Consider the following 288358-nt stretch of genomic DNA (forward strand, 5'->3'; position numbering starts at 1 on the left):
ATAGAATAGCTCGTTAATATCCCGGTTTTGGTATTTGGTGGAGAATGTTCTAATAAAATATCAGAATAGTCCTGTCCAAATTGTTTTTAATGGGCGCATCAGCAACTTAGGCCATATTGCCCCGTATATAATGGTTGCAAATTGTATCCGATAATGTCTGCTCTGTGGTCGAGTTTCTGGGAGGAAACAAACCGTACTACTCTCGTCTAAGACTAATTCATTTGCTTTGTGAGAAAGATCCATAGAAATTCATTTCGTTACTAACGGAATTCGAACCCGGGTCTTTTCCACGTGGTGTGGGGAGGATGTAGATTATACTAATTGTGCTACCCACGAGGGTCCCGTCCAAATGTCAAAATTATATCAAAATGACTTTCCCGAAGAAGATACACTTTGAAGTATTGGTCTATTCGGGATGACGTGTGTTTCCATTCCATGTTATGCGCCTGCCGTCAACCAGAATGGCTCTTCCACTTGAGCTTTTCACCCATTCGTACACCTTCCTGCATTTACTTCCCGATTGACACTCCCATAGGATATTTTATGACTTTTAAAAAGGCACTAATACAAATCTCTTCACTTGACTTACCCAAATAGTGTAATTAGATACAAAAATGAAATATTCCTATTTTTAACTTCTTTTTCGCAGTGTAGTGTAGTGTGTAGCACAGTTGGCAGAATCTCCGTCCTTCCCACAGCGGGTGGAAAAAACCTGAGTTCGAATCTCGTCGATGATATGTGGAATTATGGGCATTTTTAACAACGTGGTTCTGTTAGTCGGTCTCAGGTGAGGGTACCATGGTTTTTCTTCCTCGGAAACTCCAGCTTTTCATCCAGATAATTGCAAATCGAACAAAAAACACACGTAAATTAGAGACATAAAATATACAGCCATTATTGCATGTTTCTCATTTGTCTAAAATCCTACAACAAAGAAACATGGTGTAGTGTAACTGTGTCTATTTCTGATTGAATCCATCCTTTGAATGGAGCATGAAAACATCTAGGAAATATTTCATGCTGTTCCTTTTTCTGTACACTGATTCTACTCCATTCAACGTGTGAATTTGGACTAAATTTCATCTTTTGAGAAAAGAAAACCACAAAGTTGTTTAAAATGAAAGTATGAATATGTATTTAAGCTTTCAGTTTTCCTCGAAACTAACGACTGAATTTCTCTGCTAGGGTATTTTTTCGTTCCTTTTAAAAAAGGTTGTGTAATATTTCAAAACACTGCAAGGATGAATAGTCGAATTTTCTGTCTCTCTCTCGTATTCTTTTTGAAAGAAAATGGCTGTGACCAAAACAGAAAACAACGTTTTAAATTATTTAATCAATATCAATTTATTTTTTTTTCAGATGGTTTAATAAATAAGATTACGATTGGCGAGGTGGGGAAAATTTAATTATAGAGTCCAAGAGCCCTAACGGTATTCTTATTTGCTAAATGGAGTATTTTATTCACCAACAAAACAGTGGCTGTTCATTGATTTGCATTGCTCTGAGAAAAATGAATGAACTGGAAATGATGCGTGGAATTCGTTTTTATTCATAAGAAAATGATGAGAACTTAGTGTTCGTGTGATCAATAGGTGGAAACAAAAATTTAATGTTTAATTTATGTTGAACAAGGGATTTTATTTTGCGGTTCATTCAAATTGGTTTCGGGAATGAGAATATTGAAGAAAAAATAGATTGAAATAAACATTTCAAGTAGTATTACAACCAAAATTCGGTGTGTCTCATGTCCAACGATGAACAGTATATTTTTAATTTTAAGATTACCCACATCTGGAAGGAGTGATATTTTAATATAAATACTCTTTTTTAAAAACGTTAGTCTGGCGGTTCATTTATTTTGCCCCAACAACCTACTAAAATATTCTACAGTTTATTAAATTAAGATGTTAGATGTATTTTCAAAAATACATTCAAACCTAGTGGCGGCCCCCACTAACTGAAGCTTCGGAATTTAAGAGACCTCTTAAAGAGATTTATTAGAAAGCAGTTGCGTTTCATTAAAATGCAAAGGAACCAGTGATGGATGTTTGCATCATGTACGTTAATTGAAAGAAAGGGCATCGAGAAAGTTTTTGCAATATTATAGCAATTTTGTGCTTAATTTATGCTTAAGAGTTGGTATCTTATTTCGAAACTTTTATGAACTTATTCAGATTATTAAGATGCATTGCCCTAAAATTTGTGGAAAAACGTTCATCACGACACACTACTTCCTTTTCAATCTAAATGCATGGAAATGAGCTCACTTATACAGTATCTTGCCAAAACTTTATGACCACACAGTAATCTGCCATTCTTACCTTCCTGGTGAGACACTTGTTGCAGCAACAACAGTTAAATGTCGTTGGAGAGTGGTACGTTGAAGTACTTCAATGACATGGAAAAGGAACATGATATGACGGATTTCGAAAACGGCACGATTGTTGTAGTTGTTGCTGTAGTAAGGTTTTATGGGCATGTGTAAATTGCATGTGTTTTGAGCTCAATTTTCTGTTTCGACGAAGAACCTAGTTTCCGGGAGGAAAAAAATACTACCCTGGCCTTCAGATTGATTAACTCAGCCACGTTATGAAAAACGCCCATAAAAATTCCTCCCGTCATCGACGGGACTCGAACACAAGTCTTTTCCACTCTGTGTGGAGAGGACGGTGGTCTTATCAAATGTGCCAACCACAAAGGCCATTTGATACCTTTTTGAAGGGTGTCAATATTATGGAAATGGCGAATCCATCCTTTGGAATGTTCTATAAGTGCTGCAGTTTACTTGTTCCAAGAGTGGATGGATAATGGGCAGAAAAGCAATTGCCGGGCTAATGGCGGGCGCCCACGGCTCATTGATGGAAGTGCTAAATGTAGGCTGTCCCCTGCCTCGTGCGAGCCGAAAAACGAAAATGGTGGAACGGCTGACCATGGATTTTAAACAGCAGACGACCAGTAGTATTTCCAAGACCATGATCCAGGAAACCCTCCTTCGTATGGACCACCTAGTCAAGGTGTACCCATGCTTATGGCCACCCATCACCAATGACGCCGAAGTTTGCATTTGAACTGGACCATTGACGACTGGGAAACGATTTCATTTTGTAACGGATCACGTTTCCTGTTGCGTTGTGTGGAACATAGATGGGAGGGTAGATTGGATCCCTCACACTTACAGACCGCACTGCGAATGTTGAAACTACCTATCCATTGTGACTGATAAGGTACACTCTTCATGGTTGAATGTCTCCGGACGGCACGGGTGTGTTCCAGCAAGATCCGCTGGGGGACGATTGTGTCCGGCTGTTTGTATGATGTTCTCCTTAAAGATGCAAGTGCTTTATCATTTGCAGACATCAGATAAGTATTAAATGAATTTCTACATGTTCATTCTGCTTCTTTATACAAGCGCATCCAGCCATTATCTAGTAGTTCAACTTATACACGTGCCCAACATACAATTGACCTTCACTCGGTATTAGAGTTTCACATAGCCGCTCTGCTCTCTCCCCGCCACTACTTATACCCCTGCTACCTGTGGATTTCACTGCGGGACAACTAAGGCGACTGGCTGGTCACAGTGCCAATTGTTTGCAAAACCACAACTTGGTGACAGTAACACTACAGTATCCGAATTCAATATGACAAATACTACCTTCTGTCAAAATTCTAGCATCTGCACCATGTGTGGGACCAGCTCTGACCCCATTATCCAATGTATTGAATGTAAGCAATTAATATTCAATGGCTGTACCCAATCTGACCTGAAAAAATTAAAAGTAGTCGGAAATCATTCTGTTGTGATAAATGTCGACTCAGAAATTCTCAAAAAAGCCCTATAACTGTTGCAACGCAAAACAGCACGGAACCTCAGGCACTTTCCTCCTCTTCCAGCAAAGTTGAAATGCCCTACTCTAGTTCACTTGAGTCAAACATCATGTCAATAACTAGAAATACTGACTCTAAACCTTACGTGGAAGGAGCTCGTAATCTTTCCTTGTTGTCTCCGGAGTCGCATCAACTCAAACACATATACCCGTGCTCTCAGAAGATCTTGGCGCTAACTCCTTACCTACTGAAACTCAGAATCCAGCCTTTTCTATGCTACAATAAAATAAATTCCAGGAACTACTATTTAACATTATGAAGAAAATCTTCCAAAAAACTCAGCTAATCAGTGTACCTCATACTGCAAAATCTGATATTCCTCTGGATTCTAATACATTCAATGAATGAAATTACGAACTATCCACTGAGATTCGTAGTATAAAAACAATATTAACTAATCAACAGGCTGAAATTTCTGACATCAACACCCAAATTAAAAATCTTACGTCAATTATGTCAGCCACTTAAGGGAAGCTAGGAAGAACTCTGAACCTACTCTTGAAACTAATGTTCTCAAATTGAATAAGAATTCTTCATTTACCTGATGATCCCCTTAGTATTGAGACCAGATCTTCGTCTTCCAACGGCCTCAATACTCCTATTGCTGCAAATATTAATTTGCCAAAGCCTGTTAACATTCATGATTCAAGTCATTCAACAGAGCTATTTATTGCCAAACAGACTGTCAGATGATCCTTCTGATGTAAATCGAACCACTTCTACCACTTTCTCTCCTCTGCAGAATACTTCTGTCTATACCTCTATTTTTCATGCTCAGTCACCAAGTGGAATCCTCTTCAACATCAGTTAAGGCAACATATGCAAAAATAACTGCTGCCACATCTAACGAAGTCTGCAAACCTGTCTATAGGGCTGCAGCCGCAGTGAGTAAACCTGTTTCTGATTGCCAGTCTCAAATGTCACACCAAAGATCAAAACAGAACAAACCTTCAGAAAATGATAAAGCTTCTATCTCAAGCTACTTTCTCCAAGCCAAAATTCATCAAACACAGAATGTAACTAATGCAGATAAATATCAGTTACTCAAACAAAAGTACAATATTACAATTATTTCCACAAAAGACCGAATTTTTGTTTCTAGGCTTCGACACGCCACTAAATCTGGAGATCCTATCAACTTAATTAAAGAAGAATATGGTTTCGGTGTGGATGTCCGTTCTCTGAAGACACGGTGCCCCACCTACTCATCTTTTAGAATAACATGCCTTCCATCACAAATGGAAAAAGTGCTGAATCCCTCTTATCAGGGGCTCTAGTAAAACGCTTCACGGACAGACCGACAAGGGAGTCCAAAATCTCTTCTCTCCAAATGCATAGCAATCAATGGCTCTGCTATCTACACATACTATGCTCTCCTCTCGTCATAGAATCCCCAGATCTCAGCCGTTCAGTGTTTACCTTCAGAATTGCAGGACTATAATTAGCAACCTAAACCACTTTAGAGCAATCCAAGGCTCACATATTTATGACATTTATCTGCTCACTGAAACCTGGCTCTCTATAGATATCGATGACCAGGAGATTATAGATGGGCAATATATAATCCATAGAAAAGACAGAGGATCTCGTGGAGGCGGAGTAGCCATTATACATTCTAATCATATACTCTGTGAAATTGTATCAAATTTTACAAATGTTGAATCATTATATTGCCTTCTCCATCTTGGCAAGTTGAAAGTTTTATTAGTATTACTTTATTTTCCTCCTCCTTTAACTAATACTGACCTTCAGACCTTAAAGCTCACTGGAATCTATCTTCTCGCTAATTCAATCTGCCGACATAGTAATGGGTTTGGGTGACATTAACTGTCAACTGGCCAATTTAGGATCTTGTTCTCCATCACTGCAGACAATGGGCTCTCTTTAACATGCTTCACAGCTATGGCCTTGAACAAGTTTGCAATTTTCCAGAGAGAATGTCTGCCTTGACCTAATATTCTCCTCTACTCATATGGAGGTTCCCAAAAACAACCCTATATTCCACTCGGATCATTCGCCAATTACTTTTGACATCACAGTGACTTCTCATACCTTCAAATGCAGCTCCCGTTCTCCACGATCCAATTCCAGAATGGCTGACTGGCCTCTGATAAACTTATTATTATTACCATATGTTTATTAATCTTGGGTTCACCTCCTGAACAGTCGGTGGGCTAGGAAGGTGTACAAATATGTATTTTTTTAAATACAGCGTATACGATTTTATACAAATTTTTGATATTTAAAATAATGATATTGTTTAGAAAATTATATTTACTTAATAGCAGTAACGATTAACTTTAAAATAAAATTGATATTAAATTAATATTTTAATTGCAAATACAGTTTGTCCTACATATCGTTTTTTCTGTCATTACAATTTTCTTTGCTTTTACAATAAATTTTTGCAGTAATTTTTTTTACATTTCTGTTATAAATAAAGCTCAAATTTTATAGTAATTATGGTGATTTGATCCAGATTTCTTCCGTAATTTGGTTTCTGTACGTTCTATTTTCTCGAAACTTATTTGGATCTAGGGAGAAAGTGTTGAATCATGTTACACGGGAACATTCATTTTAGGGAGTTCAGGACAGTGAGCTTCATCCTAAGTGGACATTGCCCGCTCTGATGGTTTCTAATGCTTGCTTTGGGAGGTGAGATAATATCCTCTATCGATGGGGCATCAATCTGACGGGTTAGCAGCTTAGAGAATGTGCACAGGTTTTTTTTTAAGAACAGTGAGCTTCCAGGGGGTCATGCCTAGATTGACTAGAAGAATAGATTTGGAGATGGTGAATGGGTTCCCTCCCAAACGGTTCAGCCACTGCAGAATCCAGTATTCCATCGCTAGGAATCTGTCTCGCAGAGAGGCACAGGTGCTGAGGACCAGATTTCAGATGCATATAAAGGTATAGGAGTGAGACGCCTATCAATGTATCGACAAATCAGATTGACGTTGTGGCAGCCTATAAGGCCCTGGCGGATAGCCCAGAATGCAGCATAGCTCTTCTTCATTTGTCTTGAGGAAATGATCTTTAAAATTTAAATTTTCATCCCACGTTAGCCCTAGATCAGTATGCGATGATACTTTTGGAATCGTCTCGCCATTAACTACAGCTGGAATGTCATTCCTGAACGTCCTCTTCGTAATTATCATGTGGGCTGACTTCGCATTGTTTAGTTGGAGTCCAGTTAGCTGTAAATAATCTAATTGTTGAATTTGATTGGAGGTTTGATTATTCATTTCTTGAATATGTTTGGGGCCTTTTGAAATAATAAAAAAAATTAAATCATCGGGAAGGAGCAGAAATTTGGATGTGCAGCAAGGAATGATTCAAGTAGCATTGCAAAGAGGGTGGTCGACATCACCCCACCCTGAGGCATTCCCCTCGTTGCATAGATAGTTTTTTGGTGATATCCATTTTCTATAATTAACTCTCCCCGGTGTAGTAAAGACTCCAGAATGCTGACTGTTTGGTTCGATGCCTTGAATTATTCTTGTAGGATGTATAAGATGGTAGGAATTGACACAGTATCATAAGCAGATTTAATATCAAAAAAGATTGTGCAGTTGAGTTCTGAATGACATACTCTCTTCAGAGCCTTTTTTGCTCTGAAGAGAGTATCGAGGAGATTTGAGGTAGTAGACCTGTGGTGTAGGAGGTAAAGTGGTGGTTGGAGAAAAACAGTTGGATAATTACCGGTTGTATTAATTTTTCAAATTTTTTAATAAAGTACATCCTATGGGAATTGGACGGAAGTCTTTAGTAGTCCTGGGGTTTCCATTTTTAGGAACTGGTTTGACATAATAAGATTTCCAGAGTTCAGGTATGGCGCCTGTCTTTAGAATCTTCCCGAAGATGTTAAGGAGGAGATCCACAATATCATGTCAAGCTTTTGTTGACCTAGCTCTCAGCAACATGGACAAGCAGCTCTTTGATGCTAGGGATGACATCGATGTTCTCACCAATAACCTGATCAACTGTGTCCACTCAGTTATATCTGACCGCACGCTCTACCTACCCGCACTGGTATAACAGAGAATTAATACATAAAATTAAACCAAAATAGTTCTATAGAAACAAGCAATCAAGTGACAGTCGATACTATGAAATATTCAGCCAACTCCGCAAAGAAGTGAAAACGCTCATATTAAACTCTTACAATATGTATACAGAGTCAGTTCAGGATAGTCTACTTACTGACAGAGACATTAAACCATTCTGGAATTTCATGAAGCACAAGAATATAACTAGTAGAAAGTTCCAACTCCATAATGCAGATGGAATTCTCTTATCGGACGAATTCAGTATCGCTCAAGAGCTTCCCAAACATTTTTCCAGAATCCAAACAAATGATACATTAAGACCCTGCCTCATTTCCTGACTTCACATTTGTTAAATATGATATTCTCATCAACCTCTTTATCATAGATGATTCGAATTCGGCATTAAAAAGCATGAGAAATGACTACTAGAGGTCCAGATGACATTCCAGGCTTATTTTAGAAAATTACTTTCACTACCTTAAAACCCCTCATACGTCGGGTCTTCAACTTGTCTCTCAGGCTGGAAAGTATCCTAAGCACTTTAAGCAGGTCAATATAGTTACAATTTTCATAAAAAGGTGATAAAAATGATGTGACTGATTACAGACCCATATCCTTGCAAAACAGCCTGTCTATACCTTTCGACACAGCAGTACACAAACATCTCTTCGAATTCTTCAGGCCTTTCATTGATCAGAATCAACATGGTTTCTGCAGTGGCAAGTCAGTAGTCACAAATTATTTCTTTTCTGGCAATACACCTCTGAGGTTCTTGATAGCCACCTTCAAGTTGATGCAGTCTACACAGATGTATCTAAGGCATTGGATAAAGTCCCGCACGAACAATTTATGGAAAAATTTAAGCTCTACGGTATTCGTGACCCTTTGCTCTCATAGCTACGCAGCTATATTACGCATCGTTCCTTGAGCGTTATCATCAATCAAGCGAACTCGGACCGTTTTATGCCATTAAGTGGAGTACCTCAAGGCTTCCCCTTAGGTCCTCTACTTTTCATTGTTTTCGTAAATGATCTTCCTTCTTTCATCCGCACCTCCAATCTTCAAGTAGCTCTCTATGAAGATGATCTTAAAATCTACTCAGCAATGAAGGAGACTACCGATTCTCAACAGCTTCAGTGCGCTCTCAATAAATTCTCTATGTAGAGATGGCAGAGAGAATAAATTCTCTCTGCTATCTCTGAATGGCTTGTCTGCTAACCCCTCGAAGTGCAAAGTAATCTTTCTCATCCTGCAGATCTCCACAAATAATAAATACGGAGTACACTATTAACTCTGTGATCATCGAAAGGTGCGACCAAGTTAACGACTTTGGGGATTCTTTTCTCTAGCAGCGCTAAATTCGATGTTCATGTCCTCAAAATCACCAGCGAAGCATTCAAAACACGGGGATTCATCAAACGGAACACAACACCTACAAGTTCAAAAACTACAGATATGCGGTTATCCTTCATAAAGGATAACCGCAAAACTTAACTTAATGCATAATTCTTTTATACATATGATTTTAATGTTTAAATCTATATCAATGTTTATCTTTCTGCTGGATTTCATATTATTGTTATCAACTCTGTTCATTGTTCTGCTCTCAGATACAGGTAATGGTTACCTGTTGCGTATCTATTATAAAGCAACCTCCATACCCTCCAGTATATGCTCCTGTCCCCAGTCAATCTCAGAAAACATCTAAGGATGTCAATCGAACTGCAAATCCACTCCTGGAAGATGTCATTTCCTCTAGGCGGCGGACAGATCTCATCGGAAGATAGCGGAATCTATCTGCCTCTAATCACACAGGTAGACGTCGACATCCTCCTCCTGTTGTGGGAACAGCCACCAACTCTACAATCAGAGCAATTCCCAGAACCAAAAGCTCGACCAAGGGTATTTTTGTCTCGAGATTCCAACCCCAACTCTGCGCTAGAGTAGTAGAGCAGCACATCAAGACGCAGCTGCAGATAGAAACAAAGGCAATAAAAATGATTTCTAAACACGAGTCGTACAGTTCTTTCTAAATTCAATGCCAGCAAACAGACTTTGATGAATTACTGAAGGACCACTGTTGGCTGTGGGAACTATCATTTGGCTTTTCTATGGACGACCCCCTGTTCCTAGCCCTAGGATACCAGCTAGTGACTTAGCTATCGAAACAATTGAGCATGAATGACAATCCGTGCGTTTTTCAGATATCCAGGAATCTCTACCGGAAATAACGTCTACAAATGATTCATCTTTCTCTTCGGCCTACCAGAATTTGAATGACACTAACTATTGTGAAAACGTCTTTCTACCCTCTCACTTGCCAACAATTAAGCCAAACAACTTATGCCTTACTGCAGCATCAAAAGTTGCAATTACTGTATTCTATATGAACGCACGCAGTCTTGTGAAACATAATGATGAAATCCTCGCTCAACTGACATCATGGAATCTGCACCCAGACCTGATGGTTTTTACTGAGACCTCGTTCTCTCCTGAGGTTTCAATCCAAGTTCCAGACTACTGTCTTTTCAAAGTTGCAGAGGTGATTCAAAAGGTGGTGGAGTTGCTATTTATGTTCATAGTCATCTGCGATGCTCTGCCTGATCAAGCTTGTGAACTCACTTTTATTCGCATTGCCTCTTTGGTGATCGGGTGTCTATACCGACCTCCCTCAGCTTCAATTAACAGCTTCCTTGTAACTCTTGACAACACTATCTAATTTCACAAGCAAATCCCTAAGCCTTCTGCTGATTGGTGACTTTAATATTAACATTCTTCAAAGCTCTTCCTCTCAAGTGCAAGACCTCATATATGTCATTACTTCAAATGGTTTCTCTGTTCTTACTGATGGAGATATCCCGACTAGAATGGGAGAGTCCCACAACTCTCACGTAGCGATACTTGATACATCTATTTCCGATCATCGTCTCATCTTAATGATAATAAAAAATGAAATAAATGAAGCAGAGATCATGCATAATTTCAAATCTATCACTCCAGACTCATTCAATCAGCTTTGTCACGACCTGCAGCAGTCAACGTGGGATGGAGTGCTTGCTACAAGTGATCCTGAAATTGTAACGAACTGCTTTTTTAAGCATATCCTAAATAGCTATGAAAAATACGTGTCATACATCAGGAGCCCAGGGAATAAAAAGGGCCACCAGGACAAGAGGGAAAATATGCCCGTTCATCTCAAACAAGATTTGTAATATGTTAAAGAAAAGAGACAACCTTGCAAGAATTGCTAGAGTAACAGGAATCGAGGCAGATAAAATTAAATACACAAAGTACAGAAACAAAATCACTGACTGCATTCAGTCAGAGAAAAGAAAATACTTTAGTTCTCAACTTACAGGTATCATAACAAACAAGAAAAAATGGACAACTTTGAAAGAACTATTACCGGGAAGGAAACTGAAATCACAGAGCTACGTTGGAGATGTAGTTGAAAACGAGGTACTCATTTCAGATGACGAGCTGAAAGCTACTGCCTTCTGTAACCAATTTATTTCAAGTGTAAATAACCTCTTTCAAGACGAACTTGACTCCAGAGACAATGAAATGAGAGAATGTGCCAAATACTCAATCAGAAACTTTTTTTTTCTCGCTCCTCTCTCCGATCAAGAGATTTTAGAGGCAGAGAATCAGTTGAAAGAAAAGGGAGCCCCTGGCTTTGATGAAATATCTCCGTCTCTGCTGAAAAAAGGTCCTTAGCTCAATTCTTATGCCACTGAAGTATATATTCAATCTCTCCTTTCAATCTGGTGAATTCCCTTCTCAATTCAAAAAATCAATAATCATCCCTGTCCCAAAGGGAAACCGTTGCAACTCCAACAACTTTCGCCCAATAGCTCTACTCTCCGTTTTTGCAAAATTATTCGAAAAAATTCTTCATAGCAGACTCATGGGTTTTCTTGAAGAAAATCAGCTAATCCATCAACAACAGTATGCTTATCGCTCTAAAAGATCCACTGATCTTTCAATTGTTGACTTCTGCTCAAGGATCATTGATAGTCTTGAAAAGGGTCACTCATAGCAGACTATAGCACTGTTCCTTGATTTATCTAAAGCTTTTGATTGCATAAACCATAATATTCCACTTAACAAACTCAATAACCTTGGCTTGAGAGGGAAAATTAACCTTCTCCTTGAAGACTACCTTACCGATCGGCCGTTTGTCGTAAGAACAAATCAATCATATTCCGACATCTCTTATTTCTCCAGGGGAATACCTCAAGGCTCATTTCTTGGACCTATCTTATTTGTTCTTTACCGCGATGAATTTCTCTGTCTTCTTCCATCTTCTCACCTAGTAGCGTATGCCGATAATATTTCCATCCTAATCACAGATAACGACCCTAATGAGCTTCAACTCAAAATATCTGCCTTTCTTTCTGTGACCTTAATTGGCTTCAAAAGAATCAGCTTATACTGAATCCAGAAAAATCAAAATATATGGTGTTTATACGAAAAACAAACCACTAAATATTGATTTAGACGTAACATACAAAGAAAAACAACTTGAAAGGGTGAATCAAACCAAGTTTCTCGGAATCTGGCTAGATGATAAGTAAGTTGGGCAAAACAAATGATAACCCTACGAAAGGAAACTTCATCACTAGTGGGAATACTCGACAGGGCCTCTGCCTGGGTGTCTCCTTCTCTTCTCAGATAAGTATTCCTTTCTTTAATTCAGCCTCACCTCACCTATGGAATCATCTCATGGAGTAGCACCTGCTAAGAAAACTTTCGAGAATCAACTCCATTCTCAATCGATGCGTTCGTTCAATTTTAGGCCTTCCCTGGAACCATCGGTTAGTTCAAGATACAAGCAAATCAGACTCCTAAGCATAGCATCTACCAACTATTGCAGAAAGCCGAGGCGATCCTTGTTTACAGTGCTATGAACACAGCAGACTTTCCCCCTCTCTTCAGATCCTTTTTCATAACCACAGAGGAGACGAAGAAGAAATATCGTACAATCTAAGAAATGAAGCCAACCTGAAGATTTCGCTTTTCTGAAAAGCCATAGGTCAGAAAAGTATAAAATAGAGGTGCTAAAACCTGGAAGAAACTTCCTGCAAAAATAAATGTCACTTCACTAAATCAATTCAAGAAACTACTAATTGAACACATCACCAGGGATGTCTGATTCAAATTAACTTCCACCCAACTCCTGGATTTTAAAAACATCAACATGGAAATAATGTTCAAATGTTAAAGGAGGCAGTTGGCAAATAGTTTGTAAATTTCTGTGCATGTATCTCATTTTTCTTTTCTAATAAGTAGTGATGCTTTTCGAAGTCTTCTGTAAAGAAATGTACAAAACACTCATTTATTTGTCTTTCCTGTTGAACATTACCTGTACAATTTCAGAACTGTACATTTTTTTTCATTGTATATTTGTATATTCATCACTTTTTAAGGGAACACCCCCCCCCCCCTAAAAAGCCATTGGCTTATGTGTTCTCCCTCCCTTTTTGCTGTTATCTCCCAAAACAGTGCAACATAAAATAGGGATAAATAAATTATTATTATCTTTTTATTAATAAAAATAAAAATAATACTCCCTGCCAAGTTGCAATATTGTTCGAGAGTGGTTCGTCCAACAAGAGTTAACTTCCAGGTATTACCTTGTCTGCCGAATTCGCCAGTTATGAATTCCATAGAACATCTTTGGAATTACGGAGATCGACAAAGCCAGAGTTGTGATCCTCCACTAAGGACTGTCCCTGATCTACGTTTTGTAGTCCTGGCGACATAATGCAATATACATCCTGCAATGTTCAGAGACCTTATAGAGTCCATGCTTTGCGGTGACACTGGCAGAAAGACGGAAAAAAGATACAATAATTGATATAATAAGCTTTCACATAGGCTCGAATGACAGTGAACTCAATCGCCTGTGCTGGGCTCTCGCTCTAACCACTCAGTTTTTTCATAGAGAAAACAAGCGATATCTGCCAGTTCACGAGAGGTCCGATTCCCGTGCAGATAGAACTTTCTTTTAGGCAAGGGTAAGATTAATGTATCTATACAGATTGCTTTTGAAGGTCTACGTCGACAGTTAAAACAAGAAACTCCACAGTCTCAATAGGCGACTTGATGATACGAGATGCTTTTACCGTCAACTATCAGTCTATCACTATTTTCAGAGAAATTATTCTGCTTAATTTAAACGTGCATAGACAAATATTACCTCCACACAACAAAACCTCAGTTATGTGTCCAATCTTCCTTCACCCTCTCTAGGGCATTCTGATCCACTAGGATTGACATATCCGAGTGGTCAGGAGCGCGAGTGCAATAGTACACGCTCTTTGAGTGGATCGGGGTTCGAACCCGTGACTGCTAAATACGATTAACATTTGTTTTGATTGATTGTCAACTCCACTGACCTGGTGGTCGTGCCGGCGTATAAACAAGATCATTTATAATCTTAGCCTAGATGTCGACCTGTCACGGTGGTTATTCTCCAATGGGCAACCAGCGGCTACAAAATTTCCACTTTGCCTCACAATAAATTAATTGAAATTTATTTCAACGATTTAAAATTTTAAAATCAAGTAGAATACAGCAAGGAAAATCGAAAAATTCACATGATGGAAGCAACAACATGGCCTGAAAACATAAATAAAAGAATTTGAAAAAAAACAGAAATTGGTGTAACAAAACTATGAATTGAATTGGATGAAATAATTTGTCCGCCTTGAAGTGGGCCGTCGTGGTTAGCACAGTTGGTGGGATCGCCATCCTCGACACACCGGGTGGAAAAGACCTGAGTTCGAGTCCCATGGATGACGTGAGGAATTTTTTATGGGTATTTTTCACAACGCGGCTGAGTTTCTCAGGCGAAAGAAAGCATAGTATTTTCTCCCGGAAACTTGTTTTTCATCCATCAAACAGAAAATCAACCTCAGAACACGCAAATGACAGAAAATATACATGGAGCAACATGGCCTTAGTCGCCGATACTCCTAAAAACCCAACAACAACAACGTTCAAGTGGGGCAAAGGCTGCAACTCAACAGGAATTGAAGTCCGTAATCATTAAGTTTCTTGAGAGAGAGAGAGAGAGAGAGAGAGAGAGAGAGAGAGAGAGAGAGAGAGAGAGAGAGAGAGATGATTCAGCTTTTATTTGTAACCAAATCTGACGTAGTAAAATGATTGTGAAAATATTTAAAAGACTGAAAATAAACGTTGCTCTAGAGAACATAATTTTATAAAGGTTTGCTTTTGTAATACTTGTCGATTGAATCGTACTGATTGACCCTTTTCTGAAGGACGAACCAAATAGGGAGGGAAAATTACATTAAAGTAAGCCAAGGAGTTAAATGGTAGAACTTTAGTTTTTGGGCTCTCAAACACAGCAATATTCCTTTTCATACACGTACTGACTACAAGATATACATTAAGCAGATTTTTAGTCAGTTTATCATGGTTGCACCATTCAGAGGAAGTCTTATGTGGGAAACTCGAGTTATTTAATTTAGAAATTCCTCTGTACCCAAAATTCATTAATGAAGACCCATAACCTGAAAGGCGCTACCGGAGTTTTATCCCATAACACCTTATACTAACTTAAAATATTAATTCTCTCTTGCATAAACATTTTTAATATTAAACTACTTCATCTGTAAAGAACTCAAAAGTAAACTCAAATCTATTTTCGAGAATATTTTGAAGCAAATATCAATTTTGAAATTTGGGCATACACTTAGCTAAACATGATCAGGAATCTTCCAACATTTGTACAACAGTTTACTGTCCTGGTATCATAGAAGCAGGCCGGTGCTATTTACCTTAAACTCAGCGATCAATGAATTATGACCAACTTAGGTGATGATAATAATAATCTAGACAAATGCAAGACTCACGGATTGCACCAGGGAAAATTAGTCAACCGAAACTACCAGCTGCAGACTGATAACGAGATCGAAACCATGGCAGAGGGCGAGGCCTACAAGTACTTGGGGATGATGCAGGCTCAGCAATTACAGCACAAGGAGATTGCTGAGCCTGCCTGATAGAAAAATACTATCAGACTCAGAAGCCTGCCGAAAGCAAAGCTGAATGGAGGGAACACGTTTAAAGCCATAAACGCCTATGCAGTCCCAGTGCTAACATACTCCTTCAGGTTATAGATTGAAGCTGGAGGATATCGTGAGAAAGACAAGGACAAGGATAACTAAGAGCTGCCAACACCACCCGAAGTCAGCAGTGGAGAGACTGATAATTGCTCTGATAGCAGGATGAAGGGGGCCTGATAGACCTTATCGAGCAACAGAAAACAGCGATTGATAACCTGAAAGATTACTTCCAGAAACACACAGCAGCACTCCACCAGGCTATAACGAAGATAGACAAGTTCTCAACCTAAGCGAGGGGTCCCCTCCGAACCAGGAGGCACAAACGTAGATAGAAAGATGGGCAGGGAAGCCACTCCATGGCAGACACTACAATGACCTCCATCAAGATCACATAGATAAAACTGCTTCCAATGCATGGTTCACGAGTGGGACGCTCTTTCCCAAGACTGAAGGATTCATGCTCGCCATCCGAGATCAGATAATCAACACCAGGAACTATAGAAAATACATTGCCAAGAAGCCCGGAGTGTCCGATGACACATGTCGACGATGCCACCTGACCTCAGAAACGATCCAACACATCACCGCGGGATGCAAGGTGATCACCCAGACTGAGTACAATCATAGACACGACCAGGTAGCCAGGATAATACATCAGAAGCTAGCAAGGATATACCAGTTGATCGAAGAAAGTGCACCGTATTACAAATACGAACCTCGGGCAGTACTGGGACTGGGCCATAATAACGGATAATACAATTCGGCACAACAGACAGGACATGACCCTTGTGGACAAGAACGAAAAGGCTACCTATCTGATTTGCATAGCGGTACCCAACACAGGCAACCTGCAAAAAACCCATGGGGAAAAATCAGGAATTATACGAACTTAAGACAGGAGATCAAAGAGATGTGGCATATGCAACAAATTACGACCATCCCGGTCATCGTGTCAACCAACGGTATGGTGCCAAAAACCGCACATAACAGTCTAGCAGCAACAGGTCTCCCAATTGTAGGTGTTCCTTGGAGGAACACCTACAAGGAACTCCAGAAAGTCAATCGAACAACAGTAACACCAGACATAACAACCAAGCTGTGTACTTGGTAGCAATACCCGTCACAATGTGGAACCCCTCAAGCAGGGAGAAATAATATATAATAATAATTTATTTATCCCTATTTAGTTTACACGTTTTGGGAGATAACAACAAAAAGGGAGGGAGAACACATAAGCCATTGGCTTTTTAGGGGTGTTCCGTTATATAACAATAAAAAAAATATACAGTTCCGAAAGCGTACAGGTAATGTTCAACGGATAAGACCAATAAATTTGAATTTTTTTACATTTATTTACAGAAGACTTCGTAAACCATCACTACTTATAATAGTATTGTGAAAATTTTTACAATTCAATGATGAGATATATGCACAGAAATTTTTAAACTATTTGCTATCTGCTTCCTTTAACATTTGTATATTATTTCCAGGCTGGTAATAATTTCCTCTATTTTTAAAATCCAGCAGTTGAGTGGAAGGTAATTTGAATCAGACATCCCTGGTGATGTGTTCAATTAGTAGTTTCTTGAATCGGTTTAGTGAAGTGGCATTTCTGATTTTTACAGGAAGATTGTTCCAGCTTTTAGCGCCACTGTATTTTATATGTTTCTGACTTATGGCTTTTCTGAAAAGCGGAACCTTCAGGTTGGCTTCCTTTCTTACATTGCGATATTTCTTCTTCTATTTTGAAATGGGATTTGAAAAGAGGAGGAAAGTCTGGTGGCTTCAAAGCGTTGTAAACAAGTACCGCCTCAGCTTTCTGCAACAGCTGGTAGATGCTTAGGAGTCTCACTTCCTTGTATCTCGAACTAACCGATGCCTTCCAGGGAAGGCCTAAAATTGAACGAAGGCATCGATTGAGAATGGAGTTGATTCTCGAAAGTTTTCTTAGCAGGTGGTACTCCATGAGATGATTCCATAGGTGAGGTGCGGCTGAATTAAAGAAAGGAATGCTAGTCTGAGAAGGGAAGCGACACCCAGGTAGAGGCCCGCCCTGGCGAGTATTCCTGCTATTGTTCCTGAAGTTTTCTTTCGTAGGGTTATCATTTGTTTTGCCCAACTTAGCTTATCATCTAGCCTGATTCCGAGAAACTTGGTTTCATTCACCCTTTCAAGTAGTTTTTCTATGTACATTATTTCGAAATTTATATTTAGTGGCTTATTTTTTGTTCTAAACATCATATATTTTGATTTTTCTGGATTCATTATAAGCTGATTCTTTTAAAGCCAACTGCACTAGAGCGAGGCATAGATTTTGAGTTTAAGCTGATTAGGGTCTTTATCTGTGATCAGGATGGTGTTATCATCGGCATATGCTACTAGGTGGAAAGATGGAAGAAGAAAGAGAAATTAACTGATATAAAGAACAAATAGAATAGGTCCAAGTAGTGAGCCTTGAGGTACTCCTTGGGAAAAATAACAAAACTTGGAGTATAACTGATTTGTTCTTACATCAAACGACCGATCAGTAAGGCAGTCTTCAAGGAGAAGGTTAATTTTTCCTCTCAAGCCAATTTTGTTGAATAGAATATTGTGATTTATGCAATTAAAAGCTTTAGATAAGTCTAGAAATAGTGCTATTACATAGTGACCTTTTCAAGACCATCAATGATCCTTGAAAGTGGAAAAAATCCACTGATCCTTGCCAGATCAGTGGATTTTTTGAGCGATAGGCATACTGTTGTTGATGAATGAGCTCATTTATTTCAAGGAAACCCATGAGTCTGCTATGAAGATTTTTTTTTTTTTTTCGAATAATTAAAAAAAAAATACTGAGAGGACAGTATTGGGCGAAAGTTGTTAATAGAGTTGCAATTGTTTCCCATTGGAACAGGAACAACGATTTTTTTTTTTTAATTGAGAAAAGAATTTACTAGACTGAAAGGAGAGATTAAATATATACTTCAATTCTATAAGAATTGAGCTGAGGACCTTTTTCAGCAGAGAAGGAGAAAGTTTATCAAAACAAGGGGATCTCTTTTCTTTCAATTGATGTGCTGCTGCTAAAATCTCTTGATCCGAGAGGGGAGCGAGGAAAAAGTTTCTGAATTATGACCTCTGAAAAAAAAAAAAGAGTTCATAATTCATTAATCCGTACGATCGGTGGCCCAAATATTGTGTTTTGCCACCGTTCGTACGGTTAACAACCGCTATTCGCCTAAGGGCGTTTACTCCACTTGATATCTGAAGACGCCTGTAGGGATCTGATGGTGCTACACAATTTTATCAAACAGTTCCTACGAGATACCTTCACCGAAGATCCGATTATCAGTGGGCGTTTTCCACCTTCTGCGGCCTGGAAGATCGCACTGACCTAACCCAATCAGACATTTGGTTCTAGAGATATCTGAACCACCGTGTTACAAAGATTTTTCATTAAACTCTTTCTGACGGTTGCGTCGTTTACATCTTTCAGTTTCAAACGTTAAAGGTAAAAGTCAAAGATTAAAGGTTATCGAAGGATTTTTCATAATGGATTGATCTTTCATAATTTAATGGTTTTCCGTAATCTAATGAACCAATCGAATGAAATGCGTAAAATCGAATGATTTGCTATAATAAATAATCAGTTTTGACCTCTCGATTGTAACCATCACTAAGAACGACATGTGTAACCTTGATCGAGTGTCCAATACTCTAATAAAGAGTACCGCTGCTCCTTGCCACCCTTGTATACAGTGAGACAACAGCATACGGATTGACAACTAAACCTTTTGTTTGATTTGACATATGCGCTTCAAGAATAAGCAAACTGGCAAGTGTCCCTATCGAAATCTTTACTTACGATACCAGACTCCCACTCTTATTCTGAGATAAACCGCATAGACGTGCGTTGCATTTATCATTTAAATACAACTTTTTATGACTAAAAGGGGAGTATCCCTATCTTTCAGAAGCCTTACTGTTTCTTTTTGGGGGTTGTTTTGCTTTAATTCTCTATAATTTTGTGTATGGAGAGACACTGCTATGATAGAGATTTCATCTTCAACACCTCGAAGTTATCATTATCTTTGACTTTCTTTGTCATTGAGGGAGTTTATACCCCTTTATGCGTTAGTCTCACTCAGTTTGAGCAAAAAAGGCTGAAAAATGTTGATTCTACAGTTATCAATCCCCTTTTTCGGGAAATTTGTCAAGGTGTTATTTGAACTAGTTCAGTAACTAAGAAATTCATTCCAGAGGTCTCTTTCGTGATGGATAGAAGGCGCAATTTGTGGTTCCCTATCAGTATGAACACCTTATGTTATTACTGAACGAAGACTACAAAATTTGGAGTACATCATGAACCTTCTTGTTTTTGTGGGGAAACTGGGACGTGGAGTCGTTTTCTGTGAATGTGCTAATTATGAAGAGAAAAGTGTGAACTTGAAACTCAAATTGGAATAATTTCTCGTAGTCAAGAACCCGCGTTGATAGAAAACTCTCAGAATTTAAATGCTCTCCATGCTTATGCAAATGAAGTGTTTAACAAACGGATGCTTTTTAATTATGACTGTAGCAAAGGATAGGACTAGTCCCTTGTAGGACAATACTTCGGATGTATATTGAATAGTGTTGAAATTAGTGATACGGAAAACAGTGAGTTCTGGTGGTTTAGGCGTAATGTGAAACAACTTGCAGATTACTCACTGGTTTTAAATAAAATACTTCTTTTAACACATCATTTAATACAGCTTCAGTTTACAATAGACTAACCTCTGTAGGTTAGTTGAATAAAGAACATTGTGTATTTCGGAAATGGTAGTGCGGAGCTCAAAACTATATGTAAATATGTAAATTGTTGGCATAATGTGCATAAGCTCGCCCACTGAAGAAGAATCTTTTGATTTTAGTTAAACACAAATGAGTTAAATCCATTAGATCCTAAACTTAAACAGATTAGGACCTAATTGGTTCTTTACTGAGAACTAATTTTTCGTCGTGATTTGGCTGTGTTTTGCAGTTATTTATGGAAATTACTGTTGTCGGTTGCCTGCATTGTAACTAATGACTGTCTGGAGTCCATTTGCAAACAAAGCTGACCGGATGTTGAACAATTGTGGTATATTGAGAGGGTAGGAGTTGGTTATAGTGAAGAGATGAAAGGGCAACATTATTGGAGTATTTATTTTATTTATTTTCCTGGGGAAGACGCCTAGTTTTGTTTTTGTTTGCCCTACACCACTGCTTTCCCCCCTCTCTCTCCTCCTCCTCGAAAGTGGGCCTCCAGAGGAATCTGTCTCACCTTTTGACAGCATCAAGTTGAGACAGTGCGTGCTCTACTGGGATTGGCCACCTTCCGTGTCGTGGACGAGTATCCGGAATCATATCTTCAGGTGACTGATGCTTCTGGGTAGTCAAGTGGCCACAATTAAATGCGCACTATCTTTCCCTTTTACAGTAGTACTGTTCTTCTCAGAGTCACAAGGTGGAATTGAACTGATTTTCTAGGAAATCGTCCTTTTCATATCTGTGCGTTTGAAGCCTCCTTATCTATGCATTCTTGACAGGGGCCATTATAGCGTCTGTCTGCATTGCCAATGTTTTCCGTTTTTTGCTTCTTCTGTCTGAGTGGGTGGGGTCTCGCTGTTGTGGTTGATCTGGGTGGCCTTTTTTATCTTCCTTATGGCCTGGTAAATTGGCGCTGTATTTTTCTGGAAATCTTCAAGTTTTCAATCGCTTTATTAGGTTCTTCAATGAGGTCTGTCAAACTCCGTCATCCTCCTTTTCAAGATAAGGTCAGTCTATTGAAGACCACCTATGTCCGGCTATTAGTCGTCATTGCCCTGGTCCTTCTCACGATCGCCTCCAGCTCTCTGTTAGTTCACTCTATGATCCCGAAGGATTACGTTAGTACTGCGATTACTTAGGTATGGTTGGCTTTGGGGTCCTCTGTTTAGCTTTACTTTTAGCATGCTTCTGAGTCTCTGACAGTATTTCGCGATGATGCGGGCCTTGATCTCTTTGTTTTCTAGATGTTCAGTTGGCATCATCTTCAGGTAATTGTGGGTCTCTCTCTTTTTCATGGCTTCGATTTGTTTAGCGGTCTACATCTCGTAGTTTCACCGAACTGGTTTTCTCGATGCAATCAGCGAGTCTTGCATTTGTCTAGTTGGAATTCCATCTTGATGTTAGTGTTGAACTACTCTGAGATCCGGTGTAGGTGTTGGAGTTGCTTCTCAGTTGTCGCATAGAGCTTGATATCGTTCATCAGGAGGGAGATGTACAGGTTCTTCCTCTCTTCTTTAGGGGTATATCCGTACTAGCTATTTATTACTTATCATTATTGATTATTAGATAAAACCACAGTCGACTCAGGGCATCTTCCTGGGAGATCCATCTCCTGATGGGGATCCCTTTGCCGATGATGTTCGCCACCTTGCTAATGGTCCTCCATTTCCCCATGGTTGCTTTAATGAAATTTGTGACAGTCGGGTTGACTTTGTAGATATTCAACATCTCTGTCAGCCAACTATGGAGCACGGAGTCAAAGGACTTGCAGTAGTCGATGTACTGTAGACCGATTGCCGAGCTTCCTATGGACTTGCTACATAACTATCACATCGATGTTAAATTGCTCCATGCATCCTTTTCTCATCTGCTTGCATCCTTTCTGTTAATCACCCATGATCTTCTGGCTCTCTAAGTAGTCCGATATCTGCTTGGCTCTGCATGTGATCAGGGTCTTGTACATCATTGGGAGACAGGAGATCGGTCTGTACTTTTCCAAGGTTTTGGTACCTTTTTGTATTTACCATTCAAGTAGGCGATTCCTTGAGTCGGATACTCAGGGAGTTTTGAGGTGCCTTATCATTCGATTAAACTACTCCTCTAGTTGCTTATGTGCTGCTGAATTTCTTGTACCAGTTGTTATGGATGTTGTCCATTCCTGGGGTACCACAGTTTTGGGGCTTACTAATCGCCTGTTGTATTTCTTCCCCATGAATCTCCCATTCTATCATCTCTTGTATGCATTTGTTTTCTTCTGTTCTAGGTCTATCCAGGCAACCTGGGTTATGTCTGACTTCACTGTTCCATAGGTTGTCCCAGAACGCGTCGATCGTCTTCTCGTAAGGTGGTCAATTACCTTCCTCCTTTTGTCCGCTGCTCCCGTAGAAGGCTCGTTTTGGTTTTCTCTAAAGTCTGGCGGGCTAGCCAGGTGGGTAAAGTGCTTGCCTGGCAACCCAAAGGTCGCGGGTTCGAATCTCGACTCGGGCTTGGATCAAAGTACTGCAAAAACCTTGGGAGGTGCACTATGGCCACAGAAGCCGATGCGCCAACAACTACCAAAAAAAAAAAAAAAAAACTAAGGTCTGGTATGTTTATTGTTTTCTGAGCGTGTCTTCTCTCTCTCTCTCTCTCTCTTTTTCTCTCTCTCTCTCTGTCTGTCTGTCTGTAAGGAGGTTCTACTTAATGATGCCTGGGTTTTCTTTTATTCTCTGACATAATGAATTTCATTATTTTAAGATAATAGTTTTCATTATCCGTGAAATGCGTACAACCTAGAAAAGGCTATGTACCAGGAGGATGTGTTATTTGCAATCTGAGGCGCGAGTTCTACATTACATATGTAGAGTATATGCAGGCTGGACCAGAGAAATTTACGCAGTTTATTTATATGCTAAGATTAAAATTATACTGGTGTGCAAAACTTAAGGACCAACACTGTTTCTAAAGGTTACAAACATAAAATCTTTACTTAAGGTATCTTTACTGATGAGAGTAGATTCAGCCTCAGCAGCGATTCTGGCGAGAGGTTGGCACACGGTGTCACCCCGCAAACATCACTGAAAGGGGTCGATATGGCGGTCGAGGTGTTCTCGTCTGGGGAGGCGTTTTCTTCGATGTACGTACACAACTCCAGATACTGGAAGGCGGTACTGTAACCGGTGCACGCTACTGTACTGAGGTAATTCTTCCCCATATGCGTCTGTTTCGAGGTGCCATTGCCCCGAGTTCGTGTTTAGGGATGATAACGCCACACCCCATCGCACTAGAGCTATTTATATGCTTTTGGAAAGTGAGGACATTGTTTGTGGATTGGTCTGGCCTTTCTTCCGATCTAAATCCTATCGAACACATGGGACGCTCTGGGGAGACAACTAACGGCACGTCCACACCCACCAGAAAATGTTCACCAGCTGAAGATGGCGCTGACAGAGGAATGGACGATGTTACGGCAAGAACTTATCAACAACATTGTTTTAAGTATGGACAGCCGGTACAAAGCCTGCATCGACATTAAGGGTGGCCATATCTCTACTGAGGACTACCTCTTCCCTTTGTTCCATCTTTGGCAGTGATGCATCTGTATCATGGCAGCCCGTGCTATGTTGCCATTTTTAAATAAAGTCCCTCTGTACCGTTTTGTTCCCTTGTTGTATTGGTGTTGTTTCCTTCATTTCTGTAGCTCACGAGGTTCCTTTGGTATGATTTTCCCATATCCAGGCTACTCCTATGAGAAGAGAAGCTACACGTGAAAACCTGACTGGTCCCTAAGTTTTGCACACCAGTATATGAAGCTTATGGTATATGATTTATTAGACGCATAGCAGATAATAATCAAATTTTAAATGTTGTTTAATAATATTATTAATATTGTATTCAAACTGCCTAATCCCTTCTTGACGACGATGAATTTAGGAGAATTGAACATTCAGTATTTTCAATTGAACAACTGATTGACCATCGTGTCATTATATTTTCAGTTACTTGATTCGCTCAAATTACTGAAAATTATAATCCTCCATTATCTTACCTGGATGGGATGACTTTAGATTTATCTTTGAGATAACTCTCTTATCACTGACTTCCCAACTTGAACCAGGCACCTCCGTAGCCAGGTGGGAAGGAGCCGCAGTGCGTAGCACACGCTTTTTGATTAGACCGGGGTTCGAGCCCGTCACCACCAAATACAGAGGATTCGGAAAGGTCAGGGAATGACCACCGCATATCCCGGAGCAATATGGCCTTAGTTGCTAATGCTCCTAAAAACCAAATAACAAACAAACAAATCAACTTGAACCCATAAGCTCCACTATTATCTTACAGCTCCTGAATTAATTTATATGTTAATGTGCATTCTGCCGTACCTTGATAAAGCAGTCAAAAAGAAATTCAGTCCTCCCATCTCATTCCTTGGTGGAATCGAAAACTCACTTAGTTTCGTTAGCAGGTACATCACCCCAGACGTAATTACCAACGGCATCGCAGAAGCTGGCCGCCTCTTGATGTCGATAGGCCTAAAGAAAATATTTTACGACCATCACTGCCCGTAAAATTAAATGAAGGCAGAACTTACTTACTTCTATTAGCAGTTGGGGTCTTTGGGAACAAATTCCATTTTCATGTTGTATATCGTTCCATACCTACAAATGGTTCTGAGACGCTTACCTGGAAGAACACTTTTAACGCCATTTTGAACACATCTTCCTTCTGATCATCACTAGGATGACTTGACTTGCCTGTCCATTAACAAATAAGACTGCTCAGTTACTCATATACTACCGCTACTGAATATCTGACATTTACGCCATTGGAAGTGAACACTGCAATCCGAAAAATTAATAACGCGACTTGTCCAGATCTTCATCTTTATTAAGAAATATTGAAAGCTTCATCCATTGGTTCTTCCGAATTTTCTCAACAAATGTCTCAGTGAAAGTAAGTAGTTTTTCTTTGACACAACTCTTCTTAAATTAATTCCTGAACCTTCTAGCATACTGAGTGGTAATAAAGCCTTTCATCTCATTGGTCTGTTTTTTAGTTTGGCTAAAACATTTGAAAGATTGATTGCAATGTCACCTCTCTTTTTATTAATACTTCTTTTGTATGAGCTGTTCAGTATAGTTTGACCTGGAAGAGTTACTGAGGAAGCACTCGTTGAATTCTTTTCTTAATTTCATTCTGTAATAAAGGAAGTTGACTTAAACGGAGAATGTAATTAAGCGTGAATATAAGATAATAAAAGTCGACTTATATCGGAATATACTACATAATTTACATTCTTAAAAGTGGGAAAGGCCTTTTAACCACCCTGCATAAAATTTATAGCTGTTTAATAATGAAATAGGCTGTTAAATCTGAAATGAGCTGTTAAAGGCCATGACATATCGTCGTAATGTATGATTCTCCCTCCAACAATTTTATCAGTCTTTAAATGCTCGTCTATAACTTTATTTCATTAATTATTCTTTTATCAACGTATACATCCTCATCAAGCACCCCAGCGTGGTTACAGTCTGAATTAACCAAGTGTTCTGCTATTAGAGAGAGGAAGAATAGCATCGCTGTCCACGTGCTACCCTAGAGGGTTAGATCGTTGCTAATATCGCGCGTACGTGAAAATTAATATTGTGTAATACACTGAACAAATTACTATTTTAATGTGAAAATATGGGACTGCTGCTGCCGTGTTTTATCATATTAGACAAGCGTTATTTATTTACCTAAAAATAAAAGGACCTTGGAGAGAAAGTGCCTCGAAAGACGAGAGTATGCATTAAAAATGTATAACTCAACTCCATTCGCAATTTTGAAAATAAAATAAATCAACATTTCGCAAAATTTCCTTGAAAAACAACCATTTTAGTAGAATGGAATGGAACACTATCCAGTGGCACTTATTTTCGAACGCATTTGGTATTTCTCCAGAGTAATTTAAATTTTAGATTGCACTGTAAACATACATTGATGTTTTGTTTCTTTCCTGATTTCCTACTTGGCTGAAATATTCCCAGAGAGTGACGAGAAATCGATTTTGAAATCCAATAATACATTAGGACTTTACTATGGGTTTAGATCTTTCACTGTGAATCCAACAAGACAGATGAATCGAGTTAACAGAGTTCTGTTTTATATCTAAGGGGATTCATTCGTTTAGCAATATTGTAAACAGACTCTTTTTTGCCTCTTCGGGCTGTCTGTCAAAATAATTCCTTACCTTTCATAGCAAATCTGAGTAAATTATTCAAATTCTTACAGCGATTTGGTATTCGAAAGAAGTATTGGAGAAACAGTTCATTTTTTTCTTATGTAGAGTAAATGCTCACAGATGAATCGCTGGAGATATGTGAGAATCAAGTCACCAGTGTAAATTCGGACGACTAGTTTATTTATCACATCAAAAATATTTACAGATATATATTATTCTATATTATATGTATATATTCAGATTGGCTACATACTGTTGTTTTTTATTTAAATAAATAGCCGGAAAAATATATTTATCTGCAAAACAAACCGTACAGTAATATTGGTATTAATTTGTTGAACTGAAAATTAGTTCAGATGATTGATTGCTCCTCGGCACATTTCAGAGAGAAACTTATGAAGCATTCGGTAATAAAATTTTTCACATAAAGGCGCGTACACGAACACTACATATAAAAATGAAAGCCTACGTCAGGGACTAAAGTATTAATTAATTCCATTCTTTGTATGAGAATTACTTAAATTATATTTTTCATCATATTTGACTTCACAAAAATAATAGTTCTTCTTTCTGTATGATTTTCGATTTTGACAATGCGTACATAAAACAGATGGGGAAATTTGTTGAACACTGTGAGAGGAATGGTACATCCCCTGCAGTCTGCAGGTACCACGAACGTACAGTCAAACTGTTTTATCTTTTCTCAATTCTCAGCCCACACATGTACTTGAGGATCTCTGGACCCGTCATCCATATCTGAAAGAAAAGGAAAATTGTTTAAAAATTGGTTTAAGAAGTCTCTTTAAATAAACAGTTTGAAATTATACTTGTCTTACAGAGAGACATCATTACGATCTAGTTGGTTACAAACTGCTCAAATAAAAATTAAGAAACCCTTCTTATATTCAAATATTCTGCGTTTGTGCGAACGAATCCAGTACGAGAGGGGATCAAAAAGTTCGTACTCTTGCCGAGAAATAATAGCCCTAGAAAGGTGAAGCTTCACAGGAACTGTAATCCTTTTCTATGTACTCTCTTTTTGCCTGAAACCACAATTCCACTTCATTGATGACTAATTGAGACGAATCAAAGCCACTGCTTTGACATGCCTTTAGTCTCAGGATCATACTGGTACACCCAACATTCGTCATTTGTCACCAGCCGATCAAAAAAATTCTCAAAATCCGCATTACACAAATCCAACAATTGGCTGGAACATTGAATTGGACATTGCTTCTGCAAAGGCGTCAGTAATATTGCAACCCATCGTGCTGAGACCTTAGACATGTGCAGATGATCATGTAAGATGTTGTTGGCAGACACATAACTAATTCCCACTGCATTTGGGATGAAATGGATTGTCACACGTCTGTCACTCAGTACTAGCTGCTCAATCTTTGCAACCGTCTCACTGTCTGTGGATGTTGATGGCCTTCCTTTCCTTGGCTCGTCAAAGTCACTTGTACGACCGCACTGGAACTCCCGTTTCCACTTTTTTTACATTGTCATAGGATGGACAATTCTGCCCATACACAGCTTTCATTTCTTCGTCAATTTCCTGAGCTTTCTTGCCCTACAAATGCAGGAACTTGATCACTGCTCGATACTCCACCTTGTCAACCCTAGCGTCCTTCTTCAGATTCCAGGCTCCACCTCTGGTGTACCATCATCTACGGGAATGAAATTTCAGATGTTGGTTATTAAATAGGTAGAAAACTTATATCAAAAACGGCATCTTTCTACTGACGTTTTATCTAGGTTAGGGTACGAACTTTTTGATACTCCCTCGTATTAGAAACAGTAGAATTATTTCAAATGAAAGAAACTATTTTGAGAGACGCACAGTTGATGTGTCAATTGCACAAGTATCTTCCAGTAACATGCGCGAAGTACACTGGCTGTTATTTTAATGTATATTTACCTTTGTTTCACAAATATATGCAAATTATATACATTGGATTCTGATTGACACATATTTGCATAAAATTCAATGCATATGAATTACATATTGTAAGAAATTACATTTCTATTAAGTTCGAGACCCTAACCATATCAAAATTGTGCTTGGGGTTACGTCGCCTATCGCGTTTACATTATCATATGCTGAGAAGAAGGTTTAAGAATAACATGAATGTTAGTAGGTGGAGAGCTCAACTGAAGTTAATCTCCATGTAATTAACATATTACCTAAAGGAGAAATATGAAATAACAGCGCTACGAATTTCTTGTTTGCTGATAAGATGATTATAGAAAATGATTTCGCTGAATAAATAAACAATTTTAAACTTGTTTACGCAAAAGAAATGAGAGAGGCAACAAGATAAAAAAAAAATCAATGTTAGTAGAAGATACTGTGAAAAATTAAAGGCACGAAGTTGCATAAAAAGGTGCTAAAGAAAAAAAACCAAAATTAAGCGTGTGCAAGACAGCAATTATACTGTCGGGAAGAGGACAGGACCATGTGTTCATACTGTCACTACCATGTATCAACCGGACAGAGGTATTTGGCTAAAAGTATGTTTTCCATATTTGAGAAAGAAAAGCTGGGGCGAACACCAACTTTCAGTGTGGTTTTTCTAGTGCTTAGAAAGGATTTATGCCTAATTTCGATTCCCAATCTCTCACCTTCCTGTTTTCTCTTGAAAATCTTTTAACATCAGCTGCACATTAAATCCCAGAGTTCTGCAAGGAGGCGTACTCTCTGCCGTAGTATTCATTGCAATCCTTGATCTTGCCAACCTTTCTTTGTTCGATTGGTCTTGAATTTAACCCCACACAGTCCAAGATCTTTCTCCAGAAATATAATATCACTTACTCCTAAATGGCCAACCCGTCCAGAAGGTCAAACAACACAAGGACCTAGGAGTAACGTGATAAGACAAGCTGTCCTTCACAGAGCATTTCACCACCACTAAGAAAAAAAAAATTGCCACCGTATGGCACTCAAGAGGCAAGAACTGACTGGAATATATGACCCAGATTGTGCATGAATATATATATATATATATATATATATATATATTTTAGGTGTGTTGCCCCTGTCGCCTAACCTTTATCTCCCTTTTTTCCCCTTAATTTTTTTAGTCTTTAATAATTGCTATTTTATTTCTTTATTTTTCCTGTGCTAGTTCCTTCTGGCGCACGATTTGCTGCTCTCTAGTTTATTAGAGACGGGACTTTCACCTGTTCGTACCCAGACTTAGGCTTCCTGGGTACGGGAACTGCTGGCATCCACTGGTATTCCACTATCTCCAGTGGATGCGGATTCTTTGTGGTCTTCATAACCGTACGTGAATATAGGATACTGCTGCACCCATACGACTCGAGATTCTCTTTGGTACGTGTATAGTTGAGTCCACCTCCTCGTGGAGTGAACGGGTACTGGCAAGCAGCCTTCCTGGCAGCTAAGTGGCCAGAAACTATTAAACAACACAACGCATGCACTAAACACTCATTCCTGCCCATTATACAGAGTTCTGTATGCCGATAGGGCTAGCCAGGTGGGTAAAGTGCCTGCCTGGCAACCCAAAGGTCGCGGGTTGGAATCCCGCCTCGGGCTTGGATCAAAGTAAAATGCAGAAACTTTGGGAGGTGTATTATGGCCACAGAAGCCGATGCGCCAAAAACTAACAAAAAAAAGAAACAGAATTCTGTATATCATCACAAAGAACCATGGAGGAGTTGAACTAAAGTTAAGGGTCTGCCTTACATAAGACATGTGCATATGTTTCAGTGATTTAGTCATCTGCTTCGGAAACATACGCGAACAGTTTGTCATAAGAACAAGTATACATATCTTGGCCAAGTTGCTGTCTCTAGATATGATGTGGCAGTACTATCTGGCATCATCTTATTTCCACGAAGTCAGAGACATCCCAGCGGTCTGCAGTAGGGCCACTCCGCTCCAACCTGAACTATTTGCAAAAGTCTAAATAGGATGTTTCCATCAAATACAACTGAGATCCTTAACAGATTTCAAATTGACTGTGACCAATTATATTCTTGTTACAACTGCTGTCTTACAATAAGCGAATTTTGTTAAAATCGAGACCTAAATATGATGGAACTCCTTTTGGGGTGAAGTTCGTGCTGATCTACAGATGAACAGAAGGAGGATTAAACACAGATTTCTACTGCCTGCTGAGACCGTTAGCAAGTGATCCACGGACTTGGTTTGGGAATATTTTTGTCATATGGACCACAGTGGTCATGTCATACCAACATGACTATAAATTGAGGACATTATAAACATAGATTATAGGATCCAATAATATCAAATGAACTGATCGATATGTGAAGAGGACTTAGCATTATTAAAGATTGCAGTCTATTTTAAAATAAGGCCACCATTTTACAGTGTTAATTATGTCGTCTTTCTCCTGGTTACTCTAATCTTAGCCTATTAACGGCAAGTTTTTCTTTTCTCGTTGGTTTTATGATTAACTGAAAGTGTGCTTCTTGGAAAAACAGCTGTTTAATTAAGCTGTCCATCCCATATTAATTAACGAAAACCCGAGCAGATGTTCATAAATTGAAATTTGTTTACCTAAGGTTAATTATATTTCATAAAATATTACGATTACTTTAATATAACATTTAATATCTGCATTTATACTTCGGTGTTATTATACATGAATTAATTAAAGATGACATCTTCTCCTATGATTTACTGTTAAATAAACTTATTTAGGAGAAACGAGCTCAATAATTTGGATAATTAGTTCTATTGCTTTTATGTTGTTATTAAAATTTTAATTCCCCCAAAGAAACATTATAACAAAGAGCACATGGTTTTTTTTTCTTCCAGAAACTTGCCCGCTAATTAATACCGGCATTAAATGGTGGTATTAATTCACATCCAATTACTAAAAAAATAGACATACTGAGTTCAATTAAACCATTATATTCTGTACTTCATACAGAATAAACTGCTAACTTTTCAGTGGAACATGTGGCACACTTCCAACCTTACAACATTGAGCCTGTTAGCGCTTATCATAAATGGGTTTCCGAGTTCTCTTACTGGACTAAAAGGGATGAGCAACGCTGTTCATCCACCGTGTGGAGAGATTGTATAATATTGTTATTTAATCTAAACTGGAAATACGAGAGACTATATCAGCAAAATTTAATGTAGTTATGCCAAGCGAACTTCTGTTTTTATTAAAAAATTTCAAAGTAGAACTAATAGAGGCTGTTTCAGCTTTTGAGACAGTAGATCGAAACAAAAGGATTACCTTAAACATGTTCTTAAATCCTTCCCGCACGTACGTTAAATTCCTATAGGATGTAATTTTGAAAATAAGTTCTGAATTTGTCGTATTTATAAGCAGAAGTCGTCTTGTTTCAAGGTGGTTGATCGAAATAAAATGAACCCATCCATGGGTAACTTTGTTGGATACCTATAGCTAGTTCATTTTCAATATTATCAGAAAATAACGCTTTCAAAAATATAGATAAGAGCGATTCAGAGAAGAAATAAATACCAATATAATTCATTCTCCAATTCGAAGTGTAGCAAGCAGGAAACCTTGTTGTGAATGGATTCATAACATATTCATAATAGATGTTAAAATAAAGAAGCTTTTTATGCAATCATTTCCATTTTTAATTTTCAGCTAGGCATAAAATGGTGAATGTGCCCCAATCGTACAACGTAATCTCTATAACTCCTTAGTAACTTGTGCCATATATCCTAACAGATTCTTAGACAATGGTTGTAAATGTTATTCGGTTGCTGCTGACAACAGTGTCGAAATAAGGCCATTCAGAGTGGCTGTTTTATGTGAGAATCACCCAATCGCCCTCTTGTGTTTAGTGATAGAACTTTTCAGCTCTTGAGAGAATCGAAGACGATAAGCCTGAATTGCATCGAACATGGTTAATTACTTAACAGTACTATTTCCATGAGTATGAATTATGGTTGGTACTAAATCAGAGCTTAACAGCAGTATTCGTTATGATTCCGACCGCAGAGGCAACATTTCTTTCTGCAATATTCTTTAGAATGTGATCACTTCGCCTTGAATCAAAAAATATCACAAAAACGAATCGGATTCCAATTTATTCTCTTATTTCAAACTTGGTTAAAGCAATCCTTGGCTGTCACTTCAAGCCAGGATGTAGAAAACTCAAGCTTTGCCAAGGGAATAGTAAGTATTCTCGGTTAGACAATCATTTAACACAAGTCAATGGAAACATCCTCGACAACACACTCTGCCTACCCAGAGATTAGAAGGGACCTCTTGAACCTTTGAAAAGGCTCAAAAATACCAGTGGAAGATAAGAGGAATGTTTATTTATATTTTCGTGAGCTAATGCAGCCTTTAAATATACGGTAATATACCAGCACAGGCTTCGTATTTCCTAATTTTGTAGGAAATGTATTTCATATTTTTAATTAAATATTTAATAATTAGAATTAAGTACTATAACCCGGATATTAAAATTTGTTATAAATTTTGAATGACTAGAAACAATAGATACAGCAATAATGTGTGAAGGTACCATATTCTATGTTCATTAATTTTGAACCCTCAGCAGGCTATCAGCATGAATTCTGATGGATAAATATCGATTAACAACCATCTTTGATGTCAAACAAGCTTCTTAATTGTGGAGAAGCTGAAAAATGCCGTTGAAAAATTAAAGGCGCACAGATATTTTTAGAATCTTTTCAAAATTTGCTCGATTTCGTAGGGAAAGTTAAAAATGTGTGCAAACATCCCCACCTTCACGCTCTAAAGATAACGAAACAGTGACTAATTGTTCTGCTGTCTTCATTATCTGTTGAATTCAGAGATGAGGCGATTAAACGCATTCTCTTGTACTCTGTCTCGCTACACTGATAAGCGATTTAAGTGACCTTAAATCACGCCGGATGCCAATCATGAACTTTAAGGGTCTGTGTGTTTAATTCAGAAACATCAAATTGCCTGACACACGCATTAAAGATGCGCATAGCGAGATAATTTACTAAAGAAGCGAATTAAAATAAGAATGGAGTGTGACGAAGATGCGACAAGAACTCTGAGCCAGCAATTCTGAAATCAAACATTCCTTCAACAATAGCTGCTTCTGAGAGAGAGAAAAATGAACGAAGCGTATTAAATTCTTCCTTGAGTTACGATACATTGAGTTTAATGAAGAGATCGTTATTGCTTTCTCTGTTGTAGAGAGAGAGGACAACACTCGAAGAGAATAACAAAAAAGGAGGGATTATGAATACAGTTTGACAATGCGAACAAGTGATTGTGAGGGAAGAAACTTATAACTAAAAAATGCATATTTCGTTAGAACTTTTATACCGACTTCCTTTCTGTTCTTCGTCGATGGCTAAAATGATGGAGCCCAAAGAGTATTTTGTTTACATGGTTCCAAAAGGAACCAGTCTAGGACCCGAGTTACTAATGTGCAGCGCGCGCCCTGGAGAGGGCGCATGTTGTTTTATTTCAATTTTATTCCATTCATTCCATCACTTATATTTCAGTCTTTGAGATCAAAAATATTGATTTATATATTAATAGTATAAAATCCAAAACGATGTGTGTACAATACACTAATTTAACTGAATAGAAAAAGTGTAATAAAAATCTATGAGGAAAAACCCATAGAGCAATTATCCAAATAGAATTTCTTAACGTAATAGCATGAAAATGAAGGAAAGAAATTTTGAACAATCTATATGAAACCATCCTCACGGTCGATATTTTAACTACGGAAAGTTTTTGGAATCTCGATGTTATCTCATGAATCTTGCGATAACCATAAATCCTAAATTTAATAGCTGATAAAATTTTGACGTTTGGTATCTAAAGGATTTCAAGTTCTAACAAGTATTTCTGTTATTTTTAAATGTTCTGCTAAAAATAAAGTAATTCTCTATTTAAAAAAAAAAAAAAAAAAAACTGTAACTTATCCCATTGCACAGAAAATCGGATTCAGTCCAGTCTATTCCAAAAGGAAGCGGATGCTTTATCTTTTTATACTCTCGTTTGAACCTTTTAATAAAGAATTAGATAAGTCCATTACCATCTTTGCATTATCTTGATTTATTTTGTCTGATCAATGTTCACTAAAACATTTTTGTTTTGTTTCTTTTCCTTGTAGCGTCAATGGTCCTCTTTCATTGCCCCCTAATCTATTCCATAATTCTATTTAAGAAGATAGCTTGTTGAACTCTATTAAAGGCAATTACAGTTATTGAAATATCCGTCATTAGCTACTTAAATCTCCGTGAATGTATATTGGTTCTGCCTCTTCAGCATTAGAAATGGCGTATGATGCAAGAAAGCAAGCTTGTACAGCATCAGCAAAAAAAATATATCCATTCCTTCTAAAAGTTGGTCTAGTTCTTTGAATGTATTTAAGTTATCAGCTTCAACAACAACAGATGGAAGTGTGTTCCAGCAATTTGCCTCTGACTAAAGGCAAATTTCTACACATCTGTTATGTAACCGTCATCAGCATTGAGCTTGCTCAAACCATTCAACGCCTTGAACACCTCAATCAGATCGCCTCGAAGATGCCTAGTCTCTAGATGCTGCAATTTGCAGAACTCAAGCCTTTCTTGGTAACAGCAACCCTTTGTTCTATTCACCAATCTCGTTGCTCTTCTCTGTACTCGTTTCAGCAGCTGTGCATCCTTGCTAAAGTGGGGGCTTCCATGCCTCTATGCAGTACTCAAGGTGTAGCCTCGCCATTTCCTTACACAAAGGGATAATCACAAAATTTGCTAGCAGGGATTATCCCTGCTAGAAAAATTCCAGTATATCATTGACAAGACTCCATGAGCTGTCCTGGCAGCCTCTCTGCATTGTTCAGAGAATTTCATATCCGACTTGCTCAATTACTCCCAGGTCTTTTTCATTCTCCACTACCCTGAGTGTAATGCCACACAGTTGGTACGTTACTTTGGGGTTACTGCTACCCATATTCAGTACTTCGCTTATGTTAAACTTCAGTTGCCACTTCTCAGCCCATCTGCCTAACTTTTCTAGATCCTATTGCAGTAACATAACCATTACTATCATTTGACAACTTTGCCAATATTTATATCATCTTCAAACTTGGACATTAAGCCTGTTATACCTTCATCAATATCATTGATAAATATAGAAGAAAAAACAAGGGGCCCGAAACCGAACCCCGGAGAACTCTTCTAATAACATTAGTCCACGAAGAGCAGTGTCCATTGATTACCACTCTCCGTCTTCTCCCACTCAACCATCCCTTCATCCATAGAAGAAACTTGTCCTTAATGCCACACTGCTCCAATTTGTACAGTAGTTTATGTACAACAGTAACAAAAGCTTTCCTGAAATCCAATTATATACAAAAATTATTTTTTGCATCCAGTTACTTTGTGACCAAATCCTAGTGTCCAATTAAATTGGTCAAAGAATATGTCCCCTTAACAAACCCATGCCGTGTCTGAGCTATAACTGCAGTCTTGTATAGATGATCCTGCATTACTTTTTTGACGAGTGGCTTAATCAAAAACTTCCTTTCGAATCGTCATTTTCAAGTGCGTTTAGGAGCCACTCTCTCGGTAGAGTTCTGTCAGGAAGAGGGAGTGCCACAAGGGTCCGTTCTAAGTATCACGCTTTTTGCAATCAAAATAAACTCTATCACGGAACAACTTCCGCCCACGATAAGCAATGCCCTCTATGTTGACGACTTTGCTATATTTTGTCATTCATGCAATATGAGGGTCATTGAAAGGCAACTGCAGAAAACCATTGATCACCTTACATCTTGGTCATTGGCTAATGGGTTCAGATTTTCATCACAGAAGACCGTTTGTGTACACTTCTGTCGCAAACGTAATCTTCATCCTGAACCAGATTTAAGGCTTCGACAAAATAACATCCCAGTCGTAGCAGAAGTCAAATTCCTTGGACTTATCTTCGACAAAAAGTTGACATTTCTTCAACATATTCGTCAGCTCAAGACAAGGTGTGTTAAAGGGCTTAACATCCTTCGTGCCCTTTCGTCAATTTCATGGGGCGCAGATCGTTCTACCCTTCTTCGTCTCTACCGAGCCCTTGTCCGTTCTAAACTCGATTATGGGTCCCAGGTATATGGATCTGCTAGAGACAGTGTACTTCAGTGGTTAGATCCAGTTCACCATCAGGCCATCCGGACAGCCACTGGAGCATTTCGCACATCTCCTGTCCAAAGCCTTTACGTTGAAGCAAATGAACCATCCCTATCTTTTCGACGTAAGCAGTTGTCTTTACATTACGCCTTTAAATTGAAAGCCCTGCCTGATCATCCCACGTGGGCATCAGTTTTTGAGCCACGTTGGGAAAATCTCTATAACGCCCGTCGGACTGCTAACAGACCTTTTTGGTATTCGGATTCAAGGGCTATTAAATGAACTAAACATGACGGTAGGCAACGTTGCCCAGTCACCATGGCAACCCCTTCCACCCTGGCATGCACATTTGCCAATGTGTGACTTCTCCCTCAAGATCATGGAGAAGGCTAATACACCGGCGGCCGTCTATCAACAACTCTTCGCATCACATAGAGAGCAGTACTCTGACTTTCTGCCAGTGTATACAGATGGCTCAAAGTCAGAATCTTATGTGAGATCTGCTGTTGTATTTCCTCAGAAGACATTATCATTCAAGATCCCGCAAGAAGCTAGCATTTATACTGCAGAGTTGTATGCAATTGAAATAGCCCTTGAGTTCATTATAAATAGCGATTACCAAAGGTATATGATTTACTGTGATTCATTGAGCGTGTTACAGGCTCTTGTATCGATGAGGTACAACTCTCATCCGGTCCTGTCCCGGATACGGCAGATGCTTTCTTCTGCCTTTGAAACAGAATTTGACATTCGCTTTTGCTGGATCCCAAGCCACATTGGGATCCGGGGAAATGAATTAGCTGATACCGCTGCCAAATCAGCCATTTCCCTGGATAGTTATTGCCTGTCAGTCCCCTATACAGACTACAGGAAAATAATACGGTCTAAATATATTCCCAATGGCAAGACTCTTGGCACGGACAGACCGCAAATAAACTACACCACATTAAGCCTATAATCATGCAATGGAAGTCCAGTCTACGCAGGGTCCGAAAAGAGGAAGTTGTTCTTGCTCGGCTCCGCATAGGTCATAGCCATCTAACACACTCCTTTTTGCTGAGGGCGGATGGCCCACCTATGTGTGAGACGTGCAACATCATTTTAACTATTTCTCACGTTTTTATTGAATGTCCTGTCTTTAGACAATCTTTTCTTACAACTTTTAATAATCTGGCTGAACCATTTACACTCAGTCAGATTTTAGGTGACAGAGACAACATGTCTGACGTTTTTAATTTTTTACACTCGATCAATTTATACACAAAGATTTAAGTTTATATTTTATACCTTTTATATAACCTTTAACCACAGTATCAGTTTCACCTTTTTGACACGGTAGCCTGTTCTAAGGCTGACCAATATTTTTGTATTAATTTTATTTTTGTTTTGGCGCATTATGGCCACAGCTGCCAATGCGCCATTAAAAACCAAACCAATTTTGACGAGTGGCACCTTTAATTACCCTGGAACAGACGTTAAACTAAGAGTCTGTCATTACTAGCGTCTCTTTGTGAATTAGGGATACATTCGCACTACTCCAGTCCGTGAGGACCGTCCCTAAATCCAAGAATGCTCTCATAATTATGGCCAATGGTTTGCTTACTTCCTTTGCTGTCTCTCGTAAAATAATTGGTCAGATCCCATCCACCCCAGGGCTTTTCTTATGTTTAATTTCAATAATTTGTCCTCCACTTTGCTCTTTATTACAAAATTATTTAGCTCCCAGGTAGAGTTTGATAAACTTCTTTCATCCACTTCCCTAGAGAGTTCCTCATGTTTAAATGTAAATGAAAAATAATCATTGTTTGTCATCTACTTAAGCAGGATCATCAAGAGTAGAAACATCCATGTCAAGTGTGCAAATCTGATTCATCCCCTTCCTTTTAGAGTTTACATAAGTAAAGAAGTCTTTGCTGTTCCTCTTTGCATCCTTTGCCAAAGATATATTTTGTAATCTGCCTTCGCTTGCCAGACCGCCTTTGTGACTTGATTACAGACTAGTTTATATCTACCATAGGCTTATGTGTCGCCTGATAATTTAATATCCATCCCATGCATTTTTCTTCTCTGCCACGAGTCTCATTAGTTCATTTGACATCCACTGAGGCCTAAACCTTGAACAGTATTTCTTAGTCGGTACGAAAAGCTAATAGCTTCCAAGATTAATTCCTTGAATATTTCCCACTTAGAATTTGCTGTTGGTAACATCATCAGTTGTTTCTATTGTATTTAAAAACTGTCTCAGGCCACTGTAGTTACAAATGAAAAGAACCCTTCCCTTTACTCCTGATAGTAGTTACATTTTTAAGTAAATTCCACATCAATACTCTGATCACTGCCAACCTAGTGGTTCCTTTATCTGCAGATTCTTAATCCACTTGTCACTCATTTAGAGAGGTCTGGTTTCTTATCCTTCCGAGCAGGGAGGAATTCTTAAATTCCTCTTCAATCGGACTACCTTAAGTGCTAGTACACAATATAAACAATAATGACAACAATAGCTCCTCAAATGAATCTACAAATCATTCCATCTTATTGCTGACTAAAAGATCTACCTTTAGTAACACTAAGATTTTTCTACACGAATGAGCCTTCGAAATTACAGCCAGATGAAATATTTCCATGTTTAGCTCTTTTAGACCAGTCATTTTATGATAGAGGTGCTTTTGCACTGAATTTATGAAATGGTCAATATTAAGTCACTTTGTGTTAACCAGTTTGAGACATATGACAACCATCTACTCTCTTATATTCGATATTAAAAGCTAAATTCCCTGAGATTATCTTTCCTATCTTTTAATTCATTCCCACGATTTATTTTCGTTGGAACTTATTTCTTCCTCTCATATTTACCAGTCTCTTATCAAAAGAAATACAGTAATCAAAAACGGAAATGCAAGTCTGTCTTTCTCTCCCCCAACAATTTTAGCGGTATTAAAGTAATATAGGTTTCGATAAATTCCAGTTATCTCTCAATAACTTTATCTGTATGTCCAATATTCAGCAAATTGCTCACATCTATTTTGTTCAGGAAGAGAAGAAAAGAATAACCACTTATTTCAAATTGAAAGATATGAATTTGACATAACTTCGTGACACGCAGCGGCCACTTCTGCGTTTTTTCACTAATCATATTCCAGAAAATTTGTGGTATTAGATCTTGCTGTTTGTCATTTTTTTTTCTTTTATTTTATTCAACTTTCAATCTACTTTATATTATTAAAACTATCTTGAAATGTTACTTCCTACCCTATTCCGTTTTATTTTTTCTAATATTTTTGACGCTGGAAATATGTGGTCAAATAATCGGATAATACGTAGGTTATTTGAAACGGTCCAGGAAATGAACAGCTGATAGACTTCCTCAGAGTTGCGTTGTATTATACAGGGTGTTTCAAAAATACACGGCATAACTTCGGGAATGAGTTCCTCATATGTAGACAATAAAAATATTTTATATCAACATAGTTCCGGAAATGCTTAGTTCCCGAGTTATTAACTGCAATGTCTTATCTCCCGCAGGTGATTTCCTTCATCACAGAATCTGGTGGTTTTCCATTCTGACAATGCACTCAAATCAGGAGCAAGCGGATATGCAATTTATGTACAGTTTGGCGGACGGTAATGCTCTGGAGGCTCGTCGTTTGTACCACGAAAGGTTCCCAGAACGAAGATGTCCAGACAGGAAAACGTTTGAAGGTATCCATCGCCACCTTTGTGAATATGAGACCTTTACACCTCGTGTTGCCGACAGAAGAAGACTAAGATCCGAAGTAGAGGAGGAGATTTTGGATGTTATGTATGCCACTCCTGGAATCAGCACACGCAGAATAGCAATGTTCAACGTTCGACTATTTGGAGAGTGTTGCGAGAACACCAACTGTATCCTTACCATCTGCAACGGGTACGACGATGCCAACGGGAATTTGGCATCGTCTTCGTGAGTCCATGAGACGTCGATGTGAGGCCTGTATCTGGCAGAAGGTGGACATTTTGAGCAATTACTATAAGGTGATGTGAACAGTTAAGTGTAACAGACAGAACTTCAAAACTCGGAAACCAAGCATTTTCGGAACTATGTTGATAAAATATTTTTATTGTCTACATATGAGGAACTCATTCCTGAAGTTATGCCGTGTATTTTTGAGACACCCTGTATATTTCCCATTTTCGGTTTTCAAGAATGTCCACTTAAATTATTTTATACCAGATTAAATTATTTGAACTTTACTGAAGTTTCCACTTAGTAGTTAAAGAGTAAATATCTTTCTCTCTCGTTTCTTGCTTATAGATTCTTAATGTCTCAGTTGAGTAGGAAAGTAACCAAGAATAGTTGAAATGAAGGATCAAGCTTATTTTTCTGATTTATATTTTGGGATGAAGCCTATTTTTCTCAAAATATGCTGCATTCCAAAATTGAAATCAATAGATAAGAAGGAATAAAACAAAAGATAAATACAGATCTGTAATGGCATCTTTCGTCTACAGATGCATTTTTGAAGAAAAATATTTCCAACCCCTGCCATCTCTTTGAGAAAGCGAGGGTTGGATTTTGAGACAGCGGGGCTCAGCTAATTTCAAATTGGAATTGAAATGGATTGGGCTCAGTTAATTGCAAACTGAAATTAACTGAGCCCAATTATCAAAAGAATACGCAGTTTCAATTTCACTATCATTAAAACAGTAAAGTACCTAATGCTGTATCCCACTCATAACATTAGTCCATGAAAATCAGTGGCCATTTATAGCTGCTCTTTGCTTCTTGCTACTTAAACGATTCCGTTATCCAATATAGTAAAGTTTGACTTTCTCTTTATTTTCCAATTACACCATACATGAAGTAAAACTACATTTTAATTACAGAGAAGTAACATACGCTGCCCCCACCAATATCCAGACAACAGCATAACTACAAATAACCCTTATTTACTGGAAAACTGACGACATGCGCTGAAACCTTTAGCCTTTTTGACCGCCTCCACTTTCCGTGGAACACATTCCGCCAATGTTTTGTAAGTGCCCGCTGATATTTTCCGTCATTCGGCCTTCAAAGCTGCGATTTCTCATTATATGCACCCGAGGATCGAATTCATCCGAGTGGTTCTCTGCAGGGTTGAGATCAGAACTCTGATGTAGCCAGTCCACAACTATTCGCCGCCCATGTTCTTAAAGCAATCCGCCACGACATTGAGCATTGTCTTACTGATACAGGTATGAATCTTCCCCGACGTGTTGTCCAGGACGTCTAGATAGATCTAATCATTCATGGTTTTGTCCATGACAACCGATGATGCTAGATCAAACCATGGAAAAATAGCGCCACATCATTACTTTGCCTCCTCTAAACTTCATTGTCGGAACGATACCATGCGGCAGGTTTATTTATTTCACACATCAGTGGAAAACACAACAGTGTTTTTGAATTGCATTGTTTTACAACTAAGAGAAATAATTTTAATGAAATGGATGCTGATGATTTGAAGGTGGGAAGGATGGTTAACGATTCAGGCCAGGCCATCTTGCTTCGAAAAGATTTCGATCTGTTGCATATATGGTCTGCAAACTGGCAATTAAAGTTTAATTCTTCTGAAAGTAAGGTTATGCATGTGGGGGACAGAAATCTTGGACTCACGTATAAGCCGGTGGAAGAAGAGCGAAATATGGTTGCAGAAAAACAAAATACTTTTTTACGACCCAATCCAGCATGAAATGTTCTATGCATCATTAACAGGTGTCCAGGAAGGCACATGACCTGTCTACCATTCATAGGAAATTTTCTAGTAGGGGAAAGGAAGTCGTTATCCCTCTAAGAAGAAAAACAATGGTCAGATCGCATATGGTATTGTTTTATTTCTGAATATTGTATACAGACCTGCAGATCGGACCTGAAAACAGACACGACATTCTAGAAAGGATTCAATAAAGGGCAACCAGATTAGTTTGAGCGCAAATCGATCCAAACATGGAAATGGCTTAGAAAGTGTGAATTTCGAAGTATAACAGGTCATTTTTATCAGATGAATGAAAAGATAAATAATAGATGTGGTATTTCCCACACATAAGAATCAGTTAATATAGATATTTTTGTTAACTTGGTACATAATTCCCTTTTTTATCTACATCTTAGAATAACAATTATTTTGTAAACACGAACTATCGTTTTTTAATGAGGAATAGTTAAAATTGACGAAGAGGTTTTAAACCACTTAACTGCACTGGTCTTATGTATCACGTAATATCCTTTCCAACGGTTTAATACACTTCAAACTAAACAGGAGGATAATTTGGATGATACACTTCGCCTTCCAACTGATAATAACCTTGCGTGGAAAGAGTGACACGTTGACTAGAATTAAGGAAGCTAATTTAATCACCTTAACACCATTTCGAGCGATCAAAGGCACGGAGATAATTAATGGTCCTAAAACTTTGCGCTAAGGTTGAAGTTTTTGCCTTCTTCAATTTTCTCCTTCATAAATATTACCTTCTGTTCATACCAATCTTCTATGCATATATAAATTCCTTTCTATTGCAAAGAGATTTTCCAGTTTAATTTCCCATCCCTCTTTCAAAAGTTAAAATCATCACACTTTTAAGAATCTGAAATTCAAAAATTATCTTACTCGAATGTGTCCATTAATGGTGATTATGCCCATGAGAAATGACTTAGAAGATAGTCTGCAGAGCTTAGCAACTAAGATATCTTAGGGAGGGGAGAAATGAGTGCGTGTCTAAGGCCCTAAGGGGATTTAGTAAAATAAACGAGAGGAAAGGAATATTCTCACCGGTAGGCGAGACAAGAATCAGATGATTCTTCTCTCGCCCACAAGTTGCAGCTATAAAGTCTTAGAGGACAACAACATACTTGATTTTATGGAATTTAAATTCTGCAGTGTGTTATTAAAATTTGGAATGAGTTGCCTGTAAGGGTGTCCGAGGTGAAGAGTTTGGAACATTTCAAGGAATAGTTGGATGACATTTTCTGACGATGGAAGTAATATGGAAATTCTTTTTTCTCCCTCTTCGGTAGATGCGAAAATGATTCGTTTTCTTGCATCATAATGTAATTTTAAGACTGAGATTAATGCACTCAGTGAAATAAAACTTTTTTAGTTTTATTTTATAGTCCACTCTGAATTACAATTACTTTTCACCTTGTATAGTATTTTAGATGGTGAGGTGCTAATCCTGCATGGAGCAGTAAATTCTCGAATACTAAAAGATAGATTAACTCCTTTTTTTGTTTTTGTCATGTCTGCTAGAATGTGCACGTTGCTAAAAGTAGCTTCTTTAAGAGAAAGACAGTTTGTATCAATCGGCTTGCAAAGAATAATTCAATGGCCACTGTGCCACGTGACTTTAGTGCACGCTGTGAAAAAGACCCAGCTGGTCTAAGTTAATTTACAATTAGTGTATGAAGTTTAAGAGCAAAGACCATCTGCAGAGGGAAGCTTCAGAGTTGCTGAGTTACATTTTCGACACTCAAGTGTTTGAAAATCCCTAAACTTCCTAGTCTGATCAATTCCAATGAGCTTAAATTGGAATTGACCTTACTCATTCGTTTTACTCAACCACTTAAGTAGAACTTCCACCTTCGATCTCTAGTTATCAAACTGTTCAGTCCTCATCTTGTAAGCCATTCTTCATGTGTGCATCAGTTTACACTGATTTCTAATCTTGTTGCCCTTCTTTGATGTTCTTTTTATTATGTGCACTCACCAGAGCTGAAAGCAATATTCTAAATGCAGTCTAATTATCACCTTGTACAGACCAATAATGGCATCCTTCTTCCTACTAGCAAAGGTCCTATCAATCATTGACAGGACACCATATGACTTTACTGGACCGAGTTCATTTGTATCGGAAGAGTGCTGCATAGTTCTCCTGTCACCCCTGTTCCAGGAAAATTATGTGGTTCACTGACAGTGGATATTTCTGGATATAAAAACATCTTTTTCTCTTTAGACTCCATGGTTTTAATAAAGAGATACTCGCCTCAACGTTGTGTTGATCAGCTTGCCATGTTGACTCTTTTTTTCGGAATCAAGGAAAAGAGTGTACATGGGTAGTTATATTGAAACTGGCCGACCTTTTTTTCCTGAAACTTTGGGATCAACAGTAGAGAAGAGAAACCAATGTATGCTCATAAAAGCCATCTTACAGCTGGCGCTTTTTACTTAGTCTTAAATGAAATAAGTGATACTTTCCAACAATCTTCTTTTCTTGCGATAACTTTTATGCGAAAGATAACAGAGTGGCTCGAATTATTTCTTTCTTTAGTGATAAAAAGACGTTAATAAAAAGAAAAAAATCCTTACTCAGTATGTAACATATTCATATTTTTTTTGATTTACGAAAAAAGCGTTTATCCAAAAACAACTTAATCCGAAACTTCAACAGGTAGGTACAGTGTAATAATGAAAATAAAATTTCTTTCAGGCATTTCTTTTCATCTGAATTAGATAAATAAAGGTTGTTTGAAGGCCGAATTTAAAGATATGAATAGAAAGAGCTGAACTAATTTGATTACAGTTTGTGATATAATTAAGTTTTAAGTTTTTCTTCTCTCCGATGAGGATTAAAAAAAAATGAGTTCCTTCCTAAGCTGCAATTTCTATTTTTAAATTTAACATTCAGAATTTCTTGGAATGAAATTAGTAATATGGGTTTCTTGCATCTCTAGAAAAAAATAAAGCAACAGTTTTTGCTTTCTTTGTGGATGAAATATTCGAATATGCTTTAAGAATGAAGAAACCGTGCTGTACGTGAGCCTTTCTAGGAATATCTCAAAGCGAATATTGTCAAATGTTTTATTTATTTGTGTCAAGAAAGAATCGAGCACGCTGACTTTTTTCATTTATACTTTTATGTTATTTTATATTATTATTTATTATTTCGTAATAAATAAACAAGCTTGCTAAGCTCCCGCGCGAGCTTAGCAAGTTTGTTTCTCTTTGACATCACTTCCATTAGGCCCACTCTCCTAAAAGCAGGTTTCGAAGCTTTCATTGCATGAAGCAAAGATGAGGACTTTGCTTTGTATATTGGAATAATCACCTTTTTGTCTTCACTAGAAATTCCTGTATATCAATCATAGAACTCATGGTACGCCATAGCAGCATGTGTACACCGTTCAGAGAACATGTTATCAGACTGTGCAGTTACTCTCAAGTCGATATCGAACGAAACCGACTTATGATTACAATAGAATACATTTAATTTACGAAAATAAGTTCAAATTTGGCAAGGTATACATAAGAGAGAGAGAGACAGGAGGATTTTCAAGTCGCATAGATGAACACAGAAACAAGTGGATAAAGAGAAAACTAATAATCTGAATTGATAGAGCTCGTTCGTGGTGCGTTCAGGTATATACTGATAAGAACTTTTGCCTTAATAGAGCGGAGGAGAGAAGGAGAAGAATCATTGAAAAATAAAGGGAAAGTTTTTTACAACAATAAATTTCGCATAGCAGTTAATCAGGTTATTCAGAATGATACCCCCCCCTTAACAAAGTCTTTCTCCGATTACCTCAGCTCTATTCCTGTCCCAATGATCCTGGACAGGAAATGATTTAAGTATTCTTAGCGAAGGGCTCCATAATATTTACTGGCACAAATTCAAACTAACCGGTCCCTGTTTACTCATTTCATCTTTTGAGCTTCTTGTGTAATTAGGAGAGACATGTGCATCTCTCCAGTTTATAGGTACAATTCTTGAATCCAAGGATGCTCTCATTATAATAGCGAAACTCAGATGACCTATTCTGCTGCTGCTGCTTCTTTCAATATAAAACTTGTTATATTATATCAGGTTAGAATTCCACAACTTCTAAAAGGAAGATTTTAAACGTAGAGTGATTATTGAATAGTGGTTTAGCCACTCATAACCTGTTTAAAGACTTGAGGTTAGATTGCAGCAAACGGCTGGAGGAGTTCTCCATAAAACGTGTGAAAATGTACCTTCTCTCTCTTATCTAAGCACTCTTGAATAAGATTTTCCTCCCACTAGGATGATCAAGGCTTGCAGACACGATTTTATCTTTTGAACAAATCAATCACTCGATGTACGTATCAAAATTCACTTGATTAAATTGGAAAAAGTCAGATGGCGATTGAAAATGTTTCTGTTTTTTACCTTAATAATGAAGTGATCTGAATAATTCGACCATAAAAGAATAGCCCCTCAGTAAATGGGTATTCTTCTATTTGGTTAAGTGCTAATTATTTCTAACTTATTCCGGAACAAGAATGGAGAATCATTCGTATAAGTTTATGGGTTCTTCTGTGATTTTATTTTCTTTGCCACCTGAAATAATAAATAAATGAATTAATTTCGGAATTGTTTGAGAAAGACAGACATTTCTGATATTTCTTAGACGTCAGTGACTTTCTGGTTTTCTGTATTCTCCAATCACAAGTTTTCTTTGGACAACTATCCACATTACGATGATCGTCACGTGAATAGTTTCCAGGAAATATTATTTTTGTAGTCTATTTCCCAAAGTCAGAAATAAATAAATCAAAAACGAAATGAAGAATGTTTTGTGGAACTAAAAATTCTCCTCAAAGTTTATTCCTTCTCTGAATAATAAGCAAAACACAAGACGAGTACTGCACTTGTAATCAACTACTAAAATTCAATTAAACTAGGAAAATACTCCGGTACCAGGGAGTTGATCTTGTAACATTAATCAAAGAAAACCTCCCTCTGCATAATCATAAAAAAAACGTTACCAAAACACATAATCAAAAAGTAGCTTTAACATGAAAACAACATTCATTCTCTTTCAAGAAAAATTGCAGAAAATTTTTCCTATTGTTTCACAAATAAATTTATGAACATTAATTGAAAAACTTTCGAATATTGGTTATTTTCTTTTCGATTTGAAATAACAAATGAAGAATACACTCAAAAGTAGAATGTAGTGGTTTTAAAGGGGTAGCATATTCTGGCATTCAGTTCTTACATTTGGAAGTCTACATTCATCAACATCCCCCAGAAGGAATTATTCCTTTCGATGGATGATGAAACGATCTTAATCATATCTTACTTTGTTTTAATACTTTAAAAATGACACGGTTGCTGCTCAGGACCTGAGCAGCAATCGATTGGCGAAGAGAACAACTAATTATACGAGATACGGCAATAAAGTTCCCGAACTCATGCAATGAAAAGAACACAAAGAGAAAGAGCCCAAAAAGTGTTGTATTTTTTTAATTCAAAGCAATCACCACCTGATCGAATACAGCCATTAAATCCTTCTAAAAGGTTTTGAAAAGAGTCGGCGAAGGCCTCCAAAGAGATGATGTTCAGTTTAGCGATTACGTTTTTCTTTATGTTCTTAACATCCTGAAATCGTCTTTCTTTGAGGTCAGTTTTCACTTTTGGAAAGAGGAAGTAGTCCGCTGATGCTCGATCGGGAGAGTAGGGCGAATAGTTGATCTATACAATGTGCCACGTTTTCTCAGAAATGTGTTCAGAAGTGCGGAATTGACGGGAATTGGCCTGCAACAAGAACCAGCTACCTTTCTCTCGAAATTGCAGCTTCACCCGGAAATGCACTTCAATAGTCTTTGAAGCACCTGTACGTAGGACGCAGCATTGACTCTCACCCCCTTCAGATATAAATTCTTTGTCAAATTCCACCCTGTTTGTCGAATAACATGATCAGCATCATCTTGATCCTAACTTCTGCAAAAAAAAACAACAACTTTTTGAGCCTTGCTGATGATTAATTGGAATTCCAGTCATGATCTGACACTTTGTCCGTGGTCTTACTAAACCACCCAACACCCATCACAATTTCAATACAGTCGAGGAAATTAGGATTATCTTGACAAGTCTGGATGGAGTCCCTCACATGATGATACTCTTCGTTGCTTCTGCTCATCTGTGCGGTGCAAATTTTACACAGATCTGCATTTTCCCTAAATATTCATTCAGAGTTTGACGAATCGCCTTTTTATTCATATCCAATTCACTAGCCATCATTCTGTGTGTAAAACTAAAATCTCTTTCCACAATTTCCCGAAGTTTTGCAACTCTTGTATTTCGGGAGTTGACAGAAAGCCTCTAGAAATGGTATCACTTCTGTTTATGTTCAAACACATCGAACTTCGATGAGTTTGAATATAAGGTGTGGCAATAAAGTTCCCAATCTGGGAACTTTATTGCCACACCTCGTATATTCTTGTAGCAAGCTATATAGAATCATGTTGGCATCCTTGTCAGCAGCTATCTCCTACAATTTCATCTACTGCAATATTCATCACTTGAGGGCCCATAACAAATACTGTTATTGTTCTCTGAAATTGTTTTTCAACATGAAAACAACATTTTCAGTTAAGATAAATCCAGCCAGATAAGGGCCATATATGGATTGCAGTCTTATAACATGAATTTTAACGAAAAATTCATTTAGTGCAAAGTCCGATTAGTATTGTGTTATTCAGAAAGAACCGCAATCAATTTTATTGTGTTTGTATTTCTGAACATTGCTGTACAGTCACGTAATCTGATGCCTAAGCAAACACGAAATGACTGCCACTTGATCGAAAATGCTCTCAACTGTCAGATCCGCTATGGCTGAGTGAATTTAATTAACATCATTTTCATTAAGATAAGTAACACATGAGTGCCACTCTAAGTATAAGTGTCCAGAGTCTATCGGCAATAAAAGCCTCATTTGCACACGCGATTGTGGAATATGTTTATGTTGCTTCGCTTCAAAATTAAAACCTGGAGTCGAAAAGATGTATATTTAATGCAAAAATATTAGAACATGCAAATAGGCTCGGTGAACAAACATGTATAAACACAACAGACGATAAAGAAACACATCTAGAACTCGAAATACGCCAAGGGTGTTTGAATTTTGCCAAAATAGAATATTCAGCCTATATTATCTTGAAATTTTCCAGGAAATGTGTGATCAGAAATATATATAAAAATTGGTATACATATTAAAATAAATTACGACTCATTAGGTGAAAGCCTGGAATATTTTTTTGTTTTGCTCTCCATACTATCCATTCTAAATTTTGATAATACATCCATCCAGTGCAGAACGTTACAAAAACCACTGGAATTACTTTTGATATCCTTTGATCACAGATTCAGAATATTTGAGGAGAAGCCAGCAGTAGCTAATTACGAGAAATTTTCTGGGATACTTTAGCGAATGTGCCGAAAATAATCGGAAACTCTTTGTAAACACCTTTAATGAATGAATATCATTTACGATGTCACATTATGACATAAGCCTGGACACAATCAGTATAAGTCTATGCGCATATTCTTAAATCCTTAATATAAAGCCTTGGGATGGCTAGCGAAACTGCAAGCCCTCGGTAAGAGTTCAACAAAGAGACTCTTTGAATAGCTCTGACAGAACGACAAAGAGGTTGGGGAAAGTGGAGTCTTACTCTTCCTTTCACGCGCTACATCAGAGGCAAAGTGTCTGCATAACAGTTACTTAGTCTAGGAAACTCTTTTGCTTTCATCAAACGGCTCAAATCCTGTCACTTGAGGCTTCATTTCTAGACGCGAGTGAAACTTCAGACGAAAGGGTGCACGAATTGTTTCTTCCCCTCTAGGACAGAGGTATTACTTAATTATTAATTAATGATTATGACCACCGCATCTGAGTGCGAATAGAAACCACTGTGTTTGAGCAAGTTGAGAAATATCATTAATAAGGATGCCACAACTGTTTTTCAAGAATAGCAAAAGACCGAAAACCACAGACACCTTAGATTATGATAATTTTAATGACAATATCTATGAATTTATCGTTATATTATAGAGCGTGATAAATTCATACACGTCATAATTTTTGTCATTTCCTTGAGGTCTTCCAATGATTTTTATTTTGGATTCTGACTGTTTTATTTCTCTTTGAAATTTTCACTTCTGTTGCATGGTAAGTACTGGCCTCAATATTATAATGCGAAACCGTTTATGCTCTTCATGGAAAAATCACATTAATTTCTTCTGAATGCTTTTATCATTCATCTCCATTTCTGATTTCAATTTTTAACTCATTTCTATACATTGTAGACATTCATATTAATGCGTTAAGAGATGGATATTACGCGGTTCATTATGAATTATGGACATGGAAATGCTCTTAGTAACTCTAACACAGCCCATATACTGTATTTGCGTGTTCCTTGAGGGCAGCTCAGGATATGTAATCACCGAGACCTTGATTTCCAAGCTGTTGCATTGTTCCAATAGATTCAAGTTCACAACCACTTGCGGCTACTGATAAACGATTAATCTGTGTATCTACCAAAGCTAGCAGTTTTTTGAACCACCTAACAGTGCCTCATTAGCAAATATTCTTATTCCCCCATCTATTCAAATGTATTCCATTCGTGTGAAATCAGTTTTACCCGTTAACAAGCAGCACAGACCATGCTGTGATAAATTCTACTCACGAACGCCTTGCACAGTCTGTCACGGGCCAAGTTGATTGACCCGCGGGTTTTCTTAAGCCTCTTAAGTAAATTTGTGGATCTCCCAGTCTTAATATCGTTAGTACTAATATGTATAGCATCACATTTAAAAGATGGTAACTACTATCAATATCATTCACTTCTACCACAGGCAGATGTACCTGGTACGCTTCTAACTATTCTTTTTCCACAATATACTTCCCGTTTCTCTGACAAAAGAATCACCAAAAACTAGCTGCTTCTTCTAGGACCAGTGCTTTCTACCATTGAAGATTTCACCGTATTTCATGAGCGAGAGTAGGCTCTCGCGTTGAGCTGTGTCGATGAGTGCTTAATGGTGCCCTCATTTTAATTCCTTCTAAAGTATCGCCCTGTTCTTCAAGCTCTCATACACTCCCATCAGAACGCCCAGTTTCCGTTTAATCTCCTCATATTCTCCGAAGCACACAAAGATATCCTCTTTGGCTTCTTCATGTTCAATAAGCAGAAACACTTTATGAAGCCGTGATTCGTAGGAGAACCCTCAAGTTGACCATAAGCGAAAACATTTGAGCTATTTTGAGTTTTTTTTGTTATTGTTCTCTAGTCTGATTCATAATTTGGCTTAAATGCAAATCAAAAATACCAGACCAACCTAAGAGATACTTAAATAAAATAATAGCGCTGCACAATTGTCAGTAATCGTTATAAATTTACGCTTTATAAACTTAATAAAATGCTTCTGTTATATATTAATAATATTCCTACGAAATTACATACAAAATATTAAATTGCATTTATATCGTTCTTATGGCCTCCGTAGTCGAGTGGTCAGAAGCAAGAGGGCAGTAGCACACGCTCTTTGGGTAGACCGGGGTTCAAGCCCCTGACTGCTGAATCTGCCAACCCGCACTTGACCAGCGTGGCAGATTATGGTCCATTTCCCTCAGCATGAATTGTTGAGGAGGCTTCCATCCTGCAGTGGGTTGATAATGGCTGCAATTTACCCTTTTTTATGTGGATACACTGGCAACAGGATCATTTCTACTTCGACGCTTATTTTTGGGAAATTTTCATGGACAAATAAGAAACAGTTTCACTTTCAGATAAGCGCAAATAGTAACTGCAGTGCTAATTTTAAAAATTAAAAAAGATAAAAATTCCCATAATTTAAGTCATAAAAATATCTACTTTTCAGTTTTGAAAACCGAATCATGTTTCAAAAATTATATTGAAACATTATTCAGCAACTTCTTACAAATTGCTTCCTCCCATGAAAAACAACCATTCGAAAAACAGCCACCGAAGAGTAATCCTAATTTAAATCATCGCGTCAACTCTACTTTTGAAATTCCCTGGAATATGTTTGCTGTCATAACTTACATTTTTATTATTATATTAGGGCTACCCGTAATTTCTTACATCTACCCATGTATTTATTTATCTGTAAATTGCGCGTGTTCTCTGGTCGATTTGCCTATTTGCTGGACGAAAAAACCCCAATTTCTGGGAGAAAAAACCTTGTTATCTACGCCTGAGACCGACTAACTCAGCCACCGAGTGAAAAAAGCCCATTAAAGTTCCTCGCGTCATCGACGGGATTCGAACCCGGGCCTTTTCCACCCGGTGTGGGGAGGGCGGTGACGATACCACTGTGCTACACGCGCAGACTGTCATAAGATACAGTGCCCTCGCGGATAGCAGATTTGGTAGAATCACTGCCCTCGCCAAACCGGTTGGAAAAACTGAGTTTAAATCCCGTTGATTATGCGGGGAATTTTAATGGGCCTTTTCACAACGTCACTGACTTAGCCAGTCTCAGGGGAAGGTAGCATGGGATTTTCGTCCAGCAAACAGAAAATCGACCGCAGAACACGCAATTTACAAGACAGTACACGCGGAGCAATATGGCTTTAGTCGCTGATGCTCCAAAAACCCAACAACAAAGTACACTCACATAAATTGCTACCGTTGGGACGGATTAATGTCAACCTGTACCCCATGATGTTGACAAACATTCACCGCTGTTGCTAGTCACGATCGCCTTTTTTTCTACTATGCTATCCATCTACCTGTTTAGATGATGCTGCCATCTCATCAGAGATCCACATAAATATTTAAACACCACCAAAAGATTTAAATCATTCAAATTAACGATTCTGTAAGCGCACTCTAAACACCATAAATGGTTTTAAAGCCATTTTCTGTTAGTTTGATTTTCAGCGTTGTAATTTTTGTCTTCCAAGCAAATTGGAATAAATTACTGATTTAATAGCATTTACGTGCTTCTGTATTACCAATTTACTCTAGTTAATGCGATGTAATTCTTTATTATACGGCTATAAACGAATTATTCAAAAGGACATGGGAAGTTATTTTATAAAAATAGTAGAAATTGATGTTTCCATATCATATATTCAATTATTTAAATAATGCACAAAACAGACACTGTCAACGTTTTGAAATCATAAAATTTCTAGAACTCCATTATACTTGTCTGTAAAGAATAAAAAAAAAAAACTAGTCATCTCTGACAGATAAGTGCGTAAGTTACTATCCTTCAAAACTTTTATTATATAAATAAATAATCTGTTCATTGTAGCAGCCATATTGGCTTATTATAAAAAGTTCACCGTTAACTGTCTTTAACGTACGAACCTTGCAACCATTGTCCATGTTTTTCTTAATCTACAAATAAACTGTACTACTTCTTGAGCACGGTTGCATCTTCATGTTTTAATTCCTCTAGTAAAAATATCAACCATTTTCATCCATCACATAGATTTTTTAGAGTCATTATTTTTGTTTCTGAAATAAAATAATGTTGCATTTTTATTACAAGATTATCGATTTCTTTGGTATGATCGCCAACCTTCAGGGGTCCTAAAAGAAGTGCTAAGAATGCACCGCGCAAAATGGCGTTTTTATATGACTGGGCAGTAGTCCTCAAGGTAGCGTGATTCTTTATGCTGTTTTAGCTGGTACGGAACAGAACAATTCAAATAAAGCCATATTTGCTTCTGTGTTCATTTTTTATAATGCATTATGGTAATAAGGGGATTGTGTAAATAATTTATGATAGTTTTGTTGTAACAGCGTAGAGGAAAAACATTACGGAATTTATATTTGTGGAAAACACTTATTGTGCTTAGCTGGAGATAAAACTTGGCCACCAAGATTCCCATTGTCGGGAGTGAACTTAACTAAAGTACAACACTGCGTTACAAATAAAAAATAAAACATACCATATCTGAATCCACCATAAAATCCAACACGAATGATCTGACTGCATTCATTTCTCCACCAGATTCTTAACACTACATAGAGCCACAGCGACTGTTTCAACCATGAAAATGTAAGCAACTGTTCAAACTAAACCAGGACCTATTTACACTACTGCATCTGTACCATGGGCTGATACAGATTATAGTTCTATTAGCTCTCTACTGAAAAAAGCTCCTTACGATGGCTTGATCCTATACATCAGAGTGGCCTTCGTCTTGCACTCGGTGCCTACCGTACATCGCCAATGCAGAGTATACGCGGAATCCAATGAACCTCCCTTACCTTTACGCAGAGAAACTCGTTTGCTAGGCTATGCATTCAAACTCAAAAGTCAAGTAAACTACCCAAATTGGAAACTACATTTCTCCCCAAAATGGGAAAATCTTTACAAAGCCTGCGCATCAATCAACCGATCAACAGGCAGATGTCTTCGGTCTACACTTACTGGTTGGCAATTGAATTGATTGAATTACAACTTACTGTCCTCCTCTACAGTTCCTCTCTACATGCAGAGAGGACCGACAGAAGATATTACAATTGCACTCATCACCGACGGTCAAATATGTACAGTGCACTCCGGTGTACAGAGATGGATCTAAAATTGACAGTCATGTCGGTGAGGCCGAAGTTTTCCCAATAACACCATAACTAAAAAAACTTCCAGTTGAATGTAGTAACTTTGCTGCTGAACTCTATGCAATTATCACAGCTTTAAACTTCACGTGGTCAAAAACCATACCACACAGATTCAATTAGTGCAGTTCAAGCTATACTGCGAAATACAAAGAATTGCAATCCATTTCTCATACAGATATGGGATATTCCAACCAAATTAAATGAAAATGGGCAGATCATCATCATCTTCTGCTGGATCCCTGATCATAACAATATCGTGAGAAACGAGCGTGCAGATTTGGTTGCCAAAACTGCAATCAACCCTATTGATCCTTCCTTCTTTCAGTACATCCTTAGACTATAAGTTTATTATTAAGCAGCAATGTGCAAAAAATGGTAACAAATCTGGGAAAACCAAATTAACAATTTATTCTGTATAAAGAAAGATCTGAACTCATGGAAATACAGCACATCAGAAATAATAGGCAAAACGTTATACTCGCTAGACTGCACTTATTGAGTATAACTCACAGTTATACTCATAACTGCATCTATTTAAGGCCATAGATTCTCCACAAAGTCCAAACTGTAATATAGAGCTCACAGTTTAGAATGTATCCTAGGATCAAGCTGACATGCTATAATAGTTTTATTTTTGATTAATTTAATTTATTTTTTTCTGTTATTTTTTCCGGAACCTCATTTTCTTGGTACAGATGAAACTTGTAGAGGAAGGTTCCATCTAATACACTTTAGGTTTTCAACGAATACTAGCTTTATAGACTTTTTAAACACAGTTAAACTATGTCCTGCTTAGCTAGTTTAAGGGTCAAAGCAACCAAAGCTATGCAACTTAAGTATTTTGTGTCTTGTTGTAATTTTGTGCATTCTTCGGTTGGTCTGAGTGTTTGCTGGACAAAAACCCCCTTAGTTCCCTCGATATAAACAACACATAAACATTTCTCTGGTCATTGACGGGACTCGAATCAGACCAATTGCTCAGCTGTTCAAAACAAGAGTAGTTTCAATTATTCCATTTCTTGCGTAAGATGGGAAAGATTTAACCCAATCAGTGTGTCTGTCAATGACCGTTATTTATCAACTGATTTATTTTCAATACAGTTACCAAAGTCATCCTCGAAGCAGAATCTCTTCTAGTCCAGTTTACTTACACAGGCCATGCTAATATAATTGTTTTGTACACTTTTTATAAAGTATGGACAAAAAAAACTGTACGTGTTAAGGTCTATTCTTAAAAAAAAGAGTTTTTTTTAATATTTTCAGCTTGCTGACGTCCGTTATTAGAAATTACATCTTAATTTATTAATCACACCTCAAAAACTTCTGAAAGAAACATGTTTCAATACACCTGTAGCGTTGGAAGTGATAGTGTTTCTTAAATATAATAGAGATAGATTGGAAAAAAGAGAACTGCTCAATCAAGAATAGCCATGATGTAGTTACGTTAATATTAATTAGACAGACTTCTGACTACATCTAACTGAACTGAGCGCTAATGTGCTGGAACAAGAAGGCTGTGTGATGGGGTTATTATTGTTTCCATTAGGGATTTCTTTTGCAGAAAGTTTGACCTTTTTTAAGTATAGTTAAATGTACACACACATTGATGGAACTATGCCAGTTTATGCGGAGTGATGCACATGTATTCATCTTGCAATTTATGCTATTGCTCTTCGGCTACATAAAAAAAAAAAAATAGTAAACGACGTCATTTTGAGAATGCTGATAGTATGAATAATGCTCGTCTTTCCTTCCAGTATAAGTGTAAAACATTTCTTTATGTTGAGATAAAAGTTATTCCTATTGGGATGGGGAAAACTTTTATTCCCATCCCAATAGGGGAAAATGGGGATCCAATTTTTAGATAAACACATTTTTATCACACATTGGAAGGGGGATAGAAAACTGTCACATACAGCGAATTGCCATTAACCAAATTGTCAGGTACACTGAACTGTGTTACAATGATTTGTCTTGTAAAGAATTCACGTGGACAGGTCTAACTATGCTCAGAGAGATTACTTGCAAGTGATTACGAAGAGATTACGAAGCCCTACCATTAATATTCGAAAAACTGCATGTCTAAGAATAATCTTTATTTACAGGAAAACTAATAAAGTGTCCTGAAATCTGCCTTTAACCTTTATCACAGCCTCCTGTCTTCTTGTAGCACTGTTCACTATTCTTTATATTTTCCTCCATTCGACCTATAAAGCGGCAACCAGTTCAGCTTTGTGCTTTGATCAGTTTCTCCTCGCACACACTCGACAAAAAATCATCTCAGGGGTCCACTATAAGATTGAGGTCAGGGCTTCAGAGATGCCACTCCAAATTTGCGATGCTCATGTTCTCAAAGCAGTCCAACGTGCTGCTACAGCGTAAGTAACGCATTTTTGTCCAAGAAGTCTCGATAGGCTTTCATGGTTTTGTCCAAAACAACAAATGGTCTCAGGCAAACCATGAAAAGTTGCCCCAGAACATCACGCTGCCTCAGCCAAACTTCATTGTCGGTATGATAAAGTGTAGCTGTTAGCTTTTCCCGGGCAACTACTGCATCCAATCCAAGTATTCTTCACTCCTAAGCGCTCGTGCACTGTCCTACGCGCACTACTTATGCTGACATGTCCCAAATGAGGGCCTGTTTGTGTGCAGTGCTGTCCGGTACCATTCTGTCAGCTTTGAAGATTTTCCGGGTCGCTTTGAAACAGCGCCAGTCAGCTTTCGTTTGCAGATCACATTGCCAATCGTCGACATAAGGATCGTCAGTGCCGTCGAAATGTCACTTATAAACCGATTGCTTAAGTGGCACACAATTATAATTCCACGCCGGAAGTCTGTTAACTTCGTTGGTTGCGGTACCTTGCTGGGAATTTGGTAAATAAATTGTTGGGATATCAGAGACGTGGTGTCACACAGATATAAGGAATGCAGAACTGGAATTTTGGGAGTACAATGTGTACAGGAACGATAGAGAGGATATGAAGGGAGGAGGGGTTATGCTATTAGTTAAGAAACACAAAATCCAAGGATGTTAAGCCAGTCGACATCGCTGTACAGTGCAGTGTCGAGTCAATTTGGTGTGACATAAGCATTGGGAGAACAAAATTGAGAGAAGGAGTGTGCTATAGGCCTAATGACTCTGATGAGTATAATAAGAAACTGTACAGGGAAATAAAGTGGGCCAGAAAATCAGAGAGTCTTATAATGGAGGATTTTAATTTCCCAGATATTGACTGGAATTTGTGGGTTGGTCACTCACACACTAGCAAGGCTTTTGTGGATTTATTGGATGATTGTTTTCTACACCAGCATGTTCGGGAGGCAACTAGAGGGAGGAATACTCTTTATCTGAATAGTTATTCTTCATGCATTAAGAATCTGCAGATACAAGAACCACTAGGTGGCAGTGATCACAGTGTGCTGAAGTGGGATTTACTCAAAGAGGTAACTACCATCAGGGGTAAAGGGAAGGGTTTTTGCTTTCGTAAAGGCGATTACGATGGTCTGAGACCGCATTTAAGTTCTATATAGTGGGACCAACTGATGATGTTACCAACAGCAAATTCAAAATGGGAAGCATTCAAAGAACTTATCTTGGAAGCTACTAGGCTTTACATACTAACTAAGAAATATTGTTCAAGGTTTAGGCATAAATGGATGTCAGATGAACTAATCAGACATGTGACAGAGAAGAAAAATGCATGGGATACATACAAATTAACACGTGACACAGAAGCCTATGATAAATATAAGCTGGTCTGTAACCAAGTCACAAAGGAAATTAGGCAGGCAAAAGCAGATTATGAGAAATCTTTGTCAAAGGATGCAAAGAAAAACAGCAAAGAGTTCTTTACTTATGTAAACTCTAGAAGGAAAGGGATTAATCAGATTGGTCCACTGGATATCGATGGTTCAACTGTTGATGATCCTGCTCAGGTGGATAACAAACTAAGTGAGTATTTTGCATCTACATTCACACATGAGGAGTTATTCAGGGAGGGGAACGCCAGAGGTGAGTTAAACGCTGGCAGCCAGGAAAATGAATGGAGGCACTGGTTACAGAAGCACTGCAGGATCATCTAGACAAGACTTCAGTTATAGCTCGGACACAGCACGGTTTTGTTAAGGGAAAGCCTTGCCTGACCAAATTTATTGGATATTATGATGTGGTCACAAAGGAACTGGATGCAGGGAATAACTTCGATATCATATATTTGGATCTTAAAAAGGCTTTTGATACTGTTGCACATGGAAGACTGCTGCACAAATTGGAGCAGTTTGGCATTGGAGGCACATTGCCGCTATGGATAAAGGAATGGTTGAGTGGAAGAAGACAGAATGGTAATCAATGGACACTGCTCATTGTGGACTAAAGTGGAGTCCCTCAGGGTTCAGTGTTGGGTCCATTGTTGTTTTCTGTATTTATAAATGATATGGATGATGGATTGTCAAGCTTAATGTCCAAGTTTGCAGACGATACGAAGGTTTGCAGCGTTGTTAAGGACACTATTGACAGTACGTTGCTGCAACAGGATTTAGAAAAGTTGAGCAGATGGGCTGAGAAGTGGAAAATGAAGTTTAACATTGACAAATGTAAAGTACTACATATGGGAAGCAGTAACCTCAGAGTAACGTATCAACTCTGAAATACTACTGACAGTGGTAGAGAACGAAAAGGACCTGGGGGTAATTGTGCAGGCAGATATGAAGTTTTCTGAGCAGTGTAGACGGTCTGCAAGAGTAGCTCATGGTATTTTGTCAATGATATACAGTAATTTTTCCAGCAGGGATAAAGAGGTGATTATCCCCTTGTATAAGGCAATGAGCAGGCCACACCTTGAGTACTGTAGACAGGTCTGGAGGCCTAATTTTAAGAAGGATGTAGAGCTGTTGGAACGAGTACAGAGAAGGGCAACCAGATTAGTGAATGGAACAAACGGTTGCTTTTACAAAGGAAGACTTAAGATTTGCAAATTATAGTGTCTGGAGACTAGGCACCTGCGAGGTGATCTGATTGAGGTGTATAAAGCCTTGAATTGGTTTGAGCATGCTTATTGCTGATGGGATTCTTCCTCTTGCTGAGAATAATCACCTGAGATAGCATAAATTCAAATTGAGGAAAGACAGATGTAGGATAGAAGTGCGGAAGTTTGCCTTTAGCCAGCGGGTAGTTGGTTTGTGGAACAGACTTCCATCCTTTGTTGTGTAAGTTGATAGCCTAAATAAATTTAAGGCTGAGATGGAGAGGTATTTGGAACGAACGGAGGGGTGAAATGGGAGGTTTTTTTTTATTATTGGCTGATGCTGCATAAGCTTGCTTTCTTGCATCATATGACTCTACTAATGATAATTCCGACTTTTGAGACAGTTCCTCATGAGAATTATTGTATAGCAAAAGTCGGGATATCAAATAATAGCCATGAGTGATCTAGACAGTTGTTTAAAAACCATGAGATATAAGGTAGTCATAGATGAATAATCTTCAGAGCTTGCTGGGTAGCAAGTAGCCTCTCAGGGATCAATTTCAAGATGGGACCTGTGTTGTTCCATATCTTCCCAAATTATGACTATGTAATGCAGGTACAGTGGTCAGATTTTGCTACGACCTCAACGTTGGACAATGGTGAACGTTCACAACCAGGCTACGCAACCCCAAAAAGGATTTGGACTGTCTGCGATATGTTCTGATAAATTGCATATCTAATATTATAAGTGGCTTTTAGGGCTTGGCTACTAGATGCTTTAGGGGAAAGCCCTGGGGATTAGCAAAATGCATGAGACAGAAATGTTTTTACTGAGCGAAATAAGGATCAGACTGCACGAATATGACATATTAGGGAGAACATAGAATACCCAGTATGAAGTTTACTTTTGGGTTAGGCCGATATGGAAAGTTGGAATAAATTGAATCTAGGGTGGCAAAAGTAGAGAATCTGGTAAAATTGACGGACGAATTGGATAGGCACTTTTTGACGATGGGAATACTATACGCGTTTATTCATTTTTTTTGGCAGGTGGAGAACAAGTTGCATTTTTGTACCTTTGGCGAAGTTCTACATAAATGTAAAAAAAAAATGCTAAAATAGCATTGAAATTTTGTTAAGCGAATATTCCTCTTTTTCACTCTGAAATTGGGACTTAAAACTATTTGATTAATTAAATTGGATTCGTGCTTCAACATTGGCTTATGGAAATACTTTCTTTCTGCTTTCGTAACAAGACAGCGGAAACCTTTACCATTATTGAAACCTTCATTACTGAGCGAATTTATACAAACATTTAATAAGATTTAGCCCGATATAGTAATTCTTGAGAAGTAAAATTTTTCTCATGTGTACAATGTTAAGAATAAGTTGACATGAATGAGTCTTCGATATTTATTTCGGTAATCCTCGAATTTCCTTTCACGGCAGATGAGTCTCCAAGGGAAAATTACCGAAGATTCCAACAAACGTCAATATGTCGCTTTCTGGAAGTGACAACGTCAAGAATAAACCTACGGAGTAAATTAAAACTGCTTATTGTTTCCTTAAACCAACTTGCGTACGGTTTGCTGTTCGAAAGGAAGCCTCAGAAGGTTCTGACAGCGAGTGCCTGCATAGAGTCTATCGATTAAAAAAAGAAATTAGACCTTTTAGAATAAGGAGACATAATTTAATTCAAAAATTCTCGACCGGCTCAAAGGATGGATCATTCCTTCGTCCACATTATTAAAAATAGCAACACTTTACTAGCGTGTATAAGACGTTAGGAAAACAAGGAAGTGGGTGTCTTTCCCCTGTCGCTGGCATTTTAAAATGTGCCCGAGTGGAAGGCCGCATCATGACAGAATGACTGTTTTTAGCGGACAGAGGACAAACAAAATTCATGTTAACTACCGGTGGTACAAGTGTTTATTCTTAATAAATGTTAGGTTATTTTGATAACCATTTTGTATTGACGCTAATGCCACTCTCCTGAAAGCTGCTGGAACAGAATTTTATTCAATAAGTGTTGAACCTTCCAAATGGGACTGATTGCTTTTGTTGTTTGATAGAAAATCATCGAAGGAGTTATCATCGATAACAAAGTTTTCGAATAAAACAAATATTGGATTAATTATCGGCCAAGATATCACAGCCCGAAACCTTCTAAAGGAAACAATTACTTCTGTTCTTTCTTTTTAAATTCGTATGTACTTTATTATATTTTAAACGGGCGTTTAAGTATCTCTGAACATGAATTCACACTGCCAAGAGCGCATTAGAATCGACATAAGCATGCATAAATATACGTTAAGGTTCATATATGAGGTGGGGGATGCTCAAAAAATATTTGTATTCAACCAGAAGCAGTTGTAATAGAAGGATGAAACAAACACCATGTATTACACTTTTTCAAAAGTAGTCACTAGAGAAAAATGACACACTTTTGCCACCTCTCAATACACTTCCGCAGACGAGTTTTTTAGAAGTTATTTGCCTGTTCTTCAAATCGCCACTTCAGCAGCAGTAGAGCGTTTTCCACGAAGGCAAGAAAAAAGAAGAAATTCGAGGGTGCAAGGACGTGGGAATAAAAGCAGGATGCGGCAATATTTCAAGCCCCCATTCGTGGGCACACCTCACTGCAGCGTGTGAGGAATGCTCGAGGGTATTATCATGGAGCTGGGGTACACCTTTTGACAGCTTTTCCCCTTTTTTTCTTCTTTAAGAGAGGGTTGGAATAATACTTCCATGTCGCAGTACAGACCTTTTTGAAGGTGATCTGATCCAAAAAAACTGACGGCATCACCTTGCCAGTACTTGGTTGCACCTTTTCCTTTTTTTGGCTGGGGCGATTCTGCATGGTTGAATTTGTTTTGGCATTGTTTAGTTTCGGGATCACTGTAATGGATCTAAGTTTCATCCCTGGTGAGTAGCCGTGAAAAAACAAAATTCCTCTTGCCATTCCTGGTACGCGGACATTTCATGTGCACATTGTGCACTTCCCATCTTCTGGTAAGGAGTCAGAAGTATGGGAACCCATCTAACAGACACTTTACTCATATGCAACTTTGATGGATAATGTTCTTCGCAGATCGTACACTCATTTGGAGCTCTGCATCTAGTTCTTTGACGCTAATAGAGTGGTCTTCCAGGATTAATGCCTTAATTTTTGCAGCACTCTTTTATTACAGCAGTTTCGTTTCTGGGAGTCCTGGGATTTCTTCATCATTTATTGAAGTTGTTCCACATTTGAATTATTTACACCAATTGGCAACAACACTAACCTGGGCAGCCATCTCCATTAAGAGAAACCATTTCTTCGTGGATTGTTTTTGGTGTTTTACCTTGCAGAAAGAAGAAACGAATCATTGATCTGTATTTCATTTTATCCATTGTGACACTTCGCTTCATTCAGCGCTGCAAAGAAACAAAATGTATTCTCAGATTGAAAACAAAAATTGTGTTGTTGCTGGAGAGATTTTACCGTATCAAATAGATAAATTATTTCTATCACAATTACTTCTTCTTCAAATCTTATTTGAATTCCCACACCCGCTCGTAATACACTGAACTACTACATGAACCTTTCGCATTTTAAAATGTGTCCGAGTGAAAGGTCGCATCAAGACAGAATGACTGTTTTTAGCCGACAAATATAAAATACATGTGAACCATTCAACTGGTAAACTTTTTTTTTTTTTCACTGTTTTCAACTTAAATCCTTATTAATCCTCCAAGTAGGATTCTCATGTTATGAAACCTGATGTACTCGTATGTGTGAGCACTGGATATGACGACAGATTTTTTATTTGCTCTTCATTAAAATTCATATTCACACTTTTTTTATTACATGGTGGTAGGTCCCTTTATAGTCTGGTGAAAAGCAAGTTGTGCGCTTAATTTTAGTTTCTTTTTGGTCTGCAACTTATTTTTTTGGCTGCAACGATGGGGCTGCCCAATAACACTACTTCGTAATTCAAGAAAAAGAGGTAGAAGTAGGCTTCTTATATGACATTATAAAAGTAAGGCTTCATTTATTAATAATATAAAAGCAAATGCAAAAGGACTGAGTTCCCAAAAAATACGTAAGATCCGTTTGAAGAGCAGTTTTTATTACGCGAACCCGCCACTTTGAAGGGTTTTGGCTAAAGATTTGTTACCTCATCTGAATGATTTTTACAGAGGTACTATGAGATGCCGAACACGGATTTCATAAGCTGACAAATAAGAAAAATAAGACGCGGACGGAAGTGATAAAAAATAAAACCGCACGAATCCATTTCTGTCATCATTCAGGAGGAAACATCAGAAAGCTGATTGGTCATAAAATATAGAATAGGGAATATTGGATATCTTTAAAAGACACATAAAACCACTGAATAAAGTTTCAGTTTACAAAACTGGGATTGTTGCAGCTACCTCTTCATGAGAAGATAGAAGTATCCTAAAATTTATCTTTTTTTTTTTACTGGTTCTTTTGAAGACTAGTTAAATGTAATTTCTTCTCCGTCTGGCTGTGGCGATTCTCAATACCTTCAGTAGTTATATATATATATCCAATCTTTAAGGTATAATGATAAAAACACTTATCATTAAGTATTAGCGAGTGAATCTAATTTTAGAAAACCAATCCGCTTTCAAATTTTAGGTAACCTAACCGTCGTTTACAAACAAATTGATATATTTAACATTTTAACAGTATTTGTTTGTAAAAGAAGATTAGGTTACATAAAACTTGTTAAAAGAATGTTGCTTTTTAAAACAAGAATACACGAATAAGAGGGGAGTGAAAACTTAAGAAAGTTACATATGGAGTCATTTCCTATAACAAAATGATTGACTCTTAATAATTAAATTAAAAGTTATTTCCTTAAATTAATAGCTACAAAAGTATTTTGAGAGTTCGTTCAATCAGTATTGCCTCGTTTTATAAAACCAATATACACTTAATTTTATTGGTTTTCTAAATAATAAAATGAAATATCAGAACTAGTATAAACATAGCTCAAAGCGGACTGGCCGAATATAACATTAAACTTTATGACCGTTTTAATGCGCCTTAGCATATATGCATAATCCCCCTATTATCTTCAAAATATCCGTCCGTCAGTCCGAATAAAATAACTGGGCTTCGAGTGGATGGATTTCCATGAAATTTTATATTTTCGCCTCTTAGAAAGTTTTCTCGAGCTATTCGATTTCTATTAGTCCGATTTTAATTTAATTTAAATAGAATCGATAGAAATCCGGCAATTATTTTTTTTAAAGTTTAATTCAAATAAAGTTACATTCACCCCTAGACAGCATGTGCTCAAATGCTAGGAGGGCAAACAAAACCATAACATAGCAATACAAAATCTATATAAAATAGATAAAGATACAAGGCGAAGAGAGATTATGTTCGACATAGATGCTCAATATACATTCAGCGTCTATCCAAGCAGAGTACAGGGATGCCAGCAGGATGCTGTAGGCTGACTGGAACAGGAGAAGGAGCACAGTGATCCTCAATTACAGAAGCCACGTAGGAAGATGTTGAAATGAAGGTCTAAAAGTGCGAGATAGCATAGGTATCTGCAAAAACCTTTGTTCTGTTGGCCTTGTCAACACAAATTGCCTCAGGGTTGATGTTTAAGTCGTTGAGAAGTCCAATCGTGTTTGCTGGGAACATGTGTCTGAGCGAGTTGATTTGGTTGAGGGCAAGTCGGATCACAGATGTTTGCTGATTACTTATTCTTCTGTTATTCTTGGGTAGGGTTATGAGGCTATTGATGCTAGGAGCGTCTAGTTTACTGGAAATGAGCTTAGAGAGTGGAATTATGTTGCGAGTGGTGATGATTTGCTTCCAAGGGATCATTGCATGCAGTGAATGTAGTATACCCCTAGAGATAGTAAGGGGATGTCCTGAAGACCTATTGAGGGATATAAGAAGCCAATACTCTATCTCCAAGAACTGGGCGCCTCCCTAGCCAGGTGGGCAGGAGCAGCAGTGCTTAGTACACACTTCTTCATTAGACCGGGGTTCGAGTCCGTGACCACCAAATACGGAGGATGTGGAAAGGTCAGGGAATGACCACCGCATATCCATGGAGCAATATGGCCTTAGTTGCTAATGCTCCTAAAAACCAAATAACAACCCAAGAACTGCCGTAGGTAGGTTGGAGGGGCACAGGATCAGATTTCTGATCCGTAGAGAGCCACCGGTACTATACAAGATCGGATATAGTTAGTTGTGAGCTTGCTATTGCGGTAAGACACCAGTTCCTGCCGAGCTGACCAAAGGGCTGAGAAGAATTTGTTTCTAGCTTCCTTGAAGTGCTCCTGAAAAGACAAGTTGTAATCTCAGACCAAGCCCTGTGAGAGTTGAAAATTATTATTTCTTTGCTTGGTTAATCTTTAATACAAGGCTCTTAACCATTGATTTTTGCGACAATAAGTGATGGACAGGTCTAGCTCCGCCCACTGCTTCACCGTGATTGGAAGATCTAATCCTATGAGAAATTTTCCGTTATTTTGTGTTAGAATCCGTTTTAAAGGGTGTTATTTACTTCTCAATTGAATTGGAATGTGTTTAATTCCCTGTAATTTGTCGCTTTTTCAAGTGGGGATGCGTAGTATATGTATTTAATTTGCCGCTCCTTTGCTTTAGAATGCAGCTGAAACACTACCAGCTGAAGCACTGGTATTGTTTGTTGCCATGGTTTGATAAATGAATGCGCAGAAACGAAATGTTCTCGTTTCACACATAAACGTCATTGCGTCATGCTTTTTTTTTCCCTCATAAATCATGAATTATTACTATTTGCTATGTGCCTGAAATGCAATGCACTGCGTACATTAAATAAGTTCTTAAATGATACCAATGATAATTTTAGACTAAACGGAAGACTGGAACTATAGTGATATACACTGAGTTGACTGTGCATTAGCAACGCCAACGGGGAATACCTTGAGGAGCCACCTTTGGCCACCTGTGCGCTTCTTGGCATGTATCTTTCACAAGATCCTGCATCGTGTCTTGTGGTAGTACCAAGCATGCGTTGCACGATGTCTATTAATGCCCGCACGCTATCAGCTGGATGGGAGTAGCATCGAATATCCTTTTCCAGTAGGTGTCAAACATGCTAATTTGGGTTGATATCGATTTTGTTGGGAGGAGGAAGAATTCGTAGCGTTGCCGTATTCCTGAAATCAGTCGGGTCTAGTGGCATGTTGCGTTGTCTTGTTGATAGATACCGGAGTTATCTGGATAAACTGCCATTATCAAGGGGTGTACTTAATCTGCGACGACAGAATGGTAGGCGTTTTCACCGAACAGGCAGTTGATGAATGGTGATCAGAGTAACCACGGCATGCCATGAAAAAGCCCCAAACCATGACACTACCGCCTCCAGCCTACCGAACACCAGCAGTGAATCCAGGTGCCATGGCTTGATGCTGCTTTCACGAAAACGGTTAGGCCCATCAGCAGGATACAGTTCGAAAAGGGATTCACCAGTGACGACAACTATAATTCTTGGGACTTCTACCTGTTTTGTGTGTGGGCGCCTCCGTAGCCAGGTGGGAAGGAGCAGCAGTGCGTAACACATGTTTCTTGATTAGACCGGGGTTCGAACCCGTCACCACCAAATACGGAGGATGCGGAAAGGTCAGGAAATGACCACCGCATATCCCGGAGCAATATGGCCTTAGTTGCTAATGCTCCTAAAAACCAAATAACAACAACCTGTTTTGTGATGCAGTCATTTCCTTGCTGGAAGGTAAGAAACCTCTTGGTTAGTAGATTTCTGAGGAGCTTAGAGACATTACCTGTGAAACCGTAGTAGTTCTCCAGGAGGCGCATAAGAAGCTTAACTTGCACTGAGTAAAAGGCTGCTTTCAGATCTAGAAAAACAACATGAAAAACATAACCTTGCTCCCAGGCTTGAAGGGTTTTCACATTCAGAGCCTGTTATTCGAATTCAGAGCCATGTTATTGCGGATCTTTGTGAGAGTGCATAATGTGTATGCTGAGGTCTCTGGGAAAAGATCTGATTGGCAGCCATTTTGAACATGCACTTCTCTAGGCATTTGAGAAAAGGGGAGGAGATTGAAATAGGCCTATAGTTAGCAGTTGAGGTCGGATTTTGAACCTTTGGAACAGGGATGACTATGTAATTCAGCCAAGCGGTTGGGACGACTCCCTGTTGTAAAATTCTGTTATAGAACTGCTCAGCTCATCGCTGATGAAGTAGCAGGTGATCTTAAGGCAAAAGGTGGGAGTAGAATAATTTCCCATCGTTTTCTTGTCGGACAGGGCGTTGATGGCCTTGATTAGCTCCTCTTCGCCAAGCGGCAGTTAGTGAGATTAGTTAGTTAGTGAGATTGTAGTGGGCATTGTTTCCAGGAGAAGTCTGTCGCTCCACTGTCTGTTTTGAAGAACCGGGTTACCTGCTCGCACCATTTGGTCAGGTCTAGAGATTCTGTTGGCCGAATGTGATTGGCCGACCACGGTTGCTGGCCACAAACGGCCCTCTTCTCCATGAACGAGTTGATAGCCTGCTTCTTGGATTTCTGGAAGTTTCTTCTGGCTGTTGGGTATGCTGAGTATGATCTTTCTGAGGATAAACTCTTGAATTGAGCATGTAATCGACATCAATCTAAAGATTGAGATCGAATCAATCGAAAGATGGCGGATTTTGTGTATTGTTTTTTTTCGTTTCAATATATCGATCAACCAAAGAAATGAAAGCCGAAAATATTCTCATTCAAGATATCCCCTTCAATTCTAATTTCTACAATTCCATCATGAAGAATTTCTGTCTGGTAATTTGGCTTGATTCAAACCTGTTTCATTAGCACGAGGATTTCCAATTAATTAAAGCTACCCTGATTCTTTGGAAAGCAAAAGCTCAACTCTGCTACAACCACTACCTTCCGACTGCCTCAGGAAACACATAATAATTGTATTTTATTAAGTGAAGGGGTCGATACGTGGTTAGTCATCTTGATAGACAGTAATGAAAATAAATAGACAGTGTGTACACCACACAAAGTTAATTTAAGATTTATTGAAATAGCTTAGTGAGGTGGAAAAATTTCAATAAATATCTTAAATTAATTGTAGTATAATAGTGAACTTTTTATTTATTTTAATTATTATCTATTAACGTGTATCTTCTCACACGTTTTCTATTGTGGTTAAATATGGGCCTCAGAAAGACCACCAACGGTAAAGGATTTTCATCGCAGCGTATTGACTTCTTAGGCTGGCTTCTTGGGAAGTGAATAATGCCTAGAGAACTGGTACTACACAGTCTTTCAAAAACAAAGACTGATCTTCTCTGAAGAAGAAATAAATATTCACTATCACGATCTTCGAACTGGGTTTTGTGATATTAGCTTCGACGAATACTTCGGGACTTTCTTCGTGAAAATTCCACTGTACTACTGAGTCCCATCTCGCCTCAGATTATTCGTTTAAACGTACATTTATACATTGGTTTACACTGGCTCATTCCCACTCTTCATCTCAGTTTCTTCTTTGGCCCCATACGTTGATGATTGCTATATTTCTGCCTAAACACTTGCTGTGCATGCGATAATTAAAGGTGGAAGAATAATTAATCTCAAATATATGCGCATTCGTGTTAACATTTATATGGATGCATAGAAATTTATTTAGAATTTTACACAATCTCTTTTAGGTTGCTTTGATGTCCTGGTGAAATCTGAATTATTCGTACTTAATGAATAATTATTCCTACTTAATTATAAGGATATATTCCAATTTGTTGTGATAGTCTTTTCATCATATTTTCCGCAGATTCAGATTAAGATGAACACATACATATTTGATTATTCAAATTGAATTCGCCGTGGTTTTACTGAAGTGGTATTTTGGCGGGTAGATATGCAAGCAAGGATATAGTTTATTATTGCAATTATCCTCTCGAAAATATTTTCATCCAACGAAAATTTTTAAGAAATTTCTTAGGATACAAACATTCTTTCTTCATATATATGTTTTTATGATATTATTTTAGCATTATCTGAGAAGCAAATAGTTCATTGACACGATCAGGCTTGGCAAAGTTTTCTTTATTTTATGTCTGAGATTTTTTCAATAAAAATTCGCCGTCCTACCCCACCCCCGGGGGGGAGGGCTAGGTTCAAGTCCCGTCAGTGACGCGAGGAACTTTTATGGCCTTCTTTTTTTACGCTGCGGCTCAGTTAATCGATCTCTAGCGTGGACAGTAAGATTCCTCCCCCAAGAAAAATGGATTATTCGTCCAGCTGAAACTCTGCTGCGTTAATCTGAATGAGGCAAAATTGTGGTTGGATAGACGCTAATATAAATTTACGAAGATACTTCAAGAAACGTCATTTCGTATAATGTCTTTAAAATATGAAGATTGATTACTAATGTTTTGACAACGACTGCTGAGGATGGTTTAATTTTTTTTTTTTTTTGATTTTACAGTTGGCTGAACACGTAGGTTTTTTCACCTTCGTCAAATTAGAAGTTACATCGTAACAAATTAGTGTCAACTTTCCTTTACTCTCGAGAGATTTGTAACCTGATCAACTTGCATTTCCAGTTTCGGATTTTTTTTCCCTTTCTCCCCACGAAATTTATTTAAGAAGTTGGTAGTTTTATTTCATGAAGCTACTGCAGCGTCAACATAGAAGGAATACTCCAGATATGTACTTAATACATATAAAAATACTTCTCTAGAATAAACATTGCTTAGAGAGAGAAATGCTATTCAAAAAAATCTATCCTAACGCTTAAAAATACTGCGTGATATTTGCAGAAACTTTAATCTTACTAATTAGTGCAACAGTTGATAAAGACAGAATTCCTGCCCCTATCTCATTTAATCAGTAGGAATGTTTACTAACACCATGAGACTATTCAGTTATCTTTCAGTGAAGGTCGTTTTCTTGATTACATTGGACTAAATAACCCAGATTACGTGTTTAAGGTAACATAACTGGATAGAACACCATCGATAAGTGGAGTAGAACACTATCGTTTAAACCGTTTTGCAATCTACTGTCATGTTATTGGTGTCCATAGATAATATGATCGGGAATATAATGCATAAAGTAAACCTTTTTGTGACATTTACTGTGCATAAGTTTGGGCAGCTGATTTAAGTATTTCTTATTATGGACCGCATATTATCTATAAGATGAAAAACAATTTAGTTAACATTTCTCAAGACTGCTCGTGAATAACCGAGAACCTGTAAACACAAAATGCTGCTGGCATTCAGTATTTATCTAAATGCAACTATTCTGAATCCGGAAATTTAACTTTCAACAAGTAGGCCCCTTGAACTCGATCAGAACACGTCTGCGCAAAGATAGGGATCACAAAAATGAGTAGAGTTGGGCAACACTCTTTCGCCAGTAGCGATCGACTTTAGAAGGCAATTTATCACACTGACCTGAGGAAGACCCAAAAGAGAATGGCTCCAATGCCTAAAGGAAAACACAGGCTTTCAGAGTTATCAACAAATGATGCAAGATTCGAGAGATCGACAACAACGGAGGACGATATCTAAATAGGGACTCAATCCGTGCCACACGGAAGAGTAGAATGATGATGGCGGCCTGAGCTTATTTGGAATGAGGGTCTCATCTTCCAGCGCTATTTTTTAATCATGAAGATGGAATTCCGCATTCATATGAATAGTTTGTCAGCACAATGCTATATAACAAAAAAGCGTTTGTTTATATATAATGTCAATATTTTAGCAGCAATTGTAGATTTTGTTTTTGTAATATATACGGTTATAAAAGTACGAAGCAGATGATCAGAAATATGTAGAGTTTTAGATGAATTTGACCATATTATATATTGCGCCGTATATATTTGTAAAGTGCTTGTCCTTTAACAGAGTTTCCGGGTTAAGAAATAAAAGAAACATTCAATCATCGCCTGAGTGAGAAAACGGTTTATAAAATATTCCTCGTTTCATTGACGGATTAGGAACTGTGGCCTTTATCCACCCGGGAACATGTCTGCTGTGGTATTTTCAGCTAAACTTTAGAGGGATGATTTTTGGTAGTTGCAAGAGTATGCCGTTTGCTATACCATAACAACTGATTCTTTTGTATGGGAATATTAGCAAAGTTTAAACAGTCTGCGAATAGAAAAGCTGTAGTGTCTCCCAGCATTCCACTCTCTGTTGGAATTGTTGCACACGACGAAGATCTATCAATTCCCAATCCGCCTTCCAGAGTACAGTCGTCAGAATTGGATGATGAATCTGGTGGACAGATTAATTGGGATTAAAACTTAGAAGTGATTAAAACAAGAAGTAAAGTGCTACATTTCTCTCAGTAAGAATTGGATGACTAACTGCCTCACCAAATCCACTGTTCAGCTCCTGGTATCTCATTTAAAAGAGAAGAATTTGCAGAATCTCTGCTGCAAGACATGCAGGAAAAAAAGCATGTCACTTGTGCATCCCTCCGCTGGGATGCCGTTACAGCAACCCTCTGCTGCTGCTTTTATTCTACTAATCTTTATGAAGAAAGTGTTACTGATCACAATCCAGAAGAGTGGTGTCTTTTAGAATGCATGTTTGAAAGGTATGTTCCTTCGCAATACGAATATACATCCATCAGTTCCTCTGTGTGCTCTGTTCATATTAAAGAAGACTATGTAAATGTCAGAGATCAAGTATGACCGATATAAATACGATGTCTGTGAGGACTTCAAGATGTTGCCTTTCTTCTAGATTTGTAAGGTGATTTCACTAAGCTGCCTTACTTTTTCTGCTTCTGGGACAGTACAGCAGTGGACGAGCTCTTTAGGAGAAGAGAATGTTTGCCAGAATTGGGTTCGGTTTTGACCACAGCACAATTTATGAACATAATACACAGGGGCAGGTAATAGTTTCAATATAACAGTTTTTTTGTCTATAGAGACTGAATTTTTTTCATTAAGTTAAAGCATATAACCATCATCCACTTTTAACATATTTGCTGATGCTTCAAACATGGTGTAAGCCTGCAGCCACCCAAAGAAAATGTTTAAACTTTAATCTCTCTTTCTCTCTCGTGCGAAGTTCCATCCACTTTATATTATTTTAGTAACGCGTATGAAATGTTATCGATTTTTTCGAGACCATCAACACTCTTTCTTTAGCATAAATAGTTTGTCTTAAACGGCAGATTACCTTGATATCTCTGTACACTTTTATTGTTTGCTCTTTTTGCTATTCAACTTAGATTGGTTTGCTGATTTTTGCGCGTTTTTCATGAAGCCATATTTCGAAACATTTTTACAGTCACCTTTTATAACGCCCGACATTTTTTTTCTTGGTTAAACTTTATATTTGTAAAATGAAAGAGCGGGACACAAGAATTCGCTGGAAAATCAATGCTGAAGATGAATAATTAAAAATTTTCAGGAAGACCCAACAACTCATTGGTAGGTGGGTGTTTCAAAACAGGTACATGAAATGAATACCGTAAAGCCTCAGATGGCTTTACGGTATGGAAACAAAAGCGCATTCTACTACGTGCAATATTTATTCTATTTGATTAAATTTTTTACCTTCGCTAGGACCATTCAGAAATAACCAGAGCGCTCAAAGCGTGAAGTGAAAAGAACAGCAAATGAGGTAGCCATTATTGCAGTAACATATCCACTGAAATAAACCGTTTTTGTCCATTTGACCGCATTCATTAAACTCAATCGCGTAGAGCAATTAAAATTATGTTCTGGATTATGTATAGGAGGGATCATGAGATTATTTAGCAAGGCAACGAAAGCCATTAGAACAATACGTTTGTTGCCAGCAGATCATTAAGAGAATGTTTTATAATTTATATCTTTCGTTTCTAATCTAAAATTCACTGGTTAACTTGAAACAGTGTAGAACGATGGAGAAACGCAATATCTGTGAGTAAATATTAAGTTAATTCGAAAAATATTATACTTAAGTACATTTAATTTGCGAGAACATTTTTGAATAATTTTAGCAGAACAGAAATTTCGTTAAGGCCAATAGGAACAAACATTTAAAATATAACAATTATGAAGTTTATATAGCAAGAGCCATATTAATGTCTAGGTATGCGAACTTAAGAGATTCTTTATGGGTAAGCGATGTTGGCCAATGCCTAGTTTTGTTTCCCAATAAAAAGAAGTGAAATAAGGGAAAAACGAAAGCAATGCAAATTCTAAAATGCCATTTAAATAACTACGCATTCTTAATTGCCCTTAGTGGAATTGTCACCGTGGTAGATCGCGTGGAATTAAAGGTATCTCGTCGAAGGAACCGACTCGGCGACACAGCTTTGCTTAAGAATTCTACGATAATTTCGAAATTCTTCTGGGTTAAATGAAGAATTGTATTTAAACATTCCACAGTGACATTTGAAGAAATTTAATTTCATTACGTGACATTTGTCGATTCATCGTTACTTCGACTAATACTTCATGTCATGCAAAGAAAATTAGCCCTTTAACTAGGGACCTGTTACCTATCTGCGAAACTGGAATTAAACAAAGAATTTTAAAGTTTTTTTTTTTTTTTTTTTTGGTACAAACTAGTAACCTTTTTTACACGATTGAGATTCGATCTGGCAAAATGAGTACCGGTGACCACGCAAGCCAGTCCAGCATCATAATTAGCGCATTTACTCCTGTGATCGAAATACAAATGTATATCATGAACTGACTGCTAAGATAATATTTATTGGATTTAAATAGAAGAGGTAATACAATACTATAATCCTTGCACAGATTTTGTGAGCAAGGATTAAAATCTGAGGTAATGTGTGTGCGTGGAATTTTTTACCCCATTGATTATATGAATACAAATCATTTGAAAATTCAGGAAATAAATTTTATGTTTTTGTTTTATTTATTTATTTTTTAATTGTATTGAATAATACATTTATGTATATAATATGTCGCATAATATTGAAGACAATACCAAGATTATATATATATATCGTTGGCCCCAGTTGAAGCAATCTATATTACTTCAACTGGGGCCAACCTACCAGACTGAAGGCAAAAATCGACAAGGAGTTCTCTGTTTCTGTAATGATCAACATCTGCTAAGTATTAGAAATTAAGTAATTTGAATCTAAACCAATTAAAGGTAGTTAATTTTTTTTAGAATCAAAAGAAAGATAATATAACATATTATATTATCTTTATATTATTTTAACTACTTATTTGTACTACTAAATTTTCGCCTCCACGGAGTTCAGGTTCTATTATTCCTACTCTATTAGTGTTTATTCATCTTACTATCCGCATGATTCGCTTTGGGTTAACTTAATTAATTAATTAATTCATTATTTATTTATTTATTTATTTTTACCATATCCATCACATAGGCGTCACAACATGCATATTACCTCACTAGAGGGATTGTTATTTCTTCCATGGCACTACTGTTGTTACTATATTATGTCCTGGATACGGTAGATATGCCTTATACTCTACATTTATTCTTATTTTAATTATTAAATTACGTTCTCTGTCGGGTCAATATGTTTCAATATGTGCTTGCATTATTAACTTTCTTTTGATTCTAAAAATTAACTACATTTAATTGGTTTAGATTCACACTACTTAATTTCTAAACTTATGTATCTTAGCAGATGTTGTTCATTACAGAAAAAGAGAACTCCTTGTCATTTTATGCCTTTGTCTGGGTGGTTGACCCTAGTTGAAGTCACCTAGATTGTTGGTAGACAACGATAAGTTGTGTGTGTGTGTATATATATATATACACAGGGTGATTCATTACCAGTGCGACAAACTTGCAGGAGGTGTAGGGGGCACAAAGACGAATCGAAATCACATAGCATTGCAGGGTCGAAATGCCTTCGTCATGCGGTAGAGAACGTTGAACGGGAGGTCGCGTCAACAGTGATCCCGCTGGAAGTCAGCATTTCCGAACCGGTTCCCGAAGCAGTAGGATGGACGAGTATTCAAACGTTGAACTGGCCGACATGCACCTCGCGTATGGAGCTGCGGACTGTAACGGGCTCGCCGCTCTGCGCTTGTACCAGGAACGTTTCACGCACAGGCGTGCTCCTCACCATACGATTTTCGCACGTGTGCACAGAAGGTTACGTGAGAGTGGTTGTTTCACGAGAGGTACCATTAATCGAGAGCGAACGACGAGGACGCCAGACAATGAGGAGAATGTCCTACATCTTGCAGAAGGCAATCCGAGTACGAGTACTCGAGCGATTGGGTATTTCCCAATCCACTGTATGGAGGATACTGTCAACAAACCAAATGAGTTCATACCATCTGCAACGCGTCCAATCATTGGAGCCTGCAGTTTATTCACTCCGGAGGACTTTTGCTACTTGGTTTCTTCAACAGAAACGGTTCGCAAATGCAGACTCCCAGCGGGATCGCTGTTCACGCAACCTCCCGTTCAATGTCGTCTACCGCATGACGAAGGCATTTCGGACCCTGCCATGCTATGTGATTCCGATTCGTCTTTGTGTCCCCTACACTTCCTGCAAGTTTGTCGCACTGGTAGTGAATCACCCTATATATATATATATATATATATATATATATATTCTTTTTTTTTTTTTTTTTTTTTTTTGTATATATACAGGGTGTCTCAAAAATATTGGTACAAACGTTTAGGGGAGGTAGGTAACATCTAAAGGAATGTGAATCGCATAGGAACCCATAACCGGAAACGTCACGGGAAAGTAGTAGCAGGGGCACAAAAAGCAGAAATGACACAAGACAGTAATTAGTGACAAACATTTATTTGACATAATATTAACGATGGAGTACGAGATGGATGCATTTCATGATGTTACAACAGATGCTCGAAGGTTCCACCATGAGACGCGATGCATGCGTGACACCGACACAGAATGGATTGGCTGATACGGTCAAACACCCCTGGAGTTTCTTTGACAGTAGCAGCAGCGCAGACGAGTCTCGCCAGGAGATCAATTTCCGTCTCCACAGGCGATTCAAACACGATAGATTTGAGGGCCCCCCACAGAAAGAAATCAAGGCTCGATAAATCAGGTGAGCGTGGGGGCCAGGCAACGGGTCCACCACGGCCAATCCATCGACGCCCTAAACGCCTGTTCAAATGGTCACGAACACACCTTCCATAATGGGCAGGCGCCCCGTCATGTTGAAACCAAATGTTGCGTCTCATATTTGAAGGAACATCGTTAAGTAACCCTGGTAGAACTTGTTCAAGAAAGATCCGATATTTAGCGGAGTTCATGCGGGATGGTAACAGATATGGGCCGACTAAGCAGTCACCGACCATATCCGCCCACACATTTATTGCGAAGCGATGTTGTGCCGCATGGGCCGGTTAACAACTGAGATGAGATACCTTGGAGTGATCTTGGATAGGAACCTATCTTTCACACAACACCTGAAATATCTACATATCAAGATTCGAAAATATACTGCGCTAGTGGCAAGAATCGCACTTCGGGACTGGGGATTGAAGCGACGCGCGCTCACCCTCTTCTATAAGGCTATGTTCACCCCCATAATCACTTGTGTATCTGGATTCCAAAGGCCACCACAGCAGTTAACAAGAGGAAGCTTGACTCGATTCAGCGTGTCATTCTGCTCACCATCACCCGGGCCTGCTGCACAGTCAACACACATTCCTTGCAAGTGTTGGCCGGGGTGCTACCTCTAGATCTAGAAATCATCAAATGTGGTTTGCTTTATATGCTTTCCAAAGGTGAAGCCATCTCCTGTCTGGATTTTACCACCGACCCCTCAAATAACATCAAGGCCGAGAAGAAGCGCCTCACTGCATACTTCCAGCAGGTCTGGCAGTCTAGGTGGACACAGTCTACAAAAGGAGAAGTCACCAGAAAATTCATTCCTACAATAGCAAGAGTATACCCAAAATCTTCCACATGGTTCTCCCCTGGCCTATACGTCACTTTTGTTAACTGGCCATGGATCTATCAGAGGAAAGCTCACTGCACTCGGGATCACCGAAAACCCACAATGCCTCTGTGGTTCCCTCGAAAGTTGGGACCACCTGATGTACGAGTGCGAAATATATGAAGTTTTGAGATGCCTCCTCCTGACTAGGATACATTACCTTCCTAAAAACCAAGAACAGCACATCCTCGAAGGAGAATAAGATTATTATGTCGCCTTTACGCGCTACGCACAAGATTTATTCGCACGATGGAAGACCCTACCATGGATATAGTCACTATTCCGATCATCGTCAAAACCAAGAGAAGCCAACCACCTATATTTTGGGAATCAATGCAGAGGCCTACCAGCAAATGAGACTACACCACCACCACCAAATCTAAGAAGATCCAGTATAGGACAACCACAGGTACATTCCTATTTATATCCCTACTGACTTAGACACAGATCACCGGATGACATCACCACTGAAATTGACATCACGACGAGACCTGAATGAGAAGAGCAAGAAGATTCTGCCATGGCGATCACGCTTGTGCTCTCTTGCACGGCAAATTTTCTCCCACTTCCATCCCTTACTTTCGCCTGATGGATGTATTCCATTATACCTGGGGGATGCCTTCTTCATCCCCCATATTTCTACCTGTCCCCCCTTTCTTGACTCTAAAGCCCACCCGCTCTAACTCGTTCTTCTTTTTTTTTTTTCTTTCTTTTACATTGGTCTCTGTCAGGAAGCTTAAGCGACCCTGCAGAGACTAGCCAGAGAATAATGGGCAGCCTGGCTACCTCCTAGCGTTTTGTGCGGGCAACGTGGGGTTCCATCAGGGGCCCTGTGGCAAAATGCCAGGAGAACAGAACCCAACGCAAAACTACGTATTCAACACAGAACACTTTTCTAGCATTTACAGCAGTTCTGTATTTCTTCACAGTGTACATATGGCGCAGATGTGGGAAACCACAGGGGGCGCCTGACCCTAATACTATGCACTATGTGCCGCATGGGGCGCACATCTTGTGGGTTGTCGTGAGCCCACACATGAGCATTGTGCTGATTGAATAAGGCTTCCCGAGTGAAATAAGCCTCATCCGTGAACAAAACAGGATGGAAAGTGTTCAAGTCTTGAACATTTTCATGGAGAAACCACTGCACAAAAGCCACACGCGCAGGACGATCTTTGGGGGATCAGTAACTGAACCATTTGTAGATGAAAGGGGTATAAGGAATCGTCGTTGTTGTTGGGGTTTTTTTGGCGCAAGAGCTACTTTGGCCATATTGCGCCTGTTCTTGTCGAGAGACACAGTAAGGATTAATAAAAGGGTTTATAGAAGCATAAATATATTAATCTGTTTTAGATAGTGGAAAAACTCAGGTAAATTGGAGTTGTCTCCAATCATATGTCTAATTTGAAGAGGTTCATTTAAATTTGATAGGGATCGGAATGATGTGTTTCTGGCATACTGATAGTGAGTGCACTCGATAAGAATATGTTTTACGGTTAGCGTTGAATTACAGTGGTGGATTACTTCCTCGCAATAAATAGTGATGTGTAAGATGGGTATGACCTATACGTGCTCTGGCAAGCACAACCTCTTCATGTGTGTTTGAACGGAAACTAGATTTCCATAGCTGTGGATTCTGTTTTATATTTCGTAACTTGTTATTTTCCTGATCATGCCAAATTTCTCGCCATTTTTCATTGCAGGAATCGTCGTGCCAGACACGATGTACACTGCAACGAGACACTCCTAAGGCAGAGGCAACGACACGTGTGCTGGTAGTAGGATTATTCTGGACGGCATTCAACGCACTTTCTTCCATGGCGGGAGTTCGCGTCGAACTTGGTCTGCCACACTACTCCCATAATCGCACAAATTTTGATGCACACGCGCAAACAAACGGTGGTCCGGTACATGTCTGTCTGGGAAGCGTTCTCCATAAATTCGTTGAGCGGCTCGTCCATTGCCTTCTGCTAATCCATACACTAGGTGCATGTCTGCCAGCTCACAGTTCGTATATCGATGCATGGACACAGTCTTCCACCCGGCTATAAAACCGGAGACAACAGAGCAGATCGAACTCTGCTTAGAAAATGAAAGCTATCAAACAGCAACGACAGAACCTCACTTCACCGTGGAGGAGCTCAAGAGTGCTGCCACCCTCATTAGGGGAAATAAATGCCCTGGACCAGACCTCTTGGAGCCCGAAATCATCAAAAAGACAGTAGAGTGTTCCCCGAACCTGTTGCTCAACCTCTTCAACCTCTGTCTTCACTGTGGCACCTTCCCGACTTCGTGGAAGAAAGAAAACGTCAAACTAATCCTGAAAAATCCGACCAAACCACCACACCTCCCAGAATCGTACAGACCGATCGCACTTCTCACAGTCGCAAGTAAACTACTTGAACGCCTTCTCTATAGACGAATAGAGCAATATTATGACAGGGCTGGCCTGGTCTCACCCAACCAGTTTGGCTTCAGGCGGGGTCGCTCAGCCGTGGATGCCTTAATACACCTACAAGAACAAGTAACAAGATGCACCAAGAAGTATTTCCTCGTGATTGCCGTGGACTTTGCTGGGGCCTTCGATGCACTTTGGTGGCCAAGCATCTTGGCAAGGCTTCGGGTTGCTGGGATCCCAGGCAACCTCTACAGGGTCATCAAGAGCTACCTCACAAACAGATCCATCAGGATTGTTGCTCCCTATGGGACCCTCTCCAAGGATACATTTCGCGGCTGTCCACAGGTTCGGTCCTTGGACCACTACTGCGGAACATAGTAATGGACTCCTTCCTAGCTATAGACCTTGACGAGGTAAAATCGCAGGCCTTTGCTGATGACCTCTTACCGAATGTGACAGTGGACTCAAGGACACAACTGAAGACACTGGCAAACCGGGCTCTGTTCACCCTTCAGGAATGGGCAAAGAAAAATCAACTTAGAATATCCCCTGCAAAGACAAACTCCATTCTGCTCAAGGGGTGCCTCAACCTCAGGCGGCCTCCACAAATCAAGATCGACCAGAAAACAATTAAATTCTCAAAGCAGCTAAAATACCTAGGCATGATTCTAGATCCGAATCTATCATTTCAGGACCACCTGAAATATTTGCGTACAGAAGTCAGACGATACACTGCATTGGTTGCCAGAGTCACTCGCAGAGACTGGGGCCTAGACAGACGGGTGCTACGTCTTTTCTATAAAACCATCTTCACCCCAATAGTCACGTATGCATCTGGCGCAAGGTATCAAAAAGCCACAACTGTTGTCAATAAACGAATCATTGACTCGATTCACCGATCAATCCTTCTGACCATTACTCGAGCTTGCAGCACAGTGAGCACGCATGCCCTGCAAGTCCTTGCTGGTGTCCTTCCACTGGACTTAGAGATCATTCGACGGGGCCTCACGCACCACCTGAACAAGGGTATCCCACAGACATGTTTGGGATTCACCACCGACATCATCAATAGCAAGACTATGGAAAAGAAAAAGCTGCATGCTCACCTGCTGCAGGTGTGGCAGGATAGATGGGCCACCTCGCAAAAAGGCTAAATCACCAGAAAGTTTCTGCCCAACATTGGCCGGGTTTTTCCGAACTTCCCACCCTGGTTTTCCCAGGGCCTACAAGTCACATACCTACTGACAGGACATGGAGCTCTGAATGCAAAGCTATCCCTACGCGGATTACAAGAAGATCCCACCTGCACGGGACTGGAGAGCTGGCAGCACCTCATGCATGATTGCCAGCTGTATGACGACCTCCGCAGTGCATACATCACCAAAATACAGTATCTACCATACGGCCAGAAGCACCACATCTTGGACACCAGGGAAGAATATCAGGCTTTCTCCAGCTATGCACTGGCCCTGTTCACAAGACGGAGAGCTCTTATCGCAGCGAACCGCAATCAACCACTGACACAATAAGGAAATGAACAAACCTCGAAGGAAATCATCCTGCGGAAGACGCCTGAACCCAATGGCCTCCGATCATTAAGGCACTAAACCCTGAAGTGGACCTAAAGTTGAATAAATGAGAAATGACTGTATAAACAACATTGACGCAAACACCACATGGATGGGAAGTATCACAAGAAAGACCCCACAAAAGCCGACAATCAAACCCGGACCTTTTGACGAAAAAAGACTGCAGAACGGACGGGAACCACCCCATGAACGATCATGCTTCGGTCCGATCGCTCCTGGAAACAGACTAGAACCACGAGCAGCCCCGCTGCCAAATACTATATGGCAAGCTGAATGGGGTACCCTTACCCTATTCATCTTAAATTCCCTATCCCCGGCAGGAGGGAGAGGAGACATGCTCTGTTTCCTCCCTCCCCTGCCAACCCATCTCTTCACCTGGTGAGGCATGCGCCTGCCTCACTGACCACCTGAGGTCGCCTTCTCTATCGTCTCCATGCTTCTGCCTTTCCCCCCAGTCTCAGTCTTCAGTCTCTTCCCCCACTCTAACTGTATACCTTATCCATGGCAGGGGGAGATAACTCTTCTTCGTCTCCCCCACCCGCCATCCAAACTCCCCTCTGGTGTGGCATGGGCATGCCATACTGTCTAGCAGGGGTCATCTCCTCTATCGACCCCTTACTTCTACTTCTATCCCCCCAGTTTTCAGCCTCCCCTTCCTCCCACTTTTACCTTTTATCTAACGTATAGCCCACACGTCTAAATTTAATAACAACAAAATTCTGCCCGACCTATTAGGCCTTTTAACACATCTTTCTAGCGTTCAACCCCAACCAGCGATTTCCTAACGGCAATCTCCTTAAGAATTAACGTCAAACGCGTGTGTGTGTGTATATATATATATATATTTTTTTTTTTTTTTTTTTTTTTTAGGTCTTAGCCTCTGAAATCCCAGGAAACTAGGTGGCAGGACCTGCCGGGGCAAAGTATGGGCAACGTCGGGCCCCACCAGGGGCCTGGCGGCCAATAAGCCGGACAAACAATGGGTGCAGACATGGCCCACACACTTTCAAGTCTCTGGCTTGACAGTGTACTATCCTCGATACAGCGGAGATGGGAGAAATCCCAGGCGCCGTCTGACACGAACATACCTTATATCGACGCATCCTCTTCGTGCGGCGACTACTGCTTGAATGAGTAAACCAGAAATTTTCCCTCTCGCGAACTGATGAACAGCGCCATGTACCGACCCACGGTGACGTTTCCGGTTATGGTTCCTATGCGATTTACATTCCTTTAGATATTACCTGCCTCCCCTAAACGTTTGTTTTGTTTTGTTATTTGATTTTTAGGAGCATTAGCAACTAAGGCCATATTGCTCCGGGATATGCGTTGGTCGGTCCCTGACCTTTCCGCATCCTCCGTATTTGGTGGTGACGGGCTCGAACCCTGGTCTAATCAAGAAGCGTGTGCTACCACTGCTGCTCCTTCCCACCTGGCTACGGAGGCGCCTAAAAAAACGTTTGAACCAATATTTTTGAGACACCCTGTGTGTGTGTGTGTATATATATATATAATTATATTAGTGATAAAAAAGGAAAGAAAGAAAGTTAAAAAGATAATAACTAATACTTATGGGTTAATGCAGTTGCAAGCAATCATGCAATACACCCATAATGTCTATAGAATATTATTAGAAAAAGTAAATCAATCCAATAATAATACCATCAGGGACCTAAGAAAACGCAAAAAAAAAAAAAAAATTAATTAATTAAAAAAAAAAATTATTATTATCGCTTTTTACCGACAATCTAGATGACTTCAACTGGGGCCAACCACCCAGAATGAAGGCAAAAAACGACAAGAAGTTCTCTGTTTCTGTGATGATCAATATATGCTAAGTAATTTAAATAGAATATAAATAAATCGAATGATGATAAAAGTTAAGAAAAATTTTGTATATATATATTTCTATATACAAACCTTACTTTGCTAACCTTACTTTATCCCTTGCGTTTCTTTAAATCCATCTTGGTATTGGAATTGTCTTCAATATTATACAACATATTTTATACACATTATGATTGTAATGCATAATTGCTACATGTAGCAAGTACGTTGGGTCACAAGTATTATACAGTTTGTTACAATTTATTAACTTTCTTTCTTTCCATATTAATATAATAATAATTATATATATTATTATTATATATATAATTACTTTCTTAGTGTATTGCACTATTTATTTTATGTAACTTATTAAATTTTAAAAAAATACATTCAAATTTTAAAACAGGCGATGTGTTTTGCATCGCTCAAATTAACGTTTGCAAAAACTCATTAGACATAAAATAGAAACGTTCTCATAGACTCTTCTGTTTTCAATTTAAAACACCGTTTATTAAATGAATGAAATTTGAAACTGCGCATGCGCGTATAATTCTCATTATTATGTATATAAACATTAAAAAAATTAAAACATTATTATGCATATTTGCTACTATTAGTTACTTCAATTTTCAGGCTAATCGAAATTTATTTCAAATTTAGCATGCTTCAAAGAGCACCAAATTTAAAACTGTATGTTTCTTCCTACAAAGTGGCGGACATTTTGAGGAAATACAGGGTTCCTCATTATCATATTTATTCTGTGAAAAAAAAGAAATAACACTTTCAGAAACAACTTGAGTAGGACGGTAGATGCTTATTGATTTAACTGGTAGATGAAAACGAAAACTGGAAACTTTAAACGAACACTGCATCTAAGATTGTTCGTTTTGTCGTGATGGTCTCATGGTTAGCCCAATTATCTAAAACGTAGTTTTCTGCAGTTTTCTTAAAACTATTGTCACCGCAGTTGAAAAATGGTACGATGTCTTTTTTTCAGTTTTTAAATTTTCTTGTAGAAGACAGAAACATCCCCAGAAGCACTGTCTTTAACTGAGGTATTTGATTCAATTCCCTAAGGGAAAAAAAGCTTGGAACTTGAGGGTAAGTCCAGGGCAATTGAATTACCAAGTGCAAAACTCATAGAAGCAATTGAAGTAGTTGCAGAAGTAGCCTCATGAGATTTTGTATCCTTAGAATAACCTGACTTAGCTCTAGAAGGAGGGTGTTCCTTAAGCAGAACAGCATCACATGCTGGACGCTCTTAAAAAGCCTTAGATCATTGTTTGGGCATTGCTTATAAAAGAACTACTAAGAGGAGGAATATCCCCCTCAGTCTGCTTTCCGTCAATGAGAAGCGTAAGGAAAAAAGTAATTAAATGTACTGTTGAAATATTATACAGAATACCAGTAATATTCGAAGTCCAGGGCATGAAATAAAAACAATCGCGCAGGGCTCGTAGAAAACTACGTAGATTACAAAGTATACAGACAGGCCACTGCACTTAATCCAGCAGTTTGCAGACTGTGACACATTCTGCATCTTTCAGATTGTTTCTGCGCCATGTAATCATGAGTGTAGCGAAGGCACATGAATTAACGTGAATTATCCTGAATAAATTCGAGTACATTGTACTTTGAGACTGATTAACCTGAGGAAGGGAGGATAACAGCACTCACTGACCTTGACAGAGGCAGCAATCCCAAAGTTATATACAATAGAAGATGCAGAATTGTATATAACTGGAAGTTATATCGTTTATTATGCATATTTGCTACTATTAGTTACTTCTATTGTATATATACACATCGGTCTTTTTGCAACACGCATGAGAACGCTGGATTTCACTCTAAGTTACAATCAAATTTTTGTGCACTAAAATCGGCAACTATATTCAAACCAGTGCACGCTCATATAACTAACGCCCATAAAGTCAATATCACGAAACCCGGTATTCTCTCAAAATGGCTACTGCAGTCTGTAAAAATATTTTTTAAAACTTAAAAGTACACATGCATAAAAGATGACATACTGGCGTTATTCAAGTAGCATTCAAAAATAAATCCTGAAACATTTTCCCTACTTTTAAAAGAATATGTACACGTAACAGATTCCCTGTCACTATTTTTTCTACAAATGGGGATTCCATCACCGCCAGATTAATAATCCTTCTAACAAAGTGGAAAAACAAGTGTTATGCAGATATGAAGTTGCTGACACACATCCTACAAACGGATGATCATGGTATAATTGCCAAAAAAATAAATCTTAGCCTAACAAACTCGGGAAATACCTTTCACAATTCAATCTTAAAATTAATCCAACTGAATCTGAGAAATTGCTGCTTAAACTCAAGCCTGTTCTCGCAGTGATTCCGCCCATCCTTCAATAGTAAGATTATTCCAGTAAATGCGAAACACACAGACCTTTTAGGCAATTTTTGATCCAAAGCTCTGAACTGACCACCATCTCTAGTATCTACTCATGGTGGTTGGCCTCTTACGATGGTAACGTATCAACATCTGCTTTACTTGAAGGTCTATGCGGTTACCTAAAGATACATCAGTACAATTCTTCTATCCAGGGATCAGGTACTCCTTCGAAGTGTGAAAATCAGCTGCTCCAGTCATGTAAAACGCCTGCACTCCACAAAAGACTGCGTACTCAAGGGAACCGCACGAAATTATCCACTCTTATCGTTGAAAAGGGAATTACAATACTGTAAAAATGATTGAGCACATATCAGTCCTACCACCTGAAATATTTGTGAAGAGAGCGTTTTGCTGAATATGAAAAATGCATATGAATTATACGTGCAATCAGTAATCCAACTGCTAAAATAGTGGAAGGTTGGAGCTGCAGCATTCGCTCTCAGGAGTGAACCATATATCGCAATTGTGGCATGTTGTTTGCACACAGGAGAACAATTCTTGACATGGCCCCAGTGTATGATAAACTTATTTCGCATTAATATTCGATGTTTAAAATTCTCTAGCGAAAAAAAAAAACCTGTTTCCAATATGTTTCAGTATTTAATTTTTAAGTGGACCAGAAAAAGTTTCTACAAATTCAGCAATGTTTGTTTTTATGTAGTTCGAAGTTTAAAGTTCGACTACTGTTTTTCTAATAGTTTATTCTTTCTGTTTTTTAAGTAATTAATGGAGACTGATTTCAAAAAATGAATGTACCGTAGACTAATCCAATGCCCGTGGGTCTAACTTTTATAATAAAAAATGGCTTATGGAAAACATTTAGGTAGTGTCGAGGTAAAAGAAAGTGTTTAGCACAAGAAACCCATTACACCTTACTTTATAACTAATTACTCAGTTTTAAGCATCTGAGTTTAATCACACGGTAAACTACATCCAAGTTTTTATGAAACACTGTAATTAACTAGGCTGGGGAATTATTACAGAGGCTAAAGAAAAAGTATAGCGCGCAAACCCACAGAATGGTTAAGTTTGATACACGCGAATGTTGTTAATAATGTATGGCCGTTTATCTTCATAAAGTTTGAGTGGACCACGAGTTCACCTCAACATTTGTAGAACTTCTACTTTCTGAATTTTTTGCAAAATATTATTCAATGTTCAAATGAAAAGCGAAGTTTCCTTATAAAGCTGTACACTAGAGAATTAAAAGGCTTACAGGTATCCAAATATACTCATAGAACGTGAAGATGCAATAATGGACGTCCATAAATTTGCTCACCTCGCATTCCTACAATTTTCTACGGTACTTTATCGGTGAAATGCCCTATTAGTTTAGTCCTTATGGCTTTTGAGAGGAATCCTCCATCTTTCAAATGGACATTTTTTCATTGTGCCAGTATTGTAGATTGTGGTGAGGTAGCACTGAAATATAAATGAAGCTGCAAAGGAGGCTGCTATTTAGAATCAATATGCCGCATGAAAACTAGCTCACCAAATTTGAACGTGGATCAAGTTCCGCGAACCAGTCTCGAACAATCCGGGCGGTGTGGTACGGCGCATTATCCTGCTGAAAGATAGCACCGCCAGAGAGGAAGACCGTTGCCGTGAAAGGGTGTACCTGGTCAGCAATGATGTTTATGTACTAACTATTATATTTAGGCCACCCGAATAATGAAATTCATCTGCCGTGCTGTGTTTTATGTCTGTTAATTGCGTGTGTTATTTGGGCGATTTGTCTGTTTGCTGGACGAAAAACCCCAGTTTCTGGGGGATATCTTGCTATCTACGCCTGATGCCGACTAACTGAGCCACGGAGTGAAAAAAGCTCATTCAAGTTCCTCGCGTCATCGACGGGATTCGAACCCGGGTCTTTTCCTCCCGGTGTGGGGAGGACGGTGACGATACCACTGTGCTACCGCGCAGACAATGATGTTTAGGTAGATGGTTGACGGCACATGGATGACTGGCCCAAGCAGAACATCGCCCAAAGCATGACATCGCCGTCGCCGGCTTGTTTTCGTCCTACAGTGCATCCAGGCGCCATCACTTCTCTAGGTAAACGACGCACACGTACCCGGCCACCCACATGGTGCACATAAAACGTGATTCATCGGACACGACGACCTTCTTCCAATCGCTCAAGGGCCAGTTTCGATGCTCGCATGCCCATTATGGAGTCCAGGTAAACCGTGGTTATCATGGGCAGTCGGGGCGACCTGCGGCTACGCAGCCCCATTTTCAGCAGGGTTCGATGTATTGTGACACATTACTCCCGTCACCAGCATTCAAATTACCGGCAAGTTGCGCCACAGTCGCCTTCTGTTGCCACGTACCATCCGAGAGAACCTTCGCCCACCTCGAGCATCGATGAGCCGTGGTCGTCTAACATCTCGCCGGCGGTTCGTGGTTTTCCCCCTCCTCGGACTACTTTCGGTAGGTACTAACCACGGCTGACCGTGAACATCTTACTAGCCGTGCCTTTTCGGATATGCTCTAAACCAGTCGTTTGGCTATTAAAATTTGGCCTTTGTCAAACTCGCTTAAGTTCACCACTACCGTTCCTTTTAAGAACAAGAGTAACACTGATTAACGGAGCTCAGTATCAGGTGTTTTTTATACTTTGTCCCGAACCGTGCACGCGCCGTAGTTCACATGCAGTTGCTTCGATTTGCATAACGACTCGCTGGTCATAATGTTTTGGCTCATCGGTGTAACCGATGAAAGAAGAATGCAGCTGTTTCAGTGCTGTTTACTGATATAGAGCGCAAATGTGTACTTAAAAAGGTGGAAATGAACAGAAGGATTATCCATGATCATAACAGGTAGCGTAGCGTGCACTCTATTGATGCACCATGGCCTTCCTTGCCATCCCTTGTTAAAATTCAAAATGAGTCAACCCAAATAACACTGGCGTGTCCAAGTTTATTTTGGGAATCGATGTGCCAATGAATGCGTACTACGGATTATTCGAATAATGGAATTTGTCATTTATTAAGAATAGTGTAAAGAGGCACATACGCAGCAAATTATAATGTTTTAATTTTCAGTTAATTCATTTTGCTTTCGACTGTATTTTCCATAATTTCTTTTTAATCCCTACCACTATAGGCCTCTGTAGCCAACTGGAGCGGGAGTGCAGTAGCACATGCTCTTTGAGAAGAGCCGGGATTCAAGCCCCTGATTGCTGAATACGATCGATCTGAGAACCCGCACTGGACCAGCGTTGAAGATTATGGTCCATTTCGCTCAACATGAATCGTTAAGGAGGCTTCCATCCTGCAGTGGATTGATAATGGCTGCAGTTTACCTTTACCACTATTTTACTGGGATATTTTCTGTATTCCTTTCACCAAGTTTCGCAACTAATCTATCATATTATTTAGCGAAATATAGTTCAGTAAATTACAAAGTTTATATAAACTTATTCGATTAATTTAAATAGATTTGTCTGCCCCATTTTTGCTATTATTAAGCTTGGTAAACTTAGAAAACTTCAGGCTTAATAGACGGGGCGTAGTTGCAACAGACTTTGAGACAATTCAATTGTAAAAAGCCTTAAATAAGTCGCAGTCAGCTCCTCGCGGGAGCTAAAAGTCAAACGTCAAAGTTAGCAGAATCGAGAAGTACAGTTCATGGTGACACATCTAAATTTGTAACTTAACATCTTAAATCAAAACTTGGAAAAACGCGAAAACTCTATTAGATAGTACCAATCCGAATCATTTCTTATAGTTAAGCAATGATTCAGAGTGATACTTTTTGAATGTGGTGGAAGGGAATAGGAATGGATAGTTCTGTGGTTGCCGTAAGAAAGAGTTTAACTGTTGACGTGTAGTTAGGCGAATCAAAAAGATACGATTAGTAGGATTCTGTTGGAGAGAAGAGAGGAATTGTTGTAGAGGTGCAGTTGAAATTGTGATAGAAAGTTATCAGGTAAAAGAGGTAATAGAAGTGACATGGCTGAGAGAAGGGCTAGCTAAAGAAGTTAAGTAGTTGGTAAAAAATTGTGTTTTAAAGAGAAATGAAATTAAAAATCTGTCTTAAGACCTCAATGAGAGATTGAAGTCAGTACGTATGCATTTCATCTTTGAATTGGATTGTGATTATAAAATCCAGCCTGTTGGCGTGATACTAACCAATAGAAAAAAATAACACAAAATCCGAAGCGATTGAATACAGACACGAGTCCTTATTATTACAAGAACCCTCTCAAAGAAAGAAACTAATATTTTTCTTAAAACATTGGCAAAACTACTATACCTCTAGGTCTGCTCCCGCATGGGGGAAGGCGGTGACGAGTCACGGGATCTTTACGATTGTTTTCGTATTATTGCGGGGAGGATGTTCAAGAATCTCGTTGGGGGGCGGCCAAAATTTTTATTTTCGTTTCATAGAAACCTTTTCCGACTGCCATATACATTTCTTTTCTTGTTAAGATTTCACTATATGGATTTTGAAGAAATGAGACAAAAATAGGAAATACAAACAATATGAAACATTTGTAAAAACACCAACCCTCAGCCTTTATAATTATATTAAAAAATATACATAAACTAGAAGAAATCCCCCCCCCCCTCCTTCCAGAATCCTCTAATGGGCATAAAGATTTTAGAGTTCCAAATATCCGGCAGCACTGTTCCCGTTTTTATCGATTTAGTCTAGATGTTGGCTACAAAATAATTCGTCTCCCTCAGTCTCCAATAAGAGAGACCACTTCGTCCAGTTCCTTATACACTGAAGATGTACTTTATATGCAAAAGTTTTACAAAAGTGTATTCCTTGTCTAATATGCACTGAAGTATATTGAAATAGGACCGCCTACCTAATATAAAGCCAACCACGAGGGGTTTGCAAGCAGCTTCAACACATTGATTGGTTCTTGAACGCACATATACATATGGATCTAATTCTGTATATAATCCCACATTCGACCGTTGACGATTACGTCTCACGACCGTTTGAACTCATTCCACAATTTTATGAGGGAACGGTGTATTATCCTGTTGGAACATATCATTGTAAGGGGACAGCAACAACATCGCCACTGTAGCCACTAGCATTTCGACAACAGTCATGTGGAAGTCCAACACCTCTATTTTTCATTCCCACTTACGCTTTTTCGGATGTAATACGAAAGGAAACACGATTCCACTGACCATCACTCTTTCTTCTATTTTTCCGCTGTCCAGCGACGGTGTGCTATTTACGACACTTGGTCCATAGGTAATGTCAATTCGGCCGTCTGCTTTGAAATCTCATCTGATAGCGATACGTCGAATAGTTATTTTGCAAAGTGTTTTTAACTGCCTCACGTTTACCATCTGGTCAGGCTTTCCCCATCGTAACCGTCCGATTGTTCCGTACGAGCCATTATACCTGTCTCTCTCACAATTCATCCATCATTAGATCTGCCACTTTTCTACACTCGCACAACGGTACGTCAAAAAACCTCAACTGAAGAGATGGACCGGCCTCCCTGTCTTGAACCAACGACCATGCCTCGTAAAACCCCCTCATAACTCGGCTCCTTCCATGCTTGTCACATGTAACAAAATTTGCTTGCTGTACACATATCCACGCATCTATAATTGACTGACTACATTCTCTTGGGCATGAACCTGTCATGGTTCATGTCCAAGATCAATGCTTGCTCCCATTAAGATCCTATTGCAAAGTCCTCTTAGTGCGTATTGTGGTTCTGTTTTCGCTATATTTTTAACGTTTGTGTATTTCATCCTGATTTTTACAAATTCTTTGGAAAAAATCAGGACGAATATAAATTTACAATATTAAATAACGGCGTTTATCTCTTACTAACAGAAAGTGGACTGGTCGGATTCATCGATCTGAACTCTGAATTTTTAATGACTGGATGCAATAACAATAAAATGTGTATAAAGGAATTGTATGTAACAAGTTGTGCTACTCTAATCAAGAGTACCTCCGGCTGAGATTTAAAGTATTTCCTTGCGATGATTTAATTTGGGATTTTTATTATTTTATTTTAAAGTCGACGGTGTTCAAAGATATTTGAGAATTACACATTCGTGCGTGCACGATATGATTACACATTTATACTTCTACGGCACGTATGCAAAGCAGACATTTTACTTCACCGGAGGTACGTTGGATAACGTGATCGACCTGTGTGTGACATTTGTGATCCAAGTGGGTCGCATAATGGAGGTTGGTTAAAATTCTCTAAAATATGTTCCACTTTAACGCTGTGTAGCACTTTTGGTAAAGGTGACCTGCATTCTTGTTATTTACTTTCCGTATTATTAAGTTGTTTTAGGTTATATACAAGATACAAAGTCTGCCGAAAAAATAAGTAGTTCAAAAGTGAATATTGCAAGAAAAATAAGAATATTAAACTGATAGTGATAATTGAATAAAAGAGCAATAAGCAATTTGTTACTCAAAATAAGTAACGTTAGAAATTAGAGAATTCTTACCTTGACTTTTAATTAAGAATTAGGTTTGGATCCAACTCTAGGAGCCAAGAATTCGATCCAAAATCGGAATTAATAGCACTTAATAATAACACGATCGCTTACACATACAAGAATATTGTATGTGTACATAGTCGTACACATCGTGATCTTTTTGGATCCAACCTTTAAACACTAAAATTAATGGAATGAGTTAAATATTTAAGAAAAGTACTGCAGTTAAATTCCTTACCCATGTCCGATAAGTCTTCCCAAGATCTTTCACTTGGAACCCATGGATAGTCTCGTCGTTTTCCCCAGACAGCGTTCAGATCATTCCATCCCCGTTTTCCCCAGACGGCGTTGAGATCGTTCCAGCCCCGTTTTCCCCAAGCTCCACTGAGGTCGTTCCACCCTCTCTTTTCCAAGTCGGTCAAGCCATTCATTTCCCTCTTACCCCAGACTCCGGCAAGGTTATTCCATCCACGTTTGCCCCACATACCAGACAAATCGTTCCAGTCTCTTTTTATCCCGGCTACAGATGGACCGTTCATTGATCTCTTCCCCCACATGCCCGACAGCTGGTTCCAACGCTTCCCTTCATCATTAGTCGGTGATCGTTTTCCCCAGAGACCTGAGAGAGCGTTCCAACCACGCTTTCCTGTGTAATCGGTATTCATCCTTTCCAATGCAGCTTGGAGTGAAGAACTAGATTCGGGACTTGGAGGACTGCGTACACGAGGAGCGGAGCAAGCTATGGTAGCTAAACACAGAACTGCTAAGATTTGATGCCACATGGTAGAAATCTGAAATAAAAAAAATAAAAAAAAAACTATGAAACCGTTATACTTTGAAATATGGACATTTTCAAGAAAATAACACAATCTAAGAAATCGATAAAAAATGGAACGGCTGCGAATATATAACAAACGATTTTATTTCCATTTAGCCATTAGTAACTTCAAAACGAATTAAGCCTCGTAATATCAAATAAGCATTTCTGAAATTAAACGAAACATAACGAGGTTAAGTTAGTGACAAACTGATTTTGCCCTCAAAATTAATTCATTCTCGTAATTTACCAACTGAATTAAATTACCACAACAATTCAACACTTTCGTAATACCAGTTGAGGTACTCAAGGATTGGTGTAAGTGATTTCTGCTTCTCGGTTATCGAGGAAGTAAGATAAGTATCGATAAGCTTCTTGTTATAAGATGTACACGATGTTTGTATAGTTCTCGATTGAAGTGTTACAGACGGAAATGGTACTAATCCTTGTCCATTTACTTAAGCAACTGTTTCTGTGAACATCACTACAAACATGATCATCGTGTTACTCTTATCAGACTTTCTCCTGCCATGATGGCAGTGATTATCTCAATATAAAGCATCCATGCAATGAGAAATAAAAGTTATCGTATCATGGTAAATCACACCAATCCTACAACAGATTTTTTTATTAATCTAATTCCCCTTAGGAAGGGATTGTTCGATAATGTTAGCCTTATTTTGTAATCTTAAGATGAAGGATGGAAGATTATTATAGCAAGCTCTTCAGCTATCGAAGTGTGCATGTTTGTAAGATCCACACTTGCAGTTATATTTTCACTTCCTATCTCTAATGAAATACTTTTAGTGAATTAATGTTAAGTCTAGTATTACCTAGATAAAGCATCCTAATGATGCCTTATCGTCCATCCCAACTATTCATCTTTTATTTCTTCTTATTTAGAATATTTTAAGGGACAGCACAGTTTCCTATCTGCTGAGTGTAAATTATTTTAAGTTTAAAATCCCTCCTAATTAAAGGCTGTATTACTTTTAAGATAACTTTATATTTCGATTTTTCCTACAATTCCAAAAGTTCAAATGTGCATTGTCACCATAGTTAATTAGTTTACAAAAATTAAATATTGTCAAAAATTTAGTTTTCTAATATTACTAATTTCCTTGAAAAACCAAATTAATAATTAGTGCATCTACTGGAAGATAAGAAAAGCAGTTGTGTAAATTATGGAAACATAACTACGTAAACTTTTAGTTAGTAGATTTTTGTTTTTAATGTTTTATGCTTTTTTGAATTTATGTATTTCTGGAGCGTGGAATTTCGAACGACAGACAAGCGCCACAATTGTCAACTTTCCAACTTTAAACTACACAGTATTTCGTTATTTATAGATCTAGTCTGTGTTTATATGGTATGGTTAGTCAAGTAGTTCAAATAAATCACGGAAGAGGGCATTTATGACGTTGGCAAACGATAAAGCCGTACCACGCTGTTTCCTTCTTTTCCCCTTATGCCCACATTAAGAATAAAAAACAAATAAGCAAACACTCCGCTTTATCTAGGACTTTCTAGGTCATTACACTTTGTCATGGATTATTCTTTCCTGCTTTGCATAATATGATTTATAGGATGGCTTCACAACGGTGACATTATTAAACAATTGTTACATTTATTTATATATTATTTTTAGTAATTTTAGCTTTCCATTTTATGAAAATCTGATGCGGTCATAAAGCCAATTTTTTCTTATTTCCGCAGAATAGTGCCAACAAGAAATAAATCCTCCTTCGGAAGGATTTTGAGACAATCGAATCACTTTAGAGCGACAAATTCTACTCATAAAATATAAATCTAAAAAAATTAAGTAAACTCTGTTTTTCCAGACAGACAGACTGAACTCAGATGCCATTTACAGACTGAATCAATTAAAAATTGGGGACACCATTTTATTTTTAATTCCTCCCAAATTTATTCACGAAGTTCGTTTATCAAAATTTCAGTGACAGACAAATGCTTGATAAAAACTGTACTGGTGAACTCTAGTCAAAATTATCGATGGAACAAGTCGCCAAAGGGTTAAAACACTGATTCGCTCAAAGGGACATAGTTCAATCAAAACTTTCCGGATTCCAACGGAACAAAAACTGATCTTTACAGGAAAAATCAAGCCACAGCACGATATGAATATTGTTGACATGCGCAGTAGTAAGACAACTGTAAGCAACGATTCTCGTTTTATCCAACGTTGCAGTTCTCCAACCAATCCTATTCATGGTACACTGCAACATTTCTGCTGCTTAATATCCACATACTGTATCTTGCCTAAATGAATTCCGTTTTGAAACGGAAACCTTTCTGAGGTGCTCAAAAGTTCTTAGAATATTCACAATTAATGAACTTATGCTATACATAAGGAAGATAAAAGGGAACTACTGCATTTAATTACCTAAAGAAATTATTATGCAAATTACACTGACATCATTACTTCTAATTCGTTTTCTGAGAATGATGATAATTCTATTTATGTGGAAATAATTTGTTCTAGTTTAGGATCTGCATATTGCATGTTAACGATGGAAATGAAGTAATTCAGTAGGTTTCTTATACGATATTAAAGTTTGAAAAAAGTACTCGGTTAATGGTACTCTCCACGGCAGGGAGTTTTCTCTACATAATTCTTTTTCTACTATTGATATCTGTGGATATTCATATGTGATGAGATAATCGATAAGCCACCCCCTCGTACCAGTTTTGGAATTGCTCTTAAGAGTAAGGTTAATAACAAATCCGATCATTGCATTCATTGTTTATACAAATTCGATTCCCATCGCGTCTGTGAGGAATTTGATGGGCTTTTTAATAGATTGGCTGAGTTTAATCGGATGGAGTGAGATCCTGGTGACTTGATTCTATAGAGAATCTGACATCAGTCTGATACCAGTAAAGCGCAAGGCTCTGATAAGAACCTTGCGCTGTACTGAGAAGTGATTGGACCTATATCTCCTGACAGAAAGTGTACAGAAAGTGTATTTGTAAGTTATTAGCGGCTTCCAGGGTTTCCCCTATATCCGCCGTTTGTTAGGCTTTTTGCCAAGTTGCCGGCTTAGAAAAGAACTTAAAAAAAAAAAAAAAAAAGAGCATCAAAATTTCACGTATATATTTAACACACAAAAAAAAAAATAATAAATAAAAAATAAAATAAAATAAAAAAAAAAAAAAAAAAATTCTTTAAATTTTTTAAGTTCTTTGAATTTTGAGAAGGGAAAAAAAAAAAAATGCATCTGATAGATGAAATATGTAATTAGGTGTGCATTAGTGTTGTGTTTGCGTTGTGTGTTAGCCGGCACCTGGCATTTAGCAGTAGGGGGCTGTGGCAGGTTTGTGTCACAGCCCCTCACTCCCATCCCTAGCCACATGGAGGCAGCCAGGATCTACTTTATCTTAAGAGGACACGGACTGATCCGGTCCTGTGGTTAAGTTTTTGGACGTCTGATGTCCCATCAAGTTAATCCTGTGTGGCCGGGTAATGCATCAGGGAAGGTCCCCGCAGAATTACCAGGGCACACCTGACAGGAAAAAGGACGAGCACACTGCCATGACTGAAGTCATGGTACGGAGGTCAGGAACTGGTACTATTTTTCATTGTTGATTTTGTGGGCCGGATGGTCACAGTGTGAGAATTTTTCGCATCGGGGTTCACTGTCTATGACGACACAGGGGTTCCTTGTGCCCCGGTGTGGGATGATTTGCTCCTAATCCCTCCTTGGAGGGATAGATTTTCTGCTGACGTGGGCTCCTTACACCCAAGTGGGTTTCTCTCGACTCAGGTATTCCCCTTGATACGAGGGGAATACCTGAGTAAAAAGTCTCCTTTCACCTTTGTGCGGGATCTCCCCTTCTTACTTATATTTCAAGTAACAGAAAATGTATATTCGTTGATTGTACAGCATCGGCCACGGATAGATGCTCTTCTTCTTACCTTTGTGAGCCTAACCTTGGCTTTAAAAGAGTTGCTTCCTTTGCAGATTATTTATACTGAGAGAGCTACTAATTACTACTCTGTTACGTGGTGATTATTATAATGGATGAAGTACATTAATTGGTAGTTAACTCTTACTTATACTAAATATCGTGCTTTTACAGGCTAATTGAGCACAATAGAATACACCTGTTTCGTTAATTCAAAGAACGAATTCAGTGAACTAAAAGAGATATCTTAACATCTTTATAATCGAGATTATAATGAAGTGGGGAAAATATTTTACAATTTTATCAATTAAAAATAGAGCAGTTTATTTTGTTTTTAAATAAATTAAAGATAAACTTATTTAAAAATTAATTTCCAAATGAAAATACGATTATATTAATCGTGACTAAAAATCTTCACTATATGAAATCAATTCATTAACTTCTTATTTAAGTATGTTCTTATTTAAGGGAGATGTTTTCCCCGTGCTCTACGAGTAAACGTCTATCACAATTGCATGGCTCTGAAACTGTAACCTGCAAGACATCACAAGTCCATATTGAACCCTATCCCTTACTGATGGGAGTTCACTATGATAATGTTTCTTTCATTTAATTCTTTTTGTCAATCCCTGACTTCCAGCTATATTTGGAATATATTACGGTATATTTTATGACATTCTGCATCCTCCAATTTTCATTTAAGTTCTATTATTACTTTATATTATTGACTGTATGTTTCGTTATTTTTTAAATAACGGTTCATGTAATTACGGTGGATATTCAGTTCTTTCGTCAAATCATTTTCCAGGAATTCAATCAGAACAGTGTGCAATCATTTAGCAAATTTGGGAAAACTCTAGTATATTTGGAGAATGAATTTGCTGTTCATTTCAACAAAAAAAGGTAATTACGTTGGAATGCTGATTATTCTTCGTCACAGTTTTATCTCCCATGTAATAAAAGCTTAAGTAAAACAAATTTAAACCTGACGTACTGGATTTTGGATTATTAAGAAGAAATTGTGCAACATAAATTGCAATAACCGAATTGGAAATAGGGTGGTGCTTCATTCAAAATACGTAAAAGTCCGATAGAAATTGTAATCTAATCTATTTATTTTGGAAAGGATTCTAGCTGGTAAGTGATGAATGCGATGAAATCTTTCCTGCTTTCCCCCTTCTCCATCTTCCTTAAGTTTTTTCCCTTTTTGTGTGAGTTCTAGATACGACTAAATGCACTGCTCTTCCCTTTCGTACTTAGATTCCTTTCTAGAAGGCGATATAAGAAGCTGTCTCAAATACCATCCTGAAGTAAGAAGTCAGAGAAAATATATAAAAGGGGTCTCTAGAAAGAACAAATCATATTATTGGCAGATAACTAGCGTAGCATCTTGTACTGAATCCTATATTCAGCCAAAACACCCTTTACACTTTCCCTTCCTACTTCGTTCAAAGCACTACAACGAAGTCCTTCAGTAACACATCTTTCGGGATACAGCACTAAAAGCTTTCTTAACTTTCATACACACGACTATTACGAAAGAATGGAAGATGGAATGGGGAAAAAGTAAACTTAAACTAACATATGCGAGTGACGTATTTGATAAGATTTCAGAGAAAAATATAATAATGCCAGAGTACTAGAATGTATATTTTTGGATGTATCATTGTTATGCAAAAAAACAAGAAATGCGTGCTTAGAATTTCTTATCTTCTCGGCACAAACCTGTAAATTTGCAGTAAAAAGCCATACGTGTGCAATATTTCGGGCCAGAGGTAGGTTTCTGTCTATTTCGAAGGCGGAAGTTTGACATGAGTTGTCGGAATAGCATATGAAGTTTGAAGATAATATTCAGAATTGTTGTGGGAGTTCTTTTCAGTTTGATAACTAAATAGGAGAAATTACGTGAAGTATAGACCAAAAATAAACAGTTCATAAATTATGTTAGGGATAAAAGGCTGGTATGCCTCTTTGGATTTAAACAAGAACTGTAATTTTTAAAAAGCAACCAATATTTTAATTGTATGTACAAAAGAAAATTTCTTTGAATAAACCCTGCTGATGACAGGAGAAACTCGCTGGGACATTAACTGGAACTGAATTAGTAGGTCTTAGATGGAGCATTATGGGCCTGCTACTTCGAATTCACAGTGATTAGAGTCGGTTTCTGCCCTCTCTTTTGAAAACGGGCCAAATTCCATTCCTGTTGACCAAAGCTGAGGAGTATTTTTTAATAAGGGCTGACGAAGTTTAATGTTCTACTTCATATTAGGATTTCTCTCATTTCTCAAAAGAGAAAACCGACTGTAGGGTACACATGCAAGTCACAGATAATATGCTGATGTCTCATGGATCTTGGTTGCCTCTGCGCAAATATTAAAAAAAATCCAAAGGCCATTGTGGATTATAATCATCATGCTTCAAAGTCTGAAAGAATACGGTGTTAGAAACCTATTTTGAACCCTGGATTCGAATCACTGTACCCCCGCCGAGGTTAAATGGATGTTTTCTCCATGGAACTCTGGTTTCATTTCATAAAAATGTTTTTAATCCCAATCCGAGAGGAGGGAACAAGATTAATAATCTAGATCTGTTAACAGATAACAGAAATGTATTAGTATTTGGGAAAACCACAGATATAGGGCCTACATAACTTAAAATTGAAATATTCAGTAAGCAATAAAATGTGATGCATGTTTAATAAATTCCATCACGATATCATGACACAGCTACACAATAATGGTCCTTAAAGCACACGATTTGTAACATTTTTAAATTACAGGGTATAGAAACTGTCTTATGAATTCTTAATAACGAACGTATCTTGATGTACTAAAAAGAAATACCAAAATGCTTTCAAATATGACAGCTTTGGAACTTTAGTCATGCGGAAGTTACATCCTCTGAGTAATGCACATTACACTTTAGAGTGTGGTGATAATATTATATAGGTATATGCGAGGTATACTTTTCTCTGAAAAAACAAAAAGAAAAAATCGAAGTCGCGTTTAAGAAAATGAATTGACATTTTGGTGGCGGTTGGATGCTTATACACCACTTGAATGATACCGCGACATTTCAGGTTGAAAGAAGGTGATAGCGATGGGTTGAAAATTTTCCAGAAATTTCTCAGGAGAGAAAAATCGACGCCCAGCATATACGCGTGTCAATTTTATTTCAACCCCCAAAGGCAATATCCGATGGATGTTTGTTTATCATTCCTTTTTATCTAAAAGCAAACATTTCAAGAAATTCTCCAAGTTAGAAATATTTCACATAAGGCCATGCTATCAAACTGCCCTTGGTGACTTTATAAGTGCGGTTTTGATGTTGTCGTACAATTTTTGAGGACATGTTGCTGGTCCCTCTGCTGTACCATGAGAAAAGGTCAAGTAGAAGTGCCTCCGTGCGGGCTTAAAATAAGCCCGCACTTAAAATGAATTTAAAATAAGGTGATGTTAAAATAAGTTTAAACTCATTTGAGAAAACATTTCAGAATTTCAACAGATTGTATTAGAAGCAAAAAATTGGTAACGTATAAATATGGCGTTGCCCTGATTGAGGCATTCATTCAACTCAAAGTTAAAATCGATATTTTCAACACATTAGTGAGCTCTCTGCCGTCCAGTTTTTTTTTTTTTTTTTTTTTTTTTGTTTTTTTTTTATATTGTCTTGATCGAGTCATTGATTCAACTCAAAGTTCAAATCGATGTTTTCAACACATCAGCCAGCTGTCTGGCAGTCGTCCATTTTACTGCGCGCGCGCACACCAGCGTCTGATCTGTCGTAAAGGATTTTTTCACTCAAGACCTTCCATAAACTTCAGCTGTCGATAGGTTTCTATAAAAAACGGAAAAGATGGCAGTACATGTTCTTCAGTTAGATTCAATATAAAATCACTTCTATTGATAATTTTCCATGTAATTTCTTTAGGAACAATCCAAGCATCTTTTACTGCAAGATCTAATATATTACAAAATATGTGAACCGGTCATCTACGTGAACCTTCTTTTTTTGAATATTTTTTGCCATGCGGTCTAAAACACCAACCCTGTATTTTGTTTTGTTTCATTGTAATATAATACTGCGTCAAGCTTCTTTGTACTATTACTAACGGCAACACTTGTATGAAGTATGTTCAAGATTATAACATTTTTATTCGCTTTGGCCTAATAATTCATCAGAGGGCAATCGTCAAGTTTTAAAACTGAAATGGAATATAATTCTGCCTTATTTTTTATGGACGTTGGATCTTTTTTAGTTTTAGTAGAGACATATGATGCAAGAAAGCAAGTTTATGCAGCATCAGCAAAAAAAAAAAAAAAAAAAAAACGTCCCATTTCACTCCTGCATTCGTTCCAAATCCTGTCCAGCTCAGCCTTCAATTTATTTAGGCTATCAACTTCCACAACAAAAGATGGAAGTCTGTTCCACCAATCAACTACCCGATGGCTAAAGGCGAATTTCCTCACATTTATTCTACAACTGTCTTTTCTCAATTTGAATCTGTGTTCCCTCATGTTTTTAATCTGAGCAAGAGGAAGAATCCCATCAGCATTCAGCTTCCTCAAGCCATTCAAGGCCTTATACACCTCAATCAGATAACCTCACAGGTGCCTACTGTCCAGGCGCTGCAATTTGCAGAATTTAAGCCTTTCTTGGTAAGAGCACCCCTTTTGTTCCCGTCACCAATCTTGTTACCCTTTGTACTCGTTCTAGCAACTCTACATCCTTCCTAAAATGAGGCCGCCAGACCTGTACGTGTGGCCTAACCATTGCCTTGTATAACGGGATAATCACCTCCCTGTCCCTGCTAGCAAAATTCCTATATATCATTGACAAGACTCCATGACCTGCCCTGGCAGCCCGTCTGCACTTCTCAGCGAACTTCATATTCGACTGCACAATTACCTCCACGTCTTTTTCACTTTCCACTTCCCTGAGTGTAGTACCACACAGTTGGTACGTTACTCTTCGGTTATTGCTACCTATATGCAGTACTTTACATTTGTCAATGTTAAACTTCAGTTGCCACTTCTCAGCCTATTTGCCCAACTTGTCTAGATCCAGTTGGAGTAACATACTGTCTTTACTGTCGTTAACAACTCTGCCAACCTTTGTATCATCTGCAAACTTGGGCATTAAACCTGATATACCTTCATCAATATCATTGATAAATATACTAAACAACAATGGGCCCAACACGTATCCCTGGGGAACTCCACTAATAACATTTGTCCACGAAGAGCAGTGTCCATTGATTACCACTCATCCATCCCTTGTAGCAACTTACCCTTAACGCCATATCTCTTTACGGGCGCTATTCGCAGTTCCCACTATAGTAGTATTTTTTGGACTAATTTATTATGAAAATTCAAAACTGGTAAAGAAGTTACCATTAGTTACATTTCTACCTCGATTCAAAATCGGTTCCATTAGTTCTAGAACGACACATTCAGAAAGTGGTTGACTGGGCACATATCGTCTTTAGTTAAACAAGGGAAGCCATTCAGTAGATAGTTCGAAGTTGTGTCAGAACTTTATACTAAATTTGTCTGATTTTTTTTGGCCATACATTGGGTGAATCGGAATCTACCTTTAATTGGAAATAGCTTCTCATCTATTGCAAAAGAAAAGCAAATTTATCATTTCCTTGACGCTCCTTCCTTGAAGTTTGTCGAATCTTATAAACCACTTAATTTCATGAAAGATGTTACATGGCATTGTATCATGAAAATGTGAGTCCCCATACAATTGACCACAAACTATCCAGTTCTAAATTTCTAGCACGGTATACTCCGCGAACTAAAAGTACAGAGATAAAAGCAAGTTCTTGATTGGATATAGACCATTTATTATCCTTCAATTGTCTTCGTGCTTCGATTTCGGTGCAGTTCTGTATGTGTTTTATCATTGAATTGTCTATAAATAAACGAATCGCACTTACCACAGAATCCGTACACACATGAAAAATTCGTCTTACATAAAAGTTGGCACCGGTTTATACCGAATTATGTTCCTTTGTAGTGCACGTCTAGCTGAAGGACCACCAGATTTTACAACTTCTGATATGTGCACAGATTTTTAAGTATGTTTGCTGCTCGCTGATAGACAGTTTTTACCATCTACAGTATCACTTGATATACAAGGATCAGAAGTATTATTTCCACTACTATTAGATTCTTTGCCGCTTTGATTAAGAATCCACTCGTCACTTACTTCTTCTCTAAATTCATCTCCACTCTCCTCTTCAGACTCCTTTTCAGATAGCTTTTATAATTCTTCTAGACATTTTTGAATCTGGTCTTGGGTAAGACCACGAGATTGAGACATTTTAGTAACACAGTCGAACTAGCTGTAAAATTTGTTGTAATTCTTTGTAGCGTTAAAAAGTAAGCTTTTCTCTTCGTGGCTAATGGTGGTTCCTCACCTGTCACATTATCTGCCAGATAAGGCCAGAGGAATTCACAAGAACTCCTGTGAGTTTATGTGCAGTTATTGCGAGTTTGAACCGCGTTCAGCACAAAGGCGTTTAGCAGTGTACTCTAGCATTTGGTCACCCGGCTACAGCGGCCGATATCCAAAGGGGAGTAGAATTATCCCCTTCAGCTATTCCTGGTCTTCCAACCCTCACACCACATACAGATATAATACAGAACGGAAAATGGTCTTTGATGCTAAAAATGCTATATAAATAATAAAAATAACGACAAATTTATTCGTAAGAAAGCATTCAAAGTATAAAATACACAATATTTAAAATTTTTAGCAATAAACCAAGTAAAAAAATAAAATTAAAGATGCGCTTTACCATTATCTAAATAGAATGAAAACAGAATAAGCAATAAATTACCACCCCCCCCAGTAAAATGGATAATAAACCTGCAAGTTGTTGAAGACGTAAGCTCGATTTTCTGTGTAATTCTCATCATCAGAGTTTGATATATTTTTGAGAAAAGTAATTTTTTTATACGTTTATGAATGCATTAGTTATTCATGAGTTCTCTTAATCGAATGAGTTTCTGTTACAATTTATATTCAGTCGTGTATAAAATACTTTTAAAAACCCGGCTGTTACTGAAAGATCGAACAAACAGCATTTCTTTACTAAGAAGGAAACAAATTCAATTTCCTTGTGTTTGAAACAATAGACACCACAAACGCTGCAGAAATATAAGGATTAGCGAACACACAAATTCTTAAAATAGAAACAAGATGAACTCTTATTTTGCTTCGGTTCTTCCATGGAAGATTGCAAAATAGTGCATCCGAGCAGATAATATTAGATGAATATAAAATGATATTCCGTATTCTGAGATCAAAGTAGGTTATGAACTGATGAGATTATGCGAGGAATAAACCCTTGTATGATTTAAATTGGCATAGAAACGAAGCGAAGTAAAATCCGAGAGAAAATATATATTTATTAAATGTTATCAGTTAAGTAACCTGGAAATTTCAGTTGTATTACCGAAGATCCAATGAAACTATTTCGGCATTGATTTATTATAAGTACACTCAATTTCTTCCCTAGTCTGAACTATCTGATTTGGGAGCCTTGTGCAATTATATCTTCAAGAGCACAGCTACCTACTGCACTCAAAGAAATAAAGGAAATTGTTTGGTATCTAATCACTCTATCTAGAAATGCAGTAATAATGGAATCTGAAAGAATACCTATTATATAACAAGTTCAGCGAAAGTCTACAGAGACGTTTGTGATCATTAGTGTGGCGAGTCAAGAAATCTTAATCCTGCCAAACAAAACTAGTTCCAATGGCCATTGATAAATGGAAGATTCTGCACTTTATAATGTGAAATCCAATGCAAGGAGCTGCATTGGATTTCAAAAGCATAAGCAAAAAACTATACCTGATCCTCACAACCAATTTTATGAACACGTTTGAAAAATAAGTGTAAGGCGTCGTCAAAGAAATACGGTTTCTTGGAAATCTTCTTGGAACCTGTAAATCACCGAGTGATCCTATTCTTATATATTTCCTTATCGATAATGCTTCTGTATAATAAATACATATCGAAAATCGCATCAGAGAACATAATAAATTTTATATAATTCCTCGGTGTTATCTGAAACATAATTTTAGCTAATTGCAACTTCTTTAATTGCATTCAAGTGAGAAATCACTTCAATATTACGTTTTTCATATTATACAACCGTGCTTTTATACAACCCTAGATTACTTTATTTGTATGTGAATGTTCATACCTATGTACGTACGTTAGATTCAAATAGTTTGTCGTATGACTAGCGCCATCTGTCTGTTAAAGTATTTATTACATAAATGACATAAATTCATTACATGAATACGAAAAACACAAGCGCGCGATAAGATGGATTCTATTGTTTATTAGTTCACTAGTTTTCAAAAAGTAAAGTTTTTTTTTTTTTTCATAAAAAAACGAAAAGAGAACTTACATATAATCAAACTCTAATAGCTAGAAAAATTTAATTAATTTGAGAGTTGTATAGCTTAAAAATACATCCCTAATTAAATTTATTTGTATGCGATTTCAAATATGCTGCAACATAATATGAATATCCAATTGCTAATCTATTTAAAGTGAAAAGTAAAACTTCAAGGTTGCTATTTGCTTGTGACGTTTATAATCGATCTGACTACAATCTTTAGGAAATGCTTGGGGAATGAAACAGAGTACATGATTTCTTGATTTTCGACTGAGCTAAACCTTCTCACTTGCTTCCATCGATTCACCAATCTATGCCTGGTCTGAGTTAAAATAAATGAACCTCGCAAATGGCTTTTTTCCTCCTTATCGTTAAACAGCGGAAGCAACGAAGCTTTCGGATTAGACGGATAATAGACGGAACGTGTCAAAATACAGCTGGAATTAAGGGATCAAACAAATCTGTTACGCGATGATACGAACTAAGGTATCAGCGCTGGTATATTGATCCATTATGTGCTCGCCTTTTGTGGAAATAAATTAATAAACAATATTAATTTCATAATTACGCGCGTGCGCAGTCAAAAGCATATTAAGCGACACTTGGATTGATGCGGTATAGAGACCTGGAAATCGAGAAGGTTTCTGTGTAATTTAAGCCAATATGACTTCCTTTTTTTTTTTTTTTCTAAAGTCCCACTATTTTTTGATATTAGTACACACTAACTCTATTATAAGTTCTTTGGTTATAAAAATATTGACCATAGCAAATACAATTTGATATTTTATCCTTTATGTATCAAACAAAACGGAAAGATAAACATCTGGAATTAAATTTTAGTAAACGGATTTCATTAAGTATTCAATGTTTTGATAGACTATGGCATTAATGACTTCACCAAACAGGTTGAGTGGAGCCAAGACCACATTGAGTGCTGGACGTTTGTTATCCTTATCCATAATTGCACTTCACACGAGTATAGCAGGCATCTTAAATGAAATATTAAGATCGTAGTGTTTCAACGCTAAATTTTGATGAAGGGTTGACTTAAACCTTCTCTTCGTTCAATTATTAAAAAGGGTAGTAATTAGATTATAAGATTCTAAATCAGTGGCATTGTTATTCATAAGATTTTACTTCTTTGCTCATGTGTCCATTACAGTTTTTCGATATTGCAAATATAGATATATAAATTAGATACATCAAAAGTATTCTTCTGATACACACAAAGATTTTCGAACGACGCAAACAATTTTTTTTTTTTTTTCTTTTTAACTCCGGGTTCATTTAGAAAATTTTTAACGTAAGATTTGGCAGAGAGGGATTTAGAGTTTAAACTTGACAGCTGAAGGAAAATCGATTTTGTTCTTGACAGGACAGAAAGAAAAACTTAAGAATAAATCAAGCATGTTTTAACTACCGAGTTTCTTTTTCCGCTTTTTTAAGGAAAAGTTTTTTTTTTTTTTCGTTCATTTTCTTCAAGATAATCGTCAGTTTCTTCTGTGTCCCAGAAGACTACAGGAAATGATCTCAGCAGATACTGCAGTGTAAATAAATGCATTTAAAAATCACGTAAGTTAACTCTAAAATGGATTCGATTCCAGAGATTAGTATACTGGTGCTCAAAAGTTAAGAAAAGAACGAAAAAAAAAAAGATAAATAAATATAATACCTTTTTTTAATATATTTACAGAATTTTGGTGGAACATTACCTTTAGTAAATGTTTCATAACATAAACAGTGGTCAATTTTCGATCTGAAATTACAGTATGCAAATTAGTTCAATAAGCATTTGATGTTACAATGCATCGGGAGGGAAAACACTGCTACTCGCGTCCTGTCCATCCCCATTAATAATTCCCCCTCCCGGAAATTTATTCAAATTATCCACTTCCACAACACCAGATGGAACTTTTTTCCAACAATCAATAACTGTTTGGCTGAAAGCAAAGTTTCGTATATTTATCCTGCAGCCTTCGTTTTTTCAACTAAATTTGTCTCATTTTGTGTGCGTGTAGTGTCCAAAAAAGAGTAAGGATGTCAAAAGCATTTACTTTACTCAATCTGTTAATGCCTTGAACATTTCAGTCAGGCTTGTTAGCAGGTGTTTAGATTTCAGACACTGCAATTTGGGGAACTACAACCTCTCTTGATGAGAATACTCTTTCTTGGTGCCCTTCTCTGCACCATTTCGAACAAATCCATATCCATCCTAATATGAGATTCCAAACCTGTATGCAGTATTTAAGATTAGCTTAACCACTGCTTTATACAACGGGATAATCATCTTGCCACTTCTTAAATTATTGGATTCCTTTAAAAAAAAAAACAGATAAAATTCTGTGCTACTTCAAGAAAATTCATTATTTCAAAGTTTCTTCATTTTGTTTATTTTATATCGATTACCAACCCAAATTATTCTTGAATGTCTCTTGTACTCGTGTTTTGTAGAGCACGTGTAGAACAAAGAACCTTAGCCAAACCATTTTCCATCATTATAATTTTAAATAGCTTTTTTCTCTGTTTGAATTAGATTTTCTACAATATGTGTGCTAAATATGGTAATAACCATATTTAGCAGATGGCTTCAGATTTAGAGAACTTCATTTGAAGAGTGGATATAGCAAAAAATCGATATTTTCCCACTCCTCTACTCCAGCTGTTCTTATTTTTTGTTCAGTGATTAGGTTCATACGAGTAATTCTTAGTCATCACAGGGTAATTAACCTTCCTTTTGAAGAATCAAAATACTTTCAGAAAATATCATAGAAAGTTCTTCCATGTTAATCGCGGGATGCTACAATCACATTTAAAACATTTACAACACTATAAAGAACCCATCTTATCCTCTCTCTCTCTTTGGAATATAACGATTTCTTGAAACATTGATTTAACGTTTGTTAGAGATCCTAGCAACCTTCATGGATTTCTTTGTGCATTATTTTTGTGTGACTGTCACAGACTTTGAGGGGCGTGTCACAAGTGAGCTTATGTAAAGTACTTTTTAAGCAAAACACAGATGTCTCAAGGATTAATAGCTTCCATGTGTCTTTCTTGTGATACAAACTTAGTATAAATCGGGGTCGCAATATGTCATTCTACTAAATACAGCCTTCTTATTCTTCAATCTAAATTTATTGTGGTTTATAAGAACTACAGCATATTCTACTCGAATAGAATATGTAGACCCAACTCGTATACGTAAACTCAACATGGTTTTATGAAACAGCCGAACATTTTATGAAAACATGAAGCTTTATAATAATTGTTATTAAATAACAAATAAGTATCAGCACACGAATAACTCGCGGTATTTGAAGGATAACCGAAGACTCCATCCAATTAACTTCATTAGTTCTATAGTCGCTTTAGTGGCTCAGGTCAGAGAATCAGCACGAGGACTATCATCTAGCGTGATTAGTGTAAGGCAATTGTTGAAGAAAGGGAAGCCTGTTACCACATTGATGCAATACATCGTGTTTTATGAACACGGCCTTTACGAGTCTTCATTAACAACCAGAGAAAGATGATACATCCCAATTAACGCGCGGGAAAAATATATTGACGATAAAGTTGCTATCTGGAATACATAAAATAAGAAAATATCTTGTATAGCATAACTATCATTAGGAAAGATTTGCGAGGGAACAACATTCTCTAATAACATTTCTCGTTTGATGTCCATTCTAGGAGGTCATAGTTATTTCAGTTGGGAGATCAGAAAATAGGGTAGTATTCTGTTTCTCTTATAGATAAGATCCTATTATTGTACTTAACCGAAGTCGGTATAGTTGACCAGTTATGGTCAATTATACCTGACTCGTCAGGGTGATCGCATATGAGTACGCAATCTAACTTTGCTAGAGATATACTTGCAACTAATTCATAGCTGTATTTTGATTCCCATAAACTCTCTCTTCCTCTCTATCTCTGTGGAGCATGGTAAATATTCTCTTTTATTGGGCTCTTTTATTCTTCGCGCAAAATACTGTTGAAGAATATATCATCAGATACAATAAGTTGGTGTTCGTATCATGACTGGAAGATAACAGATAGAATCATTAGCAAATTTCCTTATACAGTGTTATAATAGACTTCAATAAAGATCAATGTAAGCAAATGGGTTATCAACCTGAAAATACGATTTATAAAGATGATCGAACTGGTACTCTGAAAATAACCCGCTTTGTAATAAGCATTTAATTATATATTCCTTAACTTCCTAAAATTAAAATGAGTATTGTTGGAACAAAATTTTAGAGACTGTTGTTACTTACTCCATGGTATGGCGCCTCCGTGGGCAGGAGCGGCAGTGCGTAGCGCACACACTTCTTGATTAGGCCGGGGTTCGAGCCCGTGACCACCAAATACGGAGGATGCGGAAAGGTCAGGAATGACCACCGCATATCCCCGGAGCAATATGGCCTTAGTTGCTAATGTTCCTAAGAACCAAATAACAACAACTCCATCACACTGATCACTTTTAAAACTGATCTTATCTTGCCTTATCTTTGAACCAGCTTCATTTATTTATCTATCCTCTCCTCATGCTCTTTTCACTCCATCTTTCCGTTTAGTCATGTCTTCTCCCAGGCGTTCGGCTAATGGGATCTCCTCTAAGTACTTTATTTTCTTATCTTCCTCCCTCTGCTGTTGTTGCATATCCAGCCCACAGTCGTCTTCTAATTATCTCTCTGATGTCTTCTTGTCCATATTTTTCTTCTAGCTCTTTGTTCTGTAGTTTCTTTCATTGACCTGTCTTTTCGTCCTTCATTCTAGTCCTCTTCAACCTTCGTTTAGTTGATCTTGTTTAAGGAAGTGTCCAAGATTCACAGCCACAGGTGACGACTCCGTGTGCCAAGTGTGTTGTAAAGCATCTTCTCCCCAATCAGCAGATTAGAGAGAATATTCAAGTTTTCACTACACAGATATTTAATTTCTGCTCTTCAAAGTAAAGAAGTAACTAATTAAAAAAGAAAAAGGCACCTTTCTTCTTCTTGTATACAGAACTAACCTTCATGGCCCACTAACCGCTTATCACTTGGTCACTGGTGACACCCTCCTACCTCCACGTGGTGGGGCTGAAATCTGCCAAGCACCAAAAGGAAGAAATATGGATCACAATGTATTTCCACCTTTTAGAGCTGATATGCTCTCGTCAGAGACAGAAACTGACTATGACGCGTCTTAACCAAAAAGGTTTAAAACAAATTCCTCAGCAACATTTTTTCCCGCATTTCTTTTTTGCACTCACTTGCAGATCAGCCTCTAAGTAAATTATCTCTTTTGCATATTCAAAAATACCTGGAAATTATTGCAGGATCTCCTGAGACGGTTAAGAGAATGCATTCAGGAGACATACTAGTGGAAAAAATAAACCCCAGGCATTTGGAGAAACTCCTACAAGATACAAATTTTGCTGGATTCCCAGTGAAAGTACCTCCCCAATATTAAAAGCAGGTTTTCTGCTTTTCCGCGTTCATGACTACATTTCCAATCACTTGAAAGATTATAGGTGGCAAAAGTATGGTTACTCTCAAAGGACATGAAGAGGAAACCTGGTGTGTTTCCGACTGTGGGGCCTCCGATCATATTCAAATTGTTTGTTTGGCAACAGAAATGACCTAATGCAAGTGTAAAGACAACCATCCTGATATTGTAAGACATGTGACAAATGGACAACTGAAAAACAAATTGTAAAATATAAGGTTGAAAGCAAATTAAATTATAAATAAGCAAAAAAAAAAAAAAAAAAATTGCCAACAACAGTTTGTCCAAAGGTGTCTATGCTAATATTGCACAAAAACATCAAACAGTGGCCACTGAAACTGAGCTACAGTTCCTTTAAATATATTAATCTCCAACTGGACTTAGCTGTCCTCGCTGAACAATAGTCCAACGTCCTTAAATATCCGGGCCTCGCAAAAACTAATACTCCTCTTACAGTACTAGCGACATCTCCTGCTCCAGTGATTGTTAATACATCATATAGTCCAAGTTAAAATAAATAAATAAATTTTCTGTTTATACTCCGGGGCGACCAAACAGTCAGAGGAGTTAACAAGATAGACAGAATACAAGAAACAGCACCGTATTCAGCAGTAACGGGCTTGAACCCCAGTCACTCAAGGCACGTGTACTTATGCACCCGCGCGCCTGACCACTAGGCTACGGCGGCCCTAATTCGGCTTAAGTTCGAATTCAACAAAGAATATTAAGGACACACCCATGGATACAGACGACTCAGCCAACCAGGAAGATCTTATTGTAGAATTATATGTGAAAAAAGACGTGGACACCGGTTGGCCAATCTCCCTCCCCCCCTCAAAAAAAAAAAAAAAAACCGAACGCTATGAGCCAGCCACATTTAAAAAAAAAAAAAAAAAAAAACAGTCACATAAAACTTTTACTAAATTGAAATAATGCTTTTTATTTTAAAGCGTAATTGTGCAGAGGCTTTCTTGTCAACACTGAAGATGTTCCACATTGCCACGAAAGTTCGGAGGTAGCTCTTTCTGTCTGCAGGAACCTGTTTAATTTTTCAAACTTCCACTTCCATAAAGAACTACTCTATCGACGAGATCGCAATGCATCGGATACTGTCCATGGTGGTGTGGCCATCTAGATCAACGCATTGATCTCGCCCAAACAAATCGCTCTTCAAACCCAATTGAAGCTGCTGTTGTATGTTTGATTACTCAGTTTGAGCTAACATTAGTTTCAATCTATGTTCCACCAAATCATACCTTTTCTTACAAAGACCTTCTCATAGAGTTGCCTTTCCTTTTGCCTCGTGGGCAGCATGTTTGTAGGATCGCAGTCCTCCCAACACCGGATGGAAAAGACCTGATTTCGAATCCCTTCAATGATGGGAGAAATTTTTATGGATCTTTTTCGACTTGGTTGAGTTAGTCGATGTGAGGCGAGGGCAGCATGGTTTTTCGTCCCCCAAACAGAAAATGGACCTCAGCACACACGCATTTTACAGACAATGTACACGGAGCAATTATGGCTCCTAAAATTCCACTACGAAAACAATAACAACAACAACTTTCCCCTTACTGTCTGCTAGGGGATTTCAATGGTACCACTCGCTATGGGGATCTCCTAAATTAGATAGACGTGGCCAACTGATTGAAACTTTTCTGGATAAGCAAAATGTTACGATTTTTAATACTAGTGGGCACACTTACATGCACTTGCCAATTGGTAGAGACTCTTCTGCAACTCATCTCTCGATTTGCTCCCCGATACTGTTTCCAGTATTGGAATGGTCCGTTATGGATTCGGCAATAAATACTTTACAATTGTTTGTAATCTGCTCACTACACAACCACAATTAGCCCAATCGTGCAGGCAATGGAAATTTTCTCAAGCCAACTGAGTTAAACTTCTGTTAGCTATCATCCTAGACGAGAACATTATAAGAATACAACCCATAGATGAAGTTATTGATTATATTACATCGCACCACTTATCTGTAGCCAAATGCTCAATTTAATTATTGAATCTCCAGGCTCAACGCCATTTTAATTATTGATGGAATGAAGAATGCAAGAATGAAAGCGAAGAAGGAAAAAAAAGCGTGAAATTTATTTAGTCGACCCCAACAACACTTAATCTTATTAATTACAAGAAGATAACGGCAAAAGCGAGTCTCATTCGAAAACAAGCCAAGAAGGAATCCTGGACTCAGTCTACATCTACTGTTAATAGAAATACTGACTCCAGATTAATATGGAGAAAATTAGGCAGCTTTCTGGCAAGCTGCTTAATTAGATGAGATTAGATGTTACTCGTTCAGGCTAGCAGTGAGTGTGTATGCATGCCGGACTATGCCGCATCGCTCGCAGTATATAAACCCGTATGGCTTCGTGCTCCAGAGCGGTGGTAATTTTCATCTGGTTGTACAATTCAAAGTGATAAACCAGAAGTTATGGAAGGTAGTAAAAATATCACGCGGTTTCAAAACGGCATGATTGTGGGAACTCTTGCGTCGGGTGCTTTCGTATATTGGAAACGGCATGTCATGTTGGTTGCTGACAGCTCACGTGGTTAAGGTTTACAAAGAATGATTCGAACTCGGAAAACAATCTCAATCCGACAGAATAGTAAATGATTACGCAAGGTGGATATTTGTGGTGAGCGAAAGGCATCACGTTGAGCCGCAGTTAACATCGCAGTGCAATATGGGGAATGCAAGAACAATGTCCCAAATGAAGATACTTCACACTCAAGCATGTGAAGTTCCACAGTAGACTAGCAAAGAGAGACACTTCACCACTGATCATCATCATCGACGGCGAATGCTGTAAATTGTATCTAGGGTTAAACGGCACCAGGGGTTTCCCCCATCTCCGCGTAGTTTACTTTGTGTGGTGATAAAGTTCACTGTAAAGGCCAGAGATTTAAAAGTGTATGGATCTTGAAATGTGTGGTGTCATGTACCGTTGTTCTTCTGGCCATTTAGCCGCCAGGTCCCTGCTCAGGCCCGACGTTGCCCCACGTTCGCCCCGTTGAGGCAGACCAGCTACCTAGTAATTTGCATTTACTCTGACAGGTCCTGCCACCTATTTTCCTGAGATTTCAATGGCAAGAACCTAAAATAAAAAATAATAATAATAATAAATAATAATATAAAATAAATAAATAGAAAAAAAAATAAACAAAAATAAAATAAAATCATTTTTGCACGTTGTATGTTGATCACATACATGTTTCCCGGTTTGAAGGGGTTGCGTTTGAGAATTTAATGGCCGAGGAGAGGGCGAAATAATTTAAAGAAGCTAGAATTTTGGTGTGGGTCTTGCGCTGGCATAGAGATAGAGGCGAGGAGACTGAAGGCTAGGGGGAGGAACAGCTAGGAAAGACTGGGGTCAATAGAGTAGACGACCCCAGCATGTGCCAGTGGGGCATGCCCATGCCCCACCAGGGAGAAAGATAGGGGATGGTAGGGGGAGGCAACAAGAAGGCTGTCGCCTCCCCTTCTGACAGGGGGGAGGGAGGAAGGTGTGCCCGGCAAAGGAGCCGGCACAGGTCGCCGTATGGCTTGGCGGCTGCATGTCTGCTTGAGTCAGGTCCTTGGTTGGGTCCTAGTTGTCCAATCTGGGTGTAGGTTCCTGTCTGTGGTTGTCACTTGGCAGCAGGACAGGTGCCTTAGTCAGGTCCTTAGTTGTGGGTATTTACTCCAGTCTGTGGTTACTTATGTCTCTGTCTGGAGTCATGGTCATTAGTTGTTGGATCCTGGGTCCATTTGTTGAACCCAGGATCCAACGAGTTTGTCGAGTCCGGGTGTAGGATCCTGTCCGTAGTTGTCACTTAGCACCAGGACAGGTCCACTAGTCAGGTCTGTGGTTGCGGGTGTTTGGTCCAGTATGTGATTACTTCAGCTTATGCTGTTTCTTTCTGGGATGCAATCCCTTTGTGGATTGTCTTGATGGTGACTGTCCGTGCACCTTATATGGGTTTTTGCAAAGTCATATATTGTGGGCCTGAGAATCACTATTGTGGCTGTGGGGACGGAAGAGTATGCCTTCTGTCAAAAAGATCTTGTGCAAAGTATGCCAGTGCTTTGTAGCTGTGCTCCTCCTCCAGTAAGCGTTCCTCTTGATTCTCTGGTACATAATGTAATTCTGTAATTAGTCGGCATCGGAGGTCTTCATAAAGCTTGCAGTGGTATATTAAATGCTCCCACGTTTCCACTAAGCCACAATGATAGAGGGCAGCGTTGCTCAGTCCAAAGGTCATCAGTTTGAATCTGATGGCGCCGTGGCCAGTTAGGAGGTACGTGGCCAGCAATCCTGGGGAGAGTCAGCTTGGGCCGAGACAGTTGGGAGGAATTTTCGCGTTATTTGCCCTTTTGTTGAGTTTAGCCACCGTGTTTGCCAGGTTTGCTGGAGATGTACAGTTAGTCTCCTCTATTTTCGGTTCGCTGGCTACATTTAATGTGACATTTAGGCAGGTGTGCCTCTGGAAAGGCTGTAGAGGAGTCCACTGCGTATCACTTCCAGGTCCAAGGGGAAGGCACCCGTGAGCACCTGAAGCGCTTGTGTACTCACTGTGTTGTAAGCTCGTGAGATAGTCAGCAAGATGTACCTCTGTATGGTTTCTAGTTTTCTTTTATTAGTTGCAGTTGTTGCTTTCTTGTACCAGACCCCCGAGGCATAGAGGATGACTGGCAGGAACACAGTTTTGTGAAAAAGAGCAAGGGTTTTTTCTTTATGCCCCAGTCCTTGCGGGTGATTCTTGCAAAATAGTGACGAGTAATTTCTGATTTTATTTCTGAGATAGTTAAGGTGGGGGGTGAAGGATAAGTTTCTATCATGCTGTGGTGTCAACAACAACGATGGTTGGACACTGGAGGACCGGAAACGAGTGTGCTGATTGGGTGAGTACAAATACCTGGTGTAATACGCCAACGGACGCCTTAGTGTGTGGCACAAGCAACACGAGTCCATGAATCCATCGCGTATAGTGTCCACTATCCAGGAAAGTGGGATGGTTGCTTTGTATGGGACATGTTCGCCGGGAAGAAATAAGACTCCTCGTGTGTATGCACCAACTTTTACTGGTGTGGTTTACCAGCATCTCTTAGGAGACCATGCGCATCCTGCCGTGTTGCATTTTTCCCTGGACAGAAATGGGATCTTCCAAAAGAATAATGCGCCGTATCATTGGGGGCCCACACTGTGCACGAGTGGTTCGCGGAACACATTGAAGATATCAACCGTCTTGATTAGCCTCCAAATTCGCCTGACTTCAATCCAATTGTACACCTTTGGGATGTTTTGGAACGGGAAGTGAGGCGTGTGGGCACGCAACCTTCATTCGTTCTGGACTGATGTCATTGCTACTTAGTTATCTATTAGTTTTTAATTTATTTATATTGGTTTGTGTTTCGTCTATGGTTGAGTCAAATATATCTATTGCTGCAGATTTAAGATTTTTGTGTTATTTTGGTTTGTGTATGAATATTGTATGTTCAAAAGTTTTTTTTAAAATGTTCCACCTATCTTTCAAGTATTTTATCTTTTGTTCTGAATAATTTGAATTCTTTAGGAAGCATTAAATTGTTTCTAGTTTGGCATCGTTTTGTACATTCGCTTATTCCTTTATAAATATTTCTTAAAATGTTTTTTTTATAGTCTGATTCCATCTCTTCCAAGTGTTCATGTTGAAATTTCCTTTTATTTTTTCCTATTAAAAACAGTTTCTCTACAGCATTCTTTATATATTTTGATTTCACTCGTTTCCAGTCCTGATGACGTTCAACTCATTTTTTATTTTTCTTTTAAGTTCTGTTCTCTTGCTTTTCCTTTAATAATATTGCCTACAGCGTCTTTAGAGATCGCTTTTATAAATCGTACTGGTGGGAAACTCCGAGTTCGCATTTCTTTCAACTAAATTGCTCTAAGATGCTATAAAGAAGTATTAATATCTGAAAAGAGGATTGCCATATATTCTGTATCAAGGCTGTTTAGTTTCTACCAGTTTTTCTGGGATAAAATGACCTTGAAAGTAACTAAAATATTATATATATAAAGGCAAAACGGACGGACCAAAATCACTCACGTGGAAAAGCAGAAATTCAGGAGAAAGCACCGGAACGTTTCTTAAGTAATGGATCATTGGTCTCCTTGAATTCTCCCTAAGGCCATTACAAAACAGTTCTCGCATGACTCCAGTAAATGATTCTTCGTCTGTAGCTGTACGATAATCGAAACTGATTCTTGATCTTGCGAAACTATTATGGAGTAGGGGCAGAGAGTAAGGTGCCTGGTATAATTTCCGGTCAGATTCCAGCGCTAGGAGATGATGATTGTGACCAACGATAAGATTTAGAAAACCTGCTGTCAGTTAAGGGAGGATTTAATGTGTTGCTATGAAACATTTTCGTTCTTGAATTACAAATCGTCTCTTCGTGCGTATTCTAGAGTCGTTACTTCATAAAACGTTTCTTTTTCCATCTGTGAGAGGAGCTTTAGATTCATCAACAAAACGTGACCTGTATCTATCTTTCCTTGTTTATTACGCATTCCCAATGTTCAGCTTTAATATTTAGCTTTAGGGAAAATGGCATTTGTGGTTTAACTGAAATCTCAAGCTTCCAACGTAACGGAAATGTATTGATCAACTTCCTCATGTTTTTAACGCATTTATTTTTATTATCTTTGGATTTATAATCAAGGAAGCCATATATTATTCAAATAACGAGAAACCTCCAAGGAACTGTATATTTAAGTGTGTTGCTGTTAAATAATAGAAAACGCATTTGTCTCCTGGTAAAAACTGAAATTTCTAAACTGATTTTTATTTGTGCTGGTTGTAGGTTTTGATGGCGATAAAAGGAAACCAAAAGGGTCTGTGTATAAGCATTTTATGAGAAACAACTGCTATTCTAGACGAAAGGAAATATTTTCAAAATACAATAGTTAAGAGTGCGAGAGAGAGAGAGAGAGAGAGAGAGAGAGAAACATCCATTATTCATAGCCATTAAAAGAATGATAAGAATGTTTTCAAATGAGTTTCAACTTTTGTCGCACAAAAGGTTTAACTGTAAAGGAATCCACAGACACTTCGCAATACTGCTCCAGACAACTGCTTTTGAGATACCTGATCAGTCGATTCAAAACTATCATTTTCTGCGAAATTCTAAACATTTTTATGATGCTCTGAATTCAATAATAAAATCGTTGACACGCAATAAATAATGTATATTAAAGTAGCACTTAAATCAATCATAAAGAAAGGAACTTTCAAGTTAGATATGTAAAGATTTACTTTGCTAAGACTTCTAACTGAATAATTTAAACCATTATCTTTATATATATCACTGTCAACTTTTAATTTTTTCTTGAGAAAGGGCCTCCGATTTAAATTTTACCTATTTAAAATGTCTTCGGCCTGAATTTACAGAAAATGAACAAGTGGTCTTAAATAATGTTATGAGTTGTTTTGGTGATGGAAAGTTATAGAATGAAATATTAGTTGGTTGTTGTTCTACAGTTTTAAGCTCATCAGAAACTTAGGCTATGTTGCGCCGTATATAATAACTTCTGTAAATTGCGTGTTTCTGTGGTCGGTTTGTTGGATGAAAAACCCGATTTCCGAGAGAAAAAAAAAACATAATACCTTCGCCTGAAACCGAAAACTGAGCCACGTTGTCAAAAAGACCCATAAAAATTCCTCAAGTCGTCGATAGGATTCGAATTCAGGTCTTTTCCACCCAGTGTGGGGAAGACGATGATTATAAGAACTATGGTACCCACGAGGCGCATGACATATTAGTAGAAGCAAATGATTATTTTAAAGGTAGTATAGAGAAACGGCAGCCACATTTAAATAAACTGTTATTTGGTTGGTTGGTTGGTTGGTTGTTCAGGGATTTTAGGAGTTAACCATGGCATATTGAAATAACTTGGTCCTAATCTACCGATTCATATAGTACTAGATGACCTTTGTCGTATAGTATATGCATACGACATGTAATTGGAAAAATGTGAAACTACCTTCCCTTGAGGACAGCTGAACATATCTCCGGAAGAACAGACCGTTGACAATTCTTTTAGATGCCACCGAGATTTCAACCCACATCTCTTTTTTTAAAAAAAGCAACAAGTTATCATTACAGTGCAGATTCACAGAAGACCTGAAGTATAGTAGCAAATACATATCAAATATCGAGAGAGAGAGTCATTACATGTTATATTCGCAAAAAGAAATGATAAATAGTTTTTCGCAAGCTAGTTGTCCTTTTCTTTATTTAATTGCATGAAAGCTCACAATAAACTAATTAATTTCGCTATTTAAAAGGATCTAGTTTTCAAGATCACAAGACGTTTGCAATTATAAAATTGCACGTTTTTAAGATGTTTTCGACATTGTGAATTCAATTTATCTCTGTGATAATATTGGGCAATACTTTAACTTTTTGTCTTTCTTAATAAACGAAGATATTCATTACGGAAAGTACTCATAGTGACTGCAAAGAAAGTGTTGATGTATATACGGCACTTATTGTAAATGATAATATAGATAAAAAACTTGATTTAAAATCACCAATAAATAGTTAATATCATATATGAGCTGCCATTAGCACAATCGATCTAAAAATACAACTGGTCTGTTGTAATTGTGCATGGCTAATAATCATAATTATGTTTTTATCTGTAATTGCACATTTTAATTTTACCCGAAAGGTGAATAAGAATTCTATAGGTTTTCCGGTAAACTTTCATAGACGTTCAGAAAAACACTTCTAGTTGTTGTGTATTCGTAGACTCGCAATTTCTATCAATTGTGTAATGAAAACAGTATAAATATGCTGATAAATAGCTAATTAACATGGGTCTTGAGGAAAAAAACATATAGATGCGATTTTGCAGTTGATATATTGAGACTTTTATGAAGCTCTAAAGTGCTAGTTTTGTTTTGCTAATTACCATATATTCCCAGTATGCAGCAGCGAAATTTAAAAATTTAATCTTGAAGGTCCAATGAAGAGCCAATATTTTAATGAGCCATGTTCCAGCCATCATCGCTATATTCGCTTTCGCTTGTCTGCATAGATGTAGTATGCAGACAGGTTTTTCTGGCAACTTCACATGATCCTAGTCTGGGTGGGTGGATTGGTGCTTCAGGGAAGCAGAATACATTATTATGGTCTAGACACCAAAAGTCGTTTCGCTTGAGTTTTGGAGCGATTTAAATACCTGACGATATCATTCATATCAGCTTAATTAATTACGTGAGATTCTGTTAACCGTGTTGACCGCAACTTTTCTTTTTAATATTTTGATACTTCATACACAAATTTGCCAGAGAAGTCATCCAAATTCCACTTTTCTGGTCACTGCTTTTGCACAGGTCTCCTTATATTGTAATGGTCTGGATGATATTCAGTTGCTTTCTTAGAGGATCCAAATATATTAATCAGCCAAAATTAGCTGTGAGCTAATACTTTCACTCTTTGCAACTATTAAAACTAAATCAGTGTATTATTTTAACTTTCAGATATGTATTTATTATGCATGTACAGTATATGCGTGTGTTCGTGGACTGATTTGCTTGTTGCACCGCCTGAAAAATCCGGAATAATTCAAGAGGGGAGGGGAACAGCCTCGATTTAATGGGTCTTTTGAAATTCATCTAGTCGTCGACAGGAATCGAACCTAGTCCCCTCCAGACGAGTGGTACACGGCGATATAATATCGACAAACTGTAACAGAGAATTCTGTATAACTCTGCAAATAGTATAATTTAGTGACTTGTGAACACCGTTTGCCCAAGCTCTGAGATTCACCCTTGCTGCTATCACAATGGCTACATTTGCTATTCTTCACATCGTATGGAAAAGGTTTGATTTAGTCAGAGGTCAAGCATGATTCTCATTTGTATAGTATTAGTAACGGCCGCATGGTGCAAGAAAGCCTATGGCTTATGCTGCACCAGCCAAAAAATAAAAAATAAATAAAAAAATAAAAATAAAATAAATAAATAAACTAAATAATAATAATTATAATAATAATTAATAAATTAAAATTAAATAAAAAGGAAATTAAACCTATCATCCTATTCGTTTCCCTCACTCGAAGATACTATCCAGATGACCTTTGAATTTCCCCAAACTGTCGGCCTCTACCACCCATGAAGGCAACTTATTCCAGTAATTTATAACTCGCTGGCTAAAATAAAACTTCCTGCAGTCCAAAGCCGACCGGGCTAGCCGAGTGGGTAAAGTACCTGCCCGGCAACCCAAAGGTCGCGGGTTCGATTCTCGCCTCGGGCTTGGATCAAAGTACTGCAAAAACCTTGGGAGGTGCAATATGGCCACAGAAGCCGATGCGCCAACAACTACCAAATCAAAAAAAAAAAAAAAAATCTGCAGTCCAATCTAAACATTTCCCCCCGTAACTTGAATTTATGTCCCCTAGTTCTAGCATCATTTATAATCTTAAATTTCGTCCTCATTCATTTTACTGATGCCTCTCAGAGCCTTAAACACCTCAATCAAATCTCTTCTAAGTGTCTAGTTTCCAAACTCTGCAACCCACATATTTGAAGTCTTTCTTCATAAGGACGCCCTTTTGCCGATCTCACCAGGCGAGTTACCCTTCTTTGCACCCTTTCAAGAAGCTCGATGTCTTTCTTTAGGTGCGGTCTCCATACTTGAACACAGTATTCCAAGTGTGGTCTAACATAAGCCTTATATAAAGGGATTAAATGAGGCATATAGGAAGATATGCCATCGTGGATAGCACACGAGCTGATGTCAATCGCCGTCCTCACCACACTGGGTGGAAAAGACCTGAACTCGAGTCCCGTCGATGATATGAGAAGTTTTTATGGGTCTTATTCACAACGTGGCTGAGTTAGTCAGTCTCAGTCAAGGGTATCATGGTTTTTTTTCTCCCAGTAACTCGGGTTTTTCGTCCAGAAAACAGAAAATCGACTACAGAACACACCCAATTTACAGATGATATACTCGGAGCAATATGGCCTTAGTCACTGATGGAGGCCAAGCTATAAAAATGTATTCATAGGTACTTCCACAATTATTTGAATAAACATTCTTAATTTAATAAATTAAATTAAGCTACACAATTATATTGTGACATTCTCAAGAGTTACCGAAAATATTCGGATATGAAAATCGTTATTTAATTCTGTATTCCTTCTCATTACAATTATCATAAATGCTAAAAGCTATTCAAGCATTTCTGTTTCTTTATTTATTTTAGCAAGTTCGTATTTCTTATTTTCATATTCGAAAAATAATACGTCGGTTCCTTAGTTTGGTTTTAATGTTTTTGTGAGAGAGAGAGCAATATATTTTCGTGTTAATGTTGTGTTAATCAATTCAAAAGGAATTTGTGCCTGAAAGGAAGAGAGAGAGTCGATGCCGCCTTCTGCGTGCAGGTGCTTTAAAGACGCAAAAAAAAAAAAAAAAAAAACCCTTGCTATCTATGCTTGAAACTGACTAACTCAGTGACGGATTGAAAAAAAGCCCACTAAAGTTCCTCGCGTCATCGACGGGATTCGAACCCGGGCCTTTTCAACCCAGTGTGCGGAGGACGGTGACGATTTCATTGCTCAAGGCTCCAGCGGTTACAGAATTTCAAAAGACACTTCCCTAATGTGACTCTGGACACTCAACATCGACATCGACGATAGACAAGGCATATCGAGATGGCATCTTGTCCCATCTTGCTGTTTGTAAAGGACATTTATGTAAGTGCCGATCTTAGTTAGCCGATGTAATTTCATGTTCAGCTCAACTTGTAGTCCTTTTTCGCTGTAATTACTACTTCATTCATTTTTACATTTTGACTATTATCTTTGCTTTGATCTATTAATTATTATTTAGTTATTATTTTATTTATTTATTTTATTTTTTTTTAAATCAAAATCACTTGTATAAACAACTAATTGTAAGATTCCTCTGGCTTTCTGTGTAAGGAATCACTAGTGTATAAAATTTATGTTAATAAAGAATCTTATTATTATTATATTGTGCTACCGCGCAGACTGCTTCAATGACTATTGCAGCGCATTTCTCGGGTGGAGCCGTAAGAACATTGCATTGTACAGATCAAACAGCCACCCTACTGTCCCGATTTAATCTATACTCATACGTGTAGATTAAATGACAACTAAGTATACTTTTATGCCAAGGAATTTAATTCCTTTCAGTAAATTCATTTTAAAATGAATTTTCTGAAAGGTTACCACATCAATCTACGCTTAATATGGCAACCTTTCAGAGGTACTTGTAGTGCTACTCTTGAAGCGAGTATTTTACTCCGCTCAAGAGGCTTGGCAAGCCCGTCCATTTCAATAGAACCTTGAAATATTGCCGATATTCTAAGTGACGTAGAACCACTCATCAAGCAGAGCGACTTGCCCATGAGGTGCTGCAAGTTTCGACCAAATTATCTTTAATTATTCATTACTACACAATACAAAACAACATATGGAACTTATCTGATGCTCTTACTGTCCGAACAGTATGAGAGTACTAATCGTGACAGAAACATCAAACGTGCACGACTACCAGCGAATCTCAGTGACCATTACATCAGTGGCTCTTTATCTGACAAGGTCATCGGTGGGGACGCTGTAATTTACTATTGTAGCATTTTAAATCTGACTTGGCGCATTATGGCCTTAGCTGCCAATGCGCCATTAAAAATCAAATCAAATCAAAGCTGTAATTTACGCTTAATTAGAGCAGAAATTAAATCTAATTAAGAGTTAATTAATGGCAACCGATTTTAAAGTTCCTGGCCTTCTCCACAGTGGGAAAATCCAGGAATTTAATGAGTCCACATAATGGAAGTAGACTCTAAAGTAAATGTTATTAAATACGTAAATTTTCAACTTCGTTTTTCCTACTTTTCAACGATTTAGAAAAGAGATTTCGAGAAGTTAGTGCATGAGCAAAATTATAATTAGGTGGGCGAGCGGTAAAATTCAAATTAAAACAAATGGTTAATTCTAAGAGAGGTTCCTGAAGAGGAACTAATTTCAGAAGCATATTTTCTTTTAAGCATAAAAATGTCTACATAAAAATGTAGACATTTTTCAAAAGGTCAGACATTTTTATTATTTTTTATTTTATCTAAATATTTGTTGTAGGTTTTTATTTATTAACAATGGTAGCCCGTAGTACCAAAACCTTGGTAGCCCGTCCCTTTTGAAACAGGTTTTTGGACAGCAGCGTGGTTCAATTAGTTGAGATTGATTTTATTGTAGAGAAATATTCGAAATTCTTCGATATTTGACAACTGAGATCTTAGAACGTAACAAAAACTATAAAAAGCCAACACTTATATTTATTTTTTTTCAAAAAGCATTCCGAATATTACTTCTCGGAGAAGTGCAGTTTACTTACTAAGTTACTAATTAGTCCTTCGTATTCTTGCACTGCTAATATTTTATGCTTTCTTGCTCTCTGCAAAGCTTTTTGATTAATAGTGAGAGTCCTTGACACATTACAGCCGCTGTCTTGAATGCAACACTCTTAATTCTCTGTATTTCTTTATTTCTCACCGTACTTTCTTAACTTGAGTTCAATAAAAACTTCAGTTAAGAAAGTGGAAAGTAAAAACAAAGTAAAAATTAATAACTCTAAGATGTCATCGTTCTTAAGAGTCTGCGTCCAGTATAAAGTTTACAATAACAGCGCTTACTCCAGGCGAGGAAAATTATGAATACATAAATTATAAGTAGATGGGTATCTCGTTGTTGTACTAGACTCAAAAAAATTAACCAATTTTTTCATAATGGCCATTGATTTCTCATAGAGAGCATTTGACAATCTGTACATTAAGCTATTGCAAATGAATAGTACATAGCACTTTTCCCACCAAGAAGTGAACGAAGACCTTTAACATATTATTTAACGTAAATTGTCTTTATCAACATGTCCAAATGTGAAGATTCACAAGTACTTTTGATGTACGATTGTTGCAGAGAACTGGTAAATCAAACAAAATCAGAAAAGGTTGTCTCTCCATAATATCCAATGATGACATTGAAGTAAATTTATTGAAATTCGCTGAAAATGGAGAAAACTTGGTGATCATATCTATACCATAAGGAATATTTCATTAAGACGTTTTTAAGAAGCAAGAATTGGTCATTTTGTAATCATTAAGCTCAGTTAACTTGTGAAGAAGGAATTTTCGCCAATAATTAAGACTAATGAACCGAACAGGATGTAAATTTATAGTCCTGGAACATTGCTTGCTACCATTACACCAACGGAAGCCTGATTATCCGTAGTTAATTTCGAAATATCGTGCATTCCCCCACCCCTCCTTATAATGCATTACCTATCAGCTCTGAACGATTCGTTATTTTCATAATTACATTCCTCCTTTTGAACTGGTAAACAATTTCACTAAAATTCTACGAACAGATGAAACTCACGAACCTTAATTAAAACATTCCTTCGAAGTTTTATTTAATTCTTTTTGAAGTTTTTCAAAAGCAGGTATACATTCCGAACTCGATACTGTACCTAATAATTATGAAGATCTCTTTTCAAAGTCCTGACTTTCTTGATTAATATCAAATAGAAAAAAACGTTTAGGGAAGATGATAGAGATGCGCTTTAATTTTCGGAGATGTCTTATTACCACTGTTTTTGAAGAAAGACATCTTTTGTTGTTTAATTATGTAATCAAAATTGCAAGGAGCACAGTTCATTAAGACGTCTCCCTAGGACAAGTACCGATGCAAATGAAAACAGTGGCACGAACAGAGTCTCGGATACTGACATTCAACAGCTGAATAGTGAAAGCTAAAATAAGCGCTTCATTTGCTTCGCACATTAATTATTTGTATGAAATCTCTCCATTTATTCTCTTTACAGTTTTGGATAAAAACTCAGAAGCTTTAAGATATTCTTAATGAATATAGCTTTCAGTAATCATTTCTTTTCATTTATCGTAAGGATAGCGTTAAAAGCAGTCGCATCATGTAATGCAAACCCTGGACTTTACGCCCTGGTTTTCAATTTGCGATAATCACTAACTCATAACTTTGGCAGAATTTTTATTTTTCGAAAAAAATATTCTTTTTGAACTTTAATTTTTCGGCTCATTAAATATACATAACGTCAGCATTAACTATGGCTTAAGATGAAACAAAAAAGGAATTGTATGCTCCATCCAAGTTGCCCATCTTACAATCTCCAAGTATGTAGTGGGGGAGGGACAAAGTTTCTGTAGAATCCGAATTGCATATTTTCCCATTTTTTCCATTTCAGATGGAAATCCAGCGACTGGTAGTTTTAATAACATGGGCAGAAACTCAGAATGAACCAGACTGAAAACGATATATATTTATTCCCAGGGTTTTAAAATTGTAGTCTTATCCTGACACTTTTTAACATATTTCCGAATAATCTTAGCATTGAAAGAGCAAAGGGATAATGTTTGATATAGCAAGTTTTCTTAAGGGAAGACGACGTATTCTACAGATCGAATTCATCTGTCCTTAGGAGTGATAAATATTTCAGAACATCGATCTTCCACCTTGGTGTTTATTGTCTGGTCTACACCTACTAAGAAAGGAATACTGTTCGCTCAACTTGGAAAGTTCTTTAACTCTGTCCTTCTCAAAACTTCAAGAAATCTAATGTCCTTTAGAATTATCAGAGCGACCTTACGAAAATATCCTGTTGTCGAGGGGTTCATTGTTATTCATCACTGCTTTCTTCGTTATTCTTAAACCTTGATCGATACGGCATTCATTCACCCTAAAGGGAGGTAACTATAAAAGCTGGCGAAATGGTAATATGTTAGTCTTCAAGGAATTGCTGAAACTTGGATATCTCTTTCTCAGTTTGTGTGTGGGCAGGCGATCTTATTTTTCAGTAGAATATTTACTCATCTCCACTATACTCTGAGGGTTCTTCTAACTTTGAAATGCTTCCTCTCTCAATGTTCATAAATGAAACCGTGTTTATTAGTGAATACAGATTATTATTGGAAGGAAAAAGCTTAAAAACTAGCTAAGAACATTGTTTTACTTTTTATTTATTTGGCTAGCATTTAGAATAAATAAATAAACGTACATAATAACTTACGTTTTAGACGGATCGATATATATATAAATCACAAGTAAAAAAATATATATGCGAATTTCCTTGTATAATTGTATATATAATTAAGATTTTATCAAGCACATTTAATGGTTGCGCTAGTGGTATAACCCAAAGTAAAACCTTTAAAACAATGTGTGAAAATTACAATCAATGGAAAGAGTGGATCCAATCCATAATATTCAGAACTCTAGGAGTCGGTGCGTGAAATCATCTTGGTTTTGGCGGAATGCATCCGAGTTAAATTTAGTTAAGTTAGACAGCACCAAAAGCGTCATCCATATAGCTCAGCTCTTGAAGCACACAGCAATTCAGAAAATCTTTCGGAATGAAGAAGCAGTCCCACAAAATCCAACAGCAACAACCCACTGTTTAAATGTCACGAACCTTCTGAATGGATTAATCTCTATCCTTACAGTTTTCTTAAATACGTGAAGAAAAGTTAAAGCCAATTAAATTAGTGTGTTGAGAGAAGGACATTATATGATTTTTTTCATAATGAATTTATTGTGAAATATGGAATTCACATGACGAATATTCACCTGGTTTACTTAATATTAAGTAAACCAGATGAATTTAAGGTTACATTTTACAATGAGTATGCCAAAACTCTCATACAATATAACTATTTTAAAATTGGTGACGCTTTCGGATTCCTTGTTGGATTCTATCACCAGGCCCAAAAAAGAAACAATGAAAACTGGAAAAACCTGTACAGAAGGGAAAGCTAAATAGTTTTTCCTTAGAAAGGTGGTTCTCGATATTCTAGCACCCCTGTATAAAATGTCTGCTACTTTTTTGGCCATTAATTAAATGTACAGTAGCAATTATGTTTCGGAGAGTCAAATAACAATTCACTCCTAAGAGAGGAGTTATGGTTTAAAAAAAAAACATTTTTAACCTGAATATCTTTATCATAATTTATATTAATTTTATGTTTATTGGGCCACCAAGAGACATTCTTGTAAGTGACAAGAAACACAATATAATGATGCAGTGCAATCTCGCACGATCATTTGTGGCCTCCAACATATTAGATAACCTATGTTGCAAAGTTTTCAATAATTTTTGGAAACTTTCCTTGGAAATATTTTGCCTTTACTCCTTCAGTGAATTTATTAACGCAACTTCTGAAGTCTACTTCTAAGAATGAATTTTCGTGAGCTTCTCCAACTCATCCCATATTTACTCAATGAGGGTAAGATCGGCATTCGGGCGATAGATATGGTGGTCTTTTTAAACTAGATCGTCATGCGGATGTTCGTAGCATTTCTGAGTTCAAATGTAGAACTGGGTCGCAGAAAGTTGTATAGTTCTTCACCGTGAAATTCCATAATCGCAAGAACCATGGAATTATCGAGAATCTTACGCTAGAAATATCCATTATTATTAATTTTAAGCGAATTAAAAGGAAAAGCAAGCGCTGATATTCCATTTTTTTCACTATCTAAATTGCGCGCACACGTGAAAGAGAGATTACAAATAATTATATTTCTTTATAGAAAATGATTATAACCGCTGTGATTAGCTTCTTCAAATTTAAGAATACTTAAGCGCTAACAAAATTTGCAAGAAATGCTTCCTCCTGTAAGCAACAAAACAAGATAAACGTCCAGTAATAAAGGATATGCATGAAATTAAATTGAATCCAATGAACCAGTACGCAATACCTTTAGAAAAAGAGAACACTTAGAAATTAAACTAAATAACCAACTAAATGAAACCTCCAAGGTTTAATGAAGAAGAGGGGTTTGCGATATACCATTTATGAAGTGAAATTATGGACGATGGTGATTATTTCGTGGCATTCTTCTCTGAGCATTTCTGACCGTAATTTAATAACACGCTGAAGGTTGAAATGGAGCAGAAATTAAACTCATTAGAAGTTTATTTTATTTCTTTTTTGAGGACAGAATTGTTGAACCAGCCACTAAATTGGAACATTAATAATAAGAAGCACGGGTACGTCATTTTATTAGTTTAAATATTTTCCTGAGTGCGGAAGAAAGCATTTTAAAATACCGCTATTTAAGGCCAATTAGGGGCTCATTTCAAAATGTATTGTTCTTATCCTTATTAAGAGATCAGTAGAATTCGAAAATGCACTCCAGACGGTAGCTTTTGCCTTTAACTGTTCATTATAATTTCTAAATTATTTTATGGGAATTCATTTATGATAAGTCGAAGTACGAGGGTCGTTGAAAAGGTTTTGATTACGAAATATCATAGCTTGGTTTCCATTTAAAAAATTCTGTGGGTAATTTTCTCACAGCAGACCACGCTTGTGCACCAGTAAGAATATTTATGAGTCCCAAAGACTCTCCTCAGCTATGGAAACGAGTGCCAGTTATCGTGACCCACATAGCGAGAATAGGTTGACAAGAATTGATGTGTGCATCTTTATAATACATTGATAATATGTATGCCAGGACGTGTATTAGCATTATGCTAGGAGGAACAGGTCTCTGTAAGGATTCTTTCGATATAGTTAATTGGGTCAAACCTGAGTGATTTTTGAACGAGACTGCAACTCAGCTGTGAATAATGGTATGAAAGGCTATGGTTTAGGTAACTTTTGTTGAATGGTGTAAAACCGATTGTTTTTGTGGTAGTATCTCTAAGAAGTAGAAATATTTTAATTTCCTTACAGGCCGTTGTTCAATTATTTTATTATAGTTTATTAATTTGTTTTTAACAGGATAATCCTCTACCCTTAATCCGTTTAGAATTCCTCACTGACCCCAAGAGAACCATTACAGGCAAAACAGAGAGACGAAGGTAATGTCAGGGATTAACGTAGAGATCAAAGTCCCTTTCCTGATTAAACACTATCTTGCCGAGTAGGAGAGAAATATTTCTACAAACACATATCAAAATTTGTGCTTGTTTCCATAGGCTACGTACTGTATTTTCCTACTGGATCTACGGTATACTGAGTGTCTACTTTTTAGATGCACTTACTCTTTTCATGAAATGGTGTGATTCTCAGTAACAGCATCGCGTGATTGTACCATGCAATATTGGAGCAAAGCAAGTGGAAAAATGTGTAGCGGGATCTTGTGTGCAATTCTGTGCTCGAATGGGAAAAATTAAATTAAGTGAATTTGAACATGGCGTGATAATTGGCTCCAGATGCGCCGTTATAAATATATCGGGAACTTCAACCTATGGCTGAAGTAATGCTGTCTCTCGAGAACCATATAACATCCAGCCGCGGCAATCTTGTGGTTAGAAACGGCTCTCTGATGCCAAATGTACCAACGTGGGCCGAACAAGAAATGTGCAGGGCAGCAACCAACGAGGCATTTCAGAATGCACAAGCCATGCCTTGTCACAGATTGCAATTTCGCAGCCAATGACCAAACCGGGTTCCGCTGCTGTAAGCAGAAAAAAAAAAAAAACAAGAGACGGTTACAATGATATGAGCTCAAGAACACCAACAGTGGACACAGTTGATCATTGGGGAAAACATTGTCTGGTCTGACTAATTTACTGCTGTTTAAAGCGATATTAAGACCAAAATATAGCAAAATCCTCAAGATTTAATGGGGTCCATTCTGCCAATGTAAACAATACAGGCTTCTGGTAGTTGTGGTGGTGTAGGGAATGCTTTTGCACCATATTGCGCGCTTTGATAACAACATAGCAACATTTGGATGCTATAGGTTATCTAGAAATTGTTTTCGACCAGGCGCATTTTTGAGTACCTATGGGGTGAAGTCGAACGAGTTCTTCAGAGTAGGGATCCGCAACAGTTCAGCTTGCAACAAATGTAGAAAGCAATCGAGTTAATATGGTCTAGCATCCTTATAATAAACTTTCAACGCCTCGTTGAATCCATGCCATGGAGACGGTTCTGAGAGCTAAAGGTGAACTATTCGTCCTTAAACTCAACACAACAACAGAATTATGACAATAACATATTTAGAGCTTAATGTCTAAGTATACTGATGGCACAGAGGTGGGCAGCGTAGTAAATGGCATGATCAGGGTATGATACTTGGTAAGACTTAAATAAATTATTTGGATAACTCAGATATGGCATCTGAGGTTTAATGCTAGGAAATGGAAGGTTTTTACGTCTGCGTAGTACGCTGAAAGGACAGAATTCATGGGATACCTAGTTCCTGGACAACGCGACGCTGTTACCCCTCTCGCTAGTGGACGATCCCACCGCTTGGAAGATATATAGGCATACTGCATTCACGTAGACGGTAATTCGATGTCGGTATGGATAAACGTTGTGGGTCAACCGACTTTGAAAGAGGGATGATTGTGGGTGCCCGATACATGGGTCATTCTATCGCGGAGGTAGTAAAGTTAGAAATTGCGCTATCCTCGTTCGACAGTATAAAGAGTGTATCGGGAATAGCCATTTCCAGAATAACATTGTCGACAGCGCTGTGGGCGAGAAAGGCGGTGGATAATGCGAGACAGACGTCGTCTGTCTCGTATTATTTCAGCCAACCCAAGTGCGAAAGTGGCACAAATCACCACCGACTTCAACGATGGAGGTGCCAGAAGCGTCTCCACTAAGACCATCAGGCGATCATTAGCAGCAGCAATAAGTTATGGGAGCCGCCGACCCACCATAATCCCATTGCTAACACCACGACACAGGACTATATGCCTCAAATGAACAAAAGCCGGCACTGGACCTTGGATGATTGGAGACGGGTCTCCTGGTCCAATGAGTCCCGTTTCCAGTTATTTCGAGCGTGGGAGAGGGTGCGTATCTGGGGGAACCGCACGAAGCTCTGCACCCATCATGTCAACAAGAACTGTTCAGGCAGGTGGACGGTCGCTACTGGTCTGGGGCTTGTTCAACTGGCACACGTTGGGATTACTGGTACGTCTAGACGCATCTCTGAACAGTCCAGTTTACGTGTTCCTCCTTGCAGACCATCTGCTATTTTTCATGGTCATTGTGCACCCACAGGCAATGGACGCCTCCTCACAGAACCGTGGTGACTAGAACATTTTCGAAGAGAATTCAGCAGATTTTACTACCATGGAATGGCCTCTCCCTTCACCTTACATGAACCTTGTGGAGCATCTTTGGGATGCTGTGGAAAGGTCCGTTTGAGCTTTGGATCCTCCACCCAGGAATTCGACGGAATTATGGACAGCCGTGCTGCAAGCATGGATGGAAATACCTGTGGAACGCTTTCGTAAACTAGTGGCAATTCCTCGTCGTGTGACTGCCCTTATTGGGCAGAAGGGGGGCTACCCGTTACTAGGTAGGTGTTCCATGATTTCTGTCCACTCAATCTAGTAAGCCTAGAGTATCGTGCCACTTGGGTACACCAAACTCAAGCAATTGTTATGCTGCATCCTGAGTATTGCATGCGGCGGCCACATTTTATGAAAGATGGCCTAGAAGAACAACGGGATTAGTTAAGAATACAAAGTGAGGGTTGTATTCTAATAGAAAGAGAACATACAATTTCATAAGCTACAATGTTTGAGAATTAGTTGCCTCCGGAGTGATCTGCTTTAAGTGTTTATGGTCTTTGAAGGCGTGAGTAAATTAAAAGCTGAAGTAACTTCTTTTTTCCTTAGTCAAGGGACAAATTTAAATTGCGTAGAGATAAGAGCAGACTTGATGTCCGAAAATTTTCATTTAGAAAAGAGTGATTGAATTGATCAACTTCCACCTACTCCTGTGAAGGTTGGAAGTTGTAAACATTCACGTAAATTTATGAAGGAATTGATTAAATACTTGAAATAATTGGATAAATTGGAAAGGACGGAAGATGTAATTGGTTACTTATTTTATTTTTTTAATTTAATTAATTTTATTTTATATTTTTGGCAAGTGTTACATAAGCTTCTTCCTTATATTATTTTGATTATGAGTACTACTAACTCAAGAAATAAGGGTGAAGAAGATGGAATTGTTAACCTAGCGGTAAAAATACCAAGGGCATAGCAATCTATAAAAATATCGTTAGCCTAATATTACTCGAGATGCAGCTCCATTTAAGGTCCTCCACCTCATCATCTCCAGGATTAATGACATTTCTAGCCCTCCAAGGCCTCCAGATCTCTTTGCATGTGACCTTTCTATGGCTGCACACTTTGAACTGCTGAAGGAAAAAAATCATGAATGATTGCCAGAATTTCTTTGGAGATGCTACACAGCGTCATGAAAAACATGTTTGGAAGAATAAAAAAAAAAAAAAAAAAAAAAAATGCCCGCACAAAGGTGGTGGTCAAGTTGAGTATATCATCTTCAAAAAATAAAGGCATGCTATGTATTTTAAGATTGCTTATTTGTGATTTGGCAAATGCAAATTCATTTATTGAGTTTTTAAATTCGCCAGTATTTCAGAGTCAATCTGTATTTCTATTTCAAGTGGTGACTTTATGAAATGACACCAATGGCAATTAAAAGAACTAATTTCTCCATTCTAATTCATGATTAAGAACATCCATAGAAAAAACACTGACTAAGTGAACAATCTGGGAAAAAATGCACAAATGGTTTCCAGGTCACAAAGCTTTTCTAGAACCCTTAAATTTCCCAAATTAAAATTGATAAATTATATTAAAATAATAATAAAATGCGTTCTCTTTAGAGCAGTTAACTCAGCAGCAGATAAAATGCCATGAAAAAAAAAGTTTCTGGAAACCATCGATAATATTTGAAAACAGAATTTCTGACTGTGGAATGCATTTCATATTCATGGAGTAATCAAAACCGTGGTGAGGAATTTGGCAAAGGCCGTTAAAAGTAATGTTCAGAAAAAGAATCGTACGGCTAGTTTAATTAATTTTGATTTTTTTTGTCGCTTCAAAGCAACTTTTAGATTTTTTTTCTCGTTCAACAGCTTTAAATCAAGAGGACTTTATGGAAAGGTCAAACGACAGATAGTTATTAACAGGATAAATGGTATTTTTTGTGCACTGGCTTAAGTTAGTTTCTTCCAGAAAGGAGGAACAAATTTATTCCGGCTAACAAAACAGTAAAATTATCTCGAATCATGAAGAGGCGCACTTTCCTAATAAGAGTGTACATTATTGATTTTCTAATTTACTACATTTGTACTTGTCGTTGCTAAGCAAAGTTTAGAACAAAATTACAGAAAGATTCATTTCGGTCTGTCACTACCACCCACATGAAAACATTATCGGAAACCGGTATATTCCATCACTACCAACTAATGCTTCACTGAATGTTTGCATTAACTACTATTATTATTGCTCTCTGGTAGATTGTTATGATGCTTAACTGCTCCATACGTTTTCCAGAAGAAAAATGTCGCGGCTGATCGCTGAAGAAACTAGCAGATGGTTGAGAGGTGTACATAATTAGCAATCCTGGGAAAGTGTGAAATATGTTTTGATCGATTAGAAAACGTACTTTCCAAAAGTTTTGAAAATACAAACATATTAATAATAACGTTAATGAAATTTATTCCACAGGTGCTGTAATCTGCTTAGATCATGGTTTTTTTGTTTTTAAAGATTAAGTATCTTATTATGGGAAATTTCTGGCTCAATTATTGATATAATCTATATTGTAGAATTAGCGTTTGGATTCACCGCAAGTCGGGACTGAAATCAAGGTTTCAATAAACTAATGGAACTTGAACTGACAGTTACCAATTATAACTGATATTGATATATGGTTTCTAGTAAGTTTGAGGATAATAATTCACCGAACTATAAATTGAAATTTATGTAGGTATATGTTAGAGTTTTAGGAGCATCAGCAACTAAGGCCATATTGCTCCGTGTATATTGTCTGTAAATTGCTTGTGTTCTGTGGTCGATTTTGTTTGTTGGATGAAAAACTCCAGTTTCTGGGAGGAAAAACCATGGTACCTTCGCCTGAGACCGATTAATTCATCCACGTTGTGGGGAAAAAAAAGCCCATAATATTCCTCACGTCATCGACGTTACTCCAACTTACGTCTTTACCATCCGCTGTGGGAAGGACAGCCATCCTACCAACCGTGCCATCCAAGAGGGGAGATTTCTGCATATTAAATTTAAATGTCAATCCGATGAATGACTCATTAGTAGAAATATACACAAGGAGGTTTAACACAGGGACAAGTATGTATTATTGATCGTTGGACTTAATTAAATTAATTTTTTTTTCTCTTAAAATGCAACATCTTTTATCATTAAATTAATATTTCCTCAGAGAAGATAATATTCTTCAAACATACCTATAATTACCAGCGGAAGGTTTTATCTTAGGAAATATAAGTCGCATCTTGGGTATCGTAATTTCCCTCAAAGGTTATCATAAATTCCGATAATGAAAATTAATAACTTGTTCTAATAATTAGTATTAAAAGGCCAAATTATGCAGGAAAGCGATTCTTTTGTATTGTAAATAATAAAATTAAATAAAACAGAATATTCATAATTTCCAATTATGATATCATTTTAACCAGACTCACTGGCCTCACCCACTTTGAGAGGCAATTTATTCAACGTTTGACAACTCGATTCCTGTAAGTGAACTATTGAAAAGTTAGGGAAAGAGTTCAAAATTGTTTCCGATTACCTGATATCGAATACGCAAAAATATTCCTGAAATGACATCACCTAATCCTTTAAAGCGAGAAACCAGACAGAAAAGATATATTCTGCCGTTTTGGAAGGGGCTAAATGATCATTTCCAGAAAAATCATACCAGAGGATCATCAGTGGAGCATGATGTGCACCCCCTTACACGTTTTGGTAGGGATGCTGCTGGTTCTGGTAGGAATTCGGCCTCACGAAACTGAGGTACTCTGTTATGCTCTGGTCGTCCTGTCGAAGTCTGTAAAGATTAAGATCGCCACCTCCTGTTGTTTTTTCATTCGGGCAGCCACGATTAATAGCAGTTAGAATAAAAGCCACCCCCCCCCCCCAAATAATACTCTTCGAATGTGTTGGCTCAATACCTGAGACTTATTGGTCTCTGATGCACATTACAGTGCGCACAAAACTAGTCACTTGTCCGGGCAAGAGAAAAACGAAACGGCAAGCCACAAATGTCATATGGTTAGTATATCACTTGCCAAGCTTTTACTTCGGAATTCAATGCGGTCAGCATAAAAGACCTCCCAAAAAACATTACGATATACTCTACCAAGCTGATCAAGGAACGAATTATCCTTGAGTCGCTTACACTCACTAATTGGAATGCTAACCTACAGAACTTCTTATAACTCCTTAAAACAATTGCTGATAAGGCGCTTACCATGAATCTTTGAATCTATCAACGTACTAAATCCAAATCTTACACTAAAATCAAAACACTTTTGCTGATAAGCAACTTAAAACACGTCTGAAAACAGTCTTTAAGTGGGGTAGAACGATCTTTTCTCACGATAGATCTGATCATTACAAATTGTAGCTTCGAAAGGAATCCTCTTTAACTCCTCTGGAGAATTTCTTGCTTGATCGATAATCGTACCTTTCAAAGGTCTGATATGAAACCAATTTCTATAAATGTCGCTTTCTCCTCCAGTAATAGTATGCCCAAAATTCCCAACCATTGCTCCATCAAAGCAAGAATTCATTCAATCTAATAACGACCCACCGAACAAAGTCACTTAAGCCAGAAAGATTTCTATAATTGATTTTCAGATGACTTTCGTTAATCTATTTTCCAAGGCTTCTGCTTTCCGTAGACCCCCATTCTCTACTCTCGCCATACTAGAACATTTCAACACCCAACTTTCTCAGAAACAGTCGACAAGAATCATTTAATCGGCCCCATTTTCAATGAGTACCACATACTAAAAGTCCTTAAAATCAACGTCAAGATACCTGCGTTAAACCTCAAATGTTAAATCGACGATTAACAACCTGCTGGAAACCTTTTGTAGGATTCCACAAAGGGTGACCAAATCGACAATATTAAAACAGCATTTAAATATTGTGGCGTTAATATGATCTAATTCTCAGGAATTTAGAGGAGTGTATGAAAGGAAACCCTTTCATATACGTCTCTAAATTCCAAAGTATTACCACCTCTCCTCGATTGCATCAGAGAATTTATGACTGTTATTGGTCAGTAACGGAGACTCCTGCAACCGACTCCTAAACAGAGGAAAGAACGTTCCTAGGAAGGGAAGTGTTCTTTCGTTATATTCTACAGCCTCCTATGTCCTTTTCCTGTCTTTGCATAAGGTCCTTACTCATATGCAGAATGCCCTAAAGAATCCCTTAACTCATCCAAGCCTGCACAAATAGCTTTCAATAAAAATGTCCTAAGGTCAACGTCACTGTCCTCATAGACGGTCACCCCAACAATTCAACCCAGAAGTAAAATCTGGAGGATCGAAATGAAAAGTCTTGAATCAGGAAATATCTTAATCTTTTGGTTGTACATTTTTTATGAAATTTTTAGGATTTCATCTCTATATAGTTGGTTGGTTGTTTGGGTTTTAATGGCACATCAACAACTAGGGCTATAATGCGCCAATCTCTATATAGTTTAACAAGTACTGTATAATAAACAGACATTTTTTGCCAAGAGTTTGTTTACACATAGGCACAAACTCCTAGGTCGCCAAATATTTAGAATTCCCAAAAAGTGAATGTTTTAAGAATTTCATTTGCACATCACATTAGTAAAAAAAATAAATTAATATAGAAAAACGTGTATTATTTCAACAATTGAATTCCATTAAAATGTCAGTAAGTCACAAAAAAAAAAAAACCCTCTTGGGTAGAACAGTTAGTAGAATCATCGACCTCCGCACACCGGGTGGAAGAGACCATGTGTTCGAGTCCCGTCGATGACGTGAGGAATTTTTGAGCCTTTTTTCGCAATGTGGCCGAGTTAGTCGGTCTCAGGCGAGGGTAGCATGGTTTTTCAACCAGAAACTCGGGTTTTTCATCCAGCATACAGAAAATCGACCACAGAAAACAATTTACAGCCAATATACATGGAACAATATGGCTTTAGTCGCTGATGCTCCTAAAATCCCACTACAGCAAAAGTCACAACCTCTCGATACGATCTTCGGAAAGTCCCTAATCAAAATATCAATGACACGTTTTTTGAAATTGTCTGTGACCTTTAAATTTTAACTACAGAAATGTTTTCAAAACAAATCGATCATGTGAGCGAGTTGACTTCAGACGTCAGTAATTCTAAACTTATTAAATTTTTAAAGGTGGAAATTTCTTGATGCAAAATTCTAACTGAACATCTACAGTAAAATCTATCAAACTTGGAAGTTCTATGTTATGATCAATTTTATGATTATTTATTATTATTCCAAATTATGATTGCATTATCAATTTTTATCCTTTTTCGAAGCTAAAAGTTTAAGAATTGACGTCACACCATAATACAGAAAGAAGCAACAAACTACATTACTTAAACTTAAGCAGTCGTGATCTGTATAAAAGAAAAATTAAAAGTTGTCTCACTCTGTCAAGAATAGACCCACAGACTGATATTACACAGTCTCTTAAAGTTGCTACTGTGTCAATGGCAACGAAATATAGGTGGCAATGCCCCAGGGGCTTACATCTGGTGAGTATGGGCTTGGCACACCCAGGATTCTGAGTTAGATATCATCATTCTTCTCTTTCTTGGTGATTCCTTTCTACTGCTGATTCTCTCTCTCAGGGTAACTCGGGAATTTTTTTTTGGTTGGTGCAGAATAAGCCTCGGGCTTCTTTGCACCATATGGCGTGTTGGACAGCCATCTGTCCAACACGCGCTTATTTCATGGATATGCAGTAATGTAAATTGGAATCTGTTGGACAGATGGAGATGAAGATTTATCTAAGGGATCTTGGCTCGCAGAGATCGAAGTGACTTATGTAATAATAACTATCCCATAAGTAATGATTTATCTAGAAAAAAGGTTGGCGGTTGTAGTATAAGTTGGTTCTTATAATTTGACCATTTCACAACCTTGTGGTAATTGCCATTGAACTGTCGTAGTCATCGTAATGGTCAGGATTTAGATTCTGGTACATTTTAGTACACGTTTCACGTTATTTATAATTCAGAGATTTTATTTGAGCATATTATTGTACCATGCCATTTATTAATGGACGTAAAAAGATGAAGATACGCTGAGAAAGGACAACTTATTTCATATTATATTAATAGCTTTCTGTTATTTTCCAAATAAATCCAAAGTATTATAACACTGCAAACTCCTCTCACCTTACGTGGCCGGTTTTGAGTGTAAACAAGAATAGCCTAGCTTATTAGTACGCCGTTTTATATCTTTTGAATTATCTCTCAAGTTAGATGAATGATATACACAGGAGGCACTGAAAAGCGAGGTTTTAAAATAGTTAAAATTGTGTTTTGCCAGTACTATCATAATATAGTATGCTAATACAGTATTTTATTTATATTACATTTTTACTAACTGTGAAAGGCATTTTATTTTTCTTTTCTGTCTGTTAATCTGTCATTATTAATTTTAATCAAATGAATAGGATCTGAAACTCCCTGAAGCGGTTCAGGAGAAAGAATAAACGCGGCATTAATGTGAATAGGACTAGATCTACAGCTATATAATTATTTGGGACTATAAATTAGAGTTCTGCTAGTCAACAAGTGCTCTGTATTAACTCTAAAACCGTGCAGTTGAATTTCTCAAGGGTATCAGAATACATAAGCTGTGTTAAAGTAGAATAATTCAAATCAAGGTTGCACAATCTGGTAACTAAACGACCATAAAGGGAAAAAGGGAACTGTAATTGGTTAGCACGCGCTAAGATTTCCATCTTAGCAGAAAATAATTCGCAATGAGCACGGTTCGGCAAAATGATTAATTCAGTTTAATTTGCTGGCGATGTTTCACAATGATTTGTAACGGAAGATTAATTTAGACAAGACGACATAAGACACTCGCACATTACTTAAGACCATGATATTTATTTAAATCAAATGGAAATTTACGTTATCAAAGGGACTGAAAACATGTGACACTAAAACTGATGTACTGGTATTTGTCTAAAAGAGATTGAAATGTGTAATGGACTTAATTCCCATATGTAGCGAAATGGATAAATGTATAATTCATAAATGATCATAATCCTTATTTTATGGTAAAATGAAATTTTGCACATACGAGAATAAATACTTTGTACTTACTTTACTTTTGTTTGAAACTATTTTAAAATAATATTCAAATCAGGTAAGCGTGCAACTGTGATTAGAATCAAAAGTGAAGGGTATCTTACATTATAGAATGGACTAAGTTAATATCAGAATTTTATATTTTAGGTCTTATCTAGATCACATTTTTAAGTCTTGAACGGTGGACTGATGTGAATCAACCCATGTGAATAAATCACCATATACGCCTTCTCACAATACAGAGTTCGAAATGATAAACAGTGTATGTATAAGCTGACTAAATATTTAAGCGATTTCACTCTTTTTTTTAATTATTAAATAAATACAAAAAGGAATACATAACCAAGATTTCAAATACAAAATACACCTCGGAAACAACCAAAATAAGAACTACTGATATTCGCAGGAGAATACCGAAGCGAATCGTGGATAGATACTCAATTCATGCATAAAACATAGCAATTAATTTCAAATTCTCAATGGTAAACCACGGTTAATAGCGTTCATAATCCCTGTCTGATTTGTAAAACATCTAGTTTAATTTAGTACATTAGAATATCCGATGTTGAATTTTCATTGAGTTTGATTCCCATTTCAGAAACTGCTACCATGCCCAGAAATGGGAATGAAAAAACAGATCAATCCTAGAAGCATCCCATCAACCACCGATTCACGCAAAGAGATGCGAATAGCGTTAACTTGATATTTTTTTAGAAAACTGTTTGGTCTAGTCCCAGTTGGAAAACAGATTTGCAATTGGGAGGAGTGTAAAAATTTACTCTCGTACTACAAAAATAGCAAAATTGCAAAACTTTTTACAATAAGTATGCAAAGATGGATGGACTGTATTATAATTCACTAATGGGAACAAATTTTTAATCAAAAATTTTAAAAGACCACGAATGTCATTTTATACTCTTCAAAATTCCATAAAACAAGATTACTTTACGGTTTCTTATGTGTGCGACCATAACTTTAAACTTTAGAGATAGTAAAAATATATCGAAGCGCCGTTTAATTATTCTTTGACTCCGTTATTTTTTTGTTTTTAAAGCATCTCTTGTTAAATCAATGTTGCTTATGCATCTTCGTTATAACCCGGGAGCCGCCTAATTGCCAAATGAAAAAGCTGCTGTTGGGAAACATTTGTGCATAAAAAAAGCAAATACGCGAGAGAGAGAGAGAGAGAGAGAGAGAGAGAGAGAGAGAGAGAGAGAGAGAGAGAGAGAGAGAGAGAGAGTTGCTTGTATACAGTGTCTTCTATCTGATTTATTTATCTGTACCATGAGTGCTGATGTTTCCAAATCATCACCATTTTAATTTCAGATTCAGACTTCTCTCCTGCCATTTGGAGAATCCTAAGAGCAATATTAATCGGAAAAAACTGAATGCATCCACTCTTTTAAAAACATGTTCATGAGTAAAATATTTCGCATAAACTGTTCTATTAAAATCAGCAGTTTTCACCCAAATTTACTTTGGAATGGAATAAGACAGCTGTATTTGCTAGAAAGATATGTTCCAAACTTAATTTTACTTATTAAAAATGACAATCGCCGTTCGAAAGAAGACATATAGAATCTAATAATCCTTAATGCATTCTGGTTTTGTCAAAGCATTATTTTATATAAACTTACCTCTGACAGCCACTCCAATTTTGGAGTGGCTGTCAGAGGTAAGTTCCACAAAAAAATTCCACGAGGTCTACTACAACCTACGGCAGAAAAAAACTGCAGTTATAACGCGCTACGTCACACAGCATAAAGAAAACGCGAACGTAACACAACCCAAATCAGTACTCTTTCCAACTCCAACATTTTTGTTGGAGTTGGGGAAAGTTTTTTTTTTTTAATTTTCGTCCTTCCATATTCGGTCTTGTTTATATGTACAAGTACAGATGGTATTAATGAATAACGTAGCATGCATTTGGACTTAATGAAAAAATAATAAATAGTGAATTAAAATCAAAATTCGTGCCACTCAAAATAAAAGAACTGATTTCTTTCATTTTTATAACCGCAAGCAATTCTTATAAAACCATAATGATATCAACACTGTAATTCTTCGGATGCAGAACAGTGGTTGTAAGGTTACGTTAAACAAGTTCATCGCCCTCGTGGATAGCACAGTTAGTATAATCTCCATCCTCCCTACATCGGGTGGAAAAGACTCAGGTTCGAATTGCGTCAATGACGCGAGGAATTTTTATAGGTCTTTTTCCCAAAGTGGCTGAGTTAGTCGGTCTCAGGCGTGGGTAGTGTGGTCTTTTCTCGCAGAAACTGGTTTTTCATCCAGCAAATAGCAAATCGACCACAGAACTCACGCAGTTCACAGACATATATGACTCAATATGGCCTAAGTTGCTGATGAGCCTAAAACCTTACAACAGAAATTCATCCATACTGGCTTGTTTGTGGCGAAGCCATCATAATATATTCCCTCTCCGCACATGTGTTTATAGCCGAGTTATACTTTTGTTGAAAGAGACTTCATGTATTCGAGAAAGTGGATATTTCGAATATTTATTATATATTTTTAATTACCCATCATTATACCTCTTTAACTTTGTGGCAATCTCGAAGTATAAATAAAAACCCAATTTATTTCACTATATTAATTATAATTACTAAATTGCAACCGATTTCAACTACCGATATTTCGGTGTGCGCGAATTTTGAAGTATCCTGTATTAAAGGTAGCTGACTCATGCGGAATTCTTGCCATTCTCTTGAATGACATTCCCAGTCATCAAGTAGGACTTACATTTGAATAGTTTGTCGTTCTATATTAATGAAAATAGGTACCATGGCCCCACTAGTACAGTGGACATTTAAAAATGCGTCGGAACTACCATTTAGTCAGCATCTTCTTCACAAAAAATGCTGATGCTGTTATTTTGACAATATCACCGTCATTCAGATTGTTCCGTGAACAATTTGGTGTAGGCGTTTCATTTTTGTCTTCCTTTTTTACTTTTAGAAAGCTTCGTCTCGTATCTTAATTTAATTAAAGCGGAGAAACTGAGTGCAAATGTTTACGTACTTCAGCGTGTTGAATTTCTCGAAATTTATCTGGAAAAAAGAATACGTCGAGTCCAGAATTTTTTGTTTGTAACTGAATTCAAGCACATTCATCAGAATCTCTGTTCAAAAAGTACAATAGAATCATCTTAATGTTATTTCTACCAAAATTCTGCCGTTTTCAATTGAAATCGGCAGTAATTAGTGCCAATACCAAGGACGCGGTGTAAAGAAGTTTACGTATTGAAAATACGTTTTTTTTTATAAGCAAATACATTTTATGAAACACCTTAGTTCGATCTCTGTTTTGTTCAAATGTTTGGCTTTCCTGTATATTTTTTCAGAAACAATATATCGATCAGATATTAAAAAAAAATTGGAACTCCTATTCTGCGTCACTCTTGGTAGCTAGGATATATTCTCAAGATCAATACAGAATAGGAGTTGCCATTTAATGAAGTCCCACATTACTTATGTATTTATTCAGTAATGATTATGCATTAAAGTTTCTCTATTGGTTAATATTTAACCATCGAAATTAGTTCAACAATTTCTCGGCCCCGAGTGCCAAGCGATAGTGTCCAAGCGATTTTTCCTAAGTGATATATAGTGCTCTTTCTAAGCGATTTCGTTATATTTTCTTTCCAGTGCTTTCCTCATCCTTATTTCTTTATAAGTGGTTCTGTACTTAACAGATCCTAAGTAAGAACCCAGAAAGGAAAATCACCTTTCTTTTCCTAGTATATTTATTAATTTTCGCACTAACAAACTAACCTCTCCAACCGCTTGGCCACTAGGTGGCACTGCTCCTGCCTCCACGTGGCGGGGCTGGAAGTCTGGGAGAAGAAATCCACTCTCCCAGGGCTAAAAGGAGCAACGATGGACAAAAATAAACAGTCCTCGTGTGGATCTTATGATTCAGAACTGGACAAACATAACCCTGATCATGACGACACAAGTGTATCCCATGCTAAGAGACAAAAAAAAGAAGGAATGGATAAGACCACACCACTCTTTCTAATACTACACTCCTCCACAGACCAACCATTGAGTAAGCTGTCCCCATTTTTGATACAGAAATGTCTCGAAAATGTGGCTGGCCCTCCAAAAATGGTTCGGCGATTAAGATCCGGAGATTTATTGATCGAAATGACCGAACATAGACATGCTGAGAGGCTATTGAAAATATCTACTTTCGGTGGAATCCCCACGAAGGTTACCCCACATGCCACCTTAAACTCCTCTAAAGGGGTAATATCAGAGTGGGATCTATTAAACGTATCAGAGGATGAACTTGTGCATGAACTAAGAGATCAAAACGTGGTACAAGCCAAAAGAATTGTTATTAAAAGAGATGGAGAACCTACTCCCACACGGACGGTGATTCTAACATTCGAAACACCAAATCTACCTACTTATATTAAAGCTGGTTATCTTAGATGCCAAGTAAGACCATACATTCCAAATCCAGTCCGGTGCTTTAAGTGCCAAAAATTTGGTCATTCCCAAGCTGTCTGCAGAAGTATAGCCACTTGTGCTAATCGCGGATCAAAAGAGCATACACACACAAACTGTAACACTGAAGTGCAAATTTGTCCTAACTGCCATGGTAACCACTCTGCCTTCTCTAAGGAATGCCCTCAATGGAAAAGAGAAAAGAATATTCAAAAATATAAGATTGAGCAGAAAGTATCCTATCAAGAAGCTAAAAAACATTTTGCAGTACCTGCTAAGTCACCTACATATGCTTCAGTTACCCAACGGCTACGCTCAGTAGAAACTCAGACAGACTGCTCAGTCCCTCCAAATATCTCAATATCTGGTTGGGCTAAATCGCTCCTCTCGTCATCAAAGGAAAAACCTAATTCCTAAATATGCTACTCGAGAAGCAAATACTCCTGTAACAATACCTCCGGATAAGAAGCCTAATGAGAAACCAAATGAACGAGCCAAGACCCCTGAAAGAAGCAACACTACTAAATTTATATCCGATACCATGGATATTGATGAAAAGATAGATGAAGATGACTCAATTCTTGAGATTCATCCAGAGGATGACATTGACACCGGTAGGCCAGTCTTCCCAAAAAAAGAAAAAGCAAAAGTAGACAAGCGCAAACAAAAAAATCCGCCGTAAGAAACCAAACCCTCCTTTTAAAACCAAACAATGCAGACAGTGATTCAATGGAATTGTCGCGGATTTCGTGCTAATTTAGATGACCTCTACGATCTGCTAAGTGAATATAAGCCCGTCGCAGCATGCTTACAAGAAACAAACCTGACGAATGCAGAATCTATAACAGTTAAACGCTTCACCATGTATAGAAAAGATAGAAACTGCTCTAATGCATCACACGGAGGAGTAGCGCTGTTAGTAAACTCTTCAATTCCCTCCAGACCTGTTCCCTTGCAAACACCGTTGGAGGCAGTTGCAGCCCGTATCACCATTGGCATAACGATAACATTAGTCTCATTGTATCTGTCACCAAACCACGCATTCACCCTGGCTGATTTAGATGACCTAGTAGGACAAATACCCGCTCCTTTCTGTATTCTGGGTGACTGGAATGGACATAACCCTCTATGGGGTTCTCAACAACTTGACTGCAGAGGGAAAATAATTGAGAAATTCTTGGATAAACACAATCTAACTATTTTAAACACAGGTGATCACACATACGTTCATGTACCATCTGGCTCAAGCTCTGCCATTGACCTAACAGTATGTTCTCCAACAATATTTCCTCTCATAGACTGGACAGTTACTGACAACCCTCTTGGTAGTGATCACTTTCCGATCATCTGTAATTTCTGTACAAGTTCTCCTCCGATCAACAGAATTAGAACAATCTGGAAATTTGACAAGGCCAACTGGGCTAAATATCAAGAAATAGCTCATTTAGATTCCACTATCATTGCTACTGACAAGATCGATTCTGCAGTAAGCTATATCACAGAACGAATAATGACAGCAGCTGAATCCGCTATCCCGAAATCATCATTTAAAATCCGACTCCATCCAAAAATGTGGTGGAACAAAGCATGTAGCATTGCTAAAAGAGAAAGAAATAAATCCTGGAATCAGTTTAGAAAACATCCAACCACAGCCAACCTCCTTCAGTTTAAAAGAGCAAGGGCTAAGGCTCGTTATATAAGACGGATAAGTAAAAAAGAAGCATGGGCACGCTATGCTGCCACAATAAACAGATTCACAGATACTGCTACAGTCTGGAAAAAAATCAAACGTATCAATGGCAAATACCCACTTGTTACTTCCCCAATTCTATTTCTGAAAGGAAAGGAAATTTCTGAACCCGAAGAACTTGCTAATGCATTTGGCTCGTCTTTTGAATCACTCTCAGCTGTCTCCGCCTATGAACCAGCCTTTTAGATGCTAAAACGCGATACAGAAAAGTATAAACTGAATTTTAATACCGCTCTCCAACATTCATACAATCTGCCGTTGACCATGACTGAATTGCTTAATGCGCTCACAAAAGTGAAAAACAGTGCTCCAGGTCCTGATGGAATTTATTACTCAATGATTTCCCATTTAAGTGAAAGATCATTAAGTGCTCTCTTACTACTGTATAATAGAATTTTCTTAGAGGAATATTACCCCACCAGCTGGTGCCACTCTTATGTGCTAGCCTTCCCGAAACCAGGAAAAGACCACACAGACCCAACAAACTATCGACCTATCTCCTTAACAAGTTGCTTGGGAAAAACAATGGAAAAAATACTTAACACCCGACTAACGTGGTATTTGGAGACTCAAAACATTCTGAGTCCAAGCCAGTATGGTTTTCGGAGAAGTAGATCGACGCTCGATCTCATTATCAAAGCAGAAGCAAATATTCGGAACGCCTTTCTAAGAAATGAGCACTTTGTTATGATATGCATTGACATCGAGAAAGCATTTGATACAACTTGGCGTTATGGGATTCTTCGGGACTTACATAAATCTGGTCTTCGGGGTCATCTCCCGAAATTCATTCAGAACTTCCTATCTAACAGATCCTTCCAAGTCCTCTACCACTCGTCACTTTCTGGCACATATGTTCAAGAAGAGGGAGTTCCCCAGGGCTCAGTGCTGAGTGCAACACTTTTTGCCATCAGGATCGATTCTATAACTAATAGTATACCTAACACAGTTGATGCATACCTGTATGCCGATGACCTTGCCATCTCATGTCATTCTCAAAATATGCGACTTATTGAGAGACAACTACAAGTCACCATTAATAGAATAGTCTCTTGGGCCAAAAACAATGGCTACAGAATTTCTAAACCGAAAACAACTGCAGTACACTTCTGTCGTAAACGTACATTGCATCCTGATCCAAACCTCCAGTTAGACTCCCATTGTATTACATTTCAACCAAGCACTCGTTTTCTTGGTATAATACTTGATAAAAAATTAAACTTCCTTGAACATATAAAATATATTCGTACCAGCTGTCTTAAGAAACTAAATATTCTCAGAGTAATCTCCTCTATGTCTTGGGGTGCAGATCGGTACATGTTGCTACATTTATACCGCTCATTAATTAGATCCCGCTTAGACTATGCATCCCCTGCATACGCCTCAGCCAGGCCAAGTGTCCTGAAATGGCTTGATCCCATTCATCATAGTGCACTTCGAATAGCACTGGGTGCCTTTCGTACATCTCCCATTTTAAGTCTACATACGGAAGCCAATGAACCGCCGCTAGACCTTCGGCGACAAATTCTTCTCCTAAATTATGCCGCAAAAATCAGCAGCTTTCCACATCACCCGATATGGCAATATCTCTTCAGACCAAAAGGGGAAAACCTCTATCGTACTAAATCACGTCTCAACAAACCATCTGGCATTAGGCTTCAAGCTATAAACACTAGCTGGGGAATCAGCATGAATAACATAATGCAGGATACTAGCATACAAATTCAGCCATGGCAAATACCCACAATATACGTTGACAGATATTTCCAGAAATGGGGGAAGAATAATCTTCCAGATATTAACATCAGACAATTACATCTGGCCCACTCAATTCAGTTTAGGAGTTATATGCAGATATATACAGATGGATCCAAGACTGCCAGTAAGGTTGGTACAGCTGACTACAGCTGTACCAACCTTACTGGCAGTCTTGGATGATAGTCCTGCCGGATGCTATCATCGCGAAACAGCTTCCCTTAGAATGTAGTAATTATACTGCTGAGTTGTATGGTATTTTACTAGCCCTGGAGAAAATAAAAGAAGCCTCATATACTCAATCCATAATATATACCGATTCATTAAGTGCCGTGAATTGTATGCAAAGTAAACGCCCCAACAGTCATCCTCTGGTACAACAAATCTGGACTCAGTTAATGGCAATTCATGCACGTGGTCACCGCATAATTTTTTGTTGGATTCCTGGACACTCTGGAATCCCAGGAAATGAACAGGCAGATTTAGCTGCCAAAAATGCTTCAAATCCTATTTCTTACAATTTCAGGACACCTTATGTTGACTATAAATCCATTATACAGCAGACCTCTAAAGAACAGTGGAAACATATATGGGAAAAAGAAATAAATAATAAACTTTTTGAAATAAAGAAAGAACCCAAACAGTGGCGATCCAGTCTGAGAGGAAATAGAAAAGAAGAAACTGTACTAGCGCGACTGCGCATAGGTCACACATACCTCACTCACAGTTATCTATTAAGAAAGGAAGATGCCCCACAATGCAGTAACTGTTCATGTCCGCTCACTGTAAAGCATATCATTATCGAATGCCCGCTATATCTAAGAGAACGAAAAACTGCTTTCTCCTTACTTTTCAAAAATTGCAATCAATTAACACTACGTAATATTCTGGAAGATCGTCAAGATATGGATGACGTTTTTGTTTTCCTAAAATCAATTGATAAATATCACCTTGTTTAAATTTTTATCAGAATCAGCATCAACATCAAAGATATACTAGTCAGAAATCAGTGCATTATAGCCACAGTTGCTGATGCACCAACAAACCTGACAACAACAACAACATCAACAATTTCTCAATACAGCCACCGATGACGCAGTTGGATCATCTGCTCTCAAATATTTCAAACAACTGACATGAGTCTACCAGGAGATAAGTATAATAGGAAACCAATACTTTCGATTCACAATATTTGCACTGCAACTTGTTTTCTGCTGAATCGCCATAAATTTCAGAAGAAAGTGCGATTGTATTCTCATATACCATTATAATACATATAATTCTGTACTGTAATGTTAATTGATTGCAAAAACTCTCAAACACGTATCATTCGCTTCCTTCTGACGATTGTCCAATTGCGTTTATGAGCCAGAATTAATTATTTGTCAATTGCCTCGACTAACTGGATAATAAATTAATTTAATTCGGTACTAAGTCTTTGGCATCTAACTCTGCAGAAGATGATTTCATCGTCTTCATTCTTTTCTGGTGCAGTGCAGAACCAATCCACCCTCCTCTATGATGGAGATGCTGGTCATAAGTCCTTACTCTGACCGGATAGGTTGGGAACTACTTGTGTAATATACCTGCACAAATGGGTCTTCAGGGACTGATTTACATATGTGAGGGTTGAAAATCCTTAGAAGAAATCATGGAGGAATTCTCTTTCTCTACAATAAGATAGACTAACTCGGGCTCGATTGAAAGGGCTTTTACAACTTTATTTTTTCACCAATCTAAGATGGGATTGGAATCTTGACCTGTTTAAAGGGGTTGCAAATGGCGAAACCACTATACTGTCACGAAGGATAGTCACTGATTGCGCTTCTACAATTGACTGAATTTTCATCATCAGAAATCCCACTCAGTGAATGGCTTCTACATCATTAACGCAGAGAAGTAAGGTAGTTTTCGTGTTACTCCTTTTCACCATAAAACGTTATATTACGAGAGATGATTTGATGGTTTTCGGGATTTCAGTAAAGGCATCGTCATGGTAACATACCTCTAAATTGCGTGTGTTCTAAAACTGCTTTTCCTGTCTAAAGGATGAAAGCACTTGGATAAAGCATATAACTCTGCTTTAAATCACTAAGCTTTTCATATCTCGACAGAACTAAAAGCCACTATTCAACCAGAGGTGGTAGGTTCCTGGTTATACTATCTCCGATTATTAAAAACTTTTATGGAACCCTCTACTAACTCTTATCATTGATGACAATAGTGATCATTGATTACACAGCTTTAGTAAATTTCTTCTGGAAATTTCCAGTGGTAAGGTACATTCCATTTCTTTTCTAATACACTCTTACAGTTTGTTTGCCTTATTAACTAAACGCAGTTTGGTTGCGTTATGTTGTGTAATTATAGTGATAATGTAAAATGAGAAATTTGTTGGTGGAAGTTTCGAATCATAATAGGGAAGTTCATAGATAACATTACAGGGACGTTCATAGGTAATATTACAAAACTATGCCCTGATTATGATGTAGTACAGTTTGCTACCAAATGACCTATAATAGTTGGCTAGTGTGGATTATGTTTCGCTGACCCAACATGTATCGTCGCTGATGTCATATAGATAGCAACTTGTGCCAAATGACTCGAATATGTATTTACATTAATGATTATGAAATCTGATTGAATTATCATCGAATATCAGTCCGGTTAGTATTCCTATATTTCTCTCAAAATCGTGATGGGATATCAAATGAAGCATGCTTTCTCGACAAATTTGCCTAACTGGAAAATGCGATTGTAATTTAATAAATATTAATCACTGTTGTTTCTGGGAAGGAAATTTATGGATTTCTGTATCAATTGTTTCTGGAAAAGATTTAATATATAAGTGTAGCGGAACTCCTGTCGCAATCTTTAAAAGATAATATATTTTAGCATTGCTCTGTATTTACATTTTAAATAAGAATGAACAAGGGAAAATGCATGTCTCTCTCAAATCTAAAAATCTTGATATCATTTATAGAAAATCTTAAGAACACACAGGCATATGTTATAATTTATACTATAGTTAAGATTACTTCTGATTTCATCTGACAAACAAATTGTTTATGGATATTTGTGGGATATATTCATACCAGGAATGTTAGATGATTCCAATCAGTAACAGAAACACAGATGCATGTATCCACGCTTCGGAGTTTCACTTCATTAAAACTATGTGAAAATATTAAGTTGCTTTTTGAAGTGCGGCAGAGGACAAATTTATTTCCGCAATTAGGGCTAACGGGGAACGACCTGGACCTTGAATTTCACTCGGTACAACCGTCCAGGGAAGCTTGTCAACCGAGGCATTCATGTTAGCACTGATCACACTTGTCACTCGTTTGGAGAGGCCTGGGTTCCGAATCCCTTCGACGACTGGGGAAATTTCTAAAGTCCTCTTCAATCTAGGCTGTAGTCAGCTGACCTCAGGCGGAGGGAACATTAGCTAGCAATTACGCAAAAAGACAAACAGTGGTGTCTGTTCCTTTGACTGTTGAGGGTAATGCTAATTGGAAGAATTTGCATAAAGGTTTGTTGCAAATACAAGTAACATAGCCAAGCGCTCTACATAATTACATGAGGTATACACTCATTACAAGCAACCGTTTACTGAATCAGAAATTTGTCGCCAATGTGATTGTATGATTGCTAATGACAGAGTATTGGATCCACCGAAGAATTTAAAGATGGTGCTTTTATCAGGAACCGAACTCTAGGCAGCGTAACCCATTAAGCATTCATTATTTGATAATTTTTTTGTAATCGTTTGATCGTAACGTAAAAATGTGTAGGTAAACTTATCTAGCATTTCAAATAACAGTAGTTACAACTATTGACATTTCATTGACCTGATGAAAAGTTTTGGGATTGAGTTTCATCAAGATAGGCGGAACTTTTAACTTCTTTCAAACTATGGTTGAGAGTTGCAAAATGTTTCCTCACGAAAATGAGAAAACTGGCCATAAATGCACAGTTTACAGAAGCAATATATGGACTCAAACGGCTTTTGTTTTCTTGATACAAATTCTAAGAGCAACAACAGCATAACTTTTAAAAACACATTGCTCAATTTTCATGATTTACTTATCAACGGACCTTCGAATTATTTCTAATATTTCCGTCTGAATACAACTTAAAACTACGCGCCGAATTACTCGTGAACACACTGATCAGTTTCATTTCAGATCATATGATTTGATTTGTAAATTGATAAGAAATCTATTTCGGAAAATAGACAAATTCTGAAGTTACTATACATAATTGTTTCTTACAGTGGTTTGCAATTATAGTTTACTGTTATCATGGGGATCTGAAGCTACTTTACAATTTAAACATGTATTTATAGACAAGAAACTTACCCTCTCCCTATCTTCAACCCATAATGTAATTTTGCTTCTGCAGATAAACAAAGATTTCTTGATTCCGGAAAACGTGGAAGAGATTTTCGAGGCTGGTGTGTTTCCCGAACTCGTTTTTTTCCCTGCATTTATCGCATTCAGCTTTGAAGGACTGCTGTTATTGCAACTAAGAGGAATTGTAATATGATAACGTCTGAAACGGTGCGTTTCTTTGTTAATGCTTTCTGTCTAGCATTAGCTTGAACATTAGTTTCTCTTATGTTTAGTGTATCATAGATTCTGTTATCCGCTCGTGAATGTAGAGAAGTCTAGTTCAATTATGGCATTTGCGCTAGCGTTTCCCATAACTGTCTTTGGATATCATATATGATGTTTGATGAAACTTTATCAATGGTATTCGAAGAATTTTGGATCATTTAGCGATGTCACTTTAAATACTGCCTGGTTGTGATATAAATTACCGATTGGTCCAATGTACAATCCAAAGAACAAGCTAGTGTATATCTTGCTGCCTGTACTCTGCCGGATAATACTGAAGGGAGTACAAGTAGTGTGTATTTCCAAGGATTTTGATCGTATCTGGCATATAGATCTTCTAAATACTATTCTGTCTTATGGTTTGCCAACAGTGTTTTTTTTTTTTTTTTTAATTGGGTATCTAGTTTACTCTGATCGCTTACTGCGGGTGATGGTCCATGGCGTTCTGTATTCTAATTTATCCACTAATGCTGATGTTCTACAAGGTTTAGTTCATTCTTCCACTCTTTTCCTCTTGTTATTAATGATTTTCCATTGACCGGAAATACTATCCATAGTTTTTTGTTGTTGATAGTTCATTGCATTCCACCTTCCAGTTTGAGAAAATTTGCTCTGCACAAACAGCTTTAACTTCTCAAATGTCAACCGCCAATTCCTTAAACGCTGATATCCAGGTTATTCTCTAGTGGGGCAATGTAACTTAGTTGATTTCAGTCCTTCTAAAATTCAGTCTCGTCTTATATCTCTCAAAAAGGTTTCTTCTGCTCCTATCTTATCTTCGATGGCACACTGATTTCTAAACAAGATCACATACCTCTATTGGGGATTACCCTGACTTCTAATCTCTCTTGGCATAAGCACATCACAAATATTTCACTTGTTGTAGTACAGTTGTTAGAATCACCGTCCACTCCACACCGGGTTGAAAAGACCCGAGTTAGAATCCCGTCGATGACACGAGGAATTTTTAAGAGTCTTTTCCACAACGTGGCTGAGTTAGTCGGTCTCAGGCGAGGGTAGCATGGTTTTTTCCCGGAAATTCGGGTTTTTCGTTCAGCAAAACAGAAAATCAACCACAGAACACTTGCAGTGACAGACAATATACACGGAAAAATATTGCCTTAGCCGCCGATGATCTTAAAATCCAACGACAACATCACAACTATTGCTTCCTGGATAGGGCGCCTCCGTAGCCAGGTGGGAAGGAGCAGCAGTGCGTAGCACACGCTTCTTGATTAGACCGGGGTTCGAGCCCGTCACCACCAAATACGGAGGATGCGGAAAGGTCAGGGATTGACCACCGCATATTCCGGAGCAATATGGCCTTAGTTGCTAATGCTCCTAAAAACCAAATAACAATAACAACAACAACAACAGCTTCCTGGATTTCTTTTCTTCCAAACAAATCCGACCTACCATGGACTATTGTTCGCATATCTGGTGCGGTGCCCCAAAAATCTCTCTCAGTTTTTCAAATTCCATTGAAGAGAGGACAATTAGGTTAAGTAATGAGTCATCTTTAACAAAATCTCTCCACTCTCTGTCTCATAGACGTTCTGTTTCTGCTGAATGCCTTTTCTATAGATTCTTCCGTGGGCTCTATTCTTCTGAATTGGCTTTCATAATCCCCGCTCTCTCTTCCAAACTGGTGCGAACAAGTGCGCAACCAGTCAGCATCCGTTCACTGTCCAACTTTTCTTCTTCTTCATTTATTCGTTCAACTTAGATTTTCTGGAACAACCTTCCTCCATACGTATTTCTGAAAAAATACAATGTACAGAAATTCAAGTCTAATGTCAATAAGTACTTTCTTTTGTCTTCACTTCTCAGCCTTCACCCTCTGCACATTATTAAGTACTATACTTTCTAATACCACCTCTCGTGCTTGGGGTTTTCATAAAAAAAAAAAAATCATTGCATTCGAAGGTGATATAGGAAAATAATATTCACTGGACTCAGTAAATTTCATGAATATATAATTTTAAACATATGAATTAATTTTATTTGTCTCGAAATAGTCATCATTATAGGACAACGAAATTACTGTATTTCACAACATATTTCATTTATTATTGGTTTTAGTGATAACATGCATTGGATTCATTGGTTTTCAGAGGAACTCCAGATTTGCAGTTTAACAGAATTCTGACAGATATTTTAAGGATTTCCACCTTCGGGTAAAATAATTTGAGTTCTAGCAGGACGTGATGTAATTTTCTAAATTTTTGCGCACAAGTGGAAACTCACAATCAACACCAGTGCATGGAGCACCGATTAGGAATCGCAGCATTAGAATAAATTAATTTATTTAGTTATCTGTTAAGTGTACGTTGTTGTTTACAAGTGGCAAAGATCTCCAGTATCTTCTTATGTTTTATGACAGCTTAAATTTTCAATCTTAAATCATAAATGTTAATTACTGACGAATCAGAGGGCCCACAGTCCTGTAACTATAATGGTTGAGCTTGACCATTCCGAAGAGAGAGGGTACAGTGCCCGATATGTGTATGTATTAAGCCCCAAAGCAACTAAGGAGTTATGCTAATACTGTATAATATATTGTTTCTTTAATTGCGCATATTCCTAGGTCTGTTTGCTATACGAAAATCCGTTTCGTGAAAGTACAAGCCTCAGGCCGTTCTGAACTCCTGGCTACAGACTCACAAGCTGTACTGGGCCCGCACCATAAGAGCGGGCAAAATGATCCCGCACAACAGTCGAACATAACCCTCTCTGAGAAGAAGAAAAAAAAGTACCTACCCGATCGATATAACCTGCCGAACACCAACAACTTCGAGAAAAAGATCAGGAATACTAAGTTGGGAAGTGATAGAGATGTGGCATATGGATAAGGTAACAACCATCCTGATCAACTACTAGCACGAGTCTGCCTAAACACCTGGCCTGAATCATTAATTAATAATCTGATTTTGTTCCTTTGATGAATCCCACAGGGGACTTCTTTAGATCCACTTTCGGGCCTACCAGGGGACATTTAGAAGGAACTCCAGAAAGCTGCGATACTAAACACCTATGGGATAGTCAGAGAATTCTTCGACCAATAATAATAACAGCTGTGTATAACAACCATCCCATGCACCTGTTATCAGTATCCACCGCGGATAAGAAACAAAATCCATCAGTTGGAAAAAAAATTAGATAATAGTAATATCTCACTCGCTTATTGCAATTTTTTCCTCTTTCATCCTAGTGAACCCGCATGTAACAACGAAATTTCCGCTAACAAAGACCCACGGAGTTCCCAAATCTGGATTTCAATCGATTATAATCACTTTCTAGCAATTTTAAACTTGTTTTGTTATTCATAAGCATTTTGTCGTGCTGAACACGAGTGTGTCTTTTAAGTTTTGTGATTGCGTCTAGTGATAAATTATTGAACAAAAGGTAAATTTGTTTAGCTTAAAAGTCAAGCCCTGATTTTTCTTGTGTGCTGCTAGTTTTCTTTCACAGGCGTGTAGTAGTAATCGGCAACTATTTTCTGACGCCACTTGACTCCTTACTGCTTTCCGTTACAAGAAATGCCCTGGTGAAATTATTTCCCCATTTTAAAAGCTGATAGCACCTAGATTTGGAGGGAAAAATTTAAGATGTGAATGTACAAAATGAATTTTAAACTCCTATTACAGTCCGTTTCTTTTTATGCTTGCGGTAGTTAATCAACAAGATCTTTATATTTTCTGATCTTTAATTTCCGAAAATTTTGTCAAAGCTCCTTAATGGCAATCCACGCGCATTCTTCCTTTATCTTCCCGTCACGGAGTCGACGAAATTTTGCAAATGTATTGGAAATTACTACCCTTGTCCAGCCCTCTTAGGAAGTTTTTCATAACAATAATTCAAGAGGAAGAAATTAAACGTTTTTCCTATTAACTAGTTGTGGATGGTGAACTTTATTCAGTTCAGGAATATATGCTTTTGAAGGTGGTCTCACCTTACCAGTATAATGGAACCTTGCTCTGCTGTCCCATTGACGTAAGAAACAGCAAACGTTTGCAAACCTAGTGCAACCATCTTTCCGATCAACAAATTTTCCAGTTATGTCTTGTGTAATTAATTTTCTTGGAGTAGGGGGAGAGAGATTCCATAGGATAGTTTGTAAGTTTACTACAAAGTAGTAGTGTGCAGGTGGCGCCTCCGTAGCCAGGTGGGAAGGAGCAGCAGTGCGTAGCACACGCTTCTTGATTAGACCGGGGTTCGAGCCCGTCACCACCAAATACGGAGGATACGGAAAGGTCAGGGAATGACCACCGCATATCCCGGAGCAATATGGCCTTAGTTGCTAATGCTCCTAAAAACCAAATAACAAACAAGTAGTGTGCAGTGCAACAGCAGGGATCCAGCCTTCAGCGACATTCTTATGTAAAGTCAATTGATTTGGGAGCGGAATATGGCCTAAGTAGCCCTTGCGCCAGAAAATGTCACAACAACAGGGACAAATACTTGTGACCAAGAAAAATTCATTAAGCCACCAGTATAGTATTGCTATGGAAAATGATATCTCATGTTATTGAGAAAACTGTATTAAATTCTTTTGCCAGCTACGATAATATCCAGATATGGTTATGTTGTGCAAGCAAGTTCCATCCCTTATAATTCCATAACCCAAGGATTCAAATCGACTCTTAAATTGCTGTAAGTCTGAAATCAGGTCATTTAGTCACTTGGGTGATGACCAAATTAGTTTGACTTTTTGATTGTGATAGATATGTCTTCATCATTGCTGACCCCTTCGATTCGATCTTCACAAGAAACAACTTTATGTAAAGTCCATTTTTAAGGGAGGCTAAGCAATTAGTATATCATAAGACAGGCCGCGTTGCGGAAGGCAGATTCGGGTATTGAACCCTAATCTTGCTTTTAGATGAAAAGCCAAAGGACATGACCAAACAAAAGTAACAATTCTCAAAATGGCATTTTTTGTCCTCGCGGTATCATTAGCAGTTCAAATGGCATTGCACAGCTGATGTGTGGGGCCTAAGGTTTATCTCGATTTCCAGTTTGTGGTTAAAACAGATCGTACTCTTGTTCATACACAGAAATTGTTGACGAGTATGTAATTAATACATACTCATGACAAACGAGTTTGTTGACACTACATTTCAGTTCTCTCACAATAATTTTTTCAACTGATTACAAGTTGGATATTAAATATTAATCCATTTCACAAGTAGAATCCAACGAAGTGCTGTGCCTCTTCAGCACTTTGTATTATATCAAACTGGTTAGAACATGTCTTGTCTTGTTGTTAGTTAACAGTTAGGCATCAAAGGTAACCAGTGTCATCTAGAGCCATCGATAACTCTTAATGATTTAAAAATAGATTCAGCTTTTAATATGAAATAATGAAAATTTTCAAAAACGTGGATCGGATATGAATGTTTTGAATTTATTTTCTAATTAGGAAGCAAAAAGTACATTAAAAGGGCTTACTTTATCAGAAAAATATACGTATAAAAAACATATATATTGTCATTTCAAACTGTGAAAGTAACTTCAAAATACATGTACTGTAATTCAGAAAAGTGATTTTCGTTACTCGAGTACGATTTCATAAAAAACGAATGCACAGAAATTACTATTTCAGTGTTGCAAGAGATATTTCAGTTTTAACGATTTCTGAAAATTAATATATACTGTAAATACATAAAGTATTTGAGGCAAAACATATATAGTAATGTGCAAATTAATGGAAACAAGCCAGTTATTTACAGTTATAAGCATTTATTGAACAAATACAATAAAAGTGGAACGTAGTAAACAATATGGCCACCTTTGACTGAAATAAGTTGTTTTATTCTATTTGGCATAGATTTTCACGAATGTTTGACAAATATTTGGCATAGATTTTCACGAATGTTTGACAAATATTTGGCATTTCTGAATGACGAAACTAAACTAAACTTGAATTAAGGATTGAATCATTTTAACTTTTCTTTTTAAGTCTATTTTTCTCAATTTTCATTTAGAGATTGACCACAAATTTTCTATGGGATTAATGTCAGGTGAATTGCTTGTACAATTAAGACATGTAATGTCATTTTTCTGCATGAATCCTTTAACAGCCCTCGACAAATGGCAAGGTGTGAGATCCTGTGACGCTCAATGTGGGATTAATTTGTACAAAAGTTTGCAAACATTTCATACTGTTCATCATTCCATCAACAGGAACGATCTCCCGGGGTCCTTTTGCTGAAAATGACTTTTTACAGGATATTTAACCATCTGTTGAACGTACTTCACAGCAACAGGTTCTCCATCTTGTTTTCGAACGTAACGAGAGCGTCTGCCTTGTAGAACAAAGCGAGTTTTATCAGAAAATATCACTTTCTTTCAGTGTTCCGTTGTCCATCCAGCACGTTGCTTTATCTGATCCAATAATTTTTCTTCATATTCTCTGTTAGAAGCTGTTTCGTCAAAGGGCGACTTGCTTTTCAACCACCTTTCAAGCGTCTGCGACGAATTGTAGAATCATGGACGTGAATTGCAGCATCGGAAATTCTTTTTGAAGATCAAAAAGTTTTCTGTGGATTAATCTTAGATCTTGTTAAAAGGATTGAATCTGTGACTACAGTTTTTCACTTTCTCTCACAAGTTCCTTACCGCTTCTGAGACACCGACCCTGCAAACTAATTAAAGCAATGCTATTCTGTTTAAAATAACAATTTTCTGCGAAGTATTAACATAATTTCCTTCCCACCACATAAACCCAACATTTTCTGCATCACAAGTGCTTTTTTCCATTAAATTGCACGCTACTGTGTACCATATGTCCTATCCGCAATCCATATGGATGTATTTGCCCCGTATAAGAATCAGGGCACATAAAAGTCAAGTAAACCTCGATCAGAGATAAAACAGTTGCTCTTTGGAAATCTATAATTGACGCGTGACAGTTTGATGGATTTACAAATGAGACTTCATTGGAAAGCATTCGATTTATAATGCCTCAAACTTACGACAAAGTCTACTTCCGCTTTTGTTCGTCTATAATGACAGGGAAACGAGCTCTCTCCTTAGGGAGACAACCGAGAGGATCAAACTCTTCGTGAAGAAATTGATATTGATGACAGTGGTCATTACGTCCAATCGATAATTCAGACAAACAAATAACTCCTGCTGTGACGTAAATAATCCTTTCCGTCCTCCATGACAAACTATCGGTGTACTTAAATCCTGTTATGCTCGTATAAGATATGTAAATGGCACATGTATTTAGCGAGTTCGGTGTTTGATGGCTTCCACCGGGAAGAATCAATTCTTTGACACCATAAAAACACCCGATGTAATATTCTATTTGGGAACAGTTGAAATAAAAGCATATCTGTTCGACTTATTTGGATAACGATGTCAAAACTTCAGCTGAGAATTCTTCGTTTAAGGAATTCTGCTGAAATATTTAGTGATTCAAAATTAATACACTTCAGCAACTTTTTTTCAATTCACTGTATACATCAAACTCAGTTTTACAATTGTAGCCAGCGCACTCAAAGAAAGGTGAAAACTCTCCACACTTGTACCATGCTTTCATCGCACGCAGTTAAATATTTAGTACGCTACCTAAACATGCTGAATATCTGCATTTTTTAAAATACGAATACTAAAATATTCATAAGGTATGCAAGCTGCAAAATGGAGTCCAGGATGCATCGAATTACGCATTTTTGCTTACCTTCATCTCAAACTAAAATAAAAATATGAACAATAACGATTTCTTTCTAAGAGAAGATAAACTTTCTTAATCACTACAGCTTCAGCCATTGGAAGGGGCGATAAAGTTGCTCAGAACTCATTTGTAAGTTCTAGACATTGCAAAAGGAATATACAAACAGAACCATGGGTAGTTGCGAATCAACATTCCGCTTCATAACTCCAGCCTCGTGCTTGCGGAGTGAGGGCATATTTTCTATCTTAATTACTTTATAATTAACTAAAACATGGTGATGACTAGAAACAATAGAAGCTGGCTGTCAGGAATGATTAATAATCAGCGCAACAGTACTAATGAGTTTGACGATTCCTTACAATTCCTCACTCCTCCAGTGACTTATAAAGGCAGAAAATGTCACGGTCGTGAGTACGTAATAATTGGTTAGCACAATACAGTAATTAATATAAAGGTTAAATATATAGTCTCGTTGTCCCATACTTTAGCGAAAATTATGGGTGAACCTGTATGTACACATCCATCGAATGCGTGAGATTAAGTAATGTGTATAAGTTAATAAGCATGGTATGTGATTACGCAAATATTATCCTGGACTATTGTTGATTATATGACAAGGTGATCAATTTGAATTTCAAGGATCCCATCTCAACATTTTGGATTAATCAAGAGTTACAATATATGGGTTTGACCACCTGTTTAATTATTATTTGAACTTTAGAAGTATGGTGGAAAATATTAAAGATATAATCGGTATTGTAATAATAATTCAGTACTTGAATGTTGGACGAAGATTTTTAATATTGTATTAATTCATTTAAAACATTAAAGGATATTAACAAAAAGTTTGGAACAACCGGAGAATTACTGCAGAAATTCGTATTTAATGAAATAAATATAAATTTTATAAAAATGAATATAAAATTACAAGTTTCTCCTATTTCTCAGTCTTTTTTTTATTTAGGGAAAAAAATCTAAGTCAGTTTTTGTTCCTAAGTGAAACCTCACTCGCTACAGATTTTTTTTTTTTTTGAAGATTAAGGTTATTAATTCTGATAATTAACTGACAAAAACGAAATTATTGAGCAACATCGATTATTTATTTTTTACTTTTGATCGCTATACCAGCAAACGTATGCACTTTTCTTTATTTGTTAATTGAAGTTTTATTTCATTCTGTAATTCTAAATTATTTATAACAATGTCAACTTTTCGAAATATTCCATATCAGTGTTAGTAATAGTTAAATAAACTCTTTCTGCTTTTACTGAATAAGCGGACAATTTTATAATTATTGGCAATCTGTTAAAAACGTCATATATCAACTTTGATATGCCTTCAATTTTTTTTAAACAGATAATCGAAACCGGAAATCGCTTTTTGAGAGTTTTGAACTGGCATTTCGGGAAGACAGTTTCAACAGAGTATCTTCTGTTATCACTGACCTTCTGCATAATCAGGATTGGATATATTTTTCTTCTGAATAGGGTACCACAAATTCATCACTCGCTGTTTATACTCGAAGTCCAAAAAAACAAAAAGTTCGCTCTTTTCGGATTACAGTTGTTACAAAACTTCAAATAGATGGAGACACTTTTCTAACAGCTTACCTTCTACCAGATGAAGTTCTTTCCAGTTGGGGTGAGAACGGAGGAAGTGGCCAATCGATTAGAGGAACAACAGTTGAACGAAGTTCAGCGTGAAGTGGTGAGAGTCACAACACTGGGAAGCCCTGTCTTTCGGATCTCCTTTATACGTGTAGCGCGACCGGTAAACGATTCTACCACGTTGTACCCACGCGATTGGCTGAACGAAAGTGAGTTGCGCGGGACGCGTGACCACTTAGGTGGTGTAAAGAATTACGGCACGTGACACAATCAAAGTGACGGAGATGATGAAGATGATGCGTGGGTGTTTTGTGGGACTGAGATACGAATAGTTTACCACGAAAATTGACAAGCTATTAGCGTATTTTGTGAGTGCGGTGTGCCCGCGTTGATTCGGTTGCTGAAAGTTCCAAAAAAGTTACTTTTTTTAAAAAAAAGTCTCTCCCGTTCTTTGTTGCTTTCCATTCGGCAATATTGGTTGCTCTGAACAAAGTGATGAAGACTGGAAACTAAGTTGAATGGAAAGTAAACAGCGGTGGCTCCTAATAATAACATATTGTTCTCGATTTGCTTTCAAATGAATGCATTCCTGTTAAGAAATGATGCCCTGATTATACCACGCAACAGTGAATCCTTTTCGTTACTGGCGCTGTTTACTTTAACCGTGATGCTTTCAAAGAGCATTATGATATAAAGGCACACAACCGTGAATATGTGATATAAATATGCAAAAGAGTTTAATTGATTTTAAACTATTCACAAACGTTCTCACGTGCGCTAATTTGAAAACTATCAGTGCTTACTTATGTTGGTATTAGTAAGGTCGAATGATCGAGGAAGCGGATTTGTCAAAAGTCAAATAGAATATTCTTACTGTCCCATCCCTTCAAGGTAACCATCCACTTTTGCTATAAAATTTAGACAAACTCACTGCGTCTACAAGGGAGGCAACTTATTCAATTGTTTTACAACCCACTGCCCATAAGTAAACTTTATGTTCCCCACTATATAGTGGGGATTTCAGGGAATAACAGATGAAAATAACTCATCTGTTATTCCCTAAGATTTTATATTTGGTCCACTGTACTATTTTCATTAATTTTAATCAGTCCTTTTGGCGCTTTGTGTACCTCACTCAGATCTCCCAGTAGATATACAATTTCCAGACGTTGCAGCCCAAGAGTGGGCATCGATTTTCTAGGACGGTCTCCAGTTCTGAATACAATATTCCAATGTTGTCTAACCATCGCCTTGCGAATTTTAACACCTAAGTGCTTTCATCTAGAATCACTTATAGCTACCCTGCTCCTGGCTTATGAGTGATTCCAAGATTTCTATTCTCGAAATGCATTAGAAGCGCTAAACTTTAGATGCCATTTTTTTTGGATCATGTATGCAACCAATCCGTCTTTTTGAAGAATCATAGACAGAATTGGAATACTGTGTCCACATGTGGAGATCTTATTTGAAAAGACATTGAGCTTCTTGGAAGGGTCCAAAGGCGGATAACTCCCATGGTGAAATCGGCAAAAGGGTGCCCATACGAGAACTCTTATGTCGGCTACGCAGCTTGGCAACCAGGCATCTCAGGGGTCGCCTGATTAAGGTTAATAAAATGAATGAAGGCGGAATTTTCACTGTTATAGAGAATTCCAGAACTCGTGGGGATAAATCCAAATGACCGAAGGCAACCTGTTCCAGCGAATCGTTGATCGCTGAAACAGGTTGCCTTCACAAGTAGTTGAGGCTGATAGTTTGATTAGATTCAAAGGTCAACTGAATAGTTACCTGTGTAAGGGGGAGAAAGCAAATAATTTTTATTTTCTTATCTACTCCTTGTTGTTTCATGCTAAACAAACATCATTTATACTGTACCTCTGATATTCAGCTCTTGTTCCTGAAGCCATTACTTTTCCGAACCTCCTTCCTTTTTAATATTATATGGAATGGTTTCCAGAGAAGTGACACTACATCCTGTAATGGGATCAAGCATTAAATGGTCAGTACCAAATGATCCAGAGGAAAGTACGAACTGTGTGGTAATACACGTAGGGTGGTAGAAAATGAAAAGGACCTGAAAGTGATTGTGCATTTAGATATGAAGTTTTCTGAGCAAGGCAGACAGGCTGCCAGAGCAGGTCATGGGGTATTGTCAATAATATACAGGAATTTTTCTAGCAGGGAAGAGGAGGTAATTATCCCTTTGTATAAGGCATTGGTCAGGCCACGCCTTGAGTACTGCGTACATGTCTGGAGGCCTCATTTTAGGAAGGATGTAGAGTTGCTTGAGCGTGTACAGAGATGGGTAACGAGATTAGTGAGGGGAACGAAGGGGTCCTCTTACCAAGAAAGGCTTAAATTCTAAAAGTTGCAGCTGTTGAAGACTAGGCACCTGCGTGGTGATCTGATTGAGGTGTAAAAGGCTTTGAATGGATTGGGCACGCTGAATTCTGTTGGGATTCTTCCTCTTGCGCAGATTACGAAGCTGAGAGAATATAAATTCAAATTAAGAAAAGACAGATGTAGAATAGATGTGCGGAAATTTGCCTTTAGCCAGCGGGGTGGTTAATTGTTGGAACAAACTTCCATCTGTCGTTGTGGAAGATGATAGCCTAAATAAATTCAATAGGGAACTGGACAAACTTTTAGAGGGAATGGTTGTGTGTGTGTTTTTTTTTTTTTTTTTGGCTGATGCTACATAAGCTCATACGCTTGCTTTCTTGCATCACATCCCTCTATTACTACTACTACAGTGATACTTCCTGATAAAATATAGACTAGAAAAGAAATATAAAACAGATTCTAAGAGGAAATGTAACATTTCAAATGCCCATTGGGTAAAATATAATTCATTTAACTCATTAGATGAACAAATTTATCAAAATACAATCAGAAAATACTGCTATATTTTAACCACGCGTTATATGATTTACATATTAATCCATGGCATAACGAAGCATACAATTCCTCCAAAAAAGGAAGGAATCGATTTAATACCACCTGGTGAATTACAAGGAAAATAAGAGAAAAGGCAGCGTAATTTCAAAATGCAATCAAAACAAGTCTCTCGGATTCGAGTTCTTGACGTATACAGTTATTCAGGCGTTTCAAAGATATCAGTAAATTTTATGCTATTAGGTCATCGGGAAAGACAAGTGATCTTTACCATTTTCAGAAATGCTTTAGTGCTGGGGCACGTTTATTGGGAGCCACAATTGAGAAAACAAAGCAACTCACTAGTGTGTGTCGAAAGCACCCATCTCAGAAGTATAAAATGAGTCGAAGACGAAAGGAGAATGCAGCTCAAAAAAAGAAGTGTGGCAAAAAGTCAGTAGTCCAAGAACGATACTATATGAATTTAAAGCGAAATTTGCGTCAGAATAGAAGGTCCAGTTTGTAGCAAATGACAGAAAATTTCAATCTAGGCAAGGAAAGATCCAGTTCTAATCGAGATATGCAGCCAGACTTGTAGAATCTGGAATTCGGTAGTCGTGTACCAATACGAAACCACTCTAAAAAAAATTGGAAGATTTGACTGGAGTGCTGCCCCAATGTCAAGACTGGACTGTGGAACAGTGGCAAAAGATTATATGATCTGCCGAGTCTCGATTAACACCTTTTTTGAACCAATGGTAGGATGAAATGTGGCGTAAACTTCATGAAGCCATACATCCAGACTGTCTCGTTGTCCGCCGCTCAAGCGAGTGGTACAATGGTGTAGGTCATATTCGGTTGATACATACTAGGTCTGCTTATACCATTAGCTTATACCTCCGCTGAATATCTTTCTACAGCGATAAAATTGAACCAATTTTATCGTGCAGTGTTTTATTTTTACATGGATTGCGATGGATTCTTTCAACATGACGATTCACAACGTAAACGTATATCTGAATGGCTCGAGGGACATTGACAAGATTTTTAATATCTACTCTAGCCATATCATTCTCCAGATCAAAATCCATTTCATAATGGCGAGGATGTTTTGGATAGAGATTTATCTTCGTAGTTTTCTCTTGACCACAATGCAGCAGTCGACAAATATCTCGAGGAAGAATCGTAAACTCTGGAGCAAGACTCCCTCAGATACCAATGGCACGACGTGTTTGGGCTGTAATTCTGGAAAAAATAAAGAAGAAGAAGAAAAAAAATGTCAATGTTTTGTCCAATGAGTGTCTGAATATCCATAGCCCGAACTGCGATGAAAATATTCAATGTGATTGTGATTCAACTGATTCCCGCGGGCCTGCTGCTGCTACCTACCTTCAACATCCTGAAATTCAGCACCTAACTTGATTCAGAGATGAATCGGTAGTCAAATCATTGTTCTTATAACGCCAATGAAAATTGAACGAATCTGAAATTTACCTTTTGCCTGCAAAACAAACAAATCGATGACAGAATACACGAAATTTCTAGATATAATAACGCCACATGCCCTTCGTTACTTGGGCGAAAATTCTGAACAATGTAACTGACACAGAATCTTACTTTAGATACTTATTTTGGAAAGTTTTTTTTCCACCTAGAACCGCATTCCTTCTGGCTGTGTTGAAATATCGATTTTAGAAAGGATTCTTTAAGTAATCCAGTTGAATGATTATTTTAATTTTCTTATCCCATCAAGATGCAAAATACTATCAAATATTTTAATGGGTTCAGTTTATCTATTCATGCTTTCATTAACTTTCGAAATGATTTTTTTAACAAAACGTTTTTCTCGTGTATATTGAAATATCTTGAATAAACCTCGACTACGTTTGAAGAAGCTTATTCAGGTAGGACTGATTTAATGCCTCTAGCTATCAGTCGTGACAACCTTCCGAATGTTCTATTGCACTAGTAAGCAGGGTTTTCTCCTCGCCTCTTCAATAAATGTTTGTGATGAAGGCTATAAACTGGGTGAAAACAAGGCACTACCTTAAATTGGCACTACCTGCTGTAAGAATATTAAACTTTATAGTAAATGATGATTTGATTTCGCAATAAATGTGTTTGAACAGATAGCTGTATTAAAAGATATTTGAGAATGAGTGTTATAAATGTTAAGAATTAGTATAATCCTGAATTCACATCTCTCCACTCCTGTGGAAGATGCCTTAAAGAAGTGTCATCAAAAATACCCCTGTTACAGGAACAAGATCACATACCACACCAAGGATTATGCAGACATTAAACTCAATTCCTGATAGAAACAATCTTGCAAAGTCAAATGAGTTTTTTGACTTTTGGTTTCTTGCTGAACTGTGGTTTCCTACTAAGCAGTGGTTTAGTAGGAAACCATTGGCATAGCATAACAAACATGCTGTGTCCACTAGGAAGACACCATCTGTGCGGTAGCACGGTGGTTATAATCACCATCTTCCCCACTCCTAGTGGAAAAAAGGCCAAGTTGTATCCCATCAATAACGCTTGGGACTTTTATGGGCTTTTTTCGCTCCTAGCTGAATTAGTCGGTCTCAGGCGTGGATGGCATGGTTTCCCCACGGAAACTCTGGTTTTTCGCCCAGTATAGGCAAACCGACAAGAAGACACGCGCAATTTTAATTCCCTTAAATCTCACGATGTTGAGAAGCGAATTCCACGTAGCCTAACTGACTTCTCCTTCAAAAGTACCTAAGAATTGAGTATTTGAAGACGAAATGCACAAGGCATAATCCTTATTGGTTTTGGTAATTAACTGTATAATGTCAGTGTAGATGCACCATAGTTAACCCATCAATTTGCACTAATGTAAATTTATGGGTTAACTATGGTGTATCTACACCGATATTATATAATTAGCATTGAGATAAACGCCTAAACATATTATATTGTTAATATTTTAATTATCATTGTATTAAAAATGATCTTATTCTAACGTGTACTAATATTTATAAGCTACACTTTTTTTGTAATTTTTACAGTTTGTTACTCGCTATTTACTGTATTTCATTCGTATGTATTGCTAAAAAACACATTTCAGGGCAGTCATTTTACTTTACCGGAAGTATGTTGGATTATATGATCGACTTGTCTATGATATTTGTGATCCAAGTGGATCGGTGAATGTCATGAAAATTGGATATTAGGTCAAAATATCGTTTTAGATTTTTGGTTTAATTACTCAGTAAATTACCCAGTTCCCTCATGTTTAAGGTGTAGCAATAAAAAAGATCACCGGTTCAATTGCTGCTGTACTTATAGCATGCTGATTTAAAATTTCAATTAATTATTTGCGCAAACGGAACAATTGTTTAATTTTTTATTGAAAAATCAATTCATTAAATTGTGGATAAATCATTAATCGAGATCCTGGTTAAGACTTTTTGAGTGGTATTTGATTTATTCTTTGTAGAAGCAATACTTGGGGCAAATATTGTGAAAAACACATGTAATGAAGAAAGTTTTAATAAACTATAATAGATTGTAGGGTTGGTTAGCTGTTTCTTTGAGATGAGAAGAGTGAATCCACGAGACGAAAAATATGTGCTGTTGTTGATGGGGTTTTAAGTGCAATGGCTGCTTAAGCCATATTGCACATATGAAAGTGGTTAATACTGCCTGCGTTGATTGATTTAGAAGCAGTTAAAAGCGGCGATATAATCCTATTAGTTTTAGGAAGGAGAAGAATTCTGTGAGATTTGATTATGATGTGGCTAAGCGACAAAGGTTACTTTTAAACTTGCCAGAGAACTGAATGACACTAATCGAGCATTATTATATAGAAGACATTCCAGAAGTATGTGTTTGACTGTGAGTGGTGTATGAAAGTGATTACACTGAGGCAGGTCATTCCCTGACGAAAGGAACAGATGGGTTAAATGAGTATGGCCGATTCTGGGTAATGAGGCTGGAAGCCCATAATTTTGGTACAGGTTTAATTTAAAGTAGTTTGTTATGAATTTACGCTTGCCATTGAAGAGTCCATCGACCTTTACATATACTGTACTTCGTATATTCATTTTATAATCTGTGAACGGTACTAGGGAATTCGTTGGAGCTGAGCTGGATGGATGTTTGGCAGCATCCATCATCCGTAATTTTATTTCCTGGTATTCTAGTATGGCCTGGGATCCAGCAGAAGATAACGTTTTGCTGCTCTCTGAGACGTATGAACGGCGGTGATCTGATGAGCTTTAATAACGGGTGAGTGGTGGGGAATTGTTTTGCATGGCTAATACGGTCAAATGATCTTGCATGGCTAATAACTTTGCGAGTCTGTGTATATTAAGCTCTTTTGAATTGACATATGGAAAATATTTCTAAAGCAAGCTTTATTGCATATAATTCAGTCGTGTAACTACTACATTCTGTTGGAAGAGATAGAGAAATGGCAGTATCGGGGAATACCGCTGCTGCACTCGATCAAAATATGTGCATTCCCATCACTAAAAACTGGCTAACCCGGCTGGGCCAAAAAAAAATCCGCGAAGGTTCCGTTTTTCCAGATGGGAAGTATTTCTGAACCTCGGTCGGCGACAGGAATCGGACCCAGTTAATTTTCATGGAGTGTATTAAAACAGCGATACTGTTCATTGTGCAACCTTCGAAGGCTTATAATGATTCAACTTTGGAATGGTGTATTGCATTATAATGCAGAGCGTGCATCACAGAACATGTTGAAATGTATATTCTGTTTGTGGCTGTTTATCTGTTTCTGGAAATGATTTAAATCCTAAATCCTAATAGTGTCTGTCATGGGGAATTTCTCAATGAAGAACCAAAAGGGAAAAAAATATTCCGCATAAAAAAAAAGATATGATTTGTACTTGAAAGTAAAATTGGAAAAAAGGGCAAAATGTATTTGCATATTTTTTGCCATCCCCTTGCAAAAAAACTCTAGGAGGTGGCTAAATAGCATTCAGGAATCTTAAATTTGCTGAACCTGCTATTGGGAGAGTACAGAAATCATCTAACAAGCTGTCGTTTTATAAACAAAACTGTCTGAAGTTTCTTCTGAAAAATCAATAGTTTTCCTAACCTTCCGTCAGCAACAAGTCTGTGCTTCAGCGAAAGTCTTTCTGCACCTGAGAGGGTAACACCACAGCTCGTAGAAGGCGCAATTGTAAATAAGTTAATAAATGTCGAAGAAAAAGTGAATGTAGACTGTGACTTTCAATATTTGTCAAATGAGCTTCATCAGATTACTCAACTGCAAGTCCTCATTAGATTTATGTACAAAGCGATCAGTACTGCTTGGTTTTAAATTCTGATAACGGTTTCCTCCAGTAGGAAGAAAGATTTAATATTTTTCTCTTCTGACTGGAAATTCATATTATTTCAGCATTCTCAGTGAACGAAGGTAGAGAATTCTTTGGTCCCCACCATTATAATAGTTTTAATGGGAACCAGAAACATGGTGTTTAGCTACTGCTTTTGTATTGCTCAAATGCAAACGTGTCATTGTTTTAGCTGAAATAAATATAATCTAATGATACAAATCCTGTGTAAGATTGCCAACAGTTCTTAGCACAATCTTTATACAAGAAGAATTCTTATGGATTTCGACACTCTCTTGGCACTTTTCTTTCCTTTCCTTTTCTTTTTACTTAAAGTTTTCTCTCTATAGATTTGTGCTTTAGAAACACAATCTTGAGCCAATTTTAAGGTTTGGTACTCCACACGTATTTCATAAGTTTCTTTGGTAACATTTAAACATTTTTCTATCTGCTGTTCGTTTTGAACACGTCTTGCGAGAACATTCATCTTGACTATATTAGCTTCTGAAGGAAATATTTTCTTGAGCAAGCCCTGAGTTATATTAATAAATAGAATTTTGTTAGAGGAAAATGTCTACGATATTTTATTGAAATTCGCATAATAATAAAACAAAAAATGTTATGCAAAGTAACCCAACCCCAGAAATTTTATTCTCTCCTATAAAGTTAAGTTAAATGGTTTATTTGATATTTTATTTACTTGTAAATCTTTTCGGCGTCTTGATGCTTTATTGCAGACTGTAATCTTTATCATAACTGTGCCGAAATATTCAGCAACTTTTAGCACGCAGTTGTGGAAATTTAAGTGAAGATAAAACAAAGGAATATTACTATAATCATTTCTCTAAAACACCAGATTTATATTAATAAAGACTGAAATCGAACTGTTCCTCGAAGTCGGGGAATCTAATTTTAGAATAAACACTAATTTTTTTAGATAAAATTATATTGTCAAATCAAGAAGAGACAAATTTATCATACTTTAAAAGATTTCTATTTAAATTTCATAATTAATTTGAGATTTAAAATAACGAAACCAGGTAGCAAACACACAATAATTTATTTTCTTGAAGTATTACTCTCTCTGTGACATATATTATCCATTCTCCTCTCAGAAAAGGCAAGCGATAAGGTATTTAAACATTACGCCATCGTAATCAAATTGACAAAGTTCCTACCCATCGGGAAGAGAATTCTTATTCTTATTTTCTCCACGGTTGTTAGTTTAAATCTTTTGAATGCAACCTTCACGTTATGAAGAGAAAGATATTACTTTTTCAAGAGAGAGAGGAATAATAAAGTAATTACTTTAGATTACTTTACCTTTAAGGGCAATGTTTGCATTCAGGTCTTAAGTGAAAGGAAGGGAGATGTACATATAAAAATGTTGGACTCCCTGTGGCGTTCTTTTCTTTAAAGTTCTGCCACCAATGATGATTTTTTGGCCATATAATCATGCCAATTTTCATTTAAATGTCGATTAACACTTCCAGTCTGAAGTCTTATTAGAATTAAGAAACTTAACTTTATGAATTTGCGGAAATGCAAATAGATGATTGCTGATATTATATAAATTGAAAACTAAGTTGGTTTCTATAACTCCTGAAATGCATTTCTATGTATTACACTACAACAAAGTAAACTCATTTTAGCTAAACCTTCTTTCTGTTATGGATAGAAGGCTAGCTTGCTATCTCAGTGTCGAGAATGAACTTCCACTTGCTGAAAACTCCCAAGACCACTTTCAATTTTGTAAAATGGTCATTAACCATAAATCTGTTGAATTTCATCGCATGTCTTGTGTTCATTTGTTGATATTTACACAACAATATCAGGACAAAGCGATAGAAGGAATCTCAGCCATTCCTTACAACCAAGTCTTTGTTTTCTTTGAACTGCGGTATTTGGTTCAAGATGCAAATGTTGTGCATAATACATCTTAAGTTTTGGATTTATTTGTATATCTAGAGCATCTAGGTTAAAATGCGTCCTGCACAGCCCTTTTTTTGCTGTTAATTCTTCGTTTTCATACGATTATATTAATTCATCGCGAAATGATAATCTGAATAAGTTCTAACACATTCCAGTGAATGACTTGTGGGTTCAAATCATCTATTCTCTGACCAACGTTTTCCCTCAAAACGTAGTGGCAAAACAGCTATCATGAAATAAAAAAAGTAACTATATTTAACCATTTTGTAATTGCATTCGCATCAAGTAATCTGCATTTTTTCTACAATTCGAGTAAACATGTGAGAAGTACCTGATACCATCATTAACCCGGTTCTGTCGAAGAGTGGCGAAGCAGCGAAATACTTCTTTGGAGCTAGAAAACTCGAACAACAGTCCAATGAATGTAGCCACTTAATTTCTTTCCATCTAAAACCCTTCTGGACAAAATCCTGGAATGTAAAATCGATGCTAATTCCTATAACTGGAAAGGCATCATTTCCCCTCGAAGCTGCTTGGAGGAAAATGATGCCATTTCATCATAATGCCATCTGTATGCCACCACTTGGAACACAATTTGTACTCAAAAATACGAAGGTGGCGCTATACTTTCCTTAAGGCAACGCCTTTCAACTTGCAAGGTGTAATGTGATTTGTTAATGAGAGTGCGATAGTAATGGAAAATATTTGAGGACCTCCTCTTCCCCAGACATGAATCATTGTGACTTTGATTTTTATCCCAAAAAAGGAGGATGCATTTACTGGGAAGTAAATGCTTTCGGCCAATACTAGCCATACTGCTAGCAGTAGATCACTCCTTCACCACTCTTTAAGAAAGCTTGTCTACTAATGGTATCAAAAATCTTCCATACGTTTAGGATCGTTTTTGAATAGGTGATTGAAGATTCCTTTGAGGATATGTAACCGTCAAATAATTGTAAGACACCTAAATAGTCTTTGGTTTCGAAGAACAAGTTGACGTGCGTGCATCCACAAACACATCGGAGTCTCACTAACGTCTTCGTTAATATTCATCCTTTAGAATCCCCAGTACTCTGATATGAATCCATGGTAGGATTAGAAGATAACAATGGCTGTCTTGTGCAATAAAACTAATCAACAGCTACCCGACAAGTTAATTTAAAATAAAATAGAATTAATCCAATTAACCAAAACCTGGGTAAATTTAAATATGCATAGAATAACATTTTCCGACAACTGTCCATTTCTTCAGTTCTGCACTTCGCAAAGTTAAGAAGTTAAACGCCGTTGGGTCTGATCGATTCTGTGTGGCTGTTGATCTGAAACGCTCTTTCTTTCCTCTTAGAGGATTTTTTCCTTTTTAATGGGTCTTTAGAATGTAGAATCACAAGTAATGTCTCAGCTACTTAAATGAAATAAATAGTAATCGACTGTTATATTACCACTTAGGTTCTCGGTGGAAGAAAAGAGGAACAATAAAATACTCCTGTGCACTTATTGTACATAACGTTAACAGAAACGGCAGTTTCTGGCGTTTTATTTCGCGTTTGAAGGAAAGTATCGTGATGAAGGCAATTGAAACTGAAGGAAATGGAGTAATAAATATGTGATGCCTATGTAGATTTGGGTCGTCTGACTTCTGTCTGTGGATTCTTTAAGAAATAAAAACAAGATGGTGTTTGCTTAAAAAATGGTGCAACATTTATTATTCATTCGAAGGCATTAAACTGTTACATTTATTTAACCTTCTGTAAGTGACGATTCAACATAGACTGTAGTCCTCCAGAATTTAGTGTTCGTAAACTACAATGTATTATAGGTCGTTCTATAGCTATAGGAGGAAAAAACTACTTTTGTTTTGAGCTCGACTAACTAATGTTTCCCCTCCCTTGTGAAAAAAACCCTTAAAGGAATTCTTCAGGTCCCTGACTGGAATCAAACCATTTGAAGGAATTTACATCCACTGAACTAAAACAACAGAAGCATAATTATTACGAAAGGAAGAAAGAAAATCCATTGATACAATGGACATGGGCTCTATTGACAAAAGGACATACGTTCGTATGTCCTTTTCAGTGTATAAACTTGTGTATATACGCTGCCTTACCATTAATAACCGGACACCCTCCATTCATAGTTGCCCAGGTTCTACACAAGCACCTCCTGCTAAACACTCGTATATGTGACATTTCAACAGCACAGGAGATCCCTAGGTTGACAATTGGTCGTGTGATCTGCAAATGGAAGCACATCGATGCTGAAACTCTCACGAAGCGAACCGGAGGAATTGCGAAGCTGACGGAAAATGACAGGAGAAAAAATCTCCTGCAAAAAATCGTCCGCTCAGCACGCAAGTGGACGTTGCCGCATCACACACACGCCCACCTTGAAATGATTGGGACAGATTTCAACACCAGTACAGTGTACAAGACCCTGCATTAAATGAGTTACCTTAGTCCACAAACCACTGATTACTACGAATAATGTTAGACGGTCTAGCTTCGTGTAAAGAGCTCCGGTCTTGGACCGTCGATAAATGGAAACGTGCCTTTGGAGTGACGAGTAACAGTACATCGTCTAACACCCTGGCAGTCATGGCTGGGTGTTGTGAATGCTTGCTGAAAAACTACCTGCCGGATTGTATCGTCCCGATAATGAAGTGTGTTAATCTGGGCTATTTTTTTACGGTTTAGCCTGAGAGCATTGGTTGTTTTCAAGGATAGACATTGAAGTCTATCTAGACATCGAGGACAATAAAGTATTATTTATACTGTGGTAGCACATCGGGGAACGCGCTTACCTGTATCAACAGAACGATACTCCATTGGCGATGTGACGGACTGGTTTGAGGACATGAGATGTCAAAAATTTGGACAGGCTAGCCGAGAGGGTCTTTCAATCCTGGAGAAAAATATCGTAGGACATACAGTAGCGGACAACAAAACTGCGTCACTTGTGAATTTTGCAAATAATGTGTTTTGCGCTGCATTGTGGGTTGCAGAAATGTTCGAAATGAATTTGTTAGAGGGGTTAGATCTCTGCGAATGAAATCCAATAAAAAGACTCCACCTTAATATACCTAATTGCCATAAATATCTTCCCAAAGGGTAAAATGCCTAATTAATGGAAATATGAGAAATCATGCAAATGGCAAACATCCCACCCAAACACATTTCATTGCATTTACGTGTACAAACTGAAATGACAAGTTAAAGAAATAGTATTATGTACTGTAAATCAGCAAAATAAGTCCTCAATATTTTGTTGTTCTTCGATATTTTGTTCCTCGAGCTGCAATTACAGCCATGCAACGATCTGGTATAGAGTTAATCGACTCCTGGATATATACGGTTGCCCAATTTCGTGGTACCACACCCTTACAAAGCAGTTGAATCTTACTTGTTGGCTTTTTCTGACCAATTTTAGACGACAAACCCCTAGCGATTTTGCTGTTATGAGCATTGCATCAGGCATACAAGTGAAATTTACTTATTTTCGCTGGTTGCAATAAAGATATTATATAGACTGTTGCCGGGCCAGTCCAGCACTGATGCCAGCATTTCTGAGATATGGCTGCACCTTAAGGGAGAAAAACGAGGGAAAACATTGGTGTAAGTATGTTTTAAGCCTTGTGAGACAAGAATACAAACTCATCATTACATTTAAATAGCATAAATCTTACCAATTTTTCTGTGTGGAAAAGTGCTGAATCCTGTTGAAAAATGCAGTTTTGGACGTTTGTGTGGTGATCCCTAATAATGGGTTTCAGACACTCCTCCAAGATTGCAGTGTAGGTTTCTACATTCACCGTCCGTTAATAAACTTAATTCACCCCACCCCTTTGCTTGTTATGCATCCCCAGACCATCTGACCGGCGTGAAACCTTTTTCAGTCGGTGTTATGCAGTCAGGATGGTATGTCCGATTTTCGTCTTCTGACCTGCTGCTTCCCATCCGAGCCATGCAGGTTGAATTTCGATTCGTCAGAAAAGATGACGGTATCCCATTGCTCTTTTGTCCATGAAACATGCGTTTTAGCCCAAGCAAGTCGCTTCTTCCTCACTTTTTTGGGTCAACAAAGGCTTCTGCTTGGGCCGATAGGCATGCAGCCCACATTTCGAAAGAGGCGCCTCCGTAGCCAGGTGGGAAGGAGCAGCAGTGCGTAGCACACGCTTCTTGATTAGACCGGGGTTCGAGCCCGTCACCACCAAATACGGAGGATGCGGAAAGGTCAGGGAATGACCACCGCATATCCCGGAGCAATATGGCCTTAGTTGCTAATGCTCCTAAAAACCAAATAACAACATTTCGAAAGCCGTTTTTGGATAGCTCATGCACTTGTTTCAACACCAGAGGCCATCTCAAAGTCCAGTTTTAGACCAGGAGCACTAGCATAGCCGTTTCAGATATCGATCTTGGGAAAGCGTAGTCACTCTCTTACGGCCTGATCCAGGTCTTCTCTTCACATCACCGTTTCACGCTTTAATTTCAGCACCCGGGATACTGTTGACTGGTGGCAGGCTATTTTATTAGCGATAGCACGCGTAGAAAGCCTTTCATGGGACAGAGCAACAGCTACACTTTTTTTTCTTGGTGTCAATTGAACATATGGAGCCATGCTTACACCTCCGCAAAACAGGATACAAATGCGCGTGTATACCCTTCCAACGCCGTATTTATAGAAACCGCTGATGCAATGCCTTGCAATTACTGTCTGACGCAATACCTTTGCTTTGCGACAAACAAAATAACTGTAATCAAACAATATCTTATACGTTTCATTACAAATATTACTTTTTTTAAGGTGATGCAGTTTTTTTATCCGCCACTGTATGTTGACTCTGCAGTATCTTCATAAAAAATAAAATTACCACTTGATAAACATATTTCGTGGAAAGAAAGGTAAAAAATCCGAAATTGGAAATGCAAGTTGATCAAGGTACAAAAGTTCCTCGCGTCTTTGAACCCGAGCCTTCTCTCCCAGGTCTGGTAAGGACGGCGATTATAACCAATGAACAACCGCGCAAACTCCTCAAAATGTACCGCACATTTTTTTTTTTCTTGAAAAAATCTCAGGTAGATATTGAAAAGAACTTTGCCAAGCCTGATCGTGTCAATGAATGATTTGCCTCGCAGATAATGCTAAAATAATATCATAAGAAACATACATGTGAAGAAAGAATGTTTGTATCCCAAGATATTTCTTTAAAAAATCATTGGATGAACATTTTTTCGAGAGGACAAATGCAAGGATAAACCATATCCTTGCTTGCATATCTACGAGCCAAAATACCACTGTAGTAAAACCAGAGCGGATTCAATTTGAATAATAAAATATGTATGTGTTCATTTTAATTTGAATCTGAGGAAAATATGTTGAAAAGACTATCGCAACAGAATGGAATATGTCCTTATAATTAAGTAAGAATTATTATCCATTAATTATGAATAATTCAGAATTCAACAGGACATTAAAGCAGTCCAAAATAGAGTGTGGAAAATTCTAAATAAATTTCTATGCATCAATATAAGTGTTAACAGGTTTGCGCATATTAAGAGCAATCCTGTTAGCGCATATTAATTATCGAATGCACAACAAGTAGAAGATGCAAAGGCCGAAATATAACAATCATCAGCGTATGGGGACAAATAAGAAACAGAGATGAAGAGTGGGAATGAGTTAATTAGTACATACACGTACGTTGAAACAAATAATGTGAGGCGAGATGGGACTCAGTCGTAAAGTCGGATTTTCAGGAAGAGTACCCAGAAGTATTCGTCGAAGCTAATATAACAAAAATCCAGTTCGAAGATCATGCTAGTGAATATTTTTTTTTCTTCAGAGAAGATTAGTCTTCAAGGTTCGAAGATCTGTTTTCGATACCTCTGCGTACTTACGGTACCGCTATCGAAAACGTGAATAGTGACGCGGTCGTTGATCATTACTCCGTTCCACGGGAGATCACCGCCTCCATTGTAAGTGTCACTTTTTTCTCTGATGTTGGAGGGATGGTACCGCATTCTTTGTTGTTTCCAGATGAAATAGTCTATAATCTGTTTTAACATAAGGCTAACATAGGACTCATCAGAGAAAATACAAACCACTGACTTCCATGCGTAGAGTCCATTTGAATTGAGCCTTCTTAACAGTCCTTTTGGAAATGTTTTCACCTGTTCCCGCAGCAACCTCAAGAGACAGTTGATGGCAGGACATTGTAGGGTTCTGTTTTGCTGTTAGAGCTAGACAGCGGTCTATTCTGGTTGACGTCGTCTTTCAGCGACCTTGGCCAGCTTTTCTTATAACGGTCCCGTCTCCAACTGCTTACACATTTAGCCAACGTGCCACCTCAGCGTGCTAATGCCAAAACAGGGAGGAGCGGATCTATGCTCAAGCGGATGCCTTCTGTCTCTCTGACCAAATTAACCATCTTGCGCAATTTCCCAGGCATAACCACAAATGGCTTGCGCTCAAAGTGTTTTGACTGTGAAAACACAAGGTAACAAAACTCCATGCGAGGAGCCTACTATGTCGGTTCCTACTGAACCTGCCTCGGTCCCTCTGTCGCGGAGACTTGAGGAGATATATAATATTTCAGCTGTCCAGACCCGAGAGAGAATTTTTGTTTCCAGACTAGGACCAGCAACAAAAGTGGAAAGTATCAGGGCACTCTTTGCCCAAGAACATGGGATCAACTTAGACGCAAAAGCGATCAAAACCAGACACCCGACCTATTCTTCCTTTATCATCTCCTGCCCTGCGAATGCAAAGCATATCGTCTTGGATTCTAGCTGCTGGCCGGTGGGCACCCTTATAAAGCCGTTCCAAGAAAGGAGCAGATCGATCGCTTATAGCGGATCCAGGCGAGATAAACAGTCATAGCTACAAAAGGATGACTTGCTACCAGGTTCACACGAAGGAGAGATTCTTTGGTTTATGCAGAATGTTCGCAGGCTAAAAAACAAGCTTCATTGTCTCCAGACTCTCCTATTGCTTAATGAGTTTGATATCATCTGCCTTACAGAAACATAGTTAGCGGCAGATAGACAGCTTGATCTTACCCATTTTAACACCCCTTACAAACACATTGGAAATCACAGAATTAACGGGCGAGGCGGAGGTGTTGAAATCCTGTTCAACGACCGCTTCCGGCCAATAAGGACACGAGTGAGCCAGTCTAACAACTTTGAGGCAGTCTCCCTGACGCTGAGGAGTCCTCTTCTTCAAATCCAATGCTGCCTGGTTTACCTTCCTCCGGACCACAATGATGACTCTAGAGCGGAGCTGCTCACGTGGTTAGCAACCAACTTAATGCCTAAAATTCCAACTGTTGTAGCAGGTGACTTTAACTTGCCACTGCCCAGGCATGGGAATGCTCTTGAGGGCCTTCAGGCCACTCTCCGGACCTTTAACTTACACGGTTAGTGACGCAACCAACTAGAGCGTGTCAAGCACTGGACCTAATCTTCCACAACTTAAAAGATATCAAACTCCTACCTGGCAACTTTCGATTCCAATCTGATCACTCGCCAATTACATGTAAACTATCCTTACAGAACAATTCCCTTGGGTTACCTGACGAGTACTCTGCTGAATTGAATTACCTAGGATAGCCTTCTCTACCAAATATCTGAAGCCAGAGATCATTCTCCAATGCTTGATTGGGTTTGACTGGGGGCGTCTCTATTCTGAGCCGTTGGAGGATGCCATTATGCTCTTGTCGGAACAACTGAAGTTAATTGCACTACATGGTGCAGCCAGAATCACCAGGAGTGGTAACAGGTCGAATCGGGGTTTCAATAAGGAAACTAAGATGGCTTTCATCAAGGAGCAGAAGGCCTACCGGAAATGGCAGAAAACTCAACTTCCCTCAGACCATTCCATCTTTAAGAAAGAAAGAGCTTGCTTCTTGAAAAAAAAAAAGGCTGGTCCTTAACCAAGCTGTTCTCAATAGGTTGAAGAGTGGTAGAAGGATCCTTTCGAATCATCATCACCACCTAGCCATTGACAAAAAGCTTGTCCAGGAATGGGCACAGTTCAGCTTACAGCAGGCAGATTTTCCTGACTCTGATTCCTTTCTCTCGCAGGAGAACTGGTTACCTAGGGCACACTTGTCTGAAATAGAAATAACTAGAGAGACCCTTATTGATGTCATCAATAAACTACCCAACAAAGCCACTGTAGGTCCGGATGGTTTCCCACTCTTTATTATCAAAATTTGCAACCCATATATAGTCGACCTTCTCCTTCACCTTTTCAGACAAATCCTGCAATCTGGAATAGTTCCTTCAATTTGGAAAACTTACCATGTTAAGCCCATTCCAAAGATCAAGAAACCCAAATCTCCTAAAGACCTGAGACCAATATCCATCAGCTGTTCTTTACTCAAAATTTTCGAAAAAGTAATTCAGCCAACAATTGCCCAACATTGCTTTGCACACAGGCCCGAGTACCTCCATACCGTTCTACAAAGGAGATCGACAACTACCAATCTTCTTGATACCCTCTTCAGAATTCAGCACACCCTTAACAACAAATCACAGATTGATATCATATTCCTCGACATAAAATCGGCTTATGACAGAATACACCTCCCAGCTCTTTTTACCATTCTGAAACACTACTTCGGCCTGGCGGAAACCTTACTTCAAATTTTGAAGTCTATTTTACTTCCTAGACATCTGTCTGTGACCCACAATGACTTTCAAGAAACTATTGACGTCTCAAGAGGCATCCCACAAGGAAGTGTACTGTCAGCTATACTGTTTGCAGCAGTTTTGGAGCCTTTCCTTGCTCAGAATCCGAACTTTGTTTCCTATGCCGACGATCTGAAGTTCTACGTGAGCTCAGACCATAATCATCAGATTCATGATATCAACCAGCAAGCTTCTAGGCAGATATTGAGCTTGGAAAGTTATCTTGCCACAATAGGGCTGCATCTGAGCCCTTCCAAATCAGCACAACTGTCAATAACCAAGAAGAGAGCCAAAAATGATATCCAAATCTTTGTGAGTGGGGAACCGGTCCAAAAGGTGACCTCTCATACTGATCTTGGCCTCACCTGGGACGTTGGGCTCACATTTCAGCCTCACTTTGCCAGGATGAGGCAGAAGACGTACGCTGCTCTTTGGGCAGTGCGTCAAGAGCTCGTTGGTGTGCATCAGCCAGCGCTGCTTGTTCGGCACATCCTGAGGTGTATTACGCCGATTCCTCTCTATGCTTCGGAAATTTGGTAATCTGCCCCTGCCTCATACCTTCAGAAGTATCTTAGTTTAGAGTACTGGTTGCTTAGATGGATGAACAGGGTGGTAGGCCACCCCCCTAACTATCTCCAGATCTATCCTACAAGCAAATCTAGGCACCACTCCTTGGAGACATATCATCATGACAAAAAATGTTCTCACGCTTGCAAGGCTTATAACGAGGCGAATTGATGCTCCATCAGTATCCGCATTAATCTCTGGCCCGAGGAGGGCAAGAGGGAAGCACCCCGACTCCTGTCTCCCTCTACGTCTTACTCTGTCAAACATTGATTCCCTGAGGAACATGTTTCCAGCCAATTGTCTTCGGATCTTCAATAAATTTAGGATCTACCCTGATAGGTTCTGTGAAGACAAGCCCTACAGGAAGGAAACCCTCAAGAACTGTTACCAGATTATGAACTTATAATACTCCCCTTCTCCTGGACAGACTTTTTTATTATTTTTTTTTTATTTTTATTTATTTATTTTTTTTAACTTGCCTATTTGTATATGGCAAAGACTTTCTGTTTTCATGTAACCATGTATATTACTGTATATTGTACATTATTGTTTATTTAACCCTGTAAAAGTCTCGGGTCGAGCACGAATGTACCCTTGTTTATTGTACATTGTGTTCCTCGCACCTTAGTCTGTATTCACACCCTTCTGGCACAGAGCCGTCCCGGGGTGACCCAAGGTTTCTTGGGAAATAAACTGATTTTAATAATAATAATAATAATAATAATGCCCCGCTTCAAGTTATCCAACGAACCGCCATCTCAAAGAGTCATCTAAACGACGATAACTTGCCATCCTGAGTACTGGAGATGTGACTATTCCACTGAGCAAGTCGAAACCGGTGTTTTTGTAGGCATGAGTAATTTGCATAGTGTGCTACTCTGTAAGGTGGTAGATCGATTTATATTGAATACTCAGAATTCGCATGCCAGGATGCCTATTATATCAAATATTCACCTTCAGCCACACTGGTCACAATGAACTATTCTTGAATTTGTTCTGTTATTTTGCCAAGCAGTAATCGAAACATAAAGAACTAAAATGTATACTGTATATATTCTAGATAGAACTGATCTCTTTTATAGAGGACTGACTACTAGAAAGTTCCATTAAAATAGCGTTCAGGTTAAATATTCCCGTTTCCAAGCTGTGGCAAAGCATAAACACATGGCTTTTGTTAATGAGAATCAAAAAGATATTCAATGAAATCCCAAGCGATTTATGAATCCTTCTTCTTCAGATTACGTTAAATAACCAATGTTTCCATTAACTGTGTTAATGAAGTTCTTTCACACAGATAAAATGGTGCAAATATTGCAATTATTACCATTTTATTGCTGAGTGTGAAAATGCCTTCGCTTCACTTTTGTTGGTAAAAGTTGATTATTGAAAAGAAAATAAGCCATTACTCAATCAATGTCTTTCGTCATATTACCGTGTTATTGTTGTAGGAGTTCAAAGGTTGGAAATGCAGCTCTCAAACTATTACTATGCTGCATCCCTTTGAACAGAAGTACGCAACTGCCTGTAAATTGTCCTTGATTTTATAATCAGTCTGTCTGTGTGTGTCTGTTAGATGAAACTCGGAGCGCCTTGAGAAAAGCACAACATTAACGGCCTTGCACCAAAGCTAATCCACTTATTTACAGTCGAAGAATAGTAATAAGAAGAACCAAAGAAAATGCCCTGACGTCTTTTACTGAGTACACAGGCGCATCTGCTGCAGTGAATTTTAAATTGATATTATCCTCGTGACATTCTCTTGATAATATAGTTCGTCGTGAATGGTGACCTTGTTGACGTTAGACTTGAATATCTTCAGAATGTTATTTTCAGGAAATCCATAAAGAAATATTTGTTTTCTGAAAATTAAGGTTGTTCCAAATAAGAGAAAATCAAAGACATAAGTTAGTTCGGTGCATTTGAAACAGAATCATAAACGGACGTTGAATAGAAAGAGGACATCAGTTTGGAAACAAAAAAGGAGCAATTATAGCTATCAATCCAAAAGAAGCGGAATCTGTAGAAAAATTGGCTGCGTGATGTGGAGGGGAACGAGTTTGTAGACTAGTGATTTAAGAAGGATTTTCGGATCATGACCAGACATGGAACAATATTCCATTTTGATCTGAACGGAGTTCAGTAGCTGCTAGGAGAAAGGTGATGATGCTGAGCGCGATACGTAGAGTACATTTTTATTATATTTTTCTCTATACGTCGTAAATTGTATTGTTTTATTTTACATTAGTACTCAATTTTTCGTCTTTTATATTATTTAAAATTTAATTTAAAATGCAGCAATATTGCAAACCCTTAAATAATATTTAAAAATACATTTATTCATATCCGAATAAAATCTACAACGATGACTGGATTTTCCATTTAGTTAGGTGAGGTTTGTGCCAAAGAAAATTGGGCTTTGAAGATGTCAGTATGATATCTCTGTAATTGCGCGTATTCTTCGGTCAGTTTGCTGAACGAAAACCAAAGTTTCCAGGAGAGAACCATTCACTCAATATTAGCCATTTTCGAGACTATTTTGTATATTTTTTTTAACTTCCGAGCTTCAAGCAAGTGGATTCCAGAAAGTTTAAAATAGAGGAATTGCTCAACTCCGACTTTTCACCGTTATATTACGCTTTAAGATCAATAAACTCCCTGGAGAAGTAGGAAAGTTAAAAACACACGCACAGCACAGAGCCAAAGTAAGGCATAAGGGCGAAATCAATAGTGTAATTCAATGAGTCCTAGAAACCAATTTTATTTCTGAGCAGGTTGTATTGTATTTATTCGCACGAACATTGTAGAACTTGGTTGTCAGCAGTCATTCATAAGGAACTATTTTTAAACTCCATGATAAAGCTAAAATATGCATCAGTTTCAATGATAAAAATCTGAAACCTTAAAAATTCTCATTTCCTTTTATCCTAAAAAAAATCATTATCATTTGGACAAGAAGACATGTTGTTTCTTCGTGCTTTTTTACTGTACTTTCTGATTAAAGTAGAGTAACAAAAGCACAGGAAGAAAGGCACGAAGTCAGCTGTTTTTGATATGAACTTTCATATCACTAATTAAAACTACAATTTTTTAACAAACGTGGAACCAGTATTTGAAGGGATTATTCTACTGGAGAAGTTCAGCATAGTGTTCGATGGTACTCTAACTATAAGCCAGAGTTATGTGCATTGTTCTGCATTATGAACGTATTTGCCTTGATTATGGGACCTAGAGTTCTTAATCACTTGTGGAAACAACCAGTTAAGACGAAATGTTGAACAGAAGAAGAAACTGATTTGGACTAAACAGACCACGTGTCCACACTCTAGAAATGCTTGTACTGGTGCAGAGAATCATTGAAATCATGGTATATGAAGGGATTAACCAAATGTGAAGTACATCGACGGATTCATCAAAACCAACCATACATTGTCATGGTGATAATGATTATAATCTATTCTAAAAGCAAACATGTCCTGTGCACTCGTATGTATGGTAAAGCGGGCGACCGATGTATGGTTTTCGTTTTTTACTGATAGGCGCCCCCTCCAAACAAGACTTGCTGTTGGAGAATTCACCCAATGTTTCCCATTGCCTCTGCTGACGCCAATTTTTGGTGGCAAGGAGTAGGATGCTGATACCAGCTGCAGCTGGTCTGGCCAGTGTAAAATATTCTTTAAAATTGATTGCCCGATAGTGAACAACCTACCTCCACACAGGGCAGTGTAAACATATGCCTTTGATCCCCTCCAAACACCCAGGACATTGTCCATTCCCTCCCCCAAAACTTCGTCTGGTGGACCTTGCCACGCTAAACAGTTTCTGATGTCCTAAACAGCCTCCCATTGACGACGGTTAGTTGCCTCTGTAAGAGATCCCTTTCTGTCTCCTATTCTTCCAATTCCTGGTGAAAGCCTTTCTATCGTTCACCTTCTTCGCCTTCACATATTGGACTTGGCGCATCATGGCCTTAGTCGCTCATGATCCATAAAAATCAAACCAAAGCCTTCACCTATTATCCAAATCTTAAGCTGTTACTCTCGTGCTCTCTTCCAACAAAAATGTCTCTTTTTATTTAATTTTATTTTTGGTCCTCCCTGGTAAGCTCAAGCGACGGTAGGGTTTGCCACGCCAGAGCATCTAATCCTTAATATCTGGCCCGGCTCTCCACCTCTAGTATGGTAACTAAAGGTCGTTGGTGTTCCACGGGTCCCCTAGACTAAGAGGGCAGATGAACAACATAACGCTACATTACACCAAGTAAACCGCATATCACTCACACTATATGACTTTTACAGAATACTGTATTCAATGGAAGAGAACTGATCGCGGGGTTGTGGGAACCACCCATGCTGCTTGACTCTAAATGCTTCGTACTACTATGTCAGGGCGTTAATAGTATACCACCGTACAAGAACATAATACCATTAGCGGTGTCGTAGTTATAATGTATGATCTGCTAAGGACATCGCTGTGTAACACGCTTTGCAAGGTAGTCAATTCACGTATTTTCAGTCAATATCACTCAATTCAGGAGATGGATTGAGATCCAATCCTGAGGGATAAAAAACCTTAGCGCTTGTCGATAAACCCGAAAACTTTCAGTGGTTAATCCTTCCACATTTGTAATTTGAACGAACTTCAACATATTCCAGTGAAATGATGTAATATAAAACAAAATAATCTTGGAGGCAGACTTCAGCTTTCTCAGCCCCATCGTGAATGTACATATATTTTTTAGGATTGCAAGACATGTCTGGTCACTGGACACCTGAGTAGTTAATATAAACTCGTAGAGCATTTCATATCTTATTCGGATAAAAATGACAACTTTTTTTTTTTTTTGCCAATTGCATATCTCCTAAATGCAAATGTTCGCATAAACCTGAGTGAAAATATTCAAAATATTTCGCAACTGCACCTTCTCTGCTCCTTTGTTTTTAATAACTTCCCGAGCAGTGCTCTCTTTCATTCGACAGCTTGTTCTTCCCTCGCTAAATTATAAAAACTGTTCTGTCATTCAGATGTGTAAGTCTGAAAGACAATACCAGAACAACAGTTAATTGAATCTGCAATTCAATGAACATCAGAACTGGTTATCAGCAAAAACAGAAAAAAACATTTGTTTCGTGGTTTGCGGTTTCTTGGAAAGTACCCTAAGTGGGATTGGGTAACATCCCCCCCCCTGTTCGTTAGTCACCGAGAATAACAGGACATAGTATTGTCTGTTTAAACCTTGGAATTCAAAATACTGCAGGAATGGAAAGAGCTTCTTTCAGAAAATTAGCATTCAGCTGTTTTGTTTTTTGGTGATAAATGAATGTTTCACAGCACGTGGCACTACCATTTCCTTACGTGAATTAAGCTGCACTAGTGTTTCTTATAACTATTTTTCATAAATACAGTTTACAAGGTACCTTTGAGAAATTATTCATAACGCAGATATCTACTTTGATATTTTGATTTTGGGCAAAAAGAACCGGTTTATGTATATTTGGTCTTTGTTTTGTTTAAATTGATGAAACTAATTTTTAATGGAAGAATCAGAATGTGACGTTGGAATTCGAAATACGTCGTGAACCTAATCAGCAATGTGACATCTAGGGAAGATAAAAGGAATTCAGTTATTAACCGGATAAAATGGAATATGCGGAACTGATGGAAGGTGAGATGTTATTTATGTCATATGTTCCTGAGTAAGCAGCAGAAACCTGATGAGAAAAGAGATTTGGGGAGATTGTGATGGGACCTTGTGAAGAAGAAATTCAGATGAGTGCTCTAAGTTATAGTGGAGGAAGAGAGATGACAGTTTTAGGGAAGGAGCAACACGTCTTAGATGAATAATCGAAACGAGTATTCAACAACACAATATTTCTCTTTATAACTGTGGATCTTTCTGGTACGATGTCCCAAAGTTTTCAGCTTGGTTATATCTCCTAAAGAAAATGTTGTATTTCTTTCAGTGATACAAATATAGCTCCATTACTTCCTCGAATGAAATTCAGAGGGCGAAATGAAATTCCAGGTTTGGGAATTAATATCTAGTAAAATATTGATCTTCATCTAATCCCCTTTATATTTTAATCTCTCTCATGCGCCGTACTTTTTAATCTGTATACAGAATTAATAATTTTTTCTGAGGATAATAACATTATATGAACAGTTATATTCGGAAAAGTTAAGCATTACCTTTTGAAGACTACTGCAACTTGAAGAATACATATTCTTAAGAGTGTCTTAGTCAAATGTGTCCAAGGGCCCTTTGATCGCGATGTGAATTTCGTAAATTACATGATTTTTGATTCGTTGGTTAATTAGGTTTTGGCTAATTCAGTAAAAGTTCGCTATTTATTTCTGTTGGAGATTTGAGTATCCCTCTGAGCTCCCGAATGTAATTAGTGTACCATGTTTTTTAAATTAATCTACTTCTACATTTTTACTGAGATCTTATTAAGTTAAGAGGAGCAGTTTTCTTCGAATAATCTCAAAATGTGATAAAGAAACAAAACCACTCGATTTTTTATCTTGTATTTGTTTTATATAAGCTCAAATAATATAAAAATAACTATACAAATATATTTTGCGATTTTTTATTCGAATTATTAAATACAATAAAGAACCAGCCGATTGTTGATGGTATGAAATTAGAATCATATAAAAATAAAATCCAACAAATAAAATTATAATCTTATAAAATAAACTAGAATGATATAAAATAAAAATAGAATCAAAACAATAAAATTAAAATAAAATTAGAATAAATAAAATTCAAATAAAATATAAACTAAAAATAGAATTGAATCGATAAAATTAGAATCATATAAACTAAGAATTGAATCAAATAAATAAAATTAGAATTATAACTAGAATCCATAAAATAAAATTATACAATTAAAATTCCTGTACATTTTACACCATCGCTGTGTCAGGTTTTTACTATTTTCTCCTAATCAAATAATGTGATATGCCCTTTAGTGGATCAGATTACCATGAGGAGAACGTAAAGGGAATGTAGAGTGCAATGCATGAACAGCAGAAAAGGGAAAGAATTTAATTTCTTCACCAACTTTTTCACTTTCCGTTATTGAAAAAAACTTTTACAGTTTCCTAAAGGCGAAAACCCCTTTTGTTATCTAATCGGTTTCTTCGCGTGGCACAAACCTTATTGCTGTCAGAGCACGAAACGATTTCTTTCGTTTCTTTGTAATTTCGATTTAAAATGTAGAATATCAACAAAAACCACAAAATTCAGAACCGACGTCTCCATCCACGTATTAGTATTTTTTACGTATCTGTGTGCACTGAACTATCCACCGGTTTAAAATAATAGGACGTTATCGATTTCTGAAACATCAAATTCCACTCTATAAGCAGACATTTTTAAACTTGCACATAAAACTGATACCGGTATCCGCTAACGTCTCAAAACCAGAAGTAATGACTTCAGAGAAAGTAAAGCAGTATGTCTACTCCTGTAGTATTTAACATTTTTTTTCTTCACACCCCTTAAAACATACTGAGACAACTAAAAACAACCTTATAGATACTTACTTTCTCTCATAAGTAAGTTTAGTACTATACTCAGGTCAATTTTTTCACACAGGAACCAAAGTTATAGCAAACGTCGACCTAAATTCCTTAAGAGTTATGCATACCCAATTCAAACATTTTTTTAATCATTTTTAAATAATATTTGCTATTTAAATACTAAATTGTAAAAAGAAATCCATTAACCTCCTGATTTTTTTTTGTACTCGTATTATTTTACGATTTTGTTTTAAATTTGGTAAAACCCTTCATATTGGGTTGATGGGAGCCTGTTCCAACAATCCATCTGGCTGAAGGAAAACTTCCGCATATCTATCCTGCAACCATCCTTCCTCAGCTTGAAATAGGTCCCCTCGTGTAGTCTCGGCAAGTGGCAGAATGCCATTCACATGCAGCTTACCCATTCCATCCAAAGCCTTAAACACCTCAATCAAAACTCCTCGCAGGTGCGTGGTCTCGAGACGCTTCAATTTGCAGAACTGAAGCCGTTCTAGGTACGAGCACCCTTTTGTTTCCTTCACCAGTCTGGTTGCCCTTCTCTGCATCCATTCCAATAGATCTACATCCTTTCTAAAGTGAGGTCTCCAGACCTGTATCCAGTACCAAGATGCAGCCTAACTATGACTATTCATACAAAGGGATAATCACCTCCTTATCTCTGCTAGCACATAAGAATTGGATGGGGAATTTATACTGGTTTCTTATTTTTCAATCGTTTGTAGCGATTTAGGTTTGAATCCAGTCGATTTTTTCATAAATGAAGAATATTTGGTTATGCGTTATTTGCAATAAAAATGTATTAACATTTTCGTATTTCTTTCTTAGTCTTTGAGCACAATTTAATAGCGGTACAATTCGAGTATTTGATGGTCCTGCTCTGAAACTTTTCCTTTTGAGCCGCTGTGCATTCTTCTTTAAGTTAAAGTCTGTTCATACTTGGCTGTCATCTCAAGATCCACTTTTCTCGATTTCGTGTAGATTCTTTTCATTCGCAATGCGTTTGAATTCGTTTTCTACTGTAATTCTATTTTGGTAAAATATTCAGAAAAGATATACACGTAGAAATTCGGAGCTGTGGGACAGTATTGGCTTCTCTGTGACTATTTCGTTTTTTGTTTCAGTGTCGTCAAGATGACGACAGTATGAAGCGCGGCGAACACATCTTCACTGACTGTTTTCAAATGGTTATTCAGATAGAAGTTCCATCTTATGAAATTTCTACCTTTAGTTTCGAAGATGAGGAACGGATTTCCGCTCAGATGAGAACAACACAGCAGGTGCTTATTGATTTAGTTCGGTGTTTTGGCTTGGTACAATGTCCACATTATAACAGAGATGAATAGACTTGTAAAATGGAAGTCACTGGCTCTCTGTTAACTGTAAACTACTCTATGAATACGAAAGCATAACTCCCGATGTTTAAAATAATTTATAGTATAACTAGCTGTCCGGTATATTATCAGTTTTGCAACTGTCAGATGTAGTATCAGTTTCCATACGCTTCAAATGGTGCCTACAAATTCTTCCCTTTTGACGGAGAGTTATAATTTTGATTTAAATGTTGGACTACCTTGATGTCTTTAATGGTTATTACTTCTTAATTCTGAAAACAATTAGAAGGACGTTTTCAGTTAAATAAAGCTTTAAAAAGCATCAGGCTTTCCTAAAGTATAAAGCATTTTTAACTGAAAAGACTGTCATATTTTTATTTGTAGGGCAATACCAAGGGAACTCCTAAATATAGCCTGACAACATGAATGGCCAATGCCAGAGTGCGAATAACTCCCTAAATTTTCTAGGGAGGAAAATCCTTATAAAAATAATATATATCTTAAGATATTCCTTGTATTGGATGGCGTTCGAATTTTGCTTTGGGAAAACACATAAAATAGCCGGGTATTTTCATAATCAGTCTAGTTGGTGGTTAAGACCTAAGTGCATTGAACTCCTTTGCGCTTTCTGACGTTACATAGGAGCGCAATCTTCGCCCAATTTATTTTCTCTTCTTAGATGTTTTGGTGAGTCGTCTTTAGATGTTTTGGTGAGTGCGCGAAATTAGTTCTTTTGAAATGTATTTGAAATATGTAACTGCCAATAGAGTAATCGAACTGAGGCGCAATTCAGTTGCTAGTAGTGACAGTGGGAAACCTGATTTGTAGAGCGTAATGCGACACAGATAAAGTGGTCTTACTGGAGCCACAAAGAACCAATGTGACCCTTTTAAAATTGTTCTGTTAAATCCGGGATTGTCGGTATTCGAGCTCATATACATAATACGAAGTTTAGCACAACAGATCTTTCTGTACAAATGATAAGGCAGAATTTAATTTAGAATCAACTTATCTTAAATGAAAATATGAAAAACAGTTCAAATAATTTACTAGACAGGAAACGAGACTACAAAACTGAATGAAACCAAATCAAGATCATGAATGAATAACTCAACGTCCTGCTCGTTTTGGAATCTTTGTTATCCATCAAATAATCATTGAAGTAATTATTTTTCGATATGTAACCTTGTAGTTAAAGCAAATTCAGAATAAAACGGGTTAATTCAAAAACGTTTTCAGATAACATTGTGTAGCAAAACGTTGATACGCAGTAATGCTTAGTTTTTCTTCAATTGGGCTTCGAATGTATTCTACGTGTCTTGTTTGTTTATTTAGTTGTCTTACAGTTATGCTTCCGTAAATTGAATTTTGTCGAAAACTAATTTAAATCTATTAAAAATACACCCACGTTCGGATTGCAGGTGGACTAAAAGCATCAGACTTTTCCATAAAGAAATTGCGAGTTAATTTTCTGAAATTTCATTAAAGAAAAGCTATTATTTCTTCTGAAAGCAAATTGTGTTATCTCTGTCAAAGCTGAAATGAATAAAAAGAGAAATATTAAGTTCTAAAGAGATTCTGGCCCTTCTACAAGATAAGGATAAAAACCAAGGAACTGTTTGGATTTTCCTCTTAAAAGGCTTTGTTTGCATTCACTGAAAGGATCTCTAGTAATATGATGGGAAATTATTATGAAAACTAAGAGAATGTTCGAATCCTGCTGTGAAGAAAGATGAAAGAAACACAGAGAAATTAGTGCGGTACATTATGGAGTAATATAGGATCTTTTAGTACGCATAAACTCGTTAGAAAATCAACTAAAGGACTGATGACAGCATAAATTTTCAAGAGAACCAATTTTTTGTCTTTGGTTCAAAAACGTATATTGCTATTCTGATTTAATTCCTGGTTTCTGATATTTCTGATAACTTTCGAACACATTTTTTAAATAAAAATAAAGAATGTATGAAGCCCATGCTGGACATACAATAGAATCCTTTCTAAAAAAGATTTTTGGTATTTCTTCTTAGAAAGAAATATATTACGAAGGGCAGTCAATAAATGCTTACCATCATCTAGAAATATTTGAGTTAGGGATTGGATATTATGTACACTGAGTTGGTTTTCCATTAGGAACACCACCTTGCGTAAGAAAGGACTGTCTGTGGCGCTGGTGAAGGCTCAGCGTCGGGAATGGCAAATATAAGATTATAATTCGCACAAGTGGAGGCCTAGTGCCTGCGAGGAAGAATGGGGTGGCGTCAAGATCTTTTCGACTTCGAACGTGGAATGATTGTGGGACAAGACGTGCAGCCAGTATCTCGACAGCACCCAACATGGTTAATTGCCCCGTTGTCTGCTGTCACAAATTGGCCGTGATTGGCTCAACAGCAGTCGAACGACCAGCGAAAGGTTACACGCGGAACAACCACGTGCGGCCCACGCCCGAGCTTCGTTTATCTCATCTCGTAAAATAACAGCGATGCTGCGCAGTGGCCCAGCTAACCACTTAGTACAACGTAAGAATAGTGAAACACGTGGACTTATAGTGTTTATTGCAAGCAACACCGGGGATCTTCTCATCTCCGATAAGTGTACTCGCATAGCATGTGGCACTCGACGGTAGTCACGGGCACCCATGTTCATTGCAAGGCACAAGAAGCTGCACAATTCATGGGCATGTTAGCACTAACAATGGACCACCGATTAGTGGAAATCTCGCTGGTCTGATGAATACTCGTTTCCAACTCTATTATGCTGATTGGCGTATCTGCATTTGGGAAAAGCAACATGAGGCCATGGTACCTAGATGAACTGTTGGTGTTCAGCAGGCTGGACGCTGTGGTGTCATGTGTTTGTGGGACTGTTTTCGTGTCATACCCTGGATCCACGGATCACCGTAATCAACAGCTTGATGGGAATGCCTATCTTTCTGTAGCCAAAGTACACCCCTTCATGATGAGAGTAAATCCAGACAATTCCAACACCTATTAGCAAAAGACCGTGCCATGTCACATGTACATGGCCCGGCAGATTGCTAATTGGGTTCAGGAACATGACAATAAATTCTAAGTCCTCCCATGACTGTCCAACCTACCGATCTAAACCCAATTCAGCATGTTTGTGACCTAGTGAAAAAATACATTTGATGCTACAACCATCCCCTTGACAATGCGAGGGCATTACTGGACAACACATTGTACACCTCATGGGTTACATTACCACAGGATATACTGCAACACTTTACGGAATACATGCCGACTCATATTCGGGCTATATTACACGCAAAAGTTGGCCCCACGATGTATTATACAGGTCTTTCTAATGCAAAGCCAACTCATATGCTACTAAGTCTCGTAAATTAATGTATGTTTATTTGTTTTTCTAGATCAATTGTTTATTGAATTACAGCATGAATATAGAAAGACCTTCTGTCGAAGGTTGAGTACCAATCTGTTAAAATTTAATTTTCTTCATTTGTAAGGCAAAGAAGCAAACAAATCTAGGTGGAGATGAAAGCTGTATATATGGCGGATTACCCATCATATGAGTATGGAAAATACGGTTAAAGTGTCGGCAAAGGGTGTGCCCGATGATCCAAGGGAAAGAAGACCTATCTCAGTAACAGATATTGTCATTGTGGCTGAAATGGAATAGCTTGGCCTTGAAGACAGACTCGTGGCTATAAATTTTTATGGAAAACAAAGTGAACATGAGTCATGGATCTAGTTGCATCAAAAGCATAGCAGCAATTCCTGCGCGTCTAAGGTGGAAACCCGATGGGTTCAGAGATTGCTTACATTTCCTCATAATCTCCACAGGAACGATTGTTCCTGTGGAGATTATGAGGAATAATCAGAATTGTGGATCTTTGTAGACAGAATGTTGATGCTTTTTGACCGAATTGTGGTGAAGGATGTGAATGTTCAATACATCCCTGTCAACCATGAAAAAAAAAAAAAAAAAAGAAGAAAACAATAAATGATCAAACAATAGAAACATTCATCCTCAGTAACTTCAACTTCTACAAAAGCCAAGACCCCTTTACCTGTCAATACAGTCATATTTTCAGTCTTCTGGACTTTAATATATCATCCTTACAGAGTACCTTCCAAAAGGCAATAGCATCACAGGGATGTGCTACAGAAACCGTCCTGGGAAAGTTTAAAAGGTTATCCAGTTGAAGAGACGCGGAAAACTATCCAATGGTATCTGCCTTCTGGCCGAGAGTGTTTTTTTTTTTAAACAAAGTTCTGTTTCAGAGGTCTATTGCAAGGTGTAACCGATATGAAGCAGTTGCTAGGCAATTATTAATGCTTATTTGTAGTCTACCTACACATTTTATTGATAGGCCAGTATAGTACACAAGTATATTGTGTAGCTGAACCAGAAGTTTCCTTCAACTCCGTATTTATTTCTGTTGTGTCGTATACAGCATTTTGTAAAGGCCAGATAGTGTGGATTTATAGGGTGTTGATGTAAGTTAGCGTAGGGTTGTTTTGGTATTTGGTTCATCTGACCATTTCGTCTAGGGTCAGTGGAACACCACCGGACCCTAAATTAAATAATTGAAAGAGCGCGGAGGGGAATATATATTGAGATTTGGATGAGCGAAGGGAAGAAGAATAGAGGGGTGAATGAGAGCAAGAGGCTTCCACCATTAGGAGGGGGGATGAATGGGACCCTGGAGTAGGGAAGATTCCCCTAGGGAGAACAATTAAATTAATAGTTTAGAGTGCCCTGTGTCTTCGCCTCTTTAGCTGTATCCAGCTCATGGCCGGAGCCTGGAGCCAGCAGGAAACTGATCGTCATCTCAAACAAGGCATAGAGAGCAAAATTTCGTCCAATTTCATTGTTGAGTTTAGCGTCAGACGGCAACCCACACTGGTCAAGGGAACGGGTGACAACAAGTATCCCATGTCATAGATTCCATACATGACATCAGCGTTAATTCGACAATATTGAGAAAGCAAGTCTTGTAAACTCCTCTGACCTGATGATCCCACGTCGGTTTAGGTTCACAACATCTGCAGCATTGCCTACGATATGTGGCTCGTGTCACCAAAATTCCACTTAAATGGAACTAGTGTCAGCAAGTGATGATATTTTTTTTTCTCCCGAAAACTCGGGATTTTCGTCCAGCAAACAGAACATCGACCACAGGACACACGCAATTTTCAAACAGCACATATGGAACAATATGGCCTTAGTTTTTAATGCTCCTAAAACCCGACGACAACAACAGCAAGTGTGCCAAGTCGGGGGTGTATTGCAGAAGACAGCACTCCTACAATCAGTATCAGTTTAAGTGTTCAAGAGCTATATAAACTGTAGTCAGATCCAGATGACTTCATTTAATGTAACTTCCTCAAATTCCAGCTTAGTTGTCTGGTCCAGTCGGTATGCCAGGTCAAGGATAATCAATGTCTGCTATTTCGGTTAATAAAAAAAAAAAAACATAATGGGAAAATTAAATAATAAACACTAAAAGATATATAAGATTAAAGCTATGTAGCGCTTCATAAAAGTGTACATGCTGAAATTTAAAACTCGTCATAATTTAAGATTATAAAAGGGGAAACGACGCGTATCCACGAGCTGATAGTCTATCCTTTTAGGAAGTTTCTGCACCGTGAAAACCTGGTTGCACTTCGTTTACCCTATTTATAGTTTTAAATCATGGCAGGTCCTATAATTGCAGCGGGCGCACTTTTATGCGACCTTGCATCACCTTTCGCCATTGTACCGTAATTTAATTACATTTTAATTTAACTTAAAGTATGTTTCTTTTTGATTAAGCAGTTTAAAAACAGGCGAGTCGTGCAATTTTATTATAAAGCATTCTTCAAAGGATCGTACCCACATAATGCTACAACGTATCCATAAATTGGCTTCTATGGATTCTTAGAAATTACACTAATTCACTGGAATTAGTGTAATTTTTAAATCGAAATAGGCTGCTATGTTCTTGGTCCAAATCACTGTTCTTTCCAGATTTTTGCCCGAGAAAGTTATCTTTGTTACCAGCCTTTTATTCTGATAAAATGAGATTAATTTAAACGCGAATAGTGCTATTTTATTCCTGAATATATATTTTGGTACTAGGAGGTTCTTCAAAATCTTTTGAGTTCGAGTAAGACATGAAGATCCTTGGGCCTTTAATACATTAGTCTGTTATACGAGTGTCGTACAAGGGCATCTACAAACTTCAAGTCACGGTTCTAAATGACTGAAAATGGCTGATGCTAATGAACGCCACTGTTAGGTTTAGCGTTGAAATAGTTTTCGAAATTCAAGAAATTTAGTACCCAACATTTGACGATTAAGCCGTGAAACACCATGCACGTGTTTCTTATATTTTGAACATGGCCGAAAATAGCATCACCAGTGAGATTAAATATCAAAGTGGTGTTCTAACTTTTTTTTACATAAAAACCTGAAACCACGTCCAGATAATACAGGATATCTTCAAGTTCCAATTACAGGTATTCGATGTGGACATCTATAATTACTCTGCAGATATCTCCCTCGTATAATTCATTCCTCCCACACATGGCACATATCCCTCTCAATGTGGCAGATTGCTTCATAAATGCGTTGCTTAAGTTGCATAAGATTAATCGCTTTTAATCTTTATTAAAAGAATTCCAATAATGTTATTAGCTTATCGACGACAGAAAAAGATCCCAAGGCCTCCTTGTTCGAGCAGAACTTTATTAAATATTGCAAGGAGTTTCGAGGAAGGCTCTGCTAAACCTAGAAGTGGTCATCCGCATCACGAGAAATCATTCAAAGAATTGATGAGGTGCAACGGCAACAGCTCTTTCATATTTGAAGTACACAATCCATCAGCAGGAGGTGGGCATTCTACCGGTAATTTGAAGGCAGCTGCAGGAGTACAATGGCCGTGTTCATTGTAAAATAATGGCAGAAACCTACCTGGATATTTGATGATGGCTATGCAATTTTGTACTAATATTTGTTTAAAAAAAAATCACGTGAAAAGCGCCTGAAATATAAGCAATGCTTGCATTACTTTTCTTCTCTTACTTTCAGTTATTAATTGAATGTCGCAAATCCGGCATATTCATTACTAGATGATGAGATACTTTATTTTGTAAAAATTCAATCGAAAAATTTTCACTTGAGGTGAACAAACTACTGTTTATTCAAGAAGAAAATTATCCTTCCCATAATTTAGACTCTTTTAATTAGATTTTACAGCTTGTGCATACTTTGTAGAAGTAGTTTAATTAGAAATATTTCAGATGCCAGTGTTATTCTAAAGATGTTTGGAGAAACATAAAGAGGTACCTTGCTTTGGATACCAGAAGAAAACTTCCTTGGATACCTGAATGAATAAATTGGAAACCAGAGAAATTAAACAGTTCTTGCAAAAGAGAGAGAGACATTTTTCAAGAAATTTCAGACTTACGAAATTAAACATTTAGGATTACCTTAATTGCAAATATTTAATTAAAAACTCTATTTTTATCAAACTGAAATTTAGAAATCTGTACCATACAAATTTAGGAATTTCGTCTGGGATACAGCATAGTGCTAGGGGAGTGTTACGTTAGTTTATCGACAAAAACCCATTTGTCGTAAACTAATATATACTATATAGGAATAATCAATAAAATAGACATGAATAAACAATAGATTTATTATCAAATTGATATCTAAAACGAATAGTCTAGCATTTGCTTTTTTCCTTTAGGAACAAAGTCTTTAGGGAAATGTACCTATCTTTCAAAAAGCCTAATCCCAGTGCCCCAATTTCAATTATATCAATTTCTTCCTTCAATTTTCCAAGCCAAACTGTCTATTTCTGAGAAAATCTCTATTGTTGGTTGCCTCAATCACCACTCATCTCAGTTGTCTTAATTGCTCACTTTGATTCCTTCTAAATGTTGGATAATATCTGCTGCGTTATACCTGGTCTAAGACTTCCATCAGACTCTCTTTTAGAATCTCTTTATACCATCTGTCAAATTCATCTGTTATTATTGTTGACTTTTAGGAGCACAACCAACTTAGCCCATATTGCGCCGTATATAATATATCTGTAAATTGCTTGTGTTCTGTGGTCGATTTTCTCTTTTGTTGGACAAAATTCGAGTTGCCGCTAGAATAATAATAATAAAAGAAAACCATCTTACCCTTCCCTAAGACTGATTAAGTCAGCCGCGTTGTGAAAAAGGCCCATAAAAATTCCTCGCATCACTGATGCAATTTGAACTCTGATCTTTTTCACCAGTGTAGGGAGGATAGTGATTAAACCTACTGTGCTACCCACGTTGACCAAATTCATGTGATGTGTTTGAATGTTAAGGTACTTTGGTACAAGAATTGCACTTTGACAAGTTTAATCTTAACTGTTGTAACTAACGCAGAGGTTAGGATTAACTTCTGCATTAGTTACGGCCACCGGAGCCGAGTGGTCATCTCGAGGGTGCATACGTGCACGTGCCTTGAGTGACTGGGGTTCAAGTCCGTGACTGCTAAATACAGTGAAGTTTCTTGTATTCTCTCTATCTTGTGAACTCCTCTGACCGGGTGGTCATCCCGGAGTTATAAACAGAAAATTTATTTATTTATTATTAATAATTATTTTTTTTTACAAAACTGGTTTTACGAAATGTTAAAAGGGTATTTAACTTTTTAATAAGTTAAGTGATTTGAAAATGGCTCCTAAGGACTTTCATAAATAATTAAAGATGTTAATTAATTAGAATACGACAACAAATACAGACGAAATTGAGGAATTAAACTTATAACGAAAGATTTAGTAAGCGAGTCTCTAAATTTAGTTTAGTTCAGAGCTAGTTTAATAGGTCTGAGCTATTAGATTGGTATTTGCATAATAGGTCTAATAGTTCTGAACTACGTAGAAACCTCTTGGCAGTAGAAAATTCGTTCTTCAAGTCTTCGAAACTAAATCTCTGAAATAGCTGTTGTGTACGCTGACACAACAGCTAATTCAATGTAATAATATTCTGTGGTATCTAGGCTGCAAAAGCAACCTAGACAACACAGGACTTCTCGCCTTGCTACAATCTTTCTTCAGGATAAATGCCGATTGTATCGTCTTCCTCACTTCATTATTGAAGAATTGATGTTGTGCGACTTGCAATAAAGAAGTCCCACTATGCCCAAAAATCACTGTAGAGTATTACTGCATGGAGTCCTCTCCGGGATCCTCTACTCATTTCCCTTTGTGTCTCCAGGATGATGCAATAATATAAAGTTGATTACCTTAATCTGGCATTCAGCAAATCTAACCTAAATAGTTTCTTCAATCAGCCACCCGTTTCACCGTACTTGCTTCCGGTTAAAATCTTAACTCAAATAACCTGAACAGTTAAATGTACCCAGACTTCCAAAGGAGACGCACCATTACCTATGCAGAAATGTGTACAGGCCCGAAAAAAATTCCAAAAATCTGGGATATCTGTCATAAACTCAACCCTCCGCCGTCCATCAATTCCAATCCCACACTTATTCCGAAGCACAACCGTCTGAACTGAAGCGCTCGTGCAACTTGGAATTGACTTGCAAAAGATGACCACTAAAAAGAAATATCATCGTATGCTCTTCAAGTGGATCACATAAGTACAGCAGGAATAACGCTTGCTAATTTCAAGATATAAAATATCTTGAAATTTAAATCAGTGCCAGATTATCTGATGAATAATCAGCCATCGACATCGCCCTATAAACATGCATCTAAGAGTCATGTGTTAGTTAAGTAACTGAGACATCAACTGTCTATTGCCAAACGACGTATTCTTTTTATGGTATGACACCTTTAGATGTAGGATCCCGTCTAACTTAATTTTTTTTTTTATAACGATGTACAAAGGTGTAAATATTGTTCAATTTCAGTGATGTAAATGTTGTTATATGCGTGTTAATCATCTCTAATTAAATGTAATATTCTCTAATTAAATGTCGCCTTGATGAGGAATATTGTTTCTAGTATTGTGCGCTACTGGAATCATGCACCATGCTTAGAAATAATGCATATTATTTATTAAAATTAATATTTACCTAATGCAACTCTAATTTTAGCACAGTGCATAGGAAACAGCGTACAGTCGTCCCATATTATATATTAAATCGGTGGTTCCCTCGTTGTAATAATGCATTAATCTGATATGAAACACGAATTGCCCCACTTAAATATTCTAATCTCAATCATAAATATTACTTAAATACAAAGAGCAAACTCCAAATATAATTTTAAACACGGAATAATTGTATCATTGGACTTATCGTGAAACAACCCCATCGCCTACCATCTCGGGTCTCAACGCCCTCTTCAATATTTACAGTAGTCGGCATTAAAATGACCCCATAAACCACTGGCCAATTAATGTTGGCCGTGAGCCACATGATGCCATATATTTTTGTTTAATGGCTCGGACATAAACGTAATCGAGCCCATCATGTTTCGTCGAAGAGAGTATTGGGACGAACTCTAGTTCCAGCAGTCATAAAGGTGATTTCGTCTCGCCATGTAAACCGTCAGACACCTCATCGTTATCGATCGTTCTGTGTAGGCAATATCCACCCCGCGCAACAGAGCGAGCGACATCTATAGCGATGAGATACGTTGGTTTTGATTAGACGAGAAAATTGTGCACGAAATGAAATCAACCGTTATCGACAATGCTGATACAAAATAGAACCAATCGTGAGAAACGAATGGTAGATAAGAGATCTTCAAAAGGATGTGGCACACTACGACAATTTTTTCATACTTAACATCGGTTCTGAAAAGAAGTGGGCCTTTGGAAACTGGTCAGTCACCTGACTGTTCTGTGGTACTTTACGATAAAGTTTTACGAAGTCATATTAAATAAAACGCAGCAAATAAAACGAAACTTTCCATATTCTGTAACTTAATTTGCGAATGAGCCATTCGTTTTTAATTTTAGCGAGACTATGTAGCAGTATTTGTTGATTGGCCAATTATTTATTCATTTTCTAATTCGCAGCATTCTGTTAACTTGAGAAACATCTGATATTTACAATATTTGACGTTTATTTTTATTTTGTACGCTACATTATTAAATAGTAACAGCATAACAGTTGGTCCAACTTCCAGGATCGATCTAAACAATGAAACACGTTTAAACATGTTCTCTTTGGAACGGTTACTGAGCTATGGCTGGTTGAATTTTACAAAATGGCTGTCATTGGTAAAAATAATGAAATAATAAATAATAATAAATAGTTACCCAATTTCGCACATTTTTACTTATTCTTATATGTTTTATTATTTTGATTATTTATTACAATTCAGAACTCCAATTTTTAAAATTCAAACAGGCTCGATAACGGGCATAAGAACATTCTTTTCATTTTTTTTTCAAGTCTGGAACCAATCCTAGAAGCGCAGTCCTCATTGTGTGAAACATTTAGAATAATCGATTGAACATTCTACGATGTTCATTAATGCTGAATATGGGCCAATTTCCATCAATGACTGCTGATTTTAATAATCAATCATGTTTATGTTTCTCTTGTAGTTTGTAATATGGAAACCCATTGGTTGTAAATTTATTTTAGTTTCGTATTTGATGTCACCTAACTGCTTATAACAACTAACAGATTAAATCTCATCCACGAACCTATAATACCCGCTTCAGTAACGAAATATCGATTTCACTCCACAGTTCATTCACTAACTTCACTATAGGTTAGATGACATCGCTCGTTATAATGCGTCACAAAACGTCACTTATGGAATGACGTAACCGATCGTCATGTGCCGAGTAATGGTAGACGTCAGATGAGGCAACACGACCACGGACGTCTGATAAATTTCTAACAGTTTTCGGTCCTGGACCACGTCATTGGTAATGTCCTCCTTATGAAAACTGCGCAAACAATCTCAGTTATCTCACGGTATTACCTTTGGTTCTGCTAATTGGAGCAAATAGAGAAAATGTGTTTTTTTCTTTCTTTTTTAACAGAACTGCGTGAGAAGCAGGAGACTGAGTGGGCAGCAGGTGCAGCCTACTTGAATACGTTAATAGAGAGTTACTTGGAAGGAAAACAATTATTTTCTTCCCAGCACACAAATATACAGGAGAAAGCTTTATTATTAGAAAGGGATTGCGATAGACACACGTGTTCTCCTACAACAAACATAGGCTGATGCATCGACCCCTCCGGGGAGAAATTCTTCACCAGGAACAATTTCTGATTTTTTTTTTAATAACAGATTGTTTTTAGATTCGGTCTCTTTACAAAACAATGAGGTAATCACAAAAGCGTTAGGGAAGGGGAAATGTTCTTCTTTTGATTAAAAATAAGCAGGATTATGATTAAAAATAAAGAAACACCGAATTTTACATGCGAATGATGCATTTCACTACCGTATAGCATAAATAGAAATAAAATTGCGTAGCCATTGTTTAACGCTTCTAGGATGACTTGAAAACCGATCTGACTTTTGCACTTCTTTGGAGAAAGCACTGTGATTAGGACAAACTGGATTTCACCCACAATTCCCTCATTAATTAATCCTAACAGGATAAAAATTAAACCTTCGTTATGGTTATTGAGCAAGTAATAGCAATGAAGAGTATGCCCAGTGAATTTTATAAACGTGCTGTAATTACAACCTCCAAATATTCATCAACGGACATTTCGGGAGATCAAACATGGCAGAGATACGTTCTTAACCATACATTTTGCGCTATTATAATACAGTATCCTGAATTATTACGAGACAATCTCCATAAAGTTTTTGTATCCACCGATGCTGAATTAACGAACCGTTTGCATGCATGTGAGCTCAAGGAATAGCAGATAATTCACTTCACGGAAAAGCTCTATCCCTCCATCTGAGGTCTGCTAATTTAACCTCAAGCGAATAATTCCATCAGAAATACTTGGAAATGTTAATTGTTACAGCAGAACTTGGCAAAATATTCCCTACTCACTCTTGTTTGCTTGGTTTTGGTTCAGGGTCCTTCGAAAATTGGGAGAATTTCTTGAATGCCTTTCATCGAGGCGCTGCAGTTATCCCGCCTTATTCAAAGGTGTATAAGAGTTCCCTCTTGAGATCTCCCGAGATTTTCATCCATCTAACGTTGTCATAGACGTGACAACGTTAGTTGGATCTTAAGATCTCTGGAGATCTGAAGAGACAACATATATTTGCCCTTCTGTTAGAGCATATACTGCTCTATTTCGATGTTTATAAAAGAAGTATACGATTTGGCCCACTGAGAATTAGTTCTACTGTACATTACAGTAGATTTATGGAAGCGCATGCAAACAGCGCCGTTAATATTAGACGAGTAAGAGTTAGATGAAAAATGTATATTCCTCTTTGGGTGTAAACCCAAGTTGACACCCAAGAGGGCTGAGAAAAAATCATTTCACTCACTTGTTTTCCAGTCTGGTAAATTTCAAAACACAGATTTATATAGAGATAAACTAGGTATACTATTCTGAAATGTATTCAAGGAGTACATATAATCAGCATGGGCTGAAATCGGCAACTCAAATATATACTTGGAATAATAGCGATCAGTAAACTCCAGTATTCAGGGATTATAAATATCGCGTATTTATAATCTGGAAAACGGGGCTTTATTTATTTTCAATTTCCTTTTCAAGTTTGCACCTTCTTGCTGAAGCTAATCCATCCTGCAAAGCTCCATATAATACATGGAAAAATTATTGTACAGCGAGTAAGATTAAGGCAATGCTGTCCAATGTTTTCAATCAGTTATTAAGCTCGTTCTAATACCATACCTTCATAAATATTCCTTCGGATATCACCGAAGTAATATTTATGAAGAGCATTTCTTTCCATTCATCATTGTAGTCTTTTAGTTTTCTCTTTTTGCAATTTTATGTTGATAGCTGCGTTGCAGGACAAAGAAAATGGTAATTTTGCAATCTTTTTCTGATTGTTTACTTCCAAGTGATTATAGTCATAAACGAGACCTTTTTTTTTTTTTTGAATAATAAGAAATTTCTCAACAACAAGCTCAAAGGATATCTAGCATTGAATAAAATTTGTTAAAAGAATGTAATCCATCTTTTTTATGTCGCTAATATTAACAAAGTCGTTTATCCCAGAAGATTCTGAGAGCGTAATAGATTTAAAGTTTGGCCTCAATGTGTTTATTAGGTGTGAGCTCTCTTTTGTTTATAACACGCATCAGAAAAAATGGAAAATGTTGAAAACGACGTCAGAGCATGCGCTATATTCTTGCATGTAGGAATATGTACACGCATGTAGTCAATAATTGGGACATACGTGTCACTCGGTCTCTAAAAGGTGTACATCTGAGGGGAATCTTTTCATATGTGATGTTTTCGCTTTGTACAGTCCCTTTATGGTTGTTTAAAGTCTTCAAACTTTGACTATACTGTATATTACACTACCATATGTTATTTTTATCTTAAAAATTGAGATTCATTCCCTAAGGCAAAAAATCTGAACTCCTTCTCCTTAAGAACGAAAGCTTTACAATTATGAATAGACCTGTTGATATAAATGAAAAAAGTATTCTCACTATTAAGCCCACATTGTGACTTGGTGTTGTAGTTTACTTTGTAGAGTAAGAGTCTCGGATGTTGGTTTGTTCTTAATTAGTGACTCACGTTGATAAAGACATGACGTCGCTGAAATGCGTTCCGCTGTAGGTAAGATTGCACTGAAAAGAAATATAATTTCAAATTCTGCCTTAACGAGCTAGAGACAACGTAGAACTTTGTGTGCAGTTAAGTCCATTTTTCTCGGAAATTATGTATACCATTCCGCATCCATTTGTGACACTAGAGACAGTCAGAATATAATTAAGCCCTCGACTGTGGAGGAGTAAGTCTCTATTGCACGACAGCGAATTGCTTATGCAATTTAATGAACCAGGACGTGCTGTAAATTCTACAAGGACAACTGTAGTACCCACACAAAATGTTATTCATGAATATGTTAGCAAAGCTCGACAAACAGAATATTACTTTATATCATTAGACTATCTTACAGAGTATGCTGGATTTTTATGTTTATGTGGGTTGCAAGTGTTGAAATACCGCAGCTGCCAAAACGTTCTGTTGAATTTTTGGATTATCTCAACGTTTCCAGAATAAAACATGTAATAACGATTGTTTGTATAACAAAATCTGTGCTGTGTTACTGTTTCTTTTTTTTAAATTTTGCCCCTTTTGGAACTAGACTATTGTCAGGGATGCAAATGGTCTTTGTCAACCCCGTTTGTGAAAGAGATTCTGTCGCAAGAAGCAAATATATTCAAATCCTACAGAAAATCAGCAACATTGATTTTTCTTATAATTCAATGAAATTATACGTTTCATTTATTTTAATTCTGTAATTCTCTTTCTCTCCTCTCACTTCTTCACTCCCCTCCCGAAGTTTCACATTCTTACATTTTTTTCAACATTAAATCTTATTTTAGTTCCATAGCTGGGATCTAAATTATTCCATATTGTTTGCTTAAAGTCCTCCATCAGCATTCAATAAGCCGCTAAGGTCGACCGGTTACATCTACTTCAAATATCATTCACTCGGTGAATACTGTGGGTATCTTTCGTGTACTGATGGCATGGAGGAATTTCCGCATCTGAAGTGATTGAAATTTGAACTAATTCAGGCTGCTCGTCATAGCCATTAAAATTATTGCTGAAGATCTTTTCGCATCCCTTATTAACTGCTATCACGTTAGAACCATAGAAGAACGCTCTCCTTCCGATGAAAAAAGAGGTCCAAGTTATTTATGCTGACCTTCGCAGTTGGTGGGATCTGCTGGAAGCAATACTTGGGTTTTCTGGTTTTTTTTGCTGATAATTTTTGAGAGGGTGGAGATGTTTGTTTTTATTAATGGGGACCCGATCCAGGTTTTCCTGAACGATACTTCTAGAGGTGGTAAAAGGCTTTCCCAGGTAACGGTTTAGCCACCCAAAAATCCAGTAATCCACAGTCAGGAATCTCCTGAGATAATCAGCAGGCGCGGAAGCCCATACAGGGGCGGCATATACGGCAATGGGGGAAACACATCTCTCCACATAACGTGTTACGAGGTGAGAACTTCTTATCCCTGTTAGTTATTGTTTAACACGCCACAGTACACCAAGGGTTTTCTTTCTTGCGTGTGAAAGGTGGGGGACAAAGCTGAGTTTATCATCCCATATCCTACCGGGGTCTTTGTGTTGTTGTACCATCTGAACAGGATGCCCATTTAAGCCAACACAGATGTCGGTCTTGAGCCTTTACATACTGAAGGATATTTGAGCAATTTCGGGTTCAGGGCGAGTCCAATGTATTTTAAATTCGAGGCTAAATCTTCAAGTTGTCTGGAAGCATCCTCTGAAATTAATTGTGGATTACGATCAGCGCCGGAAGAAATGAACATCCTTAGATCATCTGCATATGACAGAAAATTGCCATGCAGCGACAGAAAAGGGTCAATGCCAGCGGCAGAAAGAAATACAGATAGGAATCCACCCTAATAGAGTCCTCTGTTCAGGGTGCAAGTCAGAACTATTTTGTTTTGTGAAACTTGTGTTTGCCTGTTGGTTAGCAGAGCTTCAATTGTATCGAGCAAAGGGCTCCTGATCAGATGGTAGTCATGCAATATTTTCAGAAGAGCTTTGACAGAGAGTCTGTCAAATACGGAAGAGATGTCCATAAAAATTAGATCTAATTTGATCTGTAGAGTTTAGTGAACGTTGTATTCGTCCAAAGGTTCAAGAAGGCGGATGGTAGTCGATCTCCCCTTAACTGTTCTATGGAAGTATGCAGGGCAATGCCTAAAGCAGTAGGTTCCGAAGTAATTTAAAGGTACTTTGTCAAAAAAAAATTTAGGGTGTGGCAACTTATTGAGATGGGCCTATAATCCTTTGCTGTCTGGGAATGGGTTTTGTGTGGTATAGCTTCCGCATCAGCGGTATGTTAGCAGTTTTCAGGATGTTATTATATTCTTTGAGGAGACGATGGGTTATGTAGGGGCTACAGGTCTTGTAATAATGAGGAGGGAAGCCCTCGGACCAGACCTTAGCCTTGTTTGGGAGATTGTTGAGGCTTGAGTGAGGTCAGCCCTGTTGTGAGGGTAATGGCTGATAGTTGTACTGTATTTTTTTCTGGGACATAGCTGCCATTTACTTTAGCGCATTTTTTCCTATATCTTTGAAGGCGTTGGCGGCCCATTCTCAAAGAATATGGTTGCTTAATATTGCTTCATTATTTGTTCCGACTCTGCTGTTTGAAGCGAACCTGTAGTGCAAGATTCGCTTATGTGCTTACATTTTTGCTCTCACAAAATCCAATCCGCTCTTGTCTGGTAGTATATCGTTCTGCTTTATTCCGAAGGATATTTTCTAAAGGCCCTATAAGACCCTCTGCTCTTTTGTGAAAAGGACTTTAAGCTCAGCTGTGAAACAAGGATTTGTCCAAAGGCAGATGCGGTCTTCTCTGGCTGCTACTATTTTAGCAAATTTTTAAGGTGTACTGCAATGGAATTAATGAACTCAGTCGACGGATGGTATATGATAGCGTACCAGTCAACAGATTTCAAATATTGTATGGACTTCTGTAATGTGACCTCATTGGTAATTCTTATACAACCCCTATAAATGTCCCTTATACCTCTGCCAAGTTTCTGGCTGTCTCCTCATTTCATCGATATTTTATGATGCACCACCACCATACCAAATTTTGCTTTTACAGCTTCATCGCAAGCTGCACGAGTTACGCCACATTTTCTGTGTTCTGTCAATTTTGTCGAGCAGTGTATAACATAATTACTTCGCCATTGAGTAACCAGTTTGCTCTGGTGAAGCGATCATATAGCTAAGTGTAGTTAAGCAGCAGCATAAATCTTACCATTTCTATTTCAATGATGCACGATCGTATTAGATTGTGTCCTTCCTCACAAAATGTATATAAATAAAATTAGTATTTCGTTCAAGAAATTCTGCAAATTTAATTCCAATTTGTAATCTGTAATTACATTATCATGAAAAGGTATATTTCAAATTAATTTTTATGAAAATACACAGAAATTCTCGTAATTCAGGAAACTTAGTAAGCCAGTGTACTAATTTTTGGTGCGACTTCAATAAATCCATCTTTCCTTCGTCATCAGTTTCGCAAACATATTTAGATAGCAATTATCGTCAGCAATTGCGTCGTTACAAAGGCCACTTATTCATTTGAGAACAATTAAGTTATTATCTGCCTATTTCTCATTCTTCTGAGATATCCTCTTTCCCTTTTGAACATTTTATTGATCAATTAAAAGATAGTATCTTCTGTTATTAAGTTTGGTTAATTGGGTTTAGGATGATTATCACAAATTTGGGAAAATAAATTACGTTGAGAGCGGGGCCGAATCTTTGCAAAAATTTGGTTATCATCACGAGTTGAAATTAATGAATTTCACAGAGCAACGCAGTGCAAGAATGATGTCTTGAGTAACATTAAATTATATAAATCTTTAAGAATGACTCCGAAGTCTGAGACAAAAAAATTCCAAATGAAACAGAGAGGCCTCGTTAGTCCTTCTCTCTCTCTGTGTTTGTTTCTTGTCTCAAGAACTCAATAAAGACATAAATAAATAATTTGAAGTTCTTTTCACTAACTAGTACTAAAATTAAGTTAGCATGGAATTCAATTAAATTTTACTTTCAACTCCATTCGTTTTCGAATATTGTGCTCAACGGTAAACGTCTTTCGATTGTCTGTTCAGTTAATCCATATAAGATCTTGTAAAGGGATTCTTTGTATTCATATTTGAGGAAGGAAGGAAATGTAAGGACCCGTCCTTACATTAATTAATAAAAATTGTTAAATATTATGAGAATTTAACTGTAGTACGAATAGTGGTTTTCTGGTACAAACAACATGGATTAAGAAACACTGGAATTCAAAAATACCTTCCAGTCACTCTCTGTTTAGTAGTAGCTTGTTTGTATAGAAGTTCTTTGACGAGTGAGTGAAAGTAATATACCATGACAAATCCCCCATTAAGACAGAGGCAGATGCACCATAGTAAGGGCCAAGAGTGCTTAAGCTGACCCTCTTAAAGATTTCACGGTGAAACGCTATTAGAGGTGGGCGACGTCACCAGGTGTGCGCGCGTGAGGTCACGGGAGGAGCTGTGACGCTTCTCAGTTGACCTGAACTTCCGCTTCTCTTTCTGGATTGTTCTCGTATGTTCGAGGTCCACGGAAGTTGGGGCACAAAGAATAAAGAAGACCCGCCCACAGAAGAGGAGAGGAGACAAATGAGAACACAGGAAAAAGGATGTGCAGATCTCCTATTGGCCAGGAAGAAAATAGAGGGAATTTTGAGAGGGAGATTCTGAAAAGGTTTTCGTGGCATTCTGGAAAAGTTTTCGTGGCATTCGGAAGAAGTTTTCGGGGGAGTCTGAAGAAGTTCACGGAGCGGTCTGGAGAATGAATTGAAGAAGTTGGAGAACGATACTAAGCAGAGCAGTAGTCTAATTTGGGTGATAGCTGCAGCCCTGAGATAGATGGAAGCAGTGATAGAAATTCTGCATATCCCGACAGCCCGTAGGAATGTTCACCTGTAAACATGGAAGCCGTAGTGAGGAAGAAGGAAGAATCACACCCTGAGAATTATATAGGCAAAGTCAGTCGAATGAGTGGTCGAACCATTGACCTACTCGAAAACCCCTCTATCCACGGAAGAAGAAATGCTGACCGGTAAAGAGTATGCGACACTGATTGATTCCAGCCGTGCAGTACCCGGTAGGGAAGCACCATAATCACCGAGGTCCCCAAATGAGCGCCCCCGCATTCCAGTACCTGAATGACCGATATGAAAGGAAGCCGAGCAGAGAGGGAAGTTCCAGGACTAACACGTAAGTGCTAGAGAGTTTACCAACATAGGTGTACTTAATTTATTAAGGAGAGGACTTTAAGATAACTAGACATATATGGTTAAGGAGGGAGGTTTAAGTAATGAATATATGAATAAAAGTGTTAGGTATTTAAGACGGACGTAGCCTATAATCTGAAGTGAAGCTCCTCATATTAATGCTTGCTGGAAGGAGAGGGTATAATAGATAACTAAGAATTGTTTAAAGTTGGGAAAGGTTTTTATAATATGTATGAAATTGAAGGTTGAAATTTCAATTTATTATGAGTTGATTTGTGGAGAGTATTTCTGATTTAAGTAGGGGCTAATTAATAAGTGATATTATAAAGGTATAGAGGATTAACTGTTCAGAAGGGTAATGTTAAATTGAATTGATTAATATTTCCTGTTGACCTGATTGCAGAAAGGGTGTCTAATTGAATAAATGCAAATTTTTTACAAATTGAGACACGAACTCTGAAGGTTTTTGTGAGCCAGTTCATTGGCTGGTAGTTGTTGGTTTATTATACAGACTGTTCATAAGAAGAGTGGGAAGAATCTATGTAAAGTGTATGACACGACCTATTGAAGTCCCTGTAAAGAACATGAAGAGACACCATGACATAATGAATAATAATGTGTATTAGAGTAGAATATCTGATGATGAAACAATTGAGTTTGAACAAGATATTTACACATATAAAGGTTAATGAATTAACAAGTCACCAGCCAAATATAGTTTGACCAAACACTATTGCTAATTTCTGTATGATATGTTAATAAACATTGTTTTATTTTACATTCATGTGTTGGAGTCTGTCATTCCGAAACTCAGCCAATCCTGTGGAGAAATACTTAAAATAATTAAGGTCCCCTACGAGTCAGGTAATCTTCTGAGAACAAACAAGTCAGATGCTAAGTGGGAGGATTGGACTACGGGGATATACATATAAAAAAGGGGATAAATTATAATAATTAAAATATAAAGAAAATTAGGGCAATCAAGAAAAACAACAATAATACCCACCCCCACCCCCACAGAAACCTCGTTTTAGATTGAGTTCGTCCATATACTTGTATTAAGCCTATTTGAGAGCTTAGAACTCCAGCTTCTGTAAACTGCTTAGAGATAAAAGGATTGTTAGTCAGAATTTAATCGATTGTAATGCGCAGATAATACTGTTAAAGATCGTACCTCTATTCTTTATATTAAAAGCCAGACAGAAATACATAATCAAAAAATATTTAAAAGAAATGTTCTGAAGATGCTTTTCATTAATTCTGTTTTCCCTCTTTTACGTTTAGTAGTTTTTAATAACTTTTAATCTTTAAATATAACGAATTAGTACGCGATTATCAAAGGGTAGAATATTTCTACCTTAATGACTCATAAAGATGGATGAAAATTATCAAGATAAAAACATTAAAGTGCTTTTAGACTGATTTTTCGCTGTGTGAATCTCCATCTTTTGAGCATTTTAAATAAGCGTAGGAAAAGAAGCAAGTGTACACATGCTCATAACAGTTTCTATTGCCATTTCAGAGAAATAATGAATTTGCGGAACATGAGATAAAAATTAAAAAGAAAGACACCGATATTATTTTGAAATTTACTTTTTGTCTCCTGGCCACCAACATTCATGAAGCTACAGTATCTCTAATGGATTTTTAACTGCGGTTCCCCATTTCATCTTTGTAAAGTAAGTCACAGCTGTGCGTGATGGTTAGCTACATTTCTGAAAGTTTTTTGTTTTTATACCGTCCTAGCTGGAGAAAACCTAATAGTTTGCTCTCATCCGAATTTGGTGTGGCTACATCATTAAACCGTTGTGCAAATATTGCGTTATTAATGCTGCATTGATTAGTTACGGTATGGTGATCTAATGTTACAGTTTTCAACTGAGACATTTTAGGTAGGTTTTCCTAAGCTGACTGTTCTTTTGTTCCTTATATTCATCTTTTCAACGTAACTGGTGGATATGTATAAATATATATGTATATAAATTTTCATACACAAGCACGCATCTGGTTGAACTATAAAACATATAAAGTACACTAGCCAAGATCTTAATGTTTCACATTTGCACTTGAAAGTAAATATATATGCCATCCGCATCTTCCAAATATGTCTTATAATCTTTCATTGAATTGCATTTTATGTTATCGATTTGCATCGATTGAGCTTGAGAGATAATGAAGGATTTCCTTCATGCACAGTTTAAGGCAGTTTATTTTATCCAGTTAACTATTAAGTAAAGAGATTTAATGGTAATTATCATATTCCGTTAATACGTTTAATAATCTCCTTTCAGCTTGTTACAACGAGATTGAGAAACTTTACATAAATTGTCATGATAACTGTTTCCTAGGATAGGCAAACATCGAGTTAATTAATTTCATATGCATGATGAGAGAGCCTCCAGCTGAACTTTGACTTTCCCTAAGTTAATCAACGCTTAAATAAATTGGTCATGAAATATATGATGACGGTTAAATGACGTTTGAACGAGTGCATATGGACCTCGGCCCTGGAGGCACGTCTGCTGAACAACTGAGAGGGTAGCACAGTGGTTATATTCAGCATTCTTCCACACCGGGTGGACAAATCCCGGCTTCGAATCCCTTCAATAAGTTAATCTGGCTGAGTTAATCAATATCACTAGGTTTTTCATCCAACAGAATAGTCAAATCGGGGCCAAAGAGCACACACAGTTCAGTTCAGGACATGATACACAAGGGTAAATGAAATCGTTTTCGGATAGCTCAAACATGTTTTTTTTTCTTATTTTGCTGAACAAAGAACCCTAGTTTCCGTTAGGAAAACCATGAAACCCTCACCTGAGATCGATTAACTCAGCTAAGTTGAGAAAAAGACCATAAAAATTCCTTGCATTGCCGAAGGGATTCCAACCAGTGATTATGTTCTTTGTGCTACCCTCAAGGGATCTGGCGTTGAAAATAGTTTCATAATTAACATCGAAATCGACTTCAGTAATAATAATGATGCGTATTCACGATGTCTCGATTAGCAAAACATGATGTTTCTCTCCATGAATAGCATTTTTTGTTATTGGTTTGCACCTATTAAGTTTAGTTGAGAAATAAAGAAGAATCAATCTTGCAGAATTTAAGCCAACTTAGTTTATTCTGTTAAGTAGCGAATAAAGTGATTTAACAGTAGCAATCCTATTAAGCTAATACGCATTATGATGTCCTTTAAAGCTCAATACAGGGAGATTGAGAAAGGTTGCAAATTTTCACGATAATTGTTTCTTGGGATATCGAAACATCCGGTTAATTAATTTGATGGGAATGATGTGAATGCCGCCTACTGAACTTTAAAGTCCCTCGGTTAATGAATTTAATTAAAGTGATCGCCGAAGGTGAATATTTTTTCTGTTACTAAATCGAAGTTAGAAACAATAATAATGAATACTTCTGGCTCCATCAGAAATACAGAAGTCCATTTGATGCAAAATTAATATTCAATGTATTATATAAGACACTGAATAGTAAATGTCGTAGATACGTTTAATGACAATATTTTAGATGAGAAAATTAGTTTTTTCACGTGTGTGTTCTCTCTGCGAATTTCCTAATCTTAATCCAGATTTGAAGAATATGAATACAGTAACATCTTTTTTTCAACTTCTTTGCCATTCGGTTGGAGTTACTGAACAAATTAAATTTGATATAAACACGTAAATATGGTGGTTAAAATTTTTAAGGATCTCTGAACGTAGTTCTCTCTCTCTCTCCAACATTACTGATGATGTTGCATATTGGTTTGTTTATGAATCTTTGCGGAATTAAGGCTACTACGAGACTAATTTTCCACTTTTGTGGATGGGTTACATAATGTTCTCCTCCGAGGTTATTAACCGACGAATTTGATTAATAACATCGGATCCTTATTTCTTGAAACCTCAGCTTGAGAATTTTTCACTTTAGCAATACCAAATCACTTGGGCATGGTCTTATTATTTGGACGGATATTAATATGCACTTTCTTATAAAAGATCTTATATTTATATATTTGTAGTACCTTTTTAACTAAGAATAGGCTGTTCCATTGTAAATCTATAACCAACATAAAAGCTTGCATTGGTGCTTTGCTTATTTTGCATAAGTGACCATTGTAAGATCTGGCTTTTAAAAGTGTGCAATTCCTTTGGATTTCTGTTAAATCTTTCGGCATATAATTTTCAGTTTATGAAAAATTATTTTTATTATTTCTCCCTGGTGGAAGAAGTCTCACTACGAGTACTGGTACCAAGTTCACAGGGTGGTGGCTACGTCTGGCTTTTATGATTATTAATCGAGGAACTGTCTGTCTTTTCTACAGGTGTTCAGGTTTGCGACTTTCTGGAGTTCTTTGTAAGTGCTCTCTGGGAGGCTTATTGCTGCTAGGTTTTTATGCAGGCTTTTTGGTAACGACCATCTCTATCAACGGTACGGTGATCGGGATGGTCGTTACTTGTTCCATGTGTCACATTTCTTTGACTTCCTGTATTTGGTCTGTATAATTCCCGAACTCGCAGGTTATCTGGAGGTTGTTGCTGCTGTTGGGCACCACTCTGTCGATCAGGTTGGTAGCCATTTCCTTGTTGTCGATGGGGATAATGTCTGGTCTGTTGTGCGGGATCGTTGTTATTATTATTACAGGAATTTAAAGCTATGGAATTTTATTTTGATGGATTTCTTATCGAAATATCACCATTGACTTAATTTTTAACTCTTCTTGTATTCATGACGTCCGTGCCTGAAGTGTAGGGGATGGGTTTGCTTCTCTTTCCATTTTTCCTTTTGCTCTGCATAACAGAGATTCGCTTACACGCTACCATCCGACATTAAAAAATGCGCTGACGATTTTTGACTTTATTTAATTTCACTTGTGGCATCCAAACCAAAAATAAAGTGGGAAAATTTAGAACAGGAATTACATAAATGTGAGTTCTATATTTTGTTAAATTTAATCATTTTCACTCATTACAGAGTGGGTTAGTAAAACACTGTTCAACAAAAAAATTCTTCTAATTTGTTTCCTTTCTTAAAATAGGCACATTTTACTAATTTTGGGTCGAGAAAAACGAATGACTTCAGAAAAAATTTTAGCTCTAGTTTTTGAGATATAGTACTTTCGCCATTGTCTAAGAATATAGTAATTTCAGTAGTAGTCGGAGTGAAAGTAATATTAAAACAATCTCATATTTATATTTTCTTGATACAACATAAATCACAGTTGTTTTTAATTAAACCGTAAAAAAAAACAAAAACACAAGAAAACTGTACAGGAACCGAAAATACTTTCTCAAAATGTGGTCTATTCACAAAAGCGCCTTCTTTGTGCTTGTCGCTTGTATTCCACTTCCGGGGCATCTCTTGTTGCTGTCCAACATTAGTCAGCAAGCATAGTAGCGTTCCACCTACCCTGATATCTTATTTCCATTGCTGAAATGACTTGGTGGAATCGCTCACCGTGCTCGTCACTCACTACACCACAGTTGTCAGGGAAGAAGTCCAGATGAGAGTCGAGAAAGTAGATTTTCAGTGACATGTTGCAGCCTAATTGATGATACTTTTCTAGAAGCTGGTTAACAGTCTCAACATAGTTTCCAGCTCTTCAGTTTTCCAGGAAGTCATGCACAACACTTTTAAATGCTTCCCAAGCTGCGTTCTTATTACCCGGGAGGACTTGCCTTGCTCAAAGTTTTCATCTTTTAAAAGTTGACGAATTTGCGAAAAGAAAGAAACATAAGAAAGATTACTTCCTTAAACTTAGCATCACTCAGCAGTGGAAATTGTCCTCTCAGGTACTTGAAAGCTTCTCTCCAACCTGGTTCATCCCCTTAACAAAGTTCTTCATGAGTCCCAGTTTGATGTGTAAAGGGGGACAGAAGAATTTTGTTTCGATCAACCAGAGGATTGTGCTGGACATTGTTCCCCGGGGCCCAGATTTTCCATTAGAGGCCAGACTTTTCTCTTGTAGTGTGAGGACCTAGCCCGACTGTCCCACTCACACAGGAAACAACAGTACTTCGTGTATCTCAATTACATGCCCAGCAGTATAGCAGTCACCTTCAGGTCTCCACAGATTTGCCATTGGGGGTCTTTTTACTTCATTGCTTCCAGAATTAATTTCTTATTCTTATGTCTCCTTCATGTGGCAGTATGGCCTAGAGGAATTGAAGGAAGAGCGTTGCCATTGTGGAGCAAACAGTTTTTAAACTTAGCTTTGATGAGTCCATGAATAGGCGCCAGCCCTGTGAGTTGTGCTCCACATTGAAAGCTGTTATCAAACTATTGACATCACAGCAGGCAACAAGGTTGTTTTCACTTTTAAAATGTGGAGTCAAAGCATTCTGCCTGCTGCTGTAGACGGACACCTTGTCATTTGGTTGCAGAAGATTCCACTGTTGTAGCCTTGATCTCAGAAACTCTAATTATCTTTCGATAGATCTATGTCTCGAATTAGATCACTTAGTTTACCTTGAGTGTTTCTGTATGACTGACGTTCTGGCACAAAATCACGATTCTGTAATGTTGAAGGCCCAGGTTGAACATCATTCCTCCCACTGTCCCCATCTTCATCAGGCTCCAAAGTGTACTCTTATGGAGGGTGAGGTACAGGCAGACCATCCCCAAGTGCCACTGGTCGGATAGCTGACGGGATGTTGACGTATTCCACAGTCCACTTCCTTTTTTTTTGACAAGCCATGCTGAAGAGGAGGCACTATGCAGAAATTAGTCATTTACATGATTTGAAGGCTCCCTCCAAATCATTGGGATGGCAAAAGGCATTGAACGTCCTTTGTTATTCAACCATCCACGGAAATTTACAGCACATGTGTTGCAGCAAATGTGAGGTGCCCCAGGATTTTTCTTCATCCCCCCCCTACCTTACAGCCAAAATAATGTTAGTAGGCTGTCTTCATATCACCACACATAAAAATTGTTAACACATTTACGTGGCATTCTGGCTTTTTACGTAATTTTTGTTTATAAACCTGAAAAAAAATGAACATCACTTGCAAGTTAAATGATACGCAGAAATACAAAAATTAAACATTGCGTATCGGTTCCTGTTTCAGTGTTACTAACCTATCTATTCTCTAGTCTCCAAAATTCCCTAGTATTCATCGATATTTCCCTAAATCATAAGAGGGGCGATATCGTGGAACCGAGAGCTAACTAAGAGTTTTAAATGTTATATTCGTTTTTCTCGTGCTGAAATTAAGACTTGATTATTTTCAATCGAAACATTTATGGTGTTGACCAGTGTAATCAAATTTGATATTATTGCCTGATGTTTAGATAATGGTGTAACTTAAATGCCATTAATGATTGTGATGCCTATCTACTTGATTTCTGAGTGTAACTCCGTTACTTTTTGTGCCTCACCTAAACTTATGTATCCTAAAACTACTTAATTACGTATTAATTCGCTTTCTAGTCCTACGCCACTGATATATGATTTAAATTTAGAAAAGTTCATTGGATAATCATTCATATAATTTTTTCCAATTTATTTCGCTTTGATGATGATATTGAGATGGAAAAGTTTTAATAATCAACGATAGGAGGGAGCATTTAAAAATCTTTTTATGAAAAGGGAAAACCCAATAAACAAAAAGTGTATTTATTAATTAAATTTCCGGAATCTTCGAACGCGTGTTTTTAAACCAAAAATCTCCTATTCTGCTGAGCAGCTTTAAAGCGAGATTGATCTCAACACTGTTGCTCCAGAACTGGACTTTTTCAATTTTGATGAGTTTGTAACTTTTCGCAGTGCGCTGCTCAGATATTACTTACGTATCCTTGAAGACATTGTCATTGATGACGATTTCATCAATGTGGACATTTCTGTAAAGTTATCCGCTTAATAATTGTCTAGAAAATCCGCATCCATCAAAGTGAAGATTTCTTTTATTCTTCCACCGATGCATTAAAATAATTAACTTATTCTTCGATGTCAGCAGAACAGTATATTAATATTTTCTAAGCTATTTGTGCTTGTTGGGAATTCTATTAAATTTCATTTTATCCTACTTGGCTTAGGAATTATTGAAAGACAACTCTCTAACCCTCTAAGTTTATCATTTAAAATTTTCTAAAGGATGCAATAAGGAGAGTGTTTACCTCCCTCTTTTTATTCACAATTCCAACCTCGAAAGGCAACGTGTGGAATGGCAATATAAAAGGTCCTTTTTTTCCAATAACGCTAATCCACTTTTCAAAATATGAAGGTCAAGGAGAGTACAACCTAATTGATTAATAACCTTCCCGCTGCCTGCGTAAAACACGTCGGCATCTTCTTTAATACACTGAAAGAACCTGAAGGGGAAGAAAATATTCACTCCGTAGCAGAATTTAATGAAATTGGCTCTTATTTATGCTGTGCCAAGAACGGTCCAGCTGAGAAGTGGACATTTATGGCTTGGACAGTCTATCGATTCCCCTCATGTAGTATAATTAAAAGAATTTAATCATTGCAGACTTGGAAATGCGCTGGTTTTCTGTGTCGGCTTCTCAGTGTAACCCGTGCATCAAACTTTACTGTTAAGATTAAATCATGACTTGTATAACTTTGTTTCTATAAAGTATTACTATAATATTGAGATGCCTTTCTATTTCCAACTATAAACATTACACAATGTGTATAGTTTAAAGCTGAATTAACTATTGAGTGACATACTTACGAGTCTGGTGTTTTACTAGTCATCCGCAATCCCTCAGAGAAAGGTTATTTATTTTATGGATTTATTTTTTAAAACAGATCAGTTCCTGATCTTCCTCTGTATCCTTTCACGTGTGTTTATGACGGTGGCATTAACTGTACTTCTTTATTCATTCATCGTGTATCACGTTGGGAATTTATTTTTTTTATTTATTTCCTTTGATTCAGAAGACGAGATGATTTCTCTAGCTAGGTAGTTGATAGAAGTATATTTGGGCAGTTTTCACCGTCATGTACCATTGTGTGTACCAAGTCCCCTATACGAAAAGTGTTTATGGAAGACACGTAAAACGTGCCTGAGAAAAAGAACTGTCTCATTAACGAAATACTTCCATTTGAATGGCTCGAAACTGACATGGGGGTTTAAAAAGTAATTTCTATGTCACTCTTTAATAATTATAATTATTATTTAACATTTAATTAAAAAAATAAATTGATAACAGTGTAGGAGAGCAAAACATTGCCAGCATTCGTCATGGGGATGTGTTTCCCTGGTATAGATGAGAGGGTTGCTCTATTGTAAATGTAATTGAAACTTTTTGACCCCTGTCGAGAGAGCACATCTGCATGTTACAGCTGCAACACAGGGGAGATGGATTGCAGGGGTACTTAAACATAAAGCGAATGTGTCTGCAGTTCCTGATTAGTCCCGGCATATGCACTGTCGCTTCTAATTTATACACTGAGTGATTAATCAGTTGTGATCACCTACCTAATGCAGTGTTCGGCCAACGTTCGCACGGATAACAGCCTCTATTTGCCTAGGCCATTGGCTCTACTGACTCTGAAGACGTCCGTAGGGATCTGCAGATATGCTGCCTTGAAAGGCTTTCCACAGTATCGGAACAGATGATGGTTCAGTGTCCGTACGTCTTACTTCCCGCTCCAGAACGTCCCACAGGTGTTCAATTGGATTGAAGTCAATCCAATTGAACACCTGTGGGACGTTCTGGAGTCCTGGACAATTGAAGTCAATCCAGGGGAATTTGGAAGCCCATCAAGATGGGTGATATATCCACTGTATTCCTCGAACTGCTTGTGCACAGTGTGGAGCCGAAGACAGCGCATTATCTGTGGAAGAAAAAAAAACATGACAGGGTGCACAAGGTCTCTTGAGACCTGCCAGTAGCCCTCACCAGTGAAATATTATTACATACGCACTAGGGATCCTAGTTCTTGAGGGCAAAACATGATTCATATTAAGCAACCACTACCATCTGCCTGGATAGTGGGTACCATGCACGACGGGTCCATGGACTCATGTTACTTGCGCTACATATGGAGGCATCCGTCGGCGTGCTGCATCAGGTATTTCGACTCATCCGACCGGAATATTCGTTTCCGGTATCCAATGAGCGTGTTGTTGACACCACAGCATTCGCCTTCGAAGATGATCAGCAATGAGGAGAAGTGTCTCTTGGGTCGTCTGCTCTGGAACCCCATTCGTCTGGCTGTGCAGCGCATCGTCATGTAGGATATTGTTCTTTCATTTCCCATATTGTATTGCGATGTCAGCTGTTGCATAGTATCCTGCCGTTGAGCCTGTACAACGCGCTGCACCCTTCGCTCATCACGAACATTCATCTTGTTTAATGTCTTGCTTTATCATTTACCGTTCTATCAGCGGGAGGTAGTTTGACCGGCTTGACGCCATTTTTGTACATCTTAACCGCAGTGGGCCCTGAGCAACTAACAAGACAAGCCGTTTCCGATGTGAAAGCACCCGATGCAATGCGCTAGCTCCCATAGCCATATCCTTTTGAAACTCCGTTATATCTTTACTACGTCCCATAACTGCTACTTTATCACTTTGACTAGTTGAAAATTGCCAGTGCTCCAGCGTAGAAATCTGTTCGGCTTTTTATATTGCCAGCTATGCGACATAGTCCATTACGGATAGGGTGGTTACAATTTATGTTATTAGAGCACGCGCGTTTAAGAGCATTTTTATTTTAAAAAATACAGATGTAGTAGCAGTTTTTATTAAATTAGTCGAAATATTGGCGAAAATACAATGTTGCCAGTTCCGGCACCATAATGTGGATTCTAAGAATCAGAAAATATGAAGTTCAATTTGTTTTGGATGTAAAAATAGAGGACATTCGAAAATATCACTGAATGGGGTTTAAGAATAATATGTACTAACTTCCCTCCCTCCCCCTTGGGATTTTTGAATTTCCTCTAAGCTTTCACAACAGTGAATCGTACTTCCCGACTCTTCGATTCCATCTACTCAATCATCAAATATTATTTCCACATCAGGAGTGGAATCTACAAAGTTCCATCAACTTCTCGATTCGGTCTGAAAGCGTAGTCCTCGCGAATAGTGCAGCGGAATTTTTTTGTGAAACGAACCCAGACATTCTTCACTAGGTGGAGATGAAGATGGCCTGGATTCGATTCCAAAATATTTCCAAAGAATTTAGAATTATTTTCAAGTATTTATTGAGATATACTCTCTTTTTAGATGCAAGATTTTAATCGGCTGGCAGAGTTAGTCGATGTCCGAAGAGGGTTGCAAGATTTTCCGCTCGTAACACTCATGGTTTCCGATGCGTAAAGTAACCGACTATGTACACAATTAAACAAATATTTATTTAGTGTGTATTCTATTGTTTAACGCATGCGTCAGTTTACCATACCATAGCCATCTCATATCTGACAACGTTGGTTTGAACCTGCTTGCGAACCAACTTAATGGTGTTATTATTCATTGCTGAATTTTCTGAGGTTAATAAAGAGCGAGATGGAGCAAATGGGACACAAGATGTTGTAATTTTTCATTTGTGATTTTAATGAGTGGGCTTCTTCAATATTTATAATGGTAAGGTATGGCCGTAACATGATGATTAAAGAGGTTTCTACCTATTTTACGTATCTATAAATATGCCAACGTATAGTAGGGCTGCGAGGATTCCTGTCACTGTGGTAAATGGAGAAATTTTTATCCAGGATTTGAGGTTGTTTGAAGATTCCATAATGGTGAAATTTGGTCTCTAAAAGTTAGCGAGAACACTATTAAAATCACAGGCCATTACTTAGTTTCTACTAAATCAAACAGTGTCTAAATAATTAACAAATACGAACTTTGACTTTAACAAATACGAACTTTGTTTTGATTTTTAATTTAAATATATATATTATATACCTTTTAATATTATTTACATTTGTACTATTTAATATATCTTATTAAGGAGCGAGCATAACATACAACCGTGTTTTATTCAAATGAAATCGAACATTCGTTTCAGAAACGCACCGATGAGGTTTTTAGACTAAAACGAGGAAGGAGAGAAACTTTCTCTTTGAATAAATACAATTAGAAGCACAATGCTTATGCAACTCGTAAAACCTACATGGTAATACTTAATTGAATTTTATTTAACATCAACTTTAAAAATTTCAGCCTATGGAAAAGGTCCAGGCAACAAATTGCCTAAACCTGGATATAAGCAGGTTTGGGCAGTTTATCGGTAATGGTAGATCCCGGTGCTGTTTAATATATCCTGTTTTCACTCAAATGGTGAGAGACTGGGCGTTACTCTTACAAAAAGATCCTGAGTCAACTTGCAGTCTCATTTCTCGATGGTCCCTTCCTCTGAGCTGAAGGACAACGTGCGAAATGACTCTATATGATATATAAATTCGATATGATTTAATTCTAGTACACGATAATGAGTTCCCTGTCAGGTACTGACCCGTATAAAAGCCCCTTGAGGTTGGAAGCCGTGACAAATGGGGAGTAGTCGCGTTGAGCTTCTCATTTTATTTCAACAGTCCATATCACGAATGTAAGAAGTAAGACCGCTAAGTACCTTACTATCAAGGTCGCTTCCAGAGGAATTGAAAATGATACTAGCCACATTATTGAATCTCATTTATAGTATGACACGCCACTGTTAATCTGATGTTGATGTGATTATTGTAGTTAAGGTTCTATCGTCCTAAATAGTTCACTATCTTTAGATTTAAGACAGTTTATAAATTACTGACTTAGATTTTATAATATATGCAACTCAGTTCGGTGCCTTAATCTTCTCCTCTGTCTACTTGTATTTTTTTATCGAATTAATATTAATGGAATAAATATTAATTCAGCTATCGTGCAGGTTTTTTTCCAAAATATATATAAAACAATGGCACTTAATGATATATTTGTTAGAATGAGTGCCCACAGGAGGATTCTGAAATTGCGATGAAATGGATAAATTACACACTATGGACACCTACTAATGTAGCTTTTATCCAAATTTTTCATGAAGGATATCCAACATTGTATCATTTAGTTTTGTTTCCTACCTTTATGATTTCGTAAACACAAATTTGCTTTTTGATTATAATCAAGTTTTCCAAGTAGGTAAAAACTTCGATCAAAATTTGATATTGGATATATTTAGTATGAATTGGAAATAAGAAAAATATAGCTTCATTTTAATCTCATGTGTAGAGAATTTGATTAGATTGCAGTGGGCACTAAGGCAATCCCTAATCAGAGAAACTTTGCCATATCTGGTTATTAACAATTCACACGCGATTCTTCTAAAATTGTAGAAGAGAGATCGCATATCACTGCGTGATCAAAGACATCTCGTGTAAATTTAAATCAGTCATCCTTATTCACTTAATATAAGCATCATATTAGGTTAAAACTCATTTATTTAGAAACAACATGATATCAAGCGATCTATTACAAATTCGATCAAATCTCATTTACTACCATAATATCCAACTGCTTCGTTACCCCCACTCTGTATTAGACATTGGAAATGCAATCATTATTATAAAAACTCGCAAAGGCACGTTGAAAGTTTTTTGGTTCCTTCAGTTTTGTATTAACGAGGTATGAATGGTTCGCGATTTCTAACCTTTGGTTAGAAATATCAGAAAAAAGAAATGTTTAAAATTTATCTAGTGTAATATACCCTGTGGTCATTGTAGAAGTTTGTTTATATATAAATTTCACCAGAAATCACCACAAACTTGATCAAGAAATAAGTCCAAACTTTAAGGAAGTGTGATGCATGGAGAAAATATTATGACTCATAAAATTCATTGAACAGAGACTGCTTCATGGACATGCGTTTTATTATCTTTGCTTCGAAATGCAAAATCTATTGGTGTCCTTTTTAATTAAGTTGTCAAGATTACGAAGTTAAGGGATTCTTAGTCAATATATATCCATCCCAGTTGGATAGAGAGATTGCAGTAACCTCAAAAATTGTTATGGAATTAATAAAATATGTCTTTCGCGTTATAAGATGTCTCTGGTGGCGTCTGAACTTGTTATAAATTAACCACCTACCAGGAAAAGGAAGTAGCAGTAAAATACAGAATTCATCTGGCTGGACGAAACTATGGAATTTATGAATGTGATACGTCCACTTTATATATCCTTTCCTTAGTAAATTACAAGATCTCATATCAGCTATATAGCAGTAATGATCGAAGCCCAGATAATCTTATATCGCAGTAGTGGCATACTCCAGAACTTTGAGTATGGGAAGATTTATTGAAAACTTGGATTTGCTGTATAAATTCTGTTTAACAAATTAAAGGTGATTATTTGTGAATTCCTTTAATCTATGTGTCCGTACAGAAGCATAGATATAATATGTAAATTGCTTTAAGATAATCCAAAAATCCCTTAATCAAAATGATTGATCAACTCCTTATGTTAATTTAAGGACCCAAATTACTGGGAAGGATGTCTAGAGGATTTCGTCCCTTAGATCTAAGATCTCTACTAAAACTGAAGGTGGTTTTCTGTAGACGAAACTTTGCTAGATATCTTTTTACCAACTACTTCAGCAGGCATAAAGCGGTAATTAAATTATAATTAGGAGAGCCAGAATGTATGTATCAAATATTTCCAATATTCACAAACGGTTAAATTGGAACAAGAGAAATCTCGAAATTAGTTTATTTCTTTTTAGATCATTACTTTTGTCTAAAAGTAAATCTTTCTGTTTGGTTTTCATTTAGGATTAGGAATCTTCCGATTTTTAGGCGCATTCGTAACTGTATAAAGCGCCAACTCTGTCCACCATGTGCGTCCATCTGTGTGTCTGTTCATCATTCGGTCCATATGTAACAAGTAGACTCCCAGTGGACGGATTTCAATGAATATTTAAGTTGGATCACTTAAAATATTTGTGGAGTATCGAACTGTTAGAAATTAACATTTTGTTTCAGTAAATTGTCGAGTTTTCTCTACAGAAGTGGAAGCATTTCGAATGCTTGACCATTACTTCATTGAAATGACAGATTGCCACCAACTTTTCAGTTCATGCTTTGTAAGTTTCTGGAAAGGATTTGAAGTTATTCATGATTCAACAGCCTCCACTCTAACCCCCAGTAGAAACTCATATTTGTGGCTGATATTTATGCAGTACTTGAACTAAAATCTTATTCTTACGAATTGTAAGTAAGTTACAGAAAGGAAAACCACCTTTATTTTCTTTTCCTTAAAACTAACTAACTTACACCGCTTGGTCACTCTAGCGGCACTGCTCCTGCTTCCCCGTGGCGGGGTCGGTAACCTTGGCAGAAAAGATTCTCTGCCAAGGGCTAAAAGGAGCTAACATGGATCACGAAGTCCGTAATCCATCTGTTGAGCCTCATGCCTCAACTTATTCAAGGACAGACCAAAATGACTATGGCAGTTCCCATCCCAAGAGACAAAGAACAGAAGGATCCAAAAAAGGAAACACCACTGTTTCTTATTATACATTCCCAAACAAGTCAACCAGTAGGTGCACTTTTCTCCATTTCGTATCCAGAAATGTCTCGAGAATGCTGCTGGACCACCTAAAATGGTGAAAAAATTCCGCTCTGGAGATCAACTTATAGAGACAATGAATAGCAGGCACTCTGAAGACCTGCTAAGAATTTCAAAATTCGCGAATATTCCTGTCACAGTAACTCCACATGCCACCTTAAATTCATCCAAAGGAGTGCTGTCTGATTGGGACTTAATAAATGTTACCGAAGAGGAATTAGTCCAAGAGCTACAAGACCAAAAGGTTGTACAGGCAAAGCGAATTAAAATCAAGAAAGACGGTGAATTAGTTCCCACTCGCAGTGTTATACTGACCTTTTCTACACCAATCCTTCCAGCTACAGTTAAGGCTGGATATCTGAACTGCCATATTCGATCTTATATCCCCAATCCTCTCAGGTGCTTCAAGTGCAAAAAAATTTGGCCATGCTCAAACTGTGTGTAGAGGGGTTTCAGTGTGCCCCAACTGTGGATCTAAGGAACACACACAGACTGACTGCCCAGCGCAAACATCAGTATGTCCAAACTGTAAAGGTAACCATCCAGCTTATTCGAAAATCTGTGAAACCTGGAAAACAGGAAAGAAGATACAGAAATACAAAATAGAAAACAAAGTGGCTTACCAAGAAGCAAGGAAACAAGTTTTGCTCACAGTACCGAAACTCACATATGCAGCTGCAACACAAAAATACAAATCGGAAGGAACTCAAACTGAAGTGTCCATACCACCAGCTACATCCATTTCCGACTGGGCACGGGCTGTCCTAGCGAGTCCGCTGGAGTCCCCTAAACAACATGTAAAAGACCAAGCAAATAATACCCCAGTCACCGTACCACCAACTATTACTCCATCACACTCCGAGTCTGAGAAATATTAAACCTCAAAAGATTCTAACCGCAGATATGGAAGTCGATGACAAAACTCATAATGATGAAACCGTTTTAGAAATATATACTGAAGAAGACATGGATACTGCACGACCCACTTTCCCGAGAAAAGATAAAATAAGATTGGAACGCTATAAACAGATTGGCTCTAAAAAACAGTCAGAAACATCTACTTCAAAAGCTAAATAATGGATCAGTTGATTCAATGGAATTGTAGAGGCCTCCGTAGCAACATAGACGATATTCACGATTTGATAAATCAACATCATCCAGTAGGCATCTGTCTACAAGAAACGAATCTTTCTCCGCAAGTGACGCTTTCAGTTAAAAACTATACAATATTCAGGAATGACAGGATCTCTCCAAATGCTGGTTTAGCTACACTGATTAACAGTAGAATCCCTTCCAAACGTATTCCCCTACAAACCACTTTAGAAGTTGTTGCAGTACTCCTTGCTCTTGGTACAACGCTTACACTTGTATCTATATATATCTCACCAAATCAGAACTGCTCGATAACTGAACTAAATGACCTTATCCTACAACTACCCTCTCCTTTCTGCCTGTTGGGCGATTTTAATGCGCATCACCAGTTATGGGGATCTTTGCAGACAGACAACCGGGGACGCACGATAGAGGCTTTTCTTGTAAAGAATAATCTCACTCTGCTTAACAGAGGCCTGTGTCCATTTTCCAACAGGCTCAACCTCTGCTATAGACCTGTCGATATGCTCACCCACATTATTTCCAGACTTCGATTGGAGGGTCTCAGAGAACCCATTAAATAGTGATCATTTTCCTATAATCTGTCTGGCCCCTCGACGTGGGCACCTGTACGTGGTGAGGGGACCTCCCAGTGACGCTGCTGGACTTCCAGACTAGCATCACTGGGATCCAACGCCCACAGCCCAGGTTCCAGGCTTACATCAATGGAATCCGGCGTGTTTGCCGTGCGCTGCGACCCGTGGAAATTCGGAAAGGGGGATCCTGGTGGTTGAGGGGCCCAGCTTCAATACACCACTTTGGCCCCTGCTTCGACAAGACGGGTGGTCCTGGAAGGCCCAGCTAGGATCAATCGGCTAGTAGGCTCGCCTGCGAGGGTCAACCGTGTCAATGCCACGCCCCTAACCTCATGGTCCGAGGGACAGGATTCAGGCTGGCGGCGGTGCGGGTATGGTGTCTGGGTAGCCCTGGCGTTCCACTCCCGAGCGCATTTATTGCATGCCGGGTAGTGGGCGTCCCTTTGGGCTCCGTGGTGGGTGGGGAGCCCGGGCACTGAACCACTTCAAAACTTCATGAATCCTGATAAACATATTTCTTCAGGGGCCCCAACCCGGTCCCTATCTGAAAAACATAGATAAAGATTCAGATAGCATTATTACTACAAAGAGGCAGCGAACAGAAATATCATCAGGGCCTGTTCCAAGATTTCTAATTATACATTCTACCAATGAAACGCCGATTGGTAAAATGTCACCCTTTTTTATTCAAAAAGGTTTAGATGGGTTAGCAGGGTCACCCAAATCAGTTAAGAGGCTCCGTTCTGGAGACCTTTTAATTGAAACTAAAAGTGACAGGCAATCTGAGCAGCTACTCCGAGCAACATCAATCGGAGGAGTACCCATAACACTGACACCACATAGAACACTAAATTCATCGAGAGGTGTCATTTCAGAATGGGACCTTCTCGACGTAACCGAAGAGGAAATCTGCTTGGAATTTAAACTACAGGGAGGTATTGCCGTCAAGAGAATTAGTGCGCGTAGGGATGGGAAAATTGTTAAAACCAGGAGCATTATCTTGACTTTTAACTAGCCCAAACCTCCTGATGAGATTAAAGCTGGCTACTTCAACTGTCCAGTGCGTCCATATGTTCCAAACCGTTTACGGTGTTTTAAATGCCAGAAATATGGACATTCTCAAATGGCCTGCCGTGGAGTCCTTGCATGCGCTCGATGTGGTGCAAAGGACGACGAAACAACAGCATGTTCAGCCACAAAACCCACCTGCATTAACTGTGAGGGAGAACACCCAGTCCATTCACAAGCATGCCAGAGGCGGAAAGAAGAAAAAGAAATTCAACGGCTGAAGGCAGAGCTAAACATATCGTACCAGGAGGCAAGGAAAGCGGTGAAACCTCTAAACATCAACAAACCTACCTACGCCCAGAAGGTAGCAGGGAGGTGTTCCATTGGAACTCAGACGGACATGTCCATCCCTCCAAAAGAATCATTTACTCCCATCGCACGCTATCTCTTCAGCTCCCAAAAACCTGCACAGAAGGACCAATCAGCTGCCACTCCTATATCGGTACCTCCTAATGCTCCGCAAGTAACAAAAGCAACTGGAAAAGAAAAGAATAAGAAAGGTGAAGCATCCCTTAATACCCAGGAAAACATGGATGTCGAGCAGAAGGAGGTACAAGAAGACTCAGTTTTGGAGCCCTCTGCTGAGGAGGAAATGGACACTGGACAGCGTCCATACTTCCCCAGGAAGGAGAAAGCCAGAACTGAAAAAGGTAAGCCCTCAGCACCTCAGAAGCCGCCTGATGGACCCACCAAGCCAAAATAATGGCTAAAATCCTACAGTGGAACTGTCGTGGATTCCGGAAAAATACTGATGACATCAAGGCACTCCTGCAAAAGCACAAACGAGCTTGCTTTTGCATACAGGAGACTTATTTAAAGGCAAATGATGACCCCACTATCCATAACATTACCATCATTCGTAAGGATAGAATTGTGGATGGTCCTGCTCACGGAGGAGTCGCAATCCTCATCGGCAACCAGATCCCATTTCAGCCTTTGCAGCTTACAACCAGCATTGAGGCTGTAGCAATTCGCCTTTCAGTGGAGTTCTTATTAACTGTCTGCTCCGTTTATTTGCCACCTGGGATTGACATCCCCCGAAAGGCCTTGATGATCTTATCATGCAATTGCCTTACCCTTGTTTAATTCTTGGGGATTTCAATGGACATAATTCTCTGTGGGGTGGTGCTAACATCAATTGAAGGGGACGAGTCATAGAGCATATGCTCACTGACAATGACCTCTCCCTCTTAAATGTGGGAACAAACACCTTCTTCCACATGCCTACCCGTACATTCTCTGCCATTGATCTTTCTATCTGCTCCCCTTCTCTCCTTCCTTCACTTACTTGGGAGGTAGAAGAAAATCCATATGGAAGCAATCACTTCCCCGTGATAACAACCCTAACTAGTGGTAGACCCTGTCTGCCATTTAGTTTACCGCGGTGGAAGATTGATCAGGCTGACTGGAATGCCTTTCAATATCTGGCAAACTTTGACATTGCTACAGTCAGTCAGGAGCCAATCAATGAAGCAGTCATGTATGTCACAGAAACGATTGTCCAAGCAGCTGCAATTGCAATCCCAAAATCATCCAGCCGGTTCCCACTATTTCCCAAACCTTGGTGGAATTCAGAATGCACGGCAGCAAAAAAAAGCACAAAACAAAGCGTGGAGGATATTCCGCCGATATCCCACGACTGAAAATTTAATATCATTCAAACGTGCACGTGCGAAAGCGCGTTATGTACGACGTCAGAGCCAAAGGAAATCTTGGATTCGTTTTACATCTTCCATAACTCAGGTTGCTAGCTCAAAAGTAGTTTGGGATAAGATCCGGAAAATGAAGGGAAAATATTCACCATGCCGTTCAGTGATCCTCAAGCACAACGGATGTCCAATTGCAGATCGAACTGCAGTTGCAAATACTTTAGGGGAAACATTTGCAAAAATCTCTGCAACAACATCTTTTCCCGCAGAGTTTTTGGCCCTGAAAGAGAAAATTAAGAAAAACCCACCGAACTTCTCTTCAAAAGGGCTTGAATCGTATAACAAGCCCTTTTTACAGGAAGAGTTAAATGCAGCACTCTCTCTCACGCATGCAAGTGCTGTGGGGCCCGATGACATCCACTATGAAATGCTAAAACACCTCTCACCACAATCTAAGGATCACCTTTTAATTCTGTTTAACAGAATTTTTATTCACAAACAATTTCCGGATTCCTGGCAAAGGGCTATCGTCCTTGCTTTCCCAAAACCAGGAAAAGACCCTAGCAATCCAAGTAACTATCATCCTATTGCTCTGACAAGCTGTTTGTGCAAAGTCCTGGAAAGAATGGTTAATGCACGCCTCGTATGGTATTTAGAAACAAATGGTCTGCTTTCCAGGACACAGTGCGGCTTCCGAAGAAATCGATCCACTCTGGATCATTTAATCCGATTGGAAACGTCCATTCGTGATGCTTTTATTAAATCCGAGCATTTGGTAGCAATTTTCTTTGATATTGAAAAAGCGTACGACACAGCCTGGCGATTTCGGATTTTAAAAGACCTCTATAACTTTGGTCTTAGAGGTAACCTTCCTCTTTTTATTAAAAACTTTCTTTCGAATCGCCAGTTTCAAGTCCGTTTAGGATCCACCCTCTCTCGAGTTTTCTCTCAGGAAGAGGGAGTCCCACAAGGATCCGTTCTAAGTGTCACGCTTTTCGCAATCAAAATAAACTCTATCGCAGAACAACTTCCACCCACTGTAAACAATGCCCTCTATGTTGATGACTTTCCTATATTTTGTCACTCATGCAATATGAGGGTCATTGAAAGGCAACTGCAGAAAACCATTGACCATCTTACAGCTTGGTCTTTGGCTAATGGGTTCAGATTTTCATCACAGAAGACTGTTTCTGTTACACTTCTGTCGCAAACGTAATCTTCATCCTGACCCAGAATTAAGGCTTGGGCAAAATAACATCCCAGTTGTAGCAGAATTCAAATTCCTTGGACTTATTTTCGACAAAAAGCTGACATTTTTACAACATATTCGTCAGCTGAGGACAAGATGTGTCAAAGGGCTTAACATCCTTCGTGCCCTTTCGTCAACTTCATGGGGCGCAGATCGTTCTACACTTCTTCGTCTTTACCGAGCACTTGTCCGCTCCAAACTCGACTATGGGTCTCAGGTTTATGGTTCTGCTAGAGATAGGGCACTTCGGTGGTTAGATCCAATCCACCATAAAGCCATCCGGACAGCCACTGGAGCATTTCGCAGATCTCCTGTCCAAAGCCTTTACGTTGAAGCAAATGAACCATCTCTGTCTCTTCGACGTAAGCAGTTGTCCTTACAGTACGCCTTCAAATTAAAATCCCTGCCCGATCATCCCACGTGGCCATCCGTTTTTGAGCCGCGCTGGGAAAGCCTCTACAACACCCGTCGGACTGCCAACAAACCTTTTGGTATTCGCATTCAAGGGCTGCTGAATGAGCTGAACTTGACTGTAGACAACGTTGCCCAGTCACCAAGGCAATTCTTTCCACCCTGGCATGCTTATTTTCCAACTTGCGACTTCTCCCTTAAGATCTGGGAGAAGGCTACTACACCGCCATCTGTCTACCAGCAACTCTTTGCATCACATAGACAGCAGTATTCTGACTTTCTGCCAATCTATACAGATGGCTCAAAGTTAGAATGTCATGTGGGATCTGCTGTTGTGTTCCCTCACAAAACATTATCCTATAAGATCCCACAAGAAACTAGCATATATACTGCAGAGTTGCATGCAATACAAACAGCCCTAGATCACATTAAAAATCGCGACTACCAGAGGTATATGATTTATTGCGATTCATCGAGCGTGTTACAGGCTCTGGTATCGGTGAGTTTTAACCCTCATCCGATCCTGTCCAGGATCCGGAACATTCTTTTTTGTCTCATAGAATTGGAATTTGATATTCGCTTTTGCTGGATCCCAAGCATTATGCGGGGAAATGAATCGGCTGATGCCGCTGCCAAATCAGCCATTTCCCTGGATAATCATTGTCTGTCAGTCCCCTATACAGACTACAGGCAAATAATACGTTCTGAATTACTCTCCCAATGGCAAGATTCTTGGCACGGACAGGCCACAAATAAATTACATCGCATTAAGCCTGTAATTACGCAATGGCAGTCCAGTCTACGCAGGGTCCGAAGAGAGGAAGTTGTTCTTTCTCGGCTCCGCATAGGTCATAGTCATCTAACACATTCCTATTTGCTGAGGGCGGATGATCCACCTATGTGCGAGATGTGTAATGTTATTTTAACCGTCAGTCATCTTTTTATAGAATGCCCTGTTTTTATAGAAGCACGACGCTTGTGTTTTACTACTTTTAATAATTTGACTGAGCCATTTACACTCAGTCAGATTATAGGTGACAGACACAATATGTCTGACGTTTTTAACTTTTTACAATTTATTAATTTTTATACAAAGATCTAAGTTTTATGCTTTTACTTTTATACCTTTTTAACATAATAATTAATTGTTTGACGTGGTAGCCTTGGCTACCAAAATGTTTAATAGCATTTTAAACCTGACTTGGCACATTATGGCCTTAGCTGCCAATCCGCCATTAAAAACCAAACCAATCCTATAATCTGTAAGCTCTGCACAAGGAGAAACTTTCCAGTAAGCAGTCGATCTAAATGGAAATTCTCAAAAGCTGACTGGAATAAATATGCATCCAGTATTACACTAGAGGATGATATTATCCAACATCACTCCATAGATAACGCCGTTAAACACATCACAGAACAAATGTTGACAGCTGCTGCTACTACCATTCCTCAAACTTCAAATAAAGGATCCAAACACAAAAGCTATTGGTGGAATTAAGCATGTAACACTGCTAAGAGAGAGAAGAACAAGGCGGGGAATCAGTTTCGAAAGAATCCAACCACTGCTAATCTCATTATATACAAGAAACGAAAAGCCCATGCCCGTTACACACGGCGAAAAGCTAAAAAGGAATCTTGGATTCGTTTTGCTTCATCTGCCACTAAAGACACAAGTGCAGGACTAATCTGGCGGAAAATAAGATGCCTTACTGGTAAGTTTCCATCAATTCCTTCCCCCATCATCGTCTATAAAGGACAGGAGATAACCCTTCCAGATGATATTGCAAACATCCTTGCGGAATCTTTTGCTCACCATTCTGCCTCTACCACATATGATCCAACTTTCCTAAAAGCCAAAACAATAACTGAAAAATATAAAATAAATTTCGGAATGAAGTCAGCCCTCTCTTATAATAAACAACTAACCATGTATGAATTAGAAGAATCCTTAAAAAATTCAGCCAATAGTGTACCTCGTCCAGACCGGAATATACTACCTAATGTTAAAGAATCTAAATGAGAGAACTCGTTACTCTCTCCAAAAACTTTTCAACCGAATATTTGTTGCAAATTATTTTCCCATTTCCTGGAGACATTCTGTTGTTCTACTTATTCCAAAACCAGAAAAAGACCAATCAGACCCGCATAATTATAAACCAATCTCACTTACTAGCTGTCTGGGTAAGACTCTGGAAAAAATGGTACACAGTCGCCTCACCTGGTATCTTGAAACTCACACTACTATGAACAACGATCAGTTTGGATTTCGTAAAAACAGATCTACCTTAGATCTTATGATAAAGGCCGAGGCAAATGTGCAAAATGCATTCATAAAGAACGAACATTTGGTCATGGTGAGCTTAGATATAGAGAAAGCCTTTGAAACCATGGCGTCACGGCATCCTTCGTGACTTACATGCCCTAGGACTAAGGGGACATTTACCATCATTAATTCAGAGCTTTCTCGAATATCGAACCTTTCAGATTCGTTATCAAAGTGCAGTCTCGAAAATCTGCATACAGGAGGAAGGAGTCCCACAAGGGTCAGTCCTCGGCGCCACACTCTTCGCAGTTAAGGCGCCTCCGTAGCCAGGTGGGTAGGAGCAGCAGTGCGTAGCACACGCTTCTTGATTAGACCGGGGTTCGAGCCCGTGACCACCAAATGCGGAGGAAGCGGAAAGGTCAGCGAATGACCACCGCATATCCCCGGAGCAATATGGCTTTAGTTGCTAATGCTCATAAAAACCTAATAACAATAACTTCGCAGTTAGAATACACACTCTAACAACAACTATCCCGAATTCAATAGAAAATTATCTCTACGCTGACGATCTCACTATATCCAGTCACTTGCAAAATATGTTCTCCATTGAAAGGAAATTCCAACTGTCAATAAACAAAACGCAATCATGGATGTTACAAAATGGCTATATATATCCTAGCACCTTCTTATGAAGCCATCCATCATCATCAGCCATTTTCAATACACTGCAGGATGAAGTCCTCTCCAGCGACTTTATAGTTCCTTCTGTTTTGTGCAATGGCCATCCATTTACTACCCACAAACTCATGAATTTCATCTATCCATTCCGGCCTTTGTCTTCCAGGATTTCTTCTAGCTCCTCTTGGGTAACATGTAACATTCTGTTATTTTCTTAGTCCATCTGTCATCATGTCTTCGAGCTACGTGTCCTGTCCAAGACCATTTTAGTTTTATAGTTTTGATAAGAATGTCCTTTACTTGAGTTTTCTGCTGATCCATGCGTTTCTCTTCTTATCTAACAGTCCGATTTCCAATACAATTCGTTCCATTCTTCGCTGTGTAGTTCTCAGCTTCTCTTCCATTCTTTTGGTGAGTGCCCAAGTTTCACTTCTATGTCATGGTGCATTATAGCCTTAGTAGCCCTTGCACCAATAAATCCAACAAACAACAACTATAAGTCATGGTGGGGAGTATACATTGGTTCATTATTTTACGTTTCACACAAATTGGGACATTGCTCTTCAGTATGTGACTATATTTCCTGAATGCTATCCATCCAAAATTTATTCTTATCTTGACTTCCAGCCATATATCATTATTACAGCTCCTAACTTGTTCCAGATAAGTATATGACTCCACCTTTTCAATTACTGCTCCTTCAATCATTATGTCCCTTTCTGTGGCATACTTGTTCATCATTACTTTAGTTTTAGCCTTGTTCATCTTTAGCCCAAAATCCTTACTAACTGTGCATAACTGATTAAGATTTATCTAATTCTTTGGGATCATGGCTTATGACCACAATGCCATCTGCAAATTGCAAATGGTTTAGGTACTCTCCATTCACATTGACTCCTTTTTGCGACCAGTGTAATCTTCTGAAAGCTTCCTCAAAGGCAACAGTAAACAACTTCTGAGATATTGTCTTCTTGTCGAACTATTTTCTCAATTTTAAATTTGCTACTGTCTTTGTCTAGTCTAATAAAGGAGGTAGCGTACTCATATATTTTCTTAAAAATCATAATATATGGAGTATCTATGCCTCGTCTTTCCAGTGCCCGAAACATTGCCTTATGCTGTATGGAGTCAAATGCCTTTTCATAATCCACAAATGCCAGGCATAATGGTGTTTTATATTCATTTGCTTTCTCCATTAGCTGTGATATTACGTGAAGGTGATCCATAGTTGAGAATCCTGTCCTAAAGTCAGCTTGCTCTTTCGGTTGGTTCTCATCAAGTATTCTTTCTAATCTGTTAGTAATGACCCTTGTGAACAACTTGCAGATGTGATATAACACGGTAATTGGTCTATAATTTCCAGTTTCTGGTTTATCCCCTTTTTTTCCATGGCTCGATGTTCGTGCATAAACCTTTCAGCAAAACTATGATTGCATTATTCCACTTCTTAGGCGTCACACCTTGTCTAATGCATTTTGTGAAGAGTCTTGCCAGTTTTTGTGTCATGCCTCCCAATTTTAACAACTCTACAGTAACTTCATCTTCCTCCGGGGCTTTCTGATTCTTCATTTTCTTCAATGCATGTTCTACCTCATCAGGAAGAATATCGGGTATGTCTTATATGTTGCTAATTTGCGATCCATCTTTCCCACTGCTGGCATCATTTCCTCGCTCCTTGTATAATTCTCTATAGTAGTCTTCTGCTATTTAATAAGTACACCACCACTATTCTTCAGTTTCAATATCATTTGTCTTTCTATTACTTCTCATGGCTGCTGATTTAAGAAGAAAGAAATCTTTATTGCAATAATAATGATAATAATAATGATACAATTCGATAGATTGCAATGTTGCCCTTCACGGCCACCAGGCCAGGGGTTAACAGTAATAATACAGTATAAATAGGGAACATTGATATATAAAACATAGGAAATGCATATGCGGAAGTACAATTCCAAACTCCAAGTATCGTACAGTTATTTACAATACAATATATAAAGAAGATATTGGCGGAAACAGATAATTTCATATACATATAGTAGTATAAACAGGCAACGTTCTTTGCGCTGAACAGAAGTAGTTAGTCCATCATTACTAACTGTCATACTTGACTACAGTATGGCCGCCGTCTAGTGTGGACGCACGTTCTCCGCGCTCCTGGATCTTGTTCACTAATATGTGGTAACAGTGTCTACTAGTTTTTGAAAAGTTTACTCCTTAGTATAACTACTACAGTGGATCTCAGGGTGAGAAACTTTTGATTATTTAACGGGAACTTTGCAGATTATTTGCGTTTTTTATCTATATCCTTTGTTGCCAGACCGTACTGGTCACCATGCGGCTGACAGCAGGGCTATAGAGAGGCACCAATTATACTGTGGTTGCCACGCAAATACCCTGCACTAGACTTGGGAGGAATGTGTAGCACTCCCCTCCGGCGCAGGGATTAGTGAATTATCTACCCCTTCAGCTGTGACCTTGATTGGGGACGGCAATTCCACCTGTGAAACCTTGAACTGTGATAACGTCCAATATCTTCAAACTATGTTAGGGAACAATTTTCGGTGAAATCATGATTTCAGTGACCCCCCCCCGCTGCAATAGACTTACCATGGACAGCTTTTACTTTCGTTCCTGCTTGTATAGTGGAAAAACAGACTTTACCATAAGCTTCTGCGGCTGCGAAAACGCTAGAAGAAAGTAGCACAGGTTCTCACGTTACAGTGGGGGATAGCCCAAATCGACATCCGTGCACTATCTGGCTTCAAATTTAGCCACAAACCTGTGGTTGGCACCAAACTTCGTCATTCCTCAACCTCTATCAAACTGTGCAGCAATAATCTGTTATCCGAATATTCCCGATAAACCGATATTTCCAACTAATCTGAGAATATGGATACACCCAGTACAAATCCCACTGAATTGATTTGTTCACCGAGCGCTCAACAAACCACTGATAATACAAAAAGTGACCAACCTGACATTGAAATCACGGATAATTTTGAGGATGTCCGGCTGACACCGGTATCCAAAAAGAAACATAGAAAACGGGTAGTTCCCCAATCGGACAGGGAAACCCGCTCGCAAAGTGAGCCTCAAGAGCCCCAGGGATCCCAGGGCCCCATACAAGACAACCGCGAAAAGACGACAAAACAGCAAGAGTCGACTAACATCGACCCAACTCTTCCAGAGGGCACCGTTAATGAGCAGGTATTGGCCCTGCGAGTTGAACTAGAAAATAAACTAAAAGAGTCTTCCAGCCGCATTACCTCAACCCTTCGGGGCGAGATTGTTGGTATCTGGGCAAAGCTTGAAACCATCCTGCGCAACGTTCACCTTGCTTCTGAGAGGAATGAGGCCAAACTCGAGGCATACCTCGAATGTAGGGGCACACAAATGCTACAGCGCGCCCCAACTTTTGCTGATGCGCTGAGGAACACAAAGCCAAATACGAGAACGGACCCGCCACCAAAAAGAAAGACATTACTACCAACACCACACCTGGTAGTTCTCAAGCCGGCCACAGCCAATGCACCAAAAACAAGCGAGGAGATTAAGAAGAATGTAATCGCTTCCCTTACTGATGACCTGAGAAACACTAAAATAAAATCCATTCGAAAGACCCGAAATACTGGCATCATAATAGAAACTGACTCGAAGGACGACGCTGATATGATATTAACAAATGCTAGGATACCTACCCTGGGCCTTCTAGCTGAGCCCCCAAGGAAAAAGGCACCCTCAATAGTAATTTATGACATCGACAAGGGCCTGGACCCCAACAACATACGAGATGAATTGTACAGGCGCAACCTCCAACATGCACTCCCAAAAGAGAACCCAGCTAACCTAATAAAGCCAAAGTACCAAACAAAGTCTAGAAGTGGCACTTCCTTCAACTGGGTTGTAGAACTGGCACCAACAGCCTGGCACATACTGACCCACCACAATCGAGTGTACATAAATTGGGGCTCTCACCGCTACAAGGAGCATGTAGCTGTCCCAAAATGCTTCAGATGCTGTCGTTTCGGTCACACGACCCACACGTGCACCCAGACAGAACAGACCTGTGGTCACTGTGCCGATAAAGGCCACAGCTATGAAACCTGCCCGAACAAGGCCAATGAACCAATCTGTGCTAACTGTAAAAGCCAGAAACTACCTCATGCCCACTCACTTCGGGATAATAAATGCCCTGTCTACATCAAGGCCAAGAGCACGCTCCAACAACGAATAAATTATGGGGACACTGCATAAACAGTATAACAGCAACAAGATAAAATTCCTGCAAATAAACGCGCAGCGGGCAAAGGCCGTTGTGGCACAACTCCGACAGAAGGCAGATGAGGAAAACATCGATATTCTCTTAATACAAGAACCCTACACTCATTCAAACAAAATAAGGGGATACCCTTTGTCCTACAAAATTGTCCAGGCTCCTGGTGTGACACGCTGGGCGGCGATCGCTGTGAGGAATCCTCACTTGACTGTGATGCAGATATCTCATCTCTGTTCTCCATGGGCCGCCTGTGCCCACATCATCTCCTCTCTGGGCGACTTCTATGCCGTTTCTCTGTACTGCAGGCCGGGAGAGGACATTCTACCTGCAGTCCAGTACCTACAACATGTCTTAACAGAACTGGCGGGTGCAAAGATTGTCATTTGTGCTGACGTAAATTGCCGCTCTGCCCTCTGGCACAGTGAGACCCCAGGGCGTAGAAGTGCTGCAAATGGACAGCGGTTGGAGTAGTTCCTGGCCAATAGTGGTCTGGAAGTCATAAATAGGCCCAACAGCCTGCCGACGTTTTCCAGCTCACTTTGGGAATCTACGATTGACGTGACTCTCTCCACTAGGTCCTTTGCTAGATTTCTGTCGGATTGGACCGTACGGGAGGGCTGGTCCACCTCAGACCATCGGGCCATAACTTTCAACATGTACAGATCGATTACTCAGTCCACAATTATCAGACAGAAGCAACACAGATACGCTTTGAACAAAGCTGACTGGAACCTGTTTAAAGAAACACTCATCAATGGGATATTGCACTTACAAACCGAGAATGTGCAAGTTCAGCATCCAGACTCCCATCAGCGCAAGGTCACGGACATAATTACGAACGCTGCAAACACAGCAATAAAACGGAAAAATCCCATCCCTGGAGCAGTCCCCTGGTGGTCAGGAGAGCTTCAGGCCCTCAGACGTGAAGTAAACCAAAAGAGGCGTGCATTCCAACGAGCCAGGCGATCCTGGCCCCCTGCAGAAATTGAATACCTCCGGCAGGAGTACAGAGAAACTCGAAACGCCTACAACGCGATGATCATGCAGCGTAAAAGACTGTCCTGGGAGCACCTGGTATCAACAGTTGGTAACTCTGACCCCTGGGGTGTCGTGTTCAAGGTAACAACAAACAAACTGCCAAGGGGAGAAGTTATTCGCTCCACAATCACCCCACAAGGCCACATGACCTCCACCTGGCAGCATTCAATTTCAAACATACTTGATTACTCTTTCAAACAGCCACCAGATGACAACTCACCAGAACAACAGCAGCTTTGCCTCGACAATAACAACTATAACTCAACACTCGTGGAAGACCTTTCAACGTCGAGGATCTCTCTATGGCCATTGGGAGACTGAGAAATAACAAGTCACCAGGCCTGGACATGCTCGAGCCCGAAATAATTAAAAAAGTTGCTGAATTCGCTCCAGAAACCCTGCTAAACCTCTTCAACCATTGCCTGCTAAAGGGATGGTTCCCAACTGATTGGAAAACTGCGTCCATTCGGCTCATACTCAAAAATCCAACTAAACCGTATGATCGCCCTGACTCGTACAGGCCTATTGCTCTCCTTCCTGTGCTGAGTAAGGTTTTTGAGCAGCTCCTTAGACGGAGACTGGAAAACCATTACAATACTGCACAGCTACCAGCACGAAATCAATTTGGATTCAAACCGGGCATGTCTACGGTCGATGCGCTGGAGGCTATTACAAATGCTGCCAGGAACTGCACCCAGAAGTACCTCCTTGTCATCTCGATCGACTTTGCTGGGGCGTTCGACACCTTATGGTGGCCTAGCGTCCTCGGACGGCTGAGACGCGCTGAGCTCCCAGGAAATCTCTACAACTGCATTGCCAACTATCTCAGTGACAGGAGCATTGTGGTTCAGGCTCCCTTCTCCAGCGTGGAACGTCGTGTCCACCGAGGTTGCCCTCAGGGCTCTGTCCTGGGCCCCCTTTTCTGGAACTCTGTACTCGACGAGCTTCTCAGTACTGACTTAGGCTATGTCCAGACCTTGGCATATGCTGATGATCTCTCCCTGATCCTGGCAGGGGACTCCAGGGCTCAGCTTGAAGTATCTGCCAACAGAGCTCTTACCACCCTTCAAGCGTGGGTCCGGAAAAACCATCTGACCATCTCATCCACAAAAACTCAATCCATTCTCCTGAAGGGCTATCTTGATCCGCAGAGGCCGCCTCAAATCAAGATACATGGCACAACCATCAAGCTTGTTACTCAGCTGAAACTCCTTGGCATTATCATCGACAGCAAACTAACATTTCTCCCACATCTCAACTATCTACAAAAGAAAATTAGAAATTACACTGCACTGGTTGCCAGGGTTACCCACCGAGATTGGGGGCTCAAAAAACGCACTCTAGCCTTACTGTATAAAGCCATATTCATACCAGCTATCACCTACGGTTCTGGCATATGGTTCACCAAAGCCTCCACTGTGGTAGGACGAAGAAAGCTGAACATCATTCAACGGCCAATTCTCCTTACGATAACCAGAGCATGTTGCACCTCCAGCACGCACGCCCTACAAGTCCTCGCCGGTGTACTGCCCCTAGACCTTGAGGTGGCCCATGTGGGGATGATGTATCAACTCAGCAGAGGAAAGTCTACCACCTTTATTGATTTTACCACGGATCCTGCTAACACCTATTCCAGCGAAAAAAGCAGACTCCTAACCTACTTACAACAGACCTGGCAAGCCAGATGGTCTGAATCCACCAAAGGGGCCATCACCCGCAAATATATACCAGACATATGCAAAGTATATCCCAAATCACCATCCTGGTTCTCCCCAGGCCTTCTAACCACGTACCTCCTAATAGGGCATGGTGCCTTTCGCAGCAAACTGAACCTTCTTGGACTTTCCGACAGCCCCCTTTGCACCTGTGGTGCCCAGGAAACCTGGGACCACTTGATGCATGACTGCCTACTATATGATGACCTCAGATCTTCTCTCATCACACAAATTCATTTCATCCCGAGAGATCAGGAGCAACATCTCCTGGAAGACCACCATACCTATACAGCCTTTTCGAACTTTGCTCAGGGCCTCTTCACGAGGCGGAAAACCCTACCACAACCACAGAATCAGACCCAACCAGACAATGAAACGGCCTAAACAGCCATGTGTTAAGACCACTACTTGCTTCAGCACACTGCAATCCCCGTGAAGACTTTCAACCTGCACAATAATTGTGCCTTTACAATGTAGTCTCAACATCACCTTCATCTACCATGACTGCCGCTCCGGCTTCGCCTCCCACCAAGTTGACTCACCACTGAAATGACTCTACTATCTGGACGGGACTTCTTTGTCCCAGGATTGACACTACTCGGATTTGATCCTCTCTGATTGACTCTACCAAATACATCTTCATGCAGCTCACTACTGAAATGACTTCACCACCCGGCCGGGACCTGTCTGTCCCAGGACTGCACTACTCGAATCTTACCTTCTCGGAGTGGACTCTGCCAACTATGACTTCACGCAGCATTGCTGCCAATGCCACGTGGCGATCCTGAACCCGTGCTCCCTTGCGCGGCCCTGTTTCTCCCCTGTCCTGGCGGGGAGGAGGTGAAGGTCCCCTTGTCTCCTCCCCGCCACCCCCCCTTTCCTTCTGGTGTGGCATGGGCCTGCCTCACTGATTTTGGGGTCATCTACTCTATCGACCCTATACTTCTGTCTCTCACCCCCCAGCCTTTAGTCTCCCCTCCCCCCTCTAGCTTTCCAACTAGCGTTCATCCCATGTCAAAATTATCCTAGCCCTACACCCAAAATTCTTAATTCCACACTGTATAACTTAAAACTCCTTGGCCTGACCCAACCTCTAGCGCACCCCCCATTTTTTTTTTTTTTTTTTTTTTTTTTTTTTGGTCCTAGCCACTGAAATCCCAGGAAATTAGGTGGCAGGACCTGCCAGAGTACTTATTTAAAAATACTGGTGTACCTGGCTTGCCTCCACGGGGCTAAGTGTGGGCAACGTTGGGCCTCAGTAGGGGTCCAGCGGCTAAATAGCCAGATGAACAACGGTGCACGACACTACATCCAACAATATCCATACACTTTTAAATCTCTGGCCTTTACAGTGTTCTGTAACACGCGACAATGTAGACTACACGGAGATGGGGGTAACCCCTGGTGCCGTTAGACCCTAAACACACTTTACACTTTATTATTATACACTGTCATACTGAAGAGTTAGTATGCTGTCTTCACATCAGGTGTTATTGATGGCTTGCAGCATTAAGACGAGCTTCGAGGAGAAGGATCAGGGACAGGGAAGTACAATTCAAGGATGCGACATCTGTATTCCCTGTCAGAAGCGAACTTGTTAAGGTCAGCATCCAAGGACTGGGCACACGAAAGTAGCTGAGAAGGCAGAAAACTATCAGATAGGTGGAGACGGCTGTGATTATTAGGTATTAGGTATGTTCGGGGTCTGACGGCACCTGGGATTTCTCCCATCTCCGCGTATGTTCTCTGTATCGGACAAGCCAGAGATTTAAAAGTGTGTGGGATATGTACTGTGTAGTTTGTTGTGCCCATTGTTCGTCCGGCCTGTTAGCCGCCGGGCCCCTAGTGAGACCCGACGTTACCAATACCTGCCACAGGGAGGCCGGCCGGGTGTTACCAATATGTGTACTCTGGCTGGTCTTGCCACTTACTTTCCTGGGATTTTAGTGGCTAGGACCAAGAAAAAAAAAAAAAAAAAAAAAAAACCGAGGTTTATATTAGTGATACTTTACAAGTTAGTATTAATAGTGCGCGACGTGGGGCTGTGCGGTGAAAGTGAGTTTTAAAAACCAAATAGGTTCGGGCAAGAATTTTGATGTTCTCTTTTGATTTTGACATGTAGGGCTAAACGCTGTGCAAGACAAAAGTTTGGGGGAAGGATGAAGACTGGGGGGAAGAAATTGGAAATAAGGGGCCGACAGAGTAGATGGCCCCTTCAGGTAGTGAGGCATGCCCGTGCCCCACCAGAGTGAAAAAATTGGGGAGGCAAGGAGAGGCAAGCCTCTCCTCCCCAGGGGTTTGGAAAGAAAGATCCGCTCAAGAGAGTGCGGATTTGGGTCGCCAATAGGCTGTTCCGGCGGGAGAGTGCCACGTATGTCGTCTCCATCAGTTTGCAGGCCCTAAAAAATTGGCCGTTGAGTCTCATCTAGGTGGGACACTAATAGGGGGTTAAATCTGGATGTCATCCTTCCAGACTGCATGTGGTCTGGGGCTTATTTTCTGGTCATTATCTTGGGGTCATAATCAAGTCTACTGGCTGTCATTATGGGGTTTTATCCCTTTCGTGATGTTTGCTAGTCCTTACACTACCTTTTGTCATTATGTAGTGGGTCTATGCTGCAAGGTCTTGGGGCAGTGTCCCTTTGTTCTGATGTCACGACTATTTAAAGGTGTTTTTTCGCTTCTATTGGCGGTAATCATGACTCTTGTAGTTCGACAATCTATTGTCACTTGTCTTTTCCTAGTGCATTTTGTAGTCAGTCCAAGGTCTGTATAGTCGGTTCCTCTGTGTCGTCTCGCTGCTATTTGCAGTTTTGTTTTGTCTCATTCCGTTAAGGTCTTCGGTATATGGCGGCTAGTGTTTGGCGCCTGCTAAATAATCCCTGGGCAAAATCAGTTAAAGCTAAATATTCTTCTTGTGTATCTAGTAGATGTGACTCGAGATCCCTCGGTAAATAGTGAACTCTAGTTATTAGTCTGCATCTAAGGTCTTCGTATTGGACACACTCAAACATAATGTGCACCCAGCTTTCTTGTTCCCCGCAAGTACAACGCGGATCCTCCACTATTCCCAATGCTGTAAGCTTTGCATTGAAAGCCCCATGACCCGTGAGGAGGTAGGTCGTGTAAAGTCCGGGTTGCAGCCAGGTTGGAAGAATGGGGTATACTCTGTCTACGTCCGGGATGAACTTTTTGGTGATATTCCCTTTTGTTGTGTTTGTCCAGCGGTATTGCCAGGTTTCTTTTAGGTATTTCTGCAGCCTGTTCTTTTCAGCCTTGTGGGTTGCATTGTTATCCACTGTGTAGTCTTGGTGGGTGCAAGGCATTCCTTTGGTTATATAATAGGCTATTCCAGTACGTATGATGTCCAGGTCAAGGGGAAGGGCTCCGGCCAAGACCTGTAGGGCAACAGTGCTAGTGGTGCTACAGGCTTTGGTAATGGTTAACAGGATAGTTCTATGGATTGAGTCGATTATGCGTCTATTTACGGCGGTTGATGCCTTGTGATACCAAACCGCAGAGGCGTATGTTATAGCTGGTAGGAATGTCGTTTTATAATATAAGGAGAGCACGCGACGTTTAAGTCCCCAGTCCCGACGAACCACACGTGCTAACAGTGCAGAGTACTTCCTTATCTTTGTTCTTAAATGTGTGAGATGCTGCTTGAAGGAAAGATTACAATCTAATATCACCCCCAGGTACTTAAGCTGGCTTTGGAGTTTCACTGTGGTGTTGTTCACCTTTATTTGAGGTGGCCTGTGCAGGTCAAGGGAGCCTTTCAGTAAGATTGAGGATGTCTTAGTTGGTGAGATTTTTAGGCAGTGTAAGATGGTCCAGTCCTGTAGTATCCTGATGGCATGGTTTGCTTTTACCTCCAACTGGGTTCTACGGCTGTGATGTGGGCATAGAGTTGGAGTCGCTCTGAGGGAAGACTGAGGGATTCTCCATGAGCACAGGTCCCAGAATGATGGTGCCGAAATCTCGCCAACCATCATTTTGATAGTCGTGGTAAGACGTTTCACCCAAATCAGCGTGGGGAGCCTGTGAATCTGAATCAAGCTGGCCATTTCAGTTGTCCTTAGCTGTGGGGGAAGTTTGTGTTTGTTTATGGCCCATTTTAAGAGCCAGTACTCAGCAGAAAAAAGTGGCCTGATTGTGCTAGTGGCAGCTGATGCCCATATCTCTGCAGCATATAAAAGCGGAGAGTACAGTGGTTTTTATATATTTTCTAGTAGTTGTGACTTCATTTATATAATGTAGATGCTGTTTGGCAATCCATCGGAGTCGAGCTGCCAGGGTGAAGAGCTTGTCTATATGGTAACTGAAGCAGAGCTTAGGATCAAACACAACCCCGAGATCAGTATGCTTATTGACGATGGGAATTGGAGAATTACACAGAATGGGCTGAATATAAGAAGGCGTTTTCTTTAAAGAGAATATCATAAATTCAGATTTCTCTGGGTTTATTTTTAATCCGAACTGGTTGAGGTAGTTTTCAATTTCAGTCAGTGTAGTATTAATTGATCCTGTTATCATGAGAAGATCATCGTATGGAAAAATCGGTGTGAGGAGCTTTATATCATCTGCATAACATAAGATATCATACCTGGACTCAACAAGTGGAGAGATAAGTGCTGTGAACAAGAGCCCAGATAAGACACCACCCTGTGGCACGCCTGAAGAGATACTTCGCTCATATATGTGCCCATGGACAATAAGCTGGATTATTCTGTTTCGAAGGAGTGACGTGAGGAACTGTAGAGTATCTCCCTTGATCTGGTAGTGGTCAGAAAGTAGCTTCAGCATTGCAGGAACGTTTATAGAGTCGAAAGCTGCTTCAAGGTCTACATAGGTGACTGCAAGCTCTGCTTGGGATTCAAATGCAGAGAGGATAGAGCTGGTGGTGGCTAAGAGGTTAGTCACAGTGGATCTATGAGGAAGGGAGTAATGGATTTGAGGAGGCTGATGTGGAAGAAGTTGTTTAGTTAGAACGGGGAGAAGTACCTTCTCAAGGAGCTTTAGAAGACTTGAGGCATTGAAGATTGGCCGGTAAGGCTTAAGAAGTGAAGGAGATTGAGTTTTGGGGACAGGCTTCACAAGGTAGATATTCCACTGCTGGGGAAAGAAGTGGGTTGACAAAACAGCATTAAAAATAGTTAGAAGGGGGTCCAAAATATATGGGCTGATTCATTTAATAATGAATTGGGGGATTTCATCAGCACCTGCTGTCGCAGAAGCTGATGTAGAATTAATGGCAGCAATAAGCTGTTCCCTGGAGATTGATACTGCCGACAGAGTGTCAGGCGGGATTCTGGTTGTTGGAGTATGAAGATCAGGACATTGTTCCGTGTTCGAAGCAAATCTAGATATGAAGTCAAGCCACTGGTCAGGTTCAAGATTTTGGGGGAAATCCGAAGGCCGCTCAGAGTAGGGACATTTTCCGCTACGAAGGGAAAAGCAATTAAGCATTATATCCATATAATGCTTAATTGCTTTTGACTTCTGCTTATTAAATGTTGCGCGAGCTTTGGAGTAGGCTATCCTGTCATGGATACTGTGCGACTGCTTCCACATTTTGTGCAGATACTGCTTTAACTTGAAGCTCATGTTAAGATGGGGAGTCCACCATGCTTTGGACCGAGGCATGATGGAAATTCTTTTTGATGCTGCAAATGTCGCAATAGTCTTAAGCCAGTTAGTCAGCAAATTCACTGCAATTTCTAGGTCACAATTTTCTAAGACTGCCCATGGGATGACAGAGGCAGCCTCAACACATTTAGAAATACTCAAAAACCTGGGACTTACTATTACTTTGGTATTAGTCGAATTCACAATATTGAAGTTTGGAGCAGGTATGTGTAAAAGAACTCCAATTGGCTTGTGGTCCGAATTTAAATAAGTCTCTGGCAGGTAATCAGGTGTGCAGGGAAAAGAAGCAAGGATGAGATCTAATTGGTTGTTACCTCTTGTCGGGAGATCGTTGATCATTTGTAACCCTGTACAAGATAAGTTTGATAGGAGCATTTGCTGAAGGTTAGCTAGCTGAGGAGGAAGATTAAAATCTCCACAGACGAAGTGCAAGGCTGAAGGATGAAGCTGGTTGATGATCCAGTTAGATATTTCATGGATGGCTTCATAAGAAGGTGCTGGGGGTATGTATATAACAATTACATCTATGAGAACCCTATGGTAGCTGAGAGTAACAGCAAGCGCTTCGTACGCTGATGTTTGGCTAGAGACTTGATGAATGAGTGAGGTTTGTGAGCTCTTAAAGAAAATTGCAACACCACCTCCTCTTTGCCCAACTCTGGAAGTGAAAGCAGATTTATATCCAGCTGGAACACAGGATATAAAATATTCCTGGTCTTTATCCAGCCAAGTCTCGGTGACACAGAGGATATCGATATCACTGGCGAAGAGAATTTGGTCAACGGTATCCAGCTTATTGCGAAGGCTTCTAACATTCTGGTACAAGACTCTGACTGCATAATTCCGGGGGATCTTTTTTAAGGCACATGCCTTGTTTTTATTGATGTCAGGCTTTCGAGTTCGTCGAATCGTGACCCATGTTGGGATGAGCATTCCCGAACTGTTTGTTACTGGTGATCGCAGGCTGGTGGAATCAGTTTGATGATGCCGATGTGGTTCACCACTAGTATAATTGCGATTTATGCTGCGCACATTTTGAGACGATACCCGGAGCGTGGAGCATTCATACTTGTCTCCTTGAGGCCTTGATTGCTATCGAGGAGGGTGAGTTAGTTGAGATTGTTGATGGGGTCTGTTTTCCTCAGAAAATGGTCTGATATATATTCCTTGGGGCCAAGAGGCAGGATCTACAACCTTTTTGTAGACAGCGGGTGAGCACATTATAAGGAAGGAGGCATAAGATGTTTGCCGACTTTTAAGCCGTTTAACCTGAACTGAGAGGTTATGCTCCTTAATAAACATTCTCCTAATAGATTCAGGAGAGGTTCCAGGTCCAAATCTGGAGGCGAAGATCTTGGCTCTGGTGGGAACAACGGAGATATTATATTTCTCGGCCAGTGTCAGACGAGATTTGGAGGCTGTTACTTGGCGGGATAGAGAGGCCTGGTTAGTGATAACAGCATGATGGGGAGGGCGATCAATATTGGTAGCTCGGCGGCATCCTGAGGAATATGGGGCGGGGTTGGCTGCTGGACTGCGGGAGTTTTGTATATCTCCAGATGGGACGTAGGTATAACTAGAAGGGCTGTTAGTAAGCACGCCAGCATATGAGGTAGGCAAAACATGATGGGCGTTAGTTAGATTATTGTTTTGTTCTTGAGCCTGTAGGGAGTCTTTATTTCCTGGTCGGTTCTCTCGCTGGGATACTTCTTCAATAGCATGAAGCTGTGGTTGCTCACCAGCCACTGAGTGTGTCTTTCTGATGAGTGCATGATCGGTCCGTGCTAACATGCTCAGTCAGAGTGTCTGCAGAACTCCCCAGTGATTGTCTTGATTGGATTTGGGTGTGGGAGCCAGGCTTTATAAGGCTAGGAGGCTTTACTGGATGAGTGGTTTTTGTCCTTTTGGGTATTATTGGTGCCTGAGATGTCAGCTTGCCATTTTGGCTAGCCAAAGAGCAGAGGTCCGAGAGCATATGAGTGATATGCTTATTTTGGTTTCTCAGTGAGTAAACCTCATCCTTGAGATCTTCAATTTGGGACCTTAATTGGTAAATTAGGTGGATCACGAAATCTGCACTGTCTGGCTGTAGAGGAGGCGTCGACACTGTGATTTCGGCATTAATTCTTGGAGAATTACCTTCGACTTGGAAAGTATCTGTTGTGACTAGTGACTGGCTTGAGGTGGAGAATACGTTAGCGTTCGAGGCACAATTTTGATCATTATTATGATCAAAATTGTGCCCACTGCTTCAACGCCTGCGACGGTCATGAGTGAAGGTTCAGGCAAACCAGTATTTGACTGAGAGTGTTGATTTGGGTCAGGGATTGTCTGGTCACTAGGGCCAGTTTCAGTCCGGGAGAGATGAAGTTCAGGTAATTCAGAGACATCTCCAAGGCATTTGTCACATGCGAACCTTTTCCGACGTTGTTTGAAAAGATGTGCGATGTCTGTTTTAACCGAGTGGGCACAAAAGGTAAATTTGCATACATGACATCGAATGGTTGGTTCCTTCCCGTCGCGGCAGGCTAGGCAGACTGATTGTTGCAAGTTATTCTGTTTTTGTGGCATGCCTGATTTCGGGTTTAAAATCACTTGGAAGCAGTAAACAATGCTCACTTTTAGGGGTTAGTCTTTAATTCCTCGTAGTTCTTCCCCTCTGGCACTGTTAAGCTTGCAACTTTTATATTCGCGTTCCACAGTGATGACTGTGAGAACACAAGAAAGCTTAAATGGTTGAGACAGTTGTACTAAACACAAAAGATTGAAGAGAGGGAGCATTTCCCTAGGGATCTGGGTAATGCGATGCTTTGTGACTTGGTCAAGGTTGCTGCATTGTCACCTTATGCCTTTAGGGTAACAGGGCGTTTGCCTGGTTCATGAAGGCTAAAGCGCTATGCATACAATGTAATGGAGGAATTCAAAAGTGAGCAGGAATATTTAAAAATTAGAAATACCTGTTCATTATATCACGAAGATGATACCATATCAGGCTTGAGCAGAGGAAGAGGAATTCACTGGTGGGCGAATCATTGAATAAAGTTAAGTATAACTATTTAAAAACTAAGTTTATATCAGGAGCATAAACGGACACCGTATGCCACAACTCGCGCACGCGCAGTTTTCGAGTCCTTTGTTTTCCTTTAATGCATGTTCTACTTTTCCTGTGTTAAATCTTCTTATGTCCTCTCTCTGAGTCTCTTTCTAATGGCTTTGCAAAACTCAGTATACTCAATTTTCTCCTTGTCAGTGTTTATCTTGCTCTTCATTTGTCGCCTTCGGTTCATCATGACAAGTGTTTCTTGACTAATGTTTCTTCTTTGGATTTATTTTTACCTATAGGTTTCTTGGGCTTTATCACTTTCAGAAAGTTGTAATATTCCTAGTCGATATCAGTTTCAACAAGTTTGAGCAGTCTGCAGAAGCTCAAACTTGTTCTTAAGTTCCAGTACGTCCTGCTTTTTCTCCTCTTCTGCTCATCTAGAAGACTCAATTTCGGTGTACATATCTTCAACCTCTTCCATCATCATGGCTCGATGTTGGTGCATAAATTATTATAATCTTTAGCTTGTACCTCTTAGAAATCCTGAATATTAGTCTTGACACCCTTGGTGATGTACTTTTGAATTCAAAAATGTTGTTTTTTATATATTTATGGACCTTTATGAAGCCATCCATGAAACATCAAACTGGATCATTAACCAGCTTCATCTTACAGCCTAGCACTTTGTCTGTGGAGACTTTAATCTACCCCAGCTAGCTAACCTTCAGCATCATCACTGTTAACCCTTGGCCTGATGGCAATATTGCAATATATCGATATCATTATTATTATTGCAATAAAGATTTCTTAATATATCAAAATATCTTGCTAGGTGAATTCCCATTGCAATGCAGAAGTGTCTATTATTAATTTTTCGCTTTCCTGTCTATCTGTCTGTTTGTACACTTATAAGAGGGTCTTTAGAGATTGAAATGTAGCATATGAAATTATTACTCAAATATTTTTACAAATTTCATTTCTACCTACACCAGAGCCTTTGAGATAACACTTTATTTTGTACATTCTTTATATATTTGAATACTGAATTTGCTGCGATCACTGCGTCATGACATATGTATCCCCCCCCTCCAACGTTTTAGACACATCAAGTTGTGAGAAGAACACAATAGTCCATTCCAAAAGTCGCATGGTAAGTAAAAAACACCGCTAGCTTTAAGGGGGACATAATGAAGATTTGTCTGATAGAGTCTGTCTGATAGTCCATTCCAAAAGTCGCATGGTAAGTAAAAAACACCGCTAGCTTTAAGGGGGACATAGGGAAGATTTGTCTGATAGAGAAGTCTGATAGAGAAGCAAGTGGTCAGCCGAGATTAACTGCTTTAAAGTATTATTCGTCACCAAAGGTCGAGTTTGCGGCCACCAATGGTTCCTAGAGATTGTTGGTATTTATCTTGTGATGATCCAAAACTTTTCCATCACAATTTCGCCAAATCCAGTTAATGATGCACAGAGTAAAAACAGTGGAAATTTCAAAAATTCAACGATGATCATGGATTGAAGAATCACGATACACACGCCATGAACCAGTTAAAACATCGGGATATTGTAAACAGTTCCTTAAGTAAACTCAAGAAAATTGTTCCATACAAACTGCTCTTCATAAGTATCAAACTTCAGCCATGATTTTAGGTGGTTCGGCATGAGTTCATTTGTTGTGCAACTTACCATGAATTCTCACGCCTATTGTGATATTCCGAATAATTCTGACGCGTGCTGTGATCACATTGAGTTAGCAGTGATGCATAACCTGTCTCATTTGACATCACTGATCCACCGTTAAATCATAATCACTCCCCAAGAAAATTGAACCCTTCCACTTACTCTTTTTGATGTGTGCAGGGCTATCTAAGAAATAATTTTTCCCGGGAAAACATGAGTTTCATTCCTGCCGCGGACTTCGAAAGGATAACGCAATGGCACGTGCTAATAAACGAATGGAAGTAAATGCCCAAAAAAGTATGCAGAAAAAATCATCACAAAACTGTCATCATTAAAAACTGACTAAGATGGATTAAGTTTTTTTATTTTCTGAAGTGTTTTCTTTTTTAATTCTTAATAAACAATTTGAGGATCAAAGACTTCTACTCGTTTCATTTAGCTGAAGGAACTCTACAAGGAATTCTTTGCCATTTGTATCAAAAGACTTAATTGCTAGAAAGACGTATTTTTAAACTGCCGCATTCTACTTAATACTTAAGACTGCCCTTTAGAAAGAGGGAGAGAGCGAAAAAAACTAAGATAATTATAGTACTTCTTATAGTTACCTTTGAAGAGTTTTTCTTTGTAAAAGAAAATAAAAAAAAAACTGTATCCGAATATTGAATTTAATAACTATTAAAATGAACTTAAATTTGTTTATTTACAATTATTGTGCAGCATCACAAGTATGTGTTTTTTAAATCTTCATTGATCATCTGTGATGGCGTAGTGGCATCTCCACTTGTCTTGAGAAAACAGAAATTTTTAAAGCTCTTTTCATCTGGAGACGCATCTTACTAGTCTCAGTAAGAAGTGTATGGAAACCCAGAAAATTTCCAACTTTGTTTCCGAAAATGAGATGGACTATTTCTTGTATTTACAAGAACCCAGGAGTCATTTATGCAAACAAACAAATCGAGGACTTTAAGATGTTTTCCTTTACGAAGTATACGTCTTTATAACAGAACGTAGCTAACCCCGTTATGACACATCTGCTTCGGTGGTGGCGTTATCATATCAGAAGGTGATGGCAATAACATATTCTAACAGCACTCACCATTGCAAAGTAGGGACTTATCTAAATTTGCAGTAATTAGGATTCCTTTTAATTTTATTGTGAATGAAGTTATGTTTGTTAGACAGTCCATTAACAGCAGTCAAATGGATATTCTGTTTATAATTCAATAATTCTGACTGTACTAATTAGAAACTGTGACAAATCTTCAAAACAGCCGAGGGCACCATCAGCCTGCTTTGAAGTTGGCTGTCATCTGGTTGTTGGCTGTCATGTAGAGGTGTAAATCCTCCGCCTATCTCTTGAAAGAAGATATAGAATTTCTAAAACAAATTGCTAAAATTTGGTAATATTGTCTCGAAGACTGCAATGCAGTGCGTCCTGTTTTACTGCATTCTCATTGCATATTGAATTCAGAGGTGGACATAACCAAGAAAAGCAGAGTGGCGTAATTATAACAGGTATAGCTAGAAGGTTCTGGGAATAAATTTACAAGTAAGACTATTTTCTTTCTTGTGAGTGAACTTATCAATTGCCTGCTCTTTCTCCCCCTTCAAAGCACTTTCTATAGACAGTTCTAAAGCTAATCACCACGATTGCAAGCTTTTCAGGAACTTGTTTACTGATATCAATTTAGTGGCATCAACCTATTGGTCTTTATCAAAAGCCACAGTACATTACTTTCAGCGAGATTTTGATACTTATGAATAGACGTAATTGAGATTAGATGGGGCCAAGTCAAAATAATGGGAATGTTGTTCCATTTGAAGGATTCATTTTTCTACCAGAAATTGCCTCACTGATAATGTCGTCTAAATCGCTTCCGTGGCCGTTCAAGAAATGCTTCCAATCTTTTCTGAAGAGAATAGCTTCGTGTACAGCTAATGAGGAAATAGCCAACACTTGGTAAGTTCAGTTTTAAGTTACTTATCAAGTCATTCCTAGAACTTTTCAACAAGTTCCAAGAATAACTCACCTCATTCTTTACACATTTCCTTGGAATTCGTTTAAAAAGTTCAATTTTGGATTCATGTATGGTACAAGGATTTACTACCTCATTTTCTAGCAGATTATTTATTTATTGTATTAGGCGGTTCCTCCCAAATTTTGACAACACAGCTGTCTAATATACAGATAATTTAGATAACCATTACGTACTCCCTCCCATGTTTTTGCCCAAAATGCAGTTTACGAAGACCATCTAAAACGACAAAATTAAAGCAACACCAACGCGGATGCATACAGAAGGCAGTTGTAAGTGCAGGCTAAAATGTCCAAATCCAGGATATAAATAACATCAACCCCTTTCAAAGTCCACAGCATCGTCAATTAAAATGACTACAGCAAACCATAACAAATGAAAATCAAATAACGGTGAATAAGGAAATCCTCACGACTTCAAGAAGTTCTTGAAGAATTTACATCGCAGAGCCTATAGGAACCAGGTATTTCGCTGAAAGCTTGCACCATAAGTATCTGCCTAGGACAGACCTGCCAGCAGACAGAACTGAAGCTGTTAGTATCACTAGTCAGCACAAGGAGCTGCTGTGAAAATCACAATGCTGACAGCACCATGAACTGCAAGGGAATGTCAAGAGGAAACCCAAGACGTCGTATTTGTGGATGTGGAAGTGGGACTGGATACCCACCTAAATTCACGAACAGAATATTGCATCCTTGTCCACTCGCACTGAAAAGAATTCATTCGTTCTTTCCATCACACAGCGATCGTCTGATCCACAACAGTATTATATTCCACCACGAGGGACCCGCAGTTTTCTAGTAGACCTACTCCTGCCAGAAGAAATAAGGATTTGGATGTGACTTCACTAGATGAACTCATGACTCCAGCAAGACAAGTTCTCAGAATTCTAGCTAAGCCAGCTCATACGTTACATTTATATTGCACTACCAATCCCAGGCTTCCAGACGCAGAAGCGTCCTTCACCTATCAAATACAGCAGCAGTTGAGAAATCTTGGAAAGCCGAGAAGCCTTTTCTAGCGAAGTTAATTTGTCAGGAGGAAATGGCTGTTTTGTTTTTTTTAAATTTATCAGGGATTCGTGTAGAATTGTTCATCTGGCAAACAGATGAATAATTAGAACACGCGCATACATGAACTGCTTTAAGGACGAAGTCTTTTATTTGTTCCGGATTAATTAAAACGGAATACATCTCCTTAATAATAAATGCTTGTAACAGGATAATGAAAGAATATCATCGTAATTTATATTTTTCTCTGATGATAAAGACAGTCTGCGTGTGTAGCACAGTGGTATCATCATATTTTATAGCATACATAAACAGATATATGGACTTCCTATCGGGATAAGAATTTAAAATACATCTTTCAGAAATATACCTGGTATCTATAGAAGATCGTATCCTAAAATACTCCTGTCAACCGTTAAATTGTTTATCCAATAAGCAGATGATGCTGTGATCTGCTTATTGGATAAACCAGCATCCATCAGTAACCTACACTGGTGAGCCAAAACATTATAACCACCCACCTAATAGCGTGTTGGGCCGCACTTCGCCTTTATAACCGCTTGCACACGACATGGCATCGAGTCCACGAGATCGCACAAAGTGTCCTTATTCAACTTGACAGGAATTCGGCACTGGTTTGGACTGGCGAATACTGCGTTCCACCGCATCCCACAATGTTCGATGGGCATAGTGACATAATATTTAAGATCAGGTGCCACCGGATAATATCGCAGACTCTGCGATATTATCCGGTGCCATTATCCGGCACAGAGTATATTACGGCGCAGGCTCTGCGCCGTAATTTACTCTGTGATGGACTGCAGAACTACTGCAAAAGCCAGAAAAAAGTGTAATGTCTGGTTTATGAAACATTGTTTTGTTGTGTCGCTGACTGCTTGGCGTCTCTGGCTGTGGCGGACAACTTAGGGCCCCTAGTGGGACCCCCAAGTTGCCCGCCACAACCACTGGGAGGTGAGTCAGGCTGCCCATCATGCTTTCTGACAGAGGCCATAAAAAACGTTTTTGTTGAAGAGAGCATACGGCAGAGTAAGAAGAAGAGGTCAGAATGTGGGGAACAGTAGTTGAAGAAGCACAATAGGAGCAGGTGCTCCTGTGTGAGCGCAATTGGCCTTGCGCTCTCTCATTGTCCCGCACTCTGAGGAGTGCCAGCATGAATCCTACCCTTATCGGGTTAGCAGGGCAACTTACCTTTGAAACCTGCACCCAGGGTGCTTGCATCATTCTATCCCTGTTCTGTCCGAGTTCCGCAAGTCTAGCTCTTCTAGAATTGAATACAGCCTCGGCGTAGAGTGTTAAGGCTAAGTATGTGACCTCTTCCTGTAAAAAAGTTGACTCCTGATTGCGGGGTTTCCTTGTTCCTTGTAAGTGAGACACCCATACATAAGGTGTTCCCAAGACTCCACTTCACCACAGTGCCAATATGGATTATTTTCTATTCCCATGGTTGTCAGTTTTTGCTGAAACCGACCATGGCCTGTAATCAGAAAGGTGACTTGTAATCCAGGCGAGTACCAGGGAGGTAATCGTAATTTATATTTTTCCCGATGACAAAGACAGTCTGCGCGGGTAGCACAGTGGTATCATCATATTGAGGTAATAAACCTTTTGGTTGATTGTTCCTTTTAGCGTCGCATCGCATGTTTCTTGCCAGAGATTTTATAGGCGGTCTGCAATTTTTCTTCTTTCCCGTTTAGGATCATTTGCAGATCCAACAGCAGATTCAGTTGGGATTCCCTTCAGGCGCTGGAAGAGACCCCTCTTTACAACTTTCAGATAGAGAGGCAGGTACCCTGCAATGACTTGTAATGCAGGGGTGCTGACAGTACAGCACGCCCTGGTAATTGATAGTAACATAAATTTTTGAATGGATTCAAGCTTGCGCTTGCTCCTTTCCAGGATTGCCTTATCACATCAGATGGAGGCTTCGTAGTACACGATTGGGACATATTACCTTATAATGTTCGATGGGATTGATGTGGGGGAATTTGGTAGATAAAATGCTTGGACATGTCCTTGATCCTTTTCTGCACAATGCGCGCTTTGTGACACGGGACGCTGTCTTCTTTAAAGAGTCCAATGCATCTGGATACACATTCAGCATATTGGTGCAAAGAATGCCAAGGTTGGATCTGGGGGTGAGGGTGTGTTCAATGGAGACGAGATGACCGAGTAATGTCAATGAAAATATCCTCTAAACAATGATACCAGTGCCGTCGGCCTGTTTTCGTCCAACCAAGAAGTCTGGTTGTAACTGTTCACCTGCACGCCATCGAATACACACCCATGATGGAGCTGGAACCTTGATTCATCAAACCAGTAACTCGTTTTCCAGTCGTACAATGCCCAGTAACGGTTCTCCATACCCAATGCAAGGGGAGGAGTCGATGACCATCGGTCAGCATGGGACATGTACAGGTCACGTAATCCGCGGGCCTACCCGCAATGATGTGCTCGGAAACATTTATTTGTACGTTCTGGTTGCAGTCTGCCGTTACTTGAGGGATGGTGAGCGGTGGTTTTGTCCCAGATGCGCCAACCGTCGTTCACATCTACTTTCAACAAGTGGTAAGTTTCCCGTCCTGGTACGTAGGGTGGCTGTGTCCCTCTTCAGACCATTCTCGCCGAACCTTCACTACGGCAGCCTTCGAACAGCGCCGACAAAGCATGCAGTTGCTGAGATGCTAGTCCCCGCCTTCCTATCGCCGAAAATCATTCCCCGTTAAAAGTCCGTTAGGTTCTTCCCTTTCCCATTTCAGAGGCCTCGTTCTGACGAACTGGTAGGCACTACTCGTGTCGTCACTATTATACTGCGACGGTCGGAAGGCACTCTTTGGTGCTGGGGGATGAGTCCCCTCGTGGATACAGGGATGGTCATAATGTTTTGGCTCAGCATGTTTAAGCAGTTTAACTCAGTACATAACAAGCTAAAATACCTTAGAACTGCAAACTTCCGATAGAATCGATTCTTTATATCTCAACATTTTTTAAACAATCAGCTTAAAACTCGTACTTATCGAATATATACACAGAGGCAGTTTCTAGATTTTTATTCTTTCCGCCGTGCAATGTCCAAAAATCAGTACTGCACTCACAGATTTACAATACCGTAAAGTATTGTTTAAAAAGAAAATGACTTTAGAGCATCAAGTACGATATTTAATCAGCACCTATTCAAAGAGAAAATACCGTCTCAGATAATCCACTGAGACGGTATTTTCCTGGCTACTTTAAGATCATTTTTCTAATACAAATATTAACTTAATTTTCCTCAAACGATAAACTTAGTGGACATTGTATCGTTTCTTATATTGCCAACGCTGTCGTTAAATACGGATCAACCACAATATGGAATACCAAGGCTTATTATTAAGTCAGTTTTCGCACGAAGTATTGCAGCACGCACTCCTTTTCCTACACCTCAATAGACTCCACTAAGATCTTAATAAAATGCAATTCAAGTTACAAGTTGCTCACATATGAAGCTCAAGCCATTGAATGGCCTCGATAGAATTCACAGTTTAATATTACCAGTAAAATTCTCCCAAATATTGTATCGAATTATATTAAATTTCCGACTCGCAAACTTCATATGCAGCGTGGGAAATAAATTCACTCTAATATCCAATGTTATAGGACCCTTGATTCTTTTTGCATTTCCACGTGTTTTTAGGTTATACAGTGGCGAACCATTGAGGAGAAGCGTACTTCTTTTCCCAAATGATTCAAAGTTTGTTCTTTGGTTTCTTCATATAGTTTTAATGTCAGAAGAGGGGACGTTGACAGTTTAAGGGCTATATGGGGCCCTCGTCGGTAGCACAGTTGGAAGATCGCTGTCCTTCCTATACCGGTTGGAAAAGACCTGAGTTCGTATTCTTTGGATTGGAATTTCCAACGTATCACTAATACATAAAGGCGGTTCTAAGAGCGAAGTTGGTAACTACAGACCGGTTAGTCTAACTTCGGTGGTAGGAAAAATATTAGAAGCACTGATTAAGAGCGCAGTCTAGGGAATTTAGATAGATAACACACACAGCATTTTTTTAAGGGAAAATCTTGTTTAACTAACTTAGTAAGCTATTTTGACACAGTTACTCATGAGCTGGATGTAGTGAACAATTTCAACATAGTTTTTTTGGATTTTAGGAAGTAATTTATTACAGCAAGAGAGGGTATTATATAAGCTGTAACTGTTGGGATTACTGAAAAATTCTAAGGTGGATTTCTGAGTGGCTGCAGGGCAGATGGCCGAGGGTTGTGATTAATGGATATTTTTCAGATTGGTGTAAAGCCAAAAGTGGGAACCCCCAAGGAATGGTTCATGGACCACTGCTCTTTATGATTTTCATAAACGACATTGACGATGGGATGGAAGGCATAATATCAAATTTGCAGACGACAAAAAGATTGGTAGAGTAGATGATGATCAGTACCAAATGGCGCTGTTTCAAGATGACTCGAACAGGCTGCAAAAATAGAAAAGTTGCAGTTTTGTTTTAATTCAGCAAATTGCGAGGTCTTACACTTGAGAATAGCAACCTCAAAATAAATTATACACTGGGTGGGGTTGAATTAAAAACAATACAGGAAGAAAGGGATCTGGGAGTTATAATAAGGCGGATATGAAGTTTTCTGAACATGCAGCCAGAAAAGACCATTTGTGTCTTATGAAACATTATCCTCAGAGATATGGAAGTCATAGTCCCACTGTATATAACAATTATAAGACCATATTTTGCATAATATATGTTCAAGTATGGAAACCTCGACTGAAAAAAAAGAAGACATTCAGCTCCTTGAAAGGGAAAGACGGGCAACTCGCATGGTGAGATCGGCAAAAGAGCGACCATATATTGGCAACCAGGCACCTCAGGGGTGATTGATGTTTATAAGGCTCTGAGAGTGGTTTGTAAAATAAAAGAAAGCGAAAAGTTCGTGTTATAGAGAATTCCAAAACTAGGGACCATAATTCAAATTACAGGGGAAGGGGTTTAGATTGTAGGAATTTTTCTTTTAGCCAGCGAGTCGTTGATTGCTGCAACACAGGTAGTGAAGGTTGCCTTCACAGGTAGTTGAGGCTGATAGTTTGAATAAATTCAAAGGTCAACTGGATAGTTATGTATGTGAGGAGAGAAGCAAATAATTCGTATTTTCTTATTTAACATTTTTCTCCCGGATCAGTGGCAACAAAAGCCTGTGACTTGAGCTATGTTAATATCACTTAAGTTTCTTTGAGCATCCGAATGGCTATTGATTTGTCTTTGAGAAGTTTATTCTTATTAATGAGAATAACAATTCACTATAAGACACTGGAGTGATTTTAACTTATGACCTGTTCCCAGCATCGAACTGCCATCTGTTTCTCTCTGTACACGGACAATTTTCCTTTCAGACAGGATTTCTTAATTTATTTTCTGTCAGGAACGACTACGTAAATAAAATAATCTTAGTTTGTCTATTACAGGCAATGTGCAGCATAGTCGATTCTCTATTTACAGTAATCTGTAAACAAAAATAATTGGGTTGAGAAGGTTCGCTTTAAAAGGGATGGAAAAGAAACGCAATATTTGCAGACTTAATTAAAAGATTTCCAACAATTCACTGATCACGCTGTATGTGTGGGAGGAAGGAGGGGGTTTAAGCTTCCCATGCGGGCAGTATCTGGTCACGTAGAAAGGCTCAGATACAGAATAGCGGAAGTCACGAGTTCTAGCCATCCATACATCACAGTTACTGTATGTACACTTTCATCTGGTGGAAGTGTCCATCTAGTCTGATTCTTTGATTATTGGCCTGATGAAGAAATTTACTTCATTCATTGTCACAAATTGTCAGGAGAAAGCCATCACATATTTCTTTGGAAATAAAGTAGCGTATCTTTCGATCCATGATTTTTTACCACAAGAGATATATCCGACTTCTGAAGAATGGAGATATAAACGAAAGCGATATTTTTAATTTTATCAGTCATTACCCTGTATTAAATAATATTGGGAGACTTTTCCACTGGAGAAAATATAAATACAACCCTATTTATGCAATTTTGCAAGAAAACGGCTTTGTCTTACTGCAAGAACTTTTGTTTATGCCAAGGACGAAGTCATAAATCTTCTGCTGAAAATTATGCCGTCACTTTGTACCACATGGTAACACAAAAGATTCGAAAACAAACAAAGGACTAGAGGAACACGTGGTCTTTCGTTCCTTTCTCTGTGGATTAACAACAAAGGTTCTTTCATGCATTAATGTAATTAATTACAATAGCCAAACTTACTTCCGAGCAGGAATTTCCTGTTATAGAGAACTTAGAAGAAGCCACTTTGGTGTATTATAATATGGTAGAATAATCCTTCCATGCATGAGTTTTACTAAAATATCGATCTACCTGTTGCAAGGAAGCATCATAAGAAAATACACCCGAAATTTGATTGATGGCTCCCATCTGTGATATGAGTTTTCTTCATTCACTTAATTATGTTCATAATAGTCGTATATCAATAAGTAACCGTAATCTCGCAGCAATTTCATATTATTATGATTTTACGAGTTAATATTTTAGCCTAATGCTGGAGCTGTCGTACTTTATAGATAATTGGCATTATTTTATTCGAAAAGACACGCTTAAAGTTATTGTATAATGTGTAGGAAGTCTTCAATTTGTATGCTGAAACTCGACTTCTGCATTGCATATTTAGTGGACCTTGTCTCTCCCTGAAAATAAGAGTGCGAAAGTTAGTGCTCCAATGGAAAAATGATCCGAAAAAAGCAAAAATTGTTTCCATCTGCCAAAAAGAAACACAAAAAATGCATATCATAATTTTTCATTGCCAATAAATGCCCATGCAGTGGCGCTTTTGAATTTTACCTAATTTCCTTTGGTCATCTTAGCAGTAAATTTATTCCAGTAATCTATTGGTTGCTGAAATAGCAGACCTCGTGTTGTCCCGATATACAGGAGGGTGCACTGCCTAAATGGTAGCTTCAGGCTGGAGACAACCATCTATATCCAAATTCCTCAAATTGAACTTGCTGGAATAAAAAGAAGGAGAGAGAGTCATACACAAAACCTTCCGTAGCCAATTGGTCAGGAGCTGAAGTGCAGTAGCACCCGCTCTTTGAGTAGACCGGGGTTCAGGCTTTTGACTGCTAAATACGGTCGATCTGCCAACCCGCACAGCGTGGCAGATTATGGTCCATTTCCCTCAACATGAATTGTTGAGGAGGCTTCCATCCTGCAGTAGGTTGATAATGGCTGCAGTTTACTTTACTTTTTACCCACATGTCAGTACAATGTTTTATAGAGGAGGGACTTTTGTGTTTACAAAGATTTTTTTTCGGTACTTTAAATATTGATCCAGATATGTTTCAAATATATAATTCATTTTGAATTTAAAATTGAGATTCAGAAGATCTGGAATAACACTTGGGAAAGAAATAAAGAAAATGTAAACATGCAGATAATTTGAGGCACACTGAAAAGCATGTCGTTTCATATTTGTTTTGGAAACAAAATATTAAGGAATGGTTTGAGAAACCGAAGTTTTAAATAGATACCTGTATTCAGGGTTTTAAAAGTTTCCGCAAAAGGTTCTGTAGCATATTCTGGAGTCCAAAATAAGAAATAAAAATACTATATCAGCACGCTTTCGATTCTGAACTTTAAATAAAGGACCATAGAGTTTTAATGGTAAAAATAATAAAACAGAGTTTTGTTTATTAATAGCTGCTTATTTTTTTATAAACAACTAGCACATATAAACATTTTGTAGATTATGGCAAATTTTAAGAAAGCCGTTTAAATTGATTAAAAATATCTGCGGATTAAACTGTCCTCCTTTCGAATTTTAAGCGTATTATATGACTCGTATATTACAATTATACAATTCGATCATAATTTCTGTTCCACCTTATATGCAGTCCAGTTCCTGGACTGCTATGAGAGGAAGTCCATGGACAGACAAAAGTGTCGTATCTGCAAATCCGTATGTTCTTGAATGGCGTGCATTTATGTAAGAGCAAATATCCGAATTTTCAGAAAATATACCTCCATCCAGAGAGCGTCTTTACAAAGAATTCCTCTTTTCAGGTTCTGCAAATGAACCAGAGGCCTTTTTGGTGGCACGTTAGCGTTTCCACATTACTATCTTTTAGGGGAACAGCTTAAACTGTAACATCAAAAAGAATGGCACAAATTTGTGATATATTCGAAAGTTCTTCTCGAAAACGTGACCCAAATGTTTTCTTTTTATTATTTTTTTAATATCGCATCGGTCGAAATAATTATAAAGATGAGAGAGCATTTTGCCACTTAAAAGTACCTCAGCTCATTCCTTATCGTTGTCACAATTCTCATTTGTGATATTAAGCAAAGATACCAGTTCATTAACATCAAATGATATGGTAATGTTTTCCTCTCACAATAATGCCCTTTGAGTTATCCACAACAAAATAAAATTCCTTTCAGCCCTCGTTTGCTAATTAAATATTAATTATACTTTAGCTTTCATAGCATGCCGTAATCTAATCTTTCTTCCTAAAGCTGTCACTATTCTTAATGATAGCCTTAATAATGTCTGGATTTAATTTATTATTCTCTCACCTGCGTCGCAATTTTTATCGTGTTTTCTTTGTTTCATTAACACTGCAAGATTCCCATTTAATCACAATTTCCGTTTTTTGTCAAGAATTATAGATAACACTTTAATTTTGATAATTAATCTGCGGTGACGTAGCTGCTGATATTTCTCTTTACTGCTATTTTTCAGCAGCACCGCGATTCTGGAACAAAGCCAGAACCAAATGTTCATTTTATTTAATAAACTGCTACATTTTTTTTGAGCATAAAAGGGAGGCACAAGATGGTTATTTTGACTCTTTAAACTGAAATAAATGAACCCTACGTTGGCATCTTCATAGCAGAATTGCATCCAAAACGAAAAAAACAAAGTAGAATTCGGTTTTTTAAACAAAACAAATAAGGTGTTATATGTTATACGTCCCCATGACTTTGTTTAAAATCGGAGAAAGTTAATTCGTTAATGCGGGACATTTTTTTAAATTAAAAAGCATTTTCTGTACATTTTAATTTCTCCTCATTTTTCCCCCACTGCCTGTTTTTTTTGGCAGTTTTTATTTTCCAGTATTCCTATCCACTTGATAATAAAACGGGGATGATATCATCATTATTTTATAAGATTCCTTCAGTAATGGCGCCTCCGTAGCCAGGTGGGAAGGAGCAGCAGTGCGTAGCACACGCTTCTTGATTAGACCGGGGTTCGAGCCCGTCACCACCAAATACGGAGGATGCGGAAAGGTTAAGGAATGACCACCGCATATCCTGGAGCAATATGGCCTTAGTTGCTAATGCTCCTAAAAACCAAACAACAACAACCTTCAGTAATGGAATATAATTTGATAAAATTCCATCAAAATAACATTATTTTGCTGAAGCTTGGATTTCCATCTCTTTGGTTATGGCGAGAAGAAATTCAAATAACTTATACATAAAAAAGACCTTTGGAAGTCTGTTTAAAGTATCAACTTTTTATTGATGAAAACCATACTTTCTATGAAATCGAAACTTGAATAATCAAATTCTTAGTACAACTTCCACTGTTGAAATTTGTACTAATATTGATATTCCAATATTTCGTTATAGCCTCACAATTACGTTGTCCAAATTGCAATTTTTCACGGAAATATAAATAATAGAAAACAAATTAGTCTTTAACATCAGGCATTCCAATAACCTCCATCAAAACTACACAGGAGGCTCCCTACGCAATCCTTCTCATGCTCGCCATACAAGACCAGGAAATCAACACGAGGAACTACAGAAAATAAACTTCAGAAAATAAGGCTATAGTGATAGACAACAGATATCGATAATGCCACCTTACCACAGAAACAATCAAACACATTATCGCGGAATTCAAGGTAAGGAACAAAGACGCAGTTCATTTATTGGCACGACCAGGTCACCAGAAACTAGCGAAGAAAGAGCAGTTGATCAAAGGAAGTGTACCGCATTATAAATACGAAGCTCAGGCCATACTAGAGACATCTATTTACAAGTTGTATTAGGACCGCGCCAAAAGAGCGGATCAGATTATCCGCGCAACAGACCGTACTTAATCCTCACTGACAAGAAGGAAAATACTCTATCTGATCTGCATAGCTCGACCAACAACAGCAATGACCTACATAATATAGATGAAGGATATTGATTGATATACATTGATAAAATATACATATAATTAAATTTCAAACAAAGTCCAAACTTCATTGGAAAGATCTTAATCTGTTCACAGTCTGTTGGAAAGCCAGCAGCGCTAGGAGCTACCGAGAAGAGAAATACCAGCGCCAGGAGCTGCCGAAAGCAGAAATTACAGCAAAAGGAGCTGCCGAGAACAGAAATGCCAGCATAAGGAGCTGGAGTTGCAATGGATATAGCAGACTCAAGCCTCCACGATTTCACAGAATTCGAGGTAATTCGGCATACACCATACCACATTACAAATACACCATACGGCATTGCAGAAGACTTCCGCCTAAGAAATGTTGCAGTTTCAAAGGCTTGGAAAGCCAAGAAGTTCTCCTGTCTATCAACTAAAATTGTCTCGGAGACTACTAACCCGAGATACCAATTCAATTCGTAGATCGCAGTACTCCTCATAGTTGTACATAATGTTCCCATGATTCTCTTTCGCCACAATGGCAACTAGATCTTTCATTAATTCCTAAATCATGCAACTTTGCATTAATCGAACCATGACCAGTTAATAAGAACATAGCTTGTAAGTTTGGGGAAAACGATTTGAATTTTATTGAGGCTGCATTTCTTAAATCTGGGAAAAAATTTTATGTAATCTGCTCTTTATCACAAACACTCCAACATTCTTGCCAGACTTTTACCAAAGCATCCCAGATTCTTGTCCTTTCCTTCCTGGGATCTGCCAAAATTTCCACCTATATATTCAGAAAAGAACAGGAAATGCCACCGCGGATGAAGTAAGCCAATGCACAATACAATAAATACAGATCAATAGGCAATTTTCCAGTCACAATCTGCAAAGCTGGGGTCGACACAGTTCTGCATGCCATGCACATCCTAAGGAGCATTACTCTTTGAATGGAACTGAGCTTTCTAGTAAATACTTTTCCACTTACACGTTCAAACTAAATTGGTGCACCATACGTTACCATGGGGATAAATACACATTCATATAGCAAGTTCAGCGCCTTACCTTTTATTCCCCAGCCAACTCTAGTGATTCGAGTAATCATCCCAATAAATTTCATCACCTTTTCTGATAAGTAACAGGTGAGTTGAAAGTCAAAGATCCGTCAAACATAATGCCTAGATATTTTAATTACCTTGCCGATTTTAGGCTCGACTCATTCATTCTAACAACCGGGGGTCTTCTACTCGAAAATTGATCCTTAGAGACCATTGTCCTTGTTTTGGTTCCTGATACAGTCAGTTTATGTAAACTACACCAGTTATTAAGTTAAAACAAAACCTGCTGTGACCTGGTTTCTAGTTGCATCCGTGTATTTCCTTCAGTAAGCAACACAAGATCATCGGCATATGCCACTATCTCTGTATGCTCGAAGTCCCTACGCAACCAGTCCTCCAAATCTAGGTTCCACATTAGTGGTCCAAAAACCGATCCCCTGGTCACCTCTCGTACAATAGAATCAACCATGTCTATGAGGGAAAATCAGGAAGTACACCAACCTAAAACAGGAAGGAACTCAAAGATATGTGGTATAAGGAACAAGTAACAACAACCCTGATCACAGTTGAAGCACCGGCATGGTGCCAAAGAGCTTATATAAGGAGTTAGCAGCAATAGGCCTCCCAGTGAACACCTACAATGAAGTCCAGAAAGCCGCGATCCTGAACACCTGTAGGACAGTCAGAGAATTCCCCCTACCAATAATAATAATAGCTGGCCATGAAAACCACTCCAAAGTTTCCTTTGAAGTTAGCGACTACGGCTCGTTCCTTGTAGAAATTGACTCTCTTCATTCTAGACCCGCATCCTGTATTTTGAATGAATACGTCTCTCTTAACTTGAAGCACTATGGATATTGCCTTTTGAGTAGCCAGTCCCCATATTCGATGTTTTCTTCTTTTTGCGTCATCAAGTAAATGTCGCTTTTGGTAGAATACTTTTGAGTTATCTTCGAGTTCAACTATTTCTAGTTCACCTGTTTACTGAACGTAATACACTGACGAGCATTACATATAGGGTCGGTTTGAGTGTTTTCAAGCTCACTCTCTCTCTCTTTCAGATAATCCTGCTTCCGAATGTCAGAAAAATGTTTCTGAAATCGGTAATAATCTATATTATAAGTATTATAAGGTGGATTAAAAGAAAAAGAATCTCCGAAGAACGAGCATTATTTCTCACCTCCCTAGTGAGCTGTTGAGTGGATTGTTTTACGGTTATGTTTCTTGCTTTTCCCCATTTTAGATAATGCTTACTTATTGTCTGCAGAAGAAGCCGCATCCTAATGCATCATTTTACAAACTCTCATAACTTTTACTGGAATCTCATATGCGTACCATTTATGTATCTCTTTGAACCTCACATATTGATTTTAGCTATTGTTTTGAAACTATGACGTTAATGGTAATTTTCTGTAGCTGGAGTTGGAATCAGTTTTCCTTATGCGCAGCTCCACAAGTTTTACCATATGTTAAAAAAACCGCTTAACCCTCGTAACAAAATCCACAAATTCATTCAACCGTTAACCAACATGCATGAACAGACTTCGCACAAAATGTGCGAAGTCTGTTCTAAATGTGAAGCCGGAATAAGTGAGGAAAAGGTTTGAATTCCCGAGGGTTGCTAGTGAGATTAAAAATCAAGCCTGGCAGGTGAAAAGAGAGAAACAAGCAAAAGCACAAATAACATTTCAGTCTAAAACCTTCCAAATGGTATGAAGAAGATTGTTTAAGGTTCACCAACTTAATGAACTACACCGAAACATCTTAAGAGAACGACTTGAGTCTCCCCGCAGAGAGTAATTTAACTGAACACATCTCGGTCTCCTCCTTGATTCCCTTTACTCATCGCTGCCAGTGGATGTTAGAAATATTCAATTTCCTTTTAAGAACATTAAGATAACGACATCACTCAGCACACCCTGTCTAATAGAATTATTCAACCAATTTTCTTTTGTTCTGCACTCTGTATTGATCATTTATTAAACCTTCAAATATGGACCAACTTGTTTGAGAAAGCAAAGAGTATTTTAGGTCGACCGAGCCATGACCAGAGGGAGTATATTATTGATTTTGCTTTGGACGCGTCGTAAAGTTTACTTTTTTCGAAGGAAAGCACATACATCTAAGAAATGATCGAAATTTTCAAAGTGTAATGCAGTGTCGAGCTCCTTTAAGCCATTCGAACATGTCAAACATACCCCAATCCCTTTAAGCACTGTTCCTTTAACTCATTAGTGTAGTCTAGTGTATAACAAAGTTATATTCCCTTCATACATTCTGTTTTTCGGTATATATATCAGCAGATAGATTTTTTTTCCAGGTTTATCTCGAATGGTGGAAATACCAGAAATCCTTGTTACAACATCTGCTGGTGGACTTTTTGTTTGCTCTATATTTTGCTAGGGCTGAAAGAGGCTTCGAGTTCCTGTTTTTCTTTCTGGAGTAGCAGGAAGGCAAAGATTATCTAGATCTAAGCAGCCAATAAGAGTTTGGAGATCTAAGTCTAGAGAAAGTCTTACGCGCAGCCGCACGTACAACGTCATCCCTAGCGACATCCATGTGAAAACTGGTTAACGGTTGAACGAATTCGCGGATTTAGTTTGCGAAACGTGGCTAAGCAGTTTTTTTTGACATGTGATAAACTTGTGCAACTGCACATAAGAAAAACAGAGAGAGAGAGAGAGATGAAAACACTTTTCATAAAAGGAAGTGATCTGAGCTGTAACTCTAAAGTTCCTTTTGGGAGATGTCTGACAAAATATTCACGGCACTGCTGAATATGTGGTGAATATACAATTTGGTTCGATATCCATCAATAATAAAATATAGTTGCGAAGAAACTTGTATCTAAGAAAGTAATAGACTATTATACGTAACAGAGTAACGTTCCCTCCCCTTTTTTTTTATTCTTTGCCGAAGAAAGCGAAATGGTATTTTTAGAGGGATATTTCCTTTATCATTTTTGATATCTTGAATTGATGCTGTCATAAGTAGCGTTTTTCCTAAGAGAACTGTGGTGTTAGATGTAGAAAGGCAAGGATTATCCATATTTTTTGGTTCTACAATGCAACATTCCCCCTATATTTTATCTCACTGGTTAGAGACAAAGCGCCAATTATTGTACCAACTCCCACTCTACTGAATATACAGTCAAATATAGCTGTCTTCCCACCCAGTGTGGAAAAGACTTGTGTTTGTTTTTACTCCAGGAAGGTTCGGGAATGAATTACACATATTCTCCGTCGGTTTTCCTGAATTATAAACACTGGCCAAAAAAATAAGAACCTTTATTTAACATCAAACTGGACTACCTTTGTTTCGCATAACAGGAAGTGTATGACGCGCCAGGAATTCTATTAGGTATTTTAGTGCGTTTTGATTTCATTATAACCATTCTTCCAGAAAAATATCGCATAGCTGCGACAAAGCTGAAGGAAGAGGACTTCGATGCCGAAGTGCTCTTTCCAGCATGTCCCACACATTCTGAATAGGACTGAAATCAGTTGAATATGGGGACCAAGGAAGGTGGTAGAAATCCGTATCATATTCTCCGAACCGTTCTTCTGCGATTCTCGCATAATTCGCTGTTTAAATATCATCCATAAGGTGACCATCACCTTTGCGATAAAAGTATAACATTGCAGGATGCAGTAGAACTGATATTCAGTGCAGTTACCCTCTGGATGATATTCCACCTTCCATCGATATCAGTAGACCCAGTCTATGCCAACGAAACATTCCCCATAGCATGATACCACGTCCAGATGCTTGCGTTGTCTTAACAAGGCAAGCAGGGTCCATCGCTTAGTGAATTTCTCTCTACACTCTGTATCGAGATTTGTCTGACATGACTCTCTTCCGTTATTCCATTGTCCAATCACGACGTCCTCGGCACCACGGTAAGCGGAATTTTCTGTTTATCACTGGGGAAAAAAAAGGATAAAACTTCTTCCGAATAGGCAGACGACTGTCAATACCTAATATTTTCAATCCCGTGCACAGTATGGGTTAAAACAGGGCAATTCTAGACTTGGTTGAATTCAGATGTTATTTGCACTGGATGTCCCATCACTCCTCTTTCGAGTACGACGGTTTGCTCTTGAAGTATTGTTTTTCTTCTACATTTGCGCCTTTGAGATGTGGAAAAACTGCTTACTTTTCAATAATTCAAACATCTTTGTGATGGGCGCTTTGGGAAACCAGTTATGGGTTTCATTTCTTGACTCGTGGCTCCTGCTAAACGTGCATCCCATTCTGTTATCTGCTCCAGTCGAATAGCCTGTTCAGTCTTGGAACTCCACGAGGCAATTTATTCGCATTTCTTCTGTCCGTGTCTTAAATACAAACTTTCATATTTTTGGCCAATAAGTGCAATACAAAAATGTTTCAAGGACATAAACGTGCAACCTTGTCATACGACTATATCGAGTTATAAAACTCGATATGGTCGTATGATAGGGTTACACGTAATCGACTATATATATAACTCGATTACGATGTGCCAAAACCCTTGCAAATTTCTTTAATCTTAAGAGTGCTCGAACCTATGTCGTGTTCTTTCGCACTGCTTTTCCACACAGTGTGAAAGAACATTCCTTACCACTGTGCTGCTTTCGTGGGCATAGAAAATACTTAAAATAGCGATATTCCAGTAGGAAAAAGAGCCTGTTTCACTCCTGGCCGAGTTAGCCGGTATCCAACGCTTTTGCATGGAGGACGCAATCAACCTGATGACGTATGTAGTTTACAGATGTGATATAATTTGACTTATGTCGCATTGTCTTAACTGCCTTGGATTTGTTCTAAACAGCTGGCTCCAACTGAAAATATGAGGTGCCAATTTTGGGTGAAATTATTTCAGTAAAATGGAGCTTGAGACCACTTCATGCTTAACGACCCCTGTTCCCCACTAGTGCCCCAGGAAGTTAATCTTGGGGACTGACTAAGTGATTTATCAGAAGCGTAATTAGCAAATTTTGATTAAAATTTCTTTATTGATTTGTTGCTTATTGAGTTTTCCGTTGCACGACGTGCACTGATTAGCTGCCCTACGTTCACGATGTCTGGGGTGAGCGGCTAGGGGTTTATTCCCCTGGCCGGCCAAACGGGTACTGAGTGATAGAGCGGAGAGAATTTTGTTTAAAATATTTATTTAGTTGAGTTGGTCTTAAAGACCTTATATAAAATTGAAATTGTAAATAGTTGGCAATTTAGCCTCTTAATATGTCTAGTAAACAGTCGAGCACTGGCTCTCTTTCCAAGAAAAAAGCAGAGATGATGTTGGAAGAAGAGAGTGATTTTGAGAGTGGAGAATCTGAGACCCAGGAAGAAATGGAAGATGTAGAGCTTGAAGAAGTAAGTGGAAGAACTGATAGTACTGTGGAATCTCGTGATATAGGTGGTAAAAGAGAAAAGCAGGACAAATGGACACCGGAAAAGAAAGTAGAAATGATACATAATATGAAAAAGTTGTTAAACTCTATGACAAAAAGTTCAGAACAAAGACCAATGGTAACAGGATTGGAAAAAGTTGCAGAGGCACGAGGGAGATTGAGGGCTCTCCTACTGCAAAGAGAACATCGGGTAACAGGCAATGTAGCAACCAAGATTATGAACATTTGGGATGATCTAGAAATGATTATAGTAAAGTTGGAAATAGATGTACATGTTTTAAAAGCTGAAAAGAGAGACATCCAAAAGGAGCAAAAAAGGGAATATGCTACTGTTTTAAAAGAAAAGTGTGCTGTTAAACCAAGAGTGGTAGTTATTACTACGAAGAATAGTGAACATAAGTGTAGTGAAGATATCAAAGAAGACCTGATTAAAAAAGTAAGACCAGAGTTACAGAAAATTAGGGTACAAAACTTAAGAACCGCACGGGATAAAAAGATCATCCTTGAAGCAGAATCAGAAAAGGACATAGACTTGCTCAAAGATTGCCCAAAGTTTAAAGAACTGAAACTGTGTGTGGAAAAAGTAAAGAAGCAAGATCCTAAGATTCTGATCTTTGACGTGGAATTAGATGTAAATAAAGAAGAGTTAAAAGAACAATTGTGGATCAAGAATTTAAAGGATTATGGAGTGGACCATAATGTATTCCAAGAAAGCTTTAACGTAATATCAGTAAATAAAGCAAAGAATAAGAAACTAAACAATTGGATATTGCAGATAGCAGGTCCCGTCCATAAACAGCTAATTAGTAAAGGGAAAGTGTTCGTAAATTGGTCTGCTTGCCGAGTCCGCGACATTGTGATGGTGACACAATGTTACAGATGTATGGCCTATGGCCACATAGCCAAGTTTTGCAAAATGAGAGCGAATTGCGGATTTTGTTCTATTGAAGGCCATTCATATAAAGATTGTGCTAATAAAGAAAGACCACCTTGTTGCATAAACTGCAAACGTAGGAAAATAACAGCAGAACATACTGCAGTAGACCATACTGCAGTAGACCATACTTGTCCTGAGTATGAAAAGGCTATGTCCTTAAGCCGGAGAAGAACCGACTATGATTGAAACAATGCTGTACTTGGAAAGAGACTCAGTGTGAGACTACAGTTTTTAAGGTTTTAAAGAGTTAAGCTGAATTTTACCGCCAAACGTGTAGAGGTCTTCCTCCTCGAGGAAGGGGCGGAAACTGTGGTCACACAGGATATTCATTTATCTCTGTGTGACCACAGGCTAAAGACCAATTTTAAGAATCCTTTAATCAACAGAAATGTTTAGAACAATTTTGGCTGAATAACAAACAAAGTGATGATAAGTCACATAAATATAAATGTATTACAAAAGTTAAAGACTCTGGCGCAGATAGGCTATTGCCTGGGGGGCGCATTGAAGGTTCTGTTGCTTAAATGGAAAATGTTCCCCACTAGTTAAGAATCGCTTCTCTACGAAATAACTTTTATGGATGTATTTCACTCCACAGCAGGGTGAGCCTGTCTCAGTTAAGTACTGCACGTCTTTCCTGCGTCAAACTTCAATTATGGCTCGTCTCTCAAAACAGATAAATCGACCAGAATTGCACAAGTTGTCCACACATGGCCTTAACTATCTGCAAATTCTAAAAAGGAAGCCCTACGCGTGTTTGAATTTTTCCGCCCGCGCAGCAGATAAATCATCCTGTGAACACACACACACATGCAAAAATACACTGTTATGTAGACGTGACTGCCAAGCTCCAGTAACACTAAAATAATAATTTCATTTTGGGTACACAGATTTAAATTATTATTTTATAGAAAACAGTCACTATTTCTCTCCGGTTTAACATACAGAAAGTGAAACTTTTACTTGTACTTGGCTTTACGTTGATTTGTGCACGTTAGGGTGGAGATTCCACAAAGCTGAAAGATTTTCGAAGGCTAAATTATTTCGTATGGAACAAAGAAGAAGAATCCCACGTAACGCACGTGTGAACAACTAGGAGTTTCTGGACTCACAATTGTTCCCACCGGCGTTATGTTTCATTTTTCTCTTAACCAGTGCCAATTAACAGATGCTAATTGCACTGGTTAAGGCTAATATCCTTCGTTTGGTCTCCTTCTGATGATTCGATCAAGTAAATAATTGGAGATAAATGAAGAGATAATAGAAATGAATTAATAAACAACCACCAGCATTCATTAATCTTATGATTGTAGAATTAGAAGAGAAAGCCTTTTGCATGCAGTGCACTTTAATTTTTATACTTATACCTTGCGCTATCTATTTAATAATCTGTCTCTTGATTTAATCCTTGAAAATACAGTTCTTATTAAGAATAAAGATCACGGCTCACTGGTTATTGAAATATACCCAACCATCCTATATCATATTGGACCTCTTTCGCACCTTCGACACGACATAGCACAAATTAAGAACACACCCCGAGATTATAAACTGAGAACGAAAATAGTGCTCCAATATTTATTTATGGACTCTCACCTTTGTACCAAGTTTTCTACCACAGAATAGAACAGAATCTCCACTTAAATTCTTGACATAACCTGTAATTTTGCTGCACAGTCAAGCAAGAAAAACTGAGGAAATGGAAAAAATTGATAAATATCCCTCAAACCAGATGGACTACTAGCCACACTGGACACATAACACCAAATTTTATACCAGATGTTACCTTATTACCAATTTGAAGGACTTTGAAGAGATTTATTTTATTTTATTTTATTTTATTAATAAAAAGATACACAACAGGTAACCATTAACAGTGTATCTGAGATCAGATCAATAAACATAATAACAATAATGTGAAATCCTACAGGACGATAAACATTGATACAAATTCAAACAATAAAGCATATGTACAAAAGAGGATTGTATTAAGTTAAGTTACCGGTAAAACAAGTAATAATTAATCCGTTAGAGAATAGAAAAATAATATAACAAATAATAAGCTACAATAATTAGATGTGAGCTAGTCACTTTGCAGTTTAAGTGAAGAGGCAAACTTGTGGATGGAGTTCATCAGTGATTGGGAGTTGTCAAAGAAGTCAATGCGAGAGTCATTTGCTGATTTGCTGATTCTGTTCAGTGGACTGAACTTCATTAAGTCCGTGTTGGCAGAGTCAAGGCGAAACGGTGTAAGGTTCCTGACTTGTCTACAGGGAGCATTGAAGTTTATTTTACTCAGGATATCAGATGCTTCATAAATTCCAGTGATTACTTTGGCTAGGAGGGCGATGTCAGCAGTAACTCTTCTAGCGCACAGAGGCCTTAGATGAAAGTAATCACACAGCGATTCATAATACACTGAGTGATAGAATAGAGGATTGCGGTACGTAAGGTAACGGATAAAGTTTTTTTGGACTGCTTCAATTTTGTTAGTTAAAGTCTTTGTGTGAGGATTCCAGATGGGTGAACTGAATTCAAGGATTGGCAGAACAATAGTTTTATAAAGGATAACCGCATATCTGTAGCTTTTGAACTTGTATGTGTTCCGTTTGATGAATCCCAGTGTTTTGAATGCTTTGCTGGTGATTTTAAGGACATGGGCATCGAATTTAGCACTGCTGGAAAAGAGAATCCCTAAGTCGTTAACTTGGTCACACCTTTCGATGATCACAGAGTTAATACTATACTCCGTTTCATTAGTTGTGGAGATCTGCAAGATGAGAAAGAGATAACTTTGCACTTCGAGGGGTTAGCAGACAAGCCATTCAGAGATAGCCACAGAGAGAATTTATTGAGAGCACATTGAAGTTGTTGAGAATCGGTAGTCTCCTTCACTGCTGAGTAGATCTTAAGATCATCTGCATAGAGAGCAACTTGAACATTGGAGGTGTAGATGAAAGAAGGAAGATCATTTACGAAAACAATGAAGAGAAGAGGACCTAAGGGAGAGCCTTGTGGTACTCCGCTTAGTGGTATAAAACAGTCTGAGTTCACTTGATCGATGATAACGCTCAAGGAACGATGCGTAATATAGCTGCGTAGCCATGAGAGCAAAGGGTCACGGATGCCATACAGCTTAAGTTTTTCCAGAAGTTGTTCGTGCGGGACTTTATCAAATGCCTTAGATATGTCTGTGTAGACTGCATCAACTTGTAGGTGGTTATCAAGAGCTTCAGAGGTGTATTGCCAGAAAGGAAGTAAATTTGTGACTACTGACTTGCCACTGCAGAAACCATGTTGATTCTGATCGATAAAAGGCTTGAAGAATTCGAAGAGATGTTTGTGCACTGCTGTGTCGAAGAGTTTAGCCAGGCTGTTTTGCAAGGTTATGGGTCTGTAATCGCATACGTCATTTTTATCACCTTTTTTGAAAATAGGAACTATATTGACCTGCTTAAAGTGATTAGGATACTTCCCCAGCCTGAGAGACAGGTTGAAGATCCGCAGTATGAGGGGTTTCAATGTAGTGACAGTCCTTTTCCAAAATAGGCCTGGAATGTCATCTGGGCCTCTAGTATAGTCATTTTTCATGCTTTTTAATGCCGAGTTTAAATCTTCATCAGTGATAAAGAGATTAATGAGGATATCATCTTTAACAGGTGTGAAGTCAGGAAATGAGGCAGGTCTCAATGTATCATTTGTTTGAATTCTAGAAAAGTGTTTGGCAAACTCTTGAGCAATACTGAATTCGTCAGATAAGAGAATTCCATCTGCGTTTCGGAGTTGTAACTTTCTACTGGTTATGTTCTTATGCTTCATGAAATTCCAGAATGGTTTGATATCTCTGTGAGTAAGCAGACTATCCTGAACTGACTCTGTATACATGTTGTAGGAGTTTAATATGAGAGTTTTCACTTCTTTGCGGAGTTGGCTGAATATTTCATAGTATTGACTGTCACCTGTTTGCTTATATTTGTTTCTGTAGAATTGTTTGGATTTAATTTTACGTATTAGTTCACTATTATACCAGTGCGGGTAGGTAGAGCGTGCGGTAAGATGGGATTGAGGAACAATGTCAGATATAACTGAATGGACACAGTTAATCAGGTTGTTGGTGAGCACATCGATGTCATCCATAGCGTCAGCGAGCTGCTTGTCTACGTTTCTTAGAGCTAGGTTGAGCAGAGGCCAGTCAGCCTTTCTGAAATTGAATCGAGGAGTACGGGAGCTGCATTTGAAGTTATGAGAAGTCACTGTGATGTCAAAAGTAATTGGTGAATGATCCGAGTGAAATATGGGGTTGTCGGTGTGAACATCTATATGAGTAGAGGAAAATATTAGGTCGAGGTAGGCATTTTCTCTGGTTGGAAAGTTGCAAATTTGTTCCAGACCATAGCTGTGAAGCATATTAAAGAGAGCCCTAGTCTGCAGTGATGGAGAAGAAGATTCTAAATTGGCCATTTGACAGTTAAAGTCACCCAAAACCATTGCTATGTCGGCAGATTGAATTAGTGGGAAGATTGATTCCAGCGAGCTTTCTAAGTACTGGAGGTCTATATTAGTTAAGGGAGGTGGAAAATAAAGCAATACTATTAAAACCTTTAACTTGCCAAGATGAAGAAGGCAGTATACTGATTCAATATTTGTGAAATTTGATGCAGTTTCACAGAGTATATGGTTAGAATGTATAATAGCTACTCCGCCTCCACGAGATCCTCTGTCCTTTCTATGGATTGTATATTGTCCATCTATAATCTCCTGATCATCAATATTTATGGAGAGCCAGGTTTCAGTGAGCAGGTAAATGTCGTAAATATGTGAGCCTTGGATTGCTCTGAAGTGGTTTAGGTTGCTAATTATACTCCTGCAATTCTGAAGGTAAACACTGAACAGTTGGGATCTGGGGATTCTATGACGAGAGGAGAACGTAGTATGTGTAGATAGCAGGGTATCTGATTGCTATGCCGGTGGAGAGGAGATTTTGGACTCCCTTGATGGTCTGTCCGTGAAGCGTTTTACTAGAGCCCCTGATAAAAGGGATCTTAGATTCAACACTTTTTCTGTTTGTGATGGAAGGCATGTTATTATAAAAGATGAGTAGGCGGGACATCGTGTCTTCAGAGAACGGACATCTACTCCGAAACCATATTCTTCTTTAATTAGGTTGATAAGATCTTCAGATTTAGTGGAGGGTCCAAGTCTAGAAAGAAAAATTCGGTCTTTTGTGGGAATAATTGTGATATTATACTTGTGTTTGAGTAACTGAGATTTTTCTGCAGTAGTTACATTCTGTGTTTGATGAGTTATGGCTGGAAGCTTGGAGAAAGTACCTTGAGATATAGATGCTTTAATATTTTCTGACGGTTTGTTCTGTTTTGATCTTTGGTGCGATATTTGAGACTGGCAATTAGAAACAGGTTTACTCACTGTGGCGGCAGATCTACAGACAGGTTTGCAGACCTCATTAGATGTGGCAGCAGTTATTTTTGCATATGTTGCCTTAACTGATGTTGAAGAGGATTCCGCTTGGTGACTCTGAGCTTGTGAAATAGAAGTACAGACAGAACTGTTCCGCAGAGGAGAGTAGGTGGGAGGAGTGGTTCTATTTACATCAGAAGAATCATCTAACAGAGTCTGTTTGGCAATAAATTGCTCAGTTGAATGACTTGAATCATGAATGTTAGCAGGCTTGGGCAAGTTAATATTTGCAGCAGTAGAACTATTGAGGCCGGTGGAAGGTGAAGATCTGGTCTCAGTACTGAGGGCATCGTCAGTTAATGAAGAATTCGTATTCACTTTGAGCCCATTGGTGTCGAGAGTAGGTTCAGAATTCTTCCTAGCTTCCCTTAAGTGGCAAGACATAACTGATGTGAGATTTTTAATTTGGGCGTTAATGTCAGAAATTTCAGCCTGTTGATTAGCTAATATTGTTTTTATACCACAAATCTCCGTGTATAGCTCGCTGTTTCCTTCATTGAGTGTATTAGAATCCAGGAGAATTTCAGAGTTTGCAGTATGAGGTGCACTGATTAGATGAGTTTGAATGAGGATTTTCTGCATAGTGTTAAAGAGTAGTTCCTGGAATTCAGTTGATTGCAGAATACCAAAGGTTGGATTCAGAGTTTCCGTAGGGAAGGAGTTAGCGCTGAGATCTTCTGACAGCACAGATATATGTGTTTGAGTTGATGCATCTGAGATTTGATGCGACAACAAAGAAGGATTAGAGGCTTCATCCATGTACGATTCAGAGTCGGTATTTCTAGTTATTGGCATGATATTTGTCTCAAATGTACTAGAGTACGGCATTTCAACTTTGTTAGCCGAAGAGGAGGAAAGTGACTCAGGTTCCGTGCTGTTTGGCGTTGCAACAGTTATAGGGCTTTTCTGAGAATTTCTGAGTCGACATCTATCACAACAGAATGATTTCCGCCGACTTTTATTTAATTTTTTCAGGTCAGAATGTGTACAGTCATTGCATATTAATTGTTTGCACTCAATACATTGGACAATGGGGTCAGAGCTCGTCCCACAGATGGTGCAGACGTTAGAATTTTGACAGGAGGTAGTATTTGTCATATTGAATTCAGTTACTGTAGTTTTACTAGATAATTTAATATCACCACAGTTGTGGTTTAGCAAGCAATAGGCACTGTGACCAGCCGGTCGCCTTAGTTGCCCTGCAGTGAAATCCACAGGGAGCAGGGGACTAAGTAGGGAGGGAAGAACAGAGCGGCTAAGCAAAACTCTAATGCCTGGTCAAGGTCAAGTGTCTGTTGGACACATGTATAAGTTGAACTACAAGATAATGGCTGAAAGCGCTTGTATGGAGTAGCGGAATGAACATGCAGAAATTCATTTAATACTTATCTGTTGTCCGTTCAAATAATACAGTACTTGCACCTGGCAGTCCAAGGGCCTATCCTTATGTGGTGGCACTAATAGGAACTTAATACTTTAAATAAAAAACACACAAAACAAGAAAAGTTTACGGAGCATATCATACAGACAGCCGGACACAATCATCCCCCTAGCGGAATGATCACACTAGATGGTTACACTAATCTTTACACTTCCTTCTTAATCACTGATTACGGTTCCCTAAATTCAAAATAATTTCAATTCTGCCTTGTTAATTCAGATCTTCGTTCCTGCGGGTTTGAGGAAACTCGTGCTTAAGGAATTTATCATTTCTCCAAATACAGTGACCTAAGATCAACATTAAAATCTTATTATACTAATTGTACCGAAGGAAATGAAAAGTTCGTTCAGGCATTCCAAAGATTTGCACTAGAAGTATTTACAAGAGAAAACAGATCTTAGTTGGATTCCTTGCCAATCATTGGACCTATGATAAACATATGTACGTCTTCTACAGCTACCACTTACTCTTCTAACCATTACTTTATGTATATATTAACGGTTCCACAGACTCCTGAAATGCTAGAAACGTATATAGATGTATGCTAAAAAGCAAAACCCGTTACTGCTTTGGAAATATATCCCTAAACTTCACATCACGGAAGAAATTACAAACTGACACTTAATTCAGGCTCTTGGTTTTCCTAAAACTATTATCTACGAATTATCGGTACCCATCACTGTTACTGTAATTATAAAATATGACAGATTAGAATACTTTCTGGATCTTATCTTTTCGCAGAACTGCTTTTAACCTGGTCGTACCTGATTAACTGATGTATGATTAGACGTAGCCTACCTGATTTGACTTTACTGGCTTGGACTTACCTGATTTGACCTCAACTGATGACGTAGATTTCCATCTCCTTTCATGACTCGGAGAATTTTATTTTCTCTTTCTTCCAAGCAGCTTTGGAGGGAGCAGAAATTACTGCTTTTGTATTTTCAAGGGGGTGGAACTTTTGCTAGTTGCGAGGTTTACTCAATAAAGGACAATACGTGTCCGCCTCCTCTTTGCGAGGTCGGGTACCAGGAAGCATCCTTACTTTTGATCTCTGGTTCACATCTTCGTGGTTCACCTAGACGGTTTCCACGTTTATTGGGGTCTCATTGGTAGGGAAGCAGGCGCAATGAAAAATTGAACAGCTCAGTAATTAAATATATCCAAAATATGTAAAGTGCGTGTATGTTCATCAGTCGAATTTCTGGACGAAAAACCCGACTTTCTGGAAGAAATAACATGATCCTTGAGACTAACTCAGCTTCCCTAGGGAAAAAAAAGTCAAAAATTCGTCGTTATTGACGGGATTCGAACTGAGGCCTTTTCTACGCGATGTGGCAAAAGCAGTATTTGTAATTACTATGCTACCCCGATGGAAATTTGATATGAGACATGATGCATTAGGTACAATAAACTTAAGAAATTTAAGGCAAAAGTCTCGTAGCACGAATTATAAAACTAAAACATACCGTATTCTGCACGTAGCGATGAAAAAATGAGGTTTATTACTTAGTGTATCGATCTGAAATTGGAGGAAATTTAACAAATATTCTTGCCTTTAAAATATAAGCGATAATAAATAAGATTTTATGCACACCCATGCGCGCCCGATATCCAGTCAAAACATTATGACCACCCCCTCACAAGTGTCGAAGTGAGAACCCGTAAATGTGATATCGCAAGTTTATGTAATGCAGCCCATAAACCTGAAAGTACTTGGTCAACATGGATTAGGGACGTGATCTAACGGACTGTGAAAAAGGGATGATTACCGGGTACAGGTTGAAAGTTGGAAATATTACGAAAACTGCAAATCTTGTGGGCTGTTCGCGGAATGCTCTAATAAAAACGTTCCAAGAGTGGACGGATAGTGAACAGAGCAGCAGTCATCGGGCCAATGACGGACGCCCAGCCGTCGTGCAGAATAGGCTCTCCACCTTTTGTGAGTCGATAGATGGAAAACGGTGGAACGGCTGACCATGAACTTTGTTTATCCCAATTCGATCATATGCCTCCTGTATTTGATTTCAAAGGGCCATTCGTCTTACTGCAAAATCCCAACTAGAAACTATACAAATATCTTTTCTCTTGGCATTGCTGCGGACATACCATACAACCATCTCCACACCGGGGCTACGAGCTGTCGCAGGCACTTTAACCGCTGACCTTCATGTTATTTAAAGAGGTTTCTGCTATTATATTAGGAACGAGATATCTATTACTTTCCTAAATATTGCTGTCGATCCATTTGCTGACCAAAGAGAGAAAAAGAGAAATGCTGGAATCTCGCTAACTGTTGAAAATCCAGGCGGTCCTTGTCTACCAAAAGTATTGTTATTAAGTCATTATACCTGAAATTTCAATTACTTCTTCCAGTATTGTACAGAAATGGTTCTTTCCCGTTCCCTGCGCACATCGTACTTAATAACAGGACACGGATCATTGAATGCAAAACTCCTACAGTTTAAACTCATCGCTACAGATTCTTGCTTATGCGGTAACATCGAGGACTGGCAACACGTGATTTCTTCTTGTCCAATCTACCAAGGATTTCGACAACAAATCTCTCAGCTACATCTCATCATAGTTCCGTTGGAAATGAACATGACTTAATTGCAAATAAGGAAACTTTTGAAATCTTCCACTTTCAAAAGAAATCTTTAAGAGAGGCGTAAGCTAACCAGCTTCCCTACTACTTCCACATATCAACCCGACTGAGTCCTCTTTCCCCCATGTATCTCCCAATTTCGTCCTGGCCACGTCTACCTGAAATTTTATTACAAAACGGCTACTTTGCCTCTCGATTTCTCCAACGACGAGACTATTAATTATCCCTGCCTGACTAGGCTACATGACAACTTCTATGTTCCGTATCTCACTTCTCTTTTCAGTATTCCTGATGGCCCTTTTTTAAAAGGTATTTTCAGCATTCATTTATTTTATTTTACTTTTTTGTCAACTTTGGCTCCCAGTGGTACGGAATCTGCTGGCATCTCTGGAATTGATCTTTTCTCCAGTATATGGGGGATTCTTACCTGTCGCTTTGTTTTAACAGTTTTGGAATTGATCTCTGGAATTGATCTTTTCTCCAGTATATGGGGAATTCTTACCTGTCGCTTTGTTTTAACAGTACACATATTGGTGGGGCCCGATTCTCGTTGCGTGGGCTGGTAACAGGGAGTAGCCATCCTGGTTATCGTTGTTCCTAGTAGCTAAGTGGCCAAGTGGCTAAGTGGCCAGGTGCGCATCCAGAACGACTTATCTGAGGAATTTACCATCCAAACTGGAGTCCGCCAAGGGGATGTAGCCTCCCCGTTGCTTTTCAACATCGTGGTCGACGCCATTATGAGGCAAGCATTCAGAAACAGACAGGGCATACAATATGACAAGGATCACTATGTGACTGACCTGATGTTTGCTGATGATAGTGCTATCCTTGCCGGTAACGACGCTGAAGCCACGGAAATCCTCTACGACATTGCCCGCATTGCCCGGCCATACCGTTTGAAGATCAATGCTGGTAAGACAAAGGCCCTGACAACAGATGGGTCGCAAGCCACCATCTATCTCGAAGGCGTCCAGATCGAGCAAGTGCAGGACTTTAAATACCTTGGGTCGCTGGTCCAGGAGAAGAACGTTGCATCCACCATGGAAATTCACAGCAGAATTGGACAGGCGGCCACTGCGTTCGCCTCGCTCAAATGGTGTCTGTGGAAGAGGACCAACATTTCCACAAAGACTAAAATCCGACTCTTCCGGACTTTGATCCTGCCCATTCTTCTTTACGGATCGGAAACATGGATTTGTCTTAAGTTAGATTTGAACAAACTTGAGGTATTCCAAATGCGATGCCTGCGGCAGATCTTGGGCATCTCTCTTCATGACCGCATCACTAATGATACCATCCGCGCCAGATGCCAACAGCAACCAACCATTGCCGACCAAATCCAGAAGCGAAGGCTCAGATGGTTTGGCCACGTATGTAGAATGGGCACGAACAGAATACCATCCACACTCCTTTGGAGACAACGACCCACCCAATGGAGCATCCAACGGACCGCGCCTAGGAAAACGTGGGCCAAGCAAGTGGAAGATGACTTGAAGAGCCGACGTCTCGACCTTAACCAGGCCAGGACTGAAGCCATGGATCGTAAGGTATGGAAGAACATCACAGAGCAAGTCCGAAACCCTGCGGCACCTACAGCAGCATACTGGTTGCGTGGCCAACCGCCTCCCCCAGCTGCCAGCTAAGGACCAAAGAAGAAGAAGAAGTGGCCAAAAACAATGGAACAAGAGACAGAGACACACTTCACAGACATTGTCATGTCCACATGATCATGGATTTTAACCAGAAGACGACCAGCGATATTTCCAAGAGCGAAATTTAACGAAACCCTCCTTTGTACAGGCCTCTGAAGTAAGCACCCGTTCAAGGTACAAATGCTTACGGTTGCTAAAAATGCGTAAAGTTTGCATCTGAACGGCGTCATTGGGCCAATTATGACTGAAGGAAAGTTGCCTTTTCCGGTGAATCAGATTTCCTGCTATGCCTTGTGTACAGCAGATTCGGTCCAGCGAGAAACTGAGTAAAGGAGGATTCCGATATCCTGGTCCAACAGAAACAGGGCAATAGTGGCAATGATTTAGTTTGGAGGATGTTTTGGGAATCTTTTGGAACCTTCATACCCCTAGACCGCACTCTGAATGCTAAAAACTACTGTACTTATCAACAGTGGCTAATCAGATATACCCCTTCATGGTGATTGTCTTCCGAGATGACACATGTCTTCCAGGAGGATAACGCGCGCTGCGACTTTGGCAGTATTGTTCCAGAGTGGTTCGCCTGTAAGTTACTCTGGTGACTTGCAGGTGATATCTTGGTCGCCGATTCGCTGCATAAGTAGAATTCCATAGGCTATCTTCGGAATTATGTGGATCGACAAATCCAGCGTTTGGATCTTCCATCAGATTTTCGCATATCTACGGACGCAATCCTGGCGACATAATTTTTGTATCAGAGGCCTTACAGAGGGGATTGCAACAAGAGAAGGACCTACCCACTGTTAGGTGGGTGGTCATGTTGTTTTTACTAGATAGTGTATATTCTGTTTCAAGATTCGTTCTTTTAGAGTATGTGAATACTGAAGATCTTTATGTATACGACTAGTTTTAGAAGTAGGCAGGAGATAGACTATAATCCGATTTTACGATTTTACGATTGCAAAGAATATAAAAGTTATTTGATTTAAGCTTCTCTCATCAGTTATATTTTTTATAAAACCGTATATTTCATTTTCAAAATAAGGAGAACATTAAGTAATACAATTGTCTTAGGAAAAACCAAGAATATCGCACTTTCTTTCATTTTACAACGAAAGAATACAAGAAATGAAATACCACCAATAATAAACGCCTGCCTGTTTAAAAAAAATAAATAATAAAATAACAAACATAATTATGTTTCACCCTTCATAGCAACAAGATGTTTATGGAGCTCTTTCCTTCAGGTTATGAAAAAATAAATAAAAGGGAAAAAAAAGCATTAATAACAAAGAGAACAGAGATATCATCCTAGCTGCTGAAGCTTCACGACCGAGTGATATGCGCTTCATTTTTCTCTTCTGAACGTTTTAAGATTTACCTCGAGGATTAGTGGAACTTTAATCACGCTAGCTGTATAATGGAGCGTGGCATCATTGAGAACGTTTCCCCAACCCAATAAATAACTGCAAACAACAACAACGTCCCCTCCGATGACGAAAGGAAGTGAAGCATATGAGATTGCCAAGCGGGAGCAGAATTTGGACACCTTATTAGATTGTTATTCATATGTGGAGACGAACAGAAAGAGTTTGTAATCAGCGAGCGACAAGGAAGAATGGGAAGCTGTTTTCATTTAAGGATATTGGCCAGCAGAGGCAGTTTATAGAGTGAATGAAAAGAGAGCCGAGGGAGACCTTCAGGACATGCGAAGAAACCCACATTGTGAAGTTCGAAATTTAAAATAACTAGTCACACAGGACATCTATTTTCACAGAGTTTAATATAGCATTTTGCTTGCTCACCCTCTCTCCTCTGCAGTGCACAATAGAACTATAATGGATATTTTTTTTCGAAACCATAGGATGCTTAATAATGCGGTGGTATATGGGGACGAAGTTTCTTTAATATGAAAGTGGATTATTCAAGCGATGGTCTGAAATGAAAGATATGGTGAAATGAACTGGTGAAGATTAAGTTTTTCTAAGTAGCGTTATGTTTAGAAACAATAAGCCGTATGAATCTGTAGCAAAATGCAATATAAGGTTTAAAATATTTTCATATGCTGAGTATATATTTAGCGTGTCAAAACCTAATGATGAAAAATAACCATTTCATTAGCATCCTCTATATTATGTGCGATGACTTTGAAGTTTAGTATATTATTGTATTTATTTAAATGAACTGAATTAATCTTTCTTGAGGGCTGAAAAGTGCATCGTCAACAAACTGACTGAAAAAAAAAATTATTTATTAACACTTGTAGAAACAAAACAATATTTTATGAAATCCCTGCTCTCACAAAAGTTGGTAAGGAATAATATAATTAATTGGAAGAGTAATCAAAAATTATTGAGTTGACCCAAAATAAAATTCTCGTCCGTGACCTCACGATCCATCATTATTTGCAGCTCTCTTGGACAGGTCTGGGTTTGATTCCCGTAAACTGGAGGAATTTCAAAGGACGCTGTATTTGACGATCTCAGATGTAGGGATGTGGGTTTCTACCATGAGTTATTCCGGAATGACATAAATATCAGACCGTGAAACAAACTTCTATAAACATAACTCATTAGTAAATTTAAAGATACTAAGAATATAAGCTGTTGTTTGCTGTAGATAAGATTCTGAATAAGACGTTTTAAACAAAACTCACTTTTGATACCATGCATGATGGATGGAGAGCCTCATGTTGTTGACGCCAAATCCGTACACGACCATCCACGGTGTGGAGTAAATAACGTGACTCATCCGACCAGCACACCTGTCTTATAACGTCCAACTTGCATGCTCTTTGCACCAGGCGAGTCTTTTACGCCGATCAACCTTGGTTACGAGAGGATGCTGTCTGCTGGTATATCCCATGCGTGCGACGTATGGTCATGCCAGATATTGTTCCGGGTTGGCTCATGTTGTATTGGGTAGTCAACTCTTGGACAGTGCTCGCCTGTTCCAGTCGTCGGACCCGGCACTCACCTCTAACATCAACCTTTCGCTTACCTTTGCAGTTTTGCCGTCTGGTCATTGTTTGACCATTTTGACTCCAGTCCTAGTACATTTTAACAACGGCGGCTCTCGAACACCCCACCAGTTCATCCGTTTGGGAAATCGAGGCAACAGCTCGAGCACCCACAATCTGTCCTTTATCAAAGTCCGATAAATCTTCCTTTTACCCATCACGCTCGAAATTTTACTACCTACTGAACCACTGACACCTTATCTATGCTACGTAGCTCATCTAACTGCGCACTCTCGTACTTCACGTGGTCAACGGGTCGCATTCAGTTCTCATTGGAGCGGTCATAATTCAGTGATCACTCAGTGTATAAAGCTAGTTATTTTTGAATACATAACATAAAATAATGAAAATTATTGTATATAAGAATTAAATAATTTTAAACATTTTGTGCAATTATATGAAATACAGTGTTCTTCAAAATTTTATAAGAAATTCTTAGATTATTTGGAAAACATTTATCAGTCGAATAATGGATTGGACTATAAATCATGATGATATATATCTAACTGTAATTACTAGCGAATAAAATATTGGCTTTCAAAGACGTTATAAACTGCGGAATATTTCCGTATCAAGCTTTGTACAATAAGTTGGATCTCTACTCGAAGCTGATCTTGGAGTAGAGACGAATGCATTATTCCTCCTAAACGTGTTTCCTCAAATTTAGGAGGAA

At 38.4% G+C, this 288358-nt stretch overlaps 1 protein-coding gene across 1 annotated transcript; it reads right to left on the minus strand.

The window, feature by feature from the left end:
• Nucleotides 1–27161: 27161 nt before the first annotated feature.
• LOC150077513 (uncharacterized) lies at nucleotides 27162–162929 on the minus strand. The gene is made up of 3 exons (XM_090386120.1): nucleotides 162791–162929; nucleotides 93285–93837; nucleotides 27162–27758 (listed from the first exon to the last, which is right to left on the minus strand). Exons 2-3 carry the CDS (start codon nucleotides 93826–93828, stop codon nucleotides 27706–27708), a joined length of 597 nt encoding a protein of 198 aa, XP_090242246.1. The 5' UTR covers nucleotides 93829–93837; nucleotides 162791–162929; the 3' UTR covers nucleotides 27162–27705.
• Between the last annotated feature and the right edge of the window lie 125429 nt (nucleotides 162930–288358).

The sequence above is a fragment of the Mastigoproctus giganteus genome, chromosome 12 (genome assembly GCF_048544385.1).
Source record: "Mastigoproctus giganteus isolate SK-2022 chromosome 12, ASM4854438v1, whole genome shotgun sequence".
NCBI classification, from domain to species: Eukaryota; Metazoa; Arthropoda; class Arachnida; order Uropygi; family Thelyphonidae; genus Mastigoproctus; species Mastigoproctus giganteus.

Excerpts from the sequence above, each read along its gene's own strand:
- LOC150077513 (XM_090386120.1), bottom strand. The coding sequence starts at position 93,828 with ATGTGGCATCAAATCTTAGCAGTTCTGTGTTTAGCTACCATAGCTTGC. Across the intron at positions 27,759-93,284 it reads GGAAGACTTATCGGACATGG|ATATGGATGACGGGTCCAGA; the intron begins GTAAGGAATTTA and ends CTTTTCTTTCAG.